General features: G+C 47.4%; 21 protein-coding genes and 2 long non-coding RNA genes across 78 annotated transcripts in view; 12 read left to right on the top strand and 11 right to left on the bottom strand.

Moving 5' to 3' along the window:
* Positions 1-2,322, bottom strand: part of gcm2 (glial cells missing transcription factor 2) — a 9,847-nt gene extending 7,525 nt beyond the window's left edge. The window contains exon 1 of the mRNA XM_044105115.1: positions 1,709-2,322. Within this exon, the coding sequence (XP_043961050.1) occupies positions 1,709-1,789 (81 nt within the window). The 5' untranslated portion in view covers positions 1,790-2,322. The remainder of the gene's footprint in view (positions 1-1,708) is intronic.
* sycp2l (synaptonemal complex protein 2-like) overlaps positions 1-20,481 on the top strand; it is a 32,519-nt gene extending 12,038 nt beyond the window's left edge. The window contains exons 1-25 of one of the 6 annotated variants that reach the window (XM_044105052.1): positions 3,456-3,713; positions 4,449-4,568; positions 4,861-4,974; positions 5,039-5,143; positions 10,514-10,538; positions 10,606-10,685; positions 10,756-10,838; positions 10,918-10,952; positions 11,102-11,244; positions 11,317-11,369; positions 11,488-11,533; positions 11,607-11,699; positions 12,656-12,728; positions 13,024-13,151; positions 13,260-13,374; positions 13,573-13,622; positions 18,244-18,310; positions 18,392-18,558; positions 18,633-18,666; positions 18,784-18,876; positions 18,934-19,073; positions 19,162-19,256; positions 19,346-19,445; positions 19,524-19,582; positions 20,064-20,481. In XM_044105052.1, coding sequence (XP_043960987.1) covers positions 3,651-3,713; positions 4,449-4,568; positions 4,861-4,974; positions 5,039-5,143; positions 10,514-10,538; positions 10,606-10,685; positions 10,756-10,838; positions 10,918-10,952; positions 11,102-11,244; positions 11,317-11,369; positions 11,488-11,533; positions 11,607-11,699; positions 12,656-12,728; positions 13,024-13,151; positions 13,260-13,374; positions 13,573-13,622; positions 18,244-18,310; positions 18,392-18,558; positions 18,633-18,666; positions 18,784-18,876; positions 18,934-19,073; positions 19,162-19,256; positions 19,346-19,445; positions 19,524-19,582; positions 20,064-20,118 — 2,136 coding nt within the window. In that variant the 5' untranslated portion in view covers positions 3,456-3,650 and the 3' untranslated portion in view covers positions 20,119-20,481. Of the gene's footprint in view, positions 1-3,455; positions 3,714-4,448; positions 4,569-4,860; positions 4,975-5,038; positions 5,144-10,513; positions 10,539-10,605; positions 10,686-10,755; positions 10,839-10,917; positions 10,953-11,101; positions 11,245-11,316; positions 11,370-11,487; positions 11,534-11,606; positions 11,700-12,655; positions 12,729-13,023; positions 13,152-13,259; positions 13,375-13,572; positions 13,623-18,243; positions 18,311-18,391; positions 18,559-18,632; positions 18,667-18,783; positions 18,877-18,933; positions 19,074-19,161; positions 19,257-19,345; positions 19,446-19,523; positions 19,583-20,063 lie in introns of those variants that run through there. The other 5 variants (XM_044105050.1, XM_044105054.1, XM_044105053.1 and 2 more) reach the window with 5 other exon arrangements.
* Positions 20,482-20,761: 280 nt separating this feature from the next.
* On the top strand, positions 20,762-25,409 carry LOC122824443 (guanine nucleotide-binding protein G(olf) subunit alpha-like). 3 transcript variants are annotated; one of them, XM_044105148.1, is made up of 14 exons: positions 20,762-20,903; positions 21,116-21,265; positions 21,450-21,516; positions 21,585-21,639; positions 21,785-21,904; positions 22,925-22,966; positions 23,261-23,358; positions 23,466-23,520; positions 23,587-23,660; positions 23,729-23,787; positions 23,853-23,973; positions 24,061-24,191; positions 24,269-24,336; positions 24,492-25,409. In XM_044105148.1, the coding sequence occupies exons 2-14, from the start codon at positions 21,130-21,132 to the stop codon at positions 24,636-24,638; spliced, it is 1,173 nt and encodes a 390-aa protein (XP_043961083.1). In that variant the 5' UTR covers positions 20,762-20,903; positions 21,116-21,129; the 3' UTR covers positions 24,639-25,409. The 3 variants fall into 3 exon arrangements, with proteins under 3 accessions (XP_043961083.1, XP_043961082.1, XP_043961086.1); XM_044105147.1 differs by having other exon boundaries at positions 21,444-21,516; positions 24,492-25,406; XM_044105151.1 differs by lacking the exon at positions 22,925-22,966 and having other exon boundaries at positions 21,444-21,516; positions 24,492-25,403.
* A 5,060-nt stretch (positions 25,410-30,469) lies between these two features.
* On the top strand, positions 30,470-35,979 carry zbtb14 (zinc finger and BTB domain containing 14). The gene is made up of 10 exons (XM_044105127.1): positions 30,470-30,655; positions 32,067-32,255; positions 32,324-32,494; positions 32,583-32,678; positions 32,748-32,891; positions 32,967-33,211; positions 33,292-33,377; positions 33,455-33,594; positions 34,164-34,259; positions 35,648-35,979. Exons 2-10 carry the CDS (start codon positions 32,067-32,069, stop codon positions 35,786-35,788), a joined length of 1,308 nt encoding a protein of 435 aa, XP_043961062.1. The 5' UTR covers positions 30,470-30,655; the 3' UTR covers positions 35,789-35,979.
* A 97-nt stretch (positions 35,980-36,076) lies between these two features.
* Positions 36,077-43,703, bottom strand: arhgap28 (Rho GTPase activating protein 28). 2 transcript variants are annotated; one of them, XM_044105077.1, is made up of 15 exons: positions 43,566-43,703; positions 40,810-40,988; positions 40,525-40,742; positions 40,345-40,456; positions 39,325-39,545; positions 39,076-39,238; positions 38,914-39,005; positions 38,667-38,744; positions 38,435-38,588; positions 38,278-38,360; positions 37,983-38,198; positions 37,788-37,913; positions 36,404-36,531; positions 36,296-36,333; positions 36,077-36,208 (listed from the first exon to the last, which is right to left on the bottom strand). In XM_044105077.1, the coding sequence occupies exons 1-15, from the start codon at positions 43,586-43,588 to the stop codon at positions 36,126-36,128; spliced, it is 1,914 nt and encodes a 637-aa protein (XP_043961012.1). In that variant the 5' UTR covers positions 43,589-43,703; the 3' UTR covers positions 36,077-36,125. The 2 variants fall into 2 exon arrangements, with proteins under 2 accessions (XP_043961012.1, XP_043961011.1); XM_044105076.1 differs by having other exon boundaries at positions 36,077-36,333.
* A 654-nt stretch (positions 43,704-44,357) lies between these two features.
* Positions 44,358-50,024, top strand: LOC122824404 (lethal(3)malignant brain tumor-like protein 4). Of its 8 annotated transcripts, none has more exons than XM_044105062.1 (18): positions 44,358-44,444; positions 45,008-45,079; positions 45,159-45,244; positions 45,313-45,417; positions 45,487-45,622; positions 45,704-45,795; positions 45,875-46,017; positions 46,360-46,505; positions 46,670-46,755; positions 46,846-46,956; positions 47,028-47,142; positions 47,229-47,328; positions 47,396-47,512; positions 47,656-47,733; positions 47,994-48,067; positions 48,574-48,734; positions 48,803-48,865; positions 49,087-50,024. In XM_044105062.1, the coding sequence occupies exons 2-18, from the start codon at positions 45,052-45,054 to the stop codon at positions 49,411-49,413; spliced, it is 1,968 nt and encodes a 655-aa protein (XP_043960997.1). In that variant the 5' UTR covers positions 44,358-44,444; positions 45,008-45,051; the 3' UTR covers positions 49,414-50,024. The 8 variants fall into 8 exon arrangements, with proteins under 8 accessions (XP_043960997.1, XP_043960999.1, XP_043960992.1 ...); XM_044105064.1 differs by having other exon boundaries at positions 46,429-46,505; positions 47,659-47,733; XM_044105057.1 differs by lacking the exon at positions 44,358-44,444 and adding an exon at positions 44,476-44,612.
* A 150-nt stretch (positions 50,025-50,174) lies between these two features.
* On the top strand, positions 50,175-54,274 carry tmem200ca (transmembrane protein 200C, genome duplicate a). The gene is made up of 5 exons (XM_044105130.1): positions 50,175-50,761; positions 51,192-51,357; positions 51,428-51,647; positions 51,722-51,852; positions 52,030-54,274. The coding sequence occupies exons 2-5, from the start codon at positions 51,251-51,253 to the stop codon at positions 52,868-52,870; spliced, it is 1,299 nt and encodes a 432-aa protein (XP_043961065.1). The 5' UTR covers positions 50,175-50,761; positions 51,192-51,250; the 3' UTR covers positions 52,871-54,274.
* A 1,903-nt stretch (positions 54,275-56,177) lies between these two features.
* epb41l3a (erythrocyte membrane protein band 4.1-like 3a) lies at positions 56,178-68,928 on the top strand. 8 transcript variants are annotated; one of them, XM_044105028.1, is made up of 25 exons: positions 56,178-57,240; positions 58,003-58,093; positions 58,171-58,335; positions 58,956-59,060; positions 59,223-59,265; positions 59,347-59,422; positions 59,498-59,619; positions 59,722-59,818; positions 59,899-59,986; positions 60,923-61,075; positions 61,542-61,639; positions 61,714-61,889; positions 62,281-62,364; positions 63,555-63,653; positions 63,836-63,963; positions 64,038-64,085; positions 64,171-64,200; positions 64,270-64,446; positions 65,364-65,459; positions 65,770-65,847; positions 66,463-66,507; positions 67,068-67,166; positions 67,399-67,479; positions 67,843-67,968; positions 68,399-68,928. In XM_044105028.1, exons 2-24 carry the CDS (start codon positions 58,013-58,015, stop codon positions 67,951-67,953), a joined length of 2,280 nt encoding a protein of 759 aa, XP_043960963.1. In that variant the 5' UTR covers positions 56,178-57,240; positions 58,003-58,012; the 3' UTR covers positions 67,954-67,968; positions 68,399-68,928. The 8 variants fall into 8 exon arrangements, with proteins under 8 accessions (XP_043960963.1, XP_043960962.1, XP_043960964.1 ...); XM_044105027.1 differs by having other exon boundaries at positions 56,178-56,928; XM_044105029.1 differs by having other exon boundaries at positions 56,178-56,928; positions 67,843-67,964.
* A 573-nt stretch (positions 68,929-69,501) lies between these two features.
* lama1 (laminin, alpha 1) lies at positions 69,502-89,087 on the bottom strand. The gene is made up of 64 exons (XM_044104877.1): positions 88,907-89,087; positions 86,535-86,705; positions 86,328-86,440; positions 85,876-85,927; positions 85,608-85,798; positions 85,341-85,520; positions 85,181-85,270; positions 84,982-85,099; positions 84,715-84,893; positions 84,531-84,624; positions 84,283-84,440; positions 84,076-84,216; positions 83,847-84,005; positions 83,680-83,781; positions 83,401-83,615; positions 83,142-83,253; positions 82,955-83,065; positions 82,764-82,882; positions 82,615-82,701; positions 82,324-82,535; positions 82,130-82,236; positions 81,846-82,026; positions 81,636-81,772; positions 81,327-81,560; positions 81,108-81,251; positions 80,792-80,962; positions 80,536-80,721; positions 80,304-80,431; positions 80,108-80,225; positions 79,198-79,338; positions 78,994-79,112; positions 78,838-78,921; positions 78,576-78,769; positions 78,346-78,488; positions 78,139-78,237; positions 77,877-77,988; positions 77,497-77,650; positions 77,216-77,426; positions 77,023-77,139; positions 76,782-76,945; positions 76,576-76,714; positions 76,405-76,507; positions 76,094-76,210; positions 75,783-75,956; positions 75,552-75,706; positions 74,812-74,955; positions 74,570-74,703; positions 74,342-74,495; positions 74,129-74,253; positions 73,898-74,048; positions 73,677-73,821; positions 73,462-73,603; positions 73,271-73,385; positions 73,050-73,202; positions 72,827-72,978; positions 72,557-72,751; positions 72,312-72,489; positions 72,119-72,225; positions 71,838-72,024; positions 71,606-71,755; positions 71,299-71,452; positions 71,031-71,164; positions 70,741-70,954; positions 69,502-69,753 (listed from the first exon to the last, which is right to left on the bottom strand). The coding sequence occupies exons 1-64, from the start codon at positions 88,962-88,964 to the stop codon at positions 69,599-69,601; spliced, it is 9,183 nt and encodes a 3,060-aa protein (XP_043960812.1). The 5' UTR covers positions 88,965-89,087; the 3' UTR covers positions 69,502-69,598.
* Positions 89,088-90,260: 1,173 nt separating this feature from the next.
* Positions 90,261-96,978, bottom strand: eci2 (enoyl-CoA delta isomerase 2). Of its 3 annotated transcripts, none has more exons than XM_044105144.1 (11): positions 96,804-96,978; positions 96,320-96,378; positions 96,130-96,233; positions 95,271-95,369; positions 92,971-93,162; positions 92,820-92,889; positions 92,446-92,548; positions 92,062-92,182; positions 91,726-91,815; positions 91,513-91,656; positions 90,261-90,778 (listed from the first exon to the last, which is right to left on the bottom strand). In XM_044105144.1, exons 1-11 carry the CDS (start codon positions 96,857-96,859, stop codon positions 90,623-90,625), a joined length of 1,194 nt encoding a protein of 397 aa, XP_043961079.1. In that variant the 5' UTR covers positions 96,860-96,978; the 3' UTR covers positions 90,261-90,622. The 3 variants fall into 3 exon arrangements, with proteins under 3 accessions (XP_043961079.1, XP_043961081.1, XP_043961080.1); XM_044105146.1 differs by lacking the exon at positions 96,804-96,978 and adding an exon at positions 96,494-96,645; XM_044105145.1 differs by having other exon boundaries at positions 90,647-90,778; positions 91,420-91,656; positions 96,804-96,961.
* A 110-nt stretch (positions 96,979-97,088) lies between these two features.
* Positions 97,089-102,622, top strand: crygn2 (crystallin, gamma N2). 7 transcript variants are annotated; one of them, XM_044105174.1, is made up of 9 exons: positions 97,089-97,254; positions 97,350-97,594; positions 97,662-97,730; positions 97,849-98,006; positions 98,085-98,111; positions 100,641-100,732; positions 100,808-100,964; positions 101,056-101,201; positions 102,394-102,620. In XM_044105174.1, exons 3-9 carry the CDS (start codon positions 97,676-97,678, stop codon positions 102,527-102,529), a joined length of 771 nt encoding a protein of 256 aa, XP_043961109.1. In that variant the 5' UTR covers positions 97,089-97,254; positions 97,350-97,594; positions 97,662-97,675; the 3' UTR covers positions 102,530-102,620. The 7 variants fall into 7 exon arrangements, with proteins under 7 accessions (XP_043961109.1, XP_043961110.1, XP_043961113.1 ...); XM_044105175.1 differs by having other exon boundaries at positions 97,089-97,246; XM_044105178.1 differs by having other exon boundaries at positions 97,089-97,594; positions 97,662-97,714.
* A 1,548-nt stretch (positions 102,623-104,170) lies between these two features.
* Positions 104,171-110,394, bottom strand: nub1 (negative regulator of ubiquitin-like proteins 1). 4 transcript variants are annotated; one of them, XM_044105083.1, is made up of 15 exons: positions 110,232-110,394; positions 109,147-109,369; positions 108,070-108,237; positions 107,732-107,796; positions 107,596-107,660; positions 106,924-107,082; positions 106,767-106,855; positions 105,963-106,069; positions 105,710-105,896; positions 105,531-105,638; positions 105,257-105,409; positions 105,031-105,177; positions 104,869-104,931; positions 104,580-104,775; positions 104,171-104,504 (listed from the first exon to the last, which is right to left on the bottom strand). In XM_044105083.1, exons 2-15 carry the CDS (start codon positions 109,261-109,263, stop codon positions 104,362-104,364), a joined length of 1,767 nt encoding a protein of 588 aa, XP_043961018.1. In that variant the 5' UTR covers positions 109,264-109,369; positions 110,232-110,394; the 3' UTR covers positions 104,171-104,361. The 4 variants fall into 4 exon arrangements, with proteins under 4 accessions (XP_043961018.1, XP_043961020.1, XP_043961021.1 ...); XM_044105085.1 differs by having other exon boundaries at positions 109,147-109,273; positions 110,232-110,392; XM_044105086.1 differs by having other exon boundaries at positions 109,147-109,343; positions 110,232-110,389.
* Positions 110,395-110,713: 319 nt separating this feature from the next.
* On the bottom strand, positions 110,714-113,700 carry LOC122824642 (uncharacterized protein C9orf152-like). Its single transcript, XM_044105504.1, has 3 exons — positions 113,460-113,700; positions 111,494-111,674; positions 110,714-111,417 (listed from the first exon to the last, which is right to left on the bottom strand). The coding sequence occupies exons 1-3, from the start codon at positions 113,698-113,700 to the stop codon at positions 111,165-111,167; spliced, it is 675 nt and encodes a 224-aa protein (XP_043961439.1). The 3' UTR covers positions 110,714-111,164.
* On the top strand, positions 113,575-119,500 carry xylb (xylulokinase homolog (H. influenzae)). Of its 4 annotated transcripts, none has more exons than XM_044105094.1 (19): positions 113,575-113,758; positions 115,944-116,026; positions 116,098-116,167; positions 116,243-116,323; positions 116,394-116,480; positions 116,567-116,695; positions 116,783-116,848; positions 116,979-117,051; positions 117,132-117,250; positions 117,324-117,405; positions 117,720-117,760; positions 117,823-117,938; positions 118,009-118,124; positions 118,196-118,269; positions 118,356-118,452; positions 118,522-118,580; positions 118,661-118,748; positions 119,009-119,103; positions 119,360-119,500. In XM_044105094.1, the coding sequence occupies exons 1-19, from the start codon at positions 113,699-113,701 to the stop codon at positions 119,426-119,428; spliced, it is 1,605 nt and encodes a 534-aa protein (XP_043961029.1). In that variant the 5' UTR covers positions 113,575-113,698; the 3' UTR covers positions 119,429-119,500. The 4 variants fall into 4 exon arrangements, with proteins under 4 accessions (XP_043961029.1, XP_043961031.1, XP_043961030.1 ...); XM_044105097.1 differs by lacking the exon at positions 113,575-113,758 and adding an exon at positions 113,774-114,242; XM_044105096.1 differs by lacking the exon at positions 119,360-119,500 and having other exon boundaries at positions 118,969-119,100.
* A 636-nt stretch (positions 119,501-120,136) lies between these two features.
* LOC122824422 (activin receptor type-2B-like) lies at positions 120,137-130,201 on the top strand. 2 transcript variants are annotated; one of them, XM_044105099.1, is made up of 11 exons: positions 120,137-120,271; positions 125,261-125,468; positions 125,749-125,855; positions 126,574-126,707; positions 126,805-126,948; positions 127,023-127,166; positions 127,248-127,396; positions 127,489-127,603; positions 127,690-127,828; positions 128,598-128,728; positions 129,008-130,201. In XM_044105099.1, exons 1-11 carry the CDS (start codon positions 120,244-120,246, stop codon positions 129,200-129,202), a joined length of 1,494 nt encoding a protein of 497 aa, XP_043961034.1. In that variant the 5' UTR covers positions 120,137-120,243; the 3' UTR covers positions 129,203-130,201. The 2 variants fall into 2 exon arrangements, with proteins under 2 accessions (XP_043961034.1, XP_043961035.1); XM_044105100.1 differs by lacking the exons at positions 120,137-120,271; positions 125,261-125,468; positions 125,749-125,855 and adding exons at positions 126,436-126,487; positions 128,819-128,887.
* A 996-nt stretch (positions 130,202-131,197) lies between these two features.
* sugct (succinyl-CoA:glutarate-CoA transferase) lies at positions 131,198-161,091 on the top strand. Of its 6 annotated transcripts, XR_006369494.1 has the most exons (15): positions 131,425-131,629; positions 132,168-132,213; positions 132,281-132,354; positions 132,439-132,524; positions 133,463-133,513; positions 133,615-133,735; positions 134,037-134,128; positions 134,201-134,344; positions 135,648-135,743; positions 139,050-139,121; positions 139,377-139,474; positions 139,553-139,655; positions 154,740-154,863; positions 157,915-157,978; positions 160,501-160,577. XR_006369494.1 is itself a non-coding variant. In XM_044105122.1 (14 exons), exons 1-14 carry the CDS (start codon positions 131,497-131,499, stop codon positions 160,662-160,664), a joined length of 1,344 nt encoding a protein of 447 aa, XP_043961057.1. In that variant the 5' UTR covers positions 131,198-131,496; the 3' UTR covers positions 160,665-161,073. The 6 variants fall into 6 exon arrangements, 4 of the variants coding, with proteins under 4 accessions (XP_043961057.1, XP_043961058.1, XP_043961059.1 ...); XM_044105122.1 differs by lacking the exon at positions 154,740-154,863 and having other exon boundaries at positions 131,198-131,629; positions 160,501-161,073; XM_044105123.1 differs by lacking the exon at positions 154,740-154,863 and having other exon boundaries at positions 131,421-131,629; positions 133,615-133,621; positions 160,501-161,091.
* On the bottom strand, positions 131,628-133,437 carry LOC122824489. Its single transcript, XR_006369509.1, has 4 exons — positions 133,000-133,437; positions 132,409-132,561; positions 132,211-132,320; positions 131,628-131,714 (listed from the first exon to the last, which is right to left on the bottom strand). It is a non-coding gene; the product is annotated as an uncharacterized LOC122824489 (long non-coding RNA).
* A 32,682-nt stretch (positions 161,092-193,773) lies between the features above and the next one.
* On the bottom strand, positions 193,774-206,780 carry inhbaa (inhibin subunit beta Aa). Of its 2 annotated transcripts, XM_044105129.1 has the most exons (3): positions 206,106-206,780; positions 205,151-205,827; positions 193,774-196,698 (listed from the first exon to the last, which is right to left on the bottom strand). In XM_044105129.1, exons 2-3 carry the CDS (start codon positions 205,662-205,664, stop codon positions 195,911-195,913), a joined length of 1,302 nt encoding a protein of 433 aa, XP_043961064.1. In that variant the 5' UTR covers positions 205,665-205,827; positions 206,106-206,780; the 3' UTR covers positions 193,774-195,910. The 2 variants fall into 2 exon arrangements, with proteins under 2 accessions (XP_043961064.1, XP_043961063.1); XM_044105128.1 differs by lacking the exon at positions 206,106-206,780 and having other exon boundaries at positions 205,151-206,088.
* A 419-nt stretch (positions 206,781-207,199) lies between these two features.
* On the bottom strand, positions 207,200-208,161 carry LOC122824644 (S-antigen protein-like). Its single transcript, XM_044105507.1, has 2 exons — positions 208,119-208,161; positions 207,200-207,726 (listed from the first exon to the last, which is right to left on the bottom strand). Exons 1-2 carry the CDS (start codon positions 208,159-208,161, stop codon positions 207,200-207,202), a joined length of 570 nt encoding a protein of 189 aa, XP_043961442.1.
* A 2,685-nt stretch (positions 208,162-210,846) lies between these two features.
* LOC122824486 lies at positions 210,847-235,234 on the top strand. 6 transcript variants are annotated; one of them, XR_006369500.1, is made up of 6 exons: positions 210,847-215,947; positions 216,628-216,700; positions 216,801-217,014; positions 229,043-229,222; positions 233,520-233,702; positions 234,325-235,234. It is a non-coding gene; the product is annotated as an uncharacterized LOC122824486 (long non-coding RNA). The 6 variants fall into 6 exon arrangements; XR_006369504.1 differs by having other exon boundaries at positions 233,864-234,544; XR_006369503.1 differs by having other exon boundaries at positions 210,847-211,698; positions 211,786-215,947; positions 233,520-234,544.
* Positions 235,235-235,376: 142 nt separating this feature from the next.
* Positions 235,377-246,926, bottom strand: LOC122824483 (CD276 antigen-like). Its single transcript, XM_044105220.1, has 9 exons — positions 246,687-246,926; positions 245,469-245,771; positions 245,105-245,368; positions 240,718-241,020; positions 240,345-240,611; positions 238,600-238,902; positions 238,202-238,468; positions 236,166-236,435; positions 235,377-236,077 (listed from the first exon to the last, which is right to left on the bottom strand). The coding sequence occupies exons 1-9, from the start codon at positions 246,748-246,750 to the stop codon at positions 235,953-235,955; spliced, it is 2,166 nt and encodes a 721-aa protein (XP_043961155.1). The 5' UTR covers positions 246,751-246,926; the 3' UTR covers positions 235,377-235,952.
* Positions 246,927-251,302: 4,376 nt separating this feature from the next.
* LOC122824384 (NACHT, LRR and PYD domains-containing protein 3-like) lies at positions 251,303-263,815 on the bottom strand. Of its 7 annotated transcripts, none has more exons than XM_044104991.1 (10): positions 263,582-263,811; positions 261,001-261,131; positions 260,317-260,427; positions 259,977-260,212; positions 258,595-258,669; positions 256,236-258,135; positions 253,164-253,337; positions 252,538-252,714; positions 251,646-251,798; positions 251,303-251,432 (listed from the first exon to the last, which is right to left on the bottom strand). In XM_044104991.1, exons 2-10 carry the CDS (start codon positions 261,129-261,131, stop codon positions 251,426-251,428), a joined length of 2,964 nt encoding a protein of 987 aa, XP_043960926.1. In that variant the 5' UTR covers positions 263,582-263,811; the 3' UTR covers positions 251,303-251,425. The 7 variants fall into 7 exon arrangements, with proteins under 7 accessions (XP_043960926.1, XP_043960925.1, XP_043960928.1 ...); XM_044104990.1 differs by having other exon boundaries at positions 256,236-258,138; XM_044104993.1 differs by lacking the exon at positions 258,595-258,669 and having other exon boundaries at positions 263,582-263,810.
* Positions 263,816-270,471: 6,656 nt separating this feature from the next.
* Positions 270,472-272,499, top strand: part of LOC122824389 (cell wall protein DAN4-like) — a 12,550-nt gene continuing 10,522 nt past the window's right edge. The window contains exon 1 of one of the 2 annotated variants that reach the window (XM_044105019.1): positions 270,472-271,454. The gene's annotated coding sequence lies outside the window, so the exon portion shown is untranslated. Of the gene's footprint in view, positions 271,455-272,006 lie in introns of those variants that run through there. The other variant, XM_044105018.1, reaches the window with a different exon arrangement.

The raw sequence follows: 272,499 nt of genomic DNA on the forward strand, positions 1-272,499 counted from the left end.
TGGGAGGAACCAGGAGAACCGGAGAGAGAACCTGCAGAAAGAGTCCGGGCCGGGAATCGAACCCAGGACCTTTTTGCTGCAAGGCCACAGTGCTACCAACTGCTCCACTGTGCAGCCCCATTATTATTATTATTATTATTATTATTATTATTATTATTATTATTATTATTATTATTATTATTATTATTATTATTTACAAATTTCTGACCAAACAGGAAATTTAATTTATTGGAAACTTTCAAACCAGAAATGTTTTAAACATTTTAATGTTTATTGTAATTTTTGTTTCTTGTGTTTTTGTGTCTTTTCTTTAAGTGACTGGTTCTGGTTCTGGTTCTGGTTCTGGTTCTAAGCATTAATCTTTATCTGCTCTCTTTCTGTTTTATTCTACTGTCAAGCTTTTGATTTAAAAATTCATTTATTTACTATCATAATTCCATTTTCTTTTCACCCTCATCGGGTCGGGAGGGTTGCTGGTTCCTCTCCAGCTACGTTCCGGGCGGGAGGCGGGGTCACGGGGTCACGGGGTCACGGGGTCACCCTGGACAGGACCCCAGTCTGTCGCAGGTATCATAATTATTATTTATTTAGATTTTGATATATATTTTATATTTTTTCCGGTTCTTTTCAGACTTTTATCAGAGGTCCGGAACCGGAGCTGTATTTATTGGACCGGTTCTGGTTCTGAGTGGATGAGAACCAGTAGACTCTGTCCCGGAACCGCCACGGACAGTAACTGAACCGAACCTCATTTTAACCGCAATCAGTGATTAAAGAAGAATTTATAAATAATTCAAAAATTCAGAACTAAAGAAAATCTAAAATAAAATCAAACTAAATGAAAATGATTTACTGTTTTTATTTATACAACCGTTTGGAACCGAACCTTGCAGAGTTCGGTCTCTGGCCCAAACTTAACCCAATAATTTAAACATTTAATTCTCAGAATTTATTCTTTCATTTTGAAATAAATTCTGATTGATTCATATTTTTGTTTTAATAAAATCTTTTCCGGTTCGGTTCTTCGCGGTCGGTTCGGATTCTCTTCAAGCGTTCTGAGCGGTTCTGGTTCTGGCTTGTTTTGGATCGTAGTTTCATTCTCTGTACTCAGAACCGAACCCAACCGAACCAAAGCGCGTTTTAGCAGCAGAAAGGTTTTCAGTTCAATCCGAAGCGGCTCCGCTTTTGACTCGGTTCTGATTCGGACCCAAAATATTTTTATTTATTTTTATGGGTTTTATCAGAACATTTGGATCCGATCAGGAATGAATCATTTTGGAGACACGTCACTATTTATGAAGTTCACAATTCATTTCCTTCAGAGCGAAGATTCATTTATTATTATTATTATTATTATTATTATTATTATTATTATTATTAGTAGTAGTAGTAGTAGTAGTAGTAGTAGTAATAATAATAATAATTTAATAATAAAATAAGCAAAAATAAAACAACGTCTGTAAATTTCCATTAATTTTTTAAAAAACTGTTAAACACTTAATTTCTTTGATTGGGTTAACTAATTATTATTATTATTATTATTATTATTATTATTATTATTATTATTATTATTATTATTATTATTATTATTATTATTATTATTTTATGTCTCAAAGCGTTTTACAAAAATTCCTTTCAGTTCAATCAAACATGAATTCATATTTGTCCCAGTTATTAATCAGTTCTGGGCCGGTCTTTGGGTCGGTACCTGCGGTAGTTTGGGGTCGTTGATGTCCCAGGTCAGCTTCATCCCGACCGAACACACGCAGTCCGCCTCGTCGCGGGACATGCTGCCGGTACCGGTACCGGCTCTGCTGCTGCCTCTGGGACAAGTACTCCTCCTGGTCCCGGTTCTGGTTCTGATTCTGGTCCCAGCTCTAAGATAAGCCTCTCAGAACCGAATCGAGGAGAGATGAAGAAGAAAGAAGCGGCTCGTGCGGCGGCGGCGCAGGTAGAACTGAGAACAGGTGAGACCGGCGAGCTGCACGGGGAGGGGGAGGGGTGGGGGGGGCGGGTCAGAACCAGAACCTCACCTGATCGGGTGGCACAGCGACTGGGTCCGACCCGGTTGGGTCGGTGTTCTGCTGGCTCTGCAGGTGAGTGTGGAGGTTCAGGTGAAGGTTTGTTGTGTAAACTCGTGACTGTTTTTACCAAAACAAACAAACTCATTAGTCAACAATTACAGAACCAGAACCAGAGGAGTTGGTCCACCTGCGGGTCCCGCCTGGTTCCAAACTCATGGACTCCGTTCTGTCCAGAACTAACTGAAGGTTCTGTTCCTTCTGCTCTGGTTCTGGAATAGAACCGGTTCGGATGGCAGAACTGTTTACAGAGCGCAGCATAAACTGGAGACCGAACCGGGTCAGGTCCGAACCGGGTCAGGTCCGAACCGCAGCAGCTATGAAAGCTGTTCATTAACAAAGAATCAAATCTGTGGATGTTTTAATACAACAGAAGTTTTGATCCATTTAGTTTTTTAATGACGCAACAGTAATGACGTCATACTCATCCATGTTGGCTGATGATGAAGATTTTTACTCCTCTTCATCAGGTTCTACAAGCTGATTGGTCAGCAGCTCAGCTCCTGTCCAGGTGTTGACCAATCACAGGCCTCAGCAAGATGGTGATTTATTGTTCCTATTAATAAAAATATAATAATAATAATGATAATAATAATAATAATAATAATAATAATAATAATAATAATAATATCATTATTATTATTATTATTATTATTATTATTATTATTATTATTATTATTATTATTATTATTGTTTAGTTCCTCTGAAATTATTTGAAATGTTATGACTCAAATACTGAAATTTGTATCATATTTATCTGTAATAATAAAAATATTTCGGTCGATCCTGGGTGTGATGAGAATCATCAGGCCTTCATGTGAATATGAATTAATATCTATTAATTGATATTTATTGATAAACTGATATTAATGATTAATCAATGTCAGGGTGCAAAGTTACTAGTTTACTACCGTTTGTACTTTTGTTACTTTTGAAAATCAAATCGGAACTTTTGGTTTGGATGAAAGAATTTTATTTATTTACATTTTAAATAATTTCTGATAAAAATATAAACTGAGAACCGAAGGAGCAGCGAGGAAGACTACTGGGGAAGACTCACATCTTCATCAAACAGAAGAAATTCAGTTATGAAATATTCTGAATAATATTTAACAAATTTCATCTGCCTGTCATTATACTGAGAGGAGGCGGACATGATGAAGATGATGAAGATGATTGAACCTGCAGAGAATCTGAAGGTTTCAGTTCAAATATGACAATTATTCATCTCACAGGTTTTATTTATTAACTTGTTTCTTTATTTAGTTTTTAAATTTAATGAGAAAATATTTACTTTAATCAGAAAAATCTTAAAGTCTTTATTTAAATTAAAATCAAACTTTGTTGAAAAATTCTACTTTTACTTCACTACATTATTTTTTACTAAACACGAAAGAATATTCATTAAACATTCAGTCTAATCAATCAGACTGAAACCGATCTGATTGATTATCACTTATTGATCATAGAACTCTGGCCAGTTTACTCAGCTGTCCAGATATTCCTCCGCTTGGCCTGAACTACTTTGTCTCCTCCGCTGCGCGGCCCCGAGGCTGATGAGTTCATTATATGCAGCTGTGTGCGCGCTCCCGACACCCTGAGTGGACGGAGAGGAGACAGATGCGCGCGATGGTGAGCCAGCAGTTTTCTTTTATTAATCTGCTCATTGAGTATTGAAGATGATGATGATGATGAGGAGGAGAAAAGATCCGTAAACACAGAACGACGGTGCAGAGAACGTTCTCTGGAGCTTCATGAACGTTTCCAGAACATCCAGCATGGGACACGGAAGGATCCGGACAAATGTCTCCTGTCCAGGCGGCCTTCTCTGTTCCGTCCCATTCATAGATTCATTCATTCATTCATTCAAGGATTCATAGATTCATTCATTTATTCATGGATTCATTGATCAGCGGCCCGTTCTGACCTTCCTGGTCAGTTGTCGTGTTCTCAGCTCTCTGCCGCCCCCTGCTGTCTCCAGCCCGACATCACAGCTGAACGCCCCAGAGTTGTGGGAACGCTGCCAGGTTCCCGGTTCGGTTCCTCAAAGTTTGCATCTTATGTGTGCATCTGATAATCGGAACATCGAAGGAGCTAACATCCAGAATCTGATCAATAACTGGTGGATCAGAAAAGTCTGATCAACAGTAGATTTCAGTGAAATTGTTTTGTCAGACGGCGCCCCCTGCTGGTGGCGGTAGATCCGTGCTTTACATGTTTGTGATATTCAGGCTTTGGGTTTTCTGTGTGTGAAATCAACCCTGAATGAGTTAATCTACTCTGTTCAGGATTAAACCAGATTAAAATGACTCTAAATGAATGCATCTGGATTAAATCTGAATTTAATTTAATCTGTTTCTGTCCCAGTTTGAGCTTCAGGTGGACGGCTGTCTGCTTCGTGGAGACTCGTCTCAACTCGTTTCTCTGCTTCACTATGAAGGACTGACCAGCTCCACCCTCACCAGGCTGCACCTCCTAGTTATCAAGGTAACGGCAGGAGTAACTGCAGGGGGCCATGATGGGGGCGGGGCCTGCAGCAGTGTTGTTGGGTCTTTTCTCCATTAGGTCAATGCATCAACAAAGAGCCCATCCTCTGTTTGTGCAGAACCAGAGTTCTGTTCAGAGAACTTGTCCACACTGGTGTTTCCCAGATCATTCTGAAGCTCTGGGAGTTTCTTCCTATAGAGCTCGGTGGCACCGTGGTTAGCTCCCGGGTCCAGCGGTGGGCTGCGTTGCTGCGTTGCTGCGTTGCTGCTCAGCGATGCCAATTGTGTTTCAGGAGCTGCGCAGCAGGGCGTTCTGCAGGGTTCTGGTCGTGTTGAAATCTGTATCGATTCTGTCGGAGAACAAGGAAGACCTGGAGACTCTGGTCAACCTCGGGCTAACTGCTAAGGTAATCAGTGATCTGATTGGTCAGTCGTCTTCTGTGCTGCTCTCACCTTTCTGTTGTTGCTCAGGTGATGTTATGGTTCGAAGCTGTTCATGACTTGCTGACCTCCGACCTCCAGGAAGGCTCCACCACCCTGATGACCCTCACAGAGGAGTTCTTTGACTACTTCCTGGTGAGCAGCATGCTGGGAAGTGAAGTTTGGAGTTGTCTGTCTGTCATGTTGGTCTCAGGTGAGCTCAGTGTCCTGGCAGCCAATCAGCCACCAAGTTTTGCTATTCACCTTTCACAGCTGAAGTGTCATCTGCTCAGCTGTCCTGGATCACCTGACAGACGGGCATCATCGGGTCTCTAACTGTTCTTAATGCCGTGGCCCGTCAGCAGCCATTGGCCTGGCTGACCCAGGAGATGTCCACCTGAAAAAAGGCCCTGTGATACAGAGAGGAAGATATTTGCATCAGCTTCGGTAGTTGCATCCCTCCTAAATCCCTCCTGAATCTTCCATGAGTTCCCCTGAGTGGCAGCAGGTCTCAGGTGAACATCTGGACTGAGTTCCAGATGTTCACCCATTCCAGAACTCCTTCTTGCATCCAGGGTGTCTCTGACCAGTGAGACCACCGCTGGGGGAGAACCAGCGGTGGTCTCACTGGTCTGGAACCACTGCTGAGTTTTATCTCAGGAACATACCTGCTCATCCAGGACAGGGAGGATTTAAAACCAGTTCTTCATCTTCATCATCATCAAACAGCCGAAACCTTTTTATGCACATAAATGATTTTATTTCCTGATTGTAGCAACAATGGTTCCATGATGATCAATAGCATGAGGGTGGGGGTTAAAAATACTTCATGTGTTGGTGATTTAATGTTTCCATTGGTTCACTCTGTTACATCCATGCACCCAACACACCATGTAAAACCACGATCCCTCCAAACCCACATTGGACCCTGCTAGACCCCCATCAGAGACCATCAGACTCTGCTGGACCCTGTCAGATTTTCAGCAGATGGTTCTGATGGGGAACCGACTGGGTGGAATCATTGGCTTTTAGAACACAAAGCACCAGTTTTATATAATAGTTTAAATTGTTCCAGTTTTAAAACTTTTAGGTTTATTAGTACTCAAAGTATCGTTTTGGTCTTCTTGGTCTGCTTAAACCAAACACACTTTGTTATTGATCCTCTCCAAGGATCCATGAAGGTTCTCTCAGACATTAGTCGAATTGAATAAAAATACCATGTAATAAAAAAGAAGTCCACCTTGAGTTGGACTAGGTCCAAAGTTTAAAATACCTTCAAGCTGCCCAACCTTGGAGACCTATACCAGACATCCAGAGTCCATCTGAGTCTTGGCTGGTTCTGTGAGTTAAAAGCATCTTGTTGGGCATTGCCTACAGTAGCTGAACTCAGCCGATCCAGACCCAACACAGATTCCAGCGTGTAGCGGTTGGGTGAAAACAGCCTGGACTTGGTGCAGGAGAGCCATGGTTGAAGAGATGCTGTAGAAGGACAGAACTCCTGCTTCATGATCCAGATACACACCTATCCTAGAACACGGAGGTCCTGGGAGGTCAAGGCTTCTACCATCGTGGATGTATTTATTATTGTGACAATAATAAATCCACGACATCTTATCTCCAAATCCACTGGTTCCTCCTGCTCTGACGATGTCTTTGTAAGCCACTGCCACAGAGACGATCCCACTCCACTGCACCTCCCAGTAACAGCGTCCAGTCAAACCTTCTCTGCTCAGAACCTGAAACCGGTCTGTGAATCTCTCCAGATGATTTGAGTACGACTGCTTTTTCTTTCCTCATGTCACTCTCATGTTCTGTACAGACAGAACCAACTTTTTATTAGCAGTGTTGGGATCCAAGATGAACCGACATGCATACGATAAAAACTCTGTTCTCGTCTTGGGCTCTCCTGGTGCTGCTTGTGGTAAAACCTTGAACTTATCTAGTGATGCGTAACCTAGTGCTGGTATAAATGTGTTCTCGTCCTTTGTCGGGTCCGATGACGGACCTTTAGATTGATCTGGTGTTGGGTACGTTGGTGAGGAAACCTTGGAAAGATTCTGCGGCGAACCTCTTGGTGGAGACACCTTGGACTCGCTCAGTGCAGGATAAGCTGCTGGTTGTGAAGTCTTGGACTCAATTGATGATGTGTAAATTGGTGCTGTTGGTACAATACTTGACTCTCTTGATGTTTGGTAAACTGCTGGAGATAAAACTGTGGACTTCTCTAACGTTGGATACATTGATGATTAAACCTTCTTCAGGTGACCTCCTGGTGTTGGGTATGTTGGTTTTAACATCTTGAACTCCATAGACGATGTGTGAAATTGTGCCGTTGGTATAATGTTGGAGTAAGCTGAAGGTATGAGTACCTTGCCATCAAATGATTTCAGGCGCCTTGGTGGCATTTGTGCAGTCTTGGACTTTGCGAGGGGTGGAGGAGCTGCTGGTGCTGAATCCTTGGGCCTCTCTGGTTTTGGGTGAATTTTTGGTGGCAACTCCAAGGAACCAACTTTGGAGAGCATGGCTTGTGGTGATGGTGGGATCCCATGGTGAGCTTGTGTCTGTGGAAGGTCTGCTGTAGTCATGGCAATCCTGGTCCATTCCTGCCTCAGGGTGTCCTGCAGTTTCTGAATTAGCTCAGTGACGGCATACGTTATCTGATTAAAGTAGTTTGGAGACCGAATATTGATGGCTGAGTTTGTAGATGGGCCCAGTGATATCAGAGAGGGGTACCTTGGTAGGAACTGGACGTGGTCGTTCTGTGTGTGCCAGCTTCTCCAGCTCATGATCTCTCCTGGTCAGCTCTGAGACGTCCTGCTGGACTCTCTGCTGAAGCTCTTCAACCTGCCTCATTTCGGCTTCCTGCTGGGATCCAATCAGCTGTTGGATGTCACAGCTTCTCTGGGCCAGGAGCTGCAGCAGTTGTTTGAACATTGCCTGGATGTTCTCCACCATGTCGCTGGCAGAGCTGGTGATGGCGTCACCCTCCTTCTGAAGCAGCTTCAGGGCCTCCTCTAGGTCCTGGAGTCTCTGCCAGATTCCTGCCGTCTCGGTCCGATCTCTTGCTGCCACTCGGTCCTCTCTGCTGCAGCGGAGACGGTGTCATGACCTTTGTGCTCATCCAAAGAGCACAGGAAGCAGATGGTCCGCTGGTCGCTGCGGCAGCAGATCTCCTTCATTTTATTGTGCAGGGAGCAGATGTTCTCCTGGATGTCTGCAGAAGCTGTGACCAGCTTATGGGTCTTAAAAGCTGGAGAGTCGTAGTGAGGCTGGAGGTGGGGGTCACAGTAGGAGGCCAGACACTGCAGGCAGGACTTGGTGGCTTTCATATTCCTCCCAGTACAGAAGTCACAACTCACATCTCCAGGTCCAATGTACTGACGAAGACGAGGAGAATCTTGGAGCGCGACCTTCTTTATTTCCATCACCAGTTCTGCTAACATGGTGTTCTTTCCCACAACTGGCCTGAGTTGCACTGAGGGCAGCTGTAGATTGCCTTCTGGTCCTGCTCTTTCCAGTGGCTTTGGATGCACTCGGAGCAGTACTTGTGTCCACAGGGAATGGTCACTGGATCCTTCAGTAGAGCCAGACAGATGGAACACCTCAGGATGTCTTCGTCCACTGAAATCCCCCGCTGAGCCATTCTTCCTGCTTCACAGCAGAACAGAACCTGAAGAAGTCTGAGCTGCTGCTGTCGACTCAACTGCGTCAGTGAAGACTGGAGTGGCTGGGCGGAGCTAGCTGGTCCGACTGCATTCCATGTAGAGGACAGACCACAGACCAGAGCTGGACTGGTCTCAACTCCGATTCTGCTCAATCCAGTTCAGTCAGGCGGAAATGAAAGAAAACATTTACTCTTCTTCTAAGCAGAAAACAAGGATGTGGACCCAGGAACATGGAGAGTGGACCTCCAAACTCTGAAGCAGCTGCACTGACATGATTTCACTCTGAACAGGTTGAGCTTCATTCCTGCAGGAGGACGGCTGTTGGTTCAGGCTTCAGCAGGCTAAAATCACCTGAGAACCTGCAGGAGCAAGATGGCACCAGATGGGTTGGGTCGGTCTCACGTCTTACTTCCATAGACCAATCCGAACCAGAACCAACGGGTTTTCTATCAGACCCGTTTCCTCTGGCGGCCGAACCGCTGCAGCCCAGACTCTCCACCGGGCCAGTGCCACGTGTAGGTGAGGAGCTGCAGCAGCGCTGTGGGTCTCCGGGTCCTGGTGGTGACCCAGTCTGATGACGGGTCCAGCAGGATGAGGACATGATGGGGCCTGGTGTCCAATGAGCCCATGGCTGATGAGTTCCCATGGATGTTCCCATAAAATGTTCCCTCAGTCATGAAGGTAGAGAGAAGTGGCCTCAGGATGATCCATCTTCAAACACACCATATGCCTGCTAACAAAGAAAAAAAAAACAGATTTTATTTGTGCAGCACCTTTCAGCAACAGTTCAAAGGCTTTAAATCATAAAAATACAAAGTCATGGAGATGCAGTCAGTGACTGAAACATTATATTTAGCCGTCGTTAAACATCAGATTGTTGATTGTTTCACTGATTATGTCTCAAAAGCAACTCTAACCAGCTGGTTTTAATGCAGATTTAAAGGCACTCGGTGTTTCGGCTGTTTTGCAGTTATGGGAAGTTTATTCCAGATTTGTAATGCATAGAAGCTGAATGCTGCAGCATTAATCTGGCGGCGTCACACCCTCTGTTCACCGACAGGAGACATGCTACTGAGCTGAACTGCAGTGTCTCCTGTTCAGCAATTAGCCAGAGCCAGCAAAGACGATAACATTGCACCATTTTAATCTGGCTGAGTGAAGATGCTGGATGCAGCTAATGTTAGCTAAATGATAACTAGCTGGTCCATGTTTAGCTAATAATACTGATGTTGTCGTTACCTAGGTTACATTGTTTATTGGTTAATTAATATGAGGGATGCATCTGATCCTCTTTTATTTCTCTGCAGAAGTTGAGCTTCCACAAATATTAACAGTAAATATTTAGATGATATATAATAGAACTATCCAAATTGTGTCCAGAAACTGGAATGGATCTGCAGCAGGTCAGAAGGAAAAACTCCTGACCTGAAAGGAGGAGAATCATCATCATCATCATCATTATTGATTTATCTTCATTACTTTTTTATTATTATTATTTTTGGTATTAACTTATAAACCTTCTTGGCTCAGGGATGAGTTGCTTTACCCTGTTTTGGGTTTGGTTCGTGCCAATCTGGGTTCTGACCCAGTACTGGTGTCAGTTCAACCAGTTTGGCAGGTGAAACTGTAGATTTAGTTAGTTTGTGGCTCAGCTGCAGTCGGTGTGGTGGCGCTGACTGAGGCTGGTAGGAATGATCCATGTTTCAGTTGGTAAGGAGAGCACTGCTGCCCCCTGCTGGGGAACCAGGACGGCGCTTTCTGCTCCTGTTAGCGCTGGTGGATTCTCAGATCTGATCCTGGAACTGGAAACCTTTTTCTTGGTGGGTTCTGATTATGACCTGTGATCTGTTTTGTCTCTCAGCTCCTGGCCCAGGCGTCTCTTCCAGGTCCGGTTGGTTCTGGTTCGTATGTTGGTTCTGCTGCTCAGGTGTCTAACGCTGCTGCCTCCTCTAGCTGCCCAGCTGTCCGTGCTGCTGCTTCACCTGGCTCACCTGGCTCTGGAGGCAGGAGTTCACTTCCCTCTGCGACTGGAGGTAACCATGGTAACCACTAAACCACTGCTGCCCCCTGCTGAGGAATCATGAAGCCCCTCTCTGGTTTCAGGCCATCAGAACCTTCAACAGCATCCTGGAGTCCCTGAGCCGGCAACAGAGGAGGTTGATCCAAATCGACCAGAACCAGAACTTGTGAGGCTTCTGTTGGGACGCTGTCAGTGAATGGATGCTAAGCTCACCTGTTGGCTCACCTGTCTCTGTTTACCTGTAGGACTCAGCTGGCAGCTGCTGTTGTGACGGTTGGAGGTGAGCTCGATCGGTTAAATGTTTTGGACGGTTCTCGGGTAGAGACAAGGACCGCTGACCCCTGGTCCTCGGAGTCTGCAGCTTTCTGGATCAGGATTTGGAACTGTGTAGAAACAGCTTCCATGTTTGTAGCTTCCTTTTTGTTTCAGACTATGAATTTCAGGTCAGCCTCTTGGAGGCGCTGTGTCGCCTTACGCCGCGCAGAGAGCGTGAGCAGAGAGCCAATCAGTGGTTCGACAGCAGTGACATCAGATCCACCTTCTGTGACATCAGAGACGCTGACTTTGAGGTGGTGAGTGACTCAACTGCTCTGTGTGGACACCAGCTCTACCTGGTTCTGATCTACACCTGTCTTCACCGGCAGGACTGCAGACGCTTCCTGAACTTCGTTAACCGTTACCATGGAGACCAGAGGAGGTGACATCCCATAATGCAGTTCTTCTGGGCGTTTTTATGATTCCTGGTCAGTTTTGGATCTGAGTGAGTTCTAGATGGTTCAGACTAATTCCTGGTGATGTTTGGTTCTGTCCGTCAGAGTGTACAGCTTCCCCTGCCTGAGGGCCTTCCTCAGCTCCACGCAGGTACCAACGTCAATGGACCCAGAACCAGAACTTTGAGCCCGACACAGAGCACCTCGTCATGCTGTCTCTGCAGTTGTTCCGACCCAAAGATGAGAAACTGGACAAATTCTGGATTGATTTCAACGTGGGTTCGGGATGTGTGAGCTTTTTCATCGATGATCCTCAGGTTGGTTCCAGTTTACCTTCACAGGTTGGGTTCTACAGAACCGTCCGCGGGTTCTACTGTGGCAACATAACTTCCAGAAGGACCGGTAAGGACGCGTCCCCACCGACCCGGTCCGGGTGAGGATGCGTCCTCCATGTGCCTGTCTCTCTGTGCAGCTGCAGGCTGAATCCAAAGCAGTAACAACCAGTTGATGCTTTTCTAAAATTCCTTTGTGAAACGTAAACAGGAAGTCGCTCAGTGACTCCAGTTGGTGAGTCACTCTACTCACCAACTGGCCCAACCAGTGTCTTTAATATTTGCTACATTAAAGACGCATCATATATCATCTGCTGTGTAAGTCAGCAGGACAAAGTTCAGCCAACCACCCAGCTGTGGAGTCCGAATCAATAAATAAATCAAGACAATGAAAGGCAACTCAATTCATCAGAACAATATTACTGAATTATGAAACTATTTTCATCTGTAGGCAAACATTCAGCAGGCTGGTTCCATGAATTATGACGGAGAAGTTAATTTGTCAGCAGTTCCATCACCAAGTGATCATCATAGTGTGTTTAATAGCTGCTAAAAGGTTATTTTCAAAAGCTAATATTAGTCTGACAAGCCTGATCAGGACATATGTCCTCATTTATTGAGTAAGACTGTCTGGAGTTCACATGGAAGTTTGGCTCAAGAGAAGGAAAAGGAAAGGAAAGGTCTTCCAGTAACTGGGTGCTTCAGCCCCCCAGCTCCTCCTCATCCCACCAACTTGCAACACAAGTTTCCTCCTCCTGTGGCGCTAAAGAAAACCATGCACAAGTCTTACTGCAGCTCAAACCATCCAGAGGGATTTCTTTGGTTCTGGTTCTACAGGAGCCACAGGTTCCTCTGATGGGGAACATTCATAAAACATGGGAAGTCTTTAGGGTTCTCCTTGGTGGTAGTTGAAACAATCTGATGTTCTGTTTGTTCTCCAGGGTTTTCTCTGGGGGTCCATCCACCTGCAGATGGAGGACGTGGATTATTACAGTCTGAAGTTCAAACAAAACGGTAAGAAGATGGAAGACCTCCAGAACATCTGGACAATGTGACAGAACTTTGGGATTCCTGAAGTTCTTTATAAATTATTTAAGGTTGATAGGAGTAGTGACAGTGTTGTTGTGGCACAGAACGGCCTGGTGGGGGCAGTATTGTGGCGGTGAAGTCAGATTACAGCTTTCTCACTTTCTCACTCATTAAGATTCCAGAACTAGAACTGGTAGATCAGAGCCACCAGGTGTTTTACATCTAGTTGTTTTAATGACACTCAGTTTGTGTTTTTTTCCCCCATCATGCTCCTGGGCAGAGATGGTCCTCTGTGTCAGGCTGACCAATCCAATCATGCACCTGAACACCAGAAGTCACGTGGTGGAGCTGACCTTTGACCTTGAACACCAGCAAGAGCTGGAGGAGGCCGTAGGGAGAGTCTTCAATGTAGCGTTGCACCACCTGCATGTTGGAACAGCGCCTCCTGCTGGTCACTGCTACCAGTGTCTGAATCATGAGGCAAAGCTTCATCTGAGTAACTGTTGGTGTTTTCAGAAACAGCTGAGTCCATCCAGCGCCGGAGGAGCAGACCGGACCTCGTCCTCCGCAGACACGCACACAGCTCGGTTCTACAGCCGCAAGAAGCCGCTAAGCAAGAGTCAGCTGAAGAGTAAGTCGGGTTCTGTCAGACTTCCACCCAGACGACTGCTTGACCACCAGACTTCCACAACACCACCATTTTTACTGCTGGTCCAAGACCTGAACTGTCCACGGCTTTATGAACTCATTGTTTAGATCAGAACGAACCGTCACATGACCTGGATTGAACCAATCAGAAGAATCCCAACAGCTGTGTCTCTCTCCTCAGTTCTACCGCTGTCGTCTCCGAGCAGCGAGGACGAGTCCACCTCACTGAAGGTAACCCGGACGGCGACCCAATGACCTACCCAATGACCACCGAATTTCCTACCGAATGACCGACCCAATGACCACCGAATGACCGACCCAATGACCGACCCAATGACCGACCCATTGACCACCGAATGACTGACCCAATGACTGACCCAATGACCGACCCAATGACCACCGAATGACCGACCCAATGACCGACCCCATGACCTACCCAATGACCACCGAATGACCGACCCAATGACCGACCCAATGACCTACCCAATGACCACCGAATGACTGACCCAATGACTGACCCAATGACCGACCCAATGACCGACCCAATGACCACCGAATGACCTACCCAATGACCACCGAATGACCGACCCAACGACCTACCCAACGACCTACCCAATGACCACCGAATGACCGACCCAATGACCGACCCAATGACCACCGAATGACCGACCCAACGACCGACCCAATGACCACCAAATGACTGACCCAATGACCGACCCAATGACCACCAAATGACGAGTCCACCTCACTGAAGGTAACCCGGACAACAACCCAATGACCGACCCAATGACCAACCCAATGACCGACCCAATGACCGACCCAATGACCTACCCAACGACCTACCCAACGACCACCGAATGACTGACCCAATGACCGACCCAATGACCACCGAATGACCGACCCAATGACCACCAAATGACTGACCCAATGACCGACCCAATGACCAACGAATGACCGACCCAATGACCAACGAATGACCGACCTAATGACCAACGAATGACCGACCCAACGACCGACCCAATGACCACCGAATGACGAGTCCACCTCACTGAAGGTAACCGGACAGCGACCCAATGACCTACCCAATGACCACCGAATTGCCTACCGAATGACCGACCCAATGACCACCGAATGACTGACCCAATGACCACCAAATGACCGACCCAATGACCACCAAATGACTGACCCAATGACCGACCCAATGACCACCAAATGACTGACCCAATGACCGACCCAATGACCACCAAATGACTGACCCAATGACCGACCCAATGACCACCAAATGACGAGTCCACCTCACTGAAGGTAACCCGGACAACAACCCAATGACCGACCCAATGACCGACCCAATGACCGACCCAATGACCGACCCAATGACCGACCCAATGACCTACCCAACGACCTACCCAACGACCACCGAATGACTGACCCAATGACCGACCCAATGACCACCGAATGACCGACCCAATGACCACCAAATGACTGACCCAATGACCGACCCAATGACCAACGAATGACCGACCCAATGACCAACGAATGACCGACCCAATGACCAACGAATGACCGACCTAATGACCAACGAATGACCGACCCAACGACCGACCCAATGACCACCGAATGACGAGTCCACCTCACTGAAGGTAACCGGACAGCGACCCAATGACCTACCCAATGACCACCGAATTGCCTACCGAATGACCGACCCAATGACCACCGAATGACTGACCCAATGACCACCAAATGACCGACCCAATGACCACCAAATGACTGACCCAATGACCGACCCAATGACCACCAAATGACTGACCCAATGACCGACCCAATGACCACCGAATGACTGACCCAATGACCGACCCAATGACCACCGAATGACTGACCCAATGACCGACCCAATGACCACCGAATGACTGACCCAATGACCGACCCAATGACCACCCAATGACCGACCCAATGACCACCGAATGACCGACCCAATGACCACCGAATGACTGACCCAATGACCGACCAAATGACAGACCCAATGACCGACACAATGACCGACCCAATGACCACCAAATGACCGACCCAATGACCACCCACCCTGATGAGGAATACAAACTTTGGACTCAGTGTTCCCTCGCCCGGACACGGGTCACCGGGGCCCCATTCTGGAGCCAGGCCTGGAGGGGGGGCACGACGACGAGCGTCTGGTGGCTGGGCTTTTACCCATGGAGCCCAAAGAGGAAACGTGGTCCCCTCTCCCATGGGCCCACCACCCGTGAGAGGGGCCAAAGGGGTTGGGTGCATTGTGTGATGGGTGGCGGCCGAGGGAGGGGACCCTGGTGGTCCGATCCTTGGTTGCAGAAGCTCTTGGGACGTGGAATGTCACCTCTCTGGTGGGGAAGGAGCCGGAGCTAGTGTGTGAGGTTGAGAGTTTCCGGCTAGAAATAGTTGGTCTCACATCGACGCATGGCTCTGGTTCTGGAACCAGTCTCCTTGAGAGGGGCTGGACATACTTCCACTCTGGAGTTGCCCAAGGTGAGAGGCGTCGGGCAGGAGTGGGCATACTTGTTGCTCCCCATCTCGGCGCCTGTACGTTGGGGTTTACCCCGGTGAATGAGAGGGTAGCCTCCCTCCGTCTATGGGGGGGGTGACGGGTCCTGACTGTCGTTTCTGCTTACGGGCCGAGCGACAGTTCAGGTTACCCACCCTTTTTGGAGTCCCTACAGGGGGTACTGGAGAGTGCTCCTTCTGGGGACTCCCTTGTTCTGCTGGGGGACTTCAACGCTCATATGGGCAATGACAGTGAGGCCTGGAGGGGCGTGGTTGGGAGGAACGGCCCCCCCGATCTGAACTGGAGTGGTGTTCTGTTGTTGGACTTCTGTGCTCGTCATGGATTGTCCATAACGAACACCATGTTCAAGCATAAGGGTGTCCATATGTGCACCTGGAACCAGGACACCCTAGGCTGCAGTTCGATGATCGACTTTGTCATCGTTTCATCGGATCTGTGGCCGTATGTCTTGGACACCCGGGTGAAGAGAGGTGCGGTTCTGTCCACTGACCACTACCTGGTGGTGAGTTGGCTCTGCTGGTGCGGGAGGATGCCGGTCAGACCTGGCAGCCCAAACGTGTTGTGAGGGTCTGCTGGGAACGTCTGGCAGAATCCCCTGTGAGGCGGAGCTTTAACTTCCATCTCCAGCAGATCTTCGAACATGTCCTGGGGGAGGTGGGGAACATGGAGTTTGAGTGGACTTTGTTCCGTGCCTCCATATCGGAACTGTGGCCGCAAGGTTGTCTGTGCCTGTTGTGGCGGCAACCCTCATACCCGTTGGTGGACACCTTCGGTGAGGGAAGCCGTCAGGCTGAAGAAGGAGTCCTATCGGCCCTTTTTGGCCTGTGGGGCTCCGGAAGCAGCTGATGGGTACTGGCAGGCGAAGCAGCATGCGGCTCGGGTGGTTGCTGAGGCAAAAGCTCGGGCGTGGGAGGAGTTTGGAGCGGCCATGGAGAAAGACTTCCATATGGCTTCGAGGCGATTCTGGTCCACCATCCACGTCTCAGTGGGGGAAAGCAGTACAGCACCAACACTGTCTACATTGGGGATGGTGTGCTGCTGACCTCAACTCGGGATGTTGTGGGCCGGTGTGCAGAATACTTCGAAGACCTCCTCAATTCTACCAACATGCCTTCTACTATGGAAGCTGAGCCTGGGGACTCTGGGTTGGGCTCTCTAATCTCTGGGGTCGAGGTCGCCGAGGTGGTCAAAATGCTCCTCGGTGGCAGGGCCCCGGGGGTGGATGAGATCCGCCCGGAGTTCCTCAAGGCTCTGGATGTTGTAGGGTTGTGTTGGCTAACGCGGCTCTTCAATATCGCATGGACATTGGGGGCAGTTCCCCTGGACTGGCAGACTGGGGTGGTGGTCCCTCTGTTCAAAAAGGGGGACCAGAGGGTGTGCTCCAATTACAGGGGGGTCACACTCTTAAGCCTCCCTGGCAAGGTCTATTCGGGGGTTCTGGAGAGGAGGGTCTGTCGGATTGTTGAACCTCAGATTCAGGAAGAGCAGTGTGGTTCTGGTTCTAGAACACTGGACCAGCTCTACACCCTCAGCAGGTCCTGGAGGGTTCTGGGAGTTCGCCCAACCAGTCTACATGTGTTTTGTGGACTTGGAGAAGGCATTCGACCGTATCCCTCGGGGAGCCTTATACAGGTGTGTTGGCTACTGGCTCTGCCCTCTTTACCTGGCTGCTGTTTGGACACGCCCCCTGACAGCATCCCAGCCAGAATGTCTTTGCTGTAGAGCCTGAAACATCTGCTGCTCTGATGTGTCTGCATCCCCCAGCATGAGGCCCTCAGAGTCCCAAGCTGAGCCCAACTCCTGTAAACAGACCCCCACCAAGGTCTTCCTTCCACCTAACTTTACTCTAGACACATTACAGCCAGGCTAGTCCTGTTGTCCTGGACACAGCCAATCGTAGACTCTTACCCTCCCATGAAGTTCTGATGGGTCAGCTCTGCAGAGAGATAGTGACCTCTCTGTAACCACCCCTCACAGCCCTGACCTCTCTGTGACCTCCCCTCAGGGCTGAGTTCTTTGGGTCCTCTGACCGTCTCTTTCCCAACAGAACCAGAGTTCTGTTGGGTCTCAGTTTCTTTATGGTTGGTGTCCTCATGCAGTCTGGATCTGGACCTCTGCTGCCCCCTGGTGGGGCTCTAAGCGGAAGAAGATGGATGGATGACCTACCTAATGACCGACCAATGACTGACCCAATAACCACCCAATGACTGACCCAAAGACCACCGAATGACTGACCAAACTAACAGCCAACCAACTGACTTGTTTATCTGGTTCCAACTGTGAAGTTTTGGTTTTCAGCCTACGGCTTCAAACCGAGCTGAAGTTCTCTTTGACCAGATCGTTCACTCCACTCCTAAGTTCAGCGGTGAGTCAGAGAAACCCGCCGGTGGTGACTAGTGATAGTATTTTGGTCCATCAGACAGAATCTCTCAAGTTTCTGGTTCAGTTGCTTTCCAGCCACCGTTGGATCCGCCCGATGGAGCTGATGGTTCAGAAGTTCACCTGTTGAACCTGGAGGAGCCCCCATCAGGTGACCTGCAGGGGGCGGAGTTTCAAATGACACAGCACCTGTCAGAGGGACTTGAAGAAGGAAGCAGCTCTCCCTCTATCAAGGTTCATTTCCTGTTTCTGACTGGAGTCAAACCTGATAAGTTTTTCATTTTTACCTGTTTTTTGTTCTTCTGCAGGAAAACCTGAGGAAAAGAGAAGCTGCAGATTCAGGTCTCACCTGTTCATTTACCTGGATGATGGCTTAAAATTAATGATGGTCTCTCTGTTAGATGCTAGGCTCCAGTTTGTCCTGACTTTGTCCAGAATAACCAACACTCTGAACCACAGGCTACCTGTCAGACCAGGCCGAGGGCGTCTACCCCTCCAAGAGGAAGGCAGAGCCTGTGCAGGACTGGGCGGAGTCTGCGTTGCCAATGAAAGGTAGTTTAATTCCAAGTTCAGTTGTTGAATGTTTCTGATGCTCACCTGGCTGCCCAGCAGAGGGGGCAGAGCTAGCAGTAGAGGAGGCTCTTCAGAGTGAAGGGGTGAAGCAGAAGGCGGAGCCAGAGTCACACCTGACATCTGACATCACTGCTGCGTTCAAGTCCTTCAAAGCCCAGCTGGAGCAGCGCTTCACTGTCTGTAGCCACACTTCCTCTCCATCAGTGGCTCTGCTGCTCATCAATAATCAATAATTAACGATGCTGATTGACTCCATGATCTCAGGGTTGCTGGCAGGAGGTCCAAGCTGAGGTTCTCGGGTCCCTGAGGGACTGTCAGCAGCACGTGTCCTCACTGCTCACAGCTGTCCACCAGCACAGGTAAGTCTGACGCCACACCTGCCTCTACACAACACCACAAGCTCCGCCCACCTCCACAAACCTCTTAGTGTGTGTTGGTTTGTGTTCAGGTTGTCGTTGTTGCAGCGGTTTGAAAGCAATGTAACAGATCATCTGAAGCAACTGGAGGAGAACTCCATCAGTCTGAATTCCATGGATTCTGAGATCCTGGTATGAGGCAGGTTGCTGGTTCTGAACTGGTGTGACTGGTTCCGTCCCACTAATGACCACTTCCTGTTTGTCCTGCAGACGTTCTTCCACTCTGAGATGGAGCAGCTCAGTTCGTTTTGTCAGGAACATCTGAAGAAGTGAGTCTGATGGGTTCTGGTCCGGTTCTCCCTGCTGCAACAGGAGTAGAGCTGGGTCCAGATGATCTGCTGGGCCGGAGTAGAACTGGGGGAACTATAAAGGTTTGGTTGTAATGTTTGGAGTGGACCTCATCTCGGGTCCTACGGTGCTGGTGCTACGGTGGAGACCAACGGAAAATGAACCGGGTTCTAGATGCAAACCGGGTTCTGAGTAAAGTCTGTTTGGACTGGGCGGTTCCACGGCGGGTTCTGGAGGTTGGCGTCCTGCATGTTCAGTTCCTCCCTGCTGGAGGGAACTTCCTCCTCAGCAGGTCGATGTTCTTCTAATGAGCCCTCCAGAACCCACTTTGCGCCCCACTGGGTTAGAGGTTCTCCCCAGTACTCCAGAACAAATCGAGTTGATATGAGCTGTGGGTTCTGGTTCTGGTGGGTCGGGGTTTTGTGTTACCTGTGTTCAGATCTTCAGTCTCTTTCTCCTCAGGTTGAAGACTCTGGACTCCGACCAGCTGAGGATGGCACATTCATCCAACCGCTGAGGAAGTCTCCATCGACCGGAGGAGAGCCTCAGACATTTTGGGATCTGAGTGAAGAAGAGGAGGAGGAAGAAGAGGAAGACCTCCTGGATCTTTTTGTTTCTGATAAATTTTCTCTTCTGATCTAAACGATTAAAGGCTGAAACTAAATACTGCGTGATGTTGATGCTGGTGCTGGTTTCCATGGTGATGTTGGTTGCCAAGTCTGGTGGCCGTGGTGCTGATGCTGGTTGCCATGGGGATGTGTGGCATAGTGGCTACAGCCGACCACCAGAGGGAGAGCTGGTCACTGCAGTGGAGGGGAGCCTCCATCAGGCTGTACCAACAGCCTGACAGCAGGGGGCAGCAGCAGCTTCGCAGGCTGACCCGGCAGAACCAAACCGGACCGGTTTTCATCAGAACCCACAGGACATGCTGTGGACAGCGGGGATGTCCAGCTGTTGTCCTCAGCAGTGGGACGTCCCGTCCCTCGCAGCCCCGTCCCCTACAGCAGGTCCAAAGCTGTTTGTGATTCTGTTGCTGGTTGTCAAGCAGCTCAGAGCCAAACAGAAAAATCCCCAAAGAGCAGAAGAAGAAGACTAATGAGGCGCCGTCAGGGCGAGGCGGAGCTGCTCAGGTGTTTCACTCAGCAAACATCACACAACCTGCAGCAGCTCCTCTCTGAACCGGACCGGACTGCAGATCGGACCATGCTGCCACTGCTTCTGTGACCCGTCTCTGTGGACTTGGATGGACGAGCGGAACCGGACCTGAAGGCTAGACGCGTCGCTGATTCCCAGCAGCTACAGGTCAGTCCACTGGGACCACAGCCACCACCATACTGGGTCCATTTAGGTTCTGCTGTGACCCGTTTCCAGCTGAAAGTTTCTGATGTCTCAAACGAGTCAGAACCAGAGCAGATTCCAGATGGTTCTGCTTCAATGTGCTGAACTGATGGCTGGTTCTGGTCCTACTGGACTCATCGTGACCAGTCTCATCTCTGGCCCTGTTCTGGTTCCAGCGGTTCCAGTAGAAATGGGGTGTTTAGGCGGGAAGACGGACGAAGAGCGACTCGACGAAAAGGTCAAAAGAGAAGCGAACAAAAAGATCGAGAAGCAGCTGCAGAAGGAGAGACAAGCGTACAAAGCAACACACCGCCTGCTGCTGCTGGGTGACCCACCTGTCTGTCTGTCTGTCTGTCCTCCTGTCTGTCTGTCTGTCCACCTGTCCCTCTACCTGTCGTGATCTCGATGGTCCAGGCTTCATTTGTTCTCCTCTGTCCTCTCTGCCCCCGGTTGGTCCCCGTCTGTCCTCCTGTCTGTCCACCTGTCCTCTCTGTGGTTGTGCAGGTGCAGGAGAATCAGGTAAAAGCACCATCGTGAAGCAGATGAGGATTCTCCATGTGGACGGTTTCAACGCTGAGTGAGTCTGGGTTGGTGGGAACCGGGTTTAGACCAAACCCGTTGTCATGAACTCTGGTTTGTTCCCAGAGAGAAGCAGCAGAAGATCCAGGATATCAGGAAGAACGTGAAGGACGCCATCGTGGTGAGTCTGACTGGAGCACAGGGTCATCAGGGTCATGAAGGTCATCAGGGTGTCCTGGCTCCACCAGGTCCTCCAGGTGGACATGTCTCCGCCCTCGTCCTGACCGTCAGCTCCATCTGCCAATCAGCTTCTGTCTTTGTTTCAGACCATTGTGTCGGCCATGAGTGCGCTGACTCCGCCCGTCCCTCTGGGTAACCCTGGCAACCAGTTCAGAGTGGACTACATCAAGAGCATCGCTCCGCTTTCAGACTTCGATTACACGGAGGTAAAACCACACCTACACAGGTGAGTTATGTGAGCTGTGATGTCACTCAGGTGTGTCTGCAGCAGAGGTGGCAGGTTGGAGGGTCTGAGTGGGTTATTGATCTCTGATCAGTGGAACCTCTACTTCCCCTCAGAACCAGGTCCAATCATTCTCTTCACTACTTGGTTTGGTTCTGATGGTTTGGGTTCACGGTGTTTGAGTTGTTTCCTGCTCCAGTGGAAACGTTGAAAGTTTCTGTTAATTTTTCCTGCAGCAATAAAGGAGACCTAAAAGGAAATACACACACACACACACAGACAGACAGGTGAGACGCCGTCCTGAACAGGTAGACGGGTTGAAGTGCTTCAAGCTGCACCAGGAGACCTGCTTGTTTGTTGTAATGACAGTAATGACATGATGTAACCAGTTCACCGGAGACGCACACAGCTGAGAGTCGCCTGAGGCCTCATTATCCAAACAGCTCGTCTCCAAGGACCTCACACACACCAAACAAGTGTTCACTCTTCCTCTATGGTCTGTTGATTGGTTCATGAGACACTATGCTCCTCACTTTGTTGCTGCCATCCAATCAGGAGCCTTCACACAGACCCAGTAGTTATAAAAGAAGATGTTCACCTCTAGAACCTCTGGGCCATTTATATCTACGTACCGCTGACCCGTCGTACCGCTGACCCGTTGTACCGTTGATCCGTCAAACCCATGGATCTGGTGGCACTTGTCATTTAGAGGCAGTCCAGTTTGACAAAGCTGGTCTTCAGGCTCTTCAAGACGGAGACCTTCATTCTCTGTCTGTTTTCTTCGTTCTCCGTCGATCTCTCCTGCGGTCGGGTCACAACCGTAAACAGTTGATGCTCCAATTGATGCTCCTTTTTCTTGTCACTGTTTCTTCTGACCAACATCTGGAGACAGTCCAGGCTGGACTGAGAACCGTCCAGATGGAGAATTCTCTGGCACAAAAGCATGAACCAGTGTGGTTGAGACAGAACGGACCGGGTTTAACTGGGATCTTTGTATCAACAGGAGGTCATAAAGACAGTCTGGTCCTGCTTGATTCTACCAAAGGTGAGTCGGTTAGAAATAAGGTCCTGGTAGAAAATGAGACTCAAAGGTCCAATAAGGAAGGCTCTGGTTTGGAAGGTTGAAGGGATGAATGGATCAGAGCTACAAGAAGTTTCCCTGCTGGCGTTTCCAGAATGGAGTAAGCAGGAAGTCACCAGAGCATCTGATGGTCAATAATACCAGGGAGACTCATCAGGACCACCTTTGATGTGGTCCGATCCCCCTCTGAACCAGGTGCTGCTGTGTCCCTCTGCAGCATGCAGGGGGCGCTCACAGCTCTCTCTCCGGTTCTGGCAGGACTTCTTTGAGCACACCCAGAAACTGTGGGAGGACGACGGCATCAAGGCGTGCTTTGAACGCTCCAATGAATACCAGCTGATCGACTGCGCCAAGTAGTAAGGACCTTGCACATTAAGCCCCTCCCACCTGTACTGTAGTGTGACAGGTGTTTAGGAGGCATCTTTAAAGTCTTTTACTGATCCTCATGTGTTCTGGGTTCCAGCTTCCTGGACCGGTTGGACTCTGTCAGGAAGACGGACTACACACCTACTGACCAGGTCAGAGACCAGCCAATCAGGCTGCAGCTTCCACTGTGGCTCCACCTCAGTCTTCTTCTTCTGCAGGACTTGCTGCGCTGCAGGGTGCTGACATCTGGGATTTTTGAGACCAGGTTTCAGGTGGACAAAGTCAACTTCCAGTAAGTTCTGGATTTGAGGTCAGAACCACCGTGTTCTGAGCAGAAAATGAAAGGTATGTGTGTGTCAGTATGTTTGATGTAGGAGGTCAGAGGGATGAGCGCAGGAAGTGGATCCAGTGCTTCAACGGTAAGAGCAGCAGCATTAATCGTGACCCAGTGCCAGCAGAATTCAGCCCGGTTTGGTTCCCTCAGATGTGACGGCCATCATCTTCGTAGCGGCCAGCAGCAGCTACAACATGGTCATCAGGGAGGACAACTCCACCAACCGCCTCAGAGAGTCCCTGGACCTGTTCAGGTCCATCTGGACCAACAGGTGCTGGTGGTCCTGATCAGCTGCCTCAGCTATCTGACCTGTGGTTTTGGCCATGTTGACCTTCATGTGCTCTGTGATTGGCTGCAGGTTCTTGAAGACCATCTCTGTGATTCTGTTCCTCAACAAGCAGGACGTCCTGGCTGACAAGATCTTGGCTGGGAAGTCCAAGCTGGAAGATTATTTCCCAGAGTATAACAACTACCAGGTTCCTCCTGAGTGTAAGAGCGGACACGCATGTGCTGATGGACATGTGAGGAACATGGAGCGCTTCCTAACATCCATGTCTGTTTTCCAGCTGTTCCAGATGTTGGCGAAGACCCCAAAGTGACCCGAGCAAAGTTCTTCATCAGAGACGAGTTCCTGGTAAAAACCCTTCGATGGTGGTCAGGGAACTGACGAGTTCCCTCCAACGTGTTCCCTCCAACGTGTTCCCTCCAACGAGTTCCCTCCAACGTGTTCCCTCTAACGTGTTCCCTCTAACGTGTTCCCTCTAACGTGTTCCCTCTAATGTGTTCCAGAGGATCAGCACGGCCAGCGCTGACGGGAAACATTACTGCTACCCTCACTTCACCTGCGCCATCGACACAGAGAACATCCGCCGCGTGTTCAACGACTGTCGTGACATCATCCAGCGTATGCACCTGCGTCAGTACGAGCTGCTGTGATTGGCTGCTGGTCCTTGCCTTGGCTCTGTCTATTCCTGTTAGACCATCAATGCAGACTTCTTCATGTTTAGAGTAGAAAGGAGAAATTTGGAGAATATGTAGTGGTTATGATTCAAAAGCTCAGGGTTATGCAGAGCATTATGGGTAGTGTAGTGTACAGGCTGACAGAGTGCAACCATTTTATTAAAATATTTTTCCATGTCAAGTTTTTGAGTTCAGTTATAGCCTGTTGCTGATTGGCTGTTTTCAGATTGTTACTTTTTAACCAATCAGGACTTAGAGCTCATTTATTCAAACAGGAAGTTGATCTGCTGAGTACGTTTATTAGCATTAAAGAGGATTTATCAGCACATTGGTGTCTGTTCTTCCTCAGCATCTGAGGTCCAAAAAGACCTGGTTCTACTCGGTCAGTACAAGACCAGACAGAATACACAAACTGTGTGATGATGAATATAATTTCTCTGCAGACAACAAGGGCAACCGTTCAGAACCAAACCAGACCGTTTTCCAGGTTTAGCTTGAGAACAAAAGTTGCAGAACTCAGAACCTCAGCTCTGCTTTGGAACTGACGAAATCAGGCTGCAGTGAGAACCAGGAGGTTCTTTCAAAATAAAAGCACTAAAATCAAAGCAGTGCATTATGGGTCTGACTGACGCAGAGGTTCTGGAGTCGATGTGAGCTACGGTTTCTCTGTGATTCTGATCTAGAACCAAACAGAGTCAGAGGTTCCTCAGATTCTGAAGGCTCTGGTTCTGTCTGAGTGGGTCGGACCATCACTTGGACTACCACTTTATTTGAATGGATCAGTTCCAAAAATATCAGAGATGGAAGGAGAGAAATGCTGGTGCTTCTCAGTTCACACGAATCAAAACAAATGGTACTGGAAGATCTAGGTTCATTATTGGCCCGTCTGCTCCTCTAACCAATAAACGGACTAAATATGGGTGCGGTTTGTAAACTTACCCAGACAAAAAATAAAAGCAGTAACTTTGTAATTGAGCAGTAAAAACAGTAATTCTTCAGTCACATTTTAAACATGTTATCCTGTCAGTTTCAAACTATTTAGTTAGCAAACTAGACATTTAGCTTGCTGACTACATATTTAGGTAAAAAGATAAATCTTTAGTTTGAAGATATACCTTAGTAACTAAACATTTAGTTTCAACCTCAATATTTAATTTGTAAGCTAAATATTTTTGCTAGGTCATACCTAAATATACAGCTTGCTAACAAAGTAATTACTGAGCTTGCTAAATATTTAGTTGGCTCTAAACTAGTTAATTAGTTTACAAACTAGCTAGCTGAGGCCTTCATGTTTATTTAATCTGTAAATGTACTTGCCAGTAAGCAGAAATGAATGATCAAATTAAAGCTGAAACTTGAGAACTTAGAGAAAAACTCCTACAATTAAGTCTTGTCCATTTAAAACAATGTCGCGAAGATATTCAATTTTATAAAAAATAAAGTATTGAGTTGTTTTAAATATGCCGAACCCATAGGGGGCGATGTAGGCCAAAACCTGTCACAACCACAATCATTCAAAATGTCTACGGTTTTCTGTTAGGCGCCAGGAGATTCATTTGTGTGGACAGACTGAGGTTAGACTGCTTTTGAATACAACGCTAGAAAGTCAAGTTAATAAACACAAGATAATGTCGACTGGGAATCGTGTTACAGCCAGTATGTGGAGGCTAAACGACATTGTGCCTCCATTAGATAGATAGATAGATTTTTATTACAGACTCAGAGTCCAGATTACATACAAAGAGAAAACAAAAGCAATAAAAGAATAAAAAGTACAAAAAATAAACAATACAAACACATGACTTCTAGCCTTACAAAAGGCAATCATACCAGTGTCTCCAGAGTACAGATGAGTACTTTATTGCACTATATTTAGCATTTGCCAACAGCAGTATAATTTTATTATTAGACTCATTTAAGCGACAAATAAATCTATACATAAGTTTTCTCAAGACAGCCATCAAAGTGCTGATTCAGTAGATACAAACAGTTCACTGGCACTGGACCATCTGGGTTTATTTAACAAAAGTCTAAGTGCATCATTGTAAGCCACCTTCAATCTTTGAAGACTGGCTTTTTTAAAATTGCACCACAAATGTGCAGTATACAGTGATGTACAATATGATCTAAACAAGTTCAGCTTCACTTCATCCGAACAGAATCCAAATTTACGGACAAGAATATTTGCTTGAGCGCATAACATTCGAACCTGACGGTAAATGTCCTCATCATCAGACAGACAATCTGTCAACATATGACCAAGATATTTCACTTTAGTTGAGACTTTTAATAAAGATCCAGACAGTTTGAAATTCGGAAATAGTCTATTTTTGTCCTCCTTAGTGCGACAGATCAAGATGGTGCTTTTTGAAGGATTGAACTTAACATCATGTAACTCACCATATGCTGAACAGACATTAAGCAGCTCCTGAAGACCAGCTGAACTTGGGCTAAAAACCACTAGGTCATCAGCATACATTAAATGATTAATAATAGTATCACCAGCCATGCAGCCGGTTCTACACAGGTTTAGCTGCTTAGAAAGATCATTCATATAAAAGTTAAACAAAATAGGAGATAAAATGCTTCCTTGTCTGACTCCATTGCTGACATGAAAGGATGCAGACACACAGTTGTCCCATTTCACCTGCATAGTTTGATTAGCACACCAGTAGGACAGACATCTTACTATATCCTTAGGTACACCAACTTGGCACAATTTTAAAAATAGTTTTCTATGATTAACACGATCAAAAGCCTTGGTGGCGTCTAAAAAACACAGAAAAACTGTAGAATTTTTGCTGTTATAATTTTTCAGTAATTCTTTTAGACCATATATACACATATCAGTGCCATGTTTGGGCTTGAACCCAAATTGATTGTCAGTAGACATTACTATCTTTGCAAATTTTGGCAGAAGAATTAGTTTAAAGACTTTAGACAGTGTATTAGCTAGGGCTATAGGTCTGTAATTATCAGAGCTGCAAATTTTACCAGCTTTGTTTTTAATCACAGGAAGTAAAAGAACCTTCATCAAGGATTCAGGAATAAAACCATGCATAATAAAACCAGTGAAACACGAGGCAAGCAGAGGGACAACCCTTGAACTGGCAAATTTGAGATGTTCAGCTGAAATAAGATCCATTCCTATAGATTTATTTACAGACAGTTCTTTAATTGCTTGACAGTTTTGATAGTTTCTACAGTGCTAACTTTGTCAACTTGGAAGGGTTCACTCTGTACACAGGTGAATAACTTGTTGTAGTGGTGTTGCCAAAAATCTGCAATCATATTCACCCCAGAAACACCATCAATAGTGTAAGGGAGAGAGGATTTATTGTTATTGATAGTTTTGACCTCTTTCCAAAAGGTTTTTGTATCCTTTCCTAAAAACTTTTTTGCCAAGGAATCAGCCCTCATGGTTTGCTCATTCTGTTTAATGAAGCGTAGTGCATATTTGTATTTTGAAGTGGACAGCTTTTTCTGCTCAAATATAGGGCCCTGTCTAGGTTTACCTGCTAGAGCCCAATATTTAGTAGCTTCGCAGGCTTCATGGTGGAATTTAGACACATATTTATTCCAACCTGGTCTATTTTTAATCTTTACATTACTCTTATTATAAGGCAGACTGGCTCCCATAAGCGCTTCAATTATGTCAGAATATAAGCTAGTTATATTGATCCTATGTTCAATTTTAGAGCAGTTACAGTCTGTGCAAGTAACTGCCTCTCTTGGTAAGTTAATGGAGGATAACAGTTGATCAGTTTGGGCATAGTAAGAGGCTCTTTGTTTATTAGATAAAGAAGACCAGTCTATATGCATCTGATTTTGAATACTGTTCTTATTTACAGTTGCAGGTATATGATCAAATCTAATTGATACGTCGAAAGGGATGTGATCAGCAGTGGACACATTGTATAAGATATTAATATATATCAAAGCAGCATGAGCATCTGCTGTAGTGATACAATGGTCCAACCAAGATGTAGTATGCCAGGCTTCACTTATAGAAGTGTAACTTGCAGCTGGCAAAAGTTCTTTACTTGACAATATTAAATTAAAATCTGTACAAAAATGAATCAGGTGTTTAGCAAACAGCGAGTTTTTATCTGAGATGTCTGCATTCATGTCCCCCATAACATAGATACTTACTAAGGTATTCTTCTTCGTTATGATGACATTCATATGGAGCATAGACATTTAAAATAATAAACTCTTTGTCAAGCTGTTTATTGTTATAAGTCGATTCGTGATCCTTATTGTTATGTGTAGAGTGTTATGGGCTGCCCCTGTCTGACTCTGCTGACTCCCACTCATGTGATAGGCCTGTCATGTGGGCGGGGGGTCGGTGGAGCGGCAGGACCAGGACCGGAAGTGAAGAGAGTTCAGAGTTGGGTTAGCGGCGAAGCTTTCTGTTGAGGGTACCAGCTTGTTAGAGGGGTGAGCTGCAGCCTCAGGAATCGCAGCTCGTACTTATTCTAATAAACCCTGTTCGGCGGGACTACATCTGCGGTGTTGACGTCATTACAGTGACATATTGGAGCAGTTTGGATTATAAAACAAGTAAAAAGCGTCTGAAAAAAGTCAAAAATCAGCACCTCTCTCTCTAATAGTCATTTTTCTTCGACTGCGTGGCCAAACAATAACATGTGACGTCAGCGCCACATTATTTGTTGCAGAATCGCATAAAAGTCTATTCAGTTTGCAAGACATGCGGCACCTGATTATAAGGTTTTAATTCTTCACTGTTGCTATAGTTCCGTTGGTAATCTGAGCCATTAATATTAATATTAATGAAAACTGAAACGACAGGTGAGTTTATAACTAGAGACCTGCAGTAGAGATGCATCTATAAATCAGATCTAGATCCAAGTGGAGACAGGAACTGGAAAAATCCGTAGAAATAGATCTAGAAGATCTAGAATCGTCAGAGCAAAACTATAAATTTAACTATAGGTGACCAATTCACTGATCATAATGTGGTTTCAGGTTTTACTCCACTTTGTGTTCATCTGAATGCAACCGGGAATACTCCAACACAAAAACTGAGATGGAGGCATGTAGGTTCACACATAAAAATATATTAAAAACAAAATTAAGACTAATACGCACAGTAAAGACAAGATAACCTTTAATACTGGAGTTATCAAATTGCATACTGAGCGGGATCATTTAAAACATTTCTAAAATATACATGTACATTAAATGTTTGTGTATTTTATTTTTCTGGGAAAATCTGAAGCCGTTTTTATTTAAAACATATTTTATTAATCAGATGAACAGCCAGCAGAGAGAGGAGCAGCAAAAGCAAAGGAGGTGGATTAGCAGAGCTGCAGCAGCAGCTGATGGTTTCCATCGTCTGACTGTCTGGATGTTCAGCTGTATTGTCATGAACACCATCAGACTGTCATACAGAAACAACCTTCAGTCAGAGGCCTCTTCAGATGGTGGACAGACTGCTACTGGAGATCCTTCCTGCCCACAGCTCAGAGTTTACACAAACACATATATATTCTCTTTGGGATAAATAGAGTATTTTTCAAATGAACTGAATAATTTATGTCAGATTAAAAGTGATGCAAAGTCTGGAAATTAATTCCTAATAACCTGGTTCTGCTGGAGGATTTTTGTGGAGCGAGTTTATGTTGGAACGGCTCTTTAGTTGGCCTATTTTTGATTTATTGAAATGATCAGTTCGGTATGTTCACCCTGTGGTTCTGACCCGGTTCTGAGGGTCTTCCAGAGCCGACTAAGACCGTCCAGCTCGGACACGGAGCTGCAGCGCGGCGCATGCGCCGTGTGGGTCAGGCTGTGGGCAGTTTGGCGCGCTGCCTGCGTGCCTCCGCAGAGTGTGCGTGCTGGCGCAAAGCGCGGCCTCCTGCGCTCGTCCTCAGCCGCCGCAACACAAACAACAACAGTAAACAACAACAGGCGTCCTGCCGACCGGACGGCCCGGCACGCGGCCGCGGACACACCCACAGGACTCGGCCACGGTAAGAGCTCGCTCCGGCCGCCGCGCTCTCTCCCGCTTCAGGACCGGGCTGCCTGCGCGCTCTCGAGCCGCTCCCGGCCGCTGAAGCTCCGCTGCGAGGCCGCGGCCCCGCCGCTCGCGTGCCTGCGTGTCGGGGCCGCAGCCCGCGAGGCCCGGGGACCGGAGCGCGCGCCTCGGGCACGGAGCGGAGCGGCAGACGGAGCCGCCATCTTGTTTCAACGGCAGATACGCCACCGCTAAACCGAACCGAGTCGGAACCAGCTGCTGGGCCGGAGCCAGGCTTTAGGCCCGGATTCCACGCTTGTTCCGGGCCGGATCAAAGTGGTTAGCATGTTAGCTACATAAAGCTAACCAGTTCGAGCTCCGAGCGCTGCTCTGGTTCCGAGACACAGTTCGAGCGTTCGGTTCCACCTCAGACCTGCACTGCAGTCCTCATCGGGTCCGATCCAGTTCTGACAGTCTCGAACCCTGCCTTATTTCTAGTACCGGAGTCGGTCCAGTTCGGTTAATGTAAACACAGAAGGCCTCGGTGGTGGTTAGCGGGTCAGGTCCACATCAGAACCCGGTTCCGAATGAGACTCGGACTCAGCTGGTCCAATAAGTTCTGATGACCGTCTGCTGCCGCTGCAGGGGACGCGCACACGCTCCGAGCGCGTGCCCGCCCCAGTAGTGGTGCGCGAGAACAGCAGGGAGCAGATAACGCGCGAGCAGCGCAGGACATGATCCTCACAGAGGTTCTGAACGGTTCTGACCCGGTTCTAAAACTAACTGAGACTGTCTGTAGCAGTCAGAGATCCAACAGTTTGGTTGGGCTGTTCTTGTTGTTCTGCTGGGTCAGGATGGTTCTGATGATGTTCTACGCTGGGAAAATAAGGTTCTAAAGAACCGACTTGGCAGGTTCTGTTTCATCAACAGAATAATTCTGGGTTCTACATGGCTCAGATCAACCTCTGGGATCCTGAACAGATTTCCCCTTCCTGTCAGCATCCAGAAATACTGGATCAGAACCAGAACATTCCTCTGGTTCTGATGACTGTTCCACCTGCAGGTTTTCAGTCAGAGCCAATAACTGGGTCGCTCTGCAGAAATGGTCCCATCAGAACCTGATGGGCAGCAGAGGAGGATGAGGCCTCCTCTTCCTCATCTTCATCCATCCATCATTGATGTCCGACAGAACCACGTCTGTCTTTAGAACCCGGTTCTATTCCTGGACCTGAGTCAGTGATGAAGAAGCTGCAACATGGCTGGGTGGAGTCTGGACCTGGGAGATGTGGTTCTGGTCCAGGAAAAGAACCTGGTTCTCTTGGACTTTGGCAGATACATGAGAGTTAATTAAAGTCCACCTCTAGTGTCCCTGGTTCCCAAAGGTTCTTGTTCCGGTATTGACCACCTCTAGTGTCCCTGGTTGTCAGATGACGGAGACGGTGAAGTACGTGGACGATGAACACAAGAGCATCTTCCTGAAGCTGCTGAACGAGCAGCGGCTGGAGGGCGAGCACTGCGACATCGCCGTGGTGGTCGAAGATGTCAAGTTCCGCGCTCACCGCTGCGTCCTGGCCGCCTGCTCCAACTACTTCAAGAAGCTCTTCAAGAAGCACGAGGTACCGCACTCCGACTCCACCCATCGGTGGGCCGGTATGCTCCGGTTCTCACCTGACCCTGTCCTCAGGTGGACAACTCGTCCGTCATCGAGATCGACTTCATCCGCTCCGACATCTTTGAGGAGGTCCTGAACTACATGTACACGGCCAAGATCTCTGTCAAGAAGAAGGACGTCAACCTGATGATGTCATCGGGACAGATCCTCGGCATCCGCTTCCTGGACAAGCTCTGCTCCCAGGTAACGCCCGACCCACCAGGGGGAAACATTCAGGTGGTTCAGTCAGACATCAAAGAATGATGATGATGATGATGATGTGCTTCACCAGAAGCGTGACGTGTCATCAGACGACAAGGAGAAATTCCCGTATGACATCGTAAAGATGGCACTGCCCCCTGAAGCCCAGCTGGCTGCAGACTCTGAGGTAAGGCTGTCAGCACCCAATCAGCAGCCGGGAGCTGCTGTCCTCCTATGTGATTGGTCGTTTCCACAGGAGCTGGGCGAGCACGATGACGCGCCGGGCGCAGATGACCTGGTGGAGGCTTCCACCAATCAGGAGCTGGACAAGTCTCCCAACGCTGCGCTGCACGTGCAGGAAGCCATCTTGAAGGAGCTGACCAATGAGGACGTTCACAAGGTGAACATGGCCCGTTTCTGTTGGAACCTCTTCCTGTCAGAAGCGTCCATGTTAACCTCTGTCATCTCCCTCCAGGTTTCCTGCTACGACCAGGACGTGGTGTCGGAGATGGAGGCGGAGCCTAAGGAACTTGGGGCGGAGCATCACGCCACCCAGACATTGACCTTCACGGACAGCATAGGCGAGGTGAAGGACGAGGCGGCGCCCGGCTGGTCGGCCGCCGCCGCCGACATGAAGTTTGAGTACCTGCTGTACGGACACCGCGAGCAGCTGGCCTGCCAGGTGTGTGGGAAGACCTTCCTGGACGAGAACAGACTTAGGTAAGGTGGGATCTGGTCCACACGGTACGGCCCGGTGAACGCGGCTCGGACTCACCTGATCCCACCTGTTCTTTCCCCAGAAAACACGAGAAGCTGCACTCGGCAGAACGGCCGTTCGCCTGTGAGATCTGCTCCAAGGCTTTCACCACACATGCTCACCTGAAAGGTAACAGTGGAATACGTTGCTTCCTCACTGCTGCTAACTGGCTATCTGACTCCGCCCCCACCTGCTGTCTCCTCCAGAACACCTGAAGATCCACACGGGCTTCAAGCCCTACAGATGTGACGTTTGTGGGAAGTCGTTCATTCGAGCTCCAGACCTGAAGAAACATGAGCGAGTCCACAGCAACGAGAGGCCCTTCGCCTGCCAGATGTGTGACAAGGTGAGCTCACCTGAGATTGATGATGATGATGGTGTCACCATTCAGAAGAGTTGAATCATGAGAAAGCTCTGGGTTGGTTTGGACGTTCTGAAGCATGAAGCTGAACCGTCTGCAGACAGAAGTAATAGATCCCAGATTGATTTATTTAGAGGAGAAACAGCAGGGGGCCTAAACAGACCCTGAGGGACTCCTTGGGAGGAGAGGTGGGGTCCGTTAGGAACCAGCAGGAGGAGACAGAGACCAGCAGGGACCAGTAGAGGGCAGTAGAGGGCAGTAGGGACCAGTAGAGGACAGTAGAGGACAGTAGAGGACAGTAGGGACCAGTAGAGGGAGTAGGGACCAGTAGAGGGCAGTAGAGGGCAGTAGGGACCAGTAGAGGGAGTAGGGACCAGTAGAGGGAGTAGGGACCAGTAGAGGGCAGTAGGGACCAGTAGAGGGCAGTAGAGGGCAGTAGGGACCAGTAGAGGGAGTAGGGACCAGTAGAGGGAGTAGGGACCAGTAGAGGGCAGTAGGGACCAGTAGATATTGAACCTGCAGGTCAGTTGTCTCTGACTCGTCTCTCTCTGCAGGCCTTTAAACACAAGTCTCACCTGAAGGACCACGAGAGGAGACACCGAGGAGAGAAACCTTTTGTCTGTCCGTCCTGCACCAAGGCCTTCGCCAAGGTACCAGACCCAGTAGAACACAGTGAAAGTTCTGGTTCTGGAGGTTAAAGCAGGTTGACTCCGTCAGGACCTTAATGATCGTTGGAGAGAAGAATGAAGCTTTGATCTCATTTTGGGCAGAACCAGCAGGATTCATGTGTTCATATTAGAATTTGACCCGGTGCTGATGGTGCTGGTTCCCTTCAAAGAACCTAGAACTCATTGATTATCCTCAGCTGACAGATCCAGAATGGATCCAGAAAACCACACTGGATTGTAACCATTTTATTACAGAAAATCAGGATCTGGCCCAATAGGAAACTAGAACCCAGAACCTTTGAGGTCCGACGGTTCCTGTGGTTCTGGTCCTTTCCTCCATGCTAATCTGCTCCACACTGTTCAAGTTTCACCTCTGTTGCTAGGCAACTGGACCTTCTGACTCCCTCCAGAGCTGTCTGGACTTTGTACCAGAAGGTTCTGTTCTGGTCTTGCCGGACCTCCTCTGGGTTGTTCAGGAGCACAGCCCTTCAGACGGGCCTGGACCGGTACTGGCTGTACTTAACCCTAAAGCACTAACCATAAATGTTAGCTCTGCTAACAGCAAACCGCTAATTATCAACCGTTCCATTACCCTAAAGCTCAGGTACAAAACACTGGAATCAAACGGTTTAATTTCCTCTTCCTGGTGTGGATCGATTCTCCAGAACCTTCATGACCTCATTATTCTGTTCAGGTGAAGCAGCAGAGGCTCATCTAAAGGTTACAGGGCAGCGGGCCTCCAGGTCTGGAGTTTGAGCCCCTGCCCTAAGGAGCTAACCTCAAATATTAACTCCGCTAAAACTAAAAAGCTAATCAAAAATATTAGCTCTGCTATATCATCACGGTATTTAGTAGGAGCTAAGAGCTAACTTCTAATATTTTGATACGCACAGAGGGTCAATAACACATTAGCTACAACTTAGCATAGCGCCCTCTGGTGGGCTCTATCTGTCATTCCACGCCTTCCTGTGCAGTTTGTGCCTCAGAGGGGATTTTGGGTCAAACGTTTCACAAGTTTCAGTTTTATAGTTTTTGACTTTTGCTAACTCTATTGCTAATTTAGCCTACTTAACAACAGCAGAGTCATTTGCTGATGATGAGAGGAAGTGGAAGTGCTGCGTGAACTTCAAAATAAGAGCATGAATAGAAACGTCCCAAAACCAGCTAATGATAAAAACTTCAATGATTTTGAAGTAAATTAGCGCTGCAGAGTTTATCTACAGGTAAGGCCAGAAGTATTCATACGCTGACAGGGTTTCCATGGAGACCACCTGGGAGCCCCGCCCGGTTTCTGCCGTTCACACCAGGACTGCTGTCGCTGTTCGGACCAGTTCTGACCGATTCTGACCCACGTCTCTCTGCTGTTCCAGGCATCGGACCTGAAGCGCCATGAGAACAACATGCACAGCGAGAGGAAGCAGCTGAACCCGCTGCAGAGCGACACGGAGACGCTGCAGGCCGCCGCCATGGCTGCAGAGGAGCAGCACCTGGAGAACATCAGCTGCTCCTAACACCTGGAGGACAGCTCTGACCTGACCTGAGGTGACCTCTGACCTCAGCCCACTTGAACTCTGACCCTGTGGATTTTATGAAGCGGTTCTACTCAGTTTCATGAGCGGAGCCGCCATGTTGTGCAGAACTCGTGTGATGATGTCATCAGATAGATGATGGGATGAAATCATGAAATAAAATGTTTTTCTAACCCAGTGTGAACGTTTGCTGCCCTCAGCAGCGTCTGGCAGGCGCCGGAGCCTGCAGTACCAGCAGTAACCAGCAGTAACCAGCAGGAGGAGACAGCGCTAGGTTCAGGCTTTTATTACAACATGAGCAGGTAACAGACAGGTGAGCTCAGGGCTTGATCAGCCAATCACAGCGAGGGTTGACCCTGTAGACGTCCAGCAGGCAGCAGTCTGGCTGCAGGCGGCGCTCATCTGACAGGGAGACGGGGACAGACAGGGAGACAGGTGTCCAGATGTTCCTCAGACAGCTGAAGGTGATGATGTCATCAGGATACTTACAGATGTTTCCTCCAACCTCGTACAGGTGTTGGGTGGGGCTGGGGACAGACAGACAGGCGGTCAGGTGACCTGAGAAGGCGGCGCTCACCTGGACGGACTCGTCCTCACCTGGACTCGGACTGGAAGCGGGTTGTCACGTCTCTGGCGGTTGTCTGTTCGTCGAGCTGTATCGCCATGGAAACCTTGGTGTGCAGCGGAGCGTGAACCCGGATGACCCCTTCAGACAGCTCGCCGATCTGGAAGCAGAACCGGCAGCAGAACCCAGAGTCAGTCGGTTCTGGTTCTGGATGGAGCTCAGCTTCCCGTCAGGAAGGTTCTGACCCAAAAGGGCAGTTCTGGACCAGGTCGTCATTGCTCCAGCCCAGAATCCGGTTCTGCTGATGAATCGGGTTCTGCTCAAAGCCGACCTGAACGGGAACGCAGTGCCTGCGGCGTCCCCCAGGGGTCAGTGTTGGACCCTGAACTGTTCCTAGTGTTTCCAGATATTCTGTCGGGTTAATCTAATCCAGAATAAACCACCAGGAAGCAGTTTGTGTTTCCAGACCGGAGGAAAAGGAAAGATTATTGATGATGATGTTTTAATATTTTATCTATAAATCTACTTAGTTTATGATGCACATTTAAATAAAGACGTGCTTTGCCCTGCTCAGGTTTATCATCAGCTCTGCTGTGTTCCAGATCCATCCAAACCTCCATGTCTTCAAGGTAAGCTACAACGGTTGGATTACGAGGGGTTAAAGGTCAACCAGCAGTGTTATTGAACATGGTTCTATTGGATCCAAACATCTGCTCCAGCTGCTGTGGTTCTTTTTCTCTGCTCTGAGTCCAACCAACCTGTTCCCCTCCTGTCCTGTGGGGGCGCTGCACCAAGAACCACTGAAGAAAACGACACAAGATGTCAGATTGGAGGATTTCTCTTTGGTCGTTGGCTAAAGACCAGGAAACATTTCTCCTGCTAGCGCTGGGCTAGCGTGTTAGCTGTGGTTGTATTTACCCTGTGTTGTAGTCCACTTCCTGCTTTTGAAGCGGTCTCTGGTCTGCTTGGCGTTCACATTCAAACAGAACCCAGACCGAGGTTTGCAGGACCAGAGGTCAATTAGCATTCACACTTGAGCAACTGAACCGGACTTTGACTAGACAGACAGACTAGGACACAGGTGTCAAACTCCAGTCCTGGAGGGCCGCTGTCCAGCAGTTTTTAGATGTGCCACAGGTACAAAACACTGGAATGAAATTGCTTAATCACCTCCTCCTTGTGTAGATCAGTTCTCCAGAGCCTTGCTAATGACCTAATTATTCTGTTCAGGTGTGATGCAGCAGAGGCACATCTAAAAGTTGCAGGATATCGGCCCTCGAGGACTGGAGTTTGACACCCCTGGACTAGGAGTTGGATTGAAGCGGCCTAAATTGGGCTGGGGGGAATTCAGCCTAAAGCAGATGCAGTACCTGGTCCCTGAGCTGGTTCTGGTTCTGGATCTGGGTCCGAACTCACCAGGTTCCTGTCGTTCTTGTCATTCTTCCTCCTCAGCAGTCGGGACGTTGTCCTGCTCAGGTTGAACTGTCTCTGACTGGACGCCTGGTTCATCTGTCTCACCTGGGCCAGGAGAAACTTCGGGAGCTGTTGGAGACGACAGGAAGTGATGTCAGAGGGACGCTGACATCGTGGAGGACAGCGCCTGAGACTCACGGTCCACAGCAGGTCCTGGTGCCGGATCATGAGTCCGATCAGCCGTGCTCCGCCCATCGCCTCCTCCATCTCCTCCTGCTGCTTGGTGATGGAGCGCTTGTTTCCATGGTTACAGCGAGTAAACAAGTTGGGAGCCATCACCATGGATACATTCCACAGAGACATCCGGTTTTGGTCCTGATGAGAGACCACCTTCTGGAGGAAGAGCAGTAGGGCCTGTAACCATGGAAACAGTGTTCAGCGTGCGGAAATTTAAGGTGGACAGAAGAAGATCCGGGATAAGGGTGGAGTTTACCCTCAGCGTGTTTCTGTGAGCTTCAGGAAGGAGCAGGAGGAGGAGCTGCAGAGCCTGAACCTGGTGGACCTCAGAGGACACGCCTGCAGGGACACGTCAGCTGAGAGGACCTGTCGGCCACCACAGTGTGTGTGTGTGTGTGTGTGTGTGGACGAACCCAGGACAGAGCAGAAGGTGGACAGGTGTGTGTGAGTCAGCAACGGCGTCGGCAGCTCTCTGATGAAGAGCTTCAGCAGTCCGCCGGCGTCCACCGGCCGCACGTCGGTCCAGTCAAAGGCACTCCAGCACCGGTCCAGCTCTCTTCTCAAGAACTGCAGAGGGACAGATGGACAGAGACAGAAATGAAGTTCTGGTTTGAGACAAAGCGGAGACAAACCAACGGGCCGTACCTTCAGTCTGGCAGCTGATCCTGGAACTCGAAGGATTCCTTCAGTCTGCAGACCGCTCTGCTCCAAGACGCTCAACAACTAGAGAGGCAGAGAGACGGACAGCTGCTCTGAGGACACACTCACCCTCACTGCAAACCACAGACTGTCACAATGCATGCTGGGAATGTTCAGCTGTTGCACTGCAGGATCTGACCCTAAAATAACGCTGGAGTGTAAAGAAGGGAGCCTTAGACTGATGGGTCTTCACCTTCTGGAAGAAGACAGGCACTTTGATTCCAGGAAACCTCTTCCTGTCGTTGTCCAGCAGAGAGTTCAGCGAGACGCCGAACACGCCGCTGTCTGGTAGACAGAAGACCGAGTCACGTCTCCTGAAGACAGACATTCCTCAAACTGTCAAAAAGAAACACACCCCGAGTCCTGCGGTGCGACGGCCGGCTGCGTTTGCTTTGGACTCCCAGAGCCAGCAGGAAGGTGGAGAGTTCGATGTGAGCGATGAAGCCGAGGCGTGTGAGGTCGCGTGACGACAAGTCGTCTGTACAGGTGAGACCATGTGACGGAGAGGCGGGGGCAAACTGCACAGACGTACCAAGAGAGATCGATCGGCAGCCTGCGGGTTCCTGAGCAGTCGGTCCTGATGTTGGGCACCGTGCACACTCACCTGCAGCTCACTGCTCTCATCTCCATGGAAACGGACACAATCCCTGCATGTCTCTCCCCGTTTGTGCTCCGCCACGCCCTCTGAGTACGGAGTGTCGCGCAGCAGCCAATCAGCACATCTCAGACGACTCACCGCTGAGGAGGGGGAGGGAGTGGGCGCGGGGGAGGACGGGTCTTCAGGGAGCTGGTCCTCAAAAACAAACACAGGAAGAGTGGACCGCCCTGGAGACAGCACAGCAACACCTGGATCAGTCTGGAACCGTCCAAAACCAGAACTGGCTCCGATGAAGAGCCAACAGAGAGGAACCTGAAGGTCACCGTCAGCTACTCAGAACAACCGCTTGAGGTCCAAATAACCTAAACAGTATAATAGGAGCTACAGGTAGGATGTAACCAAGACTCAACCTCATACTGAGACAGAACCAGAACCAGCTGGGACCCTGGGGGAGGAGAGTACCTCATAGTACTGGTTCAGACCTTTTCAGTTGGATGTAGCTAGATTGGACCGTTACCAACATGCCACCGGTTCAAATTAACTGGTAATGAGCTGACCAACATACAGCGACACATCAGTTAGCTTAGCATCAGCTGCTGGCAGAATGGGTGGAGGACTCTGCATGTTGGACACTAGTTTCTCACTAGGTAGCAGTAGATAAAGGTCTTGACACGAGCAGCAGGTCAGTAACACCTCAGAAACTGAAACGTCTTCAGAACCTCTGCAGAACCAGTGAGATGTTTTCAGTGTCTTCAGTCTGAGCAGAAGGACCTGGACACCTGAAACATCTCTGGGTCTGTCAACAATCAATATTCACATCAAAAAGAGCTAATACAACCACTTCAGGAAACACCTGGATGCTAAAGGTCAAAGCTGGAGAAAAACTGAAACAGCAAATAAAACTTAATGAGTCTCCTCTTAAAGACTTTCATTTGTTGGTTTAATAAAATGTTGGAGCTGACCACCATCTCCTTTGTGGCTCCTGAAGTAAGACCATAAGGACCTGGTCAGGTGGGCTGGCAGTACCTCTGTTTGTGCTGCGGCGGATGGTCTTGGTCGTGGTGTGGTACCGCCGTGGAGGCGGCTCTGGATGCTGTTGGGTCGGGAACTGGCTGTGGTCTGCAGAGTCAGTCTCAGGCTGAAACAGAAAACTTGTTCAGGTTCTCAGGCTGATTGAACGCCTGAATGATGTCCTTCATGTCCCACCTCAGTGAAGACATCTCGCACGTCTCTGATTGGCTGCCGGTTCCTTTTCCTCAGCGTCTCATTGTAGTTGTCCAGCCTCTTCCTCACTGTAGCGGCTTGTTGCCGTGTCAGCGTGGACAGCACTGCCTCGACCACAGGTGGCGTCTCTGTTGATGAAGAGCCCACGACCAAAGAGGAAAGCCCCGCCTCCATCAGCCATGCCTCCTCCAGCTCCGCCTCTGCAGGAGGAAAAACATGAAGGACACATGCAGACACAACGTCTCACTGTGGGTTAATACCACTCACCATCCATGCTCTTTCTCTCCTCTTCTACCTCTTCCTCTTCTTCCCCTTCCTGCTCCTCTTCGATGCTCTGTACCTCTCTCCAGTAGGTCTCCATGACAACATGTCTGGAGTCAGAGGTCACTCTGCTAGGGGAGCTTGAGGAGGTGGGGGGGGAGGTAGCAGAATGAGGTGACAACATCCTGTGGAGGAGGAAGAGTCTTCTCAATGAATGTCTACAGCAGGGATGGGGAGTCCTGGTCCTGGAGGTCCGGTGTCCTGCAGCCCTTAGTCTCCCTGATCCAACAACCTGAATCCAACAGCTGAATCAGTGCAGTCAGGTTCTCCAGAGTCCTGCTAGTGACCTCATTATTTGACTCGGGTATGTTGAAGTAGAGAAACATCTAAAGGTTGCAGGAGACCGGACCTCCAGGCCTGGAATTGCCCACCCCTGGCCTACAGGAAGGTTCTTCTGAGGAAGAATGGTTCCTCCTCTTCCTTCAGCATGTGCCCCGCCCACTGAGGCAGGCTCAACTCTGATTGGCTGAAGGTGTGAGGCCTGGAGTCCAGTTCTAGGACTAGAGGTCTGAACCTGGAGGTGTGAGGTCTGGTTTTCAGGCTGTGGCTGCAGATCTGTGTTCAGAGTTTGTGGCTTCTGCAGGGCCAGAGTTAAGCTTTCCTTAAATATTCATGAGGCATTTGACAGGAAGTCAGTTTCTTCCAGCCATCGATGAGTGTGTTCCTTTGTGTGTGTGTGGCAAGAACCTCAGGCTAATGGTTTTAGTTCCCCAGGGAGGAGAGACTGAGAGTCTCAGCCCGTTGTGTCCATTAGGAGGAAATGGACGCTGTTGGTCAATCAGAGATAAGTGTTTTCACTCAGGTCCTCAGATAGTACGCGAACCTGGTTATGGTTCAGCAGACACACGTTAAATCAGCTGACAGCGTCTCCGATAGGAACTTCTTCAGATCTGAACCGGTCCGGACCAGTCTGTGGGCCTGGTGCAGAACCAGAACGTCATGCTGAGGTTGGAGTCCAGCAGTTTTTCAGTGACACAAGACCATTTTCAGAACCCAAACCCAATTTAGACACATTTCTGCTTCTACTACATCAGTATCTCTAGAACCACCTGGAAGCTGTCTAGTACCAACACTAAGGGTTCCAAGAAATTATCGAGAACATCTTGGAGCACAAGTGTGTTCAGGGCTGTCCTGCCACCTTCAGATACGTCTCTGATGCCACACAGCTGGATCAGATAAGGAAGTCATTAGCATGACTCTGGAGAACCTGACTGCACTGAGACAATAATTCAAATGATTCAGGCATTTTGGACAGTGGAACATCTATAGATTGCTGGACAGTGGCCTCCGAGACATCAAGGTTGACATCCTGGTCTTAGAGAGTCTCCAGGGCAACATTAATCTCTAGAACTACCTACAAGCTTGTTGGGGTTCTTTCTTCAGAACTCCCTTTAGGATCTGCAAGTATCTGGACAGTAAGAACTCCTAAAGACTCCTTAGAGATGCCCAAACAGCCAAAAGTGTTTCTAGAAAAACCTGAAAGCTCTCAAAGACCAACACAAAAGACTACTGAGAAACCCTCAAGAACATCTTGGAGGGTATCCAGAATAACATCAAAATTTCCTAGAACTACTTAAAAGGATCTTCTGAACCGCCATAAAGGATCTCATAAGACAGCCTTTCTACCACAAAATGTTAGCATAAAAACTCACCAGATCCCTCAAAACGTTCTCTAGAACAGCCTCTAGGAGTCCTTACAGATACTTAAACTGTCTGAAGAAGCACCAAAACAACCTCAAGAACCACTCAAAGCAATTCTAGAACCACCTGAAAGTTCTCAAGTAACAACCCAAAGGGTTCCCAGAAACCCTCTAGAACATGTTAGAGGGTCTCCAGAACAACATTTGGACTCTACAACCATCTAAAGTTCTCAGGGCACTTTCTCTAGAACTGGCCTAAAGGGATGCTAAACCACTGTACGATTCAAAACACTAAGAAGTCCATGAGACTTTTGCCTAGAATGTCTGAAGAAGCACCAAGCGACTCAAGAACAACTCAGTGTTTCTAGAACCTCTAGAACTTCCTAAAATACTTTCTCTAGAACCACCCTAAAGGATCTCAAAATCATTTCTAGGATCACCACAAAAATTCTGCCTGAACACACAGAGTTTCGGCAGAACAATCGTTGAGTCTCCGTAGAGTCGCCCAAGCAGATTGGGCGACTCTACGCTGCTTTGAGCGTAGAGTCGCCCAAAGTGTTTCTAGAACTTTTCTGAAACCATGAAGAACAGTGGCAAAGTGGTTCTGAAAACACTTTGACCGGCCCACTCTGGACTTCCGGAGTGGTTCTGATAGCTCCAAAGGGACATTCAAAAACTGGGAAGCCTTTGGTTGTTCTGCTGACCGGACCAGCTGGGTCAGAACCAGAAGTCCAATAGGTTCTCTTCCTGTTCAGAGATGTTCAGGAGGATCTCTGTTCCACCTCTGACGTATCCAGAACCATGAGAATCTGGACCGGACTGGTTGTCTCTGGGTTATGTTTCTGCTGGGTCAAAGCTTAGATCCAGTTAGAAGGATTGAAACCAGAACCAAAAACCACCACGTCACGTCTGAACACTGGGCTGGTTCTGGTCCTGATTTATGAGTCCGTCTTACTAAAACCAGGAGCAGGTCCAATCCTTCAGCCCAACAGAACCACAGAGAAACAATGCAGAACTGCTGGATCATCAGCAGGACACAGAAACGAGTCGGGCAGAACTCACCTCCACTCAGTCCGGCTGCTCATCGGGTCTGAGGAGGAGGAGGAGGAGCAGGAGGAGCTCCCAGCTCAGACTGGGCGGGTCCGACAGCTGGACCAGGGATCAGACTGGGCCGGACAGCTGGACTGGCTGAGGCACGGCTCAGCATTTTAGAAATAGTTTGCTGATGAAGAACCTCAGAGGAACCGACTTGGGTCTGAATCCAGCTGCTGCGTCAGAACCAGTCTGATCTGCACAACCAGTTTGGGTCAGAACAAAGTTCTTCAGTTCAGTTCCTACCAGGTTCTGAAGCTGCAGTCCAAACAGAACCACCCAACAGGTTCGGCACTAAGATGGGTTCTGCCGGGTTGGACCGGTTCCGGTTCTGGACAGGAAGACATCAGCAAAACCAGAGATACTGCCGGTGCAGAGGTCAGCGGTTCTGGTCCGACCCTGGTAGAGTTCTGCCAGAACAGAGTCCATGATTCCTCAGACCAGAACCCAGAAGAACTGCTGCAGTCAGAGTCCGGACCAACACCAGGTACTGGCTCGGTGCCAGCAGAACATCAAGTCCATTAGGACCTGAAGGGTCCTGGTTCTGAACACCAGGTCATCAGAGACCAGAACTCCCCGGCTCGGTTCTGGTACCAGTGGGATCCATCAGAACCACATGCAGTTATTGGACTGGGTCAGAACCTGCTGCCGATGGATGTTCCTGTTAGGCTGAGACAGAACCGTCTCAGTTCTGGTTTTGGTTCTGCTCTCTCTCTCTCTCTCTCTTTCTCTCTATCTCTATCTCTCTCTTCTCCGCCCCTCTCTTTTCTGCGCATGCGTGCTGCCCTCCCAGCCTCCAGTTTCCGTGTTGTTCTGTGTGTCAGGCAGTGACGCGGATCATCACAGTCGGTAAGTTTCGCTCCAGAACCCGGTTCTGGTACCGGCTCCTCTGAGCTCCGCGTGTCCGCCGCCGCGGCTCCTCGGGCCGGATGGAGCCGGCGGCCCGGCCCGGCCCCAGAGGCCCCGCTGCCGGCCTCCGAGCCGCGGATCTGCACCGGATCCGTTTCCTCTGTCAAGGTGCCGCTCCGACGGACGCGACGCGTTTCCGGTTTGCCTTCAGAATAAGAACCGCTCGTGTTGAAGCTTTTACTCAGACTGGTCCGGTTCTGACCAGCTGTCTGGGCTGGTCTCGTTCTGTGGCGGTTTTGAAACCTTTCTGGAGTGCCGGAACCGGACTGGGCCGGTTTTAGTCTCTACTTTGGTTCTGGTGCATCAGAACTTTACTCTGAAGGTATTTGCAGACTTCCGGTCTGAGTGTTTTATTACGTGACTTCCGGTTAAGGACAGACTGGAGCGGTTGGATCAGTACTGGTTCGGTATCACCATGATAACAGGGATGGTCACACATACCTGTTAGGGGGCATATGTTTTTTGACCTTTGACCTTAAGCTGTGATGTCGTTCTGATGTCAGAGAGAAGAAGAGGAGAGGGAACCACAGAAGAAGACGAGGAGGAGATGAAGAACAAAGTTAGCAGCACTCAAGGTACCGTCTTGCTCCTCCTGGTGCTGCGCTGTGATTGGCTCAGGTGAGTCCAGGTGTGACTCTCTGCTCTGGTCCACAGTCAGCGTGAAGAGGCGCTCCTGGTCCTGGCAGCAGTACCTGAACGAGCAAAAGGCCGAGGCAGCTCCGCCCTCTCTCTTCACCCAGGTGAGCCCAGCTCCGCCCTGAACCAGGTGAGCCTCACCTGTCCTGATGGACGCATGTCTGTCCCCCAGGACCAGTCCTGTCCCAGCAGGAGGACGGCCTTCAAAGTGGGCATGAAGCTGGAGGGCATCGACCCGCTGCATCCCTCCATGGTCTGTGTGCTGACCGTCGCTGAGGTAACCGCTCAGCCCCGCCCCTAATGCACCTGAGTGGGAGTGGCCACCTGAGCCTTGTGTCTCTATCAGGTGATTGGCTGCCGGCTGCGACTCCACATCGATGGATACTCCGAGTGCTATGACTTCTGGGTAAACGCCGACTCACCTGACATCAGACCCGCCGGATGGTGCAGAGAGCACCGCCACAAGCTCCACCCACCCAAAGGTGAGAACAACTCCACCCCCGCAGGGTGAGAACATACGGCCAGACAGCTGAGACCTGCTCCACCTGTCTCTGTGGCTGTAGGTCACAGTGAGACGGAGTTCGATTGGCAGGATTACCTGCAGTCCACAGGGTCCGTCGCAGCTCCGCCCACCCTGTTCACCTGTCGCTCCACCGTGAGTCCACACCTGTCTGTCTGTGTGTCTTCCTGTCTCTGCCGTCCCCTAACCGTCGGTCCACCTGTCTGTCTCTCAGGTGTGTGAGTTCCAGGTGGGGATGAAGCTGGAGGCAGTGGACAAGAAGAACCCGGGACTGGTGTGTGTGGCGTCTGTCGCTGATGTCATCAACGACCGCTTCCTTGTTCACTTCGACAACTGGGACGACACCTATGATTACTGGTGAGACTGGGGGCAGACTGGGGGCGGGGAGCCAGAGACTCTGGGTTCTGTAACGTCCAGGTGAACGAAGCCATTGTCCTTCTGATTTTGTGTGGCTGAAAGTTGCGGGAGATCCAGTCCGACCTTCCCCAGAACCGAGGCTGGTTCTTATGGTCGACATGGTAACCGCTGCACTCGTTGAGTCCAGTTTGCATTACAAACCAAACTGTGAACGACTTTGGTTCTAGTCAAATGAGCGGCTGCTGCTCTCCCTCAGTGCACCTCAGGCTCAGTCAGCTGAACCAGGAATAGATCCTCTGAGTGAAGATAGAACTACATTTCCAGATGCTGGTGTCTCCTCAGGTGTTCAGTCTGTGGTGGTTCCAGTGCTGGCAGCAGGGGGGCCGCTGACCTGTCCTCTCTGTCCTCCAGGTGTGACAGCAGCAGTCCCTACATCCATCCGGTGGGCTGGTGTGAGGTGCAGGGCCGACCGCTGACCGCGCCGCAGGGTATGTACCGGAACCAGAACCTGGATCTGGCCCTGAACCAGCTACATGTAGAGAACAGCTTCTAGCCTCCAGTACTATTACTGCTGGTAGTAGTACTGCAGTAGTCCTGTAGTACTGGTAGTACCTATGGTGCTGGTTGCACTGGTAACAGTGGTGTGCTCCAGGTCATCCCAGCCCAGAGGACTTTGTGTGGGACGACTACCTGCAGGAAACTGGTTCCACGGCTGCTCCCAGTTCAGCATTCACACTGGTGAGCGGGGGCAGGGCCAGGCAGACCGGAGACCAATCAGAGAGCTCCACGCGGTGCCTGACAGCTCACTCTGTGCCTTTGTCCAATCAGAGAGCTCCGCACGGTTTCCAGGTGAACCACAGGCTGGAGGCGGTGGACAGGAGGAACCCCATGCTGATCCGCGTCGCCACGGTGACTGACACCGAGGACTACAGGGTGAAGGTACGGCACGCTTCCTGTTACCTCTGTGATGTCATCAGAGGGGGACCATGACAGACGACTTGTCCCCGTAGGTCCACTACGACGGCTGGTCCACCCAGCTGGACGTCTGGATGGACAGCGACCACACAGACCTCCACCCGATGGGGTGGAGCCAGCGCACCGGTCACCCGCTGGAGCCCCCCCCAGGTCAGGGGGCGGTGGGACAGAGACAGGTGGGGTAGGGATGACTGTAGGTATTGGGTCCTAAAGCCTGTCTGCCTCCCGTTGGACAGGGTCATCCCCCCTGCCGTCCCCGTCTCAGGGAGTGTGTCCCACTGCCGGCTGCAGAGGCGTCGGACACATCAAAGGAGCCAAATATACGGGACACCACAGGTACCTGTCCTCCCACCTGTCCCCCCACCTGTCCACAGTGTCTCAGGGTGTCTCCGTTCGTCCCCAGTGCCTTCGGCTGTCCGTACTCAGACATCAACCTGAGGAAGGAGGTGGTGCTGCCCGACCGGCTGGGTGGGGAGAGGTCCGTCACCTTGGTGCCTGTGTCCCTGTCTCACCTTCACAGGTAGCATGGAGCGCAGGCTCTTATTCTGAAGGGACAACAGGATGATCCTTCATGCTGACAGCAGAGGGAGCTCTGCTCTGGAGAGCAGGAAGCAGAGAAGGTTTGTTCTTATCGTCCATCTTCCTGTCTGTCCTCCTGTCCAGCAGAGACGTCCAGGTGAAGCAGGAGTCCACTGATGTCCCTCTGCTCCCTCTAGGGAAGAGGAAAAGATTACCTGACAGGTGAGAGCAACTGCTCTCCGATTGGCTCTTCTCACATTGTTCTGTCCAATCACAAGCAGCAGAATTTCAAAATAAAAGTCAGGAAGTGGAGCAGTGAAACGATTGGTCTCTGAGGATCGTCTGGATGCTGCAGAACCTCAGTAGAACCTCAGTATGATCTCAGCCCAGATCACCTATTTGGTTCCAGGCAGCCATCTTTAATAAAACCACAGAAGAAGAATGTTTGATTTCACTGTTGTCCTCTCTGGCTCCGCCCACAGACTGACCCAACCAACCAAATGCCTCCGTGTGAAACAGGAAGAGGAGGAGCTTCCCCTCAGAACCATCAGTCCAGGTAAGGTTCCTCTGGTCTGGTTCTGTATGGGTTCAGAACCGGGCCAGAGGGGCGTGTCTGAAGGACCAAAAAGGAAACAAAGAAACTGCAGTGACTGCAGCCTGGTTCTGGTTCTGGTTCTGGTTCTAACTGTCTGCACAGCAACACCAGAAACTCCATCAGAACCTGAGGTCCAGTTCAGTCCAGACCTGGTTCTCAGAACTGATCCGGTCCAATTGATGACCGCCAGATTCTGGAAGTTCTGGAGGCCTGGCCCGGCCCACCTGCTCCGGTCACTCTGGGTGTGATGTCAGAGCTTCCTCTCTGTTGTCATGGAAACAGTAAGATGGTTGGAAGAGAGCTTTGCTTCGTTGTCAGGGAAACAGAGGTTGTTTCCATGGTAACAGCAGCGTGTGTGCCGCTGAGTCTATTGAGACCCGAATCTCACTCAGCAGCACCAGGATGGTTCTGACCTGACCCGGTTCTGGTCCTGACCCATCTCTCTGGTTCTGGTTCTGACCCGTCAGAGTCCAGTCTGCAGGCCGTCCTCCATCAGTCCGTCTTCCTGTCGGCCATGTCGGCCCAACCGGGTCGCGACCTCTCTCTCTGCTGGGAGCAGCACAGGAAGTTGTTGCCGGGCGTGGCCTGTCTCCATGCCGACGCTGTTCGCCGCTGGACCGTCCAGCAGGTGAGCACCGCCGCCGCCTGGTTTACATGGTGACCCGGCTGACCCGCTGACCTGCCCTGTCTCCTCAGGTGTCGGACTTCGTGGAATCTCTTCCTGGATGTGAGGATCAGGCCCAGCAGTTCAGAGACGAGGTGAGACGGCCAATCACAGACCTCGGCTTTAATGACATCACAGATTAGGGCGTTCCACTCACCAAGCACAGGGTCACCATGGAGAGGAAATCTCCATCAGAACCACTCTCCTGCCCCCTGCTGGACCCAATCGGGACATCAGAGTGTTGCACAGAATCAAAACTTTGATTTATGTTCTGATTGGTTCTGATTGGTTCCTGTTTGTTCCTGTTTGTTTGTAGCAAATAGATGGGCGGGCCTTCCTGCTGCTCACCCAACGAGACATCGTCAGGATCATGTCCATCAAGCTCGGCCCCGCCCTCAAGATCTACAACTCCATCCTGATGTTCAAACATGCCGAGGACAAGAGCCAATCGCAGGCCGAGGACAAGAGCCAATCGCAGGCCGAGGACAAGAGCCAATCGCAGGCCGAGAACAAGAGCCAATCGCAGGCCGAGAACAAGAGCCAATCGCAGGCCGAGGACAAGAGCCAATCGCAGGCCGAGGACAAGAGCCAATCGCAGGCCGAGGACAAGAGCCAATCAGGTGTCCAGGATCCCAGCACCTGACCACTGCACGTTGTGACTGACCAGGTTCAGTCACCTAGTGGTGCCCCCTCCCCCCAGGTATTAACCAATCAGGCGCTGCCGTCACTTTATCTCCTTTAGGCTCCGCCTCTTTGGGATGGGTGGGGCTTAGCTGGATGAGTAAAGAAAGGGATTCTGGGATATGTGGTCTGTGACTGAGGTACAGCTGGGAGGAGGTTGGGCTGGAAATGACTTCGTTTCCATGGTAACGATGAGACAGTTGGAAACATGCAGCTGACGATGAAGATAAGGTTTCATTAGCATCCTGGTGTGATGTCATCACTTCCTGTCAGCAGGTCTCTGACAGGAAGCAGATGATGATGTCACATCGACGCCCTGCCTCCTCTCCTGATGATGTCATCCCCGGTGGGTGGAGCTCCAGACTTTCTACTGTTCCTCCATAGAGTTCTATTTTCAGCTTTCTATTCTAGATTTGTATTCTAAAGCTGACCCCGCCCTTCTGTGACGTCACAGGGGAGGCGGGCCCAATAGCCAGCTTCTGCAGGTTTCCTCAGGTTCCCATGGCAACACTTCCTGCCTGCTGTCTGTGTCAGTGTTTGACGGATCAATAAAGTTTCTGACCTGAAGCGTGATCATTGATTGGTTCCTCGGGGCGGCCGGGGGCGGGGCTTCAGCTGGTCAGAGCTGATCACATGATCAGTCAGCTGATCAATATGGTTCATCCAGGGCTTCCCAAAGCGGGTGTATGGAGGGCCGAGAGGGACAAAATTAAATCACTTAAAAATAAAATGTATAATTGTTTCTCTTTTTTATAAGTCGAGGAAATAATTAAAAGTATTTTTTACTGAGCTGCAGGGGTTGAATCTCATGATGCACATTAAAGAGTGTTTCCTAATTTCCTAAAAACAAAAAGTCTAAAACGAAAAGCAGGAGGAGCTCCAGCTTTCCATGGAGACCCTGCTTCCTCTCCCACTGAGCTGCTTGTGGTTAACTGGGAATACTGGGAGGCAGTTGAGCAGAGAGCTCCCCCTGCTGGTCACACTGCCGCTCCGGCCAGTGAGGATTCACATGGAGACTCTTGAGTGTGAAAGATGATGCTGCAGCCATGAGAGCGGAGGAGGAAGAGGAGGAGGAGGAGCAGAGCTGAGGTTATTTTCACCGAGTGAGGAGAGGAGAGGAGAGGAGAGGAGAGTGATATTTCAGCTGAGGATCAGTGGGAGGACCAGCCTGTCTCTCTGCTGGACGAGCAGAGGAGGAGGAGGTGTGAGTCTCTGCAGCAGCAGCAGGAGGAGCAGACGGAGGAGGTGGAGGAGGTGGAGGCATTCCAGAGACGCAGCAGCAGAGCCATGCAGCAGCCGCAGCTCCAGCAGTAGGAACCATCGCTCCGTCTGTCTCCTATTGATCTGTATCGGGTCGACAGCGATTGATTATCTGGGCTCAACAGAAACCAATCAGCTGGTTCTGATCCGTTCTGTGTGTGTGTGTGTGTGTGTGTGTGTGTGTGTGTGTGTCCTGATCAGTGGGAACTAGCTGGTACTGATCATCACAGATAGAATGGATCTTAACTTGTGGTGGTTCTGATCCATCACTGATCTTCCGCAGTACCTGATAGTTCTGATCAGTTCTGATTGGTTCGATTTCCTCACAGATAATGAACCTGCTGGTACAATGCATGCTGGGAGATGTAGTTCCCATCTATCAGAGTAGAAGGTCCAGGGTCCATCACTGGTTCCAATCCTGAGTTCAGTGTGGGTTCTCTGGGTTCCTGGTACTGGTTCTCAGGTGTGTCTCTGTTCCAGGTGAGGTGGCAGTGGGCGGGGCCTGACCCGCTCGGCCACCGTCTGATTGGTGGCCTGTGATGATTGCGACAGGCGGTCTGCTGAGGATCAACGCGCGGCGACAGGACTCTCTGAGGTCCAAACCACACAGATCCCACCCGCACAAGAAGAAGAGCAAGAACAAAAGGTAACACACACCCACACACACCGCCAGAGGGCAGTACCCGCCTCATAAGATTATGTCACTTCCTGTCCAGACGCAGCGAGGTGGTGGTGGTCAAGGGGAAGCTGAAGCTGTGCTCCATCTCGGGTCTGGTGGCCGTCCTGGGGATCGTGGTTCTGATGGTCGGGGTTCTGATGGCAGCTCTGGGCTACTGGCCTCGGGACGGACTGTTCTTCAGCTCCCAGCCACAAGAGGGCGCCACTATGGCCTTGATGTCCTTCAGTAGTCCAGCACCAGCACTTGTTGAAGACCAGGTGAGAGTTTACCTGAGCAGGACCAGCAGAGTCCTCTATGTGTCCGTTCTGATGTGTCGCTGTGCCGCATGCAGGAACCCGGGTGGGCGGAGTCAAACGCAGGAGACGGAACCAATGGCAGAGGAAATGGCTTCAACCAATCAGAGACCGTCAACGGGACCTCTCGAGATGTTCCACAAGGATTTCTGGAAGAGTTCCTGGACAGGTGAGTGAACATCAATTACCTCAATGTGACGACCGGCCAGCAGGTCAGCTACTGGACCTGTGGGTGGACCCTCCGTCCAGGATCTGGACGGGCTGGGGGGTGTCTCAGTGGGCTGGTCGTTCAGGTGGAAAGGTCTTTGACCTGCTTCTGAAGCGTCCTTATTGGCTGTCTCTGCAGGTATCTGTACTCTGATAGGCTGAAGGTCTTCGGCCCGCTCATCATGGGCATTGGCATCTTCCTCTTCATCTGTGCCAACGCCGTCCTGCATGAGAACCGGGACAAGAAGACCAAGGTCATCAACCTGCGGGACATCTACTCCACCGTCATCGACCTCCACAGCGTCCGGAAGACCCACCCTTCTTCCTCTGGCTCCGCCCACCAGCCGTTAGCCAATCCGCTCAATGGACTCATCAACTATGTCCAGTCCAAGAGTCTGGACTCAAAGTCCCAGATGTGTCCCGCCGCCCTGTTGTCAAGGCAACCAGCCAGTAGCAGGAGGTGCAGCGATGGAGGAGGAGGAGTCTTCAGTGTCTGTCAGGAGCATCCGCCTGCACCTCCTCCCTCCTCCTCCAACAGACACTCCCTTCCCCTGACTTCTGACCCCTGCTGGACCTCCCACCACAAAGATACGCCGAGCTCCTTCACGTTGCCCCGGCCCCGTCAGCGCTCCCCCGGCGCCCGCAGGAGACACTCCTTCTGGGCCAGGAGCAGTGGCCAGGAGGAGGAGCAGAAGGAGGAGGAGATGCAGCCGCCTCCTCTGTGTGCCTCCACTCCTCCGCCTCACAGAGGCTCAGAGGCTCTGCTCCTCCTCTCCTCTTCCTCACTCTCCTCCCTGTCCCACCTCCTCTCCTCCTCCACTCCAGCTCCACCCTGCAGGAGGCGGAGCCTTCCGACCGCCGCCCTTAACGCGGCCTACTGCAAGCTGACGCAAGGAGAGGACGATTCCTTCGAGTGGTCTTCATCACACAAGGTGACCCCAGAGGTGGAGGTGCGGCCCTCACAACCAGAGACACCCTGAGGTCCCGCCGGCCCCCTGGGGGTGAGGAAGACGAGGAGGATGAAGCTGGTGATGACAGCAGCAGCAATAAAGAGTCTTCCACCGTAAAGATGAGCCAACTTCCTGTTCATCAGTTATCTGGTGGGACCCAGTCTCACCCAGCCAACAGAACTGGACCCACTTGACCCAAACGGATCCATTCAGGAGACCACAGATTGTCTTCATGTCCCTGTTTACACTAAATAACCAGATTAACCCAAACAGATCCAACTAATCCAAGGTGACTCCATTTATTACCAGCCTGTCCCGTTTCCCTTCCAGACTGACCATAATTACAGCCAACTAATCCAGTTTGACCTGGATGGACACCAGTCCCAGTCCAGCAGCAGGTCCTTCTTCTTCTTTTCTCTAAGTGGTAGAGGTCAGAGGTCGGAGGTTGGTCTTGCTCCACGCCCTGCAGTGCATGCTCTTTAAGCAGCTTCAGTATTTTGCACTCTTTGATCTTCAAAGCTTCATTCTTCTGGGACTACTTTCCTTGGCGGAGGCGTCCGTCCCTCCTGTGTTGGACCTGGAGAAATGGACGGGTTGGACAGCATGTCGTCGTTTTTACTGCATGTTCTAGAAGCCGATCACATAACCTGCTGTGATGAAGACATCAAACATCTTCATCCTTTGCTGCTCTGCAGGCTCCGCCCACCTGCTGAGGAGCCGCCCCCTCCACGTTAAAGATGGCCGCCTCTGGAGGACTGAACTCGACCCGTCAGAATCCCAATCAGCTCTACCGGACCTTTAAACTAAAAACAATCCAACTGTGATTATGAAGCAGAGAAAACGGGTCAGAGTTCAGAGTTCACAGGTAGCCTCAACAGGAAGAACTCTAAAACCAGTCCTACTGGCTGACTGGGTGAACTGGTGATGGTCTGGATCGACCCATCCGGAACCTGAGCTTTTTCTCCTAACATGATGTCTGAACTGATTCCTCTCACACTGAACTGGTTCTGTTGAGTCTTCATCCCGTCCCGTGTCCTCTAACCCAGTGGTCCCCAACCCTGGTTCTCAGGCTGTCCTGTATGTTTTTGATGAGGATGGTGAGGAGGAGTTGTGTGATGAAGATGAGTCCGATCTCCAGCACAGCTGATCATTTGACTGCATCACCTCCTTTGCATTCTTTCAATAGCAGCAGCGGTGAAACACCTAAAGCTTGCAGCACAGTGGACCCTGAGGACCAGGGCGAGGGACCACTGCGCTAACCTGTTGGTACCGGACATTTCAGCTCTGGTTCTGATCTTGGTTCTGTTGGAGCTTATTGGACCCGGATGGACCGTCAGCAGAACTTCCTGCGGTCAGAGCTGCAGTGTCCTCCACTGAGCGAAGCTTCACTGAAGCACAAAGTGAAACCACAACAAATAAAGCACAAAATGTCCAGCTGACGTCTCTGACTCCTCCCTCTTCCGGGGCTCCGCCCACATTCACAGGTTCTGGGTCAGCTCAAGGGTCACAACTTCACCTGGGGCTCAGGTCGGGTTTACAGACTGTTCAGAACCATTGAGGTTGTGTTGGACACAGAACCGGGCCATCAGAGAGGAAGACGGTGGGATCATTTCCTGTCTGTTCAGGTTGTTGACAGGAAGTGATGTCACTGCCTGTCCAGAGTTTCCTCAGAAATGTTGGGACTTCCTGTCATCACCAGGGTCCAACACGATGGCCGGGTCACGACTAGAACCGCCTCAGAACAACACGGTTCTGGCAGCAGGACCGGTGCTGCTGGTTCTGTTGGAGCTGCAGAACCTTCCAGTCTGAGAGGTGACCCGACCCGGTCGGTACCCCTCTGACTCGACCCGGCATGGCTGCTCTGACCCAATCTGAACTGGACCTTTTAAACACCAGTCTCAGCCCGGTTCTGATGTTCTGTTCATTGAAGAGTCACTGATAACATCATAGAAAGAGAAAGTAGCTGGTTCTGCTTCTGATTCTGGTTCTGGATGATCTCAGGTCTTGAAGTCTGATGGAGGACAAACATGAGGACGTCCCCTGGAGGAGGACAGTACCTGCTTCTGTCCCTCTGTCTGTCCTTTCATCAGCAGCAGGAGGACAGACAGACAGACAGACAGACAGACAGACAGACAGACAGGAGGACAGACAGGAGGACAGACAGGAGGACACTCTGAACTCGTCCTGTCCTCGTGTCTCTCAGACTTTCAGCCATCATGAAATCTGATCTCGGATCAGTTTGGCTCCACCAATCAGAGCGCTGCAGGAATCTGACAAGCCCCGCCCCCAGCCGCCTGGACCAATCAGAGCGCAGGGGTCTTATGTCCTCCAGAACCAGACTGGACCTGAGGTTCTGATCCCTGCAGGAGGACAGCATCAGCAGAACAAGTACTAGAAACAGAACCAGGACCAGAACCGGGACCAGAACCAGAACCAGGCTCACTGTCTCCATCAGTGCCCCCCCCTCCCCCCTCATGCAGCTGGCAGACTGGGAGGGAGGAGGGGCCCTGGGGGGGATAATCTGGGGGCGGAGCCTGAGCAGAAACCAATAATCCGTCAAACAGCTGCAGACAGACTGACTGGGAGAACCGGACCGCCTGAACCAGAACCTGCAACAGAACCAGCATCCTCTTCCTTGCTGCTGCGGAACCTGCTCAGGTAATCCTCTTCCTCCTCACCCTCCTCTTCCTCCTGCTTCCCAGCCGGGTTCTGCCAGTCCGGACCCAGTTGGACTCGGATGTTTTGGTTCGGGTCTTAAAGGACCAGCAGGAAACTAAATTATTATTATTATTATTATTATTATTATTATTATTATTATTATTATTATTATTATTTATTATTATTATTTCTGATAAATTGTTAAATAAAAAATGCAACATTAAGTTTATCCAGTCAGTGTTCGGTACTGGACGGGTTTCAGTCCAGCTGCTCATCTTCCTCCTGCTTTGACTAGGCCATATGTTTGTGTCTCCTTCCCCTGACTGATACTTTATTAGAAATCAGTTTCCACTTTAAATCCTGATCCATTGGTTAAACATCCAGAGCCGTGAAAACTTCCTGAAGCTTCAACCAGAACTCCCAGTACAGCTGCTGTGTGTGTGTGTGTGTGTGTGTGTGTGTGTGCGTGTGTGGGTGTGTGTGTATTCAGGAGGTTCATAGAGGGTGGCGATGATGATGATGATGTCATCAACCCACTACAATACTAGCAGCAGAAGAACTGTGATGTCATCATTTACTTCTTTCATCTCAATAATTCTTTTTTTTTTGTTGTTTGAACGGATCACTTCCTGTCTGCACGGTGAGTAACACACACACAGATCATCTGCTCATTAATAATCTGATTATTAATCTTGGTCATAATCGTAATCATAATGAAATATTAAAAATAAAAGTATGCAGTTTGTTTTAATACACAGATTCACATTCCTCATAGATCTATGCGCTTAGATCTGTCTGTCTGAACACAACCAGAGAAACAGGACAGGGGGACATTATTTTACTGCGTCTGTTAGCACAGCGGTTAGCATATCGGTTAGCATATCTGTTAGCACAGCGGTTAGCATATCGGTTAGCATATCTGTTAGCACAGCGGTTAGCATATCGGTTAGCATATCTGTTAGCACAGCGGTTAGCATATCTGTTAGCACAGCGGTTAGCATATCGGTTAGCATATCTGTTAGCACAGCGGTTATGGTTCAGTGAAACAAGGGGATACAAATAATTTGTTTTAATGACATTAAACATCAGATGCTTTATGATATGATTTACAGGCTGTTAGCATAACGTGAAACATTTTGAGGATTTTAATTTGATCAGAGAAAAAAACCTCCTGAATGTTCCTGAGGAGAACAGAACCGACCCGATTCTGTGGTACTGGTTCTGCTGATTAGATCAAACTCACCAGGAAGAGAAAACAGATTCACTGCAATAGCAGAGAGGAACCCCCCCCCCAGTCCCGGCCCTGTGGGGGGCCAGCGGAGCTCGGTGTGCGTCATGACGTAACAGCCCGTCGTAGTAGGTGATGACGTAGAGAGCAGAGCGGCGGCGCTGACCGGCGGAAAGAGGGCGAGCGTCCTGCACGAGGACAGGTAAAGCTATATCTCTGATGTGAGAGCAGCTGGTCCGGTTCGGGTCGGTTCGGTCACTACAGAGAACCTCCAGCTGCTGCCGGTCGGTTCCGGTTCCGTTGCATCCCGATGCGCGTGTCCGTGTCCTGCTGCAGGACCTCAGGCTCGCGCGCGCCCCGGGACACTCCCGACCCGCAGAGGAAGAGCTACGGTCCGGTCCGGTCCGGTCCGGTCGGTCCGTCCGGACCCGGTCTCATGCGTTCGATTCGGGTTCGTGCTGCGGCTGATGAGTCGGCTGGTTCCGGTGATGAAGAGCGTCCTCATCTTCATCAGGTGCGCCTGAACAAAGCAGCGCGTGCTGCTGCTGAGGAAGATGATGATGATGATGATGGGAGGGTCCTGCTGCTTCACCGATTCTTAGTCCCGGCTGCTTCCAGAACCTGACGGCTCTGGTTCTGCAGGTCCAGTTCTCGCGTACGAATAATTTTGACCCTGCGTGGAGAAAAACTTCATTAATACAGAACCGGTTCAATTCACCAGAACCAGAACAGAACCGGTCCAATTCACCAGAACCAACACAGGCTTCAAAATCAGAACCATCTGGACCTAACGTTGCTGATTTTCAGGAGGTTCTGAAGGTTCTAAAATAGTTAATCCTCTAAAATGATGATTGGGTCATAAATTCTGGTTCTGGTTCTGTCCGGCTCTGGATCATCCAGGTCCAGTTTGTCAGATCCCAATCAGAACCAGCTGTTTTTCCGCTCTGGTTCTAAAACCTTCCTCTTAGAATCTCCTCCTCATCCTCACCAAATCAGATTACATCAGATTGTCTCCGGCTGTAATCCGTTGCCGTGGTAACTGTTCACCTGACAGCTGGACGGGTCAGCGGCTGGTTACCATGGCAGTCAGCATCCAGAGGTCCAGTTTGGGTTCTGGGTGGCCCGGTGTCACATCAGCATCAAGTGATGATTAATGCACCACACATCACTTCCTGAAGTGATGTCAGACCTGCTCAACCTAACCCTACCTGCTAACCCTAACCCTAACCCTCTCCATGGTAACTGTGGTATTAAGCTGTGACATCACTGTCTCCAGGTGAATCACCATGACAACAGAGCCAAGTGAAGCCCAGCCCCCAGAGGCGGAGCCTTTCCCTGAAGCCGCCGCCCACTCCACACCTAAACAGGTAACTGGCCACAGACCCCAGATGACCTCTGACCTCAGGCCTGCTGTGAATGGTGACACCACTTCCTGTTTCCTCAGGGAGGGGAGGGCCCAGCTCAGAGCTCATTGGCTGAGGACTCCAGCAGTCCGCTGTCGTCGGGCGGACGCGTCGCTCGCTCTCCGGCCAGAACCGCGCTGGGCTTCAGAACCATGCAGACCCGGGTGTCGCTGCTGGACGGGTCGCAGTTCACCTGCATCGTGGAGGTGAGACATGATGGACAAACTGGACAGGGACAGACTGATAGTGGGACAGCAGAACCATTACAGCTCACCTAGGCCAATGTTATCTAAGTTTAAATGTCATAAAACTTAATTTAGCAAACTGCTATCATGTAAGACCAGCAGGGGGCGCACTCCAGTTAATCCGCTAACAGTGGAGCTAACTGTAGCGCACTTAGCTTAAATTGTGAAGCATTAGCTTGCTCTGCTGTTTACTAAACTTTTACTTGAATCAAGTTCAACGTCTGTGTTCAAGTTATTAAAGTAGCTGGATGTTTGTACTCATGCTCTTATTTTGAAGACTTTTTTTTCCATGTCCTGAAGAGGAGATGTCACACGGTGGGTCGACATGGTTGAGATCAAAGTTTTAGCATTTGTTTCTACTGACCCGGGATCAGCTAGGCAGCTAGCTGTTTAGGTTTTATTCAGAGATAAAAAACATTTATCTTAATCTGTTTCTCTTTCGGTTGTTACCTGCCTGACGTTTAGCCATTGTGCTAATTAACGTTGCTGTAAACCGCTGTAATGTTGACTGATGTGGACTGTCCTAGTCAAATCATGAAGTAAACCGATAGGAACCCGGCCCGTTCTCTCTCTGGTTCCAGAAACGATCTCGAGGTTTGCAGCTATTTGAGAAAGTTTGTGACCATCTCAACCTGCTGGAGAGAGATTACTTCAGCCTGTCCTTCAGAGACGCAGACAACAACAAGGTACCTGTCTCACCTGTCTGTGTGTGTCTGTCTGTCCAGTTAACCAGTAATGTCGACAGATTTCATGTCTGAATAGACCCTAGTTAAAGAACAAAGCTGTCAGGTGTCCTATTTAAAGGATGCTTCTGTCCAACTGTCCACATGTCTGTTTGTCTGTTGCAGAACTGGTTGGATCCTGCGAAGGACATCAAGAAGCAGGTCAGAGGTCAGTTTGGAGCTGATCGGTTGGTTGTTGTGTTTCCGCCGTACCTTTCCGTTAGCGCTGACTCTGCTCTTCTCTCCTCAGGCGTTCCCTGGAACTTCTCCTTTAACGTGAAGTTTTACCCTCCGAACCCGGCCCAGCTGTCTGAGGACATCACCAGGTACGGCGCCACCAGTTGACCAGGTCTCAGCTCGGCCTCGTCTTCGTGTCTCACCTGGTTTCTGTCTCTCTGCAGGTACTTCCTGTGTCTGCAGCTCAGACAGGATATCGTTTCCGGACGTCTTCCATGTTCCTTTGCGACTCACGCCGTTCTTGGTTCCTACACGGTTCAGTCGGAGCTGGGAGACTACGACTCTGGTCCGGAGAACTCCTGAGAGACTGAACTCTGACCCTGACTGACCCCCAGGGGTCAGAGCAGGTCAGTGTTTCTGGGTTGACCTTTGTCCGTCTGGTTTCCAGATGAATGTGGTCCAGACTACGTCAGTGAGTTGTGTTTTGCCCCAAACCAAACCAAGGAGATGGAGGCCAAGATCGTGGATCTGCACCGGACCCTCAGGTCGGTGGGCCGCGGTGCCGGTCGGATGTTTCCGGGTTCAGGTGAGGTTCTGGAGTTCTGACCGGTCTCTGTGTGTTCAGAGGAATGAGTCCAGCAGAAGCTGAAATGCATTTCCTGGAGAATGTGAAGAAGCTCTCCATGTACGGAGTGGACCTGCATCACGCCAAGGTGAGGCCGACTGGGTTCTGGGTCACTGAGTTGATTGTTTTTTTCTGAACCAGCAGTGAAGCGGTTTGAGGGTGTGGTTCTGTTGGACCACGGCTCTGGCCCGTCCTCATTGGGTTCAGTCGCGCTGCCGCTCTGCTTTCAGAGCGTCCAATAAATCAGCAGCGACACACTTCCTGTCCCATCGATAGCGGCCGCTGCTGCTGATGGGACAGAAACGATTTTTCCACCATCAGGTTCAGTTCATCAGAATCTCCGATCAGGACCGACGGTGAAACGGGTCCGACTGATCCCATCATCAGCCAGAAGACAAACCTGCATTCACCTCACCTGTACATCCTCCAGGTGACCCCGCCCTGACCTCAGTGACCCTCAGCTTGGCTGAACTGTCTGTTTCCTGTTGCAGTCCAGATTTAATTTCTAACTGGCTTCTGATTGGTTCCTCTCTGAGCCAATCAGAGCTTCCCTTGGTGTCCAACAGAGTCCATTTGTCCTTCAGGACGTCCTGCTAGCAAACCGTCAGTTTAATGATTGTCTCTGTTGGACGGTCTACATGCAGACCGGTCCTTCTGTCTGAATGACCATCTGTCCCTCTGTCCCTCTGTCTCTGTCCGTCTGCCTGCTTGGACTAGATGGCAGGAAGCTGTTTTGACTGCCTGTCTGCTCAGTCAGAGGTAAGGCGGCGTCCTCAGTGTGATCCTGATTGTTTTGAGGTTGTCCAGTTTGTGGACAGACAGCGGTTCTGTTGAGGAACCGTCTCTCATGGATCGCACAATTAGATCAGAACCTGATACCTGGCCCAGTCTCACCTGTTGCTGCTGTCGCCGGTTGTGAGTCCAAGTGTCCCCCCAACGTCCCCCAATGTCCCCTGCTGTCCGTCTTCCTGCAGCTGTGCCTGAAGTGGCCGTGTTGCCTTCACTGACCGCTGTGTGCCTGCAGGACTCGGAGGGCGTGGCCATCATGCTGGGCGTGTGTAACAGCGGGCTGCTGGTGTACAGAGACCGGCTGAGAATCAACCGATTCTCCTGGCCAAAGATCCTGAAGATTTCCTACAAACGGAACAACTTTTACATCAAGATCCGACCTGGAGAGGTGAGACGGACGGAGACACCCACTGACCTCTGACCCAGCAGTGTTTTAATTAAGTTAGCTTACTGACAACCAGCTGTTAGCATGTTGAAGAGGTGTGCGCAGTTCTGCTAAGCTGCTAATAGCAAAGCTAATTGTTTTGTTTACTGGTTTAGCACTTTGTCAACCTTTAGCACACATAGCTACTACTATGTTAGTGTCACTGACACATGATTGTTTGAAGTTAGTGCTTTAGCATTAGCTTCTGCTAAATACTATGTTAGTATAGGACTTTAACATTAGCATTAGCATAACTGTTTATGATCAGCACTTTACCATAGAGCTAGTGTTTTAGATACATTGCAGCTAATTTGTTAGCGATCAGTGCTCACCTCTACCTAGTTGTTATGGAGTGCTAATGAGCTAATGTGTAGCTGCGTTGCTAGCAGCTGATGCTGCTGGGTTTACTGTAACCTCTGTTTGTCTCCAGTTTGACCAGTTTGAGTCCATCATTGGCTTCAAGCTGCTGAACCACAGAGCGGCCAAGCGGCTGTGGAAGGTGTGTGTGGAGCATCACTCCTTCTTCAGGTCGGCAGCTCTCTGGTGTCCAAACGTCTCCGTCCATGTGTCCATGAGTCGTCTCACAGCCGTCTGTCTCACAGGCTGCTGTCTCCTGAGGAGCCGCCAAAGAAGTTTCTCTCTCTGGGGTCAAAGTTTCGCTACAGCGGTCGGACCCAGATTCAGAGTCGCAGAGCCAGCGCTCAGATATCCAGACCCGCTCCTAACTTCCCACGATGCATCAGCAAGAGGAACATGCTGAGCCGGAGCCTGGACGGAGGTACCAGTCAAACCAGTTACCAGCAGGATCATTGGTTTCTGTAGAGCTCCAAGTGTTGGTTCTGTTGTTCTGGACTCAGAAGGAGTACGGACCCCTGTAGCTAGCCCTGATTCTGGTGCAGGCATTGGTTCCCAGACCCGGTCCTCAGGGCCCACTTCTCTGCTCCAGCACACCTCATTCAAATGATGGTGGTGCCCTCTGCAGAAACCAGCTGGGGACCCATTCATACATGGAGGACGGGGCCCTGAGCACTGGGGCCTCTGGTAGGAACACCAAGCACCCTGACAGAGTCTCTAGGTCCACTTTCTATGGCTGGTTCCAGGGGGAGGGGAGTACTGATGGGTCACTAGAGTGTTTACATGTTCCTTACCCATTTCTGATTGGTCTTTAGCTTCCGGGACTACAGCAACGTCTTCTCTGATTGGCTCTCCTGCCATCACTGTGTCGCTCAAAGCCAACGGTCGAGCTTACTCAGGTAGTCCTGAACTCTGCAGCTCTGAGTTCTGCTGATTGGTGGAGTGCTGCTGCTCTCTGATTGGTTCCAGCTCTTGCTTCTCTCAGTTTTTTTTTTGGGATTGTTGCATCCTGACTGGCTGCGCTTGTTTCAGACCCGCTGCTGATCATCGGTTTGTGTTGATGCAGTCACATGTCAGACATGTGCTGCCATCAACATGTGTGCAGGGGGCGCTACAGGGCTGAGGGGTAGAGACGGTGCACCAGACATGGAAACTGTTGGCTTCATTGTCAGCGGCCAACCACTGCTAAGGATCAACCTTTTGTACACAGAAGGTTGATCAGAACAGAAGGAGCCGGACATGATTACCTCTACAGACTGATTCTTGACAAATCCTCTCCAAACCTCCAAAAACCCATATGAACCAGACAGCCAAACTACTGGAGCCGTTGAGCTCCAGCAGGCGCTCTGCTCTTCCTGAATCTGAGGCTTGATGATGTTTCTGGTTGACCATGAAGAAAACCTTCATCAACCAGAGCAGTGTCCTCTTCTCGTTCTAACGCATCTATTCCAGAACTTCTTTGTAGATCTCCTCTCTACCCAGAGTTGGGTTAACCACAGATTTCTCTTTCGTACCTCTGAACTCTGATACCAGGTCACTGCTGGTTGTTTGAGCAAAGCAGAGACCCTGTGGACGACCACTGAGTCTGTCAGGGACCAGAGTAATCTCTGGAGTCTTCCAGTTCAGGTGTTCAAGGTGTGTGTAGAGTTAGATCTACCAACACACTGTTCTTGTTGGTTCAGCAGTTTTTGTTCCATGGCCGACCCAAGACGAGGCTTCCTAAACCCTCACCGTCTGTCCGTGTCCTGCTGCGTCCTCCATCGCCCAGATACCTGCAGCTGCAGGTTCTGACCTGAACCGGGTCCAAACCGGGTCCCCGCTCCGCCACCAGGTGGGTTCCCTGGTCTCTGACCTCGGTGTCGGCCATGTTGTTCAGAAGAACCTTAGTCGCCATGTGACACCAACGCTGTGCTCTGATTGGTCCGCCAGGGATGCCGTGCATGTGCCCTTAGCTCTGATTGGCTGATTGTGCTGTTGAACAGACTGGCTGAGCATCACAACGGTTGCTATGGCAAAGGTGACTGTTGTTGTCCTGCGCTGACGTAATGGTGATGACATCACAGCGGTGTGTGTTTGTGTGTGTGTGCAGACATGGGCTCTGGACTGTATGGAGCTTCAAAGGCCATCGCTGTCAGCGACCACATCGCCGCGGTAACCAGTAGCCTGGATGACAGGAGGGAGGAGCCAGGTAAGAATCTGACCAGTCAGAGGAGCCGAAGAAGCTGAGCTTCCTGTCAAACAGATGATCAATGAGTAATGATCGATCAATTGGTACCATTTGCTTAATAAACCGGGGGAGGAACTGGATGGGTCACATAGAGGGGACAAGGACACCTGTCCAACCCATGAAGGTTCTGGTTCTGGTTCCAGTTGAGGAGGTTCTGCTGCTGCTGGTGGAGGAGGAACAGAAAGAGGAGGAGAAGGAGGAGAAGGAGGAGAGGAAGACTGCAGACGTTTCTCCAGAAAGTCCTCCGTCTCCACAGAAACACGACACCAGGGTAACCAAACTGGTCCCTCTGGTCCCTCCGGTCCCTCCGGTCCATGTCCCTGTAATTAACTCTTAGTTTTCCAGACGGAGCTGACGGACACCGTCGTCGATGGCGACCTGACCGTGACCGAGGTACACACCTGTCCCTCCCGTACAGATCACCCGTCCCCTGGGGACACGCTGTAACGTGTCTCTGTGTCCTCTGTCTGTCCAACAGTCTGATCAGGACGAAGACTTGAAGACTCAGGTAAACATGAGGCTCATCCAATCACAGGCAGGGAATCAAACTGGCAACCCTCTGTACCATCGTCCCCAGGAGACGCTGGGCAGCCCAGAGGACATCGTCCAGACGTCCATCAGCGCACTGCGGCGCTCCTTCCTGGAGGGACAGCAGGGGGGCGGCGGCATGACGGAGTGGGACAAACGCCTGGCCTCGTCTCCTCTGCGCCGCGCTGACGACGCGCCCATGATCGAACCGCTGGAGCCGGAGGAGGTGAGTGGGTTGACCTGGGGTCAACCGGGGGTTAACTGGGGGTCAACCAGGGGTCTAGGTGCTTCCAGACCCTCAGCAGAACTTTTAGGTCTGTAGAACCTCTGAGGAACCAGAACCAGACCCTTCAGTTCAGGTCACTTTTGCAGATCATAAAGTTACAGCGAGAGAATCAGGGTGTCCTGTCACCTGATTGGCTGATGTTGCTCACCTGGTGTTCATGCTGGTTGGCATGGAAACAAGCATGATGAGTGACATCACTTTCCTGCTGCGCTGAAGCAGGAAGTGAGGTGTGAAACTGAACGGCTGAGAGCGCTGGTTCTGATCCGGAACGGGATGGTTCTGATCGCCTACTCGTCCTTATGGCTTCCTGTCTCATAAAGCGTCCACCCGGGTCACTTCCTGTTCCTGCTGGAAAACCTGCAGGTCCAGAACCAGAACCAGCCTGGAGTCCTTCAGGTCCAGTTCTGGTATGTTTTTGTCCAGCAGGGGGCAGTGAGGAGCTCCAGGCTTCAGCTTCACTTCCTCCCAGAGGCCATTTTGTTCCTGTTCCTGACCAAGATGGAGTGCAGGAAGCTGCTGGCTCTTCCTCTTCCGTCCGTTTGGTCACTTCCTTCCTGTGAGCGCTGACCGGGGAAGGACATTTCCTGCTCCGCTCCCCCACTTTCACCTCCTTCAGTAGGAGCTTCTGCTTTTCAGGGTTGGTTCAGCTGTTAGGCTGCGATGGGAGGTCAGGGTTCATCCAGAGGTCAGGGTTCAGGGCAGGGTGTGATGAGCCTCTCTGGTCGTTGGACTGTTGGGATGTTTTCAGTAGAACCCAGAACTCACTGGGCTCGGTTCTGGTCCTCAAACCCAGAGCTGCCAGGTCCATGAAGGTGTCCATGTCCATGTCCTCACCTCAGTCTGTCTCTCCTGTCCAGCCCAAACCGTCCTTTGATGAAATGTCTCCAGAACTGACGGCTCTGCTAAAGTCCGCCAGAGAGCAAGAGACCTTCAGGGAACACAACCTGCTAAAGGTGCTGTCCTCACGTCCCCCTGCCCCCCTGCCCCTCTGCCCCTCTGCCCCTCTGCCCCCCTGCCCCTCTGCCCCCCTGCCCCCCTGCCCCCCTGCCCCTCTGCCCCCCTGCCCCTCTGCCCCCCTGCCCCTCTGCCCCCCTGCCCCCCTGCCCCCCTGCCCCCCTGCCCCTCTGCCCCTCTGCCCCCCTGCCCCCATGTCCATCTTGTCTCCAGAGGATTGTCCTTTTACTCAGACCTTGAAGACGTTTTCATATCTGGACGTCTTGATGAGACGCCGTGTCTCCTGAATGTCTCTGTTTTCTGTTTCAGACGTCGGAGAAGGTGGAGACGGTCTTTGTCCTCCCGGAGTCCAGGGACCCGGACCGGGACGTCGCAGATCACTTTAAGGTAGCCCCGCCCCCCGCTCTCCCCCCACCACCCCCTCCAGGAGCCGGCCTGGTGCCTGGTGATGATGTCACAGGCCAGCGGCTCGGCCGTGGCGACGGCAGCGGTAAAAGTGACGCTAGTGAGGAAGAAGAGGATGAGGATGGCAGTGATGAGGGTAGCAGTGATGATGATGATGTCATCAGCGTGCTCGCTCAGGCGGCCGTCGACGAGTCAACAGAGGCTGCGGTCAGAGAAGCCGGCGATTGGGATGCCTGTGGTTACCATGACGACGGAGAGTCTGACGACTCCCAGGAGGAAGGAGAGCGGACCCCGCCTTCACCCCACCCCATGTCCCGGGACTCCACCAGCCCCACCCAACAGTCTCCACATGAGGGCGAGGAGGTAACCATGGAGACGCAGAGACATGTCCCAGTCGGTCCTGTCCCACCAAGTCCCCTACAGTCCCTCTGTCCCCAGCGGACCCCGTTACCCTGCGTGACCTTTTGGACCCATCCTCCTGAAAGCCTCTGTCCCAGTGTTACCTGCCTGGTTCTGGTACCAGTAGAACCTGTCCTGATGGATGTGGAGGACCGGTTGTCTCCGGTGTCAACAGTTGATGTGTTTCCTGTGTTTCAGGAAGTCCCCGTGATGAGGAAGACTCTGACCTACGAAGCTCCAGGGGTGAGGACGTCTTTCGTTCATCCATTTTTGCATCTGTCCAGAGATGATCGGGTCAGTCAGAGCGGTTCTGGTACTGATCCAAAGCTACCAGGCAGGTCTCCAGTTTAAAGGAACCAGCAGGTTTTGTTCCAGATCTGAAGAGCAGAGAAGCTAATCACCGTCTCATGTGGTCTGGTTCTGGTTCTGGTTCTGGTTCTGGTTCTGGGGACACAGAGTCAGCAGATCTCTGAAGACCAGACCCATTTCCTGGTACCGCCTGGCCCTGGTCCTGCTCTGTACTGCCACGGGTTCCTTCACTGTTGGGTGAAGCCAGAAGCCAGACCTCAGAGGAGGGTTAGAGTTAGTTTCAGAGGACAGTCCGACCCGGTCCGGATCAGAGCCGGACCGGCCCATTTTGCTCTGACTGACCGTCTCCACCTGCAGGGTTAGAGTCATCAGGTTGTTTGTGGCTCAGTGTAGAGACCGGATGATCCTCAGTGTTCCTGTAGACATGACTGGTACTGATCCAGTTGGTACCAGTTGGCTCCTGATGGTTCTGGTTTCATTCTGATGTGTTTCAGAGCCAAGGTGGCGCTGATCCCTCCGCCGGCCTCCTGCTGAGCTCCCAGACCTTCACCGCAGAGACGTCCAACACCACCACCACCACCCACATCACCAAGGTATCACCATGGCAACCCCATCAGTCGTGTTCACACGACGACACATAAATGTATTTCAGCAGTTTTCAGCTCTGATCCTCTGAATAATGAAGGATCTCTTTGGATCTCCGGTAACATTTCATCCCACCACAGCCTGCCTACTGAACAGGTCAAAGGTCACATTGGGTCAGAGGTCTCTGACCTTCAGGATGGTTCAAATGTTGAGTCTCGTTTCTTCTGTTTTCGTCCTTAGATGGTGAAAGGAGGAGTTTCAGAAACCAGAGTGGAGAAAAGAATCGTCATTTCTGGAGACACCGAGGAAGACCATGAGCAGGTACCAGCACCCTGACCCACCAGCACCCTCTGACCCGTCAGAACCAGCACCCTGACCCAGATCAGAAACTGCAAGACTTCCTGCAAAGCCTCTGAGCGTCTCTCTTCACCAACACGCCTGACCCAAAGGACCGACCAGAACCTGCTGGCCCGAGTCCTACAGCTCCTCCATCTGACAGAACCAGGGAAACTCCTGGAGATGCAGGAATCTGAGGACCGAGATCCGGTACTGAGTCCGATCCAGTCCCGGTTTGATCTGGTCCTGAGATTGCTCCCGGTCCAGTCCCAGTCTGCTCTGGTCTGGTTCTGGTCTTGGTCTTGGTCCCAGTTCCGGTCCGGTTCTGACCGTACCGTCTCTTTAAAGGCCCTGGCGGCGGCGCTCTGCGAGGCGCGGCGGCAGCATCCTGAACTGTCCGTCACCAGAGTCGTCGTCCACAAAGAAACGGAGGTTCCTCCTGATCACATGATCAATTAGTGATGTCACAGGCAGGTGGGATTCCAGCTGAATGCTCATTGGTCGGTTGCATGGTCTCTGCCTGGCTGGCTCTGATTGGTTTAAACCTGAACTGGTTTAACCAATCAGGTAGCTTGTTAAATTCTGTGGCTCCTGGACTGAACTCAGATTCTATTGGTTCAGCTTCAGTATGGAGCGCTCTGATTGGCTCAGTCAGCTGCACCCTCTGCTGTACCTGCTGCATGTCTGCATGATCATCAGTGGTTCAGTCAGCCCCCACTTCCTGCTGCAATTCCCTTGATTAACACCAGATGTCCCTGCTGAGAAAGAGAGAGAGAGACTGAGGAACTAAACAGCCGAAGAAGACGAGAAGAAAAACAAGGATGATTTAAGAAAATAATCTGTTGATCTGCTTGGTCTCTCTGTCCTCCTGTCTGTCTCTCTGACTGCTGTCTGTCTCTTTCAGGACTGAATGTTGATCCTCTGTTGCATTATGGGAGTTGTAGTCCACAGCCAATCCCAACAAGTGGATTCTGACCCCGACTGGAGTGAAGAACTCACCACATGAATGCATGCGCAAACACACACACACACACACACACACACGCTGGCGCTGTACGCTGCAGGAAGACTTTGGTCTCCAGGTGAAGCTGTGATGTATTTAAGAAGCCACGCCCCCTTATACACCTCAAGCCACGCCCCTTGACTGCTTCAGGAAGCCTTCTGATTGGACGACTGACTCAGGTGTGCTCTTGACTGACAGTTTGAGAACCTGCTGAGAAGCTTTTATTATGAAAATCTGCTACCTGCCTCCATCGCTTGCGCAGCCGAAGCTCAGCCAGTATTTACCCATGATGCAACAAGAAGTGCCATAGAGCTCAGAGGAAGCAGGTCTGATCCTGATGGTCGGCTCTGTTGGAGTGAACTTTGACCTCAGTCTGCTGTGGTAGACGCTATACAGGAGAGTCCTTCAAAATAAAAGCCCTGCTCGTAGTAGGAAGCTGTTGGGATGGACTCTTATTTTGAAACTCTGCAGGAAGTCTTCTGTGGTAGACACCAGTTTCAGCTGTTTGTTACATTTTTCCACTTCCTGTCACATTTCTGGACCGGGTCGGTTCTGCTTGGCAGGTTCAGAACCTCTGCGATCCGTTTTCACCATCAGAACACCAGCCTGTCTCACTTGGGCCCGTCGCCATGGCAACCGCTCCTGATGAATGTTACCTGGATCTGTGGTACCTGAGCCAGATTCTCACCCGGATCTGTTGCCGTGGTAACTGACGGTAACTGATGGCACTGGGTCAACTGAACAGGAAGTACTTCCTGTTGGGTCAGTTGATCCAGGTGAACCCGCCTGCTGGAACCGATTCGTCCTGTTCTTTATTCTGGAAAAACTGTTTTCATTTAAGGAACTTTGTTTACCTTTGACCTCTGACCTCATTTCTTTAATTCATCTGCTGCTCATTTCTGTATTTATGGCCTCAGAGAGACTGAACCAGCACGCCCCCTGGTGTCCGCTTTTATTTTCTCACCTTCATCACTGAACTTTATTAAAATGAAGAAACAAACAACTGTCTTCTTCTCTGGTTTATTTGTTTGTCTGATTACATCATGATGACATCAGCTTTAATAAAATCAACCTGAGATGACGTCACCACGGCGACGATCGCTATGAGGCAGGGCAGGAGTCTGGCGTGACGCCCGACAGAAAGTGGGCGGAGCTGAGGTGGAGAGGGAGGTTCAGGTGAGAGCGAGCGAGCCGCAGGTTCCTCAGGCAGCCTCTGAACCCGGCGCGGACGCTCAGGCAGTTCTGCTTCACGCCGGCTGGAGAAGGGAGACAACCGGATCAGAACCAGAACCAACAGCGAGACAAATGGGTCAGAACCAGTGATGGCATAGTTAATTTGAAAAAGTAAGGTTAATCGGATTACTGATTACTTCTTGGAAAAGTAACTAAGTTACATTAAAAGTAATTTTTAATTACTTTCAGCAGCTGCTAACAACGCTGTGAAAATCCCATTGACTTTTGCCAAAACTTAATTGTAAATTATTTTATAATGTTACTGTGTCTCCACTGATGAGTTTGAACTGAAGCAGAGATTGTTTAATGGTTACAACAGAACAAAAAAACCATCAGTAATTTGTGTTTGTTTTTTTGTTTCTATTGTCTGGAAAACTATAAATAGGATTTTAGATCCCGCCTCCAGGATGCCTGTGACAGATTTGTGAGATTTATCTCAATAATTATAACGGCGTTTAGTTGCACAACTTTACAGACTCATTCATTCGTGGCTGTTTTCACGTTTATTGCTCTGTTCATGTTAGTTTGCAGTTTTAATATTTTCATTTTAACTTTAACAAAGACACAACAGGAGATCATCTGGGAAATGATGGACAGGGAGAGTCTGACTAAAACTACCTGGATGTCAGACACATTCTGGCGCTGATTATCTCTGCTTACTTCCAAGCCCAAATGAACAACTTCATGTTCAAAACCAAACCCAAAACTGCTTATAATAATCAGACTTGGCCACAGAAACTCAAAATAGTTCCTGTTTATCCAGCAACAAAATGTGCATCTTGCTGCTGATGCTGTCGCATAGAAACGGCGGTCATTCCTCGAGACGCCGTGAGGAAAAAATATTACAAAAGAAAACTGTAACACAGTTATTTGGATAAGTAACTTTAATCTGATTTCTGGATTTGAAATAGCAACGCATCAGATTACGGTACTCGTAATACTGACTTTACTGGTCAGAACCAGAACCAACAGAAACGGGTCAGAACATGGTGTTCAGCAGCTGCTCTCACCTGGAACCCCTCCCAGGTAGATGGGGTTGTTGGTCTCGGCAGAGGTGGATTGTGGGTAGGGGTTAGAGGCGCTGTATTGTGTCCCGTCCACGCTTAGCGTCAGGCCATGCTTCGTCTTTCTGACCACTAGGTGGTGCCAGAGTCCGTCGCAGAGCACTGGGCCCGTGGTGCGCAGCGCCACACGGCCCGCCCCGTTGTTCACATTGAACACCACCTGAGGAGAGAGAGGGCCTCACCTGAGCGCCGTTACCATAGATACACCTGTCTTTACCTTAGCCGCTCGGGCTCACCTGTCCGTCCACCATCTCCAGGCCGACGGCATCCACCTTGGCGCTGCTAATGCCCAGGAAGATGCCTTCTGATTGGCTGGTCCGAAACTCCAGAGACACCGCCATGTCAGCGCCGACCTTATACCCATCATGCACTGCAGGGACAAACAGAGGCTCACCTGGGCATCTGCTCAGGACCAAACCCACTCCGCCACCCCAACCAGAGACACCCTGGACAACTGTCCTCTACTGCTCCACCAAGCAGGAGAAGAAGAGCTGGAGGACTCACTGAGCTCAGCGTGTCCACTGCCGTTGAAATAACTTCCTGTCTGATCCTTGGTGAAGCAGGAAGTGACATCATGCTGTGAGAACGGCTTGGACAAATCCAACATGGTACCGTTGAGACTGACAGACCGAAGACAACCTGGGAGACTGCTGCTGACCTGAAGGACAGACATGGGGACAGCTTCAGTCAGGTCCAACTCACTTGTCTCCTACGCTTGAACTCGGCTGACGTTTGCATGTCTCCGGGCAGATCTCCACTCTGCTGGCTCTTGATTGGTGTAAAATGTGTGTGATGTCATGAGGAGACTTACACCGATCCTCCGGCTGTTCACACCGGCAGGTAACCCTCCGAGGAACAGCATCCTGTCCACGTCCATGTGGTTCCCTTTGATTGAGGCGGTGGTGGGACGGGAGCCGTCCACCGTCAGGGACACGGACCTCCGGCTCACCTCGGCACTCACCTGAGAGACAGACAGACAGAGCAGGGTTCAGATCCTGGTCCGGCTCTGGACCCTGAAGACATCCTTCTGGAGATTGACTCACAGAGTGCCAGTGTCCATCGTTGACGACGGTGGACAGGACAGAGGCGGGGCCTTTCCCTAGGTCGGCGGACAGCCTGATCCGTCCCCCTCTCAGACCGAGGACAACAAAGTCCATCTGCTTGGCATCGGACAGGAGGAGCATGAGGCCGTCCGGAGCCCGGCTTCGAACAGACAACCTCACCGACACACTGACGACCAAGAGACACGACACAGCAGAATGGCGTCAGAGAATCTGGGGACGCAACCCAACCACCCACCCTCCCTGTCGTCATGGAGACCAACCTCTTCCTGAAGGCACTGGGGTTGATGAGGAAGGTCATGTGACTGTGGCTGGACGAACCAAACTGCGCCGCTGACGGCAGGAAGGACGCTTCATGCTCCACCGCACACTTCAACACAAACCAATCACCAGGCTTAGATCACGACCAATCAGCATGCAGCTCACATCTGCACCGCTAGTAAACACCGTCCTTACTGTTAGCGCTGCAGCTGTCAGGGCGCTCAGGTGTGTGGGTGGAGTTAAAGGCAGGTGTGCAGGTGTCGACTCAACGTCCAGGTCATCAGGAAGCACAGCCTCCGCCGTGCTCCGCTCCAACAGGCAGCTGTTAAGCTCCGCCCCCTCATACCTGACTGCAACCGATAGGTCCACAAGCCTGCAGACCAAAACCATTAGCCAATCAGAGACAGCGGGCGGCGGCTTGGTGAGAGTGAAGGACTTACGTTCCGCCCACCACCAGGTGATGGATGCAACCCCTGAATTGCTGGGATGAAACTCGCAATCTGATTGGCAGATGGGACTCCTTCTCCGGTGGGAGCCCACCAATGAAGAGAGAGGATGGAGTCAGCCGAGAAAAGCCTCCAGGCATTAGAGACGCAGACTTCAGGTGCTCATCGTCCACCTGCAGGGACAGAGACCTGGCGACAGGGACAAGGCTTGTTCAGGTGGGACTGTCGGCAAGTGCAGGGGATTGTTTCCATAGCAACACATACTTCCTGTTGACGGTCATAACAACTGAGTGTTCGCTACCATCAGCGAATGATCCTCCACCAGACTTCAATACTTTAACCTTCCGAGTGGCTCCGCCCACATTCCCAAGCTCCGCCTCCACACCACCTGAGACCAGGTGAAGACACAGGAAGTACTGTGGACAGAGAGGACAGCAGGTGACCAAACAGCATCATTGGTGAATCACATGATCTGAGTGGATCTCACCTGTCGGTGCGCTTGGTCATCACTGAAGGCTGCCAGCAACACTCCTGATTGATTGTTGGAGGAGAAGGTAAAGAGAAGCTCCGCCTCCTGACCGAATGATGGAGGAGCGATCTGGACGAAACCTCCAGACAACAGAGAGACACTTCGCACCGCCTGGTGATAAACAACAGATCAAGTTATTGACTCCTGTAAGGAACCTAATCTAACTCCAGGTAGCATACCTTCAGAACACAACCCTTCCGGACCCCGAATGCATCCTTCAGCAGGTCAAAGTTCGACCGAGCAATCTCCACATTCTTTATACAGCCAACGTATGCTCTGGACACCACCTGTCGCCTAGCAACCATAGAGACAGTCAGGTGAGGACAGAATAGATGTCCACATCGTCTCATGTGACCTTCAGTTAACCCACCTGATTGCTCTGGATGAAGGAAACCCTCCGATGTAGATGGGGTCCAGGTCATAGCGGTTCAGGTCCGAAGCGGTACCTGGAGACTCGGCCTCCAACACCTCCTTCTCCGATGATTGGCCTGCCGCCATGACGGACAGGTAACCTGGACAGAGCCGGAGTCCACAGTCAGCAGGACGTCCACCTGAAGCAGTCGGCCACTGGGTTCCTGGATCTACCTTTGCGCTTGTTCCTCTGCAGGGTGACCTTGAACCAAACTCCAGTGTTGTACTTCCTGTTGGAGGTCTGGACCAGAGTCCCTGAGCCCAGGTCAAATGTCAGACGGACATGACCCTCAACCAGTTCTAGAGACAGGAAGTCCCTCTGTAGAAAACAGGAAGTGAAGTCTTTGTATGTGTCCCTCCAGAGTAAAAGCCTTTGATGTTTGTGTGTGTGGTACCGTGTTGTTGGAGGCCAGGTAGAGCAGCAGTCCACCTGGAGACAGAGTCTTAAACAGCAGGACGATGGAGGTGGACGTGGCTTTCAGAGACTTCTGGACCACAGAGTACCCAGAGCCGTCAAAGTAGAAAGATGTCTCCTCTGCTTGGGGACTGGGACACAGGCAGGTGGATGGAGACAGGTGAGAAGGAGCTTGGTGTCATTAAGTGCGTTGTGTTGATCCGAAGTTTACCTGCTGAAGCAGCCCCCACAACGGCCCTCCCGACTGACGTAGCTCCATAGGCCGATGTTCCGCTCATTCAGCGAAGCTTCCCCCAGGCATCCCTGGAAGGAGGACGAGTGCAGCCCTGCAGGACGCTGCCGTAACACACGCGGTTATCACCTGACAGTCCTGACACACACACACACACACACACACACACCTGTCCACCCGACGGAGGGCTACCTGAGTGAGAGCTCCCATTCCTCCGATGTGAATCACTGTGTTTCTGTCAATGTCCAAAACTTGCGATGATCCTGGAGAAGAGGATGTCACTGCTGGCAGAGGAGCCGACCCAGAGTCCAGGTGTTGGACGGACAGAGCGGCATACGCCCCAAACCTGATGACATCACAGATGACATCATCAGCCAGACCGAATGAGTCAGAATCCAGATCTGTTCAGAGGTTTTCTACCGTGTAGCGTTGATTTTGGTCCATCGGTTGTTGGCAATGTCTGTTTCAGGAAACTGCAGTCGGGTTGTTCCAGAACCGAGGTTCCACAGCAAGGAAACCTTCCCATGATGCATCTCTACTGCCAGGAAGTCCACCTGAACCAAAAGCACAGCAGGTTTAGGTTGCAGAATGAATCCTGATGTGGGTGTGTAGGTGTGTGTGTGTGTGTGTGTGTGTGTGTGTGTGTGTGTGTGTGGCCGTACTGTGGTGTTGCTGCCCAGGTAGAACAGCAGGTTGTTTGGACGGGAAGTCTTCAGAACCAGACTGAGAGTGTTGAAGTTGCTGGACTGAACTGGCGGTCTGTAAGATCGGACGCAGTTTCTGTCTGCCTGGACCGCCACCTTTATCTGATGACATCACAAACACATCTACTTCCTCACAACAACGCAGTGACATCTAGTGGTGAAGTTGCAGATGAACATGTTCCTCTTGCATGATGAGGATGGTTAGCGTTGAACCGGATGGATGAGGACCAAATGGAGAACCTCATGGATCAATTTCAGGAACAACAAGGTTCAGAACTGAAACGTTTGTTTGTCTCTATGCTGATGAGACTGTTGTTTACTATTGTGATAAATCTGAACATATTCTATATTTAATGTTGTTAGGTCCAACTGCTTCTTTATTTGGACAAAACAGCAGGAAGTTGTTTTCTAGCAGACAGGAAGTTCCATAAAGTTTACTGTCTTTTCAGCCAATCAGAGGTCAGTTTTAGTCATACAGAGTGTAACCTTCTTGATTTTTGTAACTGATAGAAACAGTTCTGGATTCTTGGTTTTGTTGCTCCCAGTTCAGACCAGCTCTCTGAACTGGTCTGAACTGATCTGAACCTTAACCAGTCTACCAGGGTCTGGGTGTGAAGGTGTCTCAGCACTGAGGCTGCCGGACTAAACCAGTTTAAACCAGTCTGAACCACCATAACCCAGTATAGACTAGTCCGTACCGACGCCGCCTGTCTTCTGGCTTGATCGATCAGTTTTCTGATGTCCGACAGATTCCTGCTCAGGGTTTCTCCCAGGATGCTCAGCGGCTTCAGGCTCTCCAACAGCTGCTGTGTGCGATGCTCCGCCTCCTCCAGCCTGCGCTGCACCTCATTGGCTGAGCAAACAGGAAGCAGGAAGTGTTATCTCCCTGCTCGGTTTTGTCGTTTTGAACCCAGTTGGCGAAGTCTCACCTGTAGCCTGGGCCCGACCCATCAGGCCGTTGGTCTCCCTCACCGTGATGTGGGTCTTTCCCACCACAGAAGAAGAGTTCTGAAGCTGCAGCCGGAGTCCCTGCAGCCTCTGCAGTGCCCCCTGCAGCCCGGAGTGAGCCTGTTCAGCCTGGAGCTGAGCCAGCCTGGAGGAACCTGCAGCAGACAGTCGGTCTCCATGACGCCATCATCATCATCATCATCACCATCATCACCATCATCATCTTCATCATCATCTTCATTATCACCATCATCATCCAATCACCACACAGAACCATCATCAGGTGACTCACCAGGGGGAAGCTGCTGGAGCTCTCTGATTGGCTGATGGAGCAGACGGCTGCAGTTCTCCACGCCGTCTCTGGCCAGTTGCAGTTTGGTGGTTACCATAGAAACATTGGCCTGCATCTCTGAGGACAAGAAGACATTTTGATGAGCTGCTGATGTTTTCTGACTGTCTCTAGTAGGGATGGGTTCTGTTTAACCAACGACAAGAACCAGTCAGAACCCAGTCAGAACCAGTCAGAACCAGGTGCACCATGTAGCTCCTGGTAGGGGAATCAGAACCTCTTGACCTCTGACCCAGGTCCTGTTCTCAACACACCTTCAGCCGTGGCGTTGACCTGCCGACTCTCCTCTAGGACCCTGGAGGCCACGTTCAGCCTGACTCCGCCCTCCGCTGCCAGTGTCCGCTCTGATTGGCCGGTCTGAAACACAGAACGGTCAGCTCAAACGGCTCCTCCACGGCCTGAAGCTCTGCTGCTGAGACCAGTACCAAGTGGAGGGCGAGCGAGGCAGCGATCAGGCCTGATCCAGCTTTCTGGTGGGCGGAGCCAACCCGTTGGATGACATCATCATCCAGGAGCGCTGAGGGAGCGAGGCTTTGGGACCCGTTGACCACTGACATTATGGAGCTGAAGGATAAAAGGTTTTAATAAAGAAACACACACACACACGCCCACACACACACACACTCATCACCTATGCAGCGAGTGGGCGTGGCTCTGCAGCTGGTGGGCGTGGCCTTCGGCTCGGTGAACGTTTTCCAGGGCGCTGTTGGTTTTCAGGCTGACCAGCAAAACTTCCACGTGTTTCCTGAGCGCCGGACGCAGCTGGTCCAGCTGGCTGGCCAGCAACTCTACCTGCTGGACAGGTAGAGGCAGCACATCACTCACCACTGCCGCCGCTGGCTGCAGGTCATCTGGTGGGCGGGGCGTCTCACCACGCTGTGGTTGGTCAGTTGGGCGCTAAGACTGACGGCGTCCTCCTGCAAAGTCTGGCCGACCTCCATCAGCTTGTGAACCACGACCAACGCAGAACTCAGGTTTTGCCGGGCCTCCTGGCCCACACAGACCCAGAACCAGATCACAAGACTGCAGGGCAAAGGTCACATGACCCACCTGTCTGCTGCTCACCTGAAGGTGGCGCTGTAGAGCGCCTGCAGCATCAAGGAGCTTCTCTGCCTCTGAGTTTCGCTGAGCCGCGTCACCAAGAGGAGCTCCAGCATGCTGCAACGTTGTCATGGCAACGCCCAGGGAGTTGCTGAGGGGGCGGAGCCTGTCTTTACCCATGGGCCACCTGGACAGAAAGTCCATCTGCAGCGAGTGGAGCAGAACCTCGGAGAGGCTGCAGACACAGAGAAACTCACACAGCCTCTGATTGGTTTAAACCCAGGGGGCGGAGCCACAACACCCACCTGAGCTCCTGATTGGCTGCCAACCTAGAGGCTGTCATGTTGATTCCTCTGAGGTGCTGTAGCCTAGACTCCGCCTCTTCTAGACGGCCGGAGGCGTCTTCAGTCAGCTCATTGTCATTGGTCTGGTTCAGAAGCCCCGCCTCCTTCTGCAGCACTGAACCAATCAGATTGCTGGCATTAGACTGCTGAGGAGTGAATACTTCCTGACTGCTGGCACCCGGGTGAGGATGACGAGGTAAAATAATTCTAATCATTATTATTATTATTATTATTATTAATACTATAATTATTATTATTATTATTATTATTATTATTGTTGTTGTTATTTATTAATAATGATTTTTATTATTATTATTCCTGGCCCTGCAGTCATTCTTTACCCTGAGTCTTGTCTTGCAGGCTGCTGACTCTCTGCAGCAGCAGCTCACTGAGGAACCAGCTGTTGTTGGTGGAGATGAGAAAATCCCTGAGGCTCCCAGACAGATGTGTCACCTGACCAATCAGAACACAGAACACCATCATCACCTGACCTCTGACCTTTCATCTCTAGAAATTAACCCTATCTGTCTAACATGGGGCTTCCTCCTGCTGGTGGTCATAATGTTCTGGCTGGTTGTCTCCAGGGTGGTGAGGCGTGCCCACCTGCTGCTGCAAAGCGCTGAGGTCAAAGGTCAGGCAATGCAAGTCCTCATCCAGTCTGGACAGGTGAGATGCTCCAGTTGTGTTTGAAGAAATGCTCACCTGGACACAGCAGGACACGGTTCAGTCCACCAGAGACTCGGGTCGACTCAGAACCACTCGGCTTCCCGGAGCCAGAGTCTTACACACTCGGTCTTGGTTGCTGTTTACCTTGAAGTCTTTGGTCCGGTTCTCCAACAGCACCAGCTGGCGGTATGGCGCCATGGCGACAGCACTCAGGCTGACAGACAGGAAGTGATCGTTAAGGCGGTCCAAGTCGTCAAGGAGAACGGCGCTGCAGCCATCGTCACACGCTGGAGAGAAGGGACGCAGCTGGTACCTCATGGTGCTGACACCTTTGTGTGTGTGTGTGTGTGTGTGTGTTGGGGGCAGCTACTCACACACACACCGCTCTTGCTGCAGGGCGTGGCGCTCCTCACACTGGTCACATGACTGACCTCTGACCCCAGGCTTGCACTGGCAGTGTCCTGTGAGGTGATCACACACCTGATGGAGGGAGCCCCACCCACTGCAGCCGCACGGCAGACAGAGCCCCCCTGGCACGGTGGGGTTACCATGGTAACCAGGAGAGCACCTGCAGGAAGGAGAGGCCTGTGACATCACAGCGGGTGAGTCGTGACATCAGTAGGCGTAAAGACTCACCTCTCACAGCGTCTGCCTTCATATCCTGTCAGACAGGAAGTGCAGCGGAAACCTCCGGCGGCCGACACGCAGAAGGGACTGAAACTGGAGAAGAGACTCGTTTGGACTTGGGATAAAGGACTCGGGTAAGCATGCCCAGTGAATGGAGCAGTTTACCTGTTGTCCACCAGGGGGCAGGCACACGGAGAGCAGTCATTGATGGAGCCACTGACGTTTCCATAGTAACCCGGGGAGCAGACGTCACATCGCTGCCCGGTGGTGTGATGCTGGCAGTCCTGAAAGTTTAAAGTTTCATCACAAGGAGGTGCTCTTTCTGAAAGACTCAAGTTCACCCCGAGTCAACCTGAACTCGGATGTTACCTGGCAGTCTCCGGTCTCCGGGTCACAAGTTGCACTGTGGTTGTTGCAGCGACATGGAAGACACGGACGCACCGTCATGATCTTCAAACTCTGAGCAGGAAGTTCTGACTGAGGCTGGCGGAAGAAACCCGCCGAACAGACCTGCAGAAAAACGAGTCAGAGAGACGGGTCAGGAAAAAGAACTGTTCTGATCCGGGGGAGTTCTCTCAGTCAGCTTCATCTAAACCTTCATGTTGGACTTTGAACGCACTATGAACCAGATCCTTTAAAAACCGTCTCCTTTAGTTTTGGACATAATGACTTTACTTGGTAAACGGACGGGGACCAACAGGGACGCTACAGATTCCTTTCAAAATAAAACACTTTATATAAACTAGAATGTTGTCATATCAGATGTTCTGAAGATGGATCAAGATTACCATCAGGGAATTCTGGCACCAGGCTGGTTCCACTTGATCTGGGTTTTTTTGGACGTTCTGATGGTTCTTCATGATGTCACAACAGGAACCTCATTGAAAAGGTTTCATTTAACCAATCAGATCTCTGACATCGTCGTCAAGTGTTTGAGGGTCTGGTGTATGTAAATTTCTGAGTTGTGGTTAACTTAGGAACCAGTCAGCCTCATTGACGGCAGGGAGGAAAAAGGTTCAGTCCTTATGTAAATATCTGCCTGAACTGTGTGTGTGGTGGTTCCTGCAGCTCAGTGTTGGATAAATCACTCTTAATGCTGATGACACTTTGCTGTTTTTACCCAAATTCAATTGTTGTAAGCAAACAAACTTGATTTTTCTCTAGTTTTTATCTGGAATCATTATTTCTGGTCTGAAAACAAATCCCTAAGGTATCCTTCTGAAGCTGTGACAGGACTTGGTCGGGTTCTAATTGAGTTCTGAGGGGTATCAATGATTACCTGACAGGACAGGCCGCTGTATCCTGGTGGACAGAGACACGACTCGATTAGTCTGGCCTTTTCCTGGGAGGAGTCTGACTCAACCCTCACTGCCGTCTCCATGGTGATGTTAGAAATCCTTCATGAAAGAAGGGGAAAGTGAGTACATGTGTGTGTGTGTATGTGTGCGTGGGTGTGTGTGTGTGCACTGGTTTACCTGCTCTGCTGGAGCCCAGTTCCATACGAGGCCTTTATGAGGACGTCCTGGACCTTACTGAGGACGGACATAAAGTCCGCCCGGGTCACTGCCCTCTGAGACACCGAGTTGAAATATTTCCATGTGTGCTGTGAAACAGAACCAATAAGAACCAGAACCAGTCAGAACCAGAACCAGTCCCCTCCTGAGTTGTTTTGAAACTGAAGTTACACAGGATGCCTTGCTGCCCTACCTCCGTCAGCCTGATGTTGTGCTGAGTGACGATGCCGTTGCTAGGGGCAACCACATCAGTGAATATGGTGTGCTTCCTCAGGGTCCCACCCCTCATGAGCACCTGTGGCTCCTGATTGGACAGTCCTGAGCCGTCCTCAGCGTAGAAACTGATGATGTAAGAGAGCAGGCCGCCGTACGACATCAGCTGGACAGAAACGGGCAGGTACTTCAGCTGGTTCAAAGTAACCCAATCAGAAACAAACAGGTAACTGTACCTGGTTCCCTTCAGTCTGAGGGGGAAGCCTCCAGTAGAGGGGGCCAGCGAGCCCACTACTGTTTAACTGGCGGATGTCGAGCAGCATGTCTCCGCCCTGCCGGTAGACTCCAGATACTACACTCTGCTGACTGGACAGGCTGACCAATGACAGAACGGGACCCAGAACAACCTGCAGGGAGGAGATATGGTGGATGTAGTCCATCTGTGCACTGCAGAAATAATAACTAATAATAATATGTATTATTATAATAGCATTGGTGTTGTACTGATCCAATATTGATCTGGTATTGATGCGATATTGGTGCAGTACTCACAGGGACTCGGGTCAGCCCTCCCAGCTCCTCACAGTCTTTGCTGAGTCCAGAACAGAAACAGTCAGAACATCCGTTGGGGTTCTGGTCGGACAGAGCGAACCAGCCAGAAACACACTCCTCACAGCGTCGACCCGACACACCAGCCTGGACCGACATCAAACAGGAAGTAAAGGTCTGATTGGCTGCATCAGTTGACCTGGAGCCGGTTCTGGTTCTTACCTTGCACACACATTCTCCAGTCCATCCACACTCACACACGCCGAGCGATTTATTGCAGAATGTCTCGTTGGTTCCTGCCAAGTCGCAGTCGCACGCTGAGCATGCTGGGTAACCATAGTAACCAGGTGCACAGTGGTCACATGACCTGCCAGTGAAGCCATCCCTGCAGGGACACTGTCCACTGAGCAGGTGGCACAGGGGGGCGGAGCTTCCTGCTGTGCTGCAGCTGCACGGCTTCAGGGACACAGGGGGTTACGGCCACTCACCTGTCACAGGTGTGTGTGTGTGTGTGTGAGTGTTTGAGTTTACCTTGCACCCTGTGCTGGGGTCGTGACCCCAGTAGCCTGTTTCACACCTGTCGCAGGTGTCTCCCTCCGTGTTGGGGGGGCAGGTGCACTCTCCACTGTCAGGGTCACAGTGTCCCCCGGTGTGATCACAGATGCATGCTGGGAGATCAGAAACCGACCCATGAGACAGCAGAACGGCAACCGCTCGCTGACACACCGTCACACCTCTCACCTGTGCAGTTTCTGCCATGGTAACCATAGTAACCGCGACTACAACGATCACACTTGTCTCCAGCTACGCCCTCGGTGCAGCGGCACCGTCCATCCTGGTCACATGACTCAGAGACAGATCCTGATTGACTGCAGCCGCAGGGCAGACAGCCCCGCCCACTCTGCAGCCCGAAGAACCCCGACTGAGAAAGGAGCAGAGCATTTAGCTGAGTGTGTGTGTGTTTGTGTGTGTGTGTGTGTGTCTGTGTGCGTGTGTGTGCGTGTGTGTGTGTGTGTGTGTGTTACCCGGCAGCGGTCACAGGTGCGTCCCGTCACATTCTCTCGGCACACACACTGACCTGTTGTGATGTCACAAATACTGGAGGAAGAGCCGTTGACATCACAGCTGCAGTCTGCAAGAACAAGCCCCGCCCACTGTCACTGATGTCACACATAGCCCCGCCACCCTGTCAAACAGAACTGAGGGAATAGACACTCACCTTTGCAGTCCTTGGCAATGACTGCGTCGCCATAGTAACCAGGACGGCATGCCTCGCAGTGTTTTCCTGCTGTGTTGTCAAGGCAACGCAGACACTCACCGGTCACAGCGTCGCAGTAACCAGCCTCGCTCACGTTAACGTTACCGTTACATTTGCAGCTAACACAGGCCCCGCCCACCACCTGCGGGTTACCGTAGAAACCACTGGTACACCTGGACAGGAGCAAAAGGACAAACAGGAAGTCTTTCTGAGGGATCAGCCGCTGCACCTGGGAACACCTGAGACCCTCACCTCTCACAGTTTGACCCCGCGTAGCCGGGCTGGCACCGGTCACATGACACCTGACCCGACGACTCCACCACACAGGTAGGACTGAAACTGGAGAGCACAGGTGAGACCGGAGGAGACAGGTGAGATGGTCTGCTTCAGGTGGGACTCACCTGTTGGACGGCTCCGTTAGAGGACACGGACAGAGCCGGCATTCGCCGTTGGTCGGGTCGCCATAGAAACCAGGAAGGCAGAGTTCGCAGTGGGGGCCGGTGGTGTTGTGGCTGCAGCCCTGAAGCGGACAGGTCAAAGGTCAGCTGGCTGCAGGTGGGTGCTCCACTGCTACTGATTGGTCCAGACTCACCTGACAGAATCCAGTGATGTCACAGTGGGTGGAGTGGCCGCCGCACTCACACTGCATGCAGTTCCCTCCAAACAGAACCGCCCCGACCCGGTAGAACCCAGGGAGGCACGACTGGAACACACAAGCCTGGTTAGTCTGGTCCGGACTGGAACCAGGACCGAAACCAGACAATCAGAAACCTGCTGACCTCACAGGAGGTTCCGCTGTAACCGGCTGGACATTCACACGTCTCCACGGCAACCGCCCGAACTCCAGAACCTGAGCCGGAACTGGCGACATCCAAAGAGACCGAACCGAGCCTGGAGAGCAGAACCAGACGAGACAGACAGCGTTTGTCCTGAGGGGTCCAGCAGAACCTCTTCCAGACCCATCAGAACCATTATAACCCATCAGACCCAGTCAGAACCCATCAGAACCCATCAGAGCCAATCAGAACCGGTCCTCACCGTATCGGTCCTTCTGTGGAAGTATTCAGATGGACCTGGACCAACAGGTGGGTCAGGTCCGTCAGAACCAGCAGCAGGTCATGTTGTGTTACCGGGCCTCCGGTTCGGTCATCTACGAACCGGTCTGGGTAAATCTCCATGGCAACGGGTTGCTCTGCCAGTGGCGAGAGGAAGAGGAGCAGAGGAGGCGAGAGATGAAGAGTCTGGCCGTTACCCTGGAAACAAGACAACCAGTCGTTACTGGTTAGTCTCCAGGTGCGGAGGCGGGGTCTAGCTCACCTGCATGATGATATCAGTGAGGACAGGTAGGGTTTGGTCACGGTTGTCCGGGGCGACGTCGTAAACCACGGAGAAGACGAGTCGTCCCCCGAAGGACACCAGCTGCAGACAGCAGAGACTCAGAGGACAAGACCACCAGAACCAGTGGCGGGTCGGACCTAGCTCACCTTGTTGCCAAGGAAACGGTGGGGCGCCGCCCATACCAGCCTGTGTTTATGTGCGACGATGGAGGACGCATTGCTGGAGATGCCAAGGTCGTTTCCATGGACATCTAGAGCAGCTTGGACGGGGTCAGAAGATCGGAGGACAGCATCTGAAAGAACCACCTGGAAAGAGAAACCTCCATGTTTGTCAAGGTGAAATGGGTCAGACCCGGGCTCAGGTGAGGTGTGTTACCTGCGTGACGGACCAATCAGAACTCTGACAGACGTCAGAAACACCAAAGCAGAAGCAGTCGGTGCAGCCCAGAGGGTTCTGCTGCTGCAGGTTGTAAAAACCCGGTTTGCACTGATCACAGTGGACCCCCATCACGTTCACCTGAGGAGCAACCGCAGGTCACAAGGTTACTGGAGTCCTCAGACCGCTGGTCACATCAGGGCTTACCTTGCAGGTGCAGGAGCTGCACGGGTCGCTGTTGGTGCTTCCTGCCAGGTTGCACTCACAGGGAGTGCAGGTGGGAAAATCCCTGAACCCGAATGCACAGCGGTCACAGCGCTGACCCGAGAAGCCGTCCTTACACTGGCACTGACCCGCGGACACACCTGGACACACGGACTGCCGCCATCAGAGCCCCTGCAGGGTTCCACCGCCAGACGTCCGGTCAAGCATCAGGACCGGTTGGAGGAACCTACCTGGTTCTGTGTCGTCTTTGCGGCAGAACGATGATGTGGATCCTCTCGGGTCGCAGCTGCACTCCACACATGGAAAATCAGAGTATGGCGACACCTGCACACATTATGACCGACCAGCAAACCATTCACAAAACCATCAGAACCACTGGAAGCACCGACCCAACGGCCTCAGCACCGCCGCTACCTCGGCCGGTCTGTAGTATCCGTCCCTGCAGCTCTCACAGTTGGTCCCAGTCGTGTTTTGCTGGCAGTCGATACAGACTCCGCCCCCCCGGCGGACGCCATGACGGTTTAGACTGAGGCCGAGGTCAGAGACGGTCTGGTTGTAGAAACAGTCACTGGCTTTGTTGTGACAATTACACTCTGAGAGAGACAGGTAGGAACAAACGGAGAAAAAAGACTGTGATCGCCCTTAATGGGGAATCTTGTGCCGTCTATTAAGGTGTCTCACTTTCACAGGTATTTCCTTCAGAGAGGGTTCCTGGTTGCCATGGCAGCTGATGGTAACCAGGGCAACACTTGTTACAGTTTTCCCCACAAGTGTTGTGCTCACACACACATTTCAGTTTCTGTGAAAAGACAGACAGAGTTGAGCTCACCTGTCTGACAGTATCCAGGTGCGATCTGAGCAGTTGCAGGTGTGCTGTTACCTTGGTAACCGGGTTCAGCGGGCAGCTCTGGGCGTGTCCGTAGCAGATGCACATCCCGCCTACAGAGATGTCCTTGATGGAGTAATAATACTGGGAAGAGAGCAGACAGGTGAGACCAGAGACCTTCCTGTGCCGCCCGTCTTACCGCCGCCCATCTTACCCTCCGGGTCACGATGGGGTCGACGTCCCGTGGGTCGTGGACGCTCAGCGTCATCAGATCAGCATTTAACGTTCTGATTCTCTGAAGTCTCACTCTGATGTAACGAGCCGATGTAAAGTTCAAGAGGTCAGGGGTCAAATCATCGGCTCCAGGTCGACCGTTAATCAGAGAGGTGTGGATCTGTGAGACAGGTAGAGGGACGGTTAGACAGACAGGTTACAGACAGACAGACGGGTTACAGACAGATGGGTGGACAGTCTGTCTCACCTCTCCGTGCTCCAGTGGGTTCAGTCTGGAGTAGTAGGACGTACAGATGACCTCGGTGTCACTCCTGTAGGTTGGCGGTCCAAGTCTCGGTGTGATGTTGTAGCGATGCAAACACTCCGAGTCACTGATGGCGTAGTACTGCCAGGGGTCAAAGGTCACACCATCCAGAGAGCGTTCAAGGATCCAGTTACCTGACAGGTGTTCAGAGATGAGCAGGTAAACGGACAAGAGGACAGACAGGTGAACAGTCGACAGGTGCTGCTCTCACCGGGTCGTGGAGAATTGGCTGCTTTGATGATGATGTAAGCAACCTGAAATATCTGAACAGGTAAACAAAATCACATGACCTGGAGGAATCAGGTTCCCATGGCACCTGAGCTCTGGAGCACTCAACATATCATATCAATGTTATCATATCATATTAACAATATTTAAATGCTAACATGTGCATGCTAACCTTTCAGCGCTAACATCTTTCAATATTACCTTTTGATGCTAATATCAATGCTGATGTTTCGATGCTAACCTTTCTATAATTCCATTTTCATGCTAACATCTCAATGCTAACATTTCCATGCTAACCTGAGTGCATTTCAGAGAGCAGCAAAACTGATAACTCTGACTGCCTTTCCTGTTCCTGGCAGAGTTAGGCTAACTGAGGCTCAGGTTACCATGGTGACTGGATACCTAGTGTGGAGGGTTTGTGGTTCTTGTTCTAACCTGATTCAGGTCCAGGGTGATGGTGATCCAGTGAAACTGACGGCCGTTCTTGATGCTCGGACTCTGCCACCACTGATTGGTTCCATCAATAGCGTTTGTGATTGGATGACGCTCTGCAAACAGAGGAGGTTACTTCCTGTCAGCTAAGGCCCCACCCACTGGGTCCAGCCCAGATGAATTAGACCTAGAGGTTCTGGTGGTTCTTACCTTTAGTAAGGACAGAGTTGGCATCACATCTGGGGCAGTGTGGGTTCTTGATTCTGCGACCCGGTACGTGTTCTACCAGCTTGCAGTAAACCTCTGGTTCTGGGTCTCCACAGGTGGCATTGCTGCTAATCTCTGCATTACTGGCCAGGTTGAAGATGGCTGGGAACAGGCCTGGACCACAGAACCAGAACCAGAACTGTTAGGAGCCGTTAGGAGGGATGTACAGCAGAGGACCATGTGACCCCAGAAGACCATGTGACCCCAGAGGATCATGTGACCCCAGAGGATCATGTGACCCCAGAAGACCATGTGACCCCAGAGGATCATGTGACCCCAGAGGATCATGTGACCCCAGAAGACCATGTGACCCCAGAGGATCATGTGACCCCAGAAGACCATGTGACCCCAGAAGACCATGTGACCCCAGAGGATCATGTGACCCCAGAAGATCATGTGACCCCAGAGGACCATGTGACCCCAGAGGACCATGTGACCCCAGAGGATCATGTGACCCCAGAAGACCATGTGACCCCAGAGGATCATGTGACCCCAGAGGACCATGTGACCCCAGAAGACCATGTGACCCCAGAGGACCATGTGACCCCAGAGGATCATGTGACCCCAGAAGACCATGTGACCCCAGAGGACCATGTGACCCCAGAGGATCATGTGACCCCAGACGACCATGTGACCCCAGAGGATCATGTGACCCCAGAGGACCATGTGACCCCAGAAGACCATGTGACCCCAGAGGACCATGTGACCCCAGAGGACCATGTGACCCCAGAGGATCATGTGACCCCCAGAAGACCATGTGACCCCAGAGGATCATGTGACCCCAGAAGACAATGTGACCCCAGAGGACCATGTGACCCCAGAGGACCATGTGACCCCAGAGGATCATGTGACCCCAGAAGACCATGTGACCCCAGAGGATCATGTGACCCCAGAGGACCATGTGACCCCAGAAGACCATGTGACCCCAGAGGATCATGTGACCCCAGAGGACCATGTGACCCCAGAAGACCATGTGACCCCAGAGGACCATGTGACCCCAGAGGACCATGTGACCCCAAAAGACCATGTGACCCCAGAGGATCATGTGACCCCAGAGGACCATGTGACCCCAGAGGATCATGTGACCCCAGAAGACCATGTGACCCCAGAGGATCATGTGACCCCAGAGGACCATGTGACCCCAGAGGATCATGTGACCCCAGAGGACCATGTGACTTTGTGTTGAATCAGCAGCTTCTTTTTTTCTCTTTGGCTGTTTAAGGTTTTCCTGGTTGAACCTTTTTAAATGTGAAAGTGACCTGATGTTGGGGTGTTCATTGGACCCAGTAAATGTACCAGAACCAGAACCGCCTTGCAGTAAAGCGGGCTGGAACAGAGAGAGTAGCTGCTGTCGAGGAACCTTGAGCAGAGAGCAGAGTTCTGTTTGGACTGACTGAGAGCAGACTGTTGTGTCTGGTTCCTGTGGCTCACCTTGAACTAACCTAACCAGAACCAGAACCAGAACAGAGCAGCAGCAGAGGGGCAGGGGGAACATTTCAACCTCCCAGGTTGAAATGATTTTTCTGACAGAGCTGAGGCATGAGAACAGATTCAACTGTATTAAATGAGTCAAATTCAAAACTGCATTTCTGATTCCAGAGGGAAACGTAATGGAGTCAAATCATCTGATGTCTTCAGTCTCCTGATGTTTCACAGCAACACGTCCTGGAAGAGTCCAGCAGCTCTGCTGACCCTCCTCCTTTGCTTTTACTCCATCTGGTTGTAAATGTTAAACCTTTTATTTTCAGGTGTTTGAGGCTGGAAGCCTCCTGACCATCAGCCTCCTCCAGCCTGGAGGGGAACCATCTGCCAGGGTATGAATACTTCCGAGTTCTGCTGGACTTGTAGACTTGTAGCAGAACAGAACGAAGGTCACATGACTGGAATGGGAAACAATCAGCAGCAAGCATGCTCATCGATTCAGCTCCTGTCCACTCTTAGTTCTGATTGGACCTGGATGTGTTTGGTACCGATCCGGTTTGATTCGGACTTGCTGCTCCTAGCAGACAAAGCGGTTCCGGTCAACCAATCAGAGAGGACCTCGGTCCACATCCACCCTGACCTCTGACCCCTCCCCCACAGAGACCCACTCAAATCTCCGTGGGGGAGGGGCGAGGTGAGCGGGGGAGGGCGGCCGATCGATCGGAGCTGATCACCAATCAAAGATTCATTTAGCCATATTTGGTCGTACTTCCTGCTTCACCTCAGACAGAAACACAAAGTTCAGCAAGACAAGAATAAAACCCAACAGAACCAAATAAAATGCAGTAAAACCCGGCAGAACCCAGTAAAGGTTCTGAAAGGAAAAGTCTGACCTCTGTGTTGAGCTGCAGCCCGCTCCATCAGAACCATCAGCAGCAGCAGAACCTTCATCTTCACCAGAACCCGGCGGTCCAGCAGTCAGAATGAAGCTCAACTGCAGCTGAACCAGAACCCAAACAGAACTGGACCAGAACTGGACTGGAGTCTGAGACCCAAGTGGAGCTGAACTGTTAACTGGGAGAGAGGAAGCAGCTCAGAGGAATGTGTTTCTGCAGAGACTGCCCCCAACACACACACACACACACGCCCACACACACACACACGCACACACACACACACACACACACACACACACACACACACACGCACACACACTACCCGCCTCCATTCATTCAGCTCTATGTGGGGCCGGGCTGTACCATCTGACCCGATGGAGGGGGGGTTTGGTTCTGAGCCTCTGCTGCTGCACCTGAACAGAATAATGAGGTCATGAAGGTTCTGGAGAACCGATCCAAATGAAACGGTTTGATTCCAGGGTTTGGTACCTGAGGCTGATCTAAAACCTGGAGTTTGACTCAGAACCAGTGGCCTCTGCTCTTTACTGATCTCTGACTGGTTATCCAAATGGACTCAGCAGAACCAACCAGTCCAAACGGATCAATGCAGAGGAAATGCCCAGGAAGACGGTCAGAACTGGACCAGAACCAGAGGAACAGAACTCCACAGAGACAGGAAAGGGTTAAAGGTCGCGAAAGCTGCTCTCACAACTGTCCTCTATTGCCTCCTCTGGACCGGAACCGGCAGCTCAGAACCAGACCAGAACCTCTGACCTTCGCCACCAGGAGGAGCTGTGGGTCCAGCCAGGAGTTTGACCAAACTGAACCCGACTCATGTTGTGGTCCAACAGCAGCATGTCCGACCAGAACCGGGAAACACAGAGTCTTTCACCTCTGACCTTTAGCATGACCTTCAGTTCTTACCTTTAGCTCTGACCTTTAGCATGATCTTTAACTCTGACCTTTAGCTCTGACCTTTAGCATGACCTATAGCTCTGACCTTTAGCACTGACCTTTAACTCTGACCTTTAGCTCTGACCTTTAGCGCTGACCTTTAGCATGATCTTTAGCGCTGACCTTTAGCATGACCTATAGCTCTGACCTTTAGCATGACCTATAGCTCTGACCTTTAGCACTGACCTTTAACTCTGACCTTTAGCGCTGACCTTTAGCATGATCTTTAGCGCTGACCTTTAGCATGACCTATAGCTCTGACCTTTAGCGCGACCTATAGCTCTGACCTTTAGCGCTGACCTTTAGCATGACCTTCAGCTCTGACCTTTAGCAGGAATTGAAAGCGTCTGATTATTTATTCAGATTACTGAGGAACATTCAAACAGACAAATGACTCTTCACTGATTCATCATTTATTGATCTGTTATCAGAGATAAACTGAAGGTTAAACTCAGAGTTGATCAACTCTGAAAAAGTTTAAAATCATCAACGTGTTTAAACTCCAGTCCAGACGTTAGATGTTTCCAGAACCGGTTAATTTCCATCCGACCCGACCTCCGGTTCCGGATCAGAACCTCAAGCAGCAGCTGGTCTCTGAGTTCAGAGGAGAATCCTAGAGTCCGACTCAGAACCTCTGGATGTTTCAGCTCAATCAGATTCTCTGAGGTTAAATCCAAACTGAAAAATCTACAGGATGAAGATGAGTCCATCATCAGCTCTTCCTCTTCCTCCCAGAACCGGCCGGGTTCTGCTGGTCCCTCACAGTTTGGCTTTGGCCTGGAAGAAGCTCATGACGGCGTTGAAGCATTCCTCTGAGGTCCAGCGCTCCATCAGCCGCTCCACCTCAGCATCGTTGACGGCGTAGAGACGGTCCTTCTCCACGGACCGGACCAGCTGTTTGGACAGCGCCAGGGACTGGTGGACACAGAGACGCTGCTGTTAGAACCCGGACATCCTCCAGAACCTCAGTTCTGCTGCTGGTGTCAGCAGAGCTCGTCCTTCCACTTAATTTTATCCACTCATGAAACCAAATCTATGAAGGCCTCAGCATGATGCTGCTGTAACAGAGTTACAAATGTGCTTTTTGTTAAATTATTATTTCTTATTCATTTTATATTGAGAATTTGTGAATTTTATCTTCTTCAGTTATTTTATGTATTTTGTGGTTTTTGCCTGCGGGGGTCGCTCTTCTGCACTCCGTCTCATTTGTGTTTCCTGGGCTTCCGTAGTTGATTCCAGCCCTGGTAGCTCCTCTGCCCCCCCCTGAGCCCCCTCCCCTTATCATTATTATTATTATCATTATTAATATTATTATGATCTGAAGCTGAATGAACATGATCTTACCTCAGAGTTTGTTTTTAACTCATGGGAACCAAAGTATAAAAAATAAACAAGACATTTTTATGTTCCTGATTGTTGCTGAATGTCTATCGGTACCAGAGCCAAATGGATCCAATATTCATGGAACCTGATTAGCAGAACCAGCAGAATGTTCTGATCCAGATGCAGACCAGCGGTCACCATCCAGATGACCCCTAGTTCTCCAAAGAACCTGCCTTTTCAACTGGCGCCCTCTGCTGGCCGTCCCAGTCAGGTCACCAGTCCCGGTCACCAGTCCCGGTCACCAGTCCCGGTCCGGCGGTGCTCACCTGGGGAGGCAGCCGGGCGTAGGCCTTGAGCCGGGTCTGGACCTCCGACTGGAAGCTGCTGTCGGGGAAAACCTCTGTGATCAGACCCAGTTCACAGGCCTGGCTGGCCGTCAGCTTCTTATTGAAAAGCAACATCTCACTGGCCTGCAGAGACAGTCAGAGTCAGTCCGAACCCGGCGGCAGCTTCAGGTTCTGGTGGTACCGCTCCGGTACCTTGGTGGGGCCCATTATCCTGGGGAAGGTGTAGGAGGAGCAGCCCTCGGCGCTCTGACCCAGCTGGGTGAAGGGTGTGTGGAAGGTGGCCTGAGAAACATCAACACGGTTCCCATGGAAACGGGTCAGAACTGGAAACTCAACTGGACTTCCTGTCCATCACATCCTCATCTCTATTCCAGAAAATCTGGAAAACTAGGACTAATTTTACCAAAGTACAATGTCTTTACAGTCATTAGAGCACAGCGCCACCATCTGGTGACTAAAGTAACTAAAGAACAAACATATTATTCCTAGAGGGTAACAGAACTAGACAGGACCGACGTGTTTCTGTACCCGCTCTGTGGCGTAGATCAGGTCAAAGAGTCCCAACACGGTGACGGAGATGCCCACGGCCGGACCGTTCACCACGGCAACCAGAGGCTTCGGGAAGTCGATGTACGCCCTGACGTACTTCCTGAGGAAACAGACACAGACGCCCTCAGGCGGAGCAGGCCATACTTTCATTTTGTTCATGAAGAATCCAGAAAGTGGTCACTGAGCTGCGGATGGACGGTTCCACAGAGGCCTGACCCGGGACGTCTGGATACCGGACTGAACAGAACCCTCAGATTAATCTGGTTCTGCTCTATTAGTGGTGAAAACACCATGATGAAGCTCAGTGAAGGTTCTTATTGGGTTTTCTGTCTGCAGCTCAGAGGAACCTCAGGTGTTGCCCACCTGAGCAGCTCTGCTCCCTGCCTGGCCATCTCCTGGACGCCTCCCTCTGGGATCTTGGTGAAGGTGGACAGGTCGTTCCCGCTGCAGTAAAAGTCTCCAGCTCCTGCAGGGAGGAAACAACAAACCGTGAGAGGAGCCATCACGGTCCTGGTCCTCCTGTTCTGGTGCTTCTCTCAGGGAACCTGGAACCCAGTGAGATGCTTAATGGGAACCTCCTTCATTCCAACTGGTTTGGTTCCTTTGACCCCACGGTGTTTCCTAAAGGTGAGATCCAGACCTTCATTTGGTTCCTTCAGATGGTTTTGAGCTCTTGGATCAGGAAAGTTTCAGGCCTGCAGGAAGAGCAGAACTCGGTCTGGTTCAAGTGTTTTTACCTGTGAACACAGCCAACTTTGACTCGTCTTTCGCCGCCTGCTCCAGAGCTGCGATGATCTCGTTGTACATCTGAAAGAAGAAATTAGGGTAACAGGAAGTGAACCAGAGGAAATGATGTCACATGACATCATAAGGGCTTCCTGCTTTCACCTCAGGTGTGATGGCGTTCTTCTTGGCGGGTCGGTTCAGTTTGATGGTGGTGATGTCATCCTCTGTAGAGACCAACAGTGTCTCGTATGTGGCTCCGCCCCCAGCAGGCGTGGCGGTGACCTGGGCGGAGCCTCCTCCCTCCGCCTCCACCAGGGAGCCAATCAGGTTGCAGTACTGCTCCCTGGCTTCATCCTGATAGGCAGGCAAGGCAACTTTATTCATATTTATATATTTATTTAGATTGTCTTTCAGCCAAAGACAATTCAAAGTGTTTGTACAAGAAAATTAAAAATAACATTTTAAAAAAATCCAGCAGAATAAAAATAAACAAAATAAACATTAAAATGTTGAATATAGTGAATGATTGGAGTTAAAAATAATTAAGAATAAGCAACATCAAATAAGGTTTTTAACCTTGTTTTAAATAAACTCAGTCTTACAGTGAGCAGGAAGTTTATTCCAGAGTGTTGGAGCATAAAAACTAAAAGCTGCTTCATCGTGTTCAGTTCTGAATAGTCAGAAGGTTTGATTCTGATGATCTTAAAGGTCTGAGTGGTTTATAGGATTGAAGAAGATCAGAAATATAATCTGGGTTTCTACTATGAAGTGCTTTGAAAACCATTAAGGAGATTTTAAAGTCTATTCTTTGAGCAACAGGCAGCCAGTGCAGAGATCTTAGAACTGGACTGAAATGCTGATCTCTCTTTGTTTTAGTCAGGACTCTTGCAGCAGCATTCTGGAGCTGTCTTATTGCTTTTTTTTGATAACCCAGTAAAAATGTCTTTGCAGTAATCAAGTCTACTAAAAACAAAGATATGAAGTAATTTTTCAGAGTCTTGTGGGGACAAGAGTCGTCTAATATTAGCAATATTATTTAGCTGGTAGTTTATGATGTTTTTATGATGGATTTGATTATATTGATTATTGATTATTAAAGTTCAGGTCAGGATCAATGATCACCCCCAGATTCTTGGCTTCATCAGAACATTTTAATCCAATGGACTGAAGGTGGGGGATTATTTTTAATCTATGCTGTTTTGATCCAAACACTAATATTTCAGTTTTATTTTTATTTAGTTGGAGAAAATTTTGGCCCATCCAGAGATTAATCTACTCAATACCTTTAGTGAGTTTTTGAACCTGACTGTAATCTCCTGGTGAAAGACTAAAGTACAGCTGTGTGTCATCAGCATAGTTGTGGTATTCTATCTTATTATTTTGTATAATTTGAATTAATGGAAGCATATAGATATTAAAAAGAAGCGGCCCGGGATGGAGCCTTGGGGAACTCCACATGTAATTTCATTCAGTTTGGATTTAAAGTTGCCTATGGACAGTAAAGGTTCTATTGGACAGGTAGGATTTAAACCAGCTGAGTACGGTACCAGAAATGTCAACCCAATTTTCTAATCATGATAATAAAATGTCATGATGGACTGAATCGAAAGCAGCACTCAAGTAAGTAAAACTAATATAGACATTTTATTAGGGTCTGTTTAGACGGAGGTCCTTGAATATTTTGACAAGAACAGTTTCAGTTCTTGATGGAAACCTGATTGATGGACATCAAAACATTTGTTCAGGCCCAGAAATCCATTTATCTGTTGAAAAACATTTTTTCTAGTATTTTAGACAAACAAGGTAAGTTAGATATTGGTTGATAATTGTTAGAATTGATGAGTCTAGATTTTGCTTTTTGAGAAATGGTTTAACTACCGCAGTCTTTAGAGCCTGAGGAAAGACTGCAGAGGAGAGTGACTTATTAATTATTAGTAAAAAATCAAAACCATCTGAGACCTTTCAGAATAAACTGGTAGGTATAAAGTCAAGGGAACAGGTGGAGGATTTCATATGATGTAAAGTGTGATCAGGTTGAAGTGGGTCATCACAGGTAAGTTCTGATTGGGGGAAAACATTGTGAGTTATTTCCCAACAGCAGACAGAGGAGTTTAATGTCTCCCTTATTTTCACTGTTTTATTTATGAAAAAGGTGGCAAATTTGTCACAAGCCTCAGAGGAGAAAAATTCACAGGAGACGGTGGATTTGTCCATCTGTCAACGAGGAGCAGAACCAGTGACCTCTGGTTCAGAGCAGGAGGAAGAAACCTTAACACTGTCAGTCCCTGGAGGAAGGTTCTGATCCGCTGGTTGTTTTTACAAACGGTCCAGAACCAAAGGGACATTCTGACCTTACAGAAAGGACACAATCCTAACAAAACAGAAGGTTTATGATTTGAAGCTTCAGCAGCAGAATCATGGATCGGATCAGAACCACAGAGGATCTGATGGACAGTCAGTACCTGAGAGATGGAGCCCAGAGATTTCCACGCATCCCATTTGACCTTGTTCACAAAGTCCAGCATTCCTGGTTTAGGAGTGTTGCAGGGACCCTGAGTGGCCTGGAGGAGGAGGAACAGCTGTTACTATGGTAACACACAGACATATCACCTCTAAAAGTGCTTCTGTACAGACGTATTGATGCTTCCAGCGCCCCCTGCTGGTTCTGTCTCAACCAAACTCAAGTTTCCTTCCAAGCCTGGAGTGAAAAGGAACCATCAGAACGCCGGAGGAACAGAACCAGAGAATGCTACGCTAGGCTACGCTACATTCCAGTTTGGACCCTTCAACTTAAGACGACATCCAGGGGTCCAATTGTGGTCCAGAGACCAGAACCAGTCTGCAGTTCATTTACCGGTACCAGAACCGACTTCCAGCATGCCTCAGTACCACCTACTGGAGCTTTCTGTCATCTGGCCGACGCCCCCCATCCTCCAAGCTGAGACATTGGATCAGAACCACACAGCTGCAAAGATCCAGCTGGACCAAAGTAAGGTTCTTCCTGTGGTTCTGGTGCTGAACGCTGAAGGTCAAAGCTGGTTCTAGGTCATGGTTTCATCTCACTTCCCTTGATCAGAACCAGAAACTGCCAGTAAAAGCTGGTTCTGACCCGTCATTCGTCCAGCCAGAATAACGGACCTGGTTGGTTCTGAATGATTGATGACCAGAACATCAGATGAACTGCACATGCTGCTGACCTTTAAATGTTTAATGACCTTTGGTTCTGAAAAGGTTCTGATACTGAGAGCATGCAGTAACCTCCAGAACCCTCATGACCCGGGAACAGGTTGGAGACGGTCTTCATCTCCAGAACCTCCTCACCTGCTTGAACAGAGCGTAGATCTTCAGCTTGACCTCGTTCCCCGGATCCTTCTTCAGCGCCGACAGTTTGCTCTTCGCCTGTTCAAACTGCTCCACCGTCGCACCTGAGGACACGCAGCCAATCAGAACAGAGAACAGGTTCTGCTCGTCGCACCTGAGTGGAATCATCCTGGATCCGCTGGAGACTCACCCATCATAGGAGACGCTGTGGTCTGGAATGTCAGACTGGGAACACTGGACCTGAGCAAACTGGGGACACAGAGAGGTCCAGAGCTTTAAATTATGACACTATATATAGTTCATATATGTAGTTTATATATATGTAGTCTAATCAAACATTACTTTCACATCCTGTCTGTAATACCTCTGCGTTCTGCCTTAGGGCCGCGACCCCCTTGTTGAAGACCTGAATCCAGACTGTAAGGCTTTTTGGTTAGGGTTTACTATCTGGGGCAAAGGTCACTGATCTTCCTGTAAGCTTCAGGTCATAAACTGTGACTGTAACTAATCTATGAGGACAAATCATTTCAATCCACCTTCAGCTCTCAGAGACCTGGTTCTGGTTCTGGTTCTGGTTAATTTAACTTTTTAACTCTTGAATCATTTCGGTTAAAGTTCAAACATCGCGATAACTGACTTGACGGACACAGACATGGTCATCATTTTAATGTTACCTGTTTAGCTTAGCAAAGCGCCACGCAGAGCAGCTCTTCAGGGCGGAAGCGGCCATCTAAACCCGGGTTCCGGTCCAAAGTTCGGGAGGACAGTCAGAGAAACGGACAGAGCTAGCCCTACAGAAGCTAGTAGCGACTAATGAAGAGGTCCCGCCCACTCCACCTCCTTCTGCGCTGCTATTGGTTAAAGGGAAGCGTAGCAAACTCCGGTTTATCCAATGGTCAGAGGGCCTTCCCGCAGCACCAAACAGAACCCGGGATGCTGCTTAGAGCCCGCCCTCTTGGGTCCGACCGGCCAATGGCTGCCGCGGTCTCATTAATTATGCGGTGGGTCCAGCAGAAAGACGATGCGGAGGTTCTGAGGTTCCGAAGGTCCAACTGGATGATCCAGATGAGACTATACCGTCGCCATAATCTCGGAAGATCGCTGTCATGTGCTACAGGTCGGTGGGTATGTCCAGAACCACCGGAACCAGGCAGAATCAGGCCGTTAGAGTCAGTCTCCAGGTTCTGGTAGGATAAATATCTGTCCTGTCTGCGGTCCAGATGAAGCCGGCCGGAATAAAAGATGAGCTGGTTCAAAGTTGATGGTGTAGAACCAGAATCGGTCTGACCCAGAAATTGGCAGCCAATTGGCTGGTCTGGCTGGTGTGGTCCTGGTGCTGCGGCTGAGAGCAGAGTGGTCCAGAACCGGTCCAGAACCTTCAGAACCTCCTGTGTGTCTCTGTCTGAAGGGAAGTCTTCGCTCACCGTCCAGTTGGTGGATTCCTGCGATCCCACCATAGATGACAGTAAGTCCTTCTCTGGACCAGAACCAGAACCGGCAGTGGATCTCTGACGGTTTTCTGTCTCTTCCAGCTTTCACTAAGACCATGACGGCGACCGGTCAGCAGGTGGACACGGCCGGACAGGTGAGAGCCTCTCCAGGTGATTTCTCCTCTGACCTTTGACCTCCTGCTGAGCGGACGCTGGCGGTCAAAGTACTCCATCTTCCTGCTACGCCCTCATCCACTCAGTGACGAGCAGAACCTGCTGTCCCCGCTAGATCCTGGTTCTGATGGAGTGGGCTGCTACTGGTTCTGGGTTTGGTACCAGACGTCCTCCTGGCAGGTACGGAGCCACCAGAACATCCGGTACCGGTTCCACCCTGACGGTTCTGTGGTTGTGCCTGTCCAGGTGATCCAGGAGAAGCTTCTGGACATGGTACGTAAACCCAAACGGTTCTGATCCACCGGGCCGGAGGAAGCGGGTCTGACTGGCCTCTCTGGTGTCTTTCTGCAGGAAACCCATCATCCTGGACATGGAGAGGTATCAGAACCAGAACCCAAAGCAGATGGTTCAGAACCTTCTGCTAGACTCGGAGCCAACAGCTTTCATCTGCTGTGGCCTTCCTCAGGGTTCTGTTTGGGCCCAGTTCAGGTTCTGTTCTGGGCTCTGGTTCTGTTTGGGCCCAGTTCAGGTTCTGTTTTGAGGATGCGGTCTGGAATAGAACCAGGAGGAAGTCCATGACTCCAACAGGTTCTGTTGCTCAGCTTCTGTTCCTCCAACAGAACCTTTTCTGTTCTGGTTCTGGACCTGCGGTTGTCCTCTGACCTGGATGAGATCAGCTTTGTTCTGGTTGATGTTCTGATAATAAAGTGTGGTTCTGTGAGGACGGGCTCAGATGTTGGACTGGATCCTCATTTAATGCCACATAATGATGGCCGCCGTTTGTTTGTTCCTCAATAAAACAGATTTGTCCTGTTTGATGTTTGTTGTGACATAAACATCAGATTCAGTTGGTTCTTTACCGTTCAGCTGTGATGCTCCACAGGTAAAACGACCTGAACAGGTGATCAGCTCCAAACCCGGAGGACCTTTTTACTCTCTGTCGTTTAAACACACCCGTTGCCGTGGCAACCACAAGCCGAGCAGAGATTACGTTCAAAACGTTCAGTCCGTTACCATATCGGGTTTCGGGCTTGATGATTATTTAGTGATGATTAATAATGGCTCCCTGATGAGCCGATTTAAACTCTGATGGTCAGTCGGTCTTTGAGTCGGTTTTTATGTAGCAGAACCAAAACGTCCAGAACTGAGGAACACCTTGTTGAAACAATAATTACTGACATTATTAGTTCGGTCGGGTCATTAATTTGAACGTTTTGTTGATTCTTTCATGAGGTTCTACAGGATTTGGACCTCAGTGACCAGACGGGTCAGGTTGTCAAAACATCAACAGTTCAGAAACTACATGAAATGAGAAAAAGGTTTTTCTGAACTGATGAAGTTACGTTTCAGTTCTGGAAAAAAATACCAGTGGTGACCGGGGGTCAAACCCTGGAATCAAACCGTTTCATTTCGGTCGGTTCTCCAGAACCTCCACGACCTCAGTATTCTGTTCAGGTGCAGCAGCAGAGGCTCATCTAAAGGTTTCAGGGCCCCGGGGCCTCGGGCCCCAGGGCTGGAGTTTGGCCCCCTGGTCATGGCTGGTCAGCGGTACCAGGCCCGCCTGGTTAAAACTGATCCTGGGTTTTTATTGTCCAACCTGGACGGGACGTTTCCCCAAGAGAACCGAGCGGTTTGGTTCAGTAATAAGGTTCTGACCTGGTTCTGGACCAGACTCGGATTACAGAGGATGGACTGACCAGCAGGGGGCAGCAGCGACCCGGATGCTCTTCAACCAGAACCTGCTGGTTCTGACCCAGCGTACTCTGATCTGAACGAAGGTTCTGGTCGGGTCCACAGAAGAAACCATAGATCCAGAACCAGACAACCACTTGATGGACTGGAGACAGAGTGGACACTGCCCCCCAGTGGACACATGATGGATGGATGGATGATGATCGGATGTTTTTGGTGAATAATAAACATTTTGGATTTTCTGACCTCTGACCTCCAGCTCAGTGACATCATCAATCATCTGATCTGTTGATCTGGAACGTCTCTCTTCCTGATGTCTTTCTGTCTCGGTTCTGTGCCCCTCCTGCCCCCATCCAGTCTGTCTGTGGTGTCCCCCCCCAGACCCCCCCAGACCCCCCCTGTACCCCCCCAACCCCCCCGGCCCATTGACCAGTAAAGCTGCCCCTCCCAGCAGTTTCCATTGAGTCGGTGAGCAGCAGAATCAGCAGCTCCTGAAGGGAAACGCTGACTCAGCAGAATCCTTTGGCGCCACGGCGTATAAATTGGGCCGTCCAACTTTTTCTCTGTTACACTGTGTGTGTGGTTGAGGGACAGGTTGGACCAGAAACATGTCGCAGTACTCTGGAAAGGTGAGTAACTGGTACCGGTACCGGCTGATCCGGCTCTGGGTCGGTCAGAGGGATCATCAGCTCAGGAGAATTCATGCAATACAAGCAATAGCTCATTGAGTCAGAACCAGAACCGTTTAGTGGATCAGAACCAGAACCATTCAGTCGGTTCCAGAACCATTTAATGGACTAGAACCAGAACCGCTGGCTCCCTGCCAGCAGGCGGCGCTCTCCTCTTTAGCTCTGACTGATCCATGATGCTGAATCTATTCTTCATGTCTGAGGAGGAAGGGGCGGGGCCAGGCTGCACGTCCAATTAAAAGCTTGGGTTAGAGGTGGGCGGAGCTTGGTTCTCCCTGTTTGGGGAAAAGTTCTGACCCATAATGTGTTCTGATGTGACGTCACAGTGAAGGGTGGGGTGACATCAGGCAGAAGCCACAGATGAAAGAGTTTTAACAGAACTGAATTCTGGTTCTGATCCGGTTCAGATCCTTTCATTTGGAACCCGGTTCTGACCCGGATTGCCAGGACAGAAGCACAGAGAGGTTTGGTGTTGGATAAACTTTATTGAGAGACGTTGGCTAACAGCTAACATCTCCTCCTGCAGATCACCTTCTACGAGGGGCGGTGCTTCACCGGCAGGAAGCTGGAGGTCAGAGGTGACTGTGATAACTTCCAGGACCGCGGCTTCATGAACAGGTGATGAGGGTTCTACAGTCTACAGCTCATTTCCCACCTGATTTTCATAATAAAAGCCTTCCTCCCTGTGCTCAGAGTGAACTCCATCCGGGTGGAGAGCGGAGCCTGGATCTGCTACGACCATCCGGACTTCAGGGGGCAGCAGTACATCCTGGAGCACGGAGAATACCCAGAGTTCCAGAGGTGGAACTCCCACAACGACCACATGGGGTCCTGCAAGCCCATCCGCATGGTGAGCGCCTGGAGGAGCTCGGACCTCTGAAACCCTCTGGGAGGAGTGTCCCTGAGGTGTGTAGACTAACCCGTCTGCTCTGGGTTCCCAGCATGGAGAGCACTACCGCATCGAGCTGTTCGAGGCCTGCAACTTCTCCGGTCAGTGCATGGACATCTGCGACGACTGTCCCTTCCTGCAGAGCCGCGGCTTCTCCAAGAGCTGCATCAACTCCGTCAGGGTCTACGGAGACGGAGCGTGAGTCCCGCACCACCCACACCATCAGAACACAACCGGTACTCAGCGCCTCGGGTCCAGATCCGCAATGAGAGGCGACAGAGTTCTGGTTCCGGTCAGTCCCATTGATCCCAGTCATCAGCTGGGTCTCCTGGACAAGTACGTAGTGACAGTGGAGAGGAAAAACTCCAGTTAAACAGGAAAAAACCTCCAACAGATCCAGAACCTGGATCGGCTTGTCGGTGTTTTGTTGGGACCCAGAGCCCGTTTCCCTTCATTTTGCTAACCTAGCGTAGCCTAGCATGCATCATCAAAAAGATGCTAGGTTAGCAAACAGAAGAAGAGCGTAGTAGCATGAAGCTTGTCTTTTCTTCACCTTCGGTCTGACGGACTCACGGGGCGACGTGACCCAACCAGAACCGGATCTACCCGGTGTACCTTCTATGGAACCTCTTGTCTTCAAGTCCCTTCATCAGGTCCAGTTGGTTCAGAACCTCCTCAGTCCATCATCCAGCTGCGCCTTGGCTCAAGCTCCTCCTCTTCACCTTTAGGCTCATTCAGAATCTCACCTTTCTGCACCGCCACCGTCTCACCACCAGGGGGAGCAGCGCCTCCCGCTTACAGAAACATTTCCAGTTCCTGGTCACATCGGGTTTATCATCTTACTCATTACTGCGACGTCTTCTGTTTAATTTTGTGAAATGTTCTTGACTGTTATTAAGGAATATTTATTTTTAATGAAAAAACAACAAATAAGAGGAAGTAGTTTGGTTAGTTTGTCCTGCAGTAGCAGCTGAGCTACAGATGGTTGGGATAAATGAAACCAGGAAACTTTCAGTTTAAATCCTGGTCCAGAACCGGCTCGGTGAACTGGGAGGAGCTGGTGAAGGATCTGCCTCCCAGTTTACTGCTGGAACCAGAATAATGTGTCCAGGTTGAACAAAACACCGGAAGTGATTACTTCAACGTCAGTCAGATCAAACCGTTTCCTTCAGAGGTTCTGGTCCAAAATCAGATTCGGGGTTTTTTTTTAATCAGAATTTGAAAGCAGAAAATGTAGATTTATCCAGGTTTTAATCGACCAAACTGGATTAACCAGTCCAGTCCTCCTAGAAGCATCACAATGTTCTGGTTTCTACCGGTCCTGCGCGGTCCCTGTGACGGTCCGGTTGCGGTTCCGAATGTCTAACCTCTGTTCCTCCCTCTGCCTCAGCTGGGTGATGTACGAGGAGCCCAACTTCCGGGGCCGGATGTACATCGTGGAGCGCGGGAACTACTGCAGCCCGACGGAGTGGCAGGCCCAGAACCCGAACATCCAGTCCATCCGCAGAATCGTCAACTACTTCTGATCCTTCCTCCTCCTCTTCCTCCTCCTCCTCCTCCTCCTCCTCCTCTTCCTCAGCAGGCAGATCAATAAACTGAGAGGAATCCAGTTTTTTATCAAACCGGGTCTCTGGGCTGATTTATCATCAATGTTCCGGTTCTGGTTCCGGTTCTGCTTCCTGTACAAACTAGCCTCTCTGTTACTGTTGGAACAGAACAAGGTTCCTCTCTGGAGATCCATGAGGTTCTGGCAGCAGCAGAACCGGAACCAGAACCATAAAGGTTTACAGAAACAGATGTTGTTAATTTAAGTTACTGGATTTTGGTTCTGACCCAACGGTCCAACAGGAAGAACTTTACATAAAATATAATTTTTTAAAATTCTTTTAAAAACTAAATATTCAGAAAATGTAAACTATTTCAAACAAAATGTTTCAATAAAAACTGGAGCTGCAGGCGGTTCTACGGCCTCCAAGCCCGACCCGACAAGCGGCGCCGGCGGTTCCGAACCGTTTCTTCAGATCCAATATTTTTATCTTTAAACGTAAAGCGGGATTTCAAGGTTTTTCTGCTACATACCCAACATTCAAATGATAAAATCCATTATTGATCATAATTAATAAAACAGTTTTATAACCTGTAATGTTAATAAAACTCGTTTAATCCAGATTCTAATAAACAGCATCTGGACATTTAAACCCTTTTCAGCAAAATGAATCAAAACTTTCATCCATGAATGATGAAAATATTCAGAAAATATCCAAAAATCAAAACATCTGGAAATCTGAAAAAAATGAGATATTAAAATGTATTCATAGAGATAAAGATCGATTCGGTAAATATCACAAAACTTAATGTGAAGATATTAAATGTAGCCACACGTTAAAATATAATATCTAAACTAAATTAATCAGCAACAAAAGAGGCAAGAAAATCAGATATTAAAAAGCTTTTTGTTGCTAAAATATCCTGGATGAATCCATAAACTGGTATTTTATTATCATTATTATTAATTATGATTATTATTTATTATCATTACTAATGCAGTTATTTGTTCTCATTATTATTATTAGTCACTTTGCATCGTTCATCCTGGCTGTAGAAAAACTTTTTTGGATTTTTTTGTTTTTGAAATTTGTGTTTTTAAAAATCAAATGTAATAATTTTCTGAGATCAGATGAAATCTGATCAATAATTCAGTTTGTTCTGCTTTGGAGAAAAAAAGGAAGTTACTTCTTCATTTTAACAAAAACCATCTGGAACCAGAACCAGAACCAGAACCCAACCAAGAGTCCAGCCCTTCAACTTGGATTTTAATTATTATTTTTCAATAAATTCAAAAAAATCCAAAACTGGATTCCAAATTAAAACGAATTTCAAATCTAATGAATTAAACTAAAATCTGTAAAACAATTTAGAATAAAATCATCAAATGTAAGAATTTAAAATGTTTCCTGTTTAAAGCTGAACTGGACTCAGTCCAGAACCTTCTGACCCGTTAGTGCAGAAGCTGTGATACAGTCATCTGGAGGTCCAACAGAACCAGTCCAGAACCTCAGAGGTTCTCCCAGCTCTGCCGTCCAGGTTCTGATCCGGTTCCGGCCCACCTGGTTCTGTTCCCATGGTAACTGATGAAGGCTTCTGTAACCCGACTCAGAACCAGCTTCTTACTTTCAGGCAGAACTTTTTATTACGGGTCCATCAGAACCAAACAGAACGGATCCGACCTTCAAACTGATTCATCAGGAAAACAAAACCTTGGCCTGAAAAGAAACAAACTGAAACGTCTCTGATCCCAATTCGCTCAACAGCTGGATCCATCCGTGTCCATCTGGTCCCATTTGGGCCCCATGCGGCCTCAGACGGAGCGGGCCGGGCCGCGGTCCAGGTACGTCTTCAGGGTGGAGATCAGCTGGCTCTCGTCCTCCAGGGTCAGGTCCAGGTAGTCCTCCTCGTGGCGGGAGATGTCCTCCAAGACCTCGTTGACCAGCTGGCTGTCCTCTGGAGACACGGGACAGGAGGACAATCAGGACGGGTCCACGGCGCCGCCTGCCGGCCCTCGGAGCGCCGCCTTACCTGGAGAGGTGGACGAGGTGCCGGCCTCCTCATAGGACGGAGAGGAGGACGGAGAGGACGTGGACGGCGGGGACAGCAGGTCTGGGGACAGAACGCCCTGGTTGTCCAACAGCAGCTGAGTTGCAGACTGAACGTCTCCTCCAGACAACCTGAGGGCCACTTCAGCCGGGGCCCTCTGGAACCCCAGGTACAGCAGCTGGAGGACAGGGGACAGACGGTCAGATGGTTAGGGGACAGCAGCTGGAGGACGGGACAGACGGGGGACATCAGTTGGACAGAGGGACGGTACCTGCTCCACCTTCTCCGGACTGACTGCGTCCAGTTGGGACGTCTGGGACGAGTCCAGCAGGATCTGGGGACAGACAGAGAGCGGTCAGGCATCCATCGGGCTTGGGTTCTGTCCCGAGGCCCGGCGAGTCGGGTCCGGGTCGGGTCCGGGTCGGGGACGGACCGCGGACGCCTTGTCCACGTCCCCCTGGGTGCGGTGCAGCGCTCTGGCCGCGTCCGTCCTGGAGAAGCCCAGCTCCACCAGCCGGGAGACGTCCTCCATCCTCGTCCTCCGCCGCTGGCGCTCCTTCTCCTGCTGGTCCTCACGCTCCTGGACCGGAGAGGACCGGGTCAGAACCAGGTCAGAACCACAGAGGACCCGTTCTCCCGGTACCGTATCAGAACCCTACCTGGTGCCGGTTGCTGATGAGGATGGCGGCCGCCTGCAGGTCTCCTCCACAGGCCCGCAGGCCCAACCGGGCCTCCCGCTCAGAGAAACCCAGAACCAGCAGCTGGGCCATCTTCTCCGAGTCCGGAACCAGACGGCCGTACAGGTCCTCCACCTGAGACGACACGGGCCGTCGGGTCAGAACCAGCATAGACACGGGAACCATAGAGAGCTTTAAAGGACCAGGGGACCCATCCGGACCAACAGCGGAACCACTAGGTCCCATCTGGACCCACCTTGGCCAGCAGAACTCGGGCCTGGCGGTCGTTTCCTTCCAGGAAGGACAGCAGGCTCTGCAGCAGATACAGACGCAGGAACAGGACTTCCTCCCGTCCCGTGTTGCCCTGGAAACAGACAGACTCGTTCAGCAGCAGCTCCCCCCGGTGGCGGCGGCCGGTGCGTGCGGCGGCCGGACCTTGATCATCAGCAGGCGCTGCTGCTGCTCGCCGTAGCAGCGCAGGAAGCAGTCCTCGGCGCGCTGCAGCCGGCTGCGCCCGTCCTCCAGGCAGGACAGCGCCTCCAGGGCCCGGTAGCACCACACGATGTCCAGCTGCAGGACGGCGTAGTTGTCCACGGAGCCCAGCATCGCCGAGCCGCACCGACTGCAGGACCGCGCGGCGTCAAAAGAGCTTTTATTGTGAAAGGTGCAGGGGGGCGGGGCTTCCTACCTGAAGTGCTGGTCGGCCTGCAGCAGGTGGCAGAGGGCGGAGTCAAACTGCTTCCTCTTCATCAGAGAGCGGCCCTTCTCATGGAACCCCATGGCCAGGATCAGAGCCTGGAGACAGGGGCCGTTATGAACCGGGCCCAACACCAGAACCGGACCGGGCCACTGCAGACCCTTTGCAGGAAACAGGGCCAGGCCCTAACTTGGACTAGACCAGTGTTTCCCAATTCCAGTCCTCAGACCCCCTGCCTGCATGTTTTAGATGTTTCCCTTCTGCCACACCTGGATTGAATCTTTGGGTGATTAACAGGATCCTGCAGGACTTGATGGCTGCAGAAGATGTCATGCAATCATTTGAATCAGCTGCTCTGGTGTAGAGGCACATCTAAAACATGCAGAGCAGGGGGTGGGGTCAGGATCGGGGGCGGGGTCAGGGATCGGGGGCGGGGGCGGGGCGCCTGAGGACTGCAATTGGGAACCACTGGACTAGACCATCTCAGCAGTAATGATTCTCTACTGATTCCAAACAGCCGAACCAAAAAGGTGTTAGCTTAGCACAGTTAACATTTATGATTAGCGCTTTAGCATTAGCTTCCACTATTAGCATGTTGGTAGCTGTAACAGGAGTAATGTTTATCATTAGCGCAGCTAGCTCTTCAGTTAGCGGAAAGACTCCCAGTGAAACCATCACAGACCCAGATCTTCATGCTGCTGTGGTTCTGGTATCAAGCCTCCAGCCAGAATGCAGAGAACCTGTGAACGGTTCCGACCAGTTCTGAGCGGTTCTGATGTCTGAACCGAGCCTCACCTTCTTCTCGTCTTGCGGGATCTTCAGCGGGTTTCCTTTCTGGTCGGCGATCTCCAGGAAGGGCGTGGTCTCTGGATCCTCACTGCCGTCTGACACACAGAACATCCATGAAGGTTGGGAGCCGGCCGACCTTTGACCCGGCCCGACCCGGACCCACCTCTCTCCGACAGGATCTGGAAGCCTTTCTGGGTGCGCTGCAGGCTCTGGCTCTGGTTCTTCATCTCCTCATCCTCCCTGCTGACCTGCTCCACATCGCTGACCTTCAGCACCATGACCTTGCTGTGGTTCTTCACGCCCTGCTCGTCCAGCCGCCGATCTGCGGCGCCGAGACAGAGGAGGCGGGTCAGAACCGGGGAACGAGTCAGAACCGGTCACGTGCCGACGGCTGGAGACCAGTTATTATAGACATTATTAATAATGACGCATGTTTTAATCAAAAGGAAATGAACTGGGAGTGAACTGGGAATGAACTGGGTCGATCAGACTTGGAAAGTCAGGAAGAACTTCAGATTTGGAAAGTTGTGGTTGTGGATAATTCCTGGAAACTCTCATCTGATTTCAGCACCAACCAAACAACAGACTGGACTGGTGGGGACGTGTACTGACCGACCCGAGTTTAGATGAACACGAACTGTGCAAGAACATGAACTGGTGTAAAATGAGAACCACCATCATCGGCCAACTAAACAGAACAGAATCCGTTGATCTGGTTTTGTTACTTTTCCAACATACTTGGTCCCTGACGTTGCCATAGTAACCAAAAATCTAATCCCAATCCCAATCATATCTTGCAGGATGATTTCAACATTACACAGGCGGCGGTACCAACCGGGCCACAGGGTTCTGCCGTTCAGGATCAGCTTGAGGTGCTTCAGGCTGAAATCTTCTGCGATCCTGCAGGAGCACAAACACCCTCAGAGTGGTGGCCGGGGCTATGACATCACCACCAGGTGAGGCGACCGTACCTGTCCACCAACTGCTGCACTGGGACGTCCAGCCGGGTCTCCAGGTAGGACTTTGTCTTCGAGTCCTGGAAGCAGAAGCAGAACCTCAGTCCAACCCACCAGCCCAGCCGTGACTCCTCCCACCAGCCGTGACTCCTCCCACCAGCAATAACTCCTCCCACCAGCACTTAACTCCTCCCACCAGTAATAACTCCTCCCATCAGCCGTGACTCCTCCCACCAGCACTTAACTCCTCCCACCAGTAATAACTCCTCCCACCAGCCGTGACTCCTCCCACCAGCACTTAACTCCTCCCACCAGTAATGACTCCTCCCAGCAGGGGAAAAAGCCCTCCTGACCTTCTTGGCCTCTCTGGGCAGCAGCAGCTCCAGCGTCGCCACGCTGGTCTCCCTGAAGGTCCGGTTGCCTTTCCCTCTGGCCACCGACTGAGCCCGGATGGACTCCAGAGCGCCCCCTACCTCCTCCATGGATATGCCAAGGAATGGGGCGTAGCGCTGCGCCAGCTCCTGGAGGACAGAACATCAGAACGAGACGCTGCTGTAAGCCACCAGCAGCTGCTTTACCTCACCTGTTACACTTCATCTACGGGAGACTTTCACTGCCACGACCTGGAAATACACTGAGGAGCAGAATCACGTTTAAACAAGAAAACCTGTCAAAACAAGACAAAACTTGTAAGATCAAAATAAAACTCTGTAAAATGAGAAGATTTTTTGTTAAAGCAAGATATAAAATTTATTAACAAGAAGGTTTTCTGCTAAAATGAAACATAAAATGAGAATGTTGTCATAAAATGAGATAAAACTTGTTAAAATAAACCTTTTTTGCTAAGACGAGATATAAAACTCAACCTTGAGGAATTTCCTCATTAAAGCAAGACAAAAAACGAGAAAGTTTCATTTTATAAATTGAGTTTTAAATTGTCACCTTAAAATTGAGGCCCAAGTCAAGTTTGAAAAAGAAAAATGACTTAGGCCGTCATATTAGGAAGGTGAAGATTTTATTTAAAAAAAACGAGAGTTTCTTGTTATATTAAAACCAAAAACTCATTAAAATGAGACTAATTTTAACGATCTTTGCTACTGAATTTATTCCATATTGTTGGCAGTTTGTTGTTTCTCCAGATCAAACTGTTCTCTGATCTGCAGCTGCAGTAAATCCTCCTCATGCTGACCCAGCTCCGTGTTTCCCTGCTCGGCTCCTCCAGACGCTCTGCCTGCAGGTTTCAGCCGTTTCCCGCTTCAGCCCAGATGATTTCAACCGGCAGCTGAATAATCTGGCATCTTAAAGCAGGAGAACCTCTAAAACACACAGGGCGGTGAGTCTGGAGGACCAGGGTTGGGAAACACTGACCTATGGACTCTGTGGAGGCGTCCTCCTTCGACCAATCAGAGCGCAGTCTCACTCCGACCCACCTGCAGGTGCACGGCGTCCGGCTGGTCGTCCTCCTGGGTGAACGGAGGATTCCACAGCTGGACCTTCTCCTGCTTCAGCAGGTTCTTCAGCTTGGCCTGCAGGTTCTGCTCTGCCATGTTGTCTGTACTGACGAGGACAGGAAGTCAGCCACAGGACAGGAAGTAGACCAGGAAGAAGACAGAGATTCCCGTCTTGTCTGGAAACCAGTTCACTTTCAACAGGCTGAATCAGGTCAGAGAAGTGAGAAGGTCCAGAATCATTCACCGTAAAAAACAGACGTTCCCTGATGTCTGAGGGTCGTAATCATCAGGTCAGAGGTCAGAAAGGTGGGGATATTTTAGAATAAAAGCTGAAGGCAGTAAAAACTTAAAGGAAATAAAAAAACTTACAATGAAAATTGAAGGTTTCTATCCAGCCTCATAGTAAACTAACGTTTAAACCTTGACAGTAACCATCAATAAAACTATTAAATGTTATCTAATATTTCTGATCTGAGACAGATGGTTCTATGAAATCCTTATTTTTATGATTTAAAGCTTCTAAAAGGTATTTAATCACGTATAATTATTATCATAATTCATCATCATATCTGATGCAATCTTAAATCACCCAAATAAGGTTTTGGTCCAAAACCAACAAAGGTGATAAACAAAACAAAGCTTTTACTTTGAAGGCTACAGCTAGAACCGACTGTTTCCATTTGCATTGTGGGAAACGTAGTCCTCCACGTTCAGGATCGCCGAACCGGATCAGAACCAGAACCCAAGATCGACAAGCTGACTTAAAGATTGAACTTTGAAATTTTTAACAGGAAATGACGTCATTTCCATCACGTCAACACAAAAACTTTATTCCGAGAGCTCTTGTGTTAATTAGCAACACATTCTTCACTGTCAGGGTTAAACTTTAGGTTTTATTTAAACTCATAGCAACGTGAGAGTTCTCTCGGAACCGGAACCGGATACAAGTGAGGATATTTTATAGAAACAGCCGAACATTTATCCCCAGAAACGCTTCTACTCAGCAGCTAGCAGGTTTTTAATAATTTGTGGGTCAGGAGGCTGACCTCTGACCTCAGAGTTACCTCGCAGATAATGACGAGTCGCTGACTTCGAGCAAAGGGACCCGAAACAAATGGAAGATCCCCAGACCTGACGCTCCACGACGGAGATGTTTTCATGGAGCTGCTCCTGCAGAGAGGAACAAACTGCGAGACGTCTCACTCTGAGCGGCTTTACATAACCCGCTGCTCAGAATGGGTCGGAGAAGCTGCGGCACATAAAGACTAAAGCATCGCAACAAGCAGAGACGATCTTTGCATACAGTGGGTAGTGGCCTACGAGGGTCAAAAAGCGCGATGAGTTTAAAAAAGCGGATTGAAAACGCAGAAAAGTTATTATAAAAAATAAACAAAAATTAAACAGTGAGAATAAATTTAGTGGGATGGAAACTATAAATGTCAGCATATCAAAAAACATCTTAAATCAATAAATAAATGGAAAAAAGACCCAAAATAAGAATTACACAAAAATAAAATAAATGGAAACCAAAATGAAACAAAATCCTGAAATCTGATTGTAAAAACTAATAAGAACACGCAGAACCTCAGAGGGATGAGGAAATGGTGAAATATGATTTTTAAAAGTAGTAAACATAAAAATAACAAGAAAAAAAAGTAAAAAACGTTTTAAAAGCTTAAAGTTTAGCATCAATAAAAACCCTGAAAAATAAAATGAATGAATCCAAAGTGGAAAAAAACTAATCAGCATTTATGTATTAATAAGCTACGAATAATTTAAAGGGTTCTAGAAACGTTACATCATCAGAACCGGTCCGATTCTGGTTCTGGAGACACTTCTTTACATCATGTTTGAAACAGAAACGTGAGACCAATCAGCAGCTCTTATCTGGGCTCGGTTCTGTTCAGGTCCATTGGAGAATGAAGAACAGAAACAAAGCTAGCAGGTTCCGTTAGTTCTGGTGACTTTGGGTTCTGTGTTCTGGACCCATCAGAACCTCAGGAGGATGGGTACAGGCCTAACCTCCTGGCAGCCTCAGAGATCCTCAGGGTTCTCCTGCAGGGGAACGGGTAGCGGTTCAGAAGAGCTTTGGATTCACCTCCTGGGTTCTGGTTCTGGTTCTGGTCATGGTCCTGGTTCTGGTCCACGCTGGCGCAGCGTCTAGTGAAGCTTCCTCTGGACCGGGCGGAACCAGAGCCAGCTGTGTGCGTGTCTGTGGGCGGGGCTTGTGAGGATGAGGAGGGGGAACATCTGGGGATGAAGAGCAGAGGTCCAGATCAGAGGCTGATCGGATGGGAACCAGAACCAGTTGGAGGCGGTTCTGGACCTGGAGCGGCTCTGCTCCGTCTCCATGGCGACTGCAGGGTGGCGCCGGTGCAGGTCCAGGTGGACGCGCCATGGGTCCGACGTCTTCGGGTCGGGAGGGGAGGGGCGGGCTGGTTGCCTTGACGACATCCAACCCTGAGCAACAGGTACGATGCTGACGACATCCAGGAGGTCAAAGGAGCCTGGAGACACGAGAACTCCGAGATTAGATAATCTGATCGATACTCTGCTGGTTCCTGGTCAGCTGCAGCGTATTTATTAGTTTAGATAGGGTTAGCGTGGTTCACTCAGCGCACCAAACAAGCTAGGACCGTTAGTCTAGGACCACTAGGCTAGGACTGCTAGGCTAGGACCACTAGGCTACGACCACAAGGCTAGGACCGCTTGGCTAGGACTGCTAGGCTAGGACCGCTAGGCTAGGACTGCTAGGCTAGGACCACTAGGCTAGGACCACAAGGCTAGGACCGCTTGGCTAGGACTGCTAGGCTAGGACCGCTAGGCTAGGACTGCTAGGCTAGGACCACTAGGCTAGGACCACTAGGCTAGGACCGCTTGGCTAGGACCGTTACTCTAGTACCGCTAGGCTAGGACCGCTTGGCTAGGACCGTTACTCTAGTACCGCTAGAGTAACGGTACTAGAGTACCGTTACTCTACCGGTAACGGTTAGGACCGCTTGGCTAGGACCGTTACTCTAGTACCGCTAGGCTAGGACCGCTTGGCTAGGACCGCTAGGCTAGGACCGCTTGGCTAGGACTGTTACTCTAGTACCGCTAGGCTAGGACCGCTAGTCTAGTATCGCTAGGCTAGGACCACTTGGCTAGGACCATTAGTCTAGTACCGCTAGGCTAGGACAGCTAGGCTAGGACTGCTAGGCTAGGACCGCTTGGCTAGGACCGTTACTCTAGTACCGTTAGGCTAGGACCGCTTGGCTAGGACCGCTTGGCTAGGACCGCTAGGCTAGGACTGCTTGGCTAGGACCGCTTGGCTAGGACCGTTACTCTAGTACCGCTAGGCTAGGACCGCTAGTCTAGTATCGCTAGGCTAGGACCGCTTGGCTAGGACCATTAGTCTAGTACCGCTAGGCTAGGACCGCTAGGCTAGGACTGCTAGGCTAGGACCGCTAGGCTAGGACCGCTAGTCTAGTACCGCTAGGCTAGGACTGCTAGGCTAGAACCGCTAGTCTAGTACTGTTAGTCTAGGACCGCTAGTCTAGTATCGCTAGGCTAGGACCGCTAGGCTACGACCGCTAGTCTAGTACCGCTAGGCTAGGACTGCTAGGCTAGAACCGCTAGTCTAGTACTGTTAGTCTAGGACCGCTAGTCTAGTATCGCTAGGCTAGGACCGCTTGGCTAGGACCAATAGTCTAGTACCGCTAGGCTAGGACCGCTAGGCTACGACCGCTAGTCTAGTACCGCTAGGCTAGGACTGCTAGGCTAGAACCGCTAGTCTAGTACTGTTAGTCTAGGACCGCTAGTGTAGTACCGTTAGTCTAGTACCGCTAGGCTAGGACCGCTAGGCTAGGACCACTAAGCTAGGACTGCTAGACTAAGACTGCTAGACTAAGACTGCTAGGCTACAATTGCTAGGCTAAGACTGCTAGTTTAGGACCGCTAAGCTAGGATTGCTAGGCTAGGTTTGGACCACATGTGGTAGAACCTTTTCCGTTTCCTGTTCAGATCCCAGGCCAGACTTCCTGCTCACTGATCACCTGCGGAGGAAACGCTGCTGTGATCTTTGATACAGTTTGATTTGTTATTTATCATGTTTTTATGTTTATGTGGATCTTCAGTCTGTTGGATAAATCATCAGAAACATTAAAGATTATAATCTGGACCAGAAGGACGATCAGCTGTTGGAACATGTGGAAGAGACACAGAGAGGACAGAGGACAGATGTCTATCAGCTGGAGACGCCACTGAGCAGAAGCTATTAAAGAACCAAACCCAGAATTTACCTGTCCCCTCACCTGTCCTCAGCAGGTGAAGCTCTGCCCTCTGCTTGTCTCTGCACATCCTGTACTGCTGTCTCAGCGCAGTCACATCCATCTTCCTCTTCCTCCTCCTGGTTCCGGGTCCCTGCAGGAACACCTGGCCCCGCCCCCTCAGATTCAGCTCTCTCTCTATCTCTTTTTCTCTCTCTCCACCTGTCTCTTTAAATCTCTCCGCCCCGCCCCTAGCGCTCAGTGCGCATGCGCCTGTCTTCAGCATGGCAGCAGTAGAATCGGACTCTCCTCTCTACCTGGGCCTGGACTTCAGCACCCAGCAGGTAAAAGCAGAACCTCACCGGACTCGGTCCACTTGCCGGTTCCGGGAGACGCGCGTGTTCACGTAGGCACGTGCATGCGCGTGGACGGAAGCTTACTGCGCAGACGCAGAACTAAAGCGCAGCAAGTCGGCGCAACAGATGTTTGTTTATGAAAACCACGCGGAGGTTTGTTTATACCGGAAGTGATGAGATGCAGAGAGTCCAGCTCAGATTGGAGAACTACTGGTTCTGACCCGAATGGACATTAACTATACAGTACCTATTAACCAAAGAACAAGCAGAACCAGAACCTGTGGGAGGTCAAAGTTCACTCAGCAGAGTTCTGTCCAGTTTGATCAGGTTTAACCTTTGAACCTGCTACGGTTCTGACCGGGTCTGACCCAGCAGAACTCACTGACCCAAAGAGGACTCTGAACTTTGACTCAGACCATCCTAATGGGACAGCAACACCAGACTCATAATCCAACATGGCGGCGTAAATCCAGTGAGAATCAGATGTTTATTTTTGTAGCTGAATCTGCTTTAAAACTTTTTTATTGTTACCTTATGATTAAACTGAGGCTTATTTTAATCTGTTGATATTCATATTAGTAACCTGGGAGTAGAGATGACCCCTGACCTCCAGAGCCACATAAATCTGGTTCCAAAGTAGACCTTCTTCCAGCTGTAGAACTTTTCCAGAACCAGAGACTAAAGTCTCAGATCAGAGAAACTCATCCAAGTGTTTGATTCCTGCAGCAACGTCTTCACAGGTCTGATTGACAACCCAACAGTCCAGAACGCTGCTGCTGGAGTTCTGACTAGAACCAGTAGGATGGAGACACCACCTAGTTCTACATTAACCAGTTCTACATTAACCAGTTCTACATTAACCAGTTCTACATTAACCAGTTCTACACCACCCGGTTTTAATAGAATACTATCGTTAGTTTATAAATCACTGAACGGTTTTTGCTTCACGATACGCTAAAGATCTGCAGCTGCTGGTTCTGCTTCTGCTATGCATCAGAACCAGAACCAGAACCAAACATGGAGAAGCATCACAGATCTGGAACAAACGCCCAGGAAACTGAAGAACAGCTGAAACCCTGAGCTCCTCTAAATCCAGACTAAACCAGCTGTTAGAGCTGCTTTAGAAACCTAATCAATGAAACAATAATCAATAATCTGATGTGTGATGTTGTTCACTGTGTTTCTATGATTTTGTGTTTTTCTAATGTAAAGCTTTTTGAAATGTCTTGTTGCTAAAATGTGCTACACAGATAAAATTTGGTTGATCCATGAACTCCTCGGTGCTGAAGGAAGTTTTGTGTTTTTAGCTTTTTGAAATGTTGGAATGAAAATATTCTGGTTTTTAATTTGATAATTATGAAAACCAAAGCATAGAGAAATAATAAATCCTGAGACGTTTGTTTAGTCTGTATCTTCCAGCTCAGTTTAAACAACCAAAAACCAACAGTTTCCATGGAAACAGGTTTTGATTAGTCAGCAGTTTTTTACCAAGAATTGATTGATTAATGTTTCTGTTTCTGGATCATTTCATTGCTAATCTAAAGCTAATCAATATGGATTTATTCATTGATCACATTAGCTGAAGTCGGTTGCTAATTAGTGACTAGCCTGCTGTAACATTGCCAGGATGTTAATATCATGAAGAATCATTTCTGTTTTATTAAATGCTAGCATTGTGTTGCTCCATGCTAATGTTTACACTATTAATTGTAGCTCATTATAGCTCTGCTGACATTTAACTCAAATATACATGCAAACAGTAAAGACCAAAGATATTATAATATTATGTTAGCATGCTAGCTCTAAAGTTGTGTGTTTCTTAAGTATTAGCAATGCTATGCCATTAATGTTAACATTCTAAAAGCTAATTGTTGTGAATTCATTTGGCATTTGTATTTTAAAATTAGCATTAGCTTGCCTGCATTCACTGCCTACATCAGGTTTAGTTAGCCATAGCATGCTAATTTTAGCAGTATTGTTAGCATACTAACTTAAACTTTTTTGGATTTTACTCTAAAGTCTGTTGTAGTTCTTTACCTTCTGAACGAGTCAGCAGTTCATGAACTGTTTGTTCTGGGTTAGTGGAGGGAAGCAGCTGAAAGTCAGTCCTGTAAGCCCCGCCGCCAGCGCCTCCTGGTGGGCTGGGCCAGTAATAGGTGTGTTGGTTGTGCAGTTGAAGGCGGTGGCCATCGATGAAGACCTGGGCCCGGTCCATCAGGACAGTGTGCAGTTCGACTCTGAGCTACCTGAGTTCAGGTAACGTCCTGAACCTTTTATTCTGAAAGGGTGTGGGCCAGGCTTTTATTCTGAAAAGTGTCTTTGTTCAGGACTCAGGGAGGAGTTCACATCCATCCTGACGGGCTGACGGTCACCTCACCTGTGCTCATGTGGGTCAAGGTGAGACGGTTCACCTGGAGCTGAGCTCAGCTGACCCGGATCATTCTGCCTCCTGATTGGCTGTCTGTCCCTCAGGCTCTGGACCTGCTGCTGGACAGGATGAAGGCGGCGGGATTCGGGTTCTCCCGGGTCCGAGCGCTGTCCGGTTCCGGCCAGGTGAGTCTCTGGGTTCTGCTGGCAGTGGGTTCTCCAGAACCGGTCCAAAACCCTTCCTCTTCCTCCTCAGCAACATGGCGCCGTGTTCTGGAAGACCGGAGCGGCTCGGACTCTGGCCCAGCTGGACCCGGGTCAGAACCTGCACCAGCAGCTGAAGGTGTGTGTGTGTGTGTGTGTGTGTGTGTGTGTGTGTCCTGATGGTGTGTGTGTCCTGATGGTGTGTGTGTGTGTGTGTGTCCTCAGGACAGCTTCTCCGTGCAGGACAGTCCCGTGTGGATGGACTCCAGCAGCAGGCCGCAGTGTGACGCCCTGCAGGAGGCAGCAGGGGGCGCCATGAGGCTGGCAGACATCACTGGATCCCGAGCCTACGAGGTTCACCTGTCCACCTGTCTGTCCACCTGTCTGTCTTTCTGCTTGTCTGTCTCTCTGTCTGAAGGACGTGTCCATGTCCTCCTGCAGCGCTTCACAGGAAACCAGATCTCCAAAGTGCGGCAGAACCGACCGGACCAGTTCCAGGACACTGAGGTCAGAACTACAATACTAGTCCCCGCCCCTTTAGGCCCCGCTCCTTTAGGCCCCGCCCCTTTAGGCCCCGCCCCTTTAGGCCCGTCCCCAGTTATTGTCTTCTTGTCTCATGTCCCCTTGTGTCTTTCAGAGGATCTCATTGGTCAGCAGCTTTGGAGCGTCTCTCTTCCTTGGTCGCTACGCTGCCATCGATTACAGCGATGGTACTATCTGACCTCTGACCTCTGACCTCTGACCTCTGACCGCTCACATGACCAGAAAGCTTCTTTGATCTGTCTATCAGGTTCTGGGATGAATCTGTTGGACATCCGGCACAGGAAGTGGTCTCAGGTCTGCCTGGACGCCACGGCAACCAACCTGGAGCGCTTGCTGGGAGAGCCTTGTCCGTCCACCGCCGTCCTGGTAACTGGGTTAACTGGTTTACTGCTCTTTACTGGTTCCTTCCTGTCTCTACTGGTCTTCCTTGGCGTTGCAGGGCCCGGTCTCGTCCTTCCTGCAGCGTCGCTACGGTTTCTCTGGGAGCTGCAGCGTCGTGGTGTTCACTGGAGACAACCCAGGTGGGGGCGGGGCCTAACGGGGCGGGGCCACCAGGGGGCGCCACAGCTGCATTTGTCTCCTTTAACGCAGAGAATTGATGAAATTTAATGATTTGATTTAAAATATTTTGGTGGAAATTAAAAAATCTCAAATTAAATCTGAACAAAAACCATTGCAGATTAATTTAAAATGTTAAAAGTAAACAGAACTAGACCTGAATAATGTTTGAGGCTTCTGGTTCTGGTTCTGGTTCTGGTGGAGACCCGGAGAACTCAGCAGAACCTCCAGATCAGAACCTCCTGCTGACGTCTTTGTCTCTCCTCCTCTTCCTCAGCGTCTCTAGCAGGAATGTGTCTCCATCAGGGGGACATCGCGGTGAGTCCAGGCTGTCCTCCGTGTCTCTGTCCTCCGTGTCTCTGAGTCCTCTCTCTCTCCAGGTCAGTCTGGGGACGAGCGACACGCTCTTCCTGTCCCTCTCTGAGCCGCGGCCGTCCCTGGAGGGACACGTCTTCTGCAGCCCGGTGGAGCCGGACGGCTTCATGGCTCTGCTCTGGTAGGACGGGTCCTCAGGCCGATGCTGCCGCCGCTGGCCCTTCTCAATAAAAGCCTGTGTCTGTCCCCAGCTTTAAGAACGGCTCTCTGACCCGGGAACGAGTCCGGGACCGCTGCTGCTCCGGGTCCTGGGACGTTTTCTCCCAGGCGCTAGACGGGACGCCGCTGGGGAACCACGGCAACATCGGTGGACACGCCGCCCTCTGTCCTCCCCTGCTGCCCCCTGCTGTCCGCTCTAATATGTCTCTGTCCCCCCAGGCTTTTATTTTGACACCATGGAGATCACGCCTCCCGCCGTCGGTCTGCATCGCTTTGACGCCAACGACCGCCAGGTCAGACAGGAAGCCCCGCCCCCTACTGTCCCTCACCTGTCCCTCACCTGTCCCTCACCTGTCCCTCACCTGTCCGCTGTCTCCAGGTGTCCTCCTGGAGTCCAGAGCTGGAGGTCCGGGCTCTGGTGGAGGGACAGTTTCTGTCCCGCCGGCTCCACGCTGAGAGACTCGGATACTCCATCGGTAGGACGAGTCTCTGTCTCCTGATGTCCGATCAGAACCAGGACCGGTACCGTTCTGTCTGTGTTTCAGGGTCCGGCAGTCGGGTTCTGGCCACCGGCGGCGCTTCGGCCAACAGGCAAATCCTGCAGGTGGGTTCTCCAGGTTCTGCTGGAGGTTCTGGTGTCCAGATGAACCCGGTTCTGACAGCGGAGGTTCTGGTTCTGTTCAGGTTCTGTCCGACGTCTTTGACGCTCCGGTTTACACCATCGACCTGTCAGACTCCGCCTGCTTAGGCTCCGCCTACAGGGCTCTCCATGGTAACCATAGCAACGGCACTACAGCCCATCCAACGTCCTGATTGGTCATGACCGTAACAGGAAATGATGTCATCGGCCTGCAGCGGCCACCGGGGCAGCAGGAGCTGATTGGTTCAGATTATTTAGAAAAATTATTTTTTATCAAAAGTTTTGATGGTTTTTAACTTTTTATTTAATGGAAACTTGAATCTTAAAATCGTGTTTCTGTTTTTGACTCCAGTCGTGTGACGGAAACTCTGCCGTCTGATTGGCTGTTCCAGGTTTAGTGGCCGATTCTGGAGTCTCCTTCCTGGACCTGCTGAGGAACGCTCCAGAACCTCAGCAGGTGTGCCGCCCGCACCGCAGCGCTCCGCAGGTCAGCCGCCAAGCGACGGAGGAAAACCAGTCAACAGCTGGTGTAACGACTCGTTAGACCAGCTGTTTACTGGTTTAAACCTTAGAAAACCAGTAAACACGACCAGTTATCACCTGTCATTCAGGTGTGTTTTACCTGAAGCCCTGCATCGTCAGGGGGCGGGGCTTCAGGTATAACAGGTATAGCTGGTTTCTGTGGAGCAGCTGATTGGCTCTGACCTCACAGGTAAACAGGAAGTGGCGTTCTTCTTCTCCAGGTTTACGACCCGATGTTGAGGCGCTACGCTGAGCTGGAGCAGAAGGTTCTGGAGCAGAGCTGCGCCTGAGGCCGACCAGCCAATCAGGAGGCTGCACTGGACCTCCTGGTTACCATGGTGACTGGTTCTGCTCTCTGATTGGTCGGTTCCGATGGTTCCGGATCCTACGGAGGGAAACGGGTCAAACTGATTTCTGTCATTTCTAGTTTCTAATAATAAAATCAGATTAGAAACATCTCCGGTTCTGACCCGGTTCTGTTAATCTGACCCAGTTTGGTTGTGTGTTATAGATAATAATCTATAATCATCATTCAGTTTTGAACCTAGAGACTGACCTGGAGGCCCGGTTCAGGTTCTTCAGAACCAGCTGGTCTGGTCCGGTTGGCGGGTTAATAGTGGAGGTTCTGATGGCGACCCGGGTCACTGCAGGTCCAGAAGAACAGAATCGGCTTCCTGGTTCTGTTGGGTTCTGCTCAGGTTGATCCATTCTGGCTTCCAGAACCAGAACCAGTCCCCTCACACAACTTCTGGTTGGGACTGTCAGAATAAAAGCCTACGGTTAAACACACGAGACGATCAGAGACCCAGAAGAACCGTGTCCAGTCCAGAGTCCGACCGGGTTTCTCCAGAGACGGGAGGCTGCTCTACCTTAGGGGGCGGGTCCACCGCTTGGCTCCTCCCCCTTCAGCATGACCCCAGGAGTCACAGAGGGAGGAGAGAGAGAGGAGAGAGCGGAGCGGACCGACCCGCCTGGGAGCTGCAGGGAGGCTGTGGAGGTCTGGATCTGCTGCAGTCCGGGGGATCCGGGTCCGGTTGGGGGTCCGGTGGTTTGGATGTTGGATCAAGGAGAGAGGAGCAGCAGGACCTCCTGCTGAGCCGGAGGCATGATGCTGCTGGCGGCTCTGAGCTCAGGTGAGTCTGGAGGTTCTGCTGCAGGGAACTGGACCCTTTAAACTCTCACACACTCTTTAAACACACTCCTGATGCTCCACACACACAGGGTCCTCACACGGATGGCGAACTCGCTCCGGTTCTGGTTTAAGGTGGACTGATGAGTTCCTGCTTCATTCCAACCGGATCAGAACCTCTGCTGGTCAGCTGGCTGATAGAGGAGATGATTCTCCTCATGCAGTGAAATTCAGGAAAAACCAGTTCTGATTTTTAATAATCAGATTTTCCTTCAATGTAGAAATAAAAGAATCAATCATAGAGTTTCACTCTAGATGCTGAAAGCAGAACAAATATCTACATTTTCAGATGTATAAACAACTTTGCTGCAACAAGATCTGAAGACTTTCTGTGTTTTAAAATCCTTAATAAACTTTTTAACTCAGATCATCAAGTATCTTCAAAGTGTTGTAGCAGTCAGTATCGCAGCGAATCTGAAGAGGCCTCTGACCTGCTAATATATCCCATTTTCCACAGTAACATGACCTGCAACAGCAGCTAGCTGTTCTAGCCATGTTCCTGTGATGTCATCCGATGGCTTTGGTTTGAACTTCATCCAGCTTGTTCTCCTGTTGATCTTGGTGATGGATGGAGGAGACGCTCCTCTGGGATGTGGGGTCAAAGGTCAGGGATTATTGGAGCTATTGAGATGCTAATCTGAAAGGCTTGTTGAGCAGCTGAAGCTCTGCTGATTCAAAGTCGTGACCTTCAGGGTCGATTCTCCTCTGCAGCTCATAGACGGAGGAGTTGAGGGTGAATCGGGGGGGATTGACCGGCCGGGTCTGTCAAGTTTCATCTGAAATCAGTGGAACAATCTGAAGGTTTTCACGCCTCAGAGGCTTCAGCTGCTTTGAGATGCTTTTGTTGCTGCAGAGGTCAGAGGTCACGTCTCAGTGGCCTGAGCTTTAGTGGGAGCCGTCAGGGCGTAGCGGACGCTGATGGACGTTCTGTTTGTTCACATTAAGCTATTTAGTCCATCTGCTGGGGGAAGTGTGTGTGTGTGTGTGTGTTTCTGCCACTGATTAGAAAGATCCTAAACAATACATTACCCAGAAGGCTTTGCAGTCACCGCTGTGAGGCTTCAGTCCTGGTTTAACTGGGTGAACTGATCAGTTTTAAAGCTTCAGCTGCTCCAGGTAGAGACGTGTTTCACCCGATTAGACACTCCAGGAGGATGAAGAGTTTCAGCTTCTGGTTCAAATTTTTCGGTTCAAAGAAATTAAATGAAAATCAAGTTTTAGTTTGAGTCAAAACTGAAACTTTATTTTATTATCTAGAAATCATAAACTTCTAAAATCAGGAAATCACGGTAGCTTTGAGGTGCAAAACACAACAATATTAATGAAAACAGAAAAGGTTTGTCCCAGTAGGAGACCTGAGAAATCACTGATTGGACAACAGGCATCAATGCACTGAGTCCTGCTTACGTCACCGCCATCTAGTGGCAGTGGAGAAAACCTGCTGCGTGGACGAGTTTCAACGGTTTTACTGTACAAAGTGGACCCACTGCCTTTACGTTACGTTTTTTAATTCATATCTTCAAATAGCAAATGCACATTGAATTATTGAATTGTGTTAATATGTTCATGAATACATCACTGTAAAGGTGTGTGTGTGTGTGTGTGTGTGTTCATCAGTAAAAATGATTTATCAGAATGAGATGTATCAAATGTAATTATTGTGCCCCAAAACAATGAAATAATCACATCAACAGGTTTGAAACATTGTCCTTTTTTCCTCATTCCTATATAATAATGTGTGACAGATTGTGTCAGTGACATTCATTAACTTGAAATACTTTGCAGAACGGCACTTTACGAAGTTCAGTCCATTTACTTGTATTAGCTTGCTGCTAGATAAGCCACTTTCAATATGGCGGACGCTATGACGTATCGCAACAACGGGCCGACCCGCTCAGGCGATAACTTCCGGTTCAAAAGCACCGTGGTCCAATCAGTGATCTCTCAGGTCTCCAACTGGGACAAACCCTTTCTGTTTGTTAATGTTGTAGAGTTTTGCACCTCAGGGCCACCGTAGGAAATAAAAGAAACTTCATGACTAAAGTTGGAAAACATTAAAACGTGTTTAATTCTGACAGATTCTGTGATCTTTAAACTATTTAAATGTTTCTGCTCTTCCAGGACTTTATGGATTAAATCTTCTGATGTTTAAACTGTTTTTAGTTATTAAAACATTTTATTCTATATTTTACACCCAGAGGGCTGCACAGTGGTGCAGTTGGTAGAGCTGTTGCCTTGCAGCAAGAAGGTCCTGGGTTCGATTCCCGGCCCGGGGTCTTTCTGCATGGAGTTTGCATGTTCTCCCTGTGCATGGTGGGTTCTCTCCAGGTTCTCCGGCTTCCTCCCACAGTCCAAAAACATGACTGTCAGGTTAATTAATCTAAATTCTCCCTAGGTGTGAATGGTTGTGTGTCCTGTGTTGCCCTGTGACAGACTGGTGACCTGTCCAGGCCAGGGTGACCCCGTGACCCCGCCTCTCGCCCAGAACGTAGCAGGAGAGGAACCAGCAACCCTCCTGACCCCATTAGGGACGAAGGGTGAACAGGAAATGGATGGATGGATATTTTACACCCTGAAACACTTTGTCCTCTGAAGGTTTCATTCCTCCTGGAAGACATTCATGTTGATGACATCACTATGACATCACTTCCTGCTGCTGCAGGTTAAAACCGATTTATCCTCAGAAACATGAAGATGTAACGCAGCAGGAGAAATCAGACCAGGGGTAAAGCAGCGTGTGTGTGTGTGTGTGTAGGTGAGTGTGTGTGTCTGTGTGTAGGTGTGTGTGTGTGTCTGTGTGTGTGTCTGTGTGTGTGTGTGTAGGTGTGTGTGTGTTCCCAGGGTTTCCTCCTCCACAGGAACAATCGGCAGCAGATGCCTCTGACTCTGAGTGACCTCTGACCCCTGACTCAAAGCCTCCTGATGATCAGTGATTAGCATCAGAAACACAGGGGTCAAAGGTCGCGCTCAGACATGCTAATGTGTCTGAGTTTAAAGCCGTTCTCACACTCTGCCGTCGGCCTGCAGCTGCCTGAGATCGTCATGCCGACCCAACCGGACCGACCCAGAGGTCCAACAGAACCTCCACATCTCAATCCTACATCACCAGGCCTCCACCACCGAGCCACTACTTCCTGTCCAGAACCTGTTTGGTTCTGACTGGGCCGTGTTTCCAGACCAACTGGATCAGAACAGGAGGAAGAAGAAGCTGGGAATGAAGCTTCTCCTCTTCCTCTGTTCAGTTGAAGGACCTCGCTACAGCAAACAGGAAGTGGGAGACGGACCCACTTCCTGTATCAGGTCTTTTGAAATCTGTGATATTTTTTCACATTTAGGAAGGATTTTCACTCTCAGCATGTTTTTAAACTTCTCTCTTTCATTTACTTCAGCTCAGCTCACAGTTTTTAACAGATTCTGTACCTTTCTGTGAACTTCTAAAACTGCTCCTTAGTCGGATCTTTTCGGGCCTGATACTGCCTCTAGTGGCGTGGGGTGGTAACACAACTAATATAATTACATTAATAAATCAGAAAACCACAAAGTCTTTATTATTTATTATTAATTCTGGCATTAATCTGGCATTTTAACTGTTGAGTGTTTCAACTTTTCATTTCCTTTGGTCACATGAGCTGCAGACTAACAGATAATATTTTCAGAAAACTTTAAATGGCAGGTAAAATAGTAGGTAATAGTTTGAACTCATGAAGGCCTCATTGTGTTCCTCTGGTAACTATAAAACATCTATTAGAAGTAATTTATTGACAGTGCAATAATTATTCTTAGCCAAACTAAATGATAACATTTACCTGTGTCATCCAAAGTGTTTTACTTGATGCACAAATTGTTGACATTATGATTCTATGAAAGTTTTATTTTATTGTTTTAGAGTCAAAGAAAAATTTCCACCTTGGGAAAATATGAGGGCTGCACAGTGGTGCAGTTGGTAGAGCTGCTGCCTTGCAGCAAGAAGGTCCTGGGTTCGATTCCCGGCCCGGGGTCTTTCTGGATGGAGTTTGCATGTTCTCCCTGTGCATGGTGGGTTCTCTCCGGGTTCTCCGGCTTCCTCCCACAGTCCAAAAACATGACTGTCAGGTTAATTGGTCTCTAAATTCTCCCTAGGTGTGTGTCTCTGTGTGTCTCTGTGTTGCCCTGCGACAGACTGGTGACCTGTCCAGGGTGACCCCGCCTCTCGCCCAGAACGTTAGCTGGGGAGGAACCAGCAACCCTCCTGACCCCATTAGGGACGAAGGGGGTGAATAGAAAATGGATGGATGGGAAAATATGGTTAACCTAAGTAGTTTACCATATTTTTTCTCAGAATAAGTTGGCACAGTAAAAATAAAATGTGAATTATTGCTTGGCTATTCTTCGGTGAACCTAATTAATTTGTTCGTTATTAACTTTTGCTCAATTAAATTTCTTATGTATACATTATAAATGGTATTTTTATTATAGTTGATACACAGAAAGCTAAAGAATTTGTTAAAAACTGTGAGCTGCGCTGAAGTAAATAAAACAGAGAAGTTCAAAAACATGCTGAGGAAAAATCCTTCCTAATGATGAAGATGTATCAGATTTCAAAAAGAAAATAAAAACGTGAGACCATAGATAATATAGGAAACAGCGCCCCCTTCACTTCTGGAGTGCAATGGTCCCATTTCCAAATACGGTCTGAGACTGACAGCGGTATGTCCCGCCCCTTCCTGTTGCTGCAGCAGGTAGACTTGGTTCAGTTTGAACCTCCAGGTCTTTTTCTGCTCTTACTTTGAGAAGATCAGGTTTCTGTCATCCTGCTGCCCCCTGTGGCCGCCTGTGGTACTGCAGCACCTTCTAACGGTCCAGAACAAACATTTACAAGGAAGCAGCTGATGCTTCCTCTTCATCAGAGGCAAACGGGCCGGTTATACTCTGACACTTTGACCCCGTGCTGCAGGTTTGGGCCCCAGCGAGGGCCCCACCAGGCAGTGCCAATACTACAACATGAACTACGAGGCGGAGAAGACCAACAGAAGCGGCGTGGAGGCGTGTGAGGGCGAGGAGGACAAACGCTCACATTGCTACGCCTCCTGGAGAAACCAATCAGGATCCATGGAGCTGCTGAGGAAAGGATGCTGGTTGGACGACTTCAACTGCTACGACCGGTACACACACCATGACACACAATAACACACATAAACACTATGACACACACCAACACACACATTAACCACACACTCACTGTATCTCTGCAGTGACTTTCTGTCATTTCTGCAGCCTGACCTTGACCCAGGTGAAGGTCACCTGTTCCTGGGTAGATTTTAGCCAAATCTTCCGGGTCTGGAGGATTTGTTCAGATGAGACCCGACTTCTCCGGTTCTGATTGGTGGATGAAACATCAGAACAGTTTTCATTGGTCCTTCCTGGTTTCCTGTTTGCCTCCAGGCTGGACTGCGTGGCGACCGAGGAAAGTCCCCAGGTTTTCTTCTGCTGCTGTGAAGGAAACTTCTGCAATCAGAACTTCACCCACCTGCCTGACCTCAGCAGCCCAGGTGAGTCCATTTACCAGTGGTACCACCGGTTCCGGGACCTTAACACCGTCATCACTGCCGGGCCAGACCTGGGGTTAAGTTTGGGTCAAATGTTTTTGCATCGGTCCCAACCGGGCCTCAGTACCAACCGGACCGGTCCAATGGGCCAAACTCAGCTGTTGATTGGTCCATTGAAGAGGAGAGTCGTCTTCCAGATCAATTGGAATGGTCGGCCATTTTGACTGACGGAGTTAAAACATCCCATAATAATTTATTCTGACCTGTGAGATTTTAAATGATAATAGTGATGAGATATTCAGTAGATTTTTATTTAGATAATATTCCATCTGAACACTTTTCATCTCTTAACTTCCTGCTCTGAATCGGTTCAGTTTAATCTGAAGTCTCAGTTTTGATGTTTTTGTGGAGGATGAATCCGTCTACCTTGTCTAAGTTCAGGACATTGTTGCTGTTTTAATAAAAAACTCACAGAAAACTTTCATGAAATAATAAACTGAACCTGATCCATGGAGCTGCTGGATCAGGTTCATGGATCCAGTGATGCAAGTGATGCACCTCTTGCATCACTTCCTGTCCTAAGACTGAACAGGAAGTGATGCAAGAGGCGCTTTACCTGCTCCTCACTGTGAATGGTGAAATGAACTGCTTGTTAGAAAAGTTCCTGGAAGTGTGTAGGTGTTCTCCTGTCTACCTGTTCTCCTGTCTACCTGTGTGTCAGTGATGGAGGCTCCGCCCACCAGGGCGCTGGACGTCCTGATCTACTGCCTGGTGTCGGCCGCCATGCTGTCCGTGGTTCTACTCCTCGCCGTCTGGATGTACCGACGCCGGAAGCCTCTGTATGGAAACGTGGAGGTCAGGGAGGAGCTGCGCCACCAGGTGGCGCTCTGCCGGTACTGCATCAGCCAGGTCCAGTTTGATCCATGGTGAATAAATCCTTCTGGTCCTCCAGGATCCCGGTCCTGTTCCCGCCTCCCCCCTGCTGGGGCTGAAGCCCCTGCAGCTGCTGGAGCTGAAAGCTAGGGGGCGCTTTGGCTGCGTGTGGAAGGGCCAGATCCTGAATGAATACGTGGCTGTGAAGATCTTCGCCAGCCAGGTGCCGAGCCGGAAGGACCGTCTGTGGATCCTGCTGGCCCGTCTCTGTCTGACTCCTCTTCCTCCTCCGAACAGAACCAGGAGTCGTGGCAGAACGAGAGAGACGTGTTCCTGACGCCGGGGATGAGGCACCACAACATCCTGAGGTTCATCGCGGCCGAGAGACGAGGGAGTCTCCCAGAGAGCGAACTGTGGCTCATCAGCGAGTTCCACGAGAGGGTGAGGAAGGACGGCCTGCCCCGTCCTGGGGGGTCCGGTGAAACCAGTGACACCGGAGTGTGTGTGTGTGTGTGTGTGCAGGGCTCCCTGTCGGACTTCCTGAAGGTGAACACGGTCAGCTGGACCGAGCTGTGCCACATCGCCGAGTCCATGGCCCGCGGCCTGGCCTACCTCCACGAGGACATCCCCCACCTGAGAGGAGACCGCCACAAACCGGCCGTGGCTCACAGGTCCGGGACACGATCCAGGCAGAACCGATTCTGGTACCGGTCCTCAGAATGAACCTCAGGGTTCTGTTCTGACGGGTTCTGTTCCCTCTCAGGGACTTTAAGAGCAAGAACGTCCTCCTGCGCTCAGACCTCACCGCCGTCATCGCCGACTTCGGCCTGGCCGTCCTCTTCAAGCCGGGGCAGCCGCCTGGAGAGACGCACGGACAGGTGAGGCGGCGTGCGGAGCTGCAGCTGATCCGCCGCAGGTGAGCCGCCGCCGCCGCCGCCGTGCCTCATCTGGGCTCTCTGTGCAGGTGGGCACCAGACGCTACATGGCTCCGGAGGTCCTGGAGGGAGCCATCAACTTCCAGAGAGACGCCTTCCTCCGGATCGACATGTACGCCGTGGGACTGGTGCTGTGGGAGGCGGTGAGCCGCTGCAGCGCCGCCGACGGTAACGCATCAGCACGCTGCTGCAGTTCACCACAGCCACCACAGAAGGCGCCAGACTGCACTTACGCTAGGATGGTCTGAATGATCAGCTTAGTTATTATTTATTTCATCTCAATTAATCTTTAATCCAGTTTATTCTCAACCTGCTAAATCCGCTTCATCCTGAAGACGTTCAACCTGCTTTAGTCCAGATTATTCGGGTTCCAACTCCTGAAACGAGCCGACTGAGGCTCAGAGGAAACGTTTCCTAATTCTGTCCCAATTTGTTACAAGTTTTAATAATCTCCACTTAAACGTATTGGATGGAAAAACCGGACAAAGCTGGAAAAGGTCTGATAGGAAACCACTAACATATATATATATATATATATATATATATATATATATATATATATATATATATATATATATATATATATATATATATATATATATAATAAATATAATTATGAAATGGGCGTGGCTCATATACTATCTCACATTTGACCTTTGAACTCTGTGAAAAACCTTTCCAGAAATCACTGATATACAGGATTGCAGCAACCTGGAGGGTTAGGTTAAAATATGACCTCCAGGTGGCGCTGTTTTAACAGGAAGTGAGTTTTCGTCTGTTTCCCTTCATGTCTTAATCAAGCTGGAAAAAAGGTCATAATGTTTTGCTACTCAGTAGAAAAGCTGTGCAACATGAGAAACGTTTTCCTTAAGTTCTTCGACGGAAACGAGGCAGGATGGACGGACGGATGAGTTCTGATTGGTTCTGATGTGTCCAGGTCCGCTGGGTCAGTACCTGCTGCCGTTTGAGGAGGAAGTGGGTCAGCACCCGACCCTGGAGGACCTGCAGGAGGTCGTGGTCCACAAGAAGACGAGGCCGGCCATCAAGGAGTTCTGGCTCAAGCACAGTGTGAGTGATCCAGAACCGCTTCCCTCCCAACCGGACCGGTACCACTGAGTTACCCTCATCCAGAACCATTTGATTACTGCATAATACCAGGCGGTTCTGCAGGAAAGACCCGGTTCCTCCGTGTGGCTCATTCTGGACCTCCAGCCCTGCAGGCTCCAGGTGGTTCTGCCTGGTCCCATCTGAACCAGATGTTCTGGAAAACATCTAAAGCATGCAGAGCACTGTAGCAGGCTCTGGTTCTGATGTTTGGACCGTCTGGTTCTGGTTCTGGTTCTGCAGGGTCTGGCCCAGGTCTGTGTGACAGCAGAGGAATGCTGGGATCAGGACGCCGAGGCTCGTCTGTCTGCCAGCTGCGTTGAGGAGAGAATCTCCCAGATCCGCCGCCACGCCGCCGGCCTGGCTCCGCCCACTTCTGGCACCGTCCCCACCGTTACCGTGGTAACCAACCACCTGCCTGAAGAGTCCGGTAGCTGAGGAGAACCTGCGGTCCCTCAGCTATGCTGCCCCCTGCTGGACACCGGAGCTGCTGGGAAACGCAGAGACCTTCCCACCAGATGGAGGCGCTGTCGCTCCCCGGACTCCTTTTGGTTTTAGCAGGTTACATGACCTCTTCCTGACCTTCGGATCTGACTAGTTGAATCCTGAAAATTCAGAAAGAGGAAGTGAGGTCAGAAGGAAAGCACAGATTGTGATTGGTTGACTGAGCTCAGCCAATCAGAGCACAGAGATAAAATTCCTCAGGTAACCTGGATGACAGGGGTCAGTTAGGGGCGGGGCTTCGAAACGTGTGTGTGTGTTTAGCATTGTTTACATGTTAGCTTCTCCACACAAGATAAAAACCTAATTTTAGGGTCAGAGGTTACGGTTAGGTATGTACTGCAGATGGTTAGAGATAGGACAAAGGTCAGGGGTCAGCCTATAGAAACTAATGAGGTATGGTGGTATAGCAATGTGTAACATCACATTTTATTTATTAATCTTAGTTATAGGCCTGAGACCTTTGACCTCCAGCAGCACCACCCTGTGGCTGGTGGTTCCAGCAGAAATCAGCAGCAGTTTGAGGGAATAACCGAACCGACGCTCCAACAGGAAGGATTTATCCTGGCTCCTTTGACTAGGACAGAGGCTGCTGCTGTTTCATGCCTGACTGCTAATCAGAGCCTGCAGCGCCACCTGCTGGTCTCCCTGTTTAACTGGGACTAAACCCGACCTGTGTCCCTTCTGGGACGCCGTCCAGGACAGGAAGCTCCAGGATTCCTTCCTGCTGCTGGAAGCCAAGTTTGGACCTTCCTGGTTCCTGCAGAGCTTGAAGCAAACGCAGCAGGAAATCCTGGTTCTGTTCAGTTTCTGCAGATTCCTTCAGGTCCGGGATGGTTCTGCTCACAGAACCAGCAGCTGGCAAAAACAAGGAAAACATCCGTTCACATCAGTCTGGTTCTGTAGGGAAATAATAAATCATGTCTCATCATTTTCTACAGTCTGTTTTATTCTGGTCACTTTTCATCCAATCATTTCTGAAAGGAGGAAAGAAAATCCTTGATTTTCATCCAAATGTTATCATAGGTTAACTGTGGTTAACAGAGGCTAACAGAGGTTTCTGTTCTTATTATCCAGAACAGAAACCTCGTCTGATCCTCCCTCTGTGACTTTATGCTATAAATGAAAACATTTCAGGATCAGATCAACAGTTTTCTAGTTTGTTTCTTCAGTTTCACCACAGAGTCCAGTCAGATGAAGTTCACCGATCCTCCAGCAGAGGGCAGCACGTATCAGCTGTTATTACAGGAAGAACAGAAACATGAAGCCAAATATTTTACACACCAAATACATATTTAACTTGAAAAGAAGGAAAATGTTTGTCATAAGTTAGATAGCATGAATAAAGATAGACATTAAAATGGTTTATTTAATGTTAAATTGTTGGAATCTGATAGATCTGAATTTCTTTTTCTGCTCATTAAAATAAATCATAAGAAATAATTAATGACAAATTAATTAATCAACTGATCATTAATTAGTAATCAATGATAAAATGTATAAACTCTGAAGAATTGAACTCAGGAATCCACAGAGCTTCAATCTGTCCTTTACATCTATCCAGGTTTTTATTATTCAGGAGATCAGAAGATGCCGATAACATCAGAGCATCTCGTTTCTCCTTCAGCACAGAGAAAATCCTCCAAACCAGAGCAGAGCCTTTGATCCGCTCCAGAGTTTCTGACGCTACCAAAGGAGAAGCTGGAGGAGAGGAAACTTTATCTTTACTGAGGTTCAGATTTCAGAAAGAAGGAAATAAAAATATTTGATTTAAAATCATAAAGAAAATCTTCATCCTCTGACTGCAGAAAGCATCACTGACTTTTTTATCACTGAATTTTTATCGTTTACAACATCATTTTGTCACATTTAGCTGGGGGTAATTCTTAGCCTACATTCAGTAAAACGCAGAGGGAAATCTGACCGCGGAGATCAGATCAGATATATTTCTAGTAACTGCAGGTTAAAATGCGGCTACATCTAAAACTGAACAAGTGAGATGATTTTACTCTGTAAATGTAACTCCGAGTGTTAGGAAATATTGAACTTTGATCCTGAATCATTAAGCTTTATCCGTGAAATGGACTTTGAAGCGGTTCTGATAGAAGTTAAACTGTAAACCATCTATTAGTTAAAGATCCAAAACAATCCCACCTCATCTGATTTTACTTTGAAAGTCGGTTACAGGAAGTGATAGCCTGGTTTCAGGCTGATGCTAGGAGGTTTAGAAGATGTCTGAAAGCTTCAGGGCTTTACGCAGCATCATGAGGGCTCGGTACCGTTCGGGCTTCAGAGTGCTCATCCGGCGGAACCAGGCTCCAAAGTATCCGGGCAGCAGGCGGTGGGGCTCGGACGCAAACTCAGGTACTGCTCCGGAGCTGCTGCTAGCAGGCTAATGGTAGCATCTCTGGTCGGGGGTCAGTCATCTCATCAAAGTTTGGATCGGAACCTGCAGGTGTCCGGACAGGATGAGGACCAGAACACGTTTATGACTTTATTAAATAAATGCGTCCCTTTAAACTGCTGCTGGTTAAACATTCCGGCCTGTTCAAAGTTAGTTTTAATGCAACTGAAGCAATACGTCAGCCCGTCCGCCATGTTGTGAGAGGCACGTTGTCCTACTGTTAAAGGATTATGCTTATTGATGACTAAATATATAATGATTTATGATAAAATTAAGTAATAAACAATAAAATGTTAATTCTGTACTTTAAGGTCCTTTGGACCAAAATGCGAGGGATTTTATTTAATCGAAGAAAATATAAATTTCAGTTAAAATAACAATATAACTTTAATTTTTAAATCAGGTTAATATTTGTTGATATAAATATTTAACTATGAATGTAAAACTTTCTGTTTTTCCTAAAGCAATAACTTGGTGGTGTTTTTTAATGTGCTGCAGAATCTGCTCGGCCACTAGATGGCGTCAGAGTGCTGGATCTGACCAGGTGAGCTCCGCAGGCCGCTGCTGGTTCCGATCCACCCGGAGGCTGACATGTGTCTGGGTGTGTGCAGGGTTCTGGCTGGTCCGTTTGCCACCATGATCCTAGGAGACCTGGGAGCAGAGGTGATCAAGGTGGAGAGGCCAGGTGAGCGCCCAGGTGTGTTGTGGGTAGTGGCTGAAGGATTGTGGGAAACCTGACTGTTGTAGATGCGTTGGTTCTGCTGGACAGGTGGAGGAGACGACACCAGAACCTGGGGCCCGCCGTTTGTCGCCTCAGAGAGCGTCTACTTCCTGAGCGTCAACCGGAACAAGAAGGTGAAATCGCCCGCGATAACACAATATATAATTCAACCTGAAATGAAAACATTAGCTTCTTAACTGACTTATTGTTGTTTTCTCAGTTCATCCTAATGAAGATGTTTGGTAAATGTGACGACAGAGCACGAACACGTCTACTTTGAGTTATTTACAGATTCTGAAAGGGTTTAAGGGTTTCTAATGGTTCTTTACTACCAAGTGTTGTGTGCATAATTAATGACATTTAGGGCTATTTGTGATTTAGAAGCACAATTAAAGAAAAATAGACTAGAGTTGCTTTAGCAGAAGCAAAAAATATTTTTCTCCTCCATTAAATATAAAAATAAATAATTTCTATAAATTGTATTTAATTAATTTAATCATTTTAATTAAATAAAAATGATGAGCTTTTGACCTGAAAGCAGAGCATCATTCATTACCAAGCAAATTCATACAAACAAAAGCACAGTTCTGACCAACAGTCGATTCCTACCGCACGGAGCCGTTCAAAGGAATCCATTCACTAGTGAACCACAGCAGCTTCAGCTTCCTCTGCTCAGATAAAACTCCTGGAGTTTTTCTTCCCACCGGTATCTGCAGTTTTTCTGGTGACAACCCGGGCTTAAGCCAGTTGTCCATCATGATTTTTAATTCAAATCTTTGCTAAGCTAGCTGTAGCGTCACTTTGAGCTGACGTCACTGCAAACGGTCACTTACATGCAGTACCTAGTGGACCACTAGGGGGCGCCCGCGGATCACCAGTCTGAAAAAGACTGATCAAGTCTGACCTTTGACCTCCGACTCAGTTCAGATCCGTCTGAGTTCATTTATTTTGGTAAATGTAAAACAAAAACATCAAGAAAATGAAACGATTGTAATAAATAGATGAAAACTGATGATTTAGAAAACAGGCAGATTCCAGCTGAATGGACCTGAACCACATTCATCTGTTCCAGAGCATCGCAGTGGACCTGAAGCACCGCAGAGGAGCAGAGGTCATCCAGCAGGTACCGACCGAGGGGTCAGCGGGCCGGGAGTGTGTTTACGGTGTGTGTGTTCACTGTGTGTGTGTTCACTGTGTGTGTGTTCACTGTGTGTGTGTGTTCAGCTTGCAGGTGTGTGTGACGTCCTGATGGAGAACTTCCTGCCAGGGAATCTTCCTCAGTTGGGTTTAGGATACGCTGAGCTCAGCAGAATCAACCCAGGCCTCGTCTACTGCTCTGTATCAGGTACAGAACCCGACCTGGACTAAGTTCTGGATCTGGACCAGGACTCTGTCTGTGTCTCAGTTCTGATGATCCAGATCCACGGATCTGTTTCCAGGTCCTGATCCAGTTCGGTGTATTTTCCAGAACGTTTTGTAACTTCCTGTTGGAGGCCGACCTTCATCAGCAGATTCCTGAAGCCTCTAACTGAATGAACCCAGCTGGGTTCTGGTTCTGAACTAGTTGCTAACCCGATGTCTCTGTGAACCGTTCTGGTTCTGAAGGCTTCTGACCCAGTCGGTGACCCGGCGTCTCTGTGTCCCAGGTTACGGCCAGACAGGCCCTCAGGCCCGGAGTCCAGGCTACGACTCCATCGCCTCGGCCGTGTCGGGGATGATGCACATCACCGGGCCGGAGGTCAGAGCTCCTTCTGGGTCAAACCGGGTCCGAACTGGCGCCAGCTGATCCCATGATGCTTTGCTCCGGCAGGACGGGGAGCCCGTGCGTCCCGGCGTCGCCATGACGGACCTGGCCACGGGGCTGTACGCGCACGGAGCAGTCATGGCTGCCTTGCTGCACAGACAGAAGACAGGAAGAGGAAGTCACATCGACTGCAACCTGCTGTCTGCTCAGGTACCACTTCCTGTCTGTGAGATCACTTCCTCTTTCCCAGGGAACATGAGACTGAGCTGGGTTTTCCTCATGAACACCGGTGAGTGAAACTGACAGGAAACAGGAAGTAGGAAACAGGAAGCCCAGTGAGTGAAGTAGGAAACAGGAAGTAGGAAACAGGAAGTCCGGCCCCATGTATTTGCTGTGGATCTGTAGCCGCCTGCTCCAGATGTTTCTCCCTAACAACGTCTTGTTCCGGCCTCCACATGTGCAGTGGTGTTGCCGCCTCTCTGGTGGCTTCCTGCAGTTTAAACAGAACCGGGTTCTGATGGACAGAACCACCCGGGAAGCTTCCTGCTGCGTCACGGCGCCGTTACCCAGCGCCTGTCATGGGTTCTGCCAATCACCAGAAACCGCTGCAGAAATATGGCAACAAACCGACATGGCGAAGCTGTCAGGGTCTGACGGAGCCGGGTCATCGGCCCGGATGGACCGGTTCTGGTCCTGAGCCGGACCGGATCCATTTCTGGGTTCTGATCCACTTTCAAGGCCCAGACGTCATTCTGCTGAACAAGCTGAATGTTTTGACCAGCATGTTGAAATGTGACTCAAACTGATATCAAAATCAGATCTACCATAAAATGAGGAGCTTTACTGAATTCACTGAGGGTTAAACTCCAGGAAAACTCCAGACAGACAGAATGAACCTCACTGAAACACCAACACCGTCCAAAAACTCAAAGCTGAGTGACTTTATGAAACAGGAGAACATTTCTTTACGTTTAGTCATCAGCTGGTTGAGGTAAGGAAGCCTGTGACGACCATTTTCAGTCTGAAACATGAAAGCATCCAGCCGGTCGGACGGCTGGAACGTTTAAATCCAGTTTAAAGAGCGGCTGTTTGCTGAATCACATTATTTAATCTGATTAAAGAGTTTGGTTCCTGTAGACGTAGAAACTGAGTTCAAAGTTCAACAGAGACGTCTGCGTCAGATGAGCAAATATTAACTAGCAAAGTTGGAGATTTTCCTTTTTTAAATGTTAAATAAAACATGAGATTGTTTGTTTTTACATTCTGGTTATTCAAAGATCATTAAGGTTCTGCTGAACCACAGCACTCTGAATTCATGAACCTTGAACAGGAAGTGCTGAGTTTCTGATGTAGCAGAAGAAAGTTTCTGTGTCATCATGGTTACATGTAACCACAGCAACGCTCCCATCAACAAGTCGTATCAAAACTAAGAGGAAACCATGAACTGTAGCACTTGGACCCCAGAATAACATGCTGGTCTGCTGGGTCAGTTAACGTCTCCGTCTCTGTCCAGGTGTCCTGCCTCAGCCACATCGCTGCCAACTACCTGAATGCAGGAAAGGAGGCCAAGCGCTGGGGGACGGCCCACGAGAGCATCGTACCGTACCAGGTAACCTGGAGAACCTGGAGAACCAGAAAAACCTGGAGACTGAATTTTCTGTTGCTGCCATGTTGATCACAGATGCTAACTGGTCAGAAAGTCAGGCAGAGGCAGCAGGGTAGAAGGAAGAAACACTGCCACCCGCAGGTGGGAGTTGGCATTGCCTAAGCTCAATGCTTTTCACCATTTCTACAAAACATTTGCGATAAACTCAATTTTACATTAGTGGGAAAAAATTATGGGATCATTTTTATTTTGCATACATTTTTTCAATTGTGGAATAAAATAATGGAGGGACTCATCAGTGAAACCTTAAATCTGATTCCCTCCTTCAGTCCGGTCGACCCGGTTCTACTGGAACCAGAACTCCATCATCTGCTGTGGTTCTGACCCAAACCAACCTGTTCCCCTCCTGGCCTGTGGGGGCGCTGCACCAACAACCACTGAAGGAAACCACACAAAAACCTCTGAAGACACTGAGAGCAACTTCCTTCTTCACCAGATGGAAACAAGATGGAGGCGTCAGATTTTATCTCTTTAGTCTTTGGCTGAAGACCAGGAGACATTTCTGCTGCTAGCGCTAGGCTAGCAGGTTAGCTTTGGTTGGATTTACCCAGAATGCCCTGCGCTGTAGTCCACTTCCTGCTTTTGGAGCGGTTTCTGGTCCGGTTGGTGTTCACATTCAAAGTGAACCAGACCGAGGTTTGTAGGACCAGAGGTCAGAGGTCAGTTAGCGTTCACACCTCACCCACTGGAGTCGGGTTGAAGCGGACTAAACGGAGCTGTTGTAGATTCTCCTGAATGAAGTGACTCTCTGGTCAGCAGAGCTCTGACAGATGAGAGTCATGAAGTGAAACCAGGTTTCAGAACCGCAGGTTGTGGGTCAGATTCCCAGGTTCTGATCTGAAACTAGAAACAGCAGAGAGTCTTCCTTCTCTCGGTCACGGCGGTTCAGGTCTCCCAACAGATAAACTGTCAGTTCCTCCTCAGGTTTCTCTCCCTGTGAACTCCGCTCAGCCTCCATTCTTGTGGTCTTCTTCTCCGTCCAGCTCCCCAATCTAAACCTGCTGTGAACCGCCTTTCCCATCATGCAGTGCTCCTCCCTTCCTGGCCCGGGGCTGAGCGGATGAAAGTGCCGCGGCGGCTTCACAGATCACAGCAGTCTAAACAACAGGATTAGTGGTTCTGTGGTTTCTGCAGGAGGAGTCCAGACTTTCACATCTTGATCCTGCAGAACTGAGACACCAGAGGCTCTCGCTGCTCAGCGAGGGAAATCTGAAGATGTCCTGATGTTTGACCTTTACTGGTGTTTGACCTTGACATGATGAGACAACTGTTCAGGTCCCTGTCTTGATCTGATTCAGTGAAAAATGTTGATGCTAAATGAAGGTGCTGGAAGTTGGTCTTTGATGATAGTTCAGCAACAACGTTGATTCTGCCAAACCATTGAACTCTGACGGGAGGATCTGGACCCGTTGATGGGTTCTGTTGCTGTCAGAGTAAACAAAAATAAATGTTGCTGGTTCCTGAAGACATTTTCTCTCATCTTAATTCTGCTACAGTTTGACGTCTGCTGCCATTAAACATCCTGGTTCAGTTTATTTTACTCTAATTGGACCAGAGATCATTTCCTTTGGTTTGGACCTTTAGTCCAGGTGTGAATCCACGGAGGAGAACCTGATGCGTACCGCAGTACCGGACCCAGACGCAGGCAGACCGGCCCCAACCTGAACCAGCTCCAGGAATAAAAGGCTGCTGCATTTCTGCTTCATGTTCCTCAACAAACCCGACATTTTCACATCACTGCTGAATGTGCAGCTTCACTCGTTCTGCAGTTTTTCACATATTATTAACAGTTTGTTGTCTTAAAGCACAAACACATAAACATTTAGTTCATTCAACCGAACGGACTCAGTGTGATGCTCTGCGCCTCCATGCTGATCCTCCTGGATCCTCCTGGATCCTCCTGGATCCTCCTGGATCCTCCTGGATCCTCCTGGATCCTCCTGGATCCCCCTGGATCCTCCTGGATCCTCCTGGATCTTCCTGGATCCTCCTGGATCCTCCACCGCTCTGTGGGATATTTCTACTCCAACCAGTTTTAACTGGTTTGATTTAAAGAGTCTCCACTCCTTACTTTGACTGGACCGTGTGTCTCTGCTCAGTTTGCTGCTGAACTCTGACCCAGACAGGAAGTGAAAGTTCTGGGAGGTCCATAAGTTCTGCAGAACCTCAGAGTGGGAGTTCAGCCAGCAGGGGGCGCTAGCCTCCCCACTGGGACCTGCGGCCCAACATGTCCTCCACGTCCCCATGTGGACCCGGTTACCCACAATCCCCCAGGGCAGCAGATGAAAGCGGCGCCGAGCGACCAGAGGCCGGCGGTCTGCAGACACCGAGGGGGGGGGAGGAAGAGGAGGAGGATGAAGAGGCCTCTGTTCCTGCAGGTTTCCTCTGGAGGTTCTGGTTTCATTAAATCTCAGTAAATTTCAGCTCCGCCTGCAGGGATCCAACCTGATAAAGGAGCAAACATCCAGAGCTTCTGACCCGGTTCTGACCCGGTTCTGATGCTGATGAAGCTCCCCAAAAGGTCAGATGAAGATCGTTCAGAGGAAGCAGAGATGGTTCTGACCTGGCTCGGTACTGGATCTGATTCTGATGGGTCAGCAGGACCGTTTACCAGAACCAACGGCGGTTCTGAATGAACCTGAGCAGCTGTCAGAACCACTCTGGTTCTGTGAGGTTCTGTCACTTTCTCCCCATCCAGATCATCAGAACAAAATGCTTACGGTCTATTTGGACCAGAACCCGATCACACCCTCTGGTGGTGTGACCCGGTTGATCGTGGAGGTTCTGGTTTCATGTCTGATTGTTTTTGTTTTCTGAACCTCCAGGTTCTGGTTCTGGTTCTGGTTCTGGTGCAGATCTGAACTGCATTATAGTTCTGAAGCTCTCTGCTGGTTCTGTGAGAAGTAGTGCTCGGCACCGCTAGCTAAATGTTAGCTCTGCTAACGCTAAAAGCGCTAATCGTAAATATTAGCTTCGCTGTGACTTCAAAATAAGAGCATGAATAAGAACAGGAAGTTGAATAAATATCCAAATCAAATTCATTTACCCAGTTTAATTTAGCTAAGCTAAGTACGCTAAATGTCTCCAGAGCTAACGCTAAACTCTAAAATTAGCTTTAGCCGATTAGCAGAAGTTTTCCCACCACTGGTCAGAAGTTTTCAGACACTGATGAGTAGAGTTCTGGTTCTGGTTCTGGTTCTGATCCGGGTCAGTGTGTGGTTTCTCTCAGTGTCTGCTTTGTGTCTGCAGGGCTTCAGAACCAGAGACGGACACCTGGTTCTGGCTGCAGCCAACGACAGGCAGTTTGTCACGGTGTGCCAGGTGGGTTCTGTTCAGCTCAGCTCGGTTCTGACCCGTTTCTTCAGATTGTTTTAACTGTGTTCTACTAGATCTAATGACCTTCTGTTCTGGTTCCAGTCCGGTTCTGTTCAAGTCTTCAGGTTAAAGTTTGTGGAACTAGTCTGGTTCTGGTTCAGGACTGGTTCTGGTTTCGGATCAGTTCTGGACCGGGCCGCTGTGTTGGAACCCTCTGGTGTCTCACTGTTTAACTGAGACTGCGTCTGTTTGGACCTGCAGGTTCTGGAGCTGCAGGATCTCGCTGCCGACCCAAACTACAGAACCAACCAGCTGAGGGTCCAGAACCGGAAGCAGCTGCTGCAGATTCTGTCCCAGAGGTTTTGTTTAGGCCGTTGGTTGGACCTGGTCTGAGCCCGTGTGCGGCCGGGTCACCGTCTGGTTCTGTTTGCCAACAGGTTCCTGCAGCAGAGCTCTGCTGATTGGCTGAGGAGGTTCCAGGGCTCAGGTGTTCCGGTCGGACCAATCAACAGCATCCAGGAAGTGTTTTCAGAGCCGCAGGTCAGTGCTGGGACGGGCGTGTCCCGATGTTTCCTGTCCCGCATGGACGTCTGGTTCTGGTCAGGTTCTGGTCAGGTTCTGATTGGGCTGGTAGGTTCTCTATGGAGATGAACTGGACCAAATGTTTGCTCATAAAAAGTATTTAAAACAGAAAAAAGTTCAGAACTGTCCTCACCTTGAGAGGAGGTGGGGCCTCACATGGAAGGGGCGGGGCTTCAACACTAAGGGGGCGGGGCATCTTGAGGGATGATGGGAAATTGTTTTCAAAATGCAGCAAAAATCATTTTTTCTGCTCAGATTTGTGTCGTAGAGGATGGACGGTGTTTTACAGAGGTGTTCCTGGATGCAGCCATGAGGCCACACCCTGCCATCATCTATGAAAGAACTTTAAACTAACAAGTATTTTGAAACATATTTTCAGATAATTATTTTTCCAATCAATTAAATTTTTTTATGTACATTTTTGGCACTGATTTATCTCTGTATTTTCTTTCCTGGTTGCGTCCGTCAACCATTTTGCCCTGATTGTCTCTGATCATCTGTGGTTCTGCTGGTTCCATCTGATATGATGATGATCTGTTGGCCAGTCGGACCACCATATCCAGTGGAACCACTGAAACCAGTAAAACCAGGAAAACCAGGGAAACCAGTCAGCTCCGTTCTCTCTGGGTTCTGACTGGTTTGTCTTTGGGTTCTGACTGGGTACTCCAGAACTGTCCCTCCATGTCCCAGTGCTGCATCCAGTTAGACCAGAGGTCTCAAACTCCAGTCCTGCAGCTTTTAGATGAGCCACAGTAGAAAACACTGGAATGAAATGTCTTAATCACCTCCACCTGGTGTAGATCAGTTCCCCAGAGCCTTAATTATTCTATTCAGGTGCAGCAGAGGCTCATCTAAAAGTTGCAGGACTGCGGCCCTCGAGGCCTGGAGTTTGAGACCCCTGAGTTAGTGAATCTCTGAACCCGCCTCTTTCACAGTAACTCCTGCTCTGAGCCAATCAGAGGACAGCATGGGTCAGCAGTCCCTCCCTTCTGTTGTTCACCATCTGAACCTGGATCAGTTGCTCTTCTGGCCACAGGGAGGCGCTGCAGACTCTGTAGAGGTAGTGGAGAATGGGTCAGGCTGCAGGTGGTTCTATGATGGTTCTGCTCACTCCTTCAGTCGGATCAGAACCGTCCGCTTCCTGTCCCTCAGCAGGACAGCGGCTCCCAAGACCACCTGCTGCTGCAGCACGTTAAACCGTGACTCAGAGTGTGTGCGTGCGTGCGTGCGTGCGCGTGCGCGTGTGCGTGTGTGTGTGTGTGCGTGCGTGCGTGCGCGTGCGTGAGTGTGCGTGTGTGTGTGTGTGTGCGTGTGTGTGTGTGTCAGACCGGCCCATCTGCCTCTGAGCTCCAACTAGTTTTCCACCAACTTTCTCTGTAACTCAGCCCAGGCTGGTTCTGAGAGGTCCTGGATGTTTCAGGATGTTTCATTAAGGCAGAATGAGGCATGCTGGGAAATGAAGGCAGAGCCCATCATCCTGAACCGGGTCTTTGTTCTGGAAGGGAGGTTCTGGTAGAAAGTCTGTGATCTCCCAGAAGCTGCTGCAGAGAATCACAGCAGAGAAGAACTGATTCTTTTTACCTCCAGAGGAAATCCTCCTGCTGGAATCCAACATGAAGACCTGCTGGTTCTGGGTGGTACAAAGTCCAGTTTCATTCATTTCAGTTCGTTCTGATTCAGTTCAGTTTGGTTCATTCTGATTCAGTTCGTTCTGATTCAGTTCACTTCCAGATCTTTCTGGCTTTATTTCTGGAGGAGCGTTTGATTTGTCCCAGCTGGCAGCAGAGGAGCGTTGGATAAATCTACCTGGAGCATCTTGGCTGCACTTCCTGCCTTCGTCTGTAGCGACAGGAAGCTGGGAGTTCAACCCTGCAGTGACTCTGCTAGTGCCTTGCTGAAGGGAACTAGTAAATCAGGATGCTGTTGCGTTTTGCTCCTGGTTCTTTGGGATTTGAACCGGGAGCAAAACCCGGTTCAGAGTTAAAATGGATCAGGCCGGTTCGTAGAGCTGAAACTCGTGACTGGATGGTCGTTTGGACTTTTCCCCAGAACCTTCCCTAACGTTTAGATCCGTTCAGAAGGTTCTGCTGCTTCTCCTGAACTGAATCGATGTTTTCAGTGTTTCAATGATTTGTTTGGATCCATAAACCCAGAGAAACTCCAGGAAACCGGAATGCCGTCTGCTCCGACCTCGGATGGACGCTCCACCTCAACGCTGGCTGATTTCTCTAGGAGTTTAACCTTTGACCCTCTGCCGGATGAGCCGGGTCTCTTCCTGTGGTGTTGGAGTTCCTCAGGTTGCGTTTGGACCTTCTGCTGTCGGCGGCCCTGTTTGCTCTCCACTGTGGAAAAAGCTTTATTAGCGTCTGGATCGTGTCGCCTTCCAGCCGGCTGTCAGCCTCCAGGAGCCGGTTCCAGCTGGAGGTGAGAGGAGAGGCAGAGCGGCGTCCATCATAGCAGCAGACGGAGCGCCGTCCTCAGCCTGTCAGCAGGTGGACATAAAGAAGACGGAGAACTCTGTAATGTCCCATTAGCACCAGATTTATCAGGCGTGGCGGCATTCCTCTGTAGCTGGACTGATCCTTCACTGCGCTGAAGGCCGGATATACCTGAACGCCTTGAGGAACGCCTTGAGGAACAGATGGTCATGTCGATGATTGCTGTTTCTGATGACATTCTGCAGCTTCCTGGTTTTCTCTCTCCTGGCCAGCAGGGGGCAGCACTCTGCCGACACACACCCGGAGCTGCAGTTCCCTTCCAGCTGATGGATCACCTTTCCTAACTGCTGGATGGCGGCGGCGCTCTCCTGGTTGTTGTTGTAGCGCCGCGTCAGGATTGGCTGGATTTCGAGTCCTGCTGACCCGGATAAACCGCAGGATGACGACCCGACGCTCCGGGGAGTCATGGCTCTGCTCCAGGAGACCTCTGGTGGACACGATGGGTTCAGACGTTAACGACCCAGATAGAACCATTGACATCTCAGACCTCCATGATGGAGACAGACGGAGGACAAAAGACGGACCCACTGAGGGACACGTGGACCTGCTGCACTTCCTCATTAGAAACCTGAACAGCAGGGGGCAGATTCATTCAGGTCCTTCATAAATCAGCAGAAGAAGAAAAGCTGACCCTGGTTCCATGAAGCGGTTCTGGATCTTTAGATCCACTTTCCTCTGGATCGTCTCCTTCTAGATCTACTGCACCTCACTGAGGAAACGGGTCCATTCAGTCCGGTCCGGTCCGGTCCAGTGGTACCTGCAGGCCTCCCTGTCTACTCCTCCCATCAGTGTCTTGGTTCTGGTTCTGGTTCAGGCCCAGATCTGTGGTTTTCCTCTGGCGGTTTGGAAGGCGTTCAGCTTGTTCCTCTGGTGTGAATCAGAGGCTGAGCAGATAAATGGCGGCTGTGACATCACGGCGAGCGGCGCGAGCGCTGAGTGAGCGGATCGTAACTCAGCAGCAGAGGGAGTAAAACCAACATGTGAGCGAGATGTTCCTCTGCTCGGCGGGAGATCCATCACTGCCGATAGCAATCCCAGATGATCCCGTCTGACGGCTCCACTGTGTGGGCCGGCCGCAGCAGATTTATGGGTCCGCTCAAAGGTCCGCCAGCCACACGGATCTCCTACTGAGTCGTTTAGCAGAACCTGGAGGTTCTGAAGGCTGAGGACAACATGGAGCTGGTGGTGGCGCTGCAGCGACGCTTCAGCAAGGAGACGCAGCAACAACAACCAGCTGAAACCATGGAAACCAACGAGACGCAGCACCAACAACCAGCTGAATCTTATTCTGATACAGATGGCTGGATAAGGGTCATTACTAGGACCTTTAAGGTCACCAGTAGGGCCATAACATCACCAGTTACAGGGTTAGAGTTGCTAATGGGAGTTTCCCACTTGCTGCTGGTTTAGTAGAAATCTGATATTTTCTGTTTTCTCTCACCGTCAGACCTAAAACAGAGCTGTGTTTGATTGTTTCAGAGCTTCAGGACCGATTAGTTTCAGATTGAAACCCGACTGTGACTCCTGAGATAACGGACACGCTCATGAACTTTGACCTTTCACTTCCAGCTGCTGCTAATCTTCACAGTCGGGACAGAAGTTCTGCTGAGGATCGTCTAAACTTTCAGATTTGTTGACCAAACATGACAGCCTCCATTCAGCAGCAGAAATCTGCACAGCATGTTGACACAGAGAAGAAGCTGCTGATTATTCCCTCTAGTTGCTCCTCCCATGACCTCTGACCTCACATTACTCACGTTACCTCTGTTTGGTCTGCGAGGAGCTTTAGTCTCGGTACTGCAGACTCCAGATGTGTTGTTCGCTGACGCTTTGAGGGAATCTGTAAATTAAAGGTGTCAGAAGCCTGTGGGCAGTTCGGGGATAAATTCCTGCTGCGCTGCAGGTCTGGAAAACCTGGAAGGCCTGGAGGGCCTGGAAGGCCTGCTGGTATCGGTCCGGTCCATGAAAGCTGCACCAGCTCTGCCTGAGCGAGGCGGAGCGGCGAAGACGCTGCTGTCGCTCTGGAAGAAGAATCACCTTGGCTCTGACTCCGGTTCGGCTTCCTGGAAAAACCTGGAGCTCCCAGTCCGTCTCCATGCTGCTTTCCAGGAACACCGAGGTTCCGGTTTGATTTATGGCTCCCAGAAACAAAATGATTCAGTTGTTTGGTTCCAGCGTGAATCTGGATCATCCGCCCTGTCCTCCCATCTCTTCATCACGCTGCGGTCCTCAGGAGGAAGCGCTGACGCGGAGCCGGATAACGGATGGAGCCGACATCGGCCGGGAGGGAACGCTGTCTGGTTACACTGCGACCCAGCTGGAGGTCAGAGGTCACTCTGGGACTGAAGCTGCTCAGTGGAAACACTGAAGCTGTTTCCCTCTGGTTCACCTGCTGAAGCCGGGCGGAGCGTCTGGGCAAATGATGCGGACGGTAACCGTGCCAACGGGATGGAGAGGAAAGAGTGTAACAACACAATCAATCAGGAAGGAAACCTCAGCCTGGAATCTGCTTCACGACATCTGGGAAAGAGAGAGAAGCTGCTGTGACGAAGTCCAGATACGCAGAGAGAACAGAGTCAGCGCGCGCTAACCTGTCAGCTAACGAGAGATAAATATCAGAAATATGTCAGGTAGAGAAACCGCTCAGCCTGAAGGAACCCAGTAACTAACCAAGATGGCCGCTACACTGCGGCCACCTCGACTTTTGGACGAGGAGACCACAGCATGATGGAGGAATGCCTCTGACCAAATGAGAAGTACGGTGGTGGAGGAGTGATGATTTAAAACCCAGAGGGACAGGATCTCCTTTGTTTACGACAACATTCAGTTCATTTTCTGTAAATGTCTCGAAACTCTTCACAATAAAGAATCATTTCATCTCAATCACAGATTCCAGCGGATCCTCAGTTACCAGTCGATGCACTAAGATCAGTTTATTATTCAGCTGTCTAAGCTAACGCAGCAGAGGATCATGTCACTGATGTACAGCATCACTCCTCCTGACCAGCAGGGGGCAACAGTGGAGAGGAAAAACTACCTTTGACAGGAAGAAACCTCCAGCAGAACCAGAACTGGGCTCAGTACCAGTGGCCGCCTGCATCAGTCAACAAACCAAACTGATCTAGGAGTAATTTCTATATTAGAGAAAATTAAATGTTAATGATTAGGTGATGGCAGCATAATGGCAGCCACTGCCCGCCTCCAGGAAGGAATGAGCCAATCAGAACGCCAGGCCAGGTGGAGTTTCTGGAGAGAAAAATGCCAGAACCGACGTCGGACCCAAACGCCGTTGGAGCCAAACACCGGGCCTGAGCTCCTACATCCTGATCCATCAGACAGACACAAAAATACGTCTGATAAGATTAATGATCTGAGCTCTGAACCAAACAGCATTCTGGGAGATGTAGGCTTCAGTCCTCAACTGGTCATGGCGAAGCTCAGAGAGACATCAACTAATTCACCTTTTGGTTACCTAGCAACAGCCTGTTGAGTAACACACAGGAAGCCGTTTTGTACGCTGAGTCGGCGCCAACAGTAGCATAGCATGACTCTGCTCTGTGCAGCGCTAACAGTAGCATAGCATGACTCTGCTCTGTGCATCGCTAACAGTAGCGTAGCATGACTCTGCTCTATGCAGCGCTAACAGTAGCATAGCATAACTCTGCTCTGTGCAGCGCTAACAGTAGCATAGCATGACTCTGCTCTGTGCAGCGCTAACAGTAGCATAGCATAACTCTGCTCTTTGCAGCGCTAACATTAGCATAGCATGACTCTGCTCTGTGCAGCGCTAACACTAGCATAGCATAACTCTGCTCTGTGCAGCGCTAACAGTAGCATAACATAACTCTGCTCTTTGCAGCGCTAACAGTAGCGTAGCATGACTCTGCTCTATACAGCGCTAACACTAGCATAGCATGACTCTGCTCTGTGCATCGCTAACAGTAGCGTAGCATGACTCTGCTCTATGCAGCGCTAACACTAGCATAGCATAACTCTGCTCTGTGCAGCGCTAACAGTAGCATAACATAACTCTGCTCTTTGCAGCGCTAACAGTAGCGTAGCATGACTCTGCTCTATACAGCGCTAACACTAGCATAGCATGACTCTGCTCTGTGCATCGCTAACAGTAGCGTAGCATGACTCTGCTCTATGCAGCGCTAACACTAGCATAGCATAACTCTGCTCTGTGCAGCGCTAACAGCAGCATAACATAACTCTGCTCTATGCAGCGCTAACACTAGCATAGCATGACTCTGCTCTGTGCAGCGATAACAGTAGCATAGCATGACTCTGCTCTGTGCAGCGCTAACAGTAGCGTAGCATGACTCTGCTCTGTGCAGCGCTAACAGGTGAGTGCTGGTTGTTCCCACTGGCTCGTCCAACCTGCTGGCAGAAATGAAGGATTTTGTGGGCAGTGTGACTGAAATTTCACAGGACCTGAAAACATCTGGGTGGACTGGAACCGGACTGGAACCGCTCAAGTGGATAAAAGAGGAAACTTTTCATCACCAGTTTTGGAAGATTTGGGATTTTCAAAACAAAAATATCAGTAATTATCGGTGCCAAGTGACATGGAGTGCTTTTGTTATGATGTTTGTTCTAGCAGTAAATGTAAGCCGAGGCCACGCCCCCTCTGGCCTGAGCTAGCATTAGCATCTACATGCTAGCTGGTCGGGACCAGCGGTCAGGCTGATGTAAGCAGCAACTGCGCCGCCGCTCCTCCAGCAGCTGGCGGGTAAATCAGGCCGAGGTAACGGGCCGGGCGGCGCTGCGTGTCGGAGCGCAGGATGTGCAGCTTGCTGTCGGACCTGCTGTGTTTGTTGGAGCGGCTCCTCCAGGTTTCTGGCTCTGCAGATGTTTGTCCTCGTGCCCAAACGTCTCCGGATTCCCAGGGCTGCTGGGAGTTTGTGTGAGGACACAGACGGGATGATTCACTCCGATAGGAGCTGCCTCCTCCATGTGATTCCCTCTTTTATTTGTGCTCAGAGAGAGGGAGAGACTTCCTGTTTTCCTCCTCCTTTTCCTGCACTTTGCTCCCTTTCTTTTCCTTTTTTTTGCTTCACTCTCTTTCTCTTTTTCTTCTGCTCCACTTTGGATTTTCTTCTTAAATCCTAACAGTTTTTGACACATTTCCACCTCCATGACTCACTTTGTCCCCAGTTTACCCTTCGTCAAACGCAGATCGTTCTTCAGTGTAATATATTAAAGGAACATTTTAATACCATTCAATCTTTTTCTAATGTTCCAAAGACAAACTTTGGGTTTTGTTGACGTTTTATGGAGCAGAGCAGCAAAAATGAAGCATTCTTATGAAATACAAACAAAACAAAATTGTTTTTAAAGATTTTTTTACTAAGGATGAACTGATATTTACTCCCTACCCTTTCCACACCGCCTTCATTGTTTCTCTGCTTCTGCTAAACACCCAGAATTCTTTGCTCCATCACTGTCACGTGATCTCAACTCCTGTCGTTTAATAAAATCTTGAAAAGAGTGAATTAAAACAGCATCCAAAGTTCTGAACATCTTCCAGAGTTCAGTCTATCCTCTGGACACGAAGCCAGACTAAAATCAGTTAATGATTTAACACAACCAAGATGCTTTTATAGTATGAGATTACGATGGATTAATAATGTTTTCCCTCCTGGTGGTCCAGTCGACCCGGTTCTACTGGAACCAGAACTCCATCAGCTGCTGTGGCTCTGAGTCAAACCAACCTGTTCCCCTCCTGGCCTGTGGGGGCGCTGCACCAACAACCACTGAAGGAAACCACACAAAAACCTCTGAAGACACTGAGAGCAACTTCCTTCTTCACCAGATGGAAACAAGATGGAGGCGTCAGATTTTAGTGTTGGAGGATTTCTCTTTAGTCTTTGGCTGAAGACCAGGAGACATTTCTGCTGCTAGCGCTAGGCTAACACGTTAGCTTTGGTTGGATTTACCCAGAATGCCCTGCGCTGTAGTTCACTTCCTGCTTTTGGAGCGGTTTCTGGTCCGGTTGGCGTTCACATTCAAACTGAACCAGAGTTCACTTCAACTGAACCCAGACAGAGATTTGGAGGACCAGAGGTCAGAGGTCGGTTAGCGTTTACACCTCAGCAACTGGACCGGACTTTGACTAGACTGGCGGACTGGTTGAAGCGGGCCGGACCTGGTTCTGTTTTTGGGAACTTGTGCTCAGATGTCTGCAGTAGAATTAAAAGCTAACAGGACCGATTTCTCTCCGTTTGGTTGTTGAGGTTTTCAACCTGTTGATCTGCAGGTTTCCTGATTTCTTTCTGACTTCCCATTTAAAACTTCCTTGTCTTTACTTGGTCAAAGTGAACGGCTCTTTCTGAATCTGTGGACTGGTTCTGTGTGTTTGTGGGGAGCAGAAGCAGCATCTTTCTGGTCCAACGCCGATGTTTGTTTGGTGTTGATTGATGCAGATCCACCTGGCAGCCTCCAGGGGGCGTCTGCTGCGTTCAGAGCCTGGTTCTGATTGGTTCATTGACTGCCTTGTTGTCTTGGGAAGCGTCTCTGAGTGAAGAACGACCCGTGCTGACCCGACCGGACCTGTGGCGCTGCTGAGAGCGGACGCTTTGGGATCAGGATCTGGAATCGGACCCGGCTCCGCTCCGCTCGCTGCTGGTGTTTGCCGGAGCTGGAATGCAGCGAAGCATAGTTTGGTTTGTGAGCCATAATCAAATCAAAATGTGTCTGCATACTTTCCCATGGGGAGCGGAGGAGCGGAGGAGGGGGTCCAATTAAACAGTGACACTCGGAGAGAATGGCAGATAAACAGACGGATAATCATCAGGAATGGCTCAAACAAAGGCCGCAGGAACAGGAGGAGGGCGGCCACTGGTATTCCGGGTTATTTTTGGACGTTTTCAGAAGCAGAAACGTGTTTTTACGTAACTCTGCATCAGGCTGCAGCTAACGAGCTAAAATACCAAAATGTTTCAGGACGGAGACGGAGAGTGGGAATAAATCAGAGTCACATCTGTGGCTCATTAGGCTGACGACACCTTTTAATTCCAGCTCTCATTACGGCCGGAACAACGGGACCGCGCTCCGAGCCGCTTCCCGGTCCAGCAGGAAGCTTTGGAGGAGCGGATAATTAGGAGAGATCTGCTTTAGCATCAAACTAATTGAAGGCTGAGCGTCGTGTTTATGGACTCACCAAAACAAGTTTAAACATCCTGCTGCTCATTTAAACCCCACAGAGCTGTGATTGGTGGACCAGCAGCCAATCAGGACGCAGAGCCCATCAGTTCCTCTCCTCAGGTCCGTCATGTTCACTCCTTCACCTTCATGATCCGGTTCACATCAAACCGAGTTCAGCTGCTGCTGCTGAGCGTTTCCATGGAGACCGGGGTCACAAGGCCGCTGCACACACACACACCCCCCCCCACACACACACACACACCCCCACACACACACGCACACACACACACACACACACACACACGCTGACCCGGCGCTAATCTGTTTCCCTAAACGTTCCACACGCCAAAGTTTCCACTTCAGACAAACTTAAATACACTCAGGCTGTGAAAGATAAACAGAACCAGGGGGAGGCTGAGTCGGGTCCGATGTTTACAAACGGAACCAGAACCTCCTGCTGGATAACTGGACCTTAACAGGATTACAACCCGTTTTACTGCAGTGGAGCTGCTGCACAGCGCGGCGCTGAGTCAGCTGGTCCAGACCAGAACCAGACCTGGACCAGATCTGGGTCAGCCGTCCTGCTCAGCTGTAGCGCTCACTGCACCTGTCCCGTCGGGTCGGTGGAACCAGAACCTGCGTGTTTCCATGGAGACGGGGGTCACAGGAACGCCGTTCTGGTCAGGAGGTTTGATTCCATCCAACTTTTAAAAAGTCCCAAACAGAAAATGTCAGTCGATTCCATCTGCTTTTCTGGAGAGAACCTACCAGGTTGGACAGGAAGTGATGTCATCAGATGGTGACGCTATGCGTGGCTGTGATGAACAGGAAGTGGAAGCTGCTAAATATCGTGTAGCAGCAAGTTGATGCGATGCTTCAAACTGAGCATAAAAAGTGATAGAAACATGAAACAGGTCAGCGCCGAGTTTCACTTGACTTGTTTCGTCCCTGAACGCCTCTGAGGTGTTTATGTTCGGCTGAGCAGCCTGAGGATTAACGTGACTGAAGATCGCCTGTCAGAGTTTCCTCTGCATCATCTCTGAACGCTGAAAACTTTTTCTGCAAGAGGAAAATTAAACAAGAAGAGTTTTACAGAAATCTACTCACATTGTGGCCTAGTTAAAGTCCGGTCCAGACTCCATCAGAACCCTGTTGACAGATGAAGTTCCCATCCTGTAGACTCCCTCCGCACCAATCAGATTCAGAGTCTTTATCAGACTTATTTATTGTACTGTGATTTTGGCCAGTGCTGCACCAGGTGAGTCCTTCACGCTGACCTCACGCTGACCTCACGCTGACCTCACGCTGACCTCACGCTGACCCCGGGCAGCAGACGAAGGGGACTTGTGGGAGCTTTTATGTAATCATTAGAAGCTGTGATGCTGCAACATAGATCTGATTTAAATAGACAGCAGCCGCCATGCAAATCTGCAGGATGAGCGTGAGATGCTCCCTGATCTGCTGCAGGTGGAAATGATCGTTGCTCCTGGACGGTCCAACATCGCAGGTTCTTCTTCATCGTGAAGCCGGTCGGTTCGGTTCTGGAACCTCTTATCGTCTCTGACTCTGGTTCTGTCAGTCGCTTTAGGTTTTGGAGGAATCCTCAGAGGTTTGGGTTTGATGGAAAACCAAACAAATGTTCCCAAACTGAGAGCTCAGTTATGCTGACTCCCACCTGTAGGGGGCAGTGTTTCCACCGCTGCCTCAGCCTGCCGTGATTTCAGGTTGCAGTCTGTCACCGAGATCCAGCTGTTCAAGGAATAAAAATGTTTCTTTTTAGATATTTTTGTATCTTTTTCCCAAAGCAGCACAAAGTCGTTGATTCTGATCCAGAAACTATCATGTCTCTCAGGTCCAGTGGTCCGTCCTCTGTGTGACGGTCCGGCCTGTTCCAGACAGAACCGGTTCGTCTGATTTCAGGAGCTAAACTGGAATAAAACCCAGGAAGTCGATGGAGTCGACGGTCTCTGTAGTTGACTGGGAACCAGGGAACAGAATCTCAGCCTGCTGGTTTGGACTGGGAGGAAACCAGAGTACCCAGAGAGAGTTCAGCCATCCACAGGGAAAGCGTCTCACAGGGTCGGCCTTGACCTTTGAACCCAGGAGCTTCTTGCTGCTCCACATCGTCACTCTGAATAAAGATCATCAGTAAGTTCAGGAAGTAGAGATTTTCTTTCTGGTGTTCATAAACCAGCTGAAGCCGTAGAGACTTCCTGCTCCCGATCTCCATCCGACCCCTGCTGCCGCTGCAGCTCCTCTTTCCGTCCCAGCGGGCCGCTGGAGAAACTTTCTGCCCTTCGGTTTATTATTTCCACTGACAAATTACATTTTGAGGGAAATCTAATGCAAATGTGGCCGTACCCTCTGTCCACAGAAACCATATCCGTGTCTCCGCTGGACTTGTTTGAACGCAGCAGATGTAAATTTAGACTCCGCTGCTCGCCATGCAAATCCACAGGTGGGTCCAGTTTAAAAGGAGCGTGTGGTGAGACGTTCGAGAAACGAAAAGCCCAAATGACAAACAGGAGAGGCTCTTAATGCAAAACCACCAGAAGATAGATGGTGTTTAGATGCAGCGACGCAGTGGGTGAGACTGAGGTGCGTAAAACCAAAAACACCGTTTATTTCTCAGTAAATTTAAAAGCTGATGTCTGATTACAGCGTCTCTGAACACTTACCACATCATTAATCCTCCTGTTTGTTGATCAAAAAGTTGAATTTAACGTGTTTTCAAACGGCCTCGTTCCTCAGTGACGCATCTTCTGAGAATTGATCATTTTCCAAACTCAGAACGGATGTCAACCGAAGGTCAGACACCGGACAGAGCTGTAATTTGGACCTGAGAAAGAATCCTTTTGGACCGCTGGAACCGAACAGATCTCGTAAGACGACAAGCAGCTTCCGACGTACCAAAGTCAGTCAGCAGCGTGGCTGTTATAACAGGAACCATTTCTGCTTGAATTCCTGCAGAATTTGTAAAAACATCCAGAATCGGTGGGAATGGGTTCTGTTGGGTCCAACTCCACGTTGGGATTCAATCCCAGTTTCTTCCTGAACGGCGTCACGGTTCTGCTGGCCTCCATCGTGCTGCTGGGTCTGCCGGCCAACGGCTACGTGTTCTGGATGATAGCGAGCGCGTCCAGCGGCCCCGTCGTCTCGGAGCTCTTCGCCCTCAACCTGGCCGGCGCTGAGATCCTCTTCGGCTGCTCGTCTTTCTATGTGATGCTCCACTTCCTGCTCAGGATGTCCGAGGGGGTCGGGGTTCTGGTTCTGAAGCTGTTCCTGCAGCTCATGCTGATTTCTCGGCCGCTCTTTCAGAGCTGCATCTGTCTGGAGCGTTTCATGGCCGTGGTGCATCCCACCGTCTTCATCAGGTAAATTCCAGGGAGAGTTATCAGACGGTAGAGTTCCTCCAGACCGGACCCAGATACCTGCACTGGTCCGGTTCTGGTGTGTCAGAGTATCTCAGGTGTTTCTGGTCTCATGTCGGCGTGTGCCTGATTCTTCCTGCTTGCAGGCTGAGAGCTCTGCGGTATCGTTTGGCCGTCTGCCTGTTTGACTGGCTGCTGATCCTGCTGGACTTCATGGTTCTGTTCCTCGGCCCGTCTCTCACCGTCTCTGCTTGCTACTTTACAGCCAAGTCCCTGCTCTTCCTGTCCGTCTTGTCTTACTGCGGCATCCGCGTGCTGCTGGTCCTGAGGCAGCCGGGTCCAGGCGACGGCTCCCGCAGCGCTGGGAGCTGGAGCACCATGAAGAGGAAGGCCTTCAAGGTGATCGTCATCACCCTGGGGTTCAACGGCGCCACCCAGCTGCTGCAGATCCTCATGCTGGGCCCAACCGTCCTCACCGCGTCTCTGCTGCTCATTCTGCAGCTCACGTTGTTCGGCCTCTCCATCAGCATCATCAGCAGCTTCATCACTCCTCTGCTGTTCCTGCACAGAGCCGGAAAGCTGCCCTGCATAAACCTCCAGCTGCTGCAGCCGCAGAGACCCAGTTAAGGTTCCTGCCGCAGCCTGAGCCGTGGAAAAACAACCTGTTCACAAACAAAACAATAAATTCCCCCAGAAGCCTGATTCATCCCTCCCAATGATCCGTGACTGTTTATTTGGGAATGCTAATCCTTCCCATATTTCCTGTTTTCAGGCCTCTTCACTTGTGATGAGTGACTAGAGACCAACCTTCGCCTTACTGAGCCTCCAGGGCTCCTGTAGATTCATCCCTCAGCAGCTTCTTGTTGAAACAAGAACATTCCCATTTAAAGCCTTTAACCCTTTAACTGTGAGGACATTAAAGGGTTAACTGACCCAGCCTCCACATCACTTCCTGTATGACGGCTGATTCAGTATCAACCTGGTGATGTTGGACTCTGGAGGTCATCTGAAGGACAGACGGAGGTCAGAGACGGAGATTCATGGTGGAAACTTTCCAAACAGATTGGACCCGGTGCTCCCAGTGAAGGAACCGGGTCCAGTTGCTCTGGTTGAGTCTCTGAGTCGGCAGGTTGAACGTCGTCTCTGCTGGTCTAAGGACGAGAACAGCGCCCCCATCAGGTGTGTGTAGTCACTGCAGGCCACCGTAACGCCCAGAGCCTCCATGTTGAGATTCTGTTGTTCTCAGAGCCGGACCGGGTCGGACATCAGGACCGGGTTTCGCTCCAGCTACCAGAACCTTCTGGTCGTCCAAATGTCCAGAAGATCCAGTTCATTTATGGGCCGATCTGTTGGTTCTGGACAGGTCAGAACCAGAACCAGAACCACTCATTGAGCTGAGCTGCAGAGACAAACTGAGCAAACATTTATTGAGACTGGAGCTAATGGGACGTGATTAACACGAGTCCGGGTCCAGAACCAAATGGGTTGGGTCACAATTAATGAGGTCAGCCCGGCAGCCGAGTCTTCCTCCAGATGCTGCTGAGCTGAAACCAGTCTGGTCTCAGCAGAGCCGGATCAGAACCAGGGCCTCCGTTGGTTCTTTCTGTTCGTCAAAGAACAGAAATGTTGGGTTCTGACAACCTAAAGCAAATATTCAGCAGGAATACTCCAGAAACCGTTCAGCTGAACCGGTTCCTGTCCGAGACCCGGTTCTGTGAAGCTTCACGAGTCCTGAACCGGCCTGGCTGGACCCAAACTGCATGACCTCATTTCTTGTGGTTGTCATGGTGATTTTACCTCAGGTGAAATTAGCCTGACTGATAAAACAGGCAGAGGAAAATGAGGAAGAGGAAAATGAGGAAGAGGAAAATGAGGAAGAGGAGGCGCGTGGCCCAGAACCGCTCTGCGGTTCTGCTTTGATCAGACAACTAACCGCCCCCAGGCTGTCTCTGGTTCTGGTTAACTGGGCCTCGTTTCCAGCTTGGTTTTCCAGTTCCTTAACTGGAGTCCAACGTGTCCCTCAGGTCCGCAGCTTGGAGACGGACGCTGGACGGTTGGTCCAAACGTCCTGACGGCGTCTGAAGGTCCATCAGCTGCAGACCCACCAGACCCGGGAAGTAACCCGGACCCACAGCACAGCTGACCCAGGTACTCCCAGAATCAGAACCACTTTAACCTGAAGTGCTAATGAAGGTCCAGAACGAGGCTAATGAGCTAACAGCCAAGCTAACCTGACTGCCAACTTTGAAGACATTTAGCGCTCCTAGCTTCTCCTACGTTGTTTTCATTTTTAATGAATTCTTAAATTAATTGTTTTGTAAACTTTCAGTTAAATTTCAATTTCTGTGCAGAAGCTAAATTACACTAAAGGTTTGTGTAGTACTTTAGCATTAGCTTCCACTAATTAGCATTTTGGCATGGTGATTTAGCATTAGCCTCCGCTAAATATGACATGTATGTAGCCCGTTAGCATTAGCTTCCAGTGAAAACCATGTTGGTGTTTTGGGTTAGTGTTCGCTTACGCTGAGTAAATGTAGTGTTTAAACATCCGAACAGAACCAGAACCACCTCTAAACGGGTCCAAACCAGGTTCAGCTTTACAACCCGGGCCAAATAAAATCTCTAACACCAGGAGCTAGAACCGGGCCTGGTACCAGAACCAAACACTCTGAAACCAGTTCAGATCTTTGTGGTCAGGGTTTACCGAGTCAGGTCCAGAACCAGGACCAGCTCCAGAACCAGAGCCAAACGAGTCCAACATCTACACTCTTGATGCCATTCAGAACCATCAACTGGTCCAACAGGTCAGTGTTTAAGAGACGGACTCAGTACTGATGAACCGACTCGGTAGGGGAACCAGAACCGACTCTGTAGGGGAACCAGAACCGACTCTGTAGGGGAACCAGAACCGACTCAATAGGGGAACCAGAACCAAGCTGCTCTGCCTCATTTCTCAGTTCATCAGATTAAAAACCCACTGAGTGGAAAATGAAACGATGTTTCTGACCACTGGGTGTGTGTCGGTGTGTGTGTGTGTGTGTGTGTGTGTGTGTGTGTGTGTGAGCATATGGAGGTAATGATGTCCTGCGTCACAAACAGATAGAGTTACTCTCTCACACACATGCTAGCAATCATTTTGCTCCATGTATAAACAGACAGAGAGGATGTGAGGGCGGGGCCTGTTGCCATGGAGACTCAGTTCCATCATCATCATCAAACCATTTTCGGAGTTATGAGGAGACCCTGAGCTGCAGGAGCAGTCAGTTCAGCGTCTCCATGGCGCCGGCTGTCGACCGCAGCTCCAAAACTTCGGCATTTCCGATGTTTTAATATTTTCAACAAGAAAGCCAGAAAAAACATTTTAATCAACTTTTTTCTCCTCCAATTCTGTAAATATTAAAATACTAAAATCAAAAACTGTATGGTGTGAATGTTTTTAAAATGATAGAAAAGAGATTGTCGCTGATTGGCTGGGTGCTGTATTCTTCCCTGGGTTTTGATTGGTCCAGTACAGGAAGCCATTTCAAACACAAAGGAAGTTGATTTCTGAATATTCTGGAATATTTTCTGATATGTTTTGGTGATTTAATTAACAGGTGATTCATTTTGTTCACGGAAAGTCATACAAAATTACAGATTTGTGCATTAGCATAATTATAAAATTATGCAAATCTTCCTAAAGTGATGCTAACTCCCACCAGCAGGTGGCAGTATGTCTGACTTCTACTGTAATGTAAAGTTATAGTCTGAACGATATGGTGAGTTGAGATGAGATTGAGCTGTTAAAGTTCTTTAAAGATGTTCATGAGTTCGATGTAATGAGGAAAAGGTTTGATGCAGGTTTCTAACGTAGAGCTACAGAGTGACTGGTCAGTGGTGTAGAAAACCAAACTAGAAGAGACAGATTACAACAAACCATGAGAGCAGGATAATAAAACATGCTGGATGTATTTGTGCAGAAAGACAACAGACTGAAAACTAAATAACAACAAACATCCTGCAGCTGTGATCCAGCTGGTGGTGATGAGGGTGATTGATGATGTCACACCTGTGTCTTTAAAGTTATTATCTAACTTGTTTTAGATTGTAAAATATGCAAAGCTCACTTCAGCATTCACTACTATTTCAGAATGCTGCTGCTGGATCAACCTGCTGGTTCTGGTTCTGCTCTGCATCCAGAACCAAACATGGAGAAGCAGCATTCTGGACTAAAAGTTTGTTTCATAATTGATGACTGTCTGATATTTTTATGATGTAAAGCCTTTGATCTGCCTGGTTCTGAAATGTTCTGACAAATAAACTAAAATAAATATAAACTGTTCTGTAGCAGGAGGCTGACCCGTCCAACATGTTTCAGAAACGTCCCTCTAACGTCCCTGACATGTTTGTCCATCTAGCAGCTGTAGCTCTACGCTGTCCACCCACCTGTTCAGTTTGATGCTTAAATTAAATTCATCCATCAGTTTGACTTTTAATAAGGTTTCCCCTGGTCAGGTGGAGGTGTGTGTGTGTGTAGAGGTGTGTGTGTGTGTGTGTGTGTTTTACACTCAGTTTCTCCTCTGGCCTGGTGGAATCAGCCGTTTTTTTCATCCACAGTCTGGATAGGAGCCATTACTTCCTGGAGGCGTGGCCTCTGCTGACCGTTACCCAATCGCTAACGATGACACAAGCTATGCTACAATGAAGCTAACCCATCCTGCAGAGCTGCTGTCCTCTGAGACTCTGGAGCGTCTCCTGAACCAGAGGCTTTCTGCAGGAACTGCTCCTGAGACAATGTGGGTCATGGTGGATGGGAGACGGTTCTGATGGCGGACGGTTCTGATGGCGGACGGTTCTGATGGCGGACGGTTCTGTGGTCTTCAGCCCATTCCAGGTCATCCCTGGGAATGTTCATGGGATCTGGACTTTGACTAGGCCTCTAACTCTCCCTTTATGCGGATGTAATGGGTCAGGTCTGGTTCTGCTGGCGCTTCCTTTCTACAAACTTGCATGCTTTTATTTTGAAGTCTCATTTCCTGTTCTCATGTTCTGTTGACTTCCTGTCGAGTTGAAAATCCTTCCTTGGGACCCAGAACCTCCAGATCAGTTCTGAAAACATAAACAAACAAACAGGAAGTGGTTTCTGAGTTGAACTTCCTGCCACGTCCAGACCCGATTATCCCGACCAGAACCAGGACCAACCTGTCTGTATGTTTACAGGTGAAACACAATGGACTGATCCAGGAGATGGAGCATCCGACGGCGGGACGGATCACCGTACCGGGTCAGCACACACACACACACACACACACGCACACACACACACAGCAGCCTGAGGTGTTTGGGTCATGTGACCTCCGGTTCTGTCGATGTTCTGTCGTTACACCAGCTTGTTCTGGTTGTGGTTCTGGTTGGACTGGGTTCTGAACTGGATTCCTCTCTCTGTCTGGAACTCTAAATCACGGTGAGACATTTTTCCAGGAATTGTTGTCCTGATGGTGTTGGGCTCTTGGAACCAGACTCTCCACTGGGAACGCTGGGATCGCCCCCCTGACCCGGCTCGGCCCGACCCGACCCGACCGCAGATCCACAAACAAATATTTGTGAGTGGAACCGCAGCTTGCAGCTGAGGCGGTCCACTGGGATGCCGGTTTGATGGATCTCTGCGAGTTTCGACTCAGGAAGCCGTTTGTCCTCCTCTCACGATTTACAGTCCGATCTGTCTCCGGACCTGACCCGGTACCGACCCGGCTCTGACTCCAGGCTCACCTTCACGCCTCAGGTTCCTCTCGTTTGGACCAGTCCATCATTCCCTGCAAACTTTAGGCTGTTCAGTAGCCGGCCCTGGTTCTGTGATCTGGTTCTGACCCGTTCAGTCGTCGTCTGCCGTGTGAAAATCGCAGTCGGAGGATAAAATGTTTCCTCACAGTTCAGAAACAGTTCAACAGAACCAGCAAGGTCCAAACACAGCGGAGCCGTTCCTTTGTTCTGGTTCTGGTCGGTTTGGGTTTTCATTTAGCAGGAAGAACCGGACTGGTTTCACTTCACCGGACCTCTGAAGTCTGAGCTTCAGAGATATATCTATATATCTATAATAGATATATAGATCCATCTATTAGATCTATCTGTTATAGATCTATTTATTCTAGATTTATCTGTTATCAGTAATAATCTGCTAGTTTAGTCTCTGATTTAAACTTTTATAAACTGGTTTATAAAAGCTGAATAAAGTTAATCATCATAGAAAACAAACACCAGGCTTTAGCATTAGCTTAGCTTACGATATATAACAGGTTAGCGTTAGCATTAGCGTTAGAATAAAAGTGTGTAGCCTTCGTCGTTCCTCATCAACTTTCCTCTTTTCCATCCGTCCATCTTGGATCAGAACCAGAAAAACGACAGAAATGTGATGAATGAAAGGATTATGTAACGTTATTCATTAATTATTCACCCTGACACCCTGACACACACACACACAGAGACACACACACACACAGAGACACACACACAGAGACACACACACACACACACACACACAGAGACACACACACAGAGACACACACACACACAGAGACACACACACAGAGACACACACACACACAGAGACACACACACAGAGACACACACACACACAGAGACACACACAGACACACACACACACACAGAGACACACACACACACACACAGAGACACACACACACACACAGAGACACACACACACAGACACACACACACACACACAGAGACACACACACACACAGAGACACACACACACACAGAGACACACACAGACACACACACACACACAGAGACACACACACACACACACAGACACACACACACACACACAGAGACACACACACACAGACACAAGCAGACTGTGTGATGTTCACGTAGAGGCTTGTTGAAGAGGATAATAAGTTAGTTATGTGGTGAAAACAACACACTCGGCACGTGAAGCCCCCCCTCCCACACACACACACACACACACACACACACACACACACACACGGCCTGCTGGTCTGTGAGATCTGGCCTCATTAGCGCTGATCTTTAAAAGCAGCTGATTGTCTGAGTGTCCAGAAATAAACAGCTTGTTCTCGGCTGCAGATTCTCATTTATTCTGACTGGAAGCTTCATGTGTTCATTACTGAACCAGTTCAGTTTGTAACGTTTCATCCAGACTCAGAGGAGGAAAAGTTCAAAACATCATTCTTTACTTCGATTCAGAATTAATTTCAGTCCCCAGGATCAAATCTTCCTGATGATTAGTGATTGGATCTCCAGTCTGAATGATGAGTCATCGTTCTTATCCATTCTGAATCACAGTGAAGGAGCATCCATCCTACCAAACAGCTGATTCTTTCAACAGTTGTTACTTTGTAACATTTCTTGTAAAATGTGCAGCAGTCTGGCTAATATTTCATGTTAACAGAAGAAATGAAAGTGCAAAACATTCAGCATTTACAGGAAAACTTCAGGATCCATCAGATTTCCTCAATTTATTCTGCTGCCTGTTTTAAGGATGAAACACCTTTAAGAGTTTGCATTGATTAAAGGGAGTGTGTGTGTGTCGGTGTGTGTGTGTGTGTGTGTGTGTCGGTGTGTGTGTGTGTGTGTGTCGGTGTGTGTGTGTCTCTGTGTGTCTCTGTGTGTGTCGGTGTGTGTGTGTCTGTGTGTCTCTGTGTGTCTCTGTGTGTCTCTGTGTGTGTCGGTGTGTGTGTCTCTGTGTGTCTCTGTGTGTGTCGGTGTGTGTGTGTCTGTGTGTCTCTGTGTGTGTCTCTGTGTGTCTCTGTGTGTGTTCAGGTCCAGCTGTGCGCTTCAGCAGCTTCCCCCCGAGCGGGCCGACGCCCCCTCCTTTGATTGGTCAACACACAATCCAGGTGCTAAGGGACACCTTGTCCTACAGTGATGATGTCATCAAGGAGCTGCTGGAGTCCAGGGCGGTGGCTCAGAACGAAGTGTTCTGATTGGCTGAAGAAAGAGAAGCTGCCAATCAGAGCCTCAGAACCAGAATGATGTAATCATGATGTCATAGACTGTTTAAAGTGTCCAGGGTGATTTCTGAGTCCTTCACTGTCAGCTACACTTTATTCTGGATATTTAAAGTGTTTTCAGTGTTTTAATGTTTTAGAATTAAAATGTATTGATCTGTGACAATTTGATCTTATTATTATTATTAGAAACCTCCAACACAACCAGGAAGTGGCTGCTGGAGGGCAGTAGTTTTGACTTTGGCACTAATGTCACTCCGTAGAACAGGAGACCTGGGCTACAGGTAGATGATCAGGCAGAAAGGTGACACCTAGTGGCATAAAGGAGGAACTGCATGAAATAGAATAACTGGTCTGGTTCCACATGTTGGAACATAAAATGGTTTTTAGTTCCAGTAAAGTATGTTGAAGGAAAACATGGGACAGTATGGACATTATGGGGCAACATGGGGGACATTATGGGGCAACATGGGGCAACATTATGGGGCAACATGGGGGACATTATGGGGCAACATGGGGCAACATTATGGGGCAACATGGGGGACATTATGGGGCAACATGGGGCAACATTATGGGGCAACATGGGGGACATTATGGGGCAACATGGGGGACATTATGGGGCAACATGGGGGACATTATGGAGCAACATGGGGGACATTATGGGGCAACATGGGGGACATTATGGGGCAACATTATGGGGCAACATGGGGGACATTATGGAGCAACATGGGGGACATTATGGGGCAACATGGGGGACATTATGGGGCAACATGGGGCAACATTATGGGGCAACATGGGGGACATTATGGAGCAACATGGGGGACATTATGGGGCAACATGGGGGACATTATGGGGCAACATTATGGGGCAACATGAGGGACATTATGGGGCAACATGGGGGACATTATGGGACAACATGGGGGACAGACAGGAAACTAATTGGACACTTCCTTACAGGAAGCAGGAAGTGGTTTTCCATCTCTGTTTCTCTGCAGTGGGATTATCAGAACCTCCGCGGTTCCGTCCAGACGAGATGGTGATTCTGGTTCTGTTGGGTCTCCCTTCGAAGTGGCTCTGGTTCTGCAGCTGCTCCTTTTTTGGCTGCCTCTGCGCTGAACTCGGGCTGTGAGAGAGAAATCCGGATGTACGTAACCCGCCGGCTCCGGTTCCAACATCTGGAAGCCCGGCGCTGATGTTCGACCCAGACCCGGTTATACGAGTCCAGAACTCCGTCTGGAGCTGAGCTCACCACAGGAAATGAACCACCAACCCAATTTAATTCAAGAGCAGAGAAACAGAAACTGCTGCTGGGTTCTGGACCAGAACTTGGATCTGGACCTGGATCCTCTCTGTCGGCTGGAACCAGAATTGTTCCTTGTTCTGGTCGTGATGACAGATGATGTGGCGTTCAGGGACAGCTGAAGAAAACCGAGCCGCCGGTTCTGATCACTACTGAGACACACAGTAACACACACACGCTACAGTTCCTGCAGGCGTGAACTTTGACCTTGAAGCTGAACAGAACCAGGCAGCTCCAGAATCTGGTTCTGGTCCAGCTGGAAGTCCAGCTGCAGTGTGATGGAAACACACACACACACACGGTGCAGGCTTCCCCCTGAGTTTCCTCAGGGAGTGTGTGAGGAAACCTCTTCCTGCTGCGGTCCGGATGCCGGTTCTGCTGCAGCTGCGATCCTCATCAGTGCAGCTTCTGCTGCAGCAGCCAATCAGAGCGCGGCTCTCTGTTTGGCAGGATGTGTTTGGCCCGTTGCCATAGCAGCAGCTTCTCCTGTTGTTCTGAGGAAACCAGACAAAGATGGATCCAGCAGACTCTGTCCTGATTGGTTGGTCTGGCTGTGGAGGCGGTCCGGCCCGGTGAACAGAACCTCCTGGTTCTGAGGCCCAGGTTGTTCCTGTGGAAGTGCTCAGGTCTGACGGGTCCAGGGAGGAAAGCTTCCCAGTTCTGTGGCACCAGGACGGTCCGGTCCACAGGTCCATCAGGTTCTGGATCAGAACCAGAGAGATCTGGGCTTCCTGCCAAAACCAGGACGGAGCTGCAGGTTCTGCAGAACTTCATGAGGCCGACTGCTGCGGGGAAGTTCTGTTTGGTCCAGTATCAACCTGCTGAATGAAGACATGAAATCGGGTTGCATGAACAGAACTTGTAGTTTCCACCTGAGGAGAAAAACAGTAATCAGGAGACGATCCTCAGAACGCTTAGCTGTCTGCTACAACAGCTTCATTTAGCGCCTTAGCGTTAGCTTCCACTGAATAACATGCAGACATAGCGCCTTAGCGTTAGCTTCCACTGAATAACATGCAGACATAGCGCTTTAGCGTTAGCTTCCACTGAATAACATGCAGACACAGCGCCTTAGCGTTAGCTTCCACTGAATAACATGCAGACATAGCGCCTTAGCGTTAGCTTCCACTGAATAACATGCAGACATAGCGCCTTAGCGTTAGCTTCCACTGAATAACATGCAGACATAGCGCCTTAGCGTTAGCTTCCACTGAATAACATGCAGACATAGCGCTTTAGCGTTAGCTTCCGCCATGTTGATGAGGTGCTTTAGCAGAAGTAATGTTTATGATTAGCAATTTAGGGTTAGCGCAGCTAGTGTGTTAGTTAGCAGTGGCCACCACTCTTGGAAGAAAAACTATCTGAAGCAGCTGCTGACTGGTCGGGTCCAGTCCAATTTGGTTCGGTTCGGTCCAGTCTGGCGGTCATGAAGAGCAAAGATGATTTCATAAATTGGTTCTGAGATCATTGATTTGATTCCCCTCTGATCCGGGTCACAACGATCTGCTGGTTCTGGTTCAGGAGCCGGTACCGGGCCGCTCCACTGCTGCTCTCAGCAGAACCGCCATATTGGTTTCTCTGATGTTTTCATGGTCAGTTTAGTCTCAGCCTCTCTGAGTCGGAGCAGCAGTCGTGACTCCCGCTCCAATTAGAATCCTGGGCTCTTTACATTCCGGACCCCCAGAACCCGTCCGAACCCCCCAGAACCTCCCTCCCGTCCCGCTGCGGCCCCTCGGACCCCCTGGCCCCGTTCTGAACTCTGACAGCCAGGATTCGGATCAGAAGCGGCGGTTCGGGGAACAATGCAGAGCCTGTGACCGACCTCTGCGCTCCGGGCGGCGGAGTCCGAACCGCTCGGCCCGGTCACGTTTCAGCCCGTCCCCCTGGTTCCGATGGGACGGACCGGGACAAACGTCCTCTGGACTCACTGCTACAGGCTGAGGAACCAGAACCGCTGCCGGTCCATCAGTGAGGCATGAGGACAGACGGATCCTCTTCTGTCTCTGAGACGTTGAAGCTTCAAACGGATCAAATTTCACTTCCAGACTCGCTGATTTTAATAAAAAGCTCCAGTTTCGGGTCAGAACTGAAAAACAAAAATATTTAGACAAACAAACAGAATTCAGCTTTAAATCCTTAAAGTTCATTCATTTATAAACATCTATAAACTTTCTCATCACGTTTTGAAGCAGATCATTTTTAAAACAGAAACAAAAAACACTTTTAAAACCGGAAGCTTTGACCATATAACGGAGATCATGTGACCTTTGCTCCCTGGAGGGATTGGTCAGTAATGGCGGCTCTGAAAAAATATTTTATTAACTGAACTGGAACAAGAGAAACACAGGCTGAGCATGAAGCTAACAGCTAAGCTAACTGTGGTTGTTTGTGAGCTTAAAGCAATCAGGTAAGATTTATTTATTTAATCACGACAAAACATCTTATAACGATCATTTATCGCTTAAAATCAATAATAACAGCAAACCTGCATGTTTATCTTCAGTTGGAACGTTTTTTATTTTTTAAGTCGAGCATCAGAACGTAAAGAAATACGATTAATGGCAATAATTCATTAATATTGACTTAAAAGTTCTGGTTCCGCCTGCAGATTATTTAATCTATAACAGATTATTTAATCTATAACAGATTATTTAATCTATAACAGATTATTGTCCTGCTAAAGATGCTAAAGCTATTCTGAAGATGCCGGTCCGAAGTGGAGCAGATCTGAGCCCAGAACCGGGTAAATGGATCTCAGTCTAGATTCATTTTTCTGATCCGGTTCAGATTTTGATGGGTGGGAATTCTGTCTCCCAGCAGCACCAGTTTATTCTCCCAGTTTGACCCGGTTTGTCAACAGAACCTCCAGCTGGTGCCTCGGGTTCTGACAGCCAGAGAACACACTGTCCTCCAGAACCGGGCCACAGAGAGGGGGGTCTGTGGGGGTCGTACCGGGTCACCCCCCCTCTGGACCAAACCGGGTCAGTAGGAACCAGGACTCTGATTAACACACATGATCCGTTCTGTTGTCTCACCAGCTTATCAGAACCGTCCAGAACCGCTTCATACAGAGAGCTGCTGCAGGCGGAACCAACGGACCAATCAGAACCTTCAGGTCCAAAAGGCCCGGCAGTACCTTTGATTCAGACTGTCGGATCCAATTGGGTCCGGTCCAGTCGGGTCAGAGGGAACAGGAACTGGGGAATTGGACTGGGCTGCAGAGCAGAAGGTCCATCAGAACCAGAACCAAGTAATGGGTTACATGTTGCATAACTTTGATATGATCAGAACCGGTTACACACACCGAGCGTGTGTGTGTGTGTGTGTGTGTGTGTCGGCTGCACAGCTGGAGGCGACACACATCAATAAAACCACTCAGCCAGCTGTGGGGTCAAAGGTCAGCGCTCCCTGGGTGCAAACTGTCTTCGTCCATTTCCACCTCTGGAACTGATCAGTGTGTGTGTGTGTGTGTGTGTGTGTGTGTGTGTGTGTGTGTGTGTGCTGGCTGATCTTCATAAAGGACCTGAGAGCTGGTTCTGGTTCTGGTTCAGACCCAGAAACAGACTGGTTTCTTGAAATTGGGTCTCTGTCTCTTTAAGAGGCTCCTTCTCTTCTTGAAGCTCCGCCTCCAGGAACTCATCCAACATGGCTGCTCTATTAACCCTTTAACGTTTTTACCAGTGATGTTCTGAGCAGCAGCTCCTATAATGAGCTCAGCAGCTGTTTGCTAATTGCTGCCGGCTAGTCTGAAGGAGCTGAGTGGGGGAGGAGCTAAACCTCGAAGGCGGAGCCAGGTCCACCCAGATGTTTTAACAGCTGAGTGGTTGCCATGGAGATTATTTCTCAAACATGAAGGAATCAAAGCAACACTCCATTGTGGAAAGATGAGAAAAGTGATGATGGTACCGTCCCTTTAAGATTAGCAGAACAGATTTAACATTTTTAGAAAGATTTTACTTTGATCCTTCTATCTACATTCAAAATAAATTGTTAGTTTGTGTAATAATTAGTTTTCTGTGCATATTTTATCATTCAGAAACAATTAAAAAGACCAGAACTTCACAGAGCGCATCACTTCCTGTCCAGGAGCAACTCGACCTGAGATCAGATCCAGGATCCAGTGGATCCTCAGCAGCTCCAGATGATCAGCTGATCATCAGCTGATCATCCAGGTAACATCTGGAGGAGAGTTTCTGATTAAAACTGTGAGTGTCAGGAGATCAGACAGGATGTGTGTGTGTGTGTGTGTGTGTGTGTTAGCCTGTGTGTGTGTGTGACGGTCTGGGTTTTATTTCTCTGTCGTCGGTTTTTCCTCTCTGACTCGGTTTCGTCCGACTCCAGTGCCCTGGAGCAAGGCGCTGAGCCGCTGAACTTTGACCTCTTGGTGGGCTTGAGGGATTTGTGGAGGTTTTACAGCTCGGCTACAGACGGTCGGTGGGCTTGGCTGCTCCTCCGGAGCATCAGAACCTCTGACAGATCCGTTTGTTCTGAACTCAGCAGAACCTGAAGCTGGGCTCATTTTGCCCTGAGTTTGGTCTGACAGGAGTCACAGCTGCTGCAGATCAAACATCACAGTGTCCTTTGTCTCTCCGTCCTTCGAGGCCTCAGTCACATCAAGGTAAAGGTTCAGAACCAGAAAGGTCCACCAAAGGTTCTGCTCAAGTATTTGGTTTGTCTGAGAAATCTGGATGAACCCGAAACCAGACAACAATAAGATCCAGGAGGCCCTGAATGCAGCATGTGCTGCTCCTACGCACTACCGCTGCCGACCCGGCTTGGGCCCGATGGTACCGCTTACCCGAACCTGCATGCACTGGTACCGCCGAGGCCCAGCTGGTAGAACCACAGTGTTCTGTTTGAGGATCCGATTCTGGTTCTGTTGTCAGTCCAGATCAGTAGAGTTCAGATCTGAGGCTCAAAGTTTAACTTTATGCTCACAAACAGCTGCAGTCGAAACCCAAATATTTTATTTTGTCTTATAAAAACGTTGCATAACGATAAAGACTCAGATCATGAACTTTGTTACTTTTTAAAATCAAATTCTCATCACACCAAACTAATATTATATTATTTTATACAGTCAGAACAAACCTGCAGCTCAGATCTCTGACCAGCTTCTCTGTATCTAACCCATCATCCATCATCCATCCATCCATCATTCATCCATCCATCATCCATCCATCCATCCATCCATCATCCATCATCCATCCATCCATCATCCATCATCCATCCATCCATCATCCATCCATCCATCATCCATCATCCATCCATCCATCATCCATCAATCCATCCATCCATCCATCCATCATCCATCCATCCATCAATCCATCATCCATCCATCCATCCATCATCCATCCATCCATCAATCCATCATCCATCCATCCATCATCCATCCATCCATCATCCATCAATCCATCCATCCATCATCCATCATCCATCAATCCATCATCCATCAATCCATCATCCATCCATCCATCCATCCATCATCCATCCATCATCCATCCATCCATCCATCCATCCATCCATCCATCCATCCATCCATCCATCCATCCATCCATCCATCATCCATCCATCCATCCATCCATCCATCCATCCATCCATCCATCCATCCATCCATCCATCCATCCATCCATCCATCCATCCATCCATCCATCCATCCATCCATCCATCCATCCATCCATCCATCCATCCATCATCCATCCATCCATCCATCATCCATCCATCCATCCATCCATCCATCCATCCATCCATCCATCCATCCATCATCCATCCATCATCCATCATCCATCCATCCATCCATCATCCATCCATCCATCCATCCATCCATCCATCCATCCATCCATCCATCCATCCATCCATCCATCCATCCATCCATCCATCCATCCATCCATCCATCCATCCATCCATCATCCATCCATCCATCCATCCATCCATCCATCCATCAATACATCCATCATCCATCATCCATCATCATCCATCCATCATCCATCCATCCATCATCCATCCATCCATCATCCATCCGTCCATCCATCCATCCATCATTCATCCATCATCCATCCATCATCCATCCATCCATCATCCATCCATCCATCCATCATCCATCCATCATCCATCCATCCATCCATCATCCATCCATCATCCATCCATCCATCCATCCATCATCCATCCATCATCCATCCATCCATCCATCATCCATCCATCATCCATCCATCCATCATCCATCCATCCATCATCCATCCATCATCCATCCATCATCCATCCATCCATCATCCATCCATCCATCATCCATCCATCCATCATCCATCCATCCATCATCCATCCATCCTGGGCGAGTCGTGGGGTTAGCAGCTTCAGAAGGGAGGCCCGGTCTTCTCTTCTTCCAGCTCCTCCAGGAATCCCAAGTTGTTCCCAGGCCAGCAGAGAGACATCGTCCCTCCAGAGTGTCCTGGGTTTCCCCCCCTCCTGGTGGGACATGAACTCCTCACCAGGGAGGCGTCCAGGAGGCATCCTGACCAGATGCTCCTCAACTGGCTCCTCTCTATGTGAAGGAGCAGTGGCTCTACTCTGAGTCCCTCCTGGATGACTGAGCTTCTCTCTCTAAGGGAGAGCCCAGACATCCTACGGAGAAAACCCATTTCAGTCACGTTCGGCCAGCACACGTGTCCATAAACAAGTTCAACTAAATATTGTATTAGAACCGAAAAGAGAAATGTAACTTCTGTCATGAATGTAGATTAGCAAAAAACCTACAAACTACAGTGAAATACTGTTGTGTTCTGTGTTTTCCTGTGTATTTATTTCTAGTTTTCTTGTGTGTCTGAGTCTCTGTGTTGTCCTGTCTCCCCGTGATTAGTTCCCAGGTGTGTCTCGTTCCCTGATTACCTCTTGTGTATTTAGTGTCACCTGTGTGTGTCTGTCTTCGTCGGGTCCTTACGTCTACGTCAGTCTGTGTACGTCTGTGTATGTCGAGTCCTCGTATCGCCTGTTGCTACCTGTAGTGAGCTTCAGCCTTCCGCTCAGCAGTGCTGCCAGGTCTGTGGACTGTGTTTTCTGTTTTTTCGGTTCCATTAAACCCCTCATCTCACCTCATCTGGGTTCTACTGCGTTTGCCTCACCGTCACCACAACACCATTTCATGACAGAAGGACCCGACCAAGCTGAACGGTGAGGCACGCACAAACCACCATGGACCCAGATGAAATGCAGGAATTACTGGAGACCATACGGGAGTATGAGGCTGCCATGGCCAAGCCGTACGCGGCGACAAAACGGCTTGGATTCGCCATCCGGTTGGGTCTGTTGCTGGATTACTGGGTTCCACGTTTTCCGCTTCCTGAGCTGGTGGCATTGCAGAGGGAGGCAGAGTGGGAGCGTGAGGCAGCGTATGCTGTCATGGCTGGAGAACCGCTGCCTCCCAGACCCAAGACTCTGTCCTCCCGATCCACCACCCCCGTTCCGTCGCCTGAAAAGCCAGCAGCAGACCCTCCGCAGCCGGAGCCGCCAGCAACACTTCCGCCACCCGAGCCCGTTCCTGCCGCCGCTCCAGCCGGCGCACCTGAGCCCGTTCCTGCCGCCGCTCCAGCCGGCGCGACCCTCCCGTTCCTGCCGCCCGCTCCAGCCGGGCGCACCCGAGCCTGCCGTTCCTGCCGCGCTCCAGCGGGCGCACCAGCCTGCTCCGTTCCTGCCGCCGCTCCAGCCGGGCGCACTGGCTCCCGTTCCTGCCGCCGCTCCAGCAGCGCGCAGCTCCCGTTCCTGCCGCCCGCTCCAGCCGGGCGCTAGCCTGTTCCTGCCGCCCGCTCCAGCCGCGCACCGAGACTCCTAGTGCTTCCCCCGAGACTCCTAGTGCTTCCCCCGAGACTCCTAGTGCTTCCCCCGAGACTCCTAGTGCTTCCCCCGAGACTCCAAGTGCTGCCCCCGAGACTCCTAGTGCTGCCCCCGAGACGCCAAGTGCTCCCCCCGAGACTCCTAGTGCTCCCCCCGAGACTCCTTGTGCTCCCCCCGAGACTCCTTGTGCTCCCCGTCGCCGCCCCCGTGCGGCCCCAGAGACTCCTTGTGCTCCTCGTCGCCGCCCCCGTGCGGCCCCAGAGACTCCTTGTGCTCCTCGTCGCCGCCCCCGTGCGGCCCCAGAGACTCCTTGTGCTCCTCGTCGCCACCCCGTGCGGCGGCCCCAGAGACTCCTTGTGCTCCTCGCCCGCCCGTGCGGTCCTAGAGACTCCGCCATGACGCCTCCGTGGTTCCCGCCTCCCTGCGCCCTTGAGCAGCGCGCGGACAGCCTCCGTGGTTCCGCCTCCTGCGCCGCGACGCCGCCGGACCGCCTCCGTGGTTCCCGCCTCCTGCGCCCGGCCGCCGGACCGCCTCCGTGGTTCCCGCCTCTCCTGCGCGGACGGCCGCCGGACCGCCTCCGTGGTTCCCGCCTCCTGCGCCGCGGACGGCCGCCGGACCGCCTCCGTGGTTCCCGCCTCCTGCGCCGCGGACGGCCGCCTGACCGCCTCCGTGGCTCCCGCCTCCTGCGCCGAGGACGGCCCCCTGACCTCCTCCGTGGCTCCCGCTTCCTGCGCCGAGGACGGCCCCCTGACCTCCTCCGTGGCTCCCGCTTCCTGCGCCGAGGTCGGCCCCCTGACCTCCTCCGTGGCTCCCGCTTCCTGCGCCGAGGTCGGCCCCCTGACCTCCTCCGTGGTTCCCGCCTTCCCGTGTTTCCGCCCACCCAGTTGGGTTTGTTTTGTTTTTGTTTTTTGGACTTTGGACCCTCGTGTCTCCGCCTATTTGATAGGTTGTTTTTCGTTTTTTTTCCATAGACTCTGGCCCCCCGTCCAGCTCCCCTCCACCCACCCTTGTTGTGTTTCAGTTTTTGGGCGTCTGGGAGCCGCCCGTTAAGGGGGGGGTACTGTTGTGTTCTGTGTTTTCCTGTGTATTTATTTCTAGTTTTCTTGTGTGTCTGAGTCTCTGTGTTGTCCTGTCTCCCCGTGATTAGTTCCCAGGTGTGTCTCGTTCCCTGATTACCTCTTGTGTATTTAGTGTCACCTGTGTGTGTCTGTCTTCGTCGGGTCCTACGTCTACGTCAGTCTGTGTACGTCTGTGTATGTCGAGTCCTCGTATCGCCTGTTGCTACCTGTAGTGAGCTTCAGCCTTCCGCTCAGCAGTGCTGCCAGGTCTGTGGACTGTGTTTTCTGTTTTTTCGGTTCCATTAAACCCCTCATCTCACCTCATCTGGGTTCTACTGCGTTTGCCTCACCGTCACCACAACACCATTTCATGACAAATACTTTGACTTCCGGTGGGCGCCGGACGTAAGACCCATAATGGTTTCCTCAGTAAGCGTCGCAGGAATAAGGTAAATAAGGGCGTGGTCAAACCTTCCATATAAGGGCATCTCTTCCTGTTTCAGACGTCGTATCGACTGGCTGTTTAGTTGAAGCTTCAGATAGTTTTCAGTCTATAAAACATGATGATGTGAAAACCTGACGCTCCTCAGCAACATCAAAGCTTCCTCCTCCTCCTCCTCCTCATCATCATCATCATCATCATCATCATCATCATCATCATCCTGGTCCTCTGGAGGACATTTGCATCTAAAACCGTCTGTCCCTCTGTCCTCTCCGGGTTCTGGAGGAGCCGATCTCAGCGGATGGTTCTGAACGCTAACATGGCTCATAAAACCATCTCAGCTGTGTGTGTGTGTGTGTGTGTGTGTGTGGATGGGCGTGTTCTGTTTACAATGCACCATGGGAAATCAGAGCAGTGATGCTATCGGAGCGAGCAGCTGCAGGCGGCAGGCCGGGAGCCCAATCTTTTCTTCTTCTTCTTTGTGAAAACAACATGCCTGCTGGTCTGGATCTGGAAGCTGATTGGCTGTTTGTGATGACCTGGGCGGCTCACCTGAGACGCATCGTGAAGGCGGACCTGCCTGACTCAGTCGGTACCGCTGCCTCAAACCCACATCAACATTCATAAGATGATGTTGATTCTGTGTAAAATGTCACAATATTCCATCAAAACGCATAAAATCCAATTTGTTTTGGTTCTGATCCGGTTGATCCTGATGTTTGTAGAAGGTTTTGGGTCAAAGACGAGTAAATTATGGATCAAACCAAAACGAGAAAAATGAGTCAGAGGTTCTGTTCTGTTCACCAGAACCAATCAGGAACTGGACCAAACATCACATTCAGACGAGGTTCTGGTTCTGGAGGTCCACTAATCAAACGTTTAGACCAACCTGTTCCCCTCCTGGCCTGTGGGGGTGCTGCACCAACAACCACTGAAGGAAACCACACAAAAACCTCTGAAGACACTGAGAGCAACTTCCTTCTTCACCAGATGGAAACAAGATGGAGGCGTCAGATTTTAACTCTTTAGTCTTTGGCTGAAGACCAGGAGACATTTCTGCTGCTAGCGCTAGGCTAACATGTTAGCTTGTATTTACCCAGAATGCCTTGTGTTGTAGTCCACTTCCTGCTTTTGGAGCGGTCTCTGGTCCACTTGGAGTTCACATTCAAACAGGACCAAAGTTCACTTCAACCGAACCCAGACTGAGGTTTGGAGGACCAGAGGTCAGAGGTCAATTAGTGTTCACCAACTCAACTGGACCTTGACTAGGCAAATGGACTGGAGTTGGGTTAAGGTGGACTGGATGTCTTGGTTAAGGTGGACTGTCGGGTTAAAGTGGACTGGATGTCCTGGTTCTGGTCGGGTTCTGCAGATGGGTTCCTGGAGGTGAGTGAGAGCTGAGCGGTTTTCCCATCAGAGCGATCCGGACCGGGTCTCCGCCTGCCCCGGCCGCCCGGCGGTTCCGATGTCTTTCCCAGACCCAGAATGCTGAGCAGCGGGTCAGCCAGGGAAACTGGTGACTCAGCGCTCCCAGTGGACCCATTGATGGCTTTACTGGGATTCGTGGTGCGTCCAGTCCAGACCTTCAGGCCGTTAAAGGGACAGTTTCTGATTTCTGCTCTTCCTGCTGCTGACGTCCTCGGCGCACGCTGACGGATTAAAGCAAAGCTCTGTTTGTCCTCTCTGGGCTCCCGTCCCATAAATACAAGCGGGTTCGTTTACATATCTGCAGGTTTCACTACCGCTCTTCATCACTCTTCCTCTTCCTCAGCTCTATTTATGTTCTCGTCCTCGGCAGTAACTTTCCTTCTCCTCATTCTCCTGATTTACGACCAAAACAGATTTTTACTGCAGACGTTTCACAACTTTCTCTTGTCTTTCGTTGCTTCTGTCTGTTTCTCTCCTTCTGTGTTCATAACCCCCCCACTCCCGTCACTATTTACTGTTGCAGAGGTCAGAGGTCATGGCTGCCGCTCCGCCTGTCGTTGTTTTCCTGTTTTGTTTCCTGTCTGGTCCAGATGGGCTGTGAGTTTCTCAGAACCGGTCCGGCCTGCTGGGACCAGAACGTCTCCGTCTGCAGCAGGTGAGTTTCAATGTAAGCTAATAAAGAAGTTCTGGTTCTGCAGCGGGTCAGAACCAGAACCAGAACCAGAATCTGTTTTAGATGCTCTGAACTACTCTATGAATTATTCTGTAAATGTATCTGTTTAGACTCTTATTTTGAAAGGCAGTGGCATGATGCTAGTTTAGTTTAAATATTATTAATAAAATATTAAATCTGTTAAGGGTTTGCCGTACAGACTGAAGCTGATTAAAGGTATTTGCTTTTTGTACGATTTCAACGTGTTTATTAAGAGTGGAGACAGATGAAATATTTATGAAAACCAGGTTTATAGTTTTTTCTGCGTATTTCTGAAGCTTCGTTCATTCGTCTGCTGGAGATTATCTGCAGATTATTAATCCAGGAGCTGAAACATTACTATTAATATTCTCTGCATTAATCAGTGAATTCCTCCATTCAGATGCAGGAAGCAGAGGAATCGTTCACTGAACTGTTCACTGAACTGTTCACTGAACTGTTCACTGAACTGTTCAGACTCCTTTCCCTTAAAGCTCCGCCTACTTCCTGCCTTCTGATTGGACGGCGTCAGGAAGGGTGATTCTGGAGGTCACTGTAAGGTGGCGCTGTTGTCCTGCTGAGTGAAGCGATTCATTTCCTCCCAGCTTCGTCCAGATAAATGATGAATCCATCAGACCAACGGGTTGTTTTCTCCGGATTCAGGTTTATGTAATAAATGTGACGCGGCTCCTTTAAGACGGATGTTGTGATTGGCTGCAGCCGTTTCTCCTTCAGACCGCAGGAATCCCCTCAAACAACAGAGCTGGAAACTTTGTGCCGCTGGACGCCGTCCCATCAGGAAGCAACAAACTGAGGCTCTGCACAGATCATCACTGTGTGTGTGTGTGTAAGGGCGTGTGTGTGTGTGTGTGTGTGTGTGTGGGTGTGTGTGTGTGTGTGTGTGTGTGTGTGTGTGTGTGTGTGTGTGTGTGTGTGTGTGTGTGTGTGTGTGTGCTGTAGTTACATATTTACTGCAGATTCTGTGCAGCTCCAGGGCCAGTTGGGACGTTTCACCTCGCTTCACCCTGGATGGAGCGTTTTGATTTTATGTAGTTTTTTTATGAAAGGAAGCTGAAAGTGAGGCGGTCATGTGATGAGGCAGCAGCCGAGGTCACGTGACCCCCTGGGGGTCATCGGGAGGATTTGCAGCACCATTTGTCCAGGTTGATTTATGGCTATTTGGTCCTTAAAGGGGAAGTTTTTATTCAAAACAGCAGATCAGGAGGATTCAGAGTTTAACGGCACAGAAAGGGAAACGAGTTTTCTAGAAAAACAAGAATTGATCCAGAAAATCAGAAATCAGAGTTTAGAGTGAAGACAAGCAGGAGAAGACTGAAACGTGAGGAGAGATGAGGAGGCGAGGAGGAGGTGACCCTGCAGAGGGAGGACCTCAGAGGCTCGGGAGTCTAGACACAGTTAATACCAGGATTAACACACACACACACACACACACACGCTGCAGGATGTTTTTAGAGTTATGTTTGGCCTTCTCCTCCTCTGATTGGCTGCGGCACTCTGAGATAATGTGGCAATGCATCAGGAGATCTATGGCTTTAACACCTGTACGCCGCCCTGCAGGTGACTCTGGGATCTGCAGCCGCTGCTCCGCCCACTCCGCCCGCATCCCATCAGGACCTGGAGACAAAAACCTTTCAGTCAGAAGCACAGAATGGCTGCGGTCCATCTAAAGCACAGGACGTCTGAGCAGACTGAAGTAGAGATGTTGGACTGTAACTAGTTTCTGTTGACCATGAAATTGATCAAATCGGATAAATAAATTTGCAATTTTGAAAGAAAAAAAAGTCTAAATTTTGTATGTATTTCACAAAACTTATTTTGCGTCACAGCAGTTTGTATTTATCAGCTCATTGGTGGGGACCGAGCTCCTTCGCCAACGCTCAGCTGAAGAAGAGACGCTCAGTAAAACTCCACAGTCTCGTCTGATTGGCTGTTGATGAGCTGAAATATGAAAGCAAAGGTTCATTACCATCAGCCCAGTTCAGTCCACCTTAACCCGAATCCAGTCCATCTGCCTAGTCAAATCCGGTTTGGTTGGTCACATGTGAACACTAATTGACCTCTGACCTCTGGTCCTTCAGACCTCCGTCTGGGTTCAGTTTGAATGTGAACGCCAAGCGGACCAGAGACCGCTCCTAAAGCAGGAAGTGGACTACAGCACAGGGCATTCTGGGTAAATCCAACCAAAGCTAACATGCTAGCCTAGCGCTAGCAGCAGAAATGTCTCCTGGTCTTCAGCCAAAGACTAAAGAGATAAAATCTGACGCCTCCATCTTGTTTCCATCTGGTGAAGAAGGAAGTTGCTCTCAGTGTCTTCAGAGGTTTTTGTGTGGTTTACTTCAGTGGTTGTTGGTGCAGCGCCCCCACAGGCCAGGAGGGGAACAGGTTGGTTTGACTCAGAACCACAGCAGCTGCAGGTGGAGCAGATGATGGAGACGCTGCTCTGAAGCTTGGTGGTGGCAAGTAGTGCTGTGGGTTTGTAGTCACATGATCTCAGTATTTATAAGTTAAGGTGAAAACTGCAACATAGCTATCATACCATGCAAACACCTGAAGAAGGAGGGAATCAGGATGTTAAATGGCCTAGTCAAAGTCCAGATGTTAATCTGAGCTGCAGCTGCTGGAGTGTATTCTAAAAAAACATCCAGTTTCTTCTCCTCTGGATGAACGCGGCTCATATCTTTGCTTCAGAAGAAACTGTTCGTGAAGGAATCCAGCCGTCCCTCGGCGGTGCGGAGCTACGACCCGGTTCTGGTTCTGGTCCACATGGATCCGTTTTGCAGACAAACAAAGGGCGGCTCAGTGTTTGCTCCAATGAGACAAAGAAATCCAGAGCAGCAAACCAGAGCAAGATGTGGACATTTTTGTGTTGGGTTGACTCTGACCAGAGATGAGTCACTGGGGGAATAACAGCCGCGGCACGCTAACGTCAGAACGCAGCGCCGCCCGCCGGCTCCCCACCCAGGGCCACTGATGTGGGCGGCAGGAATTTCTCAGACACGCTGCCTTTCATCAGCTGGGCTCTCCAGCCACTGCTCATGATTTTACAGCAATTACAGAATCACAGGGGAAAGAGTGTGCAGATTCTGCTAATGCTACTAATGCTGCTAATGCTGCTAATGCTACTAATGCTGCTAATGCTACTAATGCTGCTAATGCTAATATTGCTGCTAAAGTTACTAATGCTGCTAATTCTACTAATCCCTGCGTTTATCTTCAGTTGCATTGATGATTGCAACAGCGTCTTCACAGGTTTGTCCAACAAATCAATCAAGATGAAAACTCCTGCAGGCGTTTTCATCCTGTTCTGTAACTCTGGATGGCTGTGGCTAACGCTAGCTAGCTGCTACTATAGCCTCACTACCTAGCTAGCTTTTTAGTGTCTATTTTGGGGTAAGCCAGTTTTTCCCAAAGATTTTCTTCTGGGCCCCAATGGATTACAATAAAATCCCCCCAGAAAAGAAAAGACAATCACCTGGTCACACATGGTCAACCAGACAGAAATTTTACACACATTTTGTTTTCAAACGCCACTGAAGTCTATTTTACACTTCAGGTTGCAACAAAGCAAACTACAAACCATCTTCACAGTGAAACTAACGCTTCCCGCGCCCCTCCTGTAATGGCGCTGCGCCCCTCCTATGGCGCTGCGCCCCCCACTGGAATGTAATGGTTTAATTCCCTCCACCTTGTGTAGATCAGTTCTCCACAGCCTTGCTAATGACCTAATTATTCTATTCAGGTGTGGTGCAGCAGAGGCACATCTAAAGGTTTCAGGTCAGTGGCCCTTGAGGACTGGAGTTTGACACCCCTGCTCTATGGGAATGAAGGCTGCACAAACTGCAACATGAAAATCACTAAAAGCTAAAGCTCCCCAGAAAACAGCACGTGTGTGTTGATTGGTCAGGTGTGTGTTGATTGGTGGAGTGTATTCTAAAAAACATTTTCTTCCTTCCTTCCTTTCTTTCTCTCTTTCTTTCTTTCCTGTCTGTGATTCAGACAGTTACTCATGGCTCACACGTGTGTGTCGCGCTGCGTGACGAGACCGGCGTGGGCCGATCGAGGCGAGGCTGGAGAACAGCCCGTCTGACGGGCCGCAGAGGAGCAGAACCTGCGGTCCGGGCGGGATGGTCCGGTCCGGTAATGTGGTTAATGATCTGACAGGAGGATCCATGTGAGTGTTTGATCCGGGGCCAACGCGCCCCGAACCGTCTAGACGGACCATCTGATCCCGCACATGATTCCGACGCACCACCACAAACACAGATGGCCAACTGAGCGAGCGGCTCCTGCAAACCGCCAGAACCTCCCAGGAACTGCAGAGCTCCTGCTGCGGCGCTGAAGGCCGCTGGAGCGTGCGGCTGCCGCATTCCTGTCGATCCTCCACCTGTAGACGGAACCGCAGCCGGGTGTTCAGATGGTCTGGACTCATGACCAGCATCAGCGGAAAGTTCAGTAAAAACTGTTTTCAGAGGCTTCAGGTGACCTGAGGATCAAATGTGTTTCTGTGGGTCAGCATGGAAAGGGAAGAAGGCGATCTTAGCTACAGAAAATGTTGGAAAAAGAAATATTTTTCATTGTTCACTGCAGCTAAGAAGAAAACGTTCATTATGTTCAGACTGTAGCAGCAATACAACCAGGATGATCTGGTAGATGTGGAACCTGGAGACGGAGATCCAGTGGATCAGAAACGGCAGAATGTAGAGGAAAATTAAAATGGAGCTGAATATGAACTGGACAGGTGAGAAAAAGTCTAAAAGTCATCTGTGAACATGATTGTTTGATGTTTAACTCGTGTATGGAGGCCCTGGTCTTCAACGCGACCGTCGCAGGTTCGATTCCGGCCTGGCGACCTTTGCCACATCTTTCCCTGTCTCTCATTACCCACGTTCCTTTCAATTCACTATCAAATAAAGGCCACTAGAGCCATAAAACCAATATAAAAAATAAAAAATTAATACTGTGCCTAAATGTAATCTGAATTATCAACACAATCTTATCACACTAAGTTTTACAGTGAATTTCACAGTCACTTTTCTAGTTAAACAGCCAATAGTGTGTGGTTGCTAGGGTAAAATAATGAATATTTTGACCAATCAGCATCGGTGAATTTAATGTGTGAATGCGCTCTGAATTTCGCCTCTACCTGTAAGATACATTTGCACCAGTAGGTGGCGGTAACGCACACCAACCGCCAAAAAGCATCAAAGGAGAAGAAGACGCGGGAAAGTTTTGGACCGCTGATAAAGCTGATAATGGCGCCGACAGCGGAAGGAAGAAGTCAGGAGGTTCCGGTGAGTTTTATTAGCTTTAGCTTCCACGCTGCTCTGCTGCCTGTTTTCCTCTTCTGTTCATCTGCTGCTAATGTTGGTCAGTTCGTAACTGAGGTTTATTTGATGCTAATGTTGGTCTGGTTAGCAGCATAATGCTAATGCTGCTCTGGATAAATGCTGCCCAGATTTCTGTTTCATTGCTAATAGTGATGCCGCGGTTTTAGTGTCTGGATGTGTTCTGGCTCCGGTTCTCGTGTTGTCCTGCAGGTGGCGCTGAATCCCGATTAAAACTCGGATCTTAACTGTTGGGTTTTGCTGATTGTCAGATGAATCCAGGTGTTTTGCAGAACCGGGTCCAGTCCTTCTGATTTCTGGGTTCATTACAGCAGCCGTCGCTGTTTCATCCTGTCCCAAAATGTTTTTATTTTTCGGGGTGTTATTATCCGATTCTCTTCAGTTTTGATAGAATTTATCCTGTTTGTTCAGATGAACTTCCAGGTAATCATTCATCAGGTTGGTGTTTTTCACAGTTGTGAGTCTGATTCAGTGATACCAGCTGTTGACACTGATTTAATAATCAAATTCTGTAAAGTTATTACATTATTTAACTTTTAGCTGATTTTACCCTTCATGTTATTTTGAGTGAAATATTTTTCCTCCATTTGAATCCTGACTCTGGGAAACCTCCAGCCCCACCAAGGAGTTTTTCACCAACCAGCTGAAAATCAATAAATCAAAAAAACAAGTTTAAGACAGAAATATGGACTTAATGAAAAATATGTTTAATATCTGCTTATGGGTTGAAAATGTTTGATTTGGTCAAAATGTGTTATTTTGTGAGTAATATATTTATTGTATAAATATTTTCTTCAGTCTTTTGAGCTTCATATTCTGGTCTTCATTTCTAAATAATCAGCATCAGTAGAACATAATCACTCAGTACTTCAGGAAACGTTTTGTTAAATACATGTTGAAGTAACGCTACTTCTACTGGAGTACAAGGATGGAATACCATCAGTCAGGAATGGTTCCTCCCAGTCCAACAGGAGCCAGGCGGTCCTCCATGTCCTCCATGTCTCCTCCATGTCCTCCATGGCCCCTCCATGTCCTCCATGTCCTCCATGTCTCCTCCGTGTCCTCCATGGCCCCTCCATGTCCTCCATGTCTCCTCCGTGTCTCCTCCATGTCTCCTCCATGTCCTCCATGTGTCCTCCATGTCTCCTCCGTGTCCTCCATGTCCTCCGTGTCCCCTCCATGTCTCCTCCATGTCTCCTCCGTGTCCCCTCCATGTCTCCTCCGTGTCTCCTCCGTGTCCCCTCCATGTCTCCTCCATGTCCCCTCATGTCCCCTCCATGTCTCCTCCGTGTCCCCTCCGTGTCTCCTCCATGTCCCCTCCGTGTCTCCTCCATGTCCTCCGTGTCCCCTCCATGTCTCCTCCATGTCTCCTCCATGTCTCCTCCATGTCCCCTCCATGTCTCCTCCATGTCTCCTCCATGTCCTCCGTGTCCCCTCCATGTCCCCTCCATGTCCCCTCCGTGTCCCCTCCATGTCTCCTCCATGTCCCCTCCATGTCCCCTCCATGTCCTCCATGTCTCCTCCATGTCCCCTCCATGTCCTCCGTGTCCCCTCCATGTCTCCTCCTTGTCCCCTCCGCGTCCTCCATGTCCCCTCCGTGTCCCCTCCATGTCTCCTCCGTGTCCCCTCCACGTCCTCCGTGTCCCCTCCACGTCCTCCGTGTCCCCTCCCCGTCCTCCGAGTCTCCTCCACGTCCTCCGTGTCCCCTCCACGTCCTCCATGTCTCCTCCGTGTCCCCTCCGTGTCCCCTCTGTCTCTCCTCCGTGTCCCCTCCGCGTCCTCCGTGTCCCCTCCGTTTCTCCTCCGTGTCCCCTCCACGTCCTCCGTGTCCCCTCCGTGTCCCCTCCATGTCTCCTCCGTGTCCCCTCCATGTCTCCTCCGTTTCTCCTCCGTGTCCCCTCCACGTCCTCCGTGTCCCCTCTGTCTCTCCTCCGTGTCTCCTCCACGTCCTCCGTGTCCCCTCCCTGTCCCCTCTGTCTCTCCTCCGTGTCTCCTCCACGTCCTCCGTGTCCCCTCAGCGTCCTCCGTGTCTCCTCCGTGTCCCCTCCGTGTCCCCTCCATGTCTCCTCCGTGTCCCCTCCATGTCTCCTCCGTTTCTCCTCCGTGTCCCCTCCACGTCCTCCGTGTCCCCTCTGTCTCTCCTCCGTGTCTCCTCCACGTCCTCCGTGTCCCCTCCATGTCCCCTCTGTCTCTCCTCCGTGTCTCCTCCGCGTCCTCCGTGTCCCCTCCGCGTCCTCCATGTCCCCTCCGTGTCTCCTCCGTGTCCCCTCCACGTCCTCCGTGTCTCCTCCACGTCCTCCGTGTCCCCTCCAGTCCTCCGTGTCCCCTCCAGTCCTCCGTGTCCCCTCCGCGTCCTCCGTGTCCCCTCCGCGTCCTCCACGTCCTCCGTGTCCCCTCCACGTCCTCCGTGTCCCCTCCACGTCCTCCGTGTCCCCTCCGTGTCTCCTCCACGTCCTTCGTGTCCCCTCCATGTCCTCCGTGTCTCCTTCGTGTCCTCTCCATGTCCTCCGTGCCTCCTCCGTGTCCCCTCCATGTCCTCCACGTCTCCTCCATGTCCTTCGTGTCTCCTCCATGTCCCCTCCATGTCCCCTCCATGTCCTCCACGTCTCCTCCATGTCATTCGTGTCTCCTCCATGTCCCCTCCATGTCCCCTCCGTGTCCCCTCCATGTCCTCCACGTCTCCTCCATGTCCTTCGTGTCTCCTCCATGTCCCCTCCATGTCTCCTCCATGTCCCCTCCATGTCTCCTCCATGTCCTCTCCATGTCCTCCATGTCCCCTCCATGTCTCCTCCATGTCCCCTCCGTGTCCTCCATGTCCCCTCCGTGTCTTCCAGGCGTGCGGCGGCTGTCAGTGATCCGTGTTTCTATCTGTGCTCTGATGGCTCCATGAGGGATGGAAACTGCAATATGACCTTTGACCTTGTCCTGAGTAGATGCTGATGTGGTCTGTAGGAAATCCTCTGGTGCTTCATAACCTTGAAACTAACATTTTTATTCTCCCATTTCCCTCTTAAATAAAAAGAGGTAATAAAATCTGAATCTGAGCGTTAAAATAATGTTTCCCTCGACGTCTGGGAGTCGGATGAACTCTGGAGCTCCAGTCAGACTCGACTCTTGGACGGCAGTTTGTGTTCAGTAATTAGAGCTTCGTCAGGAGGATTCGTCCGTTGTGTCTTCATGCTGTCAAACGTTTCCCTGCTATCATTTGATGAGCCGATCATCCAGGCTGCTGGTATTCTGGAGGTGCTGATAAAGGTCGACGCGGTCCGATGGAGCCACGTGTTCGCCACTGGAACAGAGTCGCTGCGGTCCAGCCGTGACTCGGTCTAGAGCTATGCTGTGTAGATGCTGAGTATTGAAAGTGAAAGCTGTGATTTCATCCACTTGTTTTGAACGAAGTTTTAAAATGTTGCCAGAAAGAAAACGTGAATTATTTGTGTTTTCATCTGCTGGTTTGGAGAGAATCAACCAGCAAAGCGTGATGTCATCATGTGTAAACAGGAAGTAGAAGTTGCTAACTACCATGACTCAGAGAGAGGTTTCTTCTCCATGATGGAGGTTTAGTTTTAGAAATGTTTCCCGGTTTGGTGCCTCTGGTAAGGCACAGACCACCAGAAATGTCTTTTGGAAAAGCCAAAAACATTTCAAATGAACATTAACTTTTTTTGTGTGTGAAATTGAGAAAGTTATTTTGTGATTTCCATCAACCATTTTAACTTGATGCTTCAACACGCTGATGGAAACATGGCCACTGACAGCATGGCCTACTTTCTGACCGATTGGCTAACGTGTTCCTGAATCGTCCGGCCCACCAGCACGGCTGTCAGATTTACTTCCCAAAGGTCACCAGAGGTCACCAGAGGTCATCATATCAGAACAAAGTAACAGAACCGGTCCTAATGCAGCAGGAACCCGTGACCTCCTGATCCAATAGACGTTTGTTATTCAGAACAGCAGCACGTATAAATAGAAATATAAATGTAAATATGAGCCAACAGGACATTGCAGGGAATCTGCTCCACAACATGTTTATTTTTCTATAGATGGTTACCTAGGAAACGGTGAGACTGCTGCTGGCTTCAGTTCATAAGCACCAAGTTGACAATAACAGGTTTTTTAAACTGTGATTTAGTTTTTTCTTCCTGATAAGTTTTGGGGAAATTTTGATCCTTTTAGTAAATATGAATAATAGAAAGAACTTTTTGCTCTTTAAGTGTAGATCTTCGGGAAATTAGAGTTTTTCTCTGGATGAATTAGTTTAATTGATCGGGTATGAGGGAGTCCTAAACACTAATAACCTTCAAGATGTCCAATAATCGATCAGCTTCAGAGTGAATCCGTCCGCCGGACTCTTTAACTCTGTGTTCTGGTCCAGATGGGAGTGAGTGTTGAATCCGGGCCCAGCATCCAGCTGCTGTGATGGTCGTGGACCTTTCTTCTCCCTCAGCCCCCCGCCCTCAGTCCCAGTGCTTCCTGTCTGTGTGGGACCGCCGGCAGCCACTCGGCCTCATGGGAAGTCCAGGGTTTGCCCACGACCCATCAGCCTGATGGTATCTGACATCTTGCTTGGGTGAACACTGTGTTCCTTCACAGGAATGTTTGTGTTGACAGCCGAGTCTTTGATGATGCTTGTGGACCTCCGTCAGAGTGTGAGCGACCGGCGGACATCTGACCCGGCAGCGCGCTGCGGCCGGACGGCGAGGAGGAGCCGGGGCTGATGGGAAACATCTCCAGCCATCTGAAGCAGTCCCAGACTGCCCGGGATAAAACTACAGCACCGATTATTTGGTTTCTACTGACACGTTTAAACGAATCATGTTTGTGTCGGAACTCAGTCGTCTAAATTGGACGGTTGGCAGATTCTTCCTGACAGCCTGGATTCCCTCCAGTCTAATGAAACCTTTCAGAACCGGATCGCCGGAGAATGGCAGAAAGATCAATGCTGCCCGTGTGTGTGAGGGGGTGTGTCAGCAGACAGGAAGTGCCATCAGACCGTCAGGCGTAGGGACGGATGCCGAGGTAACGAGGTGTCATTTGATCGTCTCGTCTCCTGAAGATCTGAAATTCAGTTTCCTGGTTTTTGATGCAGAACAAAAAGCTGAAGGTGATGGCCTAGTTAAAACCCTTCAGCTTCCTGTTGGTCAAGCAATGAGCGTTTGGTGTTGATGATGAAAGCAGCTGCTCGGTTCTCAGCTGACCGACAGAAATCAGACAGAACACGATCCGGGGCCTGATGATGAACCAGGAGAACTTTCTACTCGCCTCACAGCAGAAAACAATCGACCTGCTTCAGACCAGTGGTACTGGTGCTACTACTAGCACCAGTACTGGGCTTTAGTTGCACCCAGTAGAGATTCCATAAGCTGAGAGGAAACCCAACTTCTTCTCCATCCTGGTTGAACCAGCTGCTTGTTCTTCAGAAGGTTTGGACCCGGGCCGCAGAGAAACCAGTACCTCCTGGAGGCATGTTGAGGTTTTACATTTTAACTTCTGCTTCTGTTCACTGATTCAAGTGAATGGGAGAAAACCCAGACTGACCTCTGGAGGGAGATGAGAAAATATTTCTCCACGTTCTCTGCTCCATTCAGACTTGGCTGATATTTTCTTCCGATTTCTCTGAACTCGATTCTGGAATAATATCCGACTGAATGTTCTGATCCTCCACTAGAAGGAAACCCAGAAGGACCGGGAGCCTCGTGTTGTTAGCAGTAGAAGCTAACAGCAGCTAATGGATTCAAACACTGAAGGATCTGGAGGTTTTGATGGTGAGAAAATATCAACATGCAAACTAACGTGTTGATTTCTGTAGAACCCGTCATCACCGTGACCACCGGAGACCAGAACCGGTTGGTCTCACATCGGCGCCATGCTGGCCTCAAAACGCAGCGTCTGTAAGGAACCGGGTGCCGATTGCGGTTTAGGTTCTGTCCTGGTTCTGTTCGTCTGGACCGTGGAGGTTCTGGTTCGGAGCCGTCTGACTGTCTGCAGGCTTAATTCATTCTGAGAACATTTCCCTGGTTTCTGGACCGACCTTTCAGCTCAGTCCTTCGCTCTAAATGTCAACGTAAGGAAGTGTAAAACATCCTCACACACACACACACACACACACACACACACACACACACGCTGAGCTCTGCTCTGCTCCTCATGAGGTTTTGTGAAGGTTTCCTCCCAGGTGAATCGCCGCTTCGCTTTGAGGGAAACCCAGAAACATTTTTCTCTCTGCTGTTGATTCGGATTCAAACTGGATCCTAAAACAGACCAGATGACATTTTCTGCTTCCTGCTAAATATTATGGGAATCCCAAACAGCTTTGCTGTGAAACACTTCCTGTACATGAGATTCTTTAAAAGTGGAAGAAAGCCACCAGGAAGGAGCTGAAAGTTTCTCCCAGTTATTCCCAGATCATCTTCAGCCAAACAGGAAGTTGGAGGACAGATGGACAGGAAGCAGCTCTGCTTGGTTTTTCTTACTTCCATGTTTGATGTTGGTGATTCTCCAGATAAACAAGCAGCCAATCACAGCTGAGCGTCACAATAATAATCGTTAATAATGAAATGGTGAAACGAGCAGCAGAGAGAGAAGCTGATCAAACGTGGTGATGCTGAGCAGCGATTAGTTTAATTTCATCATCATGATCCAGGGAATCCAGTCCAGTGAATCCAGTCCGGATCCAGTGATTGGTTTGTTCCTATCAGCTGATCTTTGGTTTAGTTTATTGGCTCTCAGCCAATCAGAGCCAAGCAGGAGGCAGTAAGGATTCCCAGCCGCCATTAAACAGACGTAGAAGAAGAAGATCCGACTTGAGGCCGAGTGACATTTGGTTCATTCAGCAGGACAAAGAACTCTGAATGGAAAGACAAAACATGTGTTTCAGAGTGGCCTAGTCAAAGTCCTGGTTATAGCAGCGGTTGGGTTGAATGAACTCAGGGTGAGGACTTGTCTGGTTCTGACTCAGGCTCAGGTCGGTTTGCAGGATGTTGAGCGTCGATCTGAACTTCCTCTGGCGTTTCATCAGGGTTTCCTCCGGCTCTGAGCGACGGCGTGACGGCGTGTCGCTTCAGAGGAACGCTCCGTCACGCCTTCATCCTGCAGCGGCTCCTTCATCTTCACGGCCGACTCCCTGAACGACTTCCTATTATTTGGTATTCAGGAACAGGAAGCCAGACGGGATCCAGATCACAGCCGTTAATAAAAACACGTCATTAATGAGCTGAAGACTCTGAGCAGCAGGAAATGAAACCAGTTCAGAGATGAAGGAGTGAAGAGATGAATGCATGAACCCTGTGACTCCAGCTCAACTCATCCACCACAATAGAAGCTCATTAAACTCGTTTGACGTCAGTTTTCCTGCGTGTCGGAATCTGCACACACACCTTGTTATTTCAGGTCTCTGTCAAACAACGCCGCCTGACTTCCTGTCTCATCGCCGTGGTGATGAGACGTGGTGCCTCGCGCCGCTGTCCGAGCTCTGCAGCCATCATTACCGTCCGCAGCAGTAATGAAGGTGAGTCACCGGCGGCTCTGATTGGACCAGAGACGCCTGCAGCTCTGCGGCGCAGATACTGAAGGTCACAGAGTTCGTGGCAGCTGAAGCAAACTTTAGACCAACTTCACCTCACAGCCTGGCAGCAGCTTCAATTAAAGAACCAGAACCGATGGGGAAACAACATTTTTAACTTTTATTTCTACATTTGGAATAAACTGACGCCACTAAAGCTGTTTTCCCTCCTTCAGTCCGGTCGACCCGGTTCTACTGGAACCAGAACTCCACCAGCTGCTGTGGTTCTGAGTCAAACCAACCTGTTCCCCTCCTGGCCTGTGGGGGCGCTGCACCAACAACCACTGAAGGAAACCACACAAAAACCTCTGAAGACACTGAGAGCAACTTCCTTCTTCACCAGATGGAAACAAGATGGAGGCGTCAGATTTTATCTCTTTAGTCTTTGGCTGAAGACCAGGAGACATTTCTGCTGCTAGCGCTAGGCTAACATGTTAGCTTTGGTTGGATTTACCCAGAATGCCCTGCGCTCTACGGTTTGGGATGCAGTGATGGAGACGTTGGTCTCTCATCCCATGGAGCCGATCGGCGCCAGGCTGAGCTGCTGGTTCCATCAGTACACATCCACAGTAACAGTAACATGGTTCTGGCCTAGTTAAAGTCCAGAACAGATCTGAGGTCTCATCATGAACGAACTCTAGTTCACGGCAGTAGCTGCTCCGGACCCATCGACCCGCTCAGAGTGTGTCAGCGTTGGGTCCGGACCCTCTGGTCAGAGGAGTCACAGTCTTGATGTCAGTGACTGCTGACCTTTCAGAACCAGCGTTGAGGTTCTGGATGGTTCTGGACGGGCTGTAAACCAGTCAGAAAGGTGATGGTGCCAACCTCTGATGGGTTAACTGGAGGCTGATCTGGACGGGTTCGACCCGATGGGACAGTCGGCAGAATTCCACCCAGGTACCAGGATTCTGGTTGAAGCAGAGACATGATGGGGAGGTCCAGAACCGACCCACTCAGACGGTTCTGATCCAAAATGCTTAGATTGAGCAAAAGCCCAGGAGCAGACGCTGCTGCAGCTGTTGAGTCGATGTCCAGAGAAACGTTTCCTCTGACAACATGAGCTGAACGGCCAATCAGCAACGAGGAATCCATCACTGAGACGGAAACGGATTAAAGTCTGGAAACGGAGGAGCAAAGAAATGGATTCCTGGAAACACAAATAAAAACTGGTGGAGAGACACCAGCTGTTAGCCAAGGTGTGTGTGTGTTAGCCAAGGTGTGTGTGTTAGCCAAGGTGTGTGTGTGTGTGTTAGCCAAGGTGTGTGTGTGTGTGTGTGTGTGTGTGTGTGTTAGTCGCAGTGTGTGTGTGTGTTAGCTGCTGGTGCTTAACTGTCTCAGGACTCATTTCCTCACGCTGAAAATCTGCTTTATTAAACTTCTCTAATCCTATTGTGACGACTCGGCGGCGTAAAATGATATCAGGCCAGGAAATTAAACAGACGACACACACACACACACACACACACACTCTCCACCCGCTCGGAGACTTCTACCTCTGAGCACCGCTCCACGTTGTCCAATCGTGGCTCTTTATCATCTCAGAGCATCTGAGGTTGTTTGAGTGTGAAAACTTGGGTTTTTATTACTGAAGGAAAACGGCTTCATCTGATCCAACCTGAGAGCAGGAAGAGGAACGCTGCAGCAGGAAGTAGATAAACATGAGACGGATCAGAGCAGCGACCAAAACCTCTGGAGACACAAACTAAATCTGATCATTTAACCACTGAAACAAAATCAACACAAACGCCAAAGTCTAAATAAGTTATGGATAAACACGTGATTTTATTTAAATGTTGCTCTTTAATCCACCTGACACCAAATTAATTCAGAGAAATGTTAAATCAATAAACTTTAAGAACAGATTTTAATCGGTTTCCTCCCACTGTGTGTTGGCGATGCTGAGGAGAAATGATCCATGTGATCAGAAATAAACTCAGGAACATTTATTAAACTTTAATGTTTTGATCTGGAGAAGGAAACCTTTGAGGTTTCTGTGGTTCATTGGTCTCCAGGTGTGTGTGTGTGTGTGTGTGTGTGTGTGTGTGTGTGTGTGTGTGTGTTCATGGATGTTTCTTATTAATATTCTATAATCAGATTGAACTGGAGTCAGATCTGATGTTCTGCTCTGCTGATCAGATTTTATTAAACAGGATTTCAAGCAGCTGCAGATAAATGATGAAACCTGATGAGTTTATTCAGTTTCATCTTAAAACCAGAATCTATGAAAGAAAAGCTTTAATTTTTATATTTGAAGAACCTCTTTTATTTTGAAGAGTCACATCAGAGATCAATGCAGGTTTAAACTGGACCTGATGCTGGTCCGGTTCTGGTTTGGATGCAGAACAAAACATTCGCCTGACCGGCCCGGGTCGGATCAGAACCTGATCGGTCCTGTTAAACTCGGGCTGTTCATATTGATGTTTATATTTGTCGTCATGACAACAGAGGATTGGAGAAGCTGCCAATGTTTTTATCAGATAATCAGAATATTTAAATTTCACAGGTTGGCTGGAAAATTAATGAGAAACTTGGAAACTGAATCAGTTTATTTCTATTAAAACTGTTTATTAAACGTCTATCAGCATCAAGATGATGATTGGTCCAAACCTGGCTGGGATCTGAACCCGGAACCTGAACCCGGAACCTGAACCCGGAACCTGAACCCGGAACCTGAACCCGGAACCTGAACCCGGAACCGTCCTGTTAGAAACAGTTTCTGTCAGGTGAACTCTGGATGATGCCATGAATTTACTGAAACTTTTAGTGACACAAAAGATTTAAACTCTGCTGAGCTGCTGTGGCGTTTTGGGACTTGGGAGAAATAATGATAACGTCATCATATAATCGTGATTACAGGAAAAGCCGTCATCAGTCTGAGGCTCTTTGTCAGAAATGAAACAATCATTTCAAAGTTCAGCTGCTGATAATTTGATCATAAAAGTATTTCATCTGTAAAAGTGAATCGTTTAACAGATTAAACTGGTCGTTCCTCAGTTCATAATCTGTAATCCGCCTCCTGATGGAGGTTCGAGTTCCCCCAACATTACAACTGTATTATGTTAATATTTCGTTATCTTGGTATTTTATGTTAAGTTTGTATTGTTAGTAATTCCCTTTTCCAGCCTGGTGGTGGCGCTCCGTCATGCTAACCGTCAGATGGTGAGTCTCAGCAGGCGGCGCCCCCTGGGGAGGGTGAGCTGTCATGACGGGTCGGGTTCAACCCAGACCTTGTCACCGTTGGGTTGAAAGGTCAATGAAACCTTGTTTCCATGGTGACGAGGTTTAGCACATGACTGCAGGCACTCCGGTGGTTCCGGGTCCATTTAGCCAACCCAGAACCATGCGGACCCGTTCTCAGCTGCCTCTGAGTGCAGAGCTGGTGGGCCTTACTGGTTTGGAACCAGTGTGTTAGCGCTGTGCCCTGGTGTTGCCTGCTGGGATTCCTGCTGAATAATTAGCGGCTGGATGGAAACGCGGCGCTGGCGGCGAGCGCTTCCAGGGAAAACCAGCAGGCGGTTTGCGGTCCGGGTCCACTGATGTGGGAACCAGTCTGAGCCGAGCAGCAGATAAGAACTCCCAGCTGAGACCTCATTCATGCCTCAGACCGGCGTTTAGACACGCAGCGCGTTGCAGCAGCAGCCCGTAAACCAGCTGCATGCTGGGAAGCTTCACGGCCAAACCACTGACCTCAAACCAGCCCTGCTGACCTGAGACGGCTTCTGCGGGCTGGAAGAAACCGGGCCGGGCCTCATTTACATTTTATTCAGCGATTAACATAACTGCTGAGGAGAAGCGGGTCCTGAGACATTCCTGCGCCGGCGGTGGAAACCGAGGCTTCCTGACTGCAGCTCCGCTGCAGCAGCACTGGTTCTTCACTGGTTCTGATGGTGGGACTCAGTGGGAACACTGGGCACGCTCAGACCGCTCGGCTTCACGTCTGCAGAGATCAGCGTCTGATGAAACATAACGGGTTCTGTTTCTGAACCGGAACGACGACCTGAAATTAAATACTGACGGTGTTGCTGTACAAACATCGATCACCTGCTGATCAATACAGATCAATAAGACGGCGTCCATATCCAGTCTGCCATATTCAACCCAGACCGCTCCGATTCTCCAAACAGAGAAACTGGAATGAGTCACTGCATGGGAATTTTTAGACCAAACAAACTTTGTGAACTAAACATTGGTTCCTGTCAGCTGATTCATTTCCAAGAAGGTTTTATAACTCAACTCTTCTGCTGCTACTTTTGTACAAATATTGTTCATAATTTACATCAGAAGAGACGAAAAGGTCAAAACGTTTACAGTAAACCGAAGGATTGCGTCAGCTGCATGGTTTTTCTGCTGGCAGCTTCATGGCTGAGTTTCATATTTAACGTGGGTCATAAAACTGAACCTGCTTCCAAATCGTCTTTGAGTTCTGGGATTCGCACCAAAGTACCAAAATTCAACGTGAACAAGGATATCACACTTCCTGTTCCGTTTGCTCCAACGTCTCACCTGAGGAATCGACTCACCGGGCTGAACTACGCTCTGCTGCCACCTGGTGGCTGGAGGCTGCGCCAGCTTCTGGACCCCTCAGGGTTGCCCCAGTATGTGAGAAGTACTGGTCAAAGCTAAGACGGTTTGTTCAGAACTGGACCAGAACCAGCCGGTTTCAGCCACTGAAGCTGCTTTTAACCACCAGCACGGTTCTGGTTAGAGGTCAGAGGTCATTCCCGGTGCCCTCTGGGATGCTGCTCTGTCTGAACCGTCGGTGTTTTTACTGGAACGTTGTCGGGTTCAGAACTGATTCTGATGAAACTTTGACAGTTCAGACTTTTCTCTCAGACTGGAGCGGCACTGGAAACCAGTTGAGCCTCCAAATGTTTGTCCAAACTTCCCGGGTCGGCGTTCCCACCTGCCGGACTTTCCCAGCAGCCTCTGATGCTGCAGGGGAAATGGCTGAGCCGTCACACCCTGCGTACTGTAAGCTAACCCTCACAGGCAGAGCGCTGTCATTTGAGATAATTGGCCTCAGTGATTTTATTCCTGCGCAAATCGTCCATGTCTGTAATTTGTCAAGAAAAACATCCGTGTTAAATTAGCCGAAGTGCTTTCATTAGCAGAGCCACATCGGATCGTCTCCACCCACTCCGCTCAGCGCCCCTCGTGTTTGTCATCACAGTAGCTACCTCTACGGTTAATGAGCAGAGGATTTATCGGAGACAAAACGAGCTCGTTAACGACAGAAAACACTCTGACCTGCTGCTGGTTTAACTGGCCACAGATTATCTCCTGCAGCTGAATGGCTTTAATTAAACATAATGGATGAGATGTTTGCTGTAAACCGGCTGCTGCGTCACGTGTCTGGAGGAGAAACTGAAAAACACTCTACAGCTGATTCTAGCCTCAGGAATCCTGTCTGGAAGTAAGAAGAGAGCAGCTGAGGAGTTTTAGAGTTTATGACTAAAAGCTGAAGATAAAAGTGGAGAACAGAAATAGTTTCTGCACCAGAAGAAAAACGAGCCTCAGCGGCTCTGCATCAAAAATGAGGGAACGGAGTCAACATGTGGCTGCTGGTCAAATTTGCTGTCATGCAAGCTAGCTAGGAGCTAGCTATGCTAACACAACGTAGCTAATAAAAAATGTTAAAGTGGTAAGTGTTTTCAAAGCTGGTAAACATGCTAAAGCACTAAATGAGAAACATCTCAGCTGCTAGCAGCTTAGCGAACGCGTACCCTCCACTGCCCGCCATGATGGAGGCCAAAATGGCCGTCATGACGGACGCCATGCCAACGATAGGAAACGATTTATCTGAGGCCTGGTTTCATCTTGACCTCACTGCTTTCCCACCTGGGATCTGCTCCTTGTGTCAGGTGAACCACCTGCCTCGACCCTTCAGAATAAAAGCCCGTTGAGTGACTGACCAGTTAAAGTGAAGGTTTTATGTTGGGATCCTCCCAGCAGTCTGCGATCCGAGGACCGTAGGTCTGTCCTGGCTCGATGTGGTTTTGTTGGGCAGGACGGTTCAATCGGAGTCGTCCCGGGTCGGTCCTGTCATTACGGCTAACGGCTTCACCGTCTGGGAGCGAAACTCGCCTGCAAGCCGAGGCTGAAGTTTAATCACAGACCTCATGAAGCGTTTGTTCCCACAACAGCAGCCCCCACTTTCCTTACCGTCATCAGAATGAAAACAGTTTTATTCCTGTTTCCCCTCACAGATCATGACCTCATGCAGCAGCAGGCTGGCGGCTCTGGCTGCCGTTCGCTGGGGTTTCCTGGGATCCAGCTGCGGCTCTGACTCATTCAGGGACGGCGTGGAAAGCAGAGGTTTGATATCTCATTACGATGTTTCCACTGAGGAACACAACAGAAGAGACCCGGTCTGTTCAGACGCTCGTTTGGTTCTGAAAACCAGCAGAACCTGGACTGGCGGACAGAGAGACGGTTCTGACCCGGTTCGGTCCGGCCTTCAGCTGATCGATAGACGGACTCGCGTCATCCGACTCTCGAACGTTTAGATATGCAGAAGAGGTCAAAGGTCACTCGGTGACGGTGAAGCGTCCTCCATCCTGTCCAGAGGACATCGTCCCAGAAGCCTTTGCTCTGCTGACCTCAGTCCTGCCGCCATCTTGTTTCTAGAGAGAAGACGATTTGTCCTTCAAAAGGTTGTGACCTTTGACCTTTGCTGGCTGACGCCTGTAGAGCTGAGATTCCTCTGAGCTTCACGCTCTGATGTCTGGAGGACGGTGAACTTCAGCTGGTTAGGAGATGACCTTTGACCCCTCCCAGGTTGATGGGCAGCAACAGTTTCAGCTCTGATGTCACAGATGATGTCAGAGATTGTGAACGAAGATCTGATGTTGAATATCAGACGGTTAATCAGTCGGAGTGACTCTGGCGTGTTTCCAGTATGTGAGAAGACTGCTGCAGCACAACATGCTGCAGCACAACATGCTGCAGCACAACATGCTGCAGCACAACATGCTGCAGCTCTGCTCAGCCGTTCCTCTGAGAGCTCCGTTTTATCTCCTGCAGGATTCCAGAGTGTAAATCTTCCAGCTTGTATGTGATTATTTACGTTCTGACTCCCTCAGACCTGCAGAGCCTCCAGCAGCTCTGAAGTTAAACAGAGCAGAGCGGAGGAGCGGCGGGGCTTCAGCCGACCTTTGACCTCCCTCTCAAATTATCAGGCCTTTAATGAAGCTGCTGAGGGAGCGAAGCCCCGGCTGGAGCCTCTCCAGCGTTCCTGAACCGTCACGTTTTGAAACGTGTGTGACAGAGAAACCTTCACTCTGCTGCAAACGCTGGGAAAACCAGCGATAAACACTGCAGGGATCTGTGTGTGTGTGTGTGTGTGTGTGTGTGTGTGTGTGTGTGTGTGTGTGTGTGTGTGTGTGTGTGAGGACAGAAAACAGCAGCCTGCTTCCTTTGTGTACATCCTTCAGACTTTAATAGTGAAGCCTAAACAAAAGAACAAAGAATACTGTAAAATAAATAAGAATAAAAAATGCCACAAGCACATTTCATTTACAACAAAGCAAAGCAACAAACTGGAGTCTGGCTTCCATATATACAGAATAAAAAATATACTTTTTATTCTTTGTCCACTTTTGTTCAGTGTCAGTATTTATATTATTCTTATTTTTATATAAAAACAACAGCATCTAAACACATACAGCCATGTTCTACTAACTTTTGCTTCTTTTTAGCACTGATATTTAATTTGAGTCCATAAACATGGAGGAACTCAAACACTGACACCATGAAACCAGGGACGTATTTAAACCTTCAGCACTGAGCTGCTCCCTCAATGTGGAACCAGTGAAGGTGAAGAGCATTGTGGGAAATGGAGTTTTAATGTGCGGGGCAGCAGAGACGAACACGATCTGTCAAAACTTAATAGCTTCCAGAAATTAAATGAGTTTGAAGTTAAAGACGTGGATTAACGTCAGTTATTGACCTTTTTCTGGCGTCTGAACAGTTTTCTGATTTCTGAAGGTTTAAATTGATCTTAGCGATGAGTCCAAAGGTCAGACGGACTCTTTGGTGTTGGAACAGGAAAATTTAATCTGTTTTCTGCTCTGGGTTTAATTTACGACAGACCAAAACCATTTTCTGCTTTGGGTCTAAATGCTCACAGCTGCAGAGACAGGAAGTCTCTTCATTCAGAAAAATTCATGTGAAACACGAATCCTAAACATCTCAGACCTCCTCCTTCATGACTCAGATAAATACTTTAAAAATTCCCATTAAATCATAATAATTAGGATTAGACTGAACCTTATGGATCTGATGATGATTCACTTTTGGTCTGATGAACTGAACTGATTTGGTTCTCGGACCAGAATCAGTTCAGTTTCTCATAAAGTGCCTTCAGATGATCATATGTAACGTTTAAGTGAGCATCAACATGCAAGCATGAATAAATATGATTATATTTTTAGAGGAAACATTCAGAGGAAACAAAGAACCAATCAGACGTCGTGTAGGGAACTTTAACCCTGTCAGGTTTGTTTTATGGATCTGATCCGATACTGTAAAAGAACCGACTCGTTTGTCGTTCTGAAGGCTGGAGTCTCTAAAGTCAAACCAAACGGATGTTTTCTTCCCAGCAGGTCATTAAACCTGCAGCTTTAAACGGTTTCAGCTTTCAGAGGGACCCATAAGAACCAGAACCAGAAGGTTTCTCCCTCCGATTCGAACATTTTCTACTCCAAAGACCTAAAAACCTTTTAATGATTTATTTTGATCTCCAGGGAATCATTTGAATTAACGTCGTGTTTCACTGGTTCTGAGGTTAAAACTGCCAACGCAGCGGCGACCAGTTAGAAGCCTTGAACCGTGACCTGTGACCTGTTGACCTCTGACCTGAACTCAAGTCGCTATAGTGCAAAAATAACACAACGTTTGTAACGCTTCTTAAACATGAAAAACTGAAATAATGACACAAAATATTATTAACAAGAATAACATTAATATTATTAATATACTTACTAACAATAATATTAATAATAACATCAACATGGTTACCATGGTAACGTAAAGAAGTGTTTGGTTCCAGCAGCCGAGCCAACTTGTTTCGTTCAAGTATCTCTCAACACACACACACACACATTCTCTGTCACACACACACACACTCACACACACACACACACACACACACTCTCCACTCGTACACTTGGACATAGTAACGGTGTCTCCGCTCCCCTCCAGGTAGAAACAGAAGCAGATGCAGGACAGGAAACAAGTTGCATAGTTTGAGATCTTTCTGTTTGCAGTTTTTCAGGCGCCTCGTCTCTCTGAAGTCCCACTGCTGCAGCGGTTCCTGAACGCCACATAAATACGCCTCGCTCCCTCCGTTTGTAACAAAAATATATTAGATATTCATTTTTTGTCTTTTTTTCCTGGTTTTTCAGAAAGTGCCGTCGAGACTCTGGCTGAGTTTGACTCGGCGAGTCTGGAGACGAGTTTCCGTCCCAGAGAGCGACCAGGAGGAAGGCGGCCGCTGCCGCCCCCTCCGTCCTCTCCGGTCCAGTTCGGTCCGTCCCGTTCGGGTCCAAGTGTTTACGAGCAGCCGCACTCCTCCACGATCATGTCCTTGATGTCCTTCTTGATGATCTTCTGCTCCTCGTTGTAGTAGAGCATGGACATGGCGCGTAGCCGGGTGGGCACGCAGCACGACCGCAGGTTCTGGAAGGGGGTGTAGCCCCGCATGCGGTAGTGGCTGATGACGGTGGAGTGGAAGGACAGCGTGGAGCCCGCGATGCTCGCCACGTGGGACGGGCACTCGCCCTCGCAGTAGTTGGCGTGGTAACCGGACGGCGCGATGATCCAGTCGCTCCAGCCGATGTCCTTGAAATTGACGTAGAACTGCCTCTTGCAGCAGACCCTGACCTTCCCGTCGCACTCCAGGCCGCGCTTCCTGCGGCGCCGAGCGTCGCCTCCGTCGCCCTGCTGCACCACGGCCATGAGGAAGGGCCGGTGGGACTGCTCCCTCTGGTTGCCGCCGGAGACCAGGACGGGCGTGGCGCCGGAGTCGCTGCACAGCGGGCAGGACACCCGCAGGCTCAGCGCGCTGCTCCGCCGGCTCTCCAGCAGCGCCTGCACCGCCGCGGACACCGGGAAGGTGTGCCAGCCGCTGCGCCGCGTGTCCACCGTCTTCTCGGCCAGCAGGACCTCGTCCTGCGGCGGGGCGGGGCGTCCGCGCTGCTGGAACAGGCGGATGGTGACTTTGGCTCGGCTGCGGTTGGTTTTGGCCAAGCGAAGGAAGAGCCAGACGTTGGCCTGCTCCACCAGGGACATGTCGCCTCCATCCTTGGACAGGACGAAGTTCACCACGCCCTGGGACTCACCTGGAGACACAGGGAGAGGACAGAGTTAGGTCACCTGCTCTGCTCTCTGATTGGCTGACAGGTCAGACCAGAAGAAGAAGAAGCCACATCACACACACACACACACACACACACACTCAGGAGCTGCTCCCCGCTGACTCAGCAGCAGCGGTTGGAGCTTCTGGAGTTGGGGGTTTTTATAGGAGCTGATGGTTCCCACCAGGACCTGTGTGGTCGTCCTGCTGCTGGTTCTGACGGTGAGACGGCTCCAGACCTCCAGAACCAACATGGTGGAAAACCTGCAGCGTGTCGCTGCGTCAGTGAGAAAACCTCCTGAGGACTTTAACTAGGACGAAAACACGGGTAGAACGTTCTACATTCAGGAGTTTCTCCTTCAGAAATGGGTTCTGCATTCTGCTGCTGTTCCTCCCTACAGTCACCGGGTTCATGCTTACAGCAGCAGAACCAGAATCCTGGTGAAAGGCTTCCTGGACCTTTGCTCCCTAAACGCCTCCGGCTCTGGTCTGGGTCGATGTTGGTGCTGAGAAGCTGCATCGGGTTCCCACTCTGTGGGTTTTACGGCTGTTCTTCCTCTGGCTGCTCACATGTGGTGCAGCTTTATGTTTCCTGGCAGCGCGACTCCCAGCCTGCTCTGCCTCCTGGCCAACACAGAACCAAGTCACGACTTCAGAGTTTATGAATGTCAGCAGCAGCGATGCTCAAGTTAGACAGTGTGAATGGGCGACGTGTGTGTGTGTGTGTGTGTGTGTGTGTGTGTGAGGAGGCGGGCAGCGCTTCACTGAGTCCATTAGAGCATCTTAAGAGACGTTTGGAGGCGATTATCTCACTTAGATCATCATCACCTCCAGGAGACAGAAAGTAAAGAGTTCTGTTCATTCATTCATTCTGAGGACCGGCTGTACTGGACCGGGCCGCCGAATCGGCCGGTTCTGTTCCAAACACTACCTCTTCTTCCACTTGGCTAAAGCCTGCAGGTTTGGGTCACTTTACGGTCCTGCAGAAGAGGCTCGGTGTGGTCCGATTCATCTTTCAGAACCAGTGGAAGGAGCAAGAACCGAGACAGATGGCTCAGTTCAGTCCACCAGAACCAGAGGGAGCGGTCCAACAGAACCGCTCATCAACCCTGGACAGGAGGAGTTGAAGCCCATCAGGAATAATCTGAACCCTCATTAAGCTCCGCCCACTTTGGAGCAAAATGGATAAATTTCATCGTATGTTAATCAAGAGAAAACCCAGAGATCAGGTTTCATTCAGATGTTCTGGTTCTTCAGCTGCAGCTCGTCTTACTGTAACAGAACCGGTTCTAAACTCCAGCTGGATCTTTTTCTGCTGGAAGAACCAAGAAGTTTGTCTCTGAAGTGAGAAGCAAATAAAAATCCATCTGACTGACTGTTAGATGAAAACCCAACACGGCTTGGCAGAAGAGCCGATCTGAACATTTTTCATTTTTTCTCATGAACTTCTGCTCCAGCTTTAATGAAAACAATCTGCAGAATGCATCCTATAATTGTCCGTCACTGTGGGGAATTTTGAAGCCGCTCCAGATGCAGATTCTGTGGATCGTTTCTGTTGAGTCGTTAAAATTATCCGCAGCTCGTTGTGAGAACATTTACGACCAAAACAAACATAAAAATCTGAAGTTCTGACAAAGTTGGACCCCAGGAGTCTGGAATAAACTCCAAAAACTAAACCCACCAAATAACTCAGATTTCTGATTGTTTTTAGTCCAGTAAATGCAACATTTTTATAATTTATAATTTAACTCGACCCAGTTAAGATTCATCCACCATGCAGTTTGAAACCAGTTAGCTTCAGCCAGCAGCTGATGGACAAATGCCTGATGACCCACTGTTAATGAGACTTTAATGTCTCATTAAACATTAAAGTCAACCACTACAAAGGTCAAAGTTCACCTCAGACCTCCGTCAACAGACTGATGACATCATTGGATGTTGGATGATTCCTCTTCAGTTCGTTCTTCACTGGATCTTGCATCTTCTGTCCAAATGAGGATTTTTATATCGACTTCAGTTCTTCATAGTAACTGTATGAACTGTTACTATGAAGTTACTACGTACTATAGTAACTATAGTAACTTTGTAGTAACTATAGTAACTCTATAGTAACTGTATTTGTGTCTAACCAGCGTTTTCCCAAACCATGATTAGCATAATGCTAACTTTAGCTTAACTTAAATTCAGTTTGTTTCTGCAGCTCCGTTTCATAACATTGTTGTCTGGAGCCACTTTACCAACAAACTCATTCCAGTTCAATTCAATTATTATTAAACGTTAAGCTCAGTTCATCACTAGAACTAGTTTAAGAAGTCCAAATGTCCGGATTCAACACGACCAGAACCAGAACCAGAGCGGTTCTGTCTCAGAACTGCTTAGAACCACAAACCCAGACCAGAGTTCTGGTTCCTGACCAGAACGCCGACATGATCCCCTCCAGAACGTAAGAACCTGCTGGTTCTGCTGGGTGCCAGTTCAGCCCAGTTTGAAACCAGTGGGATCTGTTTTTACTGGCGGTTCTGGAATCGGTTCCATGTGCAGACTATCGGGCCGCTGGGTGTGAACAGCGCCGGCTGTTAGAGGCAAATAAAACTGAGCTGTAAATCGGTTCCAGCAGCCGGATCCGGCTTCAGACGGCAGGGAGCCGGTCCAAACTGGGCTTCCCCGTTTTGACAGAACGCTTTGGACTGGAGCAGTCGGAGCCGGGTCAGAACCTCTTCCAGCGCCAGCCTGGTTTCCACATTCAGCCCAGGAAATAAAGAGTTCCAGTCGGAACCGATTCAGAACAGAACCAGAGAACAGAACCTCCACATCTTCCACAACAGGAAGGAAACACCCGCCACTTCCTGCCAACGGCTCCCTGTCTGCAGAACCAGAACCAGAACCGCCTTCAGAGGTTAGAGAGGAACTCCTGAGGGTTGCTGAAAGTTCTGCAGAACCAGCTAATGGTTCTGTTGGAGCAGAAATAGAACCGGCAGGAGGTTCTAGACATTTTTATCAAGACAAAGTTCTTTTGGACTCCGGTGTCTATTTTTCAGGGTTTTTGGTTCTGGTCCACTGGCTCCCTGAGGAAGACTTCTGGACAACAGAACCAGGAAGGAGAGGCGATGAGGAAAAAGACGATTTCTGGTTCGTGTCGGGAGAAACTCCGGATCTTCTCCAATTCCTGATGAACGTTTCAAAAGTCCACAGAGACGTGAAGGTTGGGTTTATAAATGGACCCAAATCCTGGAGAACAGGAACCATCCGGACTCAAGTTACCGACCAGATCAGGTGGAACCAGGTGACCGACAGACTCAACCGGCTCTCTCATCACTTTCAACTCCTGAACTTTGGTTTTTATTTAAAACATCCGGTACACTGCAGAAATATAAAATCTTTCCAAGTGTTTTGGGCCACGTTTCCAGAGCAGATGTCTCAGTTCTGTCTTGTTTTAAGTGTAAAAACTTCTTTAAGTTTTAACTCAATAATTCCTTAAAACTGATTATTAAGTTCTATTTCCACTGGCTGATTATTTGACTCTTAGCAACATTTTTCTCGTGGTGGAAGTGAAATAATCTCCCAGTGGAACTAGAACTTTTTATTAATATTCAAAAATGATTGACTTAAAGCAGGTTTCTAAATCTAAAGTTAGTTTTCTGTTATTTTGAAGTGAACTGAGATATTTGCACTAGAAACCAGACTGAAAACTGTAAATCAGATTTAGTTTTTCCGTGCAGGATCTACTTTCAGCAGTGGATGAATCGAGTCATGTTCCGTGTCAGCAGGTCTGCTCCTAATCTGCAGCTTTTTACTATGGAGTGACTCATCTGTCCACACAGAGCATCTCAGTCACACATCAAAGCCGAGCCAAATGAGGTGACAGGACAGCGGCAGCGGGCCGACCCAAAACTCAAACCGCTGCGGCTCCGACAGGACGGACACGGCCGTAAACACGCCCTGAACGCACCATGGATACAACTGTAAACGGCCCTGAACGCACCGCGGAGAGGCCCGTAAACACGCCACACAGAGCGGCGCCGCGGCGGGGAGGAGAACCAGAACTATGAGAGAAAACATGACGGCACACAGAATAAACAGAACCAGAACCAAACAAGGTTATAGCAGCAGAACCGCATCAGACAGATGTTCCTGTGGTCCAATCGGCGGCGGCCGTGCGGCTCCCCGTGGCCGTCAGAGGTCAGGGAAGTGACCCCGAGCTGGTGGCACCGCTGCCAGAATAGACCCAACAAAGACGGGTTTATTCTGCGGGCCGAGCAGCGAGGGGTAGTCCGGGGTTAGAGCGCGGAGCAGGCGGATGAAAGTGCTTTCAGGAATGTCGCTAATGATGTGTTCAATTAAGTTCAATTAGCCTAATTGTCCTCTGTGTGTGGTGAGAGACGGGGAGAAGCGGGAAGATAAACAGGGACGGACTCTAAACAGAGGACAGGAAAAAACAGGGGACAGATAGATATTGTCCCCGAGCTGCTAAACAGAGGTTGACACTTGGTCTCCGCCAAGAACCCAGTCATCCCTGCGCTCCCGTTCCCGCCATCTCCACGGCCCAAAATAATTACTGCGCTCCCTGAATGCACCGCTTCTTTCCTCGGAGGCTGCAGGGCCAGCTGGTACGGAAAGCTCATATGCATTTAATGGAGGCGCTTGCAGGCTGGGAGAATTTACTGGACCGTTGGTTTCCTTCAGAGATCTTCTACGGAGACAGATGCTCCTTCTCAACCCAGTGGTAGGGAAAGTGGGCGGGGCTAAAGTGGAGCTGCTGAACTGGATCAGTACATTCAGATATCCCTGCTTTAAATGTTCCAATATTAAACAAAGTAACAGCTGCTGTCGCCTCGGTAGCTAAGCTAGTGTTAGCTCACAAAGCTATCGCTCAAGGACGTGACGTAAACACTGACGCCTAGTGGCCAGTTTGGATTTACATGTTTATATTTAGAAGGTCGGGGCCTCATGCATAAAGCCTGCGCACTAACAATGTGCGCCGCCATATTTTACAGCATGTATAAAAATTAACTGGGTCAAAGTTTGTGTAAATATAGCAAAGCTTTTCTCTGGCGTGAAAATGTGCAGCAGCCACACAAACTTTACCTGTGAACAATATCAAACCACAAAGAGTCAAAACTCAGTAAATCCACTGAAATCTGACGACATTCAGTTATTTAGAGCAGGAAGCATCAAACCCCATGATTTTACATAATTTTAATATTTTATTGTTTAAATGATGAAACTGAACCACATTTATCCTCAGACAATAAACTAAAACACACAAAATAAAGAAAATAAAAATAAAGGATGTGAAAACTTGACTAGAATGTAGATAATAATTTTCCTCAGTTTGTGTCTCATAATGTAACGCATCGTCTGAATTCATCTATGGGTCATTTATTCTCACTAAAATAAAACATGTTGGATCATCAGATTAACTCCAGACAGCTTTGATTATTGATCAGGTGATCAGGTGTGGAGACAATCAGGTCCATCAGTAGCTGCATCCAGGTGAGCTGCTACCTGAGGAGAACATGGAGCCATTGATCAGAGATCAGATTGATCAGATTGATCTGCTGGTTGATTAGTGTTTAGATTCATCCAGACTGATCATCCTGGAGCTCCCAGCAGAACTTACAGCAGGAACCGAGCGGTACTGTACGTCCCGGTACCGGGTACTGGCGCCTCCAGTGGAGCCGCTCTGTGAATGCTCCTTATGGACAGAAACCATCTGGACTCTGTAAATGTAACTTCTGCTCATGATTCCACTATTTATAATAAAGGTCCATTTTTCCCCTCAGTGACTCTCTGAGTCTTTAAATCGGCTGAACGCTCTGATGTTCTAACAGACATTTACACTTAGATCTCTTTATTTAATATTTTTATTATCGGAGTTTTTCTTTCTTTAAAATGTATGATTTTTATTTTTGTGAGGTTACCTTATGTTCCCTGAAAACACCGTTTAAATAAAATATGTAACTACTGTTAATATAAATATTTATGCTGCTACAAACAAAGACGTTGCCATGGTTACTGCTTCACCTGGCGGCAGACTTCCTGGTATTTATACTAATTTACATTAAGATGTGTTCATGGAGGCGGCAGGCGGAGCAGCAGCTGATCTGTTTCCTGTCAGTTAGGATGATAAAGGAAACGTTAATGTTAATGTTAATACATTTCTCTGTACGCCAAGTTTTACTGTGAAAACTGCAAACTCTTTTATGTACGAGGCCTCTGGTGTTTTGGTTGGAAACTTTTTAACACCATTTGTTCTGTTGACGTTTAATCTCCTGCGGTTCTATTTCATCTCTTAACTTCATAAATAATCATAAAAATGACGTTTAATTCAGCTTTTCTACATCCTCTAATATTTTCCTTTATTTCCTTCATCAGTGGTTCCGACCAACTGGACCGGTCCGCTCAGCTGATTCAACGATCCACTTTTTGACTCCTGGTCCAGTCAGAGCAACTCAGAGGCGCCCCCTGCTGGTAGGTGTTATTTACCTGCTTCCTTTGGACTGGAATTAATGTTTAATCTGGGATGTGAAACATTATTCAACACGTGGTTGGAGTTTTAAGTAGATCACATTATTTTATGTTTCAATCTTGTATTTTTTTTATTTTGTGAGCATTTCTGAATCTTCTTGATGTGGCAGAAAATATTTTCCGGGTCAGAATGAAGAATCATGAGTCAAAGCTTCAAAGAGTCTGAGCTGATGGTCTCATCAGCTCCAAAACCTCCAGTCTAAACTCAGGCATTAAAAGGAAATCTGCTCCCAGAGAAACGCCATTAAATGACGAGTGGGATTGCTGTAGGTTGTTTGGAAACCAGATCCAGAACCTCAGCTGCTTCTCTTTCATGAGGGAAAAACGTTGGAGCTGCTTTGTGATCGAATCATTCTCAACTCGACACAAATGTAAATACTTCATCTGCAATGTGCCTCTTCTTACGTTGGATGGGAAAATTGCTTCAAGATGTTGACTATAAAGCGCGCTCTGGCTAACCACAAGTGTTTTTAGCTGCGTCCCACAACTCTGCAGCTCTGCAGCGGCAGCAACATGAAACGTGTTAAATTCCTCCTCAAACGCTCAGTCAGGCGTTCACATGACAACCCCCAGATAAAAGCCCAATAAACCCGAGCCAGAGGACCGGGCCGGTACCGTCGCCCTGGTTCTGGTAGCACCAAAACCTCCCAGATTCTGCTGACAGAGAGGAACTTTCTGGGGCTGTTAAACACCCCGAGGATCTTCAGGGTTTACTGGCTGAGAATAGAGCCGTAAACGGCGCCTGCAGCTCAGAACCGACCAGAGAACAAACCGACAGAATCCTATCAGAACCGAGCCAGACCGGGTCCAGAGCTGGACTGCTCCAGCATCTGAGGCCCAGAACGACAGAAACCTTCAGACTGCTGGATCAGAGCCTGACAGTCAAGATGCAGGGTTTAAAAAGTTTAAAATATGTATTAGTTTATTTACATCCAGTTAATTTAGAACAGTGATGTTCTTTTTGGCAAACGGATCCAGTTCAACCCAGAACCGTTTGATCCTGTCCGGTTCCGTCAACTGGGTCGGGTTTTCACGCAGCGACCGGAGAAGAACATTCAAGGAAAATCTGGATTTTGGTGCAGCAAGCACCCGGTGACAGTGGAGAGAAACAACTTCCTGTTAACAGGAAGGAAACGTCCATCAGAACCAGAACCAGAGACCAGCAAGGCTGCCTGTGAGACGAAACTCTGGGTTTAATCAGATCTGATGGAGTTTCAGGGAGGCGAGGTGGCGTGTGATTGGACTACAGCTTCAGCCTGTTTCCATCTCGGTGAAGCTGATCCACTCAGATCCACTCAGATCCACTCAGATCCACTCAGATCCACTCAGATCCACTCAGATCCACTCAATAAAACTCTTTTCCATCTGTGGCTCCAGACTCTCGCCTACGGAAACCCAAACTGCTGCAGCAGATCCAGAGTCCCGCCCACACGGTGCCGCCGCAGCAGCAGGTAAACATCTGCTTAAACAACCCAAGTGGACCTTCAGAACCGGGTCCCAACCCGACTCACCTTCAGGAACCCTCAGAAATCCTGGCGCTGTGACCCGTCACTGACCCGGATTTAAAGGCGTTAAATGCTGTTAAAATGGGCTAAGCGTGCCCTGCAGCTGGTCTGCAGGTTAAAGGTGACAAAGCCGTGTTTAACACCTGACCCCCCCGGCCCCTCCCTCCCCCCCGCCACCGTCTGTCAGGAAAACAAACGGACCAGAACCCGGCGGCGCCGCCCAAATCCTGCTGACTGCCAGCAGTTAACGAGGTATTCTCTGAGAGCAGCAGGGGGCCGTTACTGACGGATCAGCTGGGCGAGATCAGGTGGACCAGACGCCGCTGCAGTGTTTACTCACACACACACACACACACACGCACACACACACACTCCCTCTGAGTGACGGCCGTCTGCCAGACTCACCAGCCTCGGCGAAGGTGATGATCTCCGTCGTCTCCGGCGCGTCGCCGCCGTCTCCCGCCCGCGCTCCGGCCGTTGCCGCCGCCGCTCCTCCCCCCTTGCCTCCTCTCCCTCGCGCCTCCTCCTCTCCCTCGATCTGCACGCTGCCGTCCTCGGCCACCCGCCCCACGTGCAGCTTGCGCAGGGCGTTGAGGAGCGCGGCGCGCGGCACGGGCCGGGTGATGTTGGGCCGGGCCTGCAGGTGGAGCATGTTGAGGATGTGCCTCTTCACCGCCTCCACCACGTCCTGCTGCGCCGCCGTCTCCTCCGCGTACGCCGGCGAGTCGCCGTCCGCCGCCGGCCCGTCGCCGCGCCTCATCCGGGCCAGGGCGCAGGACGGGCAGTGGGCGCTGGAGGCGTCCGGCGGCGACTGGAGCTTCAGGGACAGCGGCCCGGAGGGCAGGTCCGCTGAGGATCCACCGCCCTGGACCAGAACCAGAACCAGAAGGGCCCAGCCGAGGAACGGTAACACAGACATGTTGCCACCAACCGGAGTTACGGGGAGAGTCCAAAAAGTCCAAAAGTGGATGAAAACTGAGTCCGGAGGAAAGAGTTTCTGTCTTCTTTTGTCTCTTTGCTCAGAAGTTTGGAAGCTGAAAGTTGAGCTCAGCTCACAGTCCACCTGCCAAACGAGGGAGAAACTGCAAAGGAAGGAGAGAGAAAACACAACGGCAAGGGAGAAAATGAGTAATCCTTCTCTTTTTGTCAGGGACAGATGGCTGCAAAATGTGGAGGCGTCATGAAAGAAAGAAAGAGAAGAAGAAATAAGAAAACAAGAAGAGGAGAAACTCTGAGGAGATGAATGGATGAAGCAAAGCGGCAGAACGGAGGCTGTTCCCGGGGTGAATGTCTGCAGAGTGTGTGTGTGTTAGAGAGGACTAAGTTATCCCAGATGAAGGGAGTTCCTCTCTCTCTTTACCTCCGTTCCCTCCCTCTCTCGCTCCGTCAGAGTGGAGTGCGCTCTCTCGCTCACCAGTTGAATGATTTTAGCGGAGTGGGCCGGTCTCTGTCTGCTGCGACTCTCTGAGCTTCCTACCATAAGTACGGCTGCCTCCTCCCTCTCTCTCCTCCTCCCGCTCCGCCGGTGACGCACCGCACTTTTCCCCGCACGCGTCCAGCCGGAGTGAGCGAGGGTTAAAAACCTCGGCTGAACCGTGACTCTTCCCTCCATCTGCCGAGCGTCTATCAGGCGGTCGGCGTTTGGTCTGGTGGCTCTCGGCTCCAGTCGACGCGCCGTCATCGTCTCGTCTCGGGCGAGAAGGTAACGGATCGGCGAGCCGGTCCAGAACCCTCCTGGATGTGATGTCATCACCGTATGAGCCGAGCGCGCTCAGACGGAGCCTTCAGGCTCTCCAGACGGTTTGTCCTCTGGGTGATGAAAAATCCACCTGGAACCGTAAACCTCTGCTGGTTTGACGTTCTGGATGACGAGGAACAGTTCTTGATTGTGCGACCCAAACGACCGGACCGGGACCGACCTGGTGAGACGGCTGAGAAGAACCAAAACATCGTCACAGGAAGGAAACGGCAGATAAAGGAAGCAGGAACGACTCGACGATCCAAAACCTTTAACCGTTGTTCTGATTGAAAGGTTTCAATCAGAATCTGATTTTCTGGTTTCACTGCAAACATCAACATGTTTCTGTTCCACCCAATAAAAATAATGAAACCCTGAGGAAAATAAAGGTCAGCTGTTCCACCTGACTGAACAGATCACGTTTTACCGTCTGAGCAGTTAAACGTGTTGAACCTCCAGACGTGTCGTCGTGTGTTCTAGAGCTGGTTGTAAGGTTCTGAACGTTACCAGAACCTTTAGGACTTCCTGTACCTGTGATGTCATCACATCAGCTGCTTTCATTTCCTCCTCAGATCTTCTCTGGTCGAAGAGCCTCTTAGTCTCTGATCTTTTCTTCAGGCAGGATTTTAATACAACATAAAACATTTTCCTCATTTCTGCCGTTGGACTCTGTTGTTCGTGTGATTGGACCGTAGCTTAAACCTTTTCTAAATCAATCAATCAATCAATGCTGGGACTCGGCGTGTGTTCGTGTTGCTGGCGCTGCCGGGTTTCCCGTTGGCGCTGCCGGGTTTCCTGTTGGCGCTGCCGGGTTTCCCGTTGGCGCTGCCGGGTTTCCTGTTGGCGCTGCCGGGTTTCCTGTTGGCGCTGCCGGGTTTCCTGTTGCCGGGTTTCCTGTTGGCGCTGCCGGGTTTCCCGTTGCCGGGTTTCCTGTTGGCGCTGCCGGGTTTCCCGTTGGCGCTGCCGGGTTTCCTGTTGCCGGGTTTCCCGTTGCCGGGTTTCCTGTTGGCGCTGCCGGGTTTCCTGTTGCCGGGTTTCCTGTTGGCGCTGCCGGGTTTCCCGTTGCCGGGTTTCCTGTTGGCGCTGCCGGGTTTCCCGTTGCCGGGTTTCCCGTTGGCGCTGCCGGGTTTCCTGTTGCCGGGTTTCCCGTTGCCGGGTTTCCCGCTGGCGCTGCCGGGTTTCCTGTTGCCGGGTTTCCCGTTGCCGGGTTTCCCGCTGGCGCTGCCGGGTTTTCTCCGTGGTTCTGGATGTCAGACGGATTTCAGCTCTGAGGTTTTTCCCGGCGGATGTGAAGAAAGACGGGCGTGAAGCAGAAAAAACGTTACAGAGGAAGGCGGGACTCTGGGATGAGAGTCCATCAGCTGGTTCTGGTCCAAATGAGCCACACAGAATCTTTAAAGGGTTTCCTGGTTTGGGTCAAAGGTCATAATGGAGCCTTTTCAGATGATATGCAGTTGAGATGAAATCATTAACTCTGGTAAGTTTCCAGATCTGCTCTGAATCGGTTTGGTGACTCTGACATGAAGCATCTCCGTTTCATCCGACAGACCATAAGCGGTGAAACATCCTCTCCATGAACACGTCGGGTTTGTTTGGGTTTTAATCACCCTGATCTCCAGTAATCCCAGTCATTACCTGCCTCCTGCTCCCACAGCTTCCTGCTGGATTTCTGTGTCATCGTGTTTGTTTGGTTGAGAAACGATCCTGAAAAAACTTCCACAGAAACATCCAGAGTTATTTCAGCAGATAGGAAGAGCTGAGCGAGTCACCAGGGAGTTTCTCATCCAAAGTGCTTCAGAAGAAACTTACAGCCAACTTATCGGCCATGTTTACATTCTGGGGCGTAACGAGGGATTCATTCATTTAAAGCAGTAAATAAAACGGATCCCTTGGTGGAGCAGATGGGATGTAGATCTGTCTATCAAACCTCCAAGAGGAACAGTGAGGAGTTAAAGTTCGACCAGAACCAGATGGGTCCAATCAGGGAACAACAAAAGCAGCTGAGGTTTCTCGGTAATTAAAAGTGATATTAAAGCCAGTGGTGGGTTGCAGAGGGAGCCGACTGCAGCTGGTGACATCAGGCGGTGCGAGGACATGTGAGTGTAGAGGAAGCGGAGACGCCGCGCTGCAGCTTCCGGCTGAGATCAGACGTCTGGGATTCTCCCTGCGCCGCTCTGACATCAGCAGCTGTGGGGAAAGTGTGTGAGCCGTGAGTGGGACGCTTGTTTTTCACGAAACCTGGCTGAGTGAGCTCATCGCCCGCTCTTGCCTTATAAAGCCTCTGCAGGGTGGATTGTTGGTGCGAGCGTGTCTGGGCCAGTAGCTGCTTTAAATAACTAACCACCTTCCAGTCATGAACCTTTCATCCAGCCGGCGGCCGCTGAGGCACTCTGGCTCAGGAACCGGCCTGCGGGCATGAAAAGGCTCACAAACCACACGCCTTCATTTAAACGTCTGCTGGAGACGTTGAAATGTTTCCAAAGACACCAAACATGTCAGGGAGGATTTGGAGGAGATGGATGTGAAACGATGTTGCAGTCATGCAGAAGTTCCTCCAGCCTGGAGAACCGTCCCGCCCGGTTAAATATTTCAGCACAGGGAGGCGGATCGTCTCCTTCTGCCTGCCTGGTTGTTTGTTTTGTTGGCAGGTCCTCAGCCCTGCTCTCCACTTCTCTGGGTGTCACCGTCTGTAAACCTCTTCATGCTGTGTGTCTGTGTCGGTAAATAAACTGAAGGCCAGAGCGCTCGCCTGCTCCACCTAGTGGCCAGCAGCCGCCACAACCCCGCCGAGGCCTGCAGGACGGTCACTTCCTTTACCACGTCGCCCTGACCGTAACCATGACAACCACGTTTCCACCCTGGAGGTCTGATGAGACGAGGAAAATAAATAGGAGTCTGTTCAGTTTGCCTGACTGGAACTGATTAAAGCCAGGAAGGGCCCTGAAGCCTCGCCGGGTTCCTGATTCACTCATGGTTTCATCTTTTATCTTCTTCCTGCCACTTGAAATGTTTAATCTGCAATAATCTGATTATTGTCAGATTATCAGTTTCCAGAACAAAAACATGAAGAACCTCAGAGCTGCAGCCTTTTAATAAACCGATTATAGGAAATTATCTTCCAGAGCGTTGGCAGCAGATCAACAAAAGAATTTCTTCTGAATACAAATCATGAATGCGGCCCGTCTGAGCGGCCCGGTTCTGATCGTTCCACCCCAAACATCCAGTCTCTTCTGGGTTTTCTTCTTATCAGCTTCCTTCACCTGGTTCTGATCCGGTGACCGTGCTGTCGCTCTCGGCAGCTTTAACATCCATGCACAGACGGCAGCGGCCATCTTTATTGCCGTAAACGGACCGGGAGGACGGCTGGTTCTTCTTCTGCGGGTCCATTTGGAGGCGCTAGCTGCTCATGCAGGAAGCTGACTGCGTCACATTTATCAGAAAAAATAAAGATCCCTGGAGAACCGGTCCAGCAGAACTTTCTGGGTCAGAAGAAAACAGTACCAACAGGTTCTGTTGGCTTTCCAGCAGGTCCGAGTCCCAACAGAACCACCAATGTGTCTGACGGCTCCAACAGAAGATCCAAACTAGGAACCGAGAGGTTCTGACTGGTTCTGAACACTTTGGTGGATCTGGAAACGATTTGGTAGAAGATCAATGCAGGCGGTGTGTGTTAGTGTGTGTGTGTGTTGGTGTGTGTTGGTGTGTGTTGGTATGTGTTGGTGTGTGTTAGTGTGTGTGTGTGTGTGTGTGTTGGTGTGTGTTGGTGTGTGTTAGTGTGTTGGTGTGTGTTGGTATGTGTTGGTGTGTGTTAGTGTGTGTGTGTGTGTGTGTGTTGGTGTGTGTTGGTGTGTGTTGGTGTGTTGGTGTGTGGGGGTGCGTTTGTTTCTAATACCTTGTGGGGACCATCTTCCTGACATATACCACGTTGTGGGGACCGAAGCCTGGGCCCCACAAGGGGAAACGCTGTTTTTGGGTCAGGGGTCAGATTTAGGACTAAGGTATGAATTGAGTTTTGGTTGGGGTTAGGTTTAGGTATGTAATGGTTAGGATAAGGTTAGGGTTAGACTGTAGAAATGAATGGAAGTCAATGGAAAGTCCCCGCAAAGATAGCTGCGCAAACGTGTGTATGTGTGTGTGTGTGTGTGTGTTTCATTGAAGTGGTTGTCCAACCCCCAGCCAGCCAATCAGAGGGCAGGAATCTGGTGAAGTTTCTGTGTTTGTTGAGTTCAAAGGTCGTTGGAACCTAAAAATAGAAGCGGTGAGGCCGGCTGCTCTCTGATTGGCTGCTGGTTTAACCCTTTCATGTGGTTGACTGTGGCAGGGAGGAAGTTTGTGAAACATCAGCCTTGATTTCTGGCTCACGCTGCCGTCTGCGTTTGATTTAAACCATGCAGCTTATCCATGTAAGTTTGAAATCCTGTCAGTTTTCAGCGTTTTTGGAGTGAAGTGACCCAAACAGAAACCCTGGAAGCAGCTGCAGCTGCAGCGACATTCGCTCTTCAAAGCTCCGGTTCTGGTCCAGACGCGGACCGGGCTGGCAGCTCTGACGGGTCCAGGTGTTGGGCTGATTCAGGTTGTGCTGCGCACTCAGCCCAGATCAAAGGCTGCGTGTTCAACAAGCTGTGAATCAGGACCTCCAGCAGCTCACCGCAGGGAGCCACACTGACTCAGCGGCTCTTAGTCAAACATGGAGGCTTTCCTCTGACTCTCTGTCTTCGTGTTTCCACGTTTAATCTCCTCTGCTGATGTAGGAGCTCAGACCGTCCAGCTGACTTCAGCCCAACAGGACCGTGTCCAACGTCAGGTCGTAGCTGTTCTTCCCAGTCTGAGGCCGTGACCTCTGACCCGACTGGAATCTGAGCCGATGTTTGTGTGGTGAAGCAGCTCCGCCCGACCCGCTCAGTGGAAACAGAACCGTTTGAAACGGATTTGCTGTGTTGGTTTGACCCCAGCGGGTTGCCGTTAAAACCTTTAACCTGTATGCTGGTGGACACCCAGAGCTCCCAGTCCTCCCAGTAGCGTAGCAGCAGTTGGTCTTTATTCACCAGATCAGATTCAGCTGATCCTGCCTGAATAAATTACCCTCGCTGCTTCTGGCTGAACGTTTAAAACCTCCGGAGTTCTGCTGATTCAGACTGCTGTTTTCAATTATCAGGACTCTGAAGCACTTTGACCTCCTTCGCCTTCATCCTGTACGGACCGCTGAGGCTTCTGGGTAAATGTCTTCCCATTTAATGTCTTCTCTTTTAACATCTTCTTGTTTAACGTCTTCCCATTTTTAAAATTATTTTTTCCCCACCAGGGGGTCTTTTTGTGGGCTCTAGTGTCCCTTATTTGAAAGGCCGACAGGAAAGAGGGAATGAGAGGGGGGAAGACTTGCGGCAAACGTCCGCTGGGCTCGGGAATCGATCCTGCGACCGCCACGTCAATGACCGAAGGCCTCAAAACGTGGGTCGTGCCACCCCCTACGCCACCACACCCATCGTCTTCCCGTTTATCGTCTTCCCGTTTAACGTCTTCCCGTTTAACGTCTTCCCGTTTATCGTCTTCCCGTTTAACGTCTTCCCGTTTAACGTCTTCCGGTTTGTTGTGATAATCACACCTTGAGATGAAGCTGGACATTCAACCCAGTGAAGCTTTCCAGCTTTAGCTTCAGCTGGTGTCTGTTAAACAAGGATCACTAATCAATTTATAAAATCAATCACTTTGTTACATGTGCCTATGGCAGGTTTGTGTTCTCAGTGTTTAATGTGACTTCTGTTCACTGGTCAGCTTCTTATTGGGCTTGTAGATGTAACTTTAATCTTGCAGCAGCTTCTCTGGAAATGTCTTTCCACATTACCGTATTTAAGCTGCTACTTTTTCCCCGCGCTTTGAACCATGCGGATAGGAAACGTTACGTTTCCTATTTTTTCATTTTAGATATAAAAGTTAAATGTTTCTCATGTGTTTAAATCATATTTGTTCTGTAACGGTGCTGCACGGTTATATTTACAGCTGAGCTATATTTGCATATTTTCTAAGTTTGAAAAGGCTTAGCACACTTAGCTTATGCTAAGCTAATTTACCAAATGAATTCAAAATGGTGATGTACTAAAGTTTGACATTTGTGTTGAAGAATTGCTCTTTTGTTTACATTCATGCTCTTATTTTGAAGGGGGTGAAGGCTGTTTCAGCAGTAGTTCTGTTTCTCCTCATGTTCTTAGCCTGTGACGTTTATTCACTACCCAGAATGCATTGCTGCGTGCTTTCTGACAGAAGCTCTTCTGTTTTCAATCAGGAAAAATCAGCAGCAGAGTTACCAAAACTATAGAATGAGACATGTTTGAATTCAGTTGATGGATTCTCTGGTGCCGACCGTCTGCTTGGACTGGACCAACAGAACCAAACAACCTGGTGGGTCCGGTCCTCATAGCAGCATCAGGCTTGTTTTCCTCATCATTTAACTGAACGAAGAAAAGCTGAGCTTCGTCTTCTGTGCATCTGGATGATCTGCTCTGAAACATTTCCAGTGGAGTTTAACCTTCAGGTTTTAAATCTTTTTAAGAATCATAACAGGCTTGATGGAGCCTCTGTGGCTGAGAGGCAGAAAACGATGAATGAGGGCAGGAAACCGCCGGCATGAAAGAACAGCTCCGAGTTTCCTGCTGCGTAAATAAAGACGAGCTGAAGTTATTTAATATTCCAGTCATTTCTGGTCCTGAATAAACAGGGAGGATCTACAGACTGCAGTGGACACATCAGACTCATGATTAATGCAGATCAGACGAGAATCCATCGTTGTTCCTGGACATGAAGCAGCATGCAGCCTTTTATGGTCACAAAGTGCTGAAAACTGCCTCAGGATCTGGATAAACCCTGGCTGTTTATGTTGGGACCACCTCACTTCCTGTTAGGCTGCTGACTAACAGCTCGGCCTTCATGGAAGGAGGCCGGTCCTGTGGGGTCAGAGGTCACGTCACACAGACTCGTGCTGCAGCGCGGCTCCGTGCAAACATTAAAGTCCCAACAGAAACACTGAAATATGAATGAGACCGCAGCATAAACAAACCACAGAAGAAGCTTCTTCCTCACCTCAGCAGGACGAGCCGCGGCGTTACGCCAGCCTGACTCGCTCATCATCAGCTGAACTTCGGGTTGCTGGTTGAATTCCTCAGATAAGAACAAAACCGTCTGACGTTTTAGCTGACCTTTATTGGATGGATAAGTTCTCGGCAGGCTAAGATTCAGGAACGCCTCTGCTGCAGATGACCTTTATGAACAATATTTATGTTATCAGAACCAGAAGCTTCATCAGGAAACAAAGAGCCGGACTGTCAGGAGGTTTTCCTTCTGTAACACAACGCAGCACGATGGAGGTAAAACACTGAGTCCGTACAAAACCATAAAACTGAACTACAGGAGGCTGGTTTATTTTATTTTTACAGGTTTTATTGGCTCTAGGGCCTTTATTTGAGAGAGGTCAGACAGGAAAGAGGAAGACGTGTCAAAGGTCACCAGGCCGGGACTCGAATCCGTTTTCCCTGATTCCCAGGTAAAATGTTGCTGAGATGAGTGAAGGATTGTTTTGTCTGACGTTGTTCTGGGAAACCAGCCAACCACAGTGAGTTTGGACCAAACCGCCGCAAGCAGCCGGTCCAACATGACGGGCAGCGAGGGAGGAGCAGGAAACGCACCGGGAGAGGAAACCAGGAGCAGAACCATGTGGTTTCACAGCCGGGCCGGTCCGGTCCGGTCCGGTCCGGGCCGGGCCGATCTAAACGTCCAGCCGCACTCTGCTCCTGACGCCTCGGAAAACAGCTTCAATACTAACAGCCACAAGGTTCTGGTTCCACGTCTGTCGGCCCGGTTACAGTGTGTCGGCTGGTTCTGTTTCCTTTCAGTGGGTTTCAGGTTTCTGAGGAAGCCGGTTCTGATCCGGATGGGTTAATTTTATCTGTAAAGGAGCAGCAGAGGCAGAGAGGCTGCAGCTGCCTGGGATCTTCATCTGTCATCCTCCTCATCCTCATCATCATGATCCTCATTATCTGTTCTCACTTTCTCCTCTCTGCTTCCTGTTTCCTCCAGGTGAACCTCCGTCTTCCTGCTCTCTGTTTACCCATCTCTTTCCCATCCTTGACTTCTTCTCTCTCTCTCTCTTCGTCTCTCTCTCTTCGTCGCTCCCTCGTTAGCGGGTCTCATCCCTCACTCCTGTCGTTCTCCTACGCAGGATGACGAAGGAAGCGGTGGAGTGGATTCTTCTGATCTCCTCAGCTTTTTGAAGTTCTGTCGTCTGTTTTCTCTCTTTAACTCTCTTTGTGCATCATCTCCCCCCAGAGTGTGTGTTTGTGTGTGAATGTGTCGCCTCTTCTGTCTCTGAAGAGCTCTGAGTGCTTTATGTAACACACACACACACACACACACACACACACACACGGTGTGTTAAAGGGACCTGGAGCTGAACCTGAATCTCACCTGAGCCGCCAAGCGGAGTCAGAACTCTGAAAGTCCTCTGAAGGACACGGTGTCCTCTCAAACTCGGCGTCCCGCACGAGGACGTCCTCACAGCCAACCGTCCAGAGACACAGGATCAAACACGCTTCATCTTCTTCTACTTCCTGTCTTGTTTCCAGGCTGAAGTCTCCAGATAATTTGATAGATGAGGGTAAAACTGCTCAAGGACTCCTGAACGTGGCAGCGAAGTCTGTAAACGCATGCAGAGGATCCACGTTTTACCTCTGGAACAAAGGAGCAGGAATAAAAACTTTATTACTGAAAGATGAGGATTCTTTGGCTCCAAAGGGTTAAATCTTTATGTTTCTCATTCTGTATTAAACATTTAGTTTGATGATGTTCCTCTGAGCGTTCTGTGTGTTTCAGGTTTTATGTTCTGATGGATCTGCTGCAGTGGGACTGAAACCATCTGTGATGTTCTGATACTTTCACCTACTGAACCAGAACCTTCCAGAACATTTCATAGAGACTCTGTTTTATTTAATTCTTTGTTTGTCTTGTTTCAGTTTCCAGCTACCATAAAAAGCTGATTTTTTTCATGATTACATTAAATTAAGTGAAACAAGCATAAATTTGTGGTTCAGAAAGTCAGAATCTAATGGATTCAGAGAAAAACTTTTATTACAGAGGAAGGTTTTTTTTGTGAATATTTTGGATTTTTCTTTAGACAAATGTTCCAGAACCAGAACCAGCAGTTCTTCCTGAGGCGGTCCAGCTGTGTTCTTCCTCACCTCTGTGTTTTCATTTGAACTCTCTGTTTTATCTCCAGAGCCATAAAAATAAATCAGGTGTTTTATTTCGGACTCTGATGGATGAATCATCCCATCGGTACTGGGAGGACGGCGGTCCGATTCGGCTGCATCAATGCAGGATAATCGTCTGAGACGGTCCTGACCTGATGTGACTGCAGGGCCGGGTCCAAAGATCTGCTGTCGGCTCCGTAATCCTGCAGCCAAGCAAGCCGGCTCAGGGTGGGTTCACATACTTTCCTAAATGTTTTCACCTGGAGATGTGAGGCAGGAGTGTCCGCCGAGATGAAACCATCAAATATAAATCGGTCGTGTTCATCCTAAACCTTTATTTACAGCTCCCAGGTTCTGCTGCTCGGTGCCGTCAGCAGAACCTCTCTAAGCTGCTTCCAGCTGCAGGAAGTCATTATGGGTTTCTCCTGCAGCAGAGAGAGAGCAACAGGAAGCTGTGTGGTTTTCTGAGACAGCCGTGTGTTTGAGTGGGACAGCCTGATGACGAGACGTCCAGGTTGGGACGCTGTCCACTGAAGGACAACAACTCTCTCTCACTTTCTGGGAAATAAACCTGGAGAAGTTCAGCTTTAGGAATCTGACTCTGTGTTAGTCAGAGTCTGAGAAAGAGATTCTGTTAGTTTTAAAAAATAAAATGATTTATGCTGAAACATATTCATATGACTCATGAGTTATCACAGCAGTTTGATGATCTCTGGGAAATTGGAAGGATGTTCTTCATCCTGCCTGAAACTGAAACAGAGGAACGTTTGAGTCAGTACAGAACCAGAACTGAATCGGACAGGAAGCTCTGTGGACCTCATTTAGCAATATTTCTATTGGCGGAAATACAGATGGCCTTGAACTCTCCTGAAATTTAAATGTTTGATTTCATCGCTCCATCCCTCTAGGTTCAGGTCAAAGGGAGTTTGGCAGTCATGGCGACGTCCCAGACCTGCGAGGATGATCAAGATGTGACTGAAGGTAAAACCTGCAGCTGAACAGGAATCTGGAGAGTTTCTCCTACTGTTGGTTCATTATTGACTAATATGACTCTTTGACCCCAGCCTGTTTCTTTTTTCAGACTGGATTTGTTCCTGATTGAGACTGAGGAACGCGTGAGCTTTCAGAGGAAGCTCAGATACTTTCTCTGAAAGCATCTAGGCCGTGGCTTAGAAGAAAACAGAAATCTGTTGGACCAGCAGCAGAGTCCGGCGTCGTCCTCACCGTAATCATCAGAACACAGCAGGAGGAGGAGGAGGTGCCATGATGTGTAGGAGTGGACCCAATCGCAGCAGGTAGTACACATACTTTATGTGAATATTTATTTTTATAAAGAAAATTAACTAAGAAAATTCAGGAGAACAAGGAAACAGGAGACACAAGGATAACAAAGGTAGTGACTAGCAACACGGTGAGCAGGGTAACAAAATGGACTGGCCAGTTGTGACTGGGATAGAGGAGCTTAAGTACTGGGAGGTAGTAAATGCAACAATGGGCTTGGCTAGATGAGATGACTGATTGCAGGGTTGAGTAGTTGACACAGGAAGTAGCTGAGGGGCGGGGGGAAGATGGCACAGAGAAGCTAAGAAGATGTACTGGAGAAAACAGGGAGGAAACACCAAGGAGCTGAAAATACTTCTAATTCTAAAGAAACACCAAGACTGATAAAAAACTACAAGAGAAAAAGACATGAGGGAAAATTAAGCAAACCTAAACAGAAAGAAGGCTGATCTAACAATAATATGAACTAAAGAACATAGAGCCAGAGAAACTAGAAGATCTAAACAAAGAAATAACCTAACTAGAATTACTAGAGGAAGATATACATGGACTTGGACATGTAAAAATAACTGAACCTACGGCGATGAAATAACTAAGAGATAAACATTACTAGAAAAACTACAGCAGGGGTGGTTAAGTCCTGGTCCTGGAGGTCCTGGAGGTCCAGAGGTCCAGAGGTCCAGAGGTCCGGTTTCCTGCAACCTTTAGATGTTTCTCTACTTCAACACACCTGAGTCAAATAATGAGGTCATCAGCAGGACTCTGGAGAATCCGACTGCACTGAGGAGGAGATTCAGCTGTTGGATTCAGGTTGTTGGACCAGAGAGACTCTAAGAGCTGCAGGACACCGGACCTCCAGAACCAGGACCAGGACTGACCACTCCTGGTTTACAGGGAGGCTGAAATAAGGAATAACTAGAAGAGTTAAATAAAAAATAAACTATAATCACTAAAGAAAGCTCAACATAGACTCAGACATACAGGAACAGAACCTTAGGCAACTAAATAATAACCCTAACATGAAACACTAATAAGGAAGGCAATAAGTCGATTCACATTCACACTGAAAACCTCAAATAACAAAATCAAAAGGACCCTGAAGGGCTAATCTAAAGAGAAGAAAGACATAATGAAAAATAAGATCAAAACCAAACCCAGAGTTTTGACAAGAGGCATGAACTGAACCAGAACCTGGAGGACTGGATCCAGTACTGTCGCATCTTTTCACTAAAATAGATTTTTAAAACTGCAACAGAAGAAGTTATTGTGTTGCTTGTTGTCTGAGTCTGATCAGGTCAGATCTTTTTTGATCAGACCTCATGAAGCTCCCTCCATCTTCCTGTGCTGAGGTGACCTTTAACCTTTGGCCTGCTAACTGAGGCCTGTGGACTCTGCTTTGGGCTAAAACCTTTTGGACAGCCAATCTCGGAAAGATCCAAAGCTGATCAGATGTTTTTCCCTTGGAAAATGGTGGTTTGGAGATGACCTTTGACCTTCCGTGGAGTGATAAACAGCTGAGGTCATTGCTTTGCATTGTTACGTCACACCTGGACGCTGCAGAGCAGGAAGCTGATGATGATTAAAGCAGGAAGGATCGACTCCAGTGACTGAAAGATGTTTCATTTTCCTCCCATGATCTCATGTGAGGATGGAGGAGCGTCTGTTTGATCACAGATCATCAAAAATAAATAACGTTACGTAAACATCTCTCATATTACAGTGCAGGATGAAACATTCATCTGCTGCCGTCATTAAAGCCGACAGCAGAAAACACCAGCGACGTGAAACTGAGGCAGAATCCAGGAGGAGAAAATTCACTTTCTGTGTGTCAGTCTGGACCCAACATGTTTGCATTTGTAAAGTGCTCTGAGTATAAATAGGAGGATAAATTAAACAGAAGAAGCAAACACTGGTCAGAACGTGGAGCTTACCAGAAAAAGTGTTTGTGCAAAGCAGCAATTAGAGGCGACAGCAGAGAATCAGGTTCCAGAGAAACGCACAAACAAACGTCTGCTTTATGTAAGCCGTCTGGGCCGTCACTACGAAATGACCCGACCCGGTTGGTCCAGCGCCGGGACGGCCGAGCGGCAGGCTTTCATTATATGTTACATGTTCCCACTAGATTAGCTTCAGAACCGCATATAATCACATGTTTACCACTGATGCACAAATATTTAAATCCAGAAAAATTTAAATATTTTCAATTTCAAAACTTTAATACCCAAAATGTGACTGAAAGAGACAGAAACTGAAATCTGCCAGCAGGTTTAAAACACGGGGTTTGGTTCTGACAAGATTCTGGCAATCAGTCCAAACAGAACCAACATAAAACTCCAGGTTCTGAAATGGTTCTGATCATTATTCCAACATGTCTTCATTCTGCTGAGTCAGCTTACTTCTCGTTTTAACACGTTAAACATCATGACATCATCAGTTCACATGAATTATCAGGTTTAATTAATAGTAGTAACACGCACACACACACACACACACACACAGACACACACACACACACACAGACACACCCACACACACACACACACACACACACACACACACACCCACACACACACACACACACACACCTGGACTTACATCAGTCTGAACCAACCAGGCGTCTCTTTAGTCTCTTTCCTTTGTGACTCAGCAGATCAAACGTCGTTTCCTTTGACAGAATCTGACATCAGTTCAAGTTTTTATCTTTATGAGAAAAAAATAAAAACATGTTAATGTTGGTAACAAACACCAACACCAACCTTACACAAAACCTCCAGTCATTAGCACAACGGCTCATCCTGACATCTTTCAGATGAATGTCAGGCTGGTACTGGACTCTATCCACTCAGAGCTGCTGGGTTCTGGTTCTGGTTCTGTGTGACCCACGGAAACCTGACAAACTCAAAGATGAAATCATGATGTCATCTTTTAGGAAAAACAAAATGTGAGTTTTTTCCAACACCTGGAGAACACGCACACACACACACACACACACACACACCCGCACACACACACACACACACACACACACACATCCACACACACACACACACACACTCACTCCAACCCAGCTCTGATTACTCAGGTGGAAAAGCCAATAAACTGTCATGTTTATCTCACCTGGTTCACTGCATTGGATCTGTGAAGCTTCAGAGAAATGGAGATAAAGAATCATAATAATAATAATAATAATAATCATAATAATAATAATAATAATAATAATAATAATAATAAAACCTTTATTAGTCCTGCAGTGGGAAAACAGACACTGAAAAAGAAACAAAATAACAGAAGAAGTGAAATAATGAAAAACAGACGATTCTGAGTCAGAGACACAAAATGTCCATAAAATAAAAATAAAGAACCAAAAGCAGAAACAGGAATTATTGTCACTTCAGTGTTTCAGAGCATCAAACCAAGTTAAATATCAGTGAAAGACAACACAGCAAACACAAACTGCTAACAGATCCTGGTTTACAGGCTGCCTGATGGTCTGTGCTACATAAGGAGCTACAATGATGACAAAAATCTCTGAAATGAAATCTCATCAGAGTTTTCCTGGCTCCATGTGACCTTTTGGTTTTAGACTTGCAGTTTTCAGAGTTCTTCTCTTGTATGGCCTTGATCAGACCATCTACTTCCTGTCGGAGCGGCTTTGTGGCATTCCACACTTCAACCATCACAGTCTGATGATGAGGAGGAGGAAGCTGCTCTGGCTGCTGCTGGATGATAAAAGTTTAGGGAAAGACATGATGTGTGGAGAAACATTCAAAGCTTCAGTACCTGGAAATCTCTTTAAATATTTATGCAGCATCTGAAATGTGAAAGATGATGGATTCAGCTGATCTGCAGCATTTTTTCCTTCTAACTGATTTCACTTCTTTTCCTTTGAGAGTTGAGGCTTCAAACCTTCATCTGCAGCACCTTCCTGTTGGTTTCCTCTCCTCCACTGCATTCGGTATGTAGATCAAATGCAGAGTTCGATGTAAACGTCCCTCCTGCATATGAAGGCAAGTCGACCAAAAGAGACACGAAATGAAACACCTACAGACACTTCAAAGGTTCCCCACAGCGACCCGGCGGAGGGAGGGGTCAGCGCTGTCAGTGACCGCCGGACAGGAAACAAACTGGGACCAGCAGGACTTTAACTGGGCAGAGGGAGTTCAGGAGGAACTTACTGGGATAAAAGCTGCAGCTTCATAAAATCTTTCAGCAAATAAAGACAAAGAAATTCAAACCAGAAGTTGAAACTGATCGACTGAAACTGAAGCTCTGCAGGAAGTTCAGCCTGACGTCGTTTTGACTTTTAGTGTCATGAAGTCTGAGCACGACGAGCGACGAGAAGAAGGATCGATCATGATCAATCATGATCAATCATGATCGATCATGATTGATCATTGATCATGATTGATCATGATTGATCATGATCAATGATCAATCATGATCAATCATGATCAATCATGATCAATCATGATTGATCATGATTGATCATGATCAATCATGATCGATCATGATCAATGATCAATCATGATCAATCATGATCAATCATGATTGATCATGATTGATCATCTGCAGGGAAACCAGTCACACATGAACTTCCTGCTCCTCCATTTTTAACGGTTCTTTCCTTGTTGGTTTAGATTCTAATAAGTAATGAAACAACCAAACATACTAATAATAATAAACTGTATTATTATACAGTTTCTCTACAGTCTCTTAGTGAAAGAATCGACGTTTCCTCTGACAGCTGAGCAGGTTTTCATGTTTCCTCTGGGATTCTGATGATTTATCTTTCAGTTTCCTTCTGTCACCCTAATCTGGCCAAATTAAGAGATTAATCATAAAGCTGCCAGGAACACGGGTCGGGTTACAGGAAGGTGACGGAACATTCTGGTCCACTTTTATTATTTTAAGGTTTAAGATAAGAAACATTAACACAAAGAAAATGAAATAAAAGTTGTTACAAGAACTGTTTAAAGACCCAAAGATCCGTTTAGAACGTGTTGAGTTTCGGGTTCACCTGCAGAATCAGAACCATGATTCAACTGGATCGGTTACAAAATAACAACAGGATGTTTCTCAGGATTTGTGTTTTTGGAGTGTTAATTTGCTGCTGCAGCTGTTTGGACCACGGATCCGGAGCGGTTAAATCTGGGAAGGTTTCTGAGCCAGAATCAACGGGAAGCAGCAGCGGCTCAGACTCTGACGCTCTCTGGCTCACAGGTCCAACTGTCATCAGAACCATGACGTCACAGAACCACTTGAAAAGGAGCAGCTGCTGACGCAGAGCGGCGAGTCAGGCTGACGGGGCAGCACCTGCAGGACGACGAGCATCTGACCTCTGACCTCTGACCTGCAGCAGCTCACTGTGAATCTCTGCTCCCTCCGTGTCTGACCTCCATGACCTCAGGTCCAGTTCCGTTCTGGTCGGCTGCTGACCGTCGTTACGGATGATGAATTGAAGATTTGCTGGTTTTCATCACGTCAGAAACCATAAAGCTGCAGAGGAGACGTGACCCGGTCATCATGCTGTTTTAATGAAATTATGTTCCAAATGAATAAACTGAGCTGAACCTGAGCTGGACGTGGAGATCCCAGTCAGGCTGATCACTTACAGAACAGATCCAAACTGAATCGGTAAGAAAACGGCATCAATCCTGAGTCCTAAATAATTCAAATGATGCATGAAGACAGCAGAGACTCTGCAGGTCTCACTTTCCCACATGTTGGATTTTTACACGTGACGATGAAAAGGTTTCATAAAACCAGGCTGTGAAGCTGCATGAATATTAAAATCTCCCACACAAACCTGAACTCTTGTGTAAATGTGAGGCCAGCTGTGCGGCCCGCAGCATTATTACCTTCCACTTCAATCTGTCCCCAGCTGACGGATTTACATCCCATCAGCCGAGGAGGCTCCGCTGAATCACAATGATGGAGGAGGAAGTGAGACGCAGCTGACGCTCTCAGAGCCGCTGCAGGGGAAGGAAACTGGATCTGAACCTGGAGAGGAATAAACTTCATCTGAACACGGCTGTGATGTCAGGATCTGAAACCAGACGGGATGAGAGTCAACGCTCCATGATGCTTCATGCTCTCCGTTTCTGTTTCTGCTGCTTTCTAGAAATCCACCTTTAGCAACTTGATTCGGTTTGTTCCACTAAACCAAGAGAGGAAAACATGGAAACGTAGCAGAACAAACATCTTCTGTTGCTGTTGGCTCATCACAGGCTGAAGTCACAGAAATGATTATTGGTGCCTTCAGGGAGCGTACGTCATCTGGATGATGCGTCTGACAGGTTGAAGATTTACAGCCGGAAACCTGAAGACACACGACACCAAACCTACAGGAAAATATCAGAAAAACGTGAAACTAAACTGAACCAAAGTGAGTTGAATTAAATGAACCTTTACTGAACTGAAAGGAGTTAAACCGTTTCGCTAATGTGGCTGATTTTGTTAACCTTCCTGCCCCCTGATGGTTTCTCCACATCAGTTTTTTGTTTTATTATTTTAATTTATGCCAGTTTCTTTTGGACTTTGGTCATTTCAGCTCTAAATCATTTTGCAGCAGCTTTAAAAATGCTGCATTTTGCTGCAGGAAGTTTAGCAGCAAACAAATGTCAGCAGACATCAAGTTTCTCCTGGAGGAAATGGTTCATACCTCCTTCACTAGATCATCCCATTGTAACATTTTACTTCTGTAAAAATCCTTCACTAAAACTCAATAGTTCACACAAAAGAAATTACATTTTTTAAATGATTATTAGTGAATGCTGCATAATGCTGCATAATGCTGCATAATGCTGGTTCCTCCAGACTTTGTGCCATTTTCACCATTCAACTTTTATACTATTCATCTTGTTCTCCTAACACCGGCTGCATCTCTTGGAGTTCAAAACCTTCAGACTTTTTATAATATTCAGCTTTTTATTAATTTTTCTCCCCCTGGGGGAAACAGCTCCATCCTGTGGCAGAATTGAGAATTACAATCTAAAACTCAGTGGATGTTTCAGGTCCTGTCAGTCATCCAGTTTCAGGCTGTCATGGAGGAAACAAGACAGCGGCCATTTTGAAGTTGGGCAGTTTAACACCTGGGAATAATTATTATTATTTTTTTTGTTTCCCACCAGGGGGTCTTTTTGTGGCTCTAATGTTCCTTATACCACAGCTGGCTGACAGGAAAGGGGGAAGACATGCGGCAAATGTCGTTGGGTCCGGGAATCGAACCCACGACGGCCGAGGACTGAAGGCCTCCAAACGTGGGGCTCGCTAACCTCTACACCACCACAGCACGCCCCAACACCTGGGAATAATTTTTGACTCTTTTCGTGCTGCATGTAGTGTTTTTAAACGATGCTCTAAACCGGCGGTTTTCAAAGTGTGAGGCGCGCCTCCCCTGGGGGGCGCCAGAGCACTTTAGGGGAGGCGCGGTGCGAGGGAAAAAGTAAACCGGAAAAGCTATCTGCTTGCTGTCTACTGATGTGAGAGAAACGTCTTTTACGCACACGATCAACTCTGTGGATTTAGGAAAAAGTTGGTACTGTGGGGTGCGCGTGTGGAGTGGGGATCAGTGGAAATGTTTCCCACCTTAGAGGATGTTTTGGCCAGTGACGTCAGTAACGTTACTGACGTCAGACCACTTTTTTCAGTAACAGTAATCTAACGCGTTGCTATTTCAAATCCAGTAGTCAGACTACAGTTACTTATCAAAATCATTTTTGCGTTACTGTGCGTTATTTTCTTTTGTTATTGAATCGTATTTCCTCTACGCGTCTTGTCGAGTGACCGACGTCTCTATGAGACAGAAATGTAAACAATGGAGGGAGATGCGCATTTTGTTGGTGGAAAAACTGGAACTATTTTCAGTTTCTGTCGCCAAGTCCGATTATTATAAGCGGCTTTGGGCTTCATTTTTTAAAAGTCGCTTGCAAATTTAATGAGTGGCGGGTTGCGCCTTTTTGGGCTCGTTTTTGAACGTGAAGTTACTCATTTGGGCTTGGAAATAAGCAGAGACTCACAATAAATCCCAGAATTTGTCCGTCATTAAGGTAGTTTTATTCAGTCTCTCCCTGTTCATAATTTCCCGGATGATCCGTCCCGCTGTGTCTTTGTTAATGTCAACTTAATTTATTACCTCTCAATGACGTCGAGCTTCGCGTTGCGCTCCAGAAAACTGCAAACATCGAGACCAATATGAACAGCGCAATAAACGTGAAAACAGCCACGAATGAACGTGTCCGTAGTTGGCAATAATTATAATGGCAAGTTAGCACCGATATAATTATTAATATTATGGTAAGTGTCGCAGCCATCTGAGCTGTGGAGCTGCAGGAGGAGCTCTGCGCTGCGACATCAAACTCAGGGGCGTAACGCAGAATCTGGAGGCTGGGGGCAGGGGGGCTTTAAAATCCTTCTTTGAGTTTTCCAGACAACAGTGGACCACACAAATTACTCATGTTTTTTTATTTTTTGTACTGTTTTTTCTACAATCTCCTCTTCAGTTCAACCTTATCAGTGGAGACACATTGTTGATGTTACCATTATAAAATAACTTACAATTAAGTATTGGCAAAGCTCAATGTGATTTTCACAGGAGGCAGAGTGTTGTTGTTAGCAGCTGCTGAAAGTAACTAAAACGTTACTTTTAGTGTAACTTAGTTACTTTCCAAGTCAAGTAGTCAGTAATATAACTAAGTTACGTTTTCAAGGAGTAATCAGTAGTCCGATTAAAGTTACTTTTTCAAAGTAACTATGTCATCACTGGTTTTGGCCAGAGCGGGGCTGAAGGTGGAGTTTTTACAACTCCACCCCCTTTCGCCCCCCTCCACGGGGGGGGGGCGCAGCAGGCATTGTGCTCCTTGGAGGGGGGCTCACCCTTTCATACTTTGAAAACCCCTGCTCTAAACAAATGTTGATTTGTTTAGAGCATCGTGAAGGTTTGGATTCCTTCAGCCTCCGTTTTTATCTGAGGGATCAGGGAAACGTTTCTGTCCCTTTCAGATTGTAGGTTTTAAATGAGGCTTTTCTTTGTTCTGTTTTTTTAATATTGCTGTAACCCAGCATGCTAGCGGTAGCATAAATGCTATCATTAGTATTTTAGCTAGTTTTAGCTTTTTAGCTAGTTTTGACTTTTACACTGCATGCACTTTTTACCTTTCTGCAAGTTCAGCAACTTGCATTTTCACAGGAAATGCAAACTTTTTAGTAATTCTTCATTTTCCAATTTGATTTGTGGGCAACTGGGAGGAGGTGTGGTCAGTCAGATATTTGGTTTCTCTGAGACGCCGTCCGTCTGTTTGTCCATCCATTCTTCTGCTTTTACCACCAAATGAAAATCTGGTTGAAAACCAGCAGAAGGAGGAGAAACCAGACGCGATGAAGAGCAGCAGGGAAGCTGAGCGATGTGAGGAAGGAAGCAGATGAGCTCACAGTAAACCTGTCCAAGGTTTCATCTCAGGACGTCTCCAGGCCACACACTGACTGACGGCACCGACCCGGCCCGGTCCGCCGGACTCTTCATTCTCAGAACCTGGAGGCCGGCCTGATCACACTCTGACAGTAATTACTCCCCAAACCCCCAGAAAACCTTCCTTCCTCCGGGTTTGTTTTACGTTTCTCCCACTGTGGGAAAAATCTGCTTTTCATTAAGACCTTCAGACGTTTGCTGATGATCGTTTAACCGTCAAACGTTTAGAAACCCGACTGAAGCTGCAGATCGATCAAACTAAGCATTTCTGTGACTCTTCAGTCATTTTAAACCTTCAGGGATTTTTACAAGTTTTACTGTTTTTTTAATAAAGTGTGAACAGACGAGCAGAACAGAAAACAGGAGCAGAGAAGAAAACCAGCTAAATAAACACGAACAGTTTGAGTTTTTATTGTTAGATTAAAGGAAAGTCGGCTTCCAACTTTTGCTTGAACTCATCTTGTGAATTTGGCTCAAATGTGTGAAAAATGATCCCAATTTATCTGTTTACAGTGACTCTTAATTATGATCACATCCAGTCACACTGAAGGAAGAAACAGGCTGATCCAATAAACTGGAGAACCAGAACTCGGCCCGGTGCCGCCTGGATGATTACTGACAGAACCAAACTGGTTTGGTTTGATGAATGAGGAGGAAACCAGTCTGGGTTCATCTAACACCCAGATGGAAGATGAGATCCGGCTCGTATGGGGCCCATTTCTGCAGACACATCCTGATTGATGTCATCTAAAAATAAAAATGTTTGTTCATTATTAGTAGCTACTTTGACCTGATCTCAGGATTTTCCATTCTAGTTTATTCTTCTAATGACTCACCTGTTCCTCTGCTCAGCGCTTTGCTTCGTGTTTCCAACCTGGATCTTTCCTGACCTCCTGACCTCCTGACCTCTTGACCTCCTCCTGCTGTCAGCTGTTATTTTATTGCTTTAGTTATTAAATGTAAAATAATTCTGGATTCCTCCTGTTTGGTCTCAGAACATGACAGAAACAAAGCGACATGAAGCAGTTATCTGAAACTGATCTCATCTGTGCTGCATGGCAGCAACATCAACACGCTGGAGGTTAAAGGTCACGGTATCAACTCGGTCCTCATCAGTCAGGAAGTCATATAGATGTGAATGAACCTCTTACAGTGGAAGGACTTCCTGACACCAGAATCATTTAGGGGTTTATTGATGTTTCTGAGGGACCGTCTGGCACCGAGCTGGTTAGAAATGTTTGGTCCTGATCTCTGATGGACTTCAGATCCAGTCAGATATTGACTGTAGACTCAAATCTCCAAACTTCTCCTGGATTCTTACAGCTGATTCATTTCTGCTTCAGATCAGTTTGTCTAGTTTCTCTCTTTCTCTGCTCTGAAACCATCCGACAGTTTAGGACTAAAGTTTAGATTCAGATCTTTAAGTATATTTACCTTAAAGACTTTTGTTTTTTTCTGGTGAATCTGGTTATTTCTTTCTGCTGTTTTTGTATTTGAGACGTTCACTGATTCATTTCTGACTTTATTCTTGTTCTTTCTCTCAGTGAGACTTCCTTTAAAACACATCTCTTCATAAGATGTTTATCATCTTTCTGTCGGATCCTGTGGAGAAACAGCAGAGCTAACTGTGGCTCACTGCTGCCCCCTGCTGGATCTGATCACAGATTACACCCAGAATAATTTACCTCTGTCTATTATATGACCTGCCTGACAGATTTATTGTCTGATTTTGTTTATGAATCAGTAAGATGTTTGGTTGCTCTTCACTGAAACTGTAAAAGTGTTTCTCACAGAGTGATTAGTTACCAAACTATTAATCACAAGTTAGAGAAAATGACAAACATGAAATATTTTTAACTTAAAACCCAAAACTCCGGCTTTTAAGGAGTAAATAAAATTTCTCTGCATCGTTTTAAACATCCAAAAGGTCACATGATTTCTGAGAAGTTAATAAAGGGAAGCTCTCGATGTTCACTCAGTTCAGAAGCCTTTTAGTTTCATCGGATCAGAATAAGAAGCTGACTTGGTGAATGTTTGACCGGACATTCGTCTCCTTTGGGTTTGTGGGCTGTAAAGGGAACCAGAACCAGAACCAGAACCAGAACAGTCTCCACCAACGCTCAGGTTGGAACCACACAACTTTACAACTTCCTGCTCTCTGTCTTCACTTTGACCATTCAGTAGTTTAATGGTGAACAGAAACTTGTTCTGTTCACATTCTGTAAATAAGTTGGATTTTTAAGTCATTCTGAATATTTCCGTGTTAATCTGTTGCAGTTTATTGAATATAATTCTGTCCTTTGTGAAAAGAGAAATTATTCTCCTGGTAGATGTTAGAAAGTTTTGGACATTTACAGAAACTGCTGAGTTCCTCATGTTGAAGCTGCTTTCTTATCATCCTGCAGATCTGATGTTATCATGAAGCTCTAGGTTCAGACTTTGAGATCAGCTCAAAGGATGAATGTCAGCTGGATGTATCGATGTCTGTAATCCTCTAGACTGTTTCAGACATTTTAAAGCCTCATCAGATTCAAGTTTACTGCTGAAATCAATTTGTTAAACTTTCTGCCTTGCAGGACACTCAGACAGCAGCTGCCTGGTTTCTTTTCCAGACAGACTGCAGTGCAGAAGATGGAGGTTCGAGTGAAGGATGATCAGGACAAAGCCGAGTCTCTGGGATCCAGCTGTCTGACTCTGACGAGAATCTGATCCAAACCTGCTGCTTCTCACAATGAACATGAACCTTCAGACAAAACGTATGAAATGTGTCGCTTCTTATGAAGCATTTCACATTATAATAAACACTGCTTCACATTATTGTTATAGCGCAAAATTCAACCAGATTGGACTAATTGTAGTTTGTTGGGAACAAAGTCTGCCCCCTGCTGGTTCACTGAGTAAATTCACAGCTTTTTAGAAAAAAACTCTTATTTTTATAGAAACTACAAGTCTCTATAAAAATATAAACATTTAGCTACTTTAAACCAGACCCACTAAAATTCAGTCAGAGGGTGATTTTAAAACATCCCCACTTCTATAATTCTAATAAGTGATTATTTGAGCAGCTTTAATTTCCCTCCAACATCTCTGGGATTCAGACCAATTAATACATTTAAAAATGTATTTACTGAACCAGCAGGAGGGATTTTGGTCAAATGATCAGTGATTAAACAACTTGATGATGGAAACTGAACTAAACTAATATATCCAAGTAAAACTGAGTAACTGAGAATTATTACATAAAAATTCAACCCAACTGAAAGCAGATTATATTTCATCCAGAAAGAAAGTCAGAGATTTTTTTTAGTACTGCAGATGATTTAAAATAAAATGTTTCCACAAATCAGTTTTTAAATATTTTTATTCAGTAGGTGATTCAGAGGTTTTAAGTTAATCACTTTAAATGTATTAATACATTTTTACCAGAAGTCACACTAAAGCTTTTTGTTCAGCAGCATTTAAAATAATTAGTCATGAACTATTTTTACCCGTCAGAATATAATCATATTAACTTTTGGCTGTTTAGCTGCATTTTTATGTGGTTGGTTAATTTCCACCTAGTTGAGCCGTGAATCCAGATCCTTCATCTATAACCACTGACTGACCCAATAACTTATAATAAATCAAATTAAACAACTCCACTTAAATTACAAGAGCTTCACCTGCTGCAGTCTGAACACAGAATCACAAATTGCTGCTGGTCGCGTCTGTAGAGAAATCTGTCCTGGTCCTTCAGTCAGTTGGATGAATTGAACTCTGGAAGCTTTTTACCCTTTGCAGTCCAGCTGTGCTCTTTTACAAGGATTTTCTTTTCTTTTTTCTTTTTGTGTGGTTTCATTTTCTGAAGCAGACAGATGTTACGTCTGCTGCTCCTCCTGAGCGCCGATATCCTTCAGAGTGTAGGAGGGTCAAGTTTTCCAGCTCCATTTTTTCAAACTGTAGAGAAACTCTGCAGTTTGAAAAAATGGAGTTGTGAAGAATTAAATTGAGTTCAATTCTTCCACATTGGTTGTGCAGCTCACTGCGCATGTTACAGTCAAATTCATTTCTGCACTGTCATTTATCTCCTCAAAATAAACTGTTTGGAATATTAATGGATTAACACAACATCTCTTTAGTTTTCTCTGGTCTGTAATGAAGACTTGAATTAAATGCACCACTTCTACCAAAGATTTGATCTTCTGAACCAGACATGCTCCAAAGCATCCGGTCCATAACTTCATGATATTCAGAAAGGATTTTTTATTAATTGATTTTAGTTGCTTTTGTATTTTTACTGACAGACTTCTCCACTGCATCAAAAATGTCCTGGCCGGTTGTGGTCCAATGCATCGTCACTATATCCAGGAGCTCCTTGGTTACAGACGGGTCTGGTTTCACTCCTCTAATAAAAACAGACAAATGTACAGAATCCACATTATTTGTGTTTTCATCCACAGCTAATGAAAAAGCCAGACAGCTGCCCATTTCTTCAGCCAGCTGTGTCACTAAAGTTCCTGCTATTTGTTTAACTCGGTCCGCGATGGTATTTCTTCACAAAGTGACATTTTGAAAACTCTGTACCTTGTTGGGACTCACCTGTTCACACACCTTTAGCATAAACTGCTTCAAAAATGCACCATCCAAAAAAGATTTTGAAGCTCAGGCGATTTCTTCAGCCACAATAAAACTTGTTTTCACTGCTGCATCATTTTTTGCTGCAGCTTTTGTAAACAAATTCTGCTTCAATTTTTAGTTTTTCTTGAAGGCTCATTTTGGCGTATGTAGCTCCGTGTTAGGTTTCCAAATGCCAACATTTATTGTATTTTTTCATGACAGACACTATCCATGAACACAAAGACACACTGGTTTTTCACCTTTAAGTACAAACAGATATTTGTTTTCCCAGCGTTCAGAAAACACTCTTCCTTGTAAATCAATTATTTTTCTTTGACATTTTGATGTTAGCTTGTTGACGTCTCAGTTTTATTCCCTGGGAAAATCAGTAATCAGCTTGAGGTGATTCTACTGCACATTAGTGGCGAGAAGCTGTAATGTTGGCTGAAAACAATCAGAATGCATTTTTACAAACTAAAACACAGAACAACTTAATCCAATTAAAACTAGAAATGACTCAAACTAAAGCAGGTTAAGTAAAACACCAGCAGTTAAATAAAAACAAAAAATAAATCTAAAATAACCTAAAAGAGTTACTAAGGGAGCACCAAGCCTCCTAAACACAAACTTCTGGGTTGATTAGATTCAGTTAAGATCAGAGTCAAACTGCTTAGCAGAACAAAAGGGTCAGCAGAACCAAGATATTTTGAAGCTGCCCAAAATAATCAACAGTTACAGGAAACAAAGGTGGCGACAGCTGAACAAAACCTTCTCCTACAAGCTGCCCCACTGGAGGAATGGTTGCAGGAGTCTCTCATAGGGTGCAGATGGGCCTCATCAGCAACAATCCTCTGCTGGTCCAATGGTGTTGCTGCTCTTCTGCAGCCTCCAGGCAGCCAATCAGAGGCTGTGCAGGCTCTACTGTGCATTAACTAAAGAGCCTGCAGCGCCTCTAGAGGCCAGGGGCCGTAACAACCCAGATAGCACACGATGGTAATTCAACGTTGAATTATAGTGAGAATGGTTGATTTTTAGTTGAGGTTGAAAACTGACAGTGGATCAACCATCAAACAATCATCCAATTCTAGCAAAGTAACTGATGTTGGAAATGTGTCATTAAATCAATTGTTGTTTTGTGGTTAAAATCTAATGAATGAAAAACTGATGTCTGATCATCTGATCAATCTGGAATCAATGGATGCTGTTTTGGTGCCACCCCTCCCCCCTCCCCCCCTCCTCCTGATTGGAGTTCTGGCTGAGAACATTTTATTACTGAACAGGGATTAATCACGTTTTAAATTAAACTCTGTTGAGAATAGTGGGTTGTGATTCCTTTCTGTACATTTTCTTACTTGTCTATAAATATTATTACTGACTGTTCATAATGTGTTGACACTAAATCATCTACAAGTCACTAACCCTTTAGACATTCCAGCCTCTTCTAGTTACTGGGAGAACTTCCACTGGTTTCACTGGTTCACCATGAAAGATGCTGCTTCATGTGGGGATCCACAGTGGATCATCTGATGGGGAGAGAGGAGGACAGCTCTGCTGGAAGCATCAGGCTGCTTTTAGCAGAGCTGTTGGATCCATTCATGACCATCTGGTTCTTTCCATCATGATCTATATTTCATATCTATAGTAGGGTGGTGGGGGGCAGTTTGTGAAGGAAACTGAACTTTCCTTCACAGACTGATAGAAGATCTTCAACATCTGGCTGCAGCTGCAGCTCCTGGTTTCCTCAGGAAGGAGATCTTGGTGACTGTTTAGTGTCAGGAGTTCATCTGGATGTTGGATCCAGATGAAGATGCTTTGATTACATTTACATCCAGCAGACAGTCAGATCCTAACATGGACACCTGAAGATATTTACTGAGTTCTGCTGTTTTACTGCAGATGGTTTTAATATTTAATAAAATCATCGATTGTTCAGATGAATTGTCCTCCTGTCCAGAGTTTCTCCTGCCTCTCAGCCATTGGCTGCTGGAGACAGAGAGGAGCCATGATCCTAGAAGCTGAAGTTTGTCTAGAAAATGGATGAATAGAAACTATTTTCTGATCATCACCATTCGCTCCACCATGTTGGTTCTGTTAGGATTTCAGCTCCACTGATTTCATCCGTTCCTTCATCTTCCAATGAGAATCATGTTTTAAAGTCATGTGATGAAGAGTTTCTGATCCAGATTGTTGCTGCAGCAGTCAGAGCTCAGCATGAAGAAACAGGGAGGTTTGCTAACAGGCAGCCAAGATGGCCGCCGCTAAAACCTTCAGTTGTTCTGAGAACATGAAGCTGAACCAGAACCAGAACCAGAACCATGATGTTAATTATGAAATGATCAAACTCAGTAAACTGATGTGAAGACCAGATGTTCATCAGATGATATCAATGTTATTAAATGTGTTTATATAGATTATCTGGGTTAATTAGAACTGACTTTATTTCTTCTCTAATCACAGACTTGGTGGCTGTAAACTCAGAAAGGATGAATGTGAAGTTGTGGCTTCAGCTCTGAAGTCCAACCAACATCTGACTGAACTGGAAATAAATCGGATCGACATACTGGGAACCATTACAGACTCTGATCTGAATCCTGTGTTTGAGATCCTGAAGAGTTCAGTCAGTAAAGTGAAGAATCTGAGGTTTGTTTTCTCTGTTTATTCTATAAAAACTTTCATTGATACTTTAATATTTATTCATCTTCACATTTATTCTGTTTTCTTTAAAACAATCTGCTCTCAAAGTGTCAGATTATAATTTCTAAAATATTTTGTTTTGTCAATGAATGATTTTCCTTTTTCAGACTTTCAGAAAATTGATCTTTATTTTCACTTTAAAATGTTTTGGACTGATGAAAAATCCAAAAAGAAAGTAAAGCTGGAGACATGAGAGATCATAAGAAACTAGGTATTAACGAGGAGAGGAGGCAGAGCAACAGGTCAGAGTTCATGAGACGAACTGGCGGCTCGTAGTGGAGAAAGAGGAGCTTAAATACTAGGAGGAGGTGAGAAGAATGAAGCAGAGATGATGAACTAATTGGTAACAGGTGAGAAAAGTTGAGCAGGAGTCAGCAGAGGGTGGAGGAGAAGGTGGCAGAGGGAAGCTGGGCTTCTTTGCTTTATTTATTTTATAGAAAAGTAATAATAAAAAAGTAACTTTGTTTTTCTAAATAAGCCAGACTGCAGGTCTCTGTTGCTCTGTTGTCTTTCACTGGTGGAACAGAATTATTCCTAAAAAGACGGTTTATAGTTGATGCATTTAAAGGGCCACCAAGCCGGGAGCGTGGACCAATCTCTGCACGTTGCTTCATATGAAGTTTACCTCAGCATGGATTTCATCCTTTCTCTCCAACTGGACGCAGGCTGACCTGTATGGATATTTACATCAACCCCTGTGAGGACCAGTGTTGGCATAGTTACTTTGAAAAAGTAACTTTAATCAGACTACTGATTACTCCTTGAAAAGTAACTTAGTTATATTACTGACTACTTGATTTGGAAAGTAACTAAGTTACATTAAAAGTAACTTTTTAGTTACTTTCAGCAGCTGCTAACAACAACGCTGTGAAAATATTATTGATCTTTGTCAATATTTAATTGTAATTTATTTTATAATGGTAACATCAACAATGTGTCTCCACTGATAAGGTTGAACTGAAGAGGAGATTGTAGAAAAAACAGTAAAAAAATAAAAAACATGAGTAATTTGTGTGGTCCACTGTTGTCTGGAAAACTCTAAGAAAGATTTTAAATAATATTTAATGATGATGTCATTCATTACAACATTATGAATCCATTAAGACACACAGTGATGAAGAAAACCGTTAAAAATAAATGTTTATATTCTTATTCTGAGTGAATTAATGTAAAACTGTTTTCCCTCAATGAAGCCAAATTTATATTTTGAATGTCATTAATTTATTAAATGTAAATAATCAGTTATAGTGAATGTTTGAAGTTTGTTGCTCAGTATGGAGATAAAAAAGTAGATAAATAATCCCTTGAAGTAAAATTTGATGAAAATAAAGTGAATCCATTAGAGACATACAGTATGTCTCACTGTCTGAAAATATAATCTGAATGTTTGCAGCACTTCATGTCATAATGTTTTGTTTTCTGCACAGTTTCATGTTTATGATGTCATCTGTTGTTTTGAATAAATTGTTCATCCTGTTTTTGCTGCTGTCTTTATCTCTAAAGTTTCCCTCATTTATTCATCTTTAACACGTCTGATGAATCCTAATGACATGTACAACATCACAAGTTTTATCATTTCATTCTAAACAGAAACACAAACCAACTTCCTGTGTTTCGCTGTTAGAAAGATGAAAGAGGCTTTTATTTAAAGAACAAAGTATTTATACAATAACAAAAAAATATGTAGAAATCTTTCTACAGAAATGAACATCATGACATTAATAAAGTTCTGAGAAAGTTTATAAATGATGTTTAGCTGCGCCCCCTGCTGGGCAGGAGATGAAACTATAAAATCATCACATTTAGGGAAAAAAAAACAACAAATATTTAAAAATATGAGAAACAACTAAAGAATATGAGGAACGAATCGTTTTGTTAAACTACATCAAAGCTCATAAATCATATATTTATGTAATAAAATTCATTTTCTATAGAAATAAACATTTTACTGATAAAGCTCTGAGAAAGTTTAGCTGGTAGAATATAAAGAATATTTTTAGCTGCGCCCCCTGCTGGGCAGGAGATGAAATCATCATAAAAATAAAAACAGAAATGTCTCTAAATATAAGAATCAGCTGAAGAACATGAAGAGCTGATCATTTTGTGAAACTACATCAAAGCTCATGAATCATCTTGACGGGTAAAATGTGAGAACGGCATTAAAACTAAACCACTCTCTGAATGTGAATGAAAGGGTTAAAGCTGCAGAGCTTCACTTTCCTCCAGTTTCTTCTTGTAGAACATTATGAATCCAGCTGCTGCTGCTGCAATCACAACACAAACCACCGTCCATCTGATGAGTTCAGAAACCACCAGATTCTCTGGAACCAAACAAGTTCAGGAGTTTAACTTAATTTACAATATTAGATTTTTACCATCTAATGAACCTTCAATCCTGAATCCTGTTACCTCCAGTCCTCCTCAGATAGAGGTGAGTTATAATGGTCTCCTCATCATGGCTGAGCTCACAGCTGTAAACTCCCTCCTGATCTGAGGTCACATCCTGTAAGGTGAGGCTGCCGGACGCTGAAACTTTCCTCACATGTTTCCTCCAGTCCTCTGAGATGCTGGAGATGTTTCTGTCAGTCTTGGTCAGGATGATCTGACGCTGGTTGAACCTCCAGACCAAACTGGACTTAGAAATGTTTAAGGAAGTGCAGCAGATTGTAACTTCAGCACCTGAGAAATCAAAGTTTATGAGTTCAGAACATTTCAGCAACAAGCAGCTCAAAATGCTTCACATTATAAAAACTCAGAACAGTAACTAGCGATGAAATAAAATAAACATTTTACAAATGGCGTCAAAATCATCAATAATAATAAAATATATTAATCAATGTTCTAGTTATTATTAATCAAAAGCAACTCTGAACAGCTGGGTTTTTATCCTTGACTTGAAGGAACTCAGTGTTTCTGCAGTTTTGCAGTTTTATGGATGTTTGTTCCAGATTTGTGGTGCATAGAAGCTGAATACTGATCTCTAGTAACTGAAACCTAGACCTATAACTCTAGATCTATAACTCTAGATTTATAACTCTAGATGTATAACTCTAGATTTATAACTCTAGATTTATAACTCTAGATTTATAACTCTAGATGTATAACTCTAGATCTATAACTCTAGACCTATAACTCTAGATCTATAACTCTAGACCTATAACTCTAGATCTATAACTCTAAATGTATAACTCTAGATGTATAACTCTAGATCTATAACTCTAGATCTATAACTCTAGATGTATAACTCTAGATGTATAACTCTAGATTTATAACTCTAGATCTATAACTCTAGATTGTTCCTTTCTAGGTTCAAAGATCATAACTTCAGTTTTGTTTCTGTTCAGCTGGAGAACATTTTCTCTCATCCACACTTTTATCTGTTCTCAGCATCTGTTCAGTGATTGGCTGGGTTCAAAGGTCATTTTGAAGCTTAAATAACATTCAGAAAAACTGTTTGTTCAAACAAAGTCTGTTTGTGACGTTTCTTGGTTTTTAACCACATTTTATATTTCAATAATTAACTGCTCTCTGCACAAAGATGGGAATCATTCTGAGGTCAAATCTGAAATAAAGTAATAAAATAGTGATAATTGTTCATGAAAAAACTACAAATTACTGTAACAACCATAATAAAACTTCCTGGTTCAGTTTTCAGAATCACTTAACACTTTCTGAGATGGAAGATGGACATTTTAAATATATCAATAAATGTAATAAAAGATTATATTTAGAATGAAACTTCTAAATATAATCTATCTATTAGATGTTGTATTTTAATAAGGATTTAGAAATGTTGGATAAAATAAATCATCAAATGGAACAAAATAATAAATTAACATATAAAATCTTCTGCAAAGCAAATGGACTGAGGAAATATTTCTACAATTATGATCAAAATCAGCTGCATTTTATTAAGCAGGTTTGATTCTGTCATTAAATTATATTGAAAGTTCTAACATGTTAAATGTGTTTAATGTGTTTAGAAAGTTATTTAATGAAAATAAATCCCAGCAGCTCAATAAAGAAAATCCAGTTTTGAAATAAATGCTGAATATTTTCATAATAAATTTGTCTGCAGTTAATAAACATTTTCCTAAATCATCTCTGGTTTCCATCAATATGATGTTAAACAACATTTGAGTGACTAAAATCTGCCAGATGTTTCCATCCAGGACAGGAAACCTTCATCCATGGACCAGATGTTTCATTTGCATAAACAGGAAATGCATCCAACCAATCAGCTGCCTTTCTGCAGACGTTCAGTTTGTGATGCACTTGATGTAAAAAGCCTCACTCTGAAAACTATCATGGCATAAAGTAGCTTTTTAGTGAAAATTAAAGTTATTTGCATGTTTCAAAATGAAGTTTAAAATTAAAATTAAATGCAAAAGGAAACAAAAATACCAAAGATTTTAAATATCAGAACTTTCTGTACATCTGCTGACCTGGTTCTGCTAAAGTTGCTCTCCTCTGGTTCTTCCTGGTTCTGATGGTGCAGCTGTAGATCCAATCAGTCTCATTCTCTGGAACCGTCAGAGAGCTGCTGATGTCATAAAGCTTCTCCTCAGTCTGATGGACTGTGGTTCTGTTCTGCAGAACCGTGTTGGATGGAGGCTCAGTGGACCAGGTGAGTTCAGGTTGAGGGTAGATCCCCTCTGAGCTGCAGGTGATCCTGTTTCCATCCTGATGGATCCTGATGTCAGAGACTGGAGCTGCAGGAGAAACATTAAATAAATTAACAATTTCTCAGAAGAAATATCCTAGAACCACAAAATAGAAATACAACTTTTATAATCTTATTTCAATAAAGTTTTTTTCTTTTTTTCAAATCAAGTTGTTCTACCTTCTACTGTAAGTAAAACAAAATGTCCATAATAGACGCCATTTATCGTTGCAGAACACACATATTCTCCCTCATCATCAACCTTCACTCCTCTCAGCAGCAGATCTCCGTTTCCTCTGGAGATCTGATCCTCAAACAGAGACACTCTGGATCTGAAGCTCTCAGAGGATCTGGAGCCACGATGGTCATAAGATACAATCAGAGAATTTTCATGTTGCCATTTCATGTCAGTAATCCTGTTCTCAAACTGACATGGTAAAATACAGTTCTGGTTGAGAAGACAGGACACGATGGTTCCAGTATCTGCAATAAGAAATAAAAACAGATGAAAGTTGAGTTGGATGGTGTTGAGGAGGAAACCCAGATCCTCTGAAGGATCAGAGAAAAACAAGATCTCAGCAAATATTCTCCATGATCCAGATTATGTTCACTGAACCAAAAGTTCTGGTTCTGATAGTAAATCAGGGAGGAATCACTCTGATGTAGAAGGAAAAACATTTGAGAAAAATTTTTTTTTATTGTACATTATAAATAGAATGTTAAAATAATATTTAATTGTTCCAGTTATTGGAAAATATTTCCAGTGAAACTATTATTGTCATTATAAATAATCCTGTTTGCTGCTATTTTGATTATTTATCTTTAGTCAGGAGATCCAAACCTGTTTTCCTATTTTCTGCAAACCTTTGAAGAAACAAATTATTGATTAACAGTTAAAACACTGAACTAAATGTAAATCCTGATCCTCAGTTTAGTTAATTTAATTCATTAATAGTTATATAACTGATCTTTAATCCAGAATAATTATCATTTTAGAGCTTCATTTACCTCAGAGTCTGCAGAGGCAACATGGCCTTTTTGATTTATTTAAATATTTTACTTCTATGTTTTCTGTTATTGATTTATTTAACTTTGCTGTGTTACTTTGAAATTATTTGGTTTTTCCTTGTTATTGATTAATTTAAATCATTTTAATTAATGTGGGTTTGTGCTTCATGTTTCTTTGCTGATTAATTTCTGTTGTGTTTATTTGTTTGAGGCTGGAAACGCCCCCTAGTGGCTCACGCTGGTTCTCCATCAGCTGCAGGGTTTGGGTCGCATTTTTTATGACGTATGTTAATAAATAATCTTAAAATTTAACCGTCTGGTTTCTGAAACCAGGTGGTTTCTGATGCTCACCTTTGAGTTTGTTTCTATTTTTTATTCCTAGTTTAACTGTTTGAGTTTTTGCTCGTTTCATTTTCTATAATAATAACACTTGGTTGCCACAGAGATGCTAGCAGTCGTTTAGCTAGCATGTAGCATTTTACAGAAAATGTTTTCTTTCTTTTTCTCTGCATCTTCATGGGGATAAAACTTATAAACTTACTTTTCTGTTGGTGTTTTTGATTGTTTTTGATGAATGTTTCCACAAATTCAGCCTTAAACTGGATTCTGAAAAGATCCTTTTCCAGAATGTAAAAGTGTTTAACTACAGAATACATTTCACTGAATACCATCAGTTATAATGTTGGAACAAATACTTTTCATTTACAGGGGAATGTATTTTAAATTAGGCTTCCTCTCATATTTTTATGTTGTCGTGTAAAATGGGATTTAGATTGATATTAAAATAAAATCACTGAATGTGAATCAAACCTCTGGATGTTTCAAGAAGTTTCAAGTCAAAGCCAAATTAAATGGAAGCAAGAAACAAAAATACCAGCTTATTAAATGATATCAGAACTTTCTGTACATCTGCTGACCTGGATTATTTAGAGCTGCTATCCTGCTGTTGATCCTGGTTGTGATATTACAGACATAGATCGGACCTGGATCTTCATCTGGAACCGTCAGAGAGCTGCTGATGTCATAAAGTTTCTCCTCAGTCTGATGGACTGTGGTTCTGTTCTGCAGAACCGTGTTGGATGAATACAAGAGGATCCACCTGAGTTCAGGTTGAGGGTAGATCCCCTCTGAACTGCAGATGATCCTGTTTTCATCCTGATAGATGCTGATTGTAGAAACTGGAGCTGAAAATAACAATAAAAAATTAAACAATTTCACATAAGAAACATCCCACAACAACACAATACAAACGATCAAAATCTAATTTGAATTAAAATAAAGATGTCCTACCTTCTACTGCAAGGACGACAGAATGTCTATAATAGATCCCAGTTGTAAATACATAACACTCATATGTTCCCTCATCATCAACCTTCACTCCTCTCAGCAGCAGATCTCCGTTTCCTCTGGAGATCTGATCCTCAAACAGAGACACTCTGGATCTGAAGCTCTCAGAGGATCTGATGTTACCCTGGTCATAACTTACAATCAGAGATGTTTCACGTTCCCATGTCATGTTGGTGACCCGATTCCTGAACCGACATGGTAAAATGCAGTCCTGGTTGTGAAGACAGGACACTCTGGTTTCAGACTCTGAAATAATAAAAACAGATGAAAGTTGAGTTGGATGGTGTTGAGGAGGAAACCCAGATCCTCTGAAGGATCAGAGAAAAACAAGATCTCAGCAAATATTTTCCATGATCCAGATTATGTTCACTGAACCAAAAGTTCTGGTTCTGATAGGAAACAGGAAGGCATTGTGTAGCAATGTGGCCTGTTTGAGTTATTTCCATGTTTTTATTTTTGCTGTTTTGGATTTATTTAATTTGGCCGTGTTATATTTATTTTGGATTTATTTTGTTATATTTATTTTGGATTTATTTTGAGTTGTTCAGTTGCATGTGTGCTGATTTCTTTTTGAAGCTGGTGTTTCTGGAGAAGTCCACTTCACTTCACACAGGTATTCTCCATCAGCTGCAATGGCGTTCACGCCAGAAATGGGGCAATAAATGAACAAATCAGCAGTTGAGTGAGAGGGTCGGGTAGAATCAGGGACACAGCAGCCAGGAACGATCCGGTCGGCAGGTTAGCAGAGCAGCAGGACTGGCAGAACCTAAAACGGGTTGAGCAACACGCATGTGTGGATGTGCCAAAACTTCCTCCAGCTGAACAAAAACAAAACTGAAGTTATTATTTTTGGACCTAAAGAGGAACGATCTAGAGTTATAGATCTAGAGTTATAGATCTAGAGTTATAGATCTAGAGTTACAGATCTAGAGTCAGTGAACAGCTTCAGTTATTACAACTAAAAATCAGCGATCAGCCAGAAACCTGGGAGTAGTGATGGACTCTGACCTGAACCTTCAGAGCCACATAAAGACAGTTACAAAGTCGGCCTTCTATCACCTGAAGAACATTTCCAGGATTAAAGGACTAATGTCTCAGCCAGATCTAGAGAAACTCATCCATGCCTTTATCTTCAGTCGTATTGATTATTGTAACGGCGTCTTCACAGGTCTGTCCAACAAATCAATCAAACAGCTGCAGCTGATCCAGAATGCTGCTGCTGGAGTTCTGACTAAAACCAGGAAGATAGAGCACATAACACCAGTTTTAAAGTCTCTCCACTGGCTCCCTGTAGCTCAAAGAATAGACTTTAAAATACTGTTGTTAGTTTATAAATCACTGAATGGTTTAGCACCACAATACATTAAAGATTTGCTGCTGTTGTATCAACCTTCCAGAACTCTCAGGTTCTGGTTCTGCTCTGCATCTCCAGAACCAGAACCAAACGAGGAGAAGCAGCATTCAGCATCTATACACCACAAATCTGGAACAAACTTCCAGAAAACTGTAAAACAGCTGAAACACTGACATCCTTTAAATCTCAACTAAAAACCCACTTGTTTAGAGTTTTATTGGAAACGTAATCAATTATAAATTTATTGACGGAATCTGACTTGATGCTGTTTTTATTGTTGATTCTATGTTTCATTGTGTTTTTGTGTCTGATTTGATGTGAAGCTCTTTGAAATGCCTTGCTGCTGAAATGTGCTATACTAATAAAGTTTGATTGATTGATTGATTGATTGATTGATTGATTGATCCAATCTGAGGGACCTGGTGCTGACACCAGTGGATCACACACAGCTGGAGGTCATGAGGATCATCGTCTGGGGAGGATCGAGTGCTGCTGAGAGGACTGTTAGCCAAGACTCTGTTTCCATCCTAAGACTTATATTCACTGTGCTGCTTTTACATTTGCCAACTGCATTTTTACTGCTAGTCTAACCAGCTGGTTGATGCTGTTTTCAATTTTTGTCCACTAATTAGCACTCGGAGGCCACAATCACTCTAATGTAAAAGGAGAAAAACAAAACTGGTTTGTTAATGTAGCACAGAGATGTCAAACTCCAGCCCTCAAGGGTCCTGCAGTTTTTAGATAATCCACTGATACAAAACACTGGAATGAAATGGCTTAATTACCTCTATAAAATGTATTCAAGTTGAGATAACGTGATTCAATTTAGTCAGATTGATCTCCCTCCAGAGAGGATCTAACGAGATCAGGAGATCACCGAGATGCTAACGAGATTATGGAAGATCACAGGACAAAACTGTTTAGCGCCTGGGAAAACTTCAAGGCGGTTTCAGTTACACATAAACTATAGATATTTGTTTTTCTCTGCAGGGAACTATTGGCATTTAAGAACTGCACTGAAACAAATGGCTGTAAAAACTACAGAATGAATATATAGCTATTGTGATCTGAAATGGAAAGTATATGGGATGTGTTTGGACCGCTGGATCACGGGCAGAAATTTACACATGTACTGTAAATCTGTAATGTACAGTTGCATTGTGGGAGTTTTACCGGCTGGAGGCGAAAGTTGACAGGTTAGAGGGCCAACAATGACTTTCACTGGGTAAATACTTTTTAAAAAACATTATATTACAGTTTAGTGTTTGTGTACAAAAATATATTTTATGTGGTCATATTGAGCTACTGTTGCTTGTTTGCTAAAGCTAACGTTGTTGTTTCTCAGCTAACATTATGTGTAACACAAGTGCTGTTGGTTCACCTAGAACAGGGTCACTAACCATACTTCACGGGTCCAGAGTAACACGAAGGGCTACATATATATCTGATTACATGCTGCCTGATCATATTAGATTAAATTGTTTGATCCAGGAAGAGCTGCAGATGTCAGTTAACATCTGACATCAGCAGATCATAAACCGACGACCCAACAGAACCGACACGGTAAAAAGCTCTGCTGGGATCCAAACTGCTCTTAGAACAACGGGAGGTTCAAACTCTGCTCAATTCATTTTCAGCTTACAGAAAAGTCATGAAAAAATTACAATAATGTCACATCTGCTAGTCATGTCATATGAAATGTTTATGAACTCTCTCCAAAAGAACTATTTGGGTTTCATGTAGAAGGTTGGAAGTTGTTTTCTACAGCTGCATCAGAACCAGACTCTCTCTCCACTTGTTGTTAATCCTTTATCTCTGGTATAAAACTCATGTGTTGCCTCTGCCTGGCAGAGCTTAGTGAACTTTTCATCCACACCTGCTTCATTACTGATTGTCCTACAGGATCTCTGTATTGTGCACAAGATATGAATAAACCTGATTGAGTGATTTCACCTGAACAGTGCTTGGAAATAATATTTTTTCCACGACAAGCTGCCAAATAAACAAAAGCAAACTGGCCAATAGGATTTAAGCTTTGGCATGACCTTTGACCCCCACAGACTCAGATGTGCGCTAAGTACAAGATGTTTTGACACATAAGATCTTTTTTCTCTCCACAATTTTGTTAATTGTAAAGAGGGTTCGATAATAAAAATGTCAGAAATTATTCTTTTCTTTTTCACTTCAAGGAAAATCTTAAGGTAGGCAGAGAGGGAGCAGCCTGCAGGCGCTGCTGCCCTCCGATAAAATCCTGCAGGCGTCTGAGCAGTTCTGAACTTTAACCAGAGAAAACAGTTTTAGGCATAAAGCAATTTATTTTAAACATTATTATAATTTACTTTTTTTTAAAATCTAATCCATCACTGTAACATAAGTTGGTTTCAACTAAATTTGCATTGATCTTAATCAAGTACAGTAAATTATTTGGATCCAAAACATTGCAAATGAGTTGTGCTGCTCTGTTTAATTACTTTGGGTCCAACTATAGTAAATGAGTTGAATCAACCTTAATAAATGAAGTTGAAGCAACACATTTGCTTTAAATTGGACTAACAGAATTACATTGAGCTGAAATAAAGTTATCATGTGGAAATTCTTTCCATGATTTTTTTTATGTTAATCCAACAAGTTATTTTGTGAACCAAATAAAATGTATCTAATTTTCAAGCAGATTCTTATAAATTTATCTGGTGGTTTGGTAAAGAGGCTCTAAGCTTCTCTAAACATAAGATCTGTAACCATGGTTACAGTAGTAAATAAAATCACTCAGTTTGATCAAATATCAGGAAACCTCTGGATGTTTAATATTTGTAATATTTATGCATTACAGTGATATTTAATGTAATCTTTATATTAAATGTTTACATGACATTAATGTAAACATTTAATGTAAAGGTTACATTAAAGACAAATTAAATGTTAGAATGGAATAAAAATACCAGTTTATAAATTAAAACTTTCTGTACATCTGCTGACCTGCTCTAGTTGAAGTTTCTGTCCTCCAGTTCCTCCTGGTTCTGATGGTGCAGCTGTAGATCCAATCAGAACCGTCTGGAACCGTCAGAGAGCTGCTGATGTCATAAAGCTTCTCCTCAGTCTGATGGACTGTGGTTCTGTTCTGCAGAACCGTGTTGGACGGAGGCTCAGTGGACCAGGTGAGTTCAGGTTGAGGGTAGATCCCCTCTGAGCTGCAGGTGATCCTGTTTCCATCCTGATGGATCCTGATGTCAGAGACTGGAGCTGCACACAATATGAGAAAATGAAGAAATATTAAAGAAACAAAAATAAAAACTCTCAAAATATGATTTCAATAAAATGTTTTCAGATTAAGGTGTCCTACCTTCTATTGTAAGGTCAACATGATTAAAATAATTGGTGTCATTTGTCTTTGCAGTGCACTGATATCTTCCCTCATCATCAACCTTCACTCCTCTCAGCAGCAGATCTCCGTTTCCTCTGGAGATCTGATCCTCAAACAGAGACACTCTGGATCTGAAGCTCTCAGAGTAACTGGAGCCACGATGGTCATAAGATACAATCAGAGATTTTTTATGTTTCCATTTCATGTCAGTAATCCTGTTCCTGAACCGACATGGTAAAATACAGTTCTGGTTGAGAAGACAGGACACGATGGTTTCAGAATCTGCAATAAGAAATAAAAACAGATGAAAGTTGAGTTGAATGGTGTTGAGGAGGAAACCCAGATCCTCTGAAGGATCAGAGAAAAACAAGATCTCAGCAAATATTCTCCATGATCCAGATTATGTTCACTGAACCAAAAGTTCTGGTTCTGATAGTAAATCAGGGAGGAATCACTCTGATGTAGAAGGAGAATCATGAAAAAATAATCTGGATTATTTATGTTTCTGATTAAAAGTATTGTGTAAAAATATTATATTCCAATGATTAATGAAAACATATTTCTTGACATTCCATCAATAAAACTCTAATCATTGATCAGTTTTCAGTTTGTTCTGCTGGTATTGATTATTTATCTTTAGTGATGAAATCCAAACTCAGAGGCTCTTTGCCATCACCCTAATCTTTAGCTCCTTCCTTCATTTATCACCTTCAAGTTTGGACAATTGCTGCTCTGCTATAAAATATAAATATTACTGTGAGACAGAAAAAACTTGTTTGTAGAAATAAAATATTAGTTTGAACTTTAACCTCCTATTAGTTATTCTGTGTTTATCTGTGAAAGCACCAAATAAAAAAATCTCATTTCTTGAATATGACAAAAAAATATATATAGAAAAATGTTTTTTTAGGTTTTAAAAATAGATGTTTTCTGTGTTTTAATTTTCTAACTTTTCTAAAAAACAACAAAATCATATTTTTTTCTGATAATTTGTCAGATGGAAACGTGTTGGTGAGTAAATTATCACAACAATATTAGACCAGAGATCAGAGTTACTACTCTAACTTTCAATCATGATTCAAAGTTTCTTTAATATTTTCATTTCATTTCCTGTTTCCTCCTCACATTGAAAGCAATAATCTGCTGTTAATATCTGAATGATAATAAAATAAAGGCAGCAATAAATGTTTTACTCACCTTCAGTAACAGCCCCCACAAACGGTAAAAATAGTAAAAACAAGAATCTCCTGGTTCTGATCATTTTACTCCTAATTTTCACCCATTTGCTGCAAAACAATGAAGAAACAAATTATTGTTAAAACACTGAACTATATTTAGATGCTGCACCTCAGTTTGATTAAAAATGTAAATAATTCTTAGAAAATGTCTCTAATCCAGAATAACTCTGATGACATGCAGCTTCATTTATCTCAGAGTTTCTTCTGGTTGTAGGAGGAAGTTTGTTCTGATAAATGTACTGATCAGCTTTCATGATAAAACCACTGGAGGAGGAAGAAATGTCCCCGGTGTTAGAGGAAGAATAATGAGGCTTTTATTTTGAAATGTTCATTAAGCTTCATTTTAAAGTTCCACCCTCTTACCATGTGTTACAGTGATTGGGTTAAACCAGTCATATAAAGCCCAAAACAGCAAATATCTGCTATGAAAAATGTGAAGGTTTTATTTTGTAGTGTATTTGATGCTCTTATTTTGACAGTCCAGCGTGATTGTCAGTTTAGAGCATCTGTTGTCCATGAGTCTGTCACAGCTCATTGCTGTGTCCAAATTCAGGGTCTGCATCCTTTTTTTATTGCATCAAAACGTTCATACAATGTATAAAATGAGGAAAAACAAGAAATAAAATGCCAGAGGATACAAGGAATAAAAACAATATAAAGTAAAATACAAGGAGCACAGACAGAGATAAGACAGTTTCTGGGAATACAGGTCAAGAATTTTAGGGCGTCAAGAGTCTTTGCAGCTTTGGGGTTGGTAGAGGTCGGTATAGTTACTGCATAGTGTTGTAATTCAGATAAAAACTGATCAAATGGAGGCTTTTTGACAGAAAATGTGCATTTATGAATATGAAATTTAACTAGAATTAACAATAAATTAATTACATAAAATTGATTCTTATTAGCAGGACAAAAAGAAACAAAAAGTCCATCTGTGTACAAAAGTGAAAAACTATTGAGAATATGAGATTGAATGTAATAAATCAGGTCTTTCCACAATGAGACAGTGAAGGAGCATCTCCAGAATAAGTGGAATGAAGCAAATTCAAACTGGAAGACTCTTAATTGTCCTGTTAATTGTTAGTTGAATTGAATGTTAATTGAAGCAACCAGCCTGCAGTCGATGACCTATCAACGCTGGACCAAGCCACGTCACGTCCAATCACCAACCAAGTCCCAGTTTTTTTCATCCATGGTGTCCTTCGTTCTCCAGCTCAGCTCAACCCACCACCAGCCCTTCTCCTCCGTTCACCTGGTCCTGAGGCCCGGACCCTTCTCCAACCTCCACCACCAGTTCCAGGCTCTGGGTGGATGATGTTCCTAACAGCATCAGGAATGATGCTCATCTGAAGCTTATCGCTAACGTTGTGATAATCATTATCCCCAACTGGGGCCCAAGAGCCAAAGACTTTAATTCCTGTATGTCAATAAACTTTTATAATTGTCTTCTTTTCTCCGACTGAGTCTCTCCAGATTGAACTGTTGTCTCATTGTCCAGATTACAGAACAAGCAGCTACGGTCTATATCCTGGTGCAGGTTTTGTTTTGAAGCACACATCACCAGGTTAGTTGGTAATGAAGTATTTGAAGAGCAAAGTCCAAACTGTCGTCCATTTGATATCAGAACCAAACTGTCTCCAGTCGTGGCTCATAAGCTGCAGTAACAAAGTTCTGCTGAAATAAGGATCTTAGTTTATTCACGGCCTTTCAAAGATGTAGACCTTGAATCTGGACACAGGTAACTTAACTTCCTCTGCTCTTGTCCCGTCTTGTAAGAGTTCCACCATCAGCATCCTGTGTCCTGTTGCCATGGTAATGAGTCCTCTGGGAACCGTCGTGTGAGTGAGGCAGAGGGACGCTGCGGCTCAGGACACAGTAACGGTGAAAGGAAGCAGTAATTATTCTGAGGTGAAGAATACTAGATGTACCGCCTGCAAACACAATGTGACTGTGTGTCGTTACACACAGCGACATTTTTACAGCCAAACGATGCTAAGGGCTAAAAGTTAGCAAACCCCAAAAAACCCATCAGCCACTTTCCTTCCTCAGTCTCGTTGTCCTCCAGACAGAAACACTGAAGTTTTGTCTGTTCTCCATTTTTATGATTCTTTTTCTTTTTCCATGTTTTGTTGGTGAAAATGTCAAAACTTCCAACTTCTGTATAAAACATCACTGATAAACAGCTAAATTAGCTCAACGGCTAAATTCAGTCTAGAAGCTTTTTCTGAGCTTCAAGCTGTTTAAAGCAGCTAAAGATGTTTTTTTATCAACAATAAACTTTATTGAACAGCAGTTTGAGAGGATCAGAGTTGGAGAGCAATAAGCAACTTTATCTTTGCATGTTTTATCTTGTTTAAGGATAAATTTTAACAACCTGCAGCTGCAGCTCTGACTTCCTCCTGAAACCTCAAAGTTTTCCTCTAGTGACGCTGGTTCTACTGATAAACTGTCCTAACCACGAATTTAACAGATTAAAAGGAACTTTTAGCTTTCTGTGAATTTGGTTGATATCTTAGAATATAAAAGTTTCTGGGTAAAAGAAGATAAAAAGAGTTTCTGTGTTTCCTGGTTGTTTTATTTATTCATGTTTTCAGCAGCTGATAAAATCTGACATGAAGTTCTGCGTGTTTCTGACTGATAGAGGTGATAAAAACTTTTACTGCATTATCTGTTTCTTTTCTGAGTTTATTTCTATCTGTTGTTTTTCTCAGTTTATAATGTTTTATTCACACGTTAAAGAAAATGTTATTGAAAAATTACATTTTCTTAGTTTTAGTCAACAAGTTTTATGATGATTAAGGTGCAAAACAAATCATGCTGCATTTAACATGATTTCATTTTTCACATGTTGATTTTCACTTTAACTGGATCTCAGTAAAAACACAAACATGGAACTTCATCAGCAACACATGAGAATCAAAAATGTTATGAACATTTACAAAAAGATAAAAATGTTTTTCATCTGATGTCGTTTTGTTGGAGATGGAGAGCTGCATGTTACTCTGTCAGTTCCTGTTTGACTCTGAATTGATCATCAGTGGATCAAAGTTTCAGCTGGAAACTCTTCATTCTGAGATCGGCAGAACCAGAACCAGAACTTTAAGATCCAAACTGCTCCAGGATCATTGTGGGCGTTTGTTTTAAACAATTGGAATTAAATGATGGTTCTTTAAGATTGTCAACATTTCGTGCTCTATGTTGATCAAAATGATAAGTTGTCTTTTTTTTTTCACCCAACAGGTTATGTAACATTACAGGCTCTAAAACAAGTTTTATTTTGCTGAACTGAAGGCAACAGCGACTTTTTGGGTTGTAACGGTTGTCTAGTATATAAAATGTGCAGTTAGCAGTTATAACAGGGAAAATTAGGAAATAATTCAAGTTGCATGAACACATGAGGCATGTGAGCCTCCAAACATTGATTTAAAAGTTTTCTGCAGATCACAGTTGAGCCTGAGCAGACAAGCAGAGGGGCAAAACAATCCCTGCAGAGACAAACAGACAAAACGCTGCTGGATGTTCCTCCTCTGTGTCCCTGCTTGTTCCTGGATGTAAATCTGCTCTCTGGTCCCTCTGGACTTCCTGTTAGCATTCATTAGCATTCATCAGATTAATGAGCATGTTTGTCTCTGAACGGCTTCATGAATAAATACAGATGATTTATTAAAGTTCCCTTCAGACGCTCACTGACAGAGCAGTTTTTACCTCGCTGAGTTTAACTTTGAAATCTTTTTGTGTCTGAAACAGAAATGAAGCCTAATCTGTAAAAAACAGAACAACTCAAACAGTAACTGTAGTGCTGCTCAAACGTTTGACGTTCAGTTTACAGTTTCAGTACAAAGTTACTGATTCAGTCAAACTTCTTTAAATACTTGATGCAGTTTGAACTTGATAATGAAAAGCTCACATTTCCTAATAAATACTGAAGCAACAAATGAAGTTATCAGTGAATCCAGCAGATTTGAACTGTTTGTTCATGTTGGAGGGAAAAACCGTCTCTGATTGGAGTTTAAATCATTCTGAGGTTTAATTCTCTGTTTTCCTACTTTATCTTCCAGTATAATTATATTTATTGACGTTCCCTGATCCCAGAGTCCTTTTCCTGCCTGTGCTGCCCCGGTTCAAGTCCCAGTTCATGTCCGGTTTATTTTTTAGACATGAGAAAATTAATTATCACCCAGGCGACACGACAACGTCCATAACTGGCCTGGATCAGCATGGACCGATCTGGCCTCATGGGAACCGTGTCGTCAACACCCAGTCTGTCTGTAGAGGTCTGCTGGCCTGTACGTAGCTCTGAATGTGAGTGAGGCTGAATGAATGAATGAATGAATGAATGAATGAATGAATGAATGAATGAATTAATCCTGAAAACGAGGAAATTCCAAAAGCAAAATGCATTCATGTCTGAAACCATCGATCAGTAAATATACAGTCAAGCCAACTTTTCATTTCTGTTCCAGAGTTTATTGTGAAATATTGAAACAAAGTTATACAACTTTCAGTCTTCTGTAGCATGAATGTATTAAAATTGACAGCTTGTATTTGAAGTGCTGTTTAAATATCAATAATTTTATCTTTAAGTCTAGCTTGAAAAGAAAATACATGTTATAGAAAAAGAGATAAAAATGAACCGACAGCTTCACATGAGACGTTAAACGTGAACAACGTTGATCTCAGTTCATCTTCATGGAAACGTTTTCAGAACCTGCAGAGAGAAGAAAGATGCAGAGATCAGATCAGTGAGTTTCCAGCTTCTCTCCAGCAGCAGTCAGTGACGCAGCACATCCAGTAGAAAGAGCAGCAGGACCTTCAGTTCTGTTCAGAGAGCTTTACTGGGAACACTGGATCTTTGCTTGATGCTAACTGGTTTAGTTCAATAAACTAACAGCAGCTGGAATCACTGCAAACATTTACTTACTTTACATTCTTTACAAAACTCTTCAGCTGCTGAACATCTGAAACCTTCAGGTTGTTTCCTCTCAGGTTCAGTTCAGTCAGATGTGAGGGGTTAAAGGTCAGAGCTGAGGCCAGAGAAGAACAGCTGATCTCTGACAAACTGCAGCTGATCAACCTGAATAAAGAATAAAAGATGTGAGCTGAAGCCAACAGGATGCAGGTTAACCAGTCCAACAGAACCAGTTAAAGCTCTTATTAGATGGCCTGTAACTGAAGAGCACTTTATCATGTCCAGAGGATCCCAAAGAACTTTCCATTGTGTGGTAAGTTACTACGCTGTAGCCACGCCTGCCCTGTGGATGTCTGATAGAACTGGACTTGCTTTGGTACCACTGGGCCACCGAAGCACCGCCAGCATCCAGGAAGTGACAACAAGATGCTGCTGCTTCAGTAGAGACCAGCTGACTGCAGCTAATTATGTCAGCAGCTCCATCAATACAAACTGAACCTGTAACATCTGTAACACAATATCTGCAGCCATGAAAACTCCAATCAGACTAACATACTGATAACAACTTCAATACTTTTAGGAGAAAACAGAGGACTTATCATATCAAAAGCAAGTTTCAAAAGTAAGCTTTAAAAATAACAACCTTAAAAAGATTTGTGACATTTTATTAAGTCTAATTGCAATTAGAGATACACATTTAATTTAGTATTTTCTGACCACTAGGTGGCAGTATTATTAAAAACTGTCCATCCATCCATTTTCTGACACCCTTATCTGCTGCTGGTGCCCAAGTCCAGCTGTCAACATTTCTTGGACATGCAGCAGTTTCAGGTCATAGCTAAATAAAAATCCACAATGTAAGAGATAATATAAGACTTATGTATTCAAACAAATAATGTCTGACCTCAGAGTATTTAGTCTGCAGTGTGCATGCTTCAGAAGGTCACAGAGCTGTTTCACTGCAGCATCTCTCAGGTCTTTGTTCTCACTGAGATCCACTTCAATCAGATATGAAGGGTTGGATTTCAGAGCAGAGATCAGGGAAACCCAGCTGATCTCCGACAACCTGCAGTTTATCAGTCTGAGCAAAGAGAAAAAACATTTGTCTGAAGCCAGAGTTTGACAACAATAATTTACATTAAATGACATTAAATGACTCCACTGGTTTTGGTCCCACAGGTTTCCTTGCAAACTTATTTCAAACAAAAATGAGCAGAAACACTTGAGATCAGTTTAAAAGAAACAAAATCCTTTGACAGTTTCAGCAGCTTTTTTGCATTAGTTTAATTTCCAAAAGGATTATTGATTGTTTGCACCAAGAATGTTTTTGTCTGACCAGGAAGTGGGAGAAATTTAATTACAAAATTAATTCTGTTACCAGCTGAATTATAACCAAAGCATATCTACCATTGGCTATCACCTTTTAAAACATCAAAGAGTTTTAGGATTATATTGAACAGTTTGAAATGCGCTAATTTGAAATTTGTGAAATGATATTTTTCTCCAGCTAAATCGTTTGAGTACACTGACCTCAGGACTTCTAGTCTACAGTTTGGACTCTCCAGCCCGGCACACAGATGAACCACTCCAGAATCAAATATTCTGTTCCAGCTCAGGTCCAAACTTCTCAGATGTGACGGGTTGGATTTCAGAGCCGAAGCCACAACTTCACAGTGAGGCTTTGAGAGTTCACAGCGAACAACTCTGTCATTGGAGAAAACATCAAATCAGTTACAGTGAGGTTAAATAGAGTATCTGTACTATAAATTAAGAGTAATGACATGATCACTCTGCGTTTCTGAGGTCTGAGGCCGGGTCCAGATATTATCTTTACACCCGTCTTCCCCCAGAATGTGTCCGGCTCTACAAAACAGGACATTACCTGTCCGGATCACTACAAGAAAAGCTACAAAAAACAGAAACATAAAATACTTTGGACCTAATTCAAACCTCAGACGGTTCCCCTGCCTAAAGGAACCTCAGACTGAAGAACTTTTGGCCTCCAAGTCACTAAAACTTAAACTCTTTTAAATCCCAGATCTCTCTGTGCTAAATCTCTATTAATCAATGATTTCATCACTGAACATAATATCCATGTTGTTCCTGACAGAAACATGGTTGAATGACAATAATGAACCGATCGTACTAATTGAATCTGCGCCTCCTAACTACAATTTCTTAAGTGAGAATAGAAAACATAAAAAAGGAGGAGGCGTGGCTTCAATATTTAAGAATACAGTAAATAGTAGTAAAATTTCTTTGGGTCACTTTACTTCTTTTGAGTATCTTGGAATTGAGATTAAAGGCCTCAAACGGACTTTAACACTAACTTTATACAAAACTCCAACATATGTGGAAAATTTCTTTACTGAGTTGAATGAACTTCTATCTCTCTTATGTATTAATTATGATTGTTTAATAATTGTTGGTGATTTTAACGTTCATGTTGACAAACCCCAAGACAGAGGGGCTAAAAATCTCTAATATCTTAGAGACTTTTGGTCGAACACAACATGTCAAACAAGCAACACACTAAAGGACACACACTGGACCTGGTTATCAGTCAGGGTGTGAATATTTCCAATGTCTCTGTAACTGATGGCGCCCTGTCGCATCACTTCCTGTTATCTTTGAAAGTTGTTTATCCTTTAATCCACTTGGACAAACAGCAACCATCACAAAACGTTCTCTCACTGAAAACACATCAGAAACATTTCATCAAATCTACTCTTCTTCCTCACCCTTAAGCTGTAATGACGTAGATAAGTTGGTAAAAGATTTTCAGTCTAAAGTTTCAGATATCATTGATTCCATTGCCCCAATTAAAATGAAGGTTGTGTCTGGTAAGAAGAAATCTCCATGGAGAAATGCACAAACAGTTCGATCTGCAAGACAACTCTGCTGTAGGGCAGAACGAAGTAAAACTCAACTTCACGTTCATTATGACATCTATAAAGAAAATCTACGTTACTATCATTTAACACTCAAACATGCAAGACAGGCTTTCATTGCAGATGTCATAAACAGAAACATTAATAATGCTCCAGTTTTATTAGCAACAGTTGACAGACTCACAAACCCTCCTATCACGTTACCACCTGAATTTCAGTCTATTGCTGCCAGCAACCAGTTTTCCAGTTTCTTTTCAGAGAAAATTCAAAAAATCAGAGGATTAATCTGCACATCCACTATAAAGTCAGAACCAACACTGAACCCAAACAAAACAAATACAGGAAAAATGACCCAATTTCAACTACTTAATTATAAAACCATAGAGGAAATTATAAGTCAACTCAGCTCCAGTTCCTGCTGTCTGGGTGTAATCAATTATAAATTTATTGACAGAATCTGACTTAATGTTCTGTTTAGATTGTTGATTCTATGTTTCATTGTGTTTGATTTGATGTAAAGCTCTTTGAAATGCCTTGATGCTGAAATGTGTTATACAAATAAAGTTTGATTTGATGATCAAATGACACCAGACCCTTAGCATAAAGGTTTCCTTTTTTCACAAAAAAGTATTCTTTAAAAATCAATGTAATGTTATCTCAAGCAGCTATAGATTGAAGTGGTTTATGTTGTTTTAAATTGAGACATTTTGTTATCTTTATTATCCTGCTTTCTTTCTACTGTCAGTGTACATTTATTAGTAAGTATATAATAAAAAACTCCTTCATCTAAAGGGCCTCTTTTTTTACTATTTATCCATAAATTTCACAATGCAATGTGAGAGCTGACAGGTAAAAGTCTGGATAATATGCATCAAGAACCCCAGACAAATGATTGATGGTGAACAAAGCTTAAAACTGGAATTCAGTGATGAACAAACTAGTTATAAAATTATTTAACAGGATAAATCAGGCAAAGATAATTTGTAATTTTGGGAGTAAAATGAATAATTGATTATTATAGTCATTTAGGAGTGACTATAATAATCACTCCTAAATGACAACTTCATGAGTTGTTATGGAAAATTTCAGATTTTATTAGGAATGTATCAAACCTTTTGACCGGTTTGTCATTTAAGCAAACTACACATTATTCAGCTTTATATTGTATTAAAGATAGTTACTAAAAGCAGTGTCTAAAATGTCACATTATTTATAAAGAACCCTAAAAGATCCTCAAGGAGACATAATGAAATAATTGAACTATAATTTAATTTTGTTACAGGGAACCTCACTAATTTTTTGCAGTTTAATTTTAAAATATTCAAGTTTATGTAATACATAATGCTGTAGATATGTCCATTTGTGATGACATAGTTGTAGTATGATCAAAATAATATTAAGAAGCTATGCCAAGGCAAAATATTACCTTTGCAAGAAATAGGTGACTTATGAAAGCAGAAGGAATTTTCTGTTAAAATGTAAAGGAGAATAGAAACCTAAAGATCAAAATCACAAATTCATTGGACGGACATTATAAAAAATTGAGCAATAACTTAAGGCTTTTTCAGAGTACAGAAGCAACAAGTACAGCATGAAGGATATAATAATAGTTATCAGCCAACTGCTACATACATATTCACTACTGCAGTGCTATACAGGTCTCTCATTTTGGTCCAATGTATCAAAAGGTAATCAAAATCTTAGCTCTCACCGGAATTTTCTGCAGTTCCTCACAACAGGAAAGAGTCTCCACCGTCCCTCCTTTGTTGTGTTGTATTTTGTAAGGTCCAGTTCATCTAGAACTTCCTCTGACATCTCCTGCTTGTAGGCCAGACCTGAGCACTGGATTTCTGAGAGTTTCTGCTCTGATCTGTTGTTTGATTTCATGAACTCTTGAATCTCCCGATTAACTGAGATGTCCTTCATCTCCATCAGACAATGAAAGATGTTAATGTTTCTGTCTGGACAGAGATTAGATCGCCTCATCTTCTGTCGAATGCCAGAAATGTTGGTCTCACGCAGGTACACACTGATCTCCTTTAGATTATTGATTACTTTCTGCACAGTTTCAGGGCTGTACTCTGTCTGCCCAAGAAAACCTTCTAGGAGTTTCTGATTGGACTCTATGGAGAGACCATGAAGGAAGCGAACCAGCAGATCCAGGTGGCCATTTTTACTTTTGTGGGATTTCTCCATGACTCGTTTTAGAAAGTGATCCAAAGATGAGTAACTTTCAACTTTGTTTAAGGGTATAATTTTATGTCTTAGAGATTTAAACACATGTTTATCAGCAGAGTCATCCACAGATGAGTAACTGTACTTTCTACCCAAAAATCTCTTCAACACTCCTGTGTTCTTCTTGTTAAAACAGTAAAGCAAGTAGACTGCAGCCAGAAACTCTTGAACGGTCAGATGAACAAAGGAGTAGATTGGTTTCTGGAAGATCACACTCTCTCTTTTGAAGATCTCTGTACAAACTCCTGAGTACACTGAGGCCTCTGTGACATCCAGACCACACTGCTCCAGGTCTTCTTGGTAGAACATGATGTTTCCTTTCTGCAGATGTTCAAACGCCAGCCTTCCCAGCTTCAGAAGAACTTTGCTGTCACATGTCTCACATCCTTCTTGGTACTTGTTCTTCTTCCTCTTTGTCTGGACCAGCAGGAAGTGTGAGTACATGTCAGTCATGGTTTTGGGCAGCTCTCCTCTCTGCTCTGAGGTCAACATGTTCTCCAGAACTGTAGCAGTGATCCAGCAGAAGACTGGGATTCCACACATGATGTGGAGGCTCCTGGAGGTCTTGATGTGGGAGATGATTCTGCTGGACAGCTCTTCATCACTGAACCTCTTCCTGAAATACTCCTCCTTCTGGGAGTCAGTGAAGCCTCGTACTTCTGTTACCCTGGCAACAAATGAAGGAGGGATCTGATTGGCTGCTGCAGGTCTGGAAGTTATCCAGATGAGAGCCGAGGGAAGCAGGTTCCCCTTGATGAGGTTTGTCAGCAGAACATTGACTGATGACTTCTGTGTGACGTCAGAAACCAGCGGACTGTTGTTGAAGTCCAGTGAAAGTCTGCTTTCATCCAAGCCATCAAAGATGAAGAGAAGTTTGCAGACAGCCAGCTGCTCTGCTGGGAGCTTCTGGAGTGTTGGATGGAAAACATGGAGCAGCGTGAGAAGACTGTGCTGCTCATCTCTGATCAAGTTCAGTTCCCTGAATGAAAGCAGAACCACCACACTGACATCTTGGTTCTCCAAGCCCTCTGCCCAGTCCAGAGTGAACTTCTGCACTGAGAAGGTTTTTCCAACACCAGCGACGCCGTTGGTCAGAACCACTCTGATGGCTCCATGTTGGTCAGGGAAGGATTTAAAGATGTCATGGCACCTGATTGGAGAGTCATGGAGGTTCTGGATCATGGAACCTCTCTCCAGCTGCTTCACCTCAGGTTGTGTATTAATCTCTTCACTCTGTCCCTCTGTGATGTAGAGATCAGTGTAGATCCTGTTGAGGAGGGTTCTACTTCCTGTTTCATCACTTCCTTCAATTACACATTCACATCTCCTCCTCAGACTGATCTTATGTTCCTTTAGAACCTGCTGCAGTCCAACATCTGCTGAAAAACAAAACATGAGACAAAAAGTAAATCATTCTATTTTTAAAAATACCTAAAAAATTTTGTTCATCATTTGATTGTCTTTTTCTCTCTTCCTGAAATCCTTTTGGGTTTTCAAACATTGAGATACCATCCATTATAGACTAATGCATTCCACAGGGCAGATCAGATTAACTCAAGATATTAAGCTGATGTATAGCCATTCTTCAAATCATGTATGTTCCAAATCAAAAGGGCTGTATGTGTATTCATGTCCCTATATGCTTATTACTTCAGTGTGAAAATTTGCCAAAAAATGTTAGACCCATTTTCTCCTGTCTCCTCTTTGATCTGACCATTGGTGGTAGAATTTTACCAAATATATTCATTTAACCACTGGTTGTGTAAGTAGTAGCCAAAAAAACATTTGTACTAGACTGATAAATGATGACCAATTTGGAGAAAACCTAGTCTTACCTAAATAGCCAGAATTCATCCTACTTTGGATGAATGAGCTCTTGTTTCTAGAAAACCTGTTGTCCAAACAGGGAGCTGTCATGATGATGGTTGGTAGTGTTTTGGTTCCCAAAAGCAGAGACAGAGGCAACAGCTGAATTTGATGATTTAATAAAAAAGGATGAAAAAGTACTGAAAATTTACAAAGTACATCAACTGGAGTAAAGATGACAAAAAATAAATACAACAAAGTGGTGTGTCTTCTTTGGCTATGGCTTGGAGTGTGTCGAGTAATCCAGTAGGATTTTTATAAAATGTGTATCGAGGCTTGTGTTGATGGAGCAGGTTGTAACGTTTAAAGCCTTGCAAACGAGTCATACCACGTGACTGATTCAGAAACTAGTTCATTATTTTGCTTACAGATCGAAATTAATGGCAGAAAAATGTTACTATTTCACCTGTCACATTTCTTGTTTTAGGATTTTATTGCGTGTGTGTTTGCAATTTATTTGAGTGCCTATTTTGCGATGGACCTGTTCGGAATAAATAATTCAGTGTTTTCCTCTATCTCTTTTAGCTACTTGCATGATCGTACATGCACACACATAGAGCACACGTGCGCAAAGCTAAGACTAAAGGAAGTGACCCTAAAAAGGGAATGTCCTCTTTAGGGTGTAGCTTAGACAGAAGTCCACAAAAAGAATAAGAAACAGGCAGTGCTCTGGCCTCATGGCAGGGGGCGCTCATGATCCCAGACATTCTGACTCCACAGAGTAAGAGACAGTAACAGCAAATTATATATATATATATATATATATATATATATATATATATATATATATATATATATATATATGTATATGTGTGTGTGTGTGTGTTAATGTGCTACTGTATAACAATGATTAAGTAGGGCCCGCACCTTGGCTCAAGCCCAGGAACCCACAATGTCCTAAGTCCGGCCCTGGTTACAAGTTTTGAGAAAAAAGACATGAAGTCCTGCTTTCAAAATGAAAGTGTGTGCTCTTAAATTATGGCAGAAAATGTCCCCCATACTACTGCAAAGTCAGTGACTACAAGCAATTTGCTTGGTTTCCTTAATTAGAAAAAAAAGACTAATTAAAATAAAACAATCTTGACTTCACCATTTTGTAGCAATGAATGAGAAAGTATTTGATGTGCTTTGAATCTTTCTGCGTGATTGAACTGAATTGGCTATATAAATTGCTTTTGAAAGAGCTTTGATGCTTTATGACATGCAGATTTACAAATAAACTAATTTCAATGGAGACCACTTATTTGCTCATTGTCTTGAAAACAGTACAAAGGCTTGGAAGCATATCTGTACTAAAAGAAATCTACCAGACATGAACTTATTGATAAGAGAAAACAGTATCATGTCTTACCACTGAAAGCACTTCTCTGAGTCACCATCTGCTGACCAGTTAGGCTTCTAGATCTTTTCCCACACTGGGGACAAGAGGAGTGTCCTACTGAAGAAAAGGAGCCTGTATATGAGGTGATGCACTGTTTGCAGAACCAGTGCCCACAACAGGTAGAGACCGGATCCTTTAAGCCATGCTGGCACAAAGCACAGCAGGACGGCTGCTCCTCCACGTAATCACCACTCCTCTTCCTCCCTCTGAGAAGAAAGTTATAAATTAGATAAAGATACTCTTGATGAGAAATATTAGGATGTGACACCGCTGATTAATTTTTCCCACTAGAGAAGGAAAACGGTCTTACTTTGTTTCAGAAGATCCAGGGTTTTGGTTAAAGGCCAGAGGTGGTTCTCTAGACTTCAGAGACACACAGCTGAATGATGAAGCTGCTGATGTTTGTATGTGGCTTTGACCTCTGAAACACAAAAATATTATAATAGTACTGATAGAACACCAGAAGAGATTTGACAGATCATGTCTAACATCACTGCTGCTTCATTCTAACTGTTTGTAGCAAGAAAACCTATTGACTAGAAACTTCCTGAAATATCAGAGGACTGTACCAGAACATCGCTAACATTTAAATATGGTTCATAATTAAAGGAGTTAATGCATTCAAAATTAAAATGAAACCAAAAATCATTTTTCTACCATTTTGAAATCTTTGGAATATGTTAAATACAAATCTATGGATTTATGCCATAGAAAGATTATGTTTTATTATAAAACTGTTAAATAGTTCAATCTGAGACAAAGCAATATCTGCAACAGGAAACATGTTACAGATATGTAACATGTTGTCAACAAGAGCTTGAACCTGCTGAACCTGGACCAGTTGGAGCGACGCTTTCAGACTGAAGGAAACTAAAAGAATCACGCAGCAGTGGTTCAACATAAACACAGAAACATGCAAGTGAAACAATCTTGGACAGAACATATGTCTGAAATCAAAAGAATAATGAAGATTAATCAGAAACTGGTGTCTTACTTTGACCCAGAGGGATCAGGATCATTACTAAAGTTTGGAGGATCTCCTCTGGACCGATGACTTTTCAGAGACAGACAGCTGGACCCCACAGGCCCGGCTCTGTCCTCCTCCACATCTGGAGGAACGTCCATCTGTTTGAGAGAGAAATTATTTCCTCTGGTTCTGTAAAATAGAAAGTTTGTCTGAAATAGATCTTCAGATGATGCTGCTCCTGACATTCGGCCTCCATTAAGAGCTGAACTCAGTAAACAGACGAAGGACTCAAAGATGGCAGTTAAACGTGGATCTGAATTCGCAAACAGGCTGATGCAGAAGGAGCAGCAACAGTTCATTTGGAATCAGTCAGAGATCCTCATGCAGAGATGAAGCTGCTCTGACAAGATGTCTCCTGGAGATTATGAAAAATCAAGCTTATTATGATTAAACAGAAAATATATTTAGTTATTATGACAACAGAAGTCCTGAGCAGGTCTGTGCCATGTCGAGTCAAACACTAGGGTTTTCTATTCTGTGGTGATTTTGTTTCGCCAGTTTTCTATATTTAGATTCTGCTTTTTGTTGTAAAAATTAATGCACCATTATGCTGCCGTCAAAAATGAAACATTGATATTAGCATATACAACAATTAGACTTTAGCTGAAGATTAAATTACAACCTGCTAATAAACTGGTGCAGATGCATGTACTAGGCCACTTCCCTCCAGCTTCTATTAACAAACTGCTGCATGAATCCAGCGCAGAAATGAAGCAAATAGCAACAAATAAGCAGCAGAAAAGACTTGAGGAAAATTAATTATTTTACTAATTTCAAACGCAAATTTTTGGAACATTCTTTTTTTTTTTCCTTTAACCCCCTAAAGCACAAAGACAAATCAACTTCTGGATCTGGTGACAAACAGAGAAACAAAAATGAACCAGACTGACGTCTTCCAGACAGAATAATGACCGTTTAGATCTCACCTGGTCCAGAGGTTTTACTTTGTCCTGTTTATTGTGTCTAACAAGAAAACATGAATCTGAACCTGTTAGTTTTCAAGCCCCACCTCGATATCATTGTACCCTGTTCAAATACTTCAAATCAGTTTAATATATTCATGTTTGTTTATGGTGACAAGATGTAACTTCATGTGTTCATTTCATTCATTCAGGGACAAAAACATGAAATGATTTGATTTCATAAAAACAATAAAATGTTGTGGAGAAACAGAATTTATAATCTCTGATTAAAACTTTAAATAAAACAGAAAATAATCCAGAATAAAACCATCAAAATCTCCACTGGATGATGAAACTAAATATCTGCAGGAAGGACCGGCCACTTTATTAGGTACACCAATAAATCTTAAACATCAGAGAAACAAACCAAAAGCTTTTTAAACATTTAATTTAGGAAACTAGAAACAAGAACTGAGAGAAAAATATGATGAACCATCGAATCTGGACAGAAAACGGCTCCACAAACATTTTACATTTATTCAGGTTATTTAGTTCATGTAAAATAAATATTGTATTTTTTCTTTAGGTAAATCGAGAGCAGAGCTCATCAGCTGGATCACATTAGATGACTAAATGGATCAGAACCTGGTTCCCCTTTAACCAGAACAACAGATCTGATCTACAGACGTTAAATTGTTACATAGAAAAAATCATTTAAAGTAAAAACTGAACAATAAATAAACTACATTCCTGAATAAACTGCAGTTTGTTCAGTTTCCTTTCCTTACAGAGTGGATCTGGTTCAGACACTTTCTGATCCAGAATCTTTTCCAGGAACCAGGAGAGTTTTACAGGATATTTTCCTCATTAATCAGGATGAGAATAAATGAGCAGAAATTTAAAGGCTCTGCAGGAAGAAACTACTTTGTTTTTCACCAGGAACCTCTGGCTGCAGTTTGGAGAGAAACAGGAAAACAAGATGAACCAGTTTCACTTTATCATCAGATTTAAACAGCACAGCACCCTGGTTTACTTTAACTAGACCATTTATAATCTCTGAGGGCTCCTTCCAGCTGTCTGTAGTTAAAAGATAATAAATCCTTCATTTACTGTCATTTTGACTTTAAAAACTTTTTCTGAGGCACAAATAAACATTTGAAGATTCAAATAGTTAAAAGTTTATAAGTTTGTTGTAGCTCATTTTTAACATTTTTAATTATTTTTAAATTCTCTGGGAAAATTTCACTAAGCATTATTAAAAGTTTTAGCTGAACCTGAGAAGCACACAGAACTATTCAAAGGGCCACAAATGGCCCCCGCGCCGCATGTTGAACACCCCTGGTTGCAGGAAGCGGAGGCCGCAGTGCGCATGCGTCATCAGGAATGTTTCCTCAGGGCGTCGAAGGATCAAAGGAAACTTTTCTAAACGTTTTTTATGAGCGGAGAAGAAAAACTTTGTATCCAGAGCAGCGAAATATCTGACAAGAAATCACATTTCAGCCTCTTCTGGCTACCAGAGACCATATCTGGACAGCAGGAGGTTCTGACGAAGGTTCGGTTCTACTGAAGGGTTCGGTTCTACTGAAGGGTTCGGTTTGTTCGCTCCTCTCCGGTCGGAACCAGTTTGATAGAAAGTTAGAACTCACCGGACCGACTGCTGAAGTCTGCGCCACAAAATGGAGTCCAGAAATGAAGGATACTTGTTACTTTCGGTTTCTATAAATCAGTTGATTATGTTTGCGCATGCGCAGTGTCTCTACAGGCGAGGCGACCCTAACCCCGGCCCCGTTTCATAAAGCGGATCATGAAAATCCAGTTTGGTTCTGGTTTAAGTAACTTTGGACGGGATCTCTGGATGTTTCCAAAAGCTGATTTAGGAAGTGAGGAAACAACTCGGAGTAAAAACCATCAGAATATCAGAGAAACTGTAAAATCAATAAAACTCATTTAGAGAAACTTTTTCTGTCAGAATACAAACCTTTGAAGCTTTGAGTTTCTGAAATAAAAGTTGAGTTCAGTTCTAATCGTTTCTTATTTAATGGAAACACTGAAATAGATTTTTGACATTAGAACATCGTCAAAGTTTCCTGGTGTTTGTTATAGAAACACAATATGGCCGACATGCATGCTAACCTCCAGTTAGCCAGCTAGCTGAGAAACATTTCAGTTTGTAAAACGTTTCTTTAGAACATCAGACACATTAAGACACATTTAGTCTTATTTTCAGACTTATTAGTAATTATTGATACTCATGAACAAACAGGAGAAAATAATAAAACTAACAATAATATTCTAACTTTTCACTTCTGGAGAGTTTAAAAATGAATTGGATTCATTAAGACCATGATGAATCAAAAATGATCACGATAAACGATAAAAGCTCAGCTCTCCAGTCAGGAGACGTTTCTGGACTGAAGAATCGACAGAAAGGGTCCAGTTTAAATCCCGGTACCGGTTTAAATCCTGGTACCGGTTCCGTCCAGGATGATGGAGCAGCTGGTTCTTCTCTCCGTTTCAGTTCTGGGAGATCAGTGATACCTGAGCGACTCGCCGCTGCAGCTGGACAGGATCAATATTTACTACAACCAGGCGTCCTGGAAGTTCTGCAGAACCTGGCCGGGTTCTGCAGAATAAATGTCATTTATTACTGGAAATGTAAAAAAACAAACTGTACACGTTGTAAAATATATCATCACTGTAACAAACACTAAAAAACTGAAAACATTTTTAAAATGTCTAAACAGTTACAAACTTCATACTTTTATAAAGATTAAAAGATTAAATTGTTTAGATTCAGATTTTAAAGATTTGAAATATTAAACAAAAACTATTAAATATTTTCTTCCATCCTTGGATCTATTTAAAGAACCAGATTAGAAATCAAACCTGATTTTAATCTGAATCTGGTTTATTTGATAATATTTGGATTTAAACCTGTTGGATCAGATCAATCAGATCAATCAGATCCTGGAGATCAATCATCTCTAGTTCATCACTGATCTCTTCTACTATCCTGACGGCTCAGAAACAACATGGAAACATTCAGGCTCAGATCTTGTCTGGATTTTCACACATTTAAAGTAAAAACTGACTTTATTTCATTTTATTTGTTTTTATCTCAGGTTTTGTTAAAACTGGAGATTAAATAAAGTTTTTCTGCTCTGAGGAAAAACTTGATCTGTTAGAAAGAAACTTTGGAAAAGTTTTCATCCAGATCAACCAGGAACTGATCGGATATTAAAGTTCAATCTGCTCCAGTTATTCAGGAAAATCAACTTCAATAAAACAGTTTTTGTTTTAATCTGATGTAATTCAGCAGCCAGCCACCAGGAGGAGCTGCAACACAAGTTTCTCCTCTCAGGTTGGAAAAAGGCTGAAATCTAATCATAAATTAGAAAATCATCAGAAATGTTATTTATTACAGTTTAATAACTGGACTCAACCCTCACACAGCGGTTATTTTTACAGTGTTTAATTTCTGGTTTAAAACTGTAAAAATGAACAAATTTGATCTGAATTATTGGTTTATTTGCATTTTTAAAAAGGGATTTTAAAGACAGAAATGTTTGATGTTGTGAATAAAATACATATGAAGGAGAAGAAACACCAGAACAGAACCAGCTGAAGGTTTTATTAAATCCACCGGGCTTTATGAGGCCAGACCCGGTTCTGAGGCCAGACCCGGTTCTGAGGCCAGACCCGGTTCTGAGGCCCGACCCGGTTCTGAGGCCAGACCCGGTTCTGAGGCCAGACCCGGTTCTGAGGCCCGACCCGGTTCTGAGGCCAGACCCGGTTCTGAGGCCCGACCCGGTTCTGAGGCCCGACCCGGTTCTGAGGCCAGACCCGGTTCTGAGGCCCGACCCGGTTCTGAGCCTGAACAGAACATGGAGATCATGTTCTATATGATGTATTTCATACAGAACATGATTATTGTTTTCTGTCATTTTCTAATTTTTGGTTCCATATTAACATAAATAAACATGAATCAGGAGGTTCTGGTTCTGACTCGGTTCCTCTGCAGAGACTCAAACTCAGAGAGCAGCAGCTTAACGAGCTCAGATAATTGGCTGCAGTGAGGAAGAGGATGTTTCTCCTTCATCACTCCTCTTCCTCTGGAGACGATTTTCCAGAAAAGATTTCAAAGCTTCTGGTTGAATCTCAGACAGAGAAGCTTAAAGAAAAACCGTCTTTATTTAAACCCTGAATGGTTTCCTGGATCTTTAAGACGATTTTCTCTGAACTCTTCCGGATCCAAAAAGTCGTTTTGTTCTGTTTCCTGATTCAAACCCATAAAAACCCAAAGATCAAATAAAAACTGAGACGTTTTCCTCTCCTCAACTGAACTTCGATTTCAGCAGAAGCTTCTGGCTCCCCGTCCAGAACCAGAACTGGACTAAATGTTTGCTGAGGAACTGAGCTGATCTGATTTCCACCTTCAGGCTGGAGGAACATGAAGAGCCGGAGATTCTGACCCAGACTGACCCGGTCCTGACCCGAACCCTGACACCGGGACCTGGTCCTGACCCGAACCCTGACACCGGGACCGGGTCCTGACCCGAACCCTGACACCGGGACCGGGTCAGACCGGGACCGGTTCAGGACTGGACCCTGACACCGGGACCGGGTCCGACTGTAACTGAGCTTCAGCCTGAAACACTGAATGAACATCTGTGTAAAGTGAGCAGGAAGTGCAGCAGCGCCACCTACAGTTTCATCATCGACTAATTCACTAATCTATTGATCAGTAATTGAATTATTGGGACTAATAAATAACATCAGAGCTTGAAGCCAAAACTGCCAAATAAATATTTTACATTTAAGATAAAAGAAACTTTTTCTCCTTTAACTTCACCTGGTTCACATTTTATTAATAAAATCTGTTGGTTTGGAATCAAACGAAGAATTAAAGATCAACTTCACTCCAACACAAACTTCTCACCTGGTGACTTTTTATTTTTACTGATTCATCTACAGATGATCAAATGTTCACTAAACTGAAGCTGTTATTGATGTTTGGTAATAAAATGTTTACTATTTAAAGATGAACTAATTATTGTTTATATCATTTATGTTCAGAGTCTCTGGTCCCTCCAGGTTCTGTTCTAGTTGCTCTGTTTTTATTAATCTACAGTATAATAACAGAAACAACCTGGTTGAGAATAAATATCAAATATTTAGACTGTTAGTTCAGGAACAGCAGCTGTTTGTTTGTTTATTTATTGTTTTTCATCATTTTCCTGCCTCCATTTTTAATTTCAGCATTTAAATTTGATGCATCCCATAATATTCCTGCTCTGTTTTTCCAGCTTCCATAGAGAAATAAAACTAAAGCTGTTAATGATTCTTTCTTCTTCTAACTTCTCATTTGTAGTTTTTCTGCCCCCTAGTGGTTAAAACCATTAATTCAGTTTCAACCTGATTCATTTTCTCTTCAGTTAAAATCATTTTTCAGCCTGAAGGCGTCAAACAGGAACCAGTCGATCCTCCGTGATGGTCACACAACTTTACTGGGATTTGAACCGACACACTATTAGTGTGTGTGTGTTTGCGTGTGTGTGTGTGTGTGTGTGTGTGTGTGTGTGTGTGTGTGTGTGTGTGTCTGCACAGGTGAATTGACAGGACATTTCGCCTGTATACACGCAACACTAACGGGACATTTTGAATTAGTGGGACAGTGCCGATGTCCTCATAATTCTTGCAACATAAAAATGATTGGAGGGGGTTTGAATGGATGCCAAAGGGTTAAATTCCAAAAATCAGGCAAAGTCCCAATAATTCACAATTACATGACATTTGTGTATAACCTGTGTATCGATTTTGCGCCCCCGGTGGTAACTTTAGGTACTGCACTTGCTCATGAATAATTCACACATGTGTATATTTTTAGACATGCCGATTGGCCAGCATATGGGAGTCCCTGTAATGAAGGTTTTTGCGAGGAAAATGTGTGTTAAATAACAATTCTTCTAAAAATATGCTATTTTATTGAATGAAAATCTGGCTAAATTAAAACAGTGATCATTTCAGATGTACTAAATCAGTAGCTGGCTGTTGGGTGATTCATTTCAATAAAGTTAATCTTTAACCTATGGTTTTATAGTATACTGAAGGAGATAAGAGGATTAATAATATTGTGACTAAAATGTCAGTGGCCTAATGATATGATATTACTGACCATAACATATTTTTGGATTGTAAATTAAATATTGAATGATTCAAAGATAGCTGTTAATAAATATTGGGAGATTGAAAGATAATTATCACATGCAAATGTAATAGTTTAGGTGTAGAGACAAACCTTACTCAACTAAATCCTAACCTACAGTGATGCAACTCACTGGATGTTGCAGATTTAATGAGAAAATATTAATTTTTCTAAAAAGAGACTTAGACTTGTAAGAGGTTATGTAAACATCTCTGAATAACACCATTATATCCATATATACAGTGAATCTGGAAAATATTCACAATGCTTCATTTTTTCCATGTTTGGCTATGTTATAACGTTTTTCCAAATTGTATTAATCCCTATCCTCAAGATTCATAAAACAAATGTCCTATTATGACACAATGTGTGAAAAAGTGTGCAATTTTTGCAAACTAACTAAAAACAGAATAACTTAGAAATTACATTTACATACATAAGTATTCACAGCCTTTATTATGAAGCTCAAAATAGAGCTATTTTCACTGATAATTGCAGAGATTAAGTTCTACAACTTAAATAGAGTCCACCTGTAATAAATTCTGTTGATTTGATTAGATCTGGAAAAGCACACACCTGTCTTTATAAAGTTGCAAAATGGACAATGGATATCATGGATATGCAAACACCAAGCATGAAATAAAATATGTTGTCTGTAGACCTCAGAGACAGCATTGTTTTGAGGCAAAAATCTGGGGAAGAATATAAAAAATTCTGCTGCTTTGAAGGCCCCAATGAGCTCAGTAGCCTTCTTCATTCATAAATGGAATCAGTTTGGAATCACTAGGACTCTCTATTGACCTAGTTGGTTGTCTAAATTGAGTGAACAGGAGAGAAGGGCCTTAGTGAGGAAGGTAACCAAGTACCCTATGGTTACTCCAATGTTCCTCTTTTGAGAGAGAAGAACCAAGAATCCGACCGCTGGCTACAGAAGCTGGCTCTTGGGAGCCAGCGGAACATCACCTCTCTGGTGGGGAAGAAGCCTGAGCAGGTGTGGGAGGTTGAGAGGTTCCATCTGGAAATAGTCAGTCTCACCTTGACCCATGGCTCAGGTTCTGGAACCAGTCTCCTTGAGAGGGGTTGGACATTCCTTCTCTCTGGAGTTGCCCCCAGAGACAGACGTTTGGCCGGAGTGGTCATACTTGTTCCCCCCCATCTCAGTGCTTACACATTGAGCTTCATTCCGGTGAGCGAGAGGGTAGCCTCCCTCTGCTTAGAAGTGGGGTGATGGGATCTGATGGTTGTGCATGTGCACCAAACAGCAGTTAAGATTACCCACCCTTTTTGGAGTCCTTTGAGTGTTACTGGAGAGTGTACCTCCTGGGGACTCCCTTGTTCTGCTTGGAGACTTCAATGCTCACATGGGCAATAACAGTGAGACCTGGAGGGGCACGGTAGGAAGAAATGGATCTCCTGATCTGAACCTGAGTGGTGTTCTGTTGTTGGACTTCTGTGCTCATCATCAGTCATTCAATGACTTTAGACCTGTTACCCTGATATGCCATATCATGAAGATCCTGGAAAGACTCCTGTTGGCCAACTTGAATAAGCTGACAAGCACATATCAGGACCCCCTGCAGTTTGCTTATTGCCATGGAGTTGGAATTGATGAAGCCATCATACACCTGCTTCATCAAACCCACTGTCATCTGGACAAAGGCAGCACTTTGAGGATCATGTTCTTTGATTTATCCAGTGCATTTAACACAATTCAACCTTATCTGCTCTGTGAGAAGCAGATCAGAAGACACAGATGGAGGCCTCAACAGTCAACTGGATCTATGACTACCTCACAAACAGACCACAGTTTGTGAGACTGAAGGACTGTGTGTCTAACCAGGTGGTCAGCAACACAGGAGCTCCACAGGGCATTGTACTCTCACCATTCCGTTTCACTCTGTACACGCCATGCTTCCAGCATAAGTCTGACTTCTGTCACCTATGAAAGACCCAATGAGATCAAGATATACACCACAGGTCACTAATAGGTGGACCCTGGTCTGCATCTAGACTAAAATTATGTCTCATGCGGACCCAAAACTGATACCAAAACAATAATTACAACCTAAAATCTTGTTGAGCACTGTCTGATTTAATGGTGCAGATTTTACCGTCTAAGCCAGTGTTTCTCAACCCTGATCCTCACAGCCCCCCTGTCCTGCATGTTTTAGGTATTTCCCTTCTGCCACACACCTGAATTGTATCTCTGGGTGATTAACAGGCTTCTGCAGTGCTTGATGGTCATGCAATCATTTGAATCATCTGTTCTGGAATAGAGGCACATCTAAAACATGCAGAGTAGGGGGGCATGAGGACCAGGGTTGAGAAACACTGATCTAAGCAGATTTATCCCTGCAGGAACATTCTGTAAGGACTGATCCCCTGGCTCCAAAGGGCTACTGTCCTCAGCTTTCCTAGCTCTGAGGACAGTAGACCTGCAAATCTTAATTATGTTTGGTTCCACACACAACCGTGAGCCAGCTTTCTCTACAATTAATATTATAGAAACCAAATATTGTTCCTGGCTCACCAATGAGCACATCCACACATGCATGAGACTGGTTCTGACATCATTCAAGCACAGGTTAAAATTATGGCATGACAAGCACGTGCTCACTTCTGTTACTGAAAGCAAAAGTCATAAGTGATCTAAGTCTAAAAATGTTCAGTTATTAAATCTGTTCATTTTTAAATAGTTTAAGTCCAGCTGGTAAACAAAAAACATAAATCAAGCTTTCTTCAATTTGTTTTTTTCTGAGGTCAGTCATTTGTGAACATGCAGTTTTCTTGTTTTACTTAGGTTCTTCTTTTGACTTGACATCCTACTTTTACTCAGTGAATGAGAGAACATCAAAAATCATAAATCAAACATACATGTTCAGCTCCCTGTTTCATGACAATAAATATTGTCAAAAAGTACTTGAATAAGACTGAATTCATTTAATTTGAAAAGCAAATCAAGGCATGCAGATGCTGAAACAACTACCTTGCTACTAAGATTTAAGTAATAAATATATATATATATTATTTTTCTTCATATACTATATAACTTTGGTCACTATGGAAATAACACCTGTAATAATTTTGGAAATCACTATCATGAAGGTCCCAGGTAGTGGATAAATAATTAATCTATCACAAAACCTAGTGAATGATTTGTTCATCAAAGATCACCAAATTGGAGAAAGGAAAAGGGGTGGAGCCTTAACCCCTCCCCACCTGCCATTTTCCTCCCAAGACTGATGTTGTGCTCTCTGCGAGGAATGTACAATTATACTGCACTGCAACTCGGATGGATGTGGAGAAGTATGTAGGTAAGTCTTTGTTCAAGTGATTGGAACATAAGCAAGGTTGGCAAAGTTTTACTGATATTTGCAATGTGACTGACATGTATTTTCATGCAGCACTTCCTAATTAGGACACCGCTAATGAGCAAAAGCTAGCTTGTGTTGAGAACAAGAGACCACTTAGAACAAGGTTTAAACACTCCAGGTGTTAAATGGAATGGCCATTTAAAAACAGGAATTAGAATGTTACATTTGTGTTAAAACTGACTCGATGTCAACTAGAAACAAAAACAACATGAGCTAATGGCTGCTCACTTCAGTTATGATGTTAGCATGTGCAGCTAACCTTGTCTACTGTTTTATATTTTCGTTTTAGAAATGTTCAAGAATAGTTTCATTATAGAATACAGTGATTCACAGTGCATACCTCATAATCCATATCTCTTTTGCAATTTATGGTGCAGTTAATGTAAAAATAAGTAAATATTAACAGAAGTTTTTTCATAAGAAAGTTTAAATACCCAGATCATTCAACAGTTTCACATGGTGTGATTTTAAGTTTTTTTGATGTTTCCCTTCTTAACTAGTGCTTTCTAAATATTTTGTAGATGTTATTGTTGGTTAAGTTAAACAAATATGAAAATATAAAACATCAGCTGCAACAGAGGTTAAGAGAAGTGCAGTCCTATGTTAATTTCCATGACTGTGATAAGAACACAATGCAGAAAAAAAGAGCAATGAATAAGTGCATTTATTCAGGAAGGAACATCAGACATCGAATAGTGTGAAGTTGTTCCCTATTCAGTCCCTTTTTTTATTAAATCAAAGAGGAGCTTTGTTATGCTTATTGTCAACCGTGGTACTAAGGACCCACTGCCTTGTATATTTTCCTGCAACTTTTAGATATCTCTCTTTTTCAGCATACCTGTCTCCAATATAAGCACAGTACAGGTTGATTACATGCTAGTGAGAATATTTCACCATGTAATCTAAGAATATAGGACAAGTTGCACATCTAAAAGTTACAGGACTTTGGCCGTTGAGGAATGCAGTTTGAGAACACTGTCTTAAG

This window comes from Gambusia affinis, linkage group LG21 (assembly GCF_019740435.1).
Source record: "Gambusia affinis linkage group LG21, SWU_Gaff_1.0, whole genome shotgun sequence".
Classification (NCBI taxonomy): Eukaryota; Metazoa; Chordata; class Actinopteri; order Cyprinodontiformes; family Poeciliidae; genus Gambusia; species Gambusia affinis.

What these genes read in the sequence shown, in the direction of transcription:
- LOC122824443 (XM_044105147.1), top strand. Translation starts at nt 21,130, where the DNA reads ATGGGGTGTTTAGGCGGGAAGACGGACGAAGAGCGACTCGACGAAAAG. An exon ending in ACACCGCCTGCTGCTGCTGG is followed by an intron (nt 21,266 to 21,443) that starts GTGACCCACCTG and finishes GTGGTTGTGCAG; the next exon opens with GTGCAGGAGAATCAGGTAAA. An exon ending in TCATCAGAGACGAGTTCCTG is followed by an intron (nt 24,337 to 24,491) that starts GTAAAAACCCTT and finishes AATGTGTTCCAG; the next exon opens with AGGATCAGCACGGCCAGCGC.
- zbtb14 (XM_044105127.1), top strand. Translation starts at nt 32,067, where the DNA reads ATGACGGAGACGGTGAAGTACGTGGACGATGAACACAAGAGCATCTTC. An exon ending in TGGACAAGCTCTGCTCCCAG is followed by an intron (nt 32,495 to 32,582) that starts GTAACGCCCGAC and finishes GTGCTTCACCAG; the next exon opens with AAGCGTGACGTGTCATCAGA. An exon ending in CTGGACGAGAACAGACTTAG is followed by an intron (nt 33,212 to 33,291) that starts GTAAGGTGGGAT and finishes TTCTTTCCCCAG; the next exon opens with AAAACACGAGAAGCTGCACT.
- arhgap28 (XM_044105076.1), bottom strand. Translation starts at nt 43,588, where the DNA reads ATGAGCAGCCGGACTGAGTGGAG. An exon ending in AGCAGCCGGACTGAGTGGAG is followed by an intron (nt 40,989 to 43,565) that starts GTGAGTTCTGCC and finishes CCTCCTCCACAG; the next exon opens with GATGTTGTCACCTCATTCTG. An exon ending in GATCAGCTGCCAGACTGAAG is followed by an intron (nt 38,589 to 38,666) that starts GTACGGCCCGTT and finishes GTCCCTCTGCAG; the next exon opens with TTCTTGAGAAGAGAGCTGGA.
- LOC122824404 (XM_044105057.1), top strand. Translation starts at nt 44,525, where the DNA reads ATGGAGCCGGCGGCCCGGCCCGGCCCCAGAGGCCCCGCTGCCGGCCTC. An exon ending in ACCGCTGACCGCGCCGCAGG is followed by an intron (nt 46,506 to 46,669) that starts GTATGTACCGGA and finishes GGTGTGCTCCAG; the next exon opens with GTCATCCCAGCCCAGAGGAC. An exon ending in GCCGCTGGACCGTCCAGCAG is followed by an intron (nt 48,735 to 48,802) that starts GTGAGCACCGCC and finishes CTGTCTCCTCAG; the next exon opens with GTGTCGGACTTCGTGGAATC.
- tmem200ca (XM_044105130.1), top strand. Translation starts at nt 51,251, where the DNA reads ATGATTGCGACAGGCGGTCTGCTGAGGATCAACGCGCGGCGACAGGAC. An exon ending in CAGCACTTGTTGAAGACCAG is followed by an intron (nt 51,648 to 51,721) that starts GTGAGAGTTTAC and finishes TGCCGCATGCAG; the next exon opens with GAACCCGGGTGGGCGGAGTC. An exon ending in CTGGAAGAGTTCCTGGACAG is followed by an intron (nt 51,853 to 52,029) that starts GTGAGTGAACAT and finishes CTGTCTCTGCAG; the next exon opens with GTATCTGTACTCTGATAGGC.
- epb41l3a (XM_044105028.1), top strand. Translation starts at nt 58,013, where the DNA reads ATGACAACAGAGCCAAGTGAAGCCCAGCCCCCAGAGGCGGAGCCTTTC. An exon ending in AGTTCACCTGCATCGTGGAG is followed by an intron (nt 58,336 to 58,955) that starts GTGAGACATGAT and finishes CTCTGGTTCCAG; the next exon opens with AAACGATCTCGAGGTTTGCA. An exon ending in ACGAAGACTTGAAGACTCAG is followed by an intron (nt 64,201 to 64,269) that starts GTAAACATGAGG and finishes CATCGTCCCCAG; the next exon opens with GAGACGCTGGGCAGCCCAGA.
- lama1 (XM_044104877.1), bottom strand. Translation starts at nt 88,964, where the DNA reads ATGAAGGTTCTGCTGCTGCTGATGGTTCTGATGGAGCGGGCTGCAGCT. An exon ending in TGCCCCCTGGTGGACAACAG is followed by an intron (nt 78,922 to 78,993) that starts GTAAACTGCTCC and finishes TCTCTTCTCCAG; the next exon opens with TTTCAGTCCCTTCTGCGTGT. An exon ending in CAGTGGACACGCTGAGCTCA is followed by an intron (nt 71,165 to 71,298) that starts GTGAGTCCTCCA and finishes TTGTCCCTGCAG; the next exon opens with TGCATGATGGGTATAAGGTC.
- eci2 (XM_044105144.1), bottom strand. Translation starts at nt 96,859, where the DNA reads ATGGCCGCTTCCGCCCTGAAGAGCTGCTCTGCGTGGCGCTTTGCTAAG. An exon ending in CTCTGGGCTCCATCTCTCAG is followed by an intron (nt 93,163 to 95,270) that starts GTACTGACTGTC and finishes CCTGCCTATCAG; the next exon opens with GATGAAGCCAGGGAGCAGTA. An exon ending in AAAGTTGGCTGTGTTCACAG is followed by an intron (nt 92,549 to 92,819) that starts GTAAAAACACTT and finishes TCCTCCCTGCAG; the next exon opens with GAGCTGGAGACTTTTACTGC.
- crygn2 (XM_044105174.1), top strand. Translation starts at nt 97,676, where the DNA reads ATGACGGCGACCGGTCAGCAGGTGGACACGGCCGGACAGGTGAGAGCC. An exon ending in ACAGGTGAGAGCCTCTCCAG is followed by an intron (nt 97,731 to 97,848) that starts GTGATTTCTCCT and finishes TGTCCCCGCTAG; the next exon opens with ATCCTGGTTCTGATGGAGTG. An exon ending in ATCATCCTGGACATGGAGAG is followed by an intron (nt 98,112 to 100,640) that starts GTATCAGAACCA and finishes CTCCTCCTGCAG; the next exon opens with ATCACCTTCTACGAGGGGCG.
- nub1 (XM_044105083.1), bottom strand. Translation starts at nt 109,263, where the DNA reads ATGGCAGAGCAGAACCTGCAGGCCAAGCTGAAGAACCTGCTGAAGCAG. An exon ending in GTGCAGCAGTTGGTGGACAG is followed by an intron (nt 107,661 to 107,731) that starts GTACGGTCGCCT and finishes GTGCTCCTGCAG; the next exon opens with GATCGCAGAAGATTTCAGCC. An exon ending in CGGCAGAACCCTGTGGCCCG is followed by an intron (nt 107,083 to 107,595) that starts GTTGGTACCGCC and finishes TCGGCGCCGCAG; the next exon opens with ATCGGCGGCTGGACGAGCAG.
- xylb (XM_044105094.1), top strand. Translation starts at nt 113,699, where the DNA reads ATGGCAGCAGTAGAATCGGACTCTCCTCTCTACCTGGGCCTGGACTTC. An exon ending in TCTGAGCTACCTGAGTTCAG is followed by an intron (nt 116,027 to 116,097) that starts GTAACGTCCTGA and finishes GTCTTTGTTCAG; the next exon opens with GACTCAGGGAGGAGTTCACA. An exon ending in ACCAGTTCCAGGACACTGAG is followed by an intron (nt 116,849 to 116,978) that starts GTCAGAACTACA and finishes TGTGTCTTTCAG; the next exon opens with AGGATCTCATTGGTCAGCAG.
- LOC122824642 (XM_044105504.1), bottom strand. Translation starts at nt 113,700, where the DNA reads ATGCTGAAGACAGGCGCATGCGCACTGAGCGCTAGGGGCGGGGCGGAG. An exon ending in GCTTCACCTGCTGAGGACAG is followed by an intron (nt 111,675 to 113,459) that starts GTGAGGGGACAG and finishes TCGTGTCTCCAG; the next exon opens with GCTCCTTTGACCTCCTGGAT. An exon ending in ACGGAGCAGAGCCGCTCCAG is followed by an intron (nt 111,418 to 111,493) that starts GTCCAGAACCGC and finishes CTTCATCCCCAG; the next exon opens with ATGTTCCCCCTCCTCATCCT.
- LOC122824422 (XM_044105099.1), top strand. Translation starts at nt 120,244, where the DNA reads ATGATGCTGCTGGCGGCTCTGAGCTCAG. An exon ending in GACTTCAACTGCTACGACCG is followed by an intron (nt 125,469 to 125,748) that starts GTACACACACCA and finishes GTTTGCCTCCAG; the next exon opens with GCTGGACTGCGTGGCGACCG. An exon ending in CCGCTGCAGCGCCGCCGACG is followed by an intron (nt 127,829 to 128,597) that starts GTAACGCATCAG and finishes TGATGTGTCCAG; the next exon opens with GTCCGCTGGGTCAGTACCTG.
- sugct (XM_044105122.1), top strand. Translation starts at nt 131,497, where the DNA reads ATGTCTGAAAGCTTCAGGGCTTTACGCAGCATCATGAGGGCTCGGTAC. An exon ending in AAGTGTTTTCAGAGCCGCAG is followed by an intron (nt 139,656 to 157,914) that starts GTCAGTGCTGGG and finishes GTATGTTTACAG; the next exon opens with GTGAAACACAATGGACTGAT. An exon ending in GGGACGGATCACCGTACCGG is followed by an intron (nt 157,979 to 160,500) that starts GTCAGCACACAC and finishes GTGTGTGTTCAG; the next exon opens with GTCCAGCTGTGCGCTTCAGC.
- inhbaa (XM_044105129.1), bottom strand. Translation starts at nt 205,664, where the DNA reads ATGTCTGTGTTACCGTTCCTCGGCTGGGCCCTTCTGGTTCTGGTTCTG. An exon ending in CATCACCTTCGCCGAGGCTG is followed by an intron (nt 196,699 to 205,150) that starts GTGAGTCTGGCA and finishes CTGTGTCTCCAG; the next exon opens with GTGAGTCCCAGGGCGTGGTG.
- LOC122824644 (XM_044105507.1), bottom strand. Translation starts at nt 208,161, where the DNA reads ATGACACAGAAATCCAGCAGGAAGCTGTGGGAGCAGGAGGCAG. An exon ending in GCTGTGGGAGCAGGAGGCAG is followed by an intron (nt 207,727 to 208,118) that starts GTAATGACTGGG and finishes TCTGACATCCAG; the next exon opens with AACCACGGAGAAAACCCGGC.
- LOC122824483 (XM_044105220.1), bottom strand. Translation starts at nt 246,750, where the DNA reads ATGATCAGAACCAGGAGATTCTTGTTTTTACTATTTTTACCGTTTGTG. An exon ending in AGAAACTTCAACTAGAGCAG is followed by an intron (nt 241,021 to 245,104) that starts GTCAGCAGATGT and finishes TTATTATTTCAG; the next exon opens with AGTCTGAAACCAGAGTGTCC. An exon ending in CTATCTGAGGAGGACTGGAG is followed by an intron (nt 236,078 to 236,165) that starts GTAACAGGATTC and finishes GTTTGGTTCCAG; the next exon opens with AGAATCTGGTGGTTTCTGAA.
- LOC122824384 (XM_044104990.1), bottom strand. Translation starts at nt 261,131, where the DNA reads ATGGACGTTCCTCCAGATGTGGAGGAGGACAGAGCCGGGCCTGTGGGG. An exon ending in TCAGAGAAGTGCTTTCAGTG is followed by an intron (nt 258,670 to 259,976) that starts GTAAGACATGAT and finishes TCATCATGACAG; the next exon opens with CTCCCTGTTTGGACAACAGG. An exon ending in AGGAACTGCAGAAAATTCCG is followed by an intron (nt 253,338 to 256,235) that starts GTGAGAGCTAAG and finishes CTCCAATGACAG; the next exon opens with AGTTGTTCGCTGTGAACTCT.